The sequence below is a fragment of the Manis pentadactyla genome, chromosome 1 (assembly GCF_030020395.1).
Source record: "Manis pentadactyla isolate mManPen7 chromosome 1, mManPen7.hap1, whole genome shotgun sequence".
Taxonomy (NCBI): Eukaryota; Metazoa; Chordata; class Mammalia; order Pholidota; family Manidae; genus Manis; species Manis pentadactyla.
The window spans coordinates 29,627,623-29,871,819 of NC_080019.1; the positions used below are offsets into that span (position 1 = coordinate 29,627,623).

A 244,197-nucleotide genomic window follows, 5' to 3' on the forward strand; every position below is an offset into this window, starting at 1 on the left:
TGAAGCTACTTTAAGAATTTAAAATGTTTCCAAATGATCTAGAAGCCATCTGGTTTCCTGTCTACTCTTAGTCCACTTATTCTTCCATCCTTCTACCTCCTCATATAATTTCCATTTACTTTAATTTGGTAAGTCATTACTAACATACCACATAACTAGTTCCTAATAGCTTCAATGGAAGGTGCAATAAAAGGACTAGGTTAAACCAGATCTGAATCAAGGTTTCCTCTTTTAACAAATACAATTTTGGTCCGAAACTCATGAACCATGCTCTACCTCAAATCAATCCTCCAAGTCAAGCCAAAGTTGTTTTAAAATCTAAAAATATGTATCAAAAAGACCTCGATTTTAATTTTTTTTTTTTTACCATTTTTAGTTTAAGAGCTTCTAATTCATCATGGTAGTTCATAATCTCTCCCAAAGCAATTACTGGCTTTTTGCAATTTAGACACTGATAAAGTTAAAGGCCAAGAACAAAAAGGGAAGTGGAATATGTAGCCGGAATTGTGAGCCCATGCGTTTCACTGCTTAACAAAATAAAGAGTGAATTGATACTTGGACAGATTAAGCCATCCTTGGTAAGAGACTTCAAATATGTGGTTATTTTTACTAAGGTGTTCCTCTTTCAAAGAGAATATCTTTCATTAAAAGCCTCATTTACTCTGTTCAAAATCTTTTTCTTATACAATGTGGCAATCTCATCCACTTCATGTATATACTGATGACTCCCACATTTTTGCCTTTAGCTGGTTCTCTCTTCTGGCTTTGTCACTTATGCATACAACTTCTTACTAGACATTTCCATCTGGGTATCTCACTGGCTTTCTAGTGACATCATTATGGATCTGGACTCCAACACCTGAATCTCCTGCTCTAGACTGTATCTTGGTGAATGGCACCAATGGCCTAACCTAGAAATTGTTCAGTCATCTTTTGACTCTCCCTCTCCTTTATCCACTGTATCAGTCACCCCGTTTTCCCTTAGTTCTAATAAACAGCTCTTAAATCTATACTTTTTATCCCAGTATCTCAGTTAGAGCCAACATCATGTCTCATTGTGATATTTGCAATAGCCTTCTATCAAGTTTCTGTACCTCCAGTTCTAATTTGCTCAAGTGATTTTTATAGACATTTAAAGATCTCAAAAAAAAACTGATTTGGAAAAAAATTTTACATTATACAGTCCCTGGCACAATTATTCTACAATGGGTGACTGGAGAAACAAGTTAGTTCCCTTTTTGAGTGACATATTAGGGTCCTGCAGGAAAAGAATCAATATACATATTTAAATATATAAAGAAATTTATTATAAGGATTTTGCTCACATGATCATGGATGTTGGCAAGTCCAAAATCTGCAGAGCTAATGTCCCAGTTTGAGTCAAAAGGTCAGAAGCTATTGTTGAACTAGGTGAAGCCAATGTCCTAGTTCAAAGTTCATCCGGCAGGAGGAGTCAGTGATCCAAAACCATCAGGCAGAAGAATTCGTAGGGGAGGGTTTCAGACCTTCAACTGACTGAGGCCCACCTACACTATAGAAGACAATCTGCTTTACTCCATCTACCAATTTGTTAATCTCATCCAAAAACACCCTCACATTAACACTCAGAATGTTTGATCAAGTATCTGGGTACCTTGTGGTCAAGTTAACACATAATATAAACCATCACAGATGGGAAGAGTAAATAAAATGACAAACTTGAATATTAAGAAGTAAACCAAAAGCTAGGTTAGGTAGCTAGGTATGGTATAGATATGCATAATTTTGATGTCAGAAACCACAGGCAAATTATTTCATCTTAAGCCTGTTTTCCTATTCTCTTCTATAGATATAAATAATAACACTTTCTTAAAAGAGCTAATGTGGTTACATGAAATAATGTTCATAAAGCCCCTAGCATAATGTCTGACCCATGTCATACCCAGAATTTTTGAAACTAAACACATTATTTTTAATGCTCAAAATTTCATCTTGACTTTAGCCTCTTGAGGTTTTTAAAAATTTAGGACACTCAGAATATAAGTTTTCCCGTGACATTTCTGTAGAGTTGGTAATGAGCTAAGTTTAAAAAAAAATTGTTTTTATGAAAATATTACACATTGAGCTCTTTCCCAATCTTCCCCACGAAGAAAGTCAAAAAAATACATAAAAAGGGATATAAAAAAAAACACTAGGATGAAGTTCTTCATAGACCATACAGGGCAACACTGTAAGAAGAGCTGAGCTGTGGGTCTACCAGACTCCAGACACTGGCAGTTATGAGTTTTGGTGCTGAGGAATAAACTCAAAGTGTCCATAGAAGGCTCATTGCCTGAAATTGCATTAATCTGATTGCAATGCATTGAAATTAGAAATCAATTAACATGTTTTTTCTTTTCTAACAACACACAAAAATCAAAGTATACAGAACACACTTATGATACAACTAAATAGGGTAGTTATAGGGAAACAGCATGGGATTAAGCAAATAGATCATAGGAACAGAATAGAAAGCCCAGAACCAAGCACTTATATGATAGCTGAATAACAGATGCAGCATGTGAAACATTGGTACTTGAAGCAACAGCTATGAACTACAAAAGTATACAAGATCCCAAAATCACACCATAAACAAAAATAAATTCAGGTGGATTAAACACCTAAATATTAAAAACAAATTTAATTTTTGCAAACACATATAGGGTAGTATCTTTATGACATTTCCTATACAAGACCCAGAAAGCACTATTATCAAAGACTGGTAAGATTACATTAAAATTAAAAACATTTATTCAAGAAGACTTCATAATAAATACAAAAATAAATCACAGGCTACAAAAGATAGTTGAAATATACATAACAAATCATTAGTATTCAAAATATGTAATACCTACAAATTGACAGAAAAAAGACAAAACAATAGAAAAATGGGCAAAAGGTATGGCTTCAGAAATCAAACAATGCATTTGCTCAAAATCCTAGGAGTTACACAAATCAGCACTCCTCGGGTTGGGACACTGGACAAGGGCAGGAGTATCAGGAGGCAGGAGAGCACTGGGGCTACCTGGAGGCTGGCTACCACATACACAAAACAGCATTTTGCAGCACTTTGAAAAAATATATATGTATTAAAAATATAAAAACACAAATTAGAACATACACCACACCTCCAGGACAATGGTTACCTCTGGGGAGAGAAGAAAGGACTGGGATCAAAGAGTTAACAAAACAAGCTTTATATGCATTTACACACATACATACATGTATCTGATGAAAATATAGCCAAATTCTAACATTTATTAAGTCTGCATGGAGGGAATACATGGGTGTGCTTTAAATCATTCACCTTTTTGTTTTGTTTGAAATATTTCAATAAAAAGTTTTAAAATAATGAACCGAAAGAATTGGAAATAAAATTTGCTTTGAATAAGATTTTGTTTTTGTACATTTTAAAAATTGCAATATTCATGACACCTAAGAAAAATAAGCACCGTTTGGTATAGGAACATACACAGGTCTTATCTTTAAACTTTCTTTAAGTTAAAAAAACTAATCAAGAACTATAACCTAACATGCTGGGCAAAACAATTCTCTGCCCATCCATTTGTCTCCTTTCTTAGCCCTACTGTGGGATTTAGAATATAGTTCTGCACACATCTCCATATCTACAAAGAATTAAGATGCCATATCAAAGATGTACAGAAGTCATAACATATATACAAGTAGAGAATTAGTTGGCTTAATCATTGACACATAAACAAGCCACACACAAAAAAAGAGAGTAAGCAATATAAGATGCAAGTAAAAAAACTTTGGCATTAACGTAATATGAAAACAATCACATCATTTAAATTTGATACATTAAAAACAAGGTAACTTCTTTAGAATTATTACTTGCAAAACTCCAGAATAATACAGAGCCATTAATTTTGATAAGGCACTTTAAAGAGCAATCAAACATATAACAACATCGAGTATAAGATATATTACCTATAAAAGCAGTTAACCTTAGAAATAGGGGAAAAAATATGTACTCTTTCCAGACAGGCTTTCACTTTCTGAAAAGCTTTTCTGAAAAGCATCTTAGAAGGGTGAAAAATATCATATGTTTTAAAAAAGCTGTCATCAGTTGAGGAGTTCAAATCCCTGTCAAAAAAAAGGATGTTTTCCTTCAAGTCAATGAGGTTCTGATTCAAAAATTTTTTAGAGGAACAATAATTTTCATGCTAAAAAGGGAAGAAAAAGTAACTTTTAATTATAGTCAACTTTATTTAACAAACATTTAGTGATTGTTATGTGACATTGTTCTTGTTCTAATGGAGATATGGAAGTAAGACAGACACAACCCTTGGTTCTAGGGCACTTGACATAATGGACGTGGATCTAACAGTGGTAACCTCAGTTATCTCCCTTGGTGCTTATTAAACGAAGCTCAGTTTCAAACTCTTCCATTCTTGGCATAGTCTTGCAAACAGAATAGAATAATGATCTACCTAGTTTGCTACTGGTAACACTATGGCATTACTAATATTATCTACTGATGAAATTACTTTCATAAAGGATTCTATGAAAGTTTAAAAGACAGAAAACAGAATTTAAAGAGAAATACTGGCCAGCATCAGAAATAAAATCATTATTCTGCTTTCACATAAATGAAAACCAAGAAAATCTCATTCTGAGTATACAGAACCACTGGAGATTATCTTATACAAATGGTACATATGCAGACATTATAAATGAAGAAGTATGAATTATTACACAGCCAAATCAGCTATCAGGCTTCAATGAATCATAGCCTTCTTTCAAGAGGTTCTGCCATGTTTTAAGAAAACGTGCATTTTCTCTACATTTGAAGGCAAGCTCTTCCACTTGAGCTGATACTGCAGATGTGGCTTCAAGGAGTTTGGTCAGTGAAAATGCTGCCTGAAATTTAAAAAAAAGTAAGTCAAACATGTGAACTTTATTTTTTAAATTCTCATTTTAGAAATAGTATAAAAATAGCTTAAAACCTTGAGTACAAAGCCCAAGTTACTTCTTTTTTTTTTTTTTCAAGAGAATATTTTTTTATTCTTTCTAATCCCTCTCCAAAGGAGTTACCACGCCATTTGTTGTCCGATTGGGTCTTTTTTTAAAATATATATATATATATTTTTTTTTTATTTTGGTATTATTAATGTACAATTACTTGAACATTATGGTTACTAGACTCCCCCTATTATCAAGTCCCCACCACATTTCCCATTACAGTCACTGTCCATCAGCATAGTAAGATGCTATAGAATCATTACTTTTCTTCTCTGTGTTATACTGCCTTTCCTGTGTCCCCTCCCACTACATTATGTGTGCTAATCGCAATGCCCCTTTTTCCCACTTATCTCTCCCTTCCCACCCATCCATCCTCCCCAGGCCCTTTCCCTTTGGTAACTGTTAGTCCATTCTTGGAGTCTGTGAGTCTGCTGCTTTTTGTTGCTTCAGTTCTTGCTTTGTTCTTATACTCCACAGATGAGTGAAATCATTTAGGTACTTGTCTTTCTCCACCTGGCTTATTTCACTGAGCATAATATCCTCTAGCTCCATCCATGTTGTTGCAAATGGTAGGATTTGTTTTCTTCTTATGGCCGAATAATATTCCATGGTGTATATGTACCACATCTTCTTTATCCATTCATCTACTGATGGACATTTAGGTTGCTTCCATTTCTTGGCTATTGTAAATAGTGCTGTGATAAACATAGGGGTGCATATGTCTTTTTCAAACTGGGCTGCTGTATTCTTAGGGTAAATTTCAAAGAGTGGAATTCCTGCATTAAATGGTATTTCAATTTTTAGTTTTTTGAGGCACCTCCATACTGCTTTCCACAATGGTTGAACTAATTGACATTCTCACCAGCAGGGTAGGAGGGGTCCCCTTTCTCCACATCCTTGCCAACATTTGTTGTTGTTTGTCTTTTGGATGTTGGCCATCCTGATTGGTGTGAGGTGATAACTCATTGTGGTTTTAATTTGCATTTCTCTGATGATTAGTGATGTGGAGCATCTTTTCATGTGCCTGTTGGCCATCTGAATTTCTTCTTTGGAGAAGTGTCTGTTCAGCTCCTCTGCCCATTTTTTAATTGGCTTATTTGCTTTTTGTTTGTTGAGGTGCGTGATCTCTTCAGATAATTTGGATGTCAACCCCTTATCGGATATGTCATTTATAAATATATTCTCCCATACTGTAGGATGTCTTTTTGTTCTACTAATGTCCCCTTCACTGCACAGCTTTCTAGATTGATATAGAAACACTTGTTCATTTTTACTTTTGTTTCCCTTGCCCGAGAAGATATGTTCATGAAGAAGCTGCTCATGTTTATGTCCAAGAGATTTTTGCCTATGTTTTTTTCTAAGAGTTTTATGGTTTCATGACTTACATAGATGTGTTTGATCCATTTTGGGTTTACTTTAGTGTATGGGGTTAGACAATAATCTAGTTTCATTCTTGTACATGTAGCTGTCCAGTTTTGCTAATACCAGCTGTTGAACAGGCAGTCATTTACCATTTGTATTTCCATGGCTCCTTTATTGTATATTAATTGACCATATATGCTTGGGTTTATATCTGGGCCCTCTAGTCTGTTCCGTTGGTCTATGGGACTGTTCTTATGCCATTACCAAATTGTCTGGATTATTGTGGCTTTGTAGTAGAGCTTGAGGTCAGGGAGCATACTTCTCCCTGCTTTATTCTTCCTTCTCAGGATGGCTTTGGCTATTCTGGGTCTTTTGTGGTTCCATATGAATTTTAGAACTATTTGCTCCAGTTCATTGAAGAATGCTGTTTGTATTTGGATAGGGATTGCATTGAATCTTAGATAGCTTTAGGCAGGATGGCCATTTTGACAATATTAATTCTTCCTATCCATGAGCATGGGATCTGTTTCCATTTATTGGTTTCTTCTTTAATTTCTCTCATGAAATGTCTTGTGATTTTCAGAGTATAAGCCTTTCACTTCCTTGGTTAGGTTTATCCCTGGTATTTTATTCTTTTTGATGCAACTGTGAATGGAATTGTTTTCCTGATTTCTTTTTCTGCTAGTTCATCATTAGTGTATAGGAATGCAACAGATTGCCGTGTATTAATTTTGTATCCCACAACTTAACTGAATTCAGATATTAGATCTAGTAGTTTTGGATTCTTTAGAGTTTTTTATGTACAATATCATGTCATCTGCAAACAGGGACAATTTAACTTCTTCCTTGTCAATCTGGATGCCTTGTATTTCTTTGTGTTGTCTGATTGCTGTGGCTAGGAATTCCAGAACTACATTGAATAAAAGTGGGGAGAGTGGGCATCCTTGTTTTGTTCCCAATCTTCAAGAAGAAGCTTTCAGCTTTTCACTGTTAAGTATAATGTTGGCTGTGGGTTTGTCATATATGGTCTTTATTATGTTGAGGTACTTGCCCTCTATACCCATTTTGTTGAGAGTTTTTATCATGAATGGATGTTCAATTTTGTCAAATGCTTTTTCAGCATCTATGGAGATGATCATGTGGTTTTTGTCCTTCTTTTTGTTGATGTGGTGGATGATGTTGATGGATTTTCGAATGTTGTACCATCCTTGCATCCCTGGTATGAACCCCACTTGATCATGATGGATGATCTTTTTGATGTATTTCTGAATTCGGTTTGCTAATATTTCATTGAGTATTTTCGCATCTATGTTCATCAGGGATATTGGTCTGTAATTTTCTTTTATTGTGGTGTCTTTGCCTGGTTTTGGTATTAGAGTGATCTTGGCCTCATAGAATGAATTTGGGTGTATTCCCTCCTCTTCTACTTTTTGGAAAACTTTAAGGAGGATGGGTATTAGGTTTTCACTAAATGTTTGATAAAATTCAGCAGTGAAACCATCTGGTCCAGGTGTTTTGTTCTTAGGTAGTTTTTTGATTACCAATTCTATTTCGTTGCTGGTAATTGGTCTGTTCAGATTTTCTGTTTCTTCCTGGGTCAGCCTTGGAAGGTTGTATTTTTCTAGAAAGTTGTCCATTTCTTTCGGTTGTCCAGTTTGTTTCCATGTATTTTTTCATAGTATTCCCTCATAATTCTTTGTATTTCTGTGGTGTCTGTAGTGATTTTTCCTTTCTCATTTCTGATTGTTTATGTGTGTAGACTCTCTTTTTTTCTTAATAAGTCTGGCTAGGGTTTTATCTATTTTGTTCATTTTCTAAAAGAACCAGCTCCTGCTTTCATTGATTCTTTCTATCATTTTATTCTTCTCAATTTTATTTATTTCTGCTTTAATCTTTATTATGTCCCTCCTTCTACTAACTTTGGGCCTCATTTGTTCTTCCTTTTCTAGTTTCATTATTTGTGAGTTTAGACTGTTCATTTGAGATTGGTCTTCTTTCCTGAGGTATGCCTGTATTGCAATATATTTCCCTCTTAGCACGGCCTTCACTGTGTCCCACAGATTTTGTGGTGAATTATCGTTGTCATTTGTCCCCATATATTGCTTAATCTGTTTTTATTTGGTCATTGATCCATTGATTATTTAGGAGCATGTTATTAAGGCTCTCCAGTGTTTTGTGGGCTTTTTTGTTTTCTTGGTGTAATATTTCTAGTTTAATACCTTTATGACCTGAGAAACTGGTTGGCACAATTTCAATCTTTTTGAATTTACTGAGGTCCTTTTTGTGACCTAGTGTATGATCTATTCTTGAAAATGTTCCATGAGAAGATTGTGTATCCTGTTGCTTTTGGATGAAGTGTTCTGTAGATGTCTGTTAGGTCCATTTGTTCTAATACATTGTTCAGTGCCTCTGTCTACTTATTTTCTGTCTGGTTGATCTGTCCTTTGGAGTGAGTGTTATGTTGAAGTCTCCTAAAATGAATGCATTGCATTCTACTTCACCCTTTAATTCTGTTAGCATTTGTTTCACATATGTAGGTGATCCTGTGTTGGGTGCACAGATATTTATAATAGTTATATCCTCTTGTTGGACTGATCCTTTTATTATTATGTAATGTTGTTCTTTGTCTCTTGTGACTTTCTTTGTTTTGAAGACTGATACACGTACTGCAACTCCTGCTTTTCTCTCTCTGTTAGTTGCATGAACTATCTTTTCCATCTCTTTATTTTCAGTCTGTTTGTCTCTGGGTTTGAAGTGAGTCTCTTGTAGGCAGCATATAGACGGGTCGTTTTTTTATCCATTCAGTGACTCTATGGGTTTTCATCAGTGCATTCAGACCATTTACATTTAGGGTGATTATCAATAGGTATGTACTTATTGCCATTGCAGGTTTTAGATCTGTGGTTACCAAAGGTTCAAGGGTAATTCCCTTACTGTCTAACAATCTAATTTAACTCACTTCGTACGCTATTACAAACACAACCTGAAGGTTCTTTTTTTTTTCCCTGTCCTTTTTCTTCCTCCTCCATTCTTTGTATATTATGAATCATATTCTGTACTCTTTGTCTATCCCTTGGGTGACATCTATTTAGCCTTAGGAATACTTCCATATATAGGAGTCCCCCCAAAATGCACTGTAGAAGTGGTTTGTGGAAGGTAAAATCTCCCAGCTTTTGCTTATCTGGAAATCGTTTAATCCCTCCTTCAAATTTAAATGATAATTTTGCCAGATAACGTATTCTTGGTTCATGGCCCTTCTGCTTCATTGCATTAAATATATCATGCCACTCTCTTCTGGCCTGTAAGGTTTCTGTTGAGAAATCTGATGATAGCCCAATGGCTTTTCCTTTGTATGTGATCTTTTTTCTCTCTCTAGCTGCTTTTAAAAGTTTGTCTTTATCCTTGATCTTTGCCATTTTAATTATTATATGTCTTAATGTTGTCTTCCTTGGATCCCTTGTGTTGGAATATGTGTGCACCTCAATGACTTGAGAGACTATCTTCTTCCCCAGTTGGGGAATTTTTCTCCAATTACCTCCTCAATGTCACTTTCTATCTCTTTTTCTCTCTTCTTCTTCTTCTGGTACCCCTATAATGCAAATATTGTTCCGTTTGGATTAGTCACACACTTCTCTCAATATTCTTTCATTCTTAGAGATTCTTTTTTCTCTCTGTGCTTCAGCTTCTTTGTATTCCTCTTCTCTAATTTCTATTCCATTTATCATCACTTTTAATACATCTAATATGCTTTTAAATCCTTCCATTGAATGTTTCATTTCAGATATGGAATTTCTTAATGATTGAATCTCCATCTTAAATTTGTTCCTGAGTTCTTGAATATTTTTTTGTACCTCCATAAGCATGTTTATGACTTTTATTTTGAACTCTCTTTCAAGATTGGTGAGTTCAGTTTCATTGGCCCTTTTTCTGGGATTTGTGAGATTTTGATCTGAACCAGGTTCTTTCAACATTTCATATTTCTATGTGGTGCTGTCTAGTGCCTAGAAGCTCCAGTCTCTGGAACTGCTCAGCCCCTAGAGTAAGGCTGGGGGTCGTAGGGGAGCAGAGCTAGTACCCTGTTTCGTGAGGTCTGCTCTGTTCATGAGGTCTGTATGCAGTCTGGCTCAGCCTTTTCTCCCAAGTTAGTTCTTTAAAAGTAAAATATTTACAAACTAAAACCCCAACTCTTTCAGATAACCTAAGAAATTCTTCAATATGAAGTAAAAGCTTATAAGAATTAGGTCTGAAAGATATCCACTATGTGTGAGGCATGACAAGTAAATTTTTTTTTCAGTTGAAAATACACTCAACAAGATGACTTCCACCCTGTGACCCTAAGTACAAGTATCTGAAGGACTGCATCATAAACAGTTCTTACTATATTTGGGTAACAGAGGCATTGTTCCACTGTTTTTACTAGTAAACACTTCAGGCCATGAAAATGTAAAGACAAAGAACAGATGCTTTGAACTGACAAAAAAAATCAACAAAACCTAACATGCAGAAAATATCCAACTCTTGATGGAAAACTCACTTCTTAGTCCAGTATTTTCTTCACCTACTATACAAAAAAAGCACCGTTGCTAGAAGACACAACGGCACTCCATTCTACAAATTCACTTGAAACCAGTCTTGTTCAGGAAAACATAAGCTGTATCAAGCATTGAGTCTTTAAAAAAAAAAAACTTGTTGAGCAATGAGATGATCGCGTAAATTCACCAGTTTCCAATCTGCACAGGAGAAAGTTTCCACAAAGTTCTCCCAGGATGATTACACCCCATGTACCTAATTGACTCGACCCACTAAAACAAGTCTCATATACTGAAACTGTGACCCCCTGGGGTTGGTAGTGGGGGACCACGCCCACGCACGCTAGTTTCTGGAAATTTGAGACTCAACAGAAACCATCCAGACTGTGCATTTTATATTGGTAGGGAGGACCCTCTTAAAACAGTTTAAAAAAAAAAAACGATCTGGACTACAGGGAAGGTGAATAACCTCTCTAAATGGGTCCAGCGCAAAGCGAGGCTGAGACAGACAACAGCACTATCAGCTGGCTCTGGGAAGCTAGCCAACTAGGACAGCGGGATCCTAACTCCCCAGGAAAGAAATCACAGCCTGATCCTGAGCAGCAAGAGGGAACGACGAGGGAGCGGACAGAGCGAGCACACTTCGGCGCAGCAGAGCAGCGTGTTTCCGGGTTACCGCGGGTGATGGAAACCAGAAGGCCAGGCAAAAAGCAAACAGTGAGGGGTGGGGCCGGTGAGGGATAACCCTCATTCCCCAGCACTAAACCTAAAGGCAAAATCATCAGCGGTGTGGGACGGGACTGGCGTCCCCAAGATCACATCCTCAGGCCCAGACGCGAGGGGCGCGCTCGGCGGGTGCGCGGACCCCAAGCCCCGCTGCCCGGCCACGGCGGAGTGGCCGCCTGCAAGGGCCCCGGCGGACGTTCCCGGCCCGGGAGGAGGCACTCACGTCTCCGATCTGCAGCTCCACCTCCTCCAGGGCGCCCACCGTTCGGCCGCCCCTGGTGCTCGGAACCGACCAGCCCAAACTCACTGGGAAGCCGGGGTAAGATGCGGGAGAGGCTTCTGAAGACGAGGGAGAGAACGGGGTCGGCGGAGGCGGTGACGAAACCCGCGTCTCTTCAGAGTCCGCATGAGCAGGGCGGAGACTGCGGACCGGACCTCAGCAGTCGAACCCGACGCCAACCGTCTTTCAACCGCTCGCGCCCAAAGCCCCGAGGCCCCGCCTCCTCCGACCCGAGGTCCCTTCTCGCCTCCTCGTGGTTTTGCGGCCAGAGATCGCTGAGAAGGTGCATTTTTTCGGGACAGCCAATCAGACTTGAGTAAATTCCCCACGGGCCGCTCAGCGCTCCCGCGCTAACTCCAGGCGCGAGCTCAGGGCGCAGGAGACGAAAACTACGGTTCCCAGGATGCCTCGGTGCGCTCCGCCTCCCGCAGCCTTCCGTCGCCGGCGTAGCTCTGTGGCTCCGCGGGGCGCTCCCCGCGCCTGGTGAGGCACAAGCGGCCCCGTCAACCCAGCGGCCGCGGGGCGCGCCGGGATTCGGAGTCCCTTACTTTCCTCCGCCGATGTCTGACCCGGAAGCCTCTGCGGGCCGTCGCGTCACGCACGGCGCCGGCGCAGAGCAAGGAAAGGGCGGTAATGCCGTGAAGCCAAAGCGCCCGGTCGAGCCCGGAGGCAAACTTCAGCGGAGGAGCTGCTGCTTTGGAGCCGGCGATGGCGCCCCCGGCGGCCTAAGGGTCCTGCGCCCGCCGCGAGCCGCAGGCAGACCTTCCTTCGTGTCGGAACGAGGGTCCTGGTTACAGGGAACATGTTGGTGCCGTTGGCCAGGCTGTCCTGCCCTGGTGAGAGGGAACCCCGGGCGGGGATGAGTGGAGGAATGTCGAGGAGATCGGCCGGACTAAACAGGGCCACATTGGAGTGTCCGCGCCCCTCTGCCCGGCGCTCCTTTTGTCGACTTTCCCTGGAAACCGGGGCAAAGGTCACGCTGCGCGCGTCAGCTGCGGACCTCTGGACATCCCCCCCTGGGTTTTTTTAATCGTAGTTGGAAGAATTGACAACTAGGGTAAAGGTCATGGGCGGTGGAAACTAGTCAAACAGGGCTGTCCTGTGGACTCCCGAAGTGAATCTTCCCAATTTCTGCCCCAACCCTTATCCCAAACAAAGATCAGGTGTTATCTCTTGCCGTATCGGGAATGGATAAAATACTGTATGCAGTTTTTCTCCCTGGCCCTGACCTTACTTTCTTCTTTGCAGCCATCCCACTCCGTTCTTCAGAATTTGGAGTCTGATCTGTCACATCATGATTAATATTCATATTCTGCCCAAGTCACCTGATCATATCTGGAGCCAGGAATTTATATTGTCTAAATTTAACTCTAGAGGCTTATCGTGTTGTGGGTGCTCCTAGAACCATCACGATGACTTGTGAAAATACCTCATTACCTCCCCTTCCACTTAAAAAAAAAAAAGTGATGCAGCTGTATTGTGTTTTTGTTTTACATACAAGAGTTTAAAAATTCAGAATTTTCTCAACTGGCTTAATTTTTTATCTCTAAGTTAATTTCGGTTATAAAGTAAAATATGCATGCTGCAAATGTAAGGATGGTATGTAAATTTCATGAAAGAATTTTGTCAAATTTGGCCACCATATATTAGATAACTACAATTCTGTTTAAAGTTCCTGTTACTTGTTCATGTGTTACTACACCCAAGTGTACAGATAACTGTTAGGCTTTTTAAAATATCAGGGTAATCAGATGCTATCTATCTGTCTACTGACTAATTTAGTTGAAATCATTTTTGGGGCAAGTGCTACCCAAATTCCACCAAAATTACCATTTCCGTTTTCCTTGGATACCTAAATCATTGCCATTTTAATAGCGGATGTTAGCGCTGCTGGTAACAGATGGACACAGTGCTCTGGCAAGATGAATTTGATATGGTGATGTAATGAGGTCTTTGGACTTTCTTACCTCACCTTTCTACCAAACTCAGCTGTGGTGCCTAAGTGTTCAAACCTCTAAAGTGAAGTATCAGACTGTTTTCAGAAAAAGGGTAATGGTCATGACTTTTTTTTTTAACTCCTGGAGGAAATCAGACTAAAATTCTCAAGAAAATCACTTGCTGTATAAGCAACAGAATTACACTTTTGTCTAATACCAAATCATCAGTTTTCAGATGCAAATGATAACTTCTATATACTAAACTACAATGCATTATAAATGTTTTTAGTATCTTTTAATAATATAAGTATCTATTTAATATTCTTTTGAATGATGATATATTTGAATTCTGGGACTGAGTTCTCCCATATATTTATGTATCTTATGTACATTATTTCAACTTAGGAGAGGTGAGGGATATTTAATGTTTAAAAAATTATTCCCATACTTTAGTTTGCAGTATCTTTGCAAGAAAATTAGTTCCCTTGCCACTTTTTAAAATAGTGATTATCAAATCAGATTTTTAATGTATAAAAAAGGCTTTCAAGTTCAGCTACTCTGAATCTTTTCCCCTTCTGCATTCATCATCATTTTTAGTTATTGATTGTCTGACAGAGGTTTTTACTTTATTTAAAAAATTGTTTTATTGGAAAAAATTATATAACATAAAAATATTTTAGTTGTCTGTGCGATGCTAAAGAATAACAGTAATTACCGTATCCCAGGCTGTCATCTCTCCATTTAATCAGAAAAGAAAGGAAGAAAACAAAAACTTGCTTTCACCACAGCTCAAGTTCCATTACCTCTGAGATCATTTCAAATCCAATTGTAGTCCCAGAGCTTGACTGTTGTTGGAAGAATGGAGACTGAGCTTTGCTGGGAGCATCTGAATTTCTATTTAACTGCTGTAAATGGGAACTGTAACTGCCCCACATACCTCATAAGGTTATGAAGGATAAACTGTGGTTTTAAAATTGAAAATTATTCAGTATGTCCATGGAAATGTAAATTTTATTATATATTGCAAATCCATGTAGAAGTCTCCATTGATTTATCTGTTATAGTACATATTTAGAAACTTTTTCATTCACAGATAGATACTTCATTATAAATGATAAGTTAAAAATAGAGGAAGGCTTCATTATTATTACTGTATACCAAGGAATTCATTTTAGGAAATTAAGACCAGAGATTTGCAAGTTACTGGATGAAGTGAAAATTGTAACGAGGAAGGTACCTATGCAGCTAACAAGTATGTATTAGCCACTTGATTTGTGTAAGACATTAACTCCTACACCGTAGTATTTCCAAAGCTAAGATTGGCCATAAACTCTAGAGCTGATGGGGTTGGGAGAGTTAAGTATCCTACTGAAGGTTTGTTTCATTGCTGCTAAGGAATTCAAACACAAAGTAGACAGAAACCAAAGCATGTGCACTTAACCACTGCTTTTTTCCATGTTGTCCTTTTTTGTTTGTTTTGCTTTTAACCAATTTTTTTTTGCAGTTTTAAGTTTAAAGAAAAATTGAGCAGAAGATACACAAAGTTGCCATATAACTTTTCCCATCCCCCATTAACACCTTGTATTGGTGTGATACATTTGTTACAATTGGTGAGTCAATATTGGTACACTATTATTAAAGTCCATGGTATATATTAGAGTTCACTCTTTGTGTTGTACATTCAGTGGGTTTTGATAAATGTCTAATGATATGTATCTCCGTTAATTACAGTATCGCACAGAATGATTTTGCTACCCAGTAAATCCCCTATTACACATAATCCACCCCATCTGTCCTCTTGAACCCATGGCAACAACTAATCTTTTTAAGCTTTCTATAGTTTTGCCTTTTCCAGAATGTCATATAGTTGGAATCATAAAGTACATAGCCTTTTCAGATTGGCTTCTTTCAATATGCATTTAAGTTTCATCCTTGTCTATTTTGTGTCTGATAGCACATGTCTTTTTAGTGCTAAATAATACTCTTATATGGATGCACTATGATCTGTTTATCCATTTAATCTATTGAAGGACATCTCCCAGGTTTTGACAGTTATGAGTAAAACTGCTAATAAACATTCAGGTGAAGTTTTGTTTTTTTTTTTAATCCTGAGTATTTTTTTAATTGTGATAAGAACACGTAATATTCAATATACCCTCTTGACAAATTTTTAAATGTACAATACAGTATTGTTGGCTATTGTACAAACTGTTGACAATAATAACTATATACATTGTCATTGACATGGTTGACAGTGCTGAACAGATCTCTAGAGCTTATTCATCTTGCTTGGTTGCAGGTTTTTGTGTGGACATTTTCAACTCATTTGGGTAAATACCATGGAGTGCAATTGCTGGATCGTATGTTAAGGGTATGTTTAGCTTTGTAAGAAACTGCCAAACTGTCTTCCTTCCAAAGTGGCTGTACCATTTTGTATTCCCACTGGCATTAATGAGAGTTCCTATTGTTCCATATCCACATTAGCATTTGGTATTGTCAGTGTTTGGATTTTGGCCATTCTAATAGGTGTGTAGTGGTATCTCATTGTATTAATTTGCAATTCCCTAATTATATAAGATGTTCAGCATCTTTTCATATGTTATTTTCCATCTGAATATCTTCTTTTGTAAGGGGTCTGTTCAGACCTTTTGTCCATTTTTTAATGGAGTTTGGTTTTCTTGTTGAATTGTATGAGTTCTTTGTTCATTTTGGATGCCATCCTTTATCAGCTATGTGTTTTGCAGATATTTTCTCCCAATCTATGGCTTATCTTTTCATTCCTTCATGTTGGCCTTTTAATACTTTTGATTTATAACTCTGGCTTCCCTTTTCACAGAGAATGACACTAAAAAAGCATTAACTTGCTTTATAATACAATGGATCAATCATAAATGCGTACCCTAATGAAAAAGAGTATAAAACATACTATCTAATATTCAATCAATAAATATTTATACTTATATGTATAGACTAACCCTGGGATTCAGTATACCACAAGGAGAAGACAAATACTGTAGGAGTACTAGTGAATACAAACAACTAAATAGGATATTTATGTTTATATCATATTTTGGTCATATAATTCTAAATTTTGAGCCAATAATTTTATGATTTTTGAGATTTTGTCATACTTAGAAAAACCTTTCCAAATCCAAGATTTAAAAAAAATTTACCAGTGTTTTCCTCATAATTTTTTGTGTATGTGACTATAAATGTTCTTTTTAATAATTTTGTTGAGATGTCACATACTATACAGTCACACCATCTAAAGTGTATAATTCAGTGTGGTTTTTAATATATTCACAGAGTTGTGCAACCATCACCATATCCTATTTTAGAATATTTGCATTGCCCCAGAAAAAAAATCCATACCCATTAACGGTCACCCCCCAACCCCTCAGACCTGGGCACCAACTACTCTATTTTCTGCCTCTATAAATTAGTCTCTTCTGAATATTTCATGTGCATGGAATTATATATGGTCTTTTGTGGCTGGCTTCTTTCAATTAGCATGGTGTTTTCAAGATTCATCCAATTCATAGCATATATCACTAATTTATTTTTATTGCTGAATATTCCATTCTGTGAATATATCACTATTCATTTTGACTAATAGACATTTGGGTTGTTTCTACTTTTTGGCTGTTATGAATAATACAGCTGTGAACACTCATGTACAAGTTTTTGTGTGAACATATGTTTTCATTTATATTAGGTATAAACCTAGGGGAGAATTATATTGAAATGTATGTTTAAGCCATGTATGAAGGTTCCAATGTCTCCATATCCTTTTCGACACTTACTTCATCTGTCTTACTGATTGTAGCCATCCTAGAGGGTATAAAGTGATACCTCATAGTTTTGATTTATATTTCCCTGGTGATTAGTCATATGGAGCATCTTTTCATGTGCTTATTGGCCATTTATATATCTCCTTTGGAGAAATGTCTATTCAGATCTGTTTTTTCAGTCACTTTGTTTTTTTATTATTAGAAATAAGTTATATATGCTAGGTACAACTAACTCCCTTATCAGATCCATGATTTGCAAATATTTTTACCATTCCATGAATTATCTTTCTACTTTCTTGATATCTTTTGAAGACAGAAGGTTTTAATTTTTGAAGTATAGATTATCTATTTTCTGTCTTGTTTCTAGTGCTTTTGGTATCATAGCTAAGAAAACAATGCCTAATCCAAGGCCACAAAGATTTTCATCCATTTTTAATGTGTTATAGTTTTAGTTCTTTGGTGCTTTTAGGTTTTTGCTCTTTTTTTTTTGAGTTACCTTTTGGGACACTATAATCTTTCTTTTGAAAATTTTTATTATGAAATAATTTAGACTTACAGAAGAGTTGCGAGATAGCACAGAGAGTTCCCATATACCCTTCCCCCAGCTTAACTTCCGACATAACTAATATAAATTACCAAAACTAAGAAATTAATGTTGATACAATACTATTAACTAAATTAAAGACTTTATTTGGATTTCCTTTTTCTGTTTCAGGATCCAAGCCAGGGTACCACAGTGCTTTTACTTGTAATGTTTCCTTAGTCTACTTGAGTTTGATGGTTCCTTTGTCTTTTTTGTCTTGCATGACCTTGACACTTTTAGCTGTACTGACCAGGCATTTTCTAGAATGTCCTTCATCTGATTTGATGATCTCTCATGATTAGACTGAGGTTATAGATTTTGGAGAGGTATACTGCAGAGGTGAAGAGCCCTTCTTATCCTGTCCTATCAGGAGTATGTTATATTGACATGTCCTATTGCTGGTAATGTTGTACTTGATCACTTGGTTAAAGTGTCTGCCATATTTCTACACTAAAAAGTGAATATTTTTCCCTCTTCATACTCTACTTGTTGGATGCTAGTCACTAAATGCAGTGCACTCAAAAGTAAAAATTTGTTTTTGTGGGGGAGGGAAGATGGTGGAGTAGAAAGGCAAAGTGAACCTCCTTCCCGATGCTGACACCAAGGAAGCAACTACAGCAAATACAACTAACCCTGAAAACAACCTGAAGATTGCAGAATAGACCACCTACACATGATGAAGAGAAGACCACCCAGAGAAAAGTGGCAGAGATGCAATCGTGTGGGACCCAAACCCTTTCCCCATGCCAGCGCATAGGCCAAAGGAAGAGGAACAGAGCAAGGAGGGAATAAGTGCTCAGGAGCTCCACACACATGTCCTGGACATCTGCTCTAGAAACAGGAGTCCACGTTGCATTGAGATCTGGTAAATCCCAGGGCTGGACACCAGGAAGAGTTGGAGCTCTGTGGGAGGCTGAGACTCTTACTGATTGTGGAGGACAGGCAGGCTCTGCCAGTCTGCTGAGACTCAACAAACACCGCAGTCTGAAAGATGTGCCAGCAGCAGAACAGATGCCGGAGGGTTGGATAGAGCTCCATCCACAGCAGAAGGGGCAGGTGGAAGACACTTGCCCAGCCCTCCCTTGGCGCAACAGGTTGGGCACTCTGGAGCCCCAAAAACTCCAGTGCTTCCCTGTGCACTGCATTCAGCCCAGCAGCATCAGACTTTGCTGCCTGGCAGGCAGAAGGAGGCTTTCCCAGCTTTCTTGGCCCCCTCTTAGCCCAATTAGAAGGCACCTGCAGGAGCCAGTTCCAAGCACTCCTTTCTCCTCACAGGCAAACCCACAGCTAGCATACTCAATGATGACTGAAAGCTTTTCCTCTAAGATCGGGAACAAAACAAGGAAGTCCACCCTCACCATTTTTATTCAAGATAGTATGGGAGGTCCTAGCCACAGCAGTCAGAAAAGATAAAGAGAGAAGAGGCATCCAGATTGGTAAGGAAGAAGTAAAAGTGTCACTATTTGCAGATGGTATGATATTATACATAGAAAACCCTAAAGACTCCACGAAAAAACTATTAAAACTAATAACTGGACTCAGCAAAGTTGCAGGATACAAAATTAATGCACAGAAATATGTTGCATTCCTATGTACTATAAATGCCCTAGCAGAAAGCAGGAAAACAACTCCAGAATAAAATACCTAGGAATAAACCTAACCAAGGAAGTGAAGACCTGTACTCTGAAAACTGTAAGACACTCAGGAGAGAAGTTAAAGAAGACACAAATAAATGGAAATCCATCCCTTCCTCATGAATAGGAAGAATTAAGATTGTCAAAATGGCCATCCTACCCAAAGCAGTTTACAGATTCAGTGCAATCCCTATCAAAATGCCAATGGCATTTTTCAGTGAACTAGAACAAATAATCCTAAAATTCATATGTAACCACAAAGATCCTGAATAGCCAAGGCAATCTTGAGAAAGGAGAATTAAGCTTGAGGGTATTATGTTCCCTGACTTCAAGCTATACTATAAAGCTACAGTAATCAAAACAGTATGGTACTGTCACAAGAATAGACCCATAGATCAATGGAACAGAATAGAGAACTCAGATATAAACCCACCCATATATGATCTATTAATACATGCATAAAGGAGCCGTGAATATACAGTGGGGAACAGATAATCTCTTCAATAACTGGTGTTGGCAGAACTGGACAGCTACATGCAAGAGAATGACCACTGGATTACTATCAACACCATACGCAAAAGTAAAGTTGATATGGGTCAAAGACCTAAATGTATACATGAAACCATAAAACTCTTAGAAGAAAACATAGGCAAAAATCTCTTGAACATAAAAATCAGCAGTTTTTTCCTGGACACATCATCTCAGGCAAGGGAAACAAAATAAAAAAATGAACACATGGGACTACATCGAACTAAAAAGCTGTACGGGAAAGAACACCATCAGCAGAACAAAAAGGCAACCTACAGTATGGGAGAATATATTCATAAAAAATTCATCTGATAAAGGGTTAACATCCAAAATATGTAAAGAACTCAAAACAAAAACAAACAACCTGATTAAAAAATGGATGGAGAACCTGACTAGATATTTCTAAAGAAGAAATACAGATGGCCAATAGGCACATAAAAAGATGCTCCACATCATTAATCATCAGGAAAATGCAAATCAAAACCACAATAAGATACCACCTCACACCAGTCAAAATGGCCACTATCCAAAAAACAAGAAATAATGAGACTCCTACACTTTAGTGGGAATTCCAATTGGTTCAGCCACTGTGGAAAACAGTATGGAGGTTCCTCAAAAAACTGAAAGTAGAAATACCACTCAACTGGGTAATTCCACTTTTGGAAATTTATCCAAACAAAACAAAATCCCTGATTCGAAAAGATGTATTCATCCCTATGTTTATCACAACATTGTTTACAATAGGCAAGTTATGGAAGCAACCTAAGTGTCTCTCAGTAGATAAGTGGATATAGAAGATATGGTATATATACAAAATGGATTGTTATTCTGCCATTAAAATGAAAGAAACCCTGCCATTTGCAACAACATGGATGGACCAGAGGGTATTATGCTCAGTGAAACAAGCCAAGTGGAGAAAGACAAATACCAAATGATTTCACTTATTTGTGGAGTTTAAAAACAAAACAAAATAGCAGTAGACTCAAAGACACTGAGAAATGACTGGTGGTTACTATGGGGGAGGGGTTGGAGTGGAAGGGTGAGGGGGATAAAGAGGCACAAAAATTCTCTATCATAAGTTGGTCACAGGGATAGTAATACAGCATGGAAAATATAGCCATTGATTCTGTAACATCACCTTGTGTTGACAGATAGTTACTGCACTAGTGGGGATGAGGACTTAATAATATGGGTAAAATTGAACTAGTGTTGTATACTTGAAACCAATGTAAGAGTGTATATCAATGATACTTCAATTTTAAAAAAGGAAAATAATTTGTGGATCTATCACCGTAATCTTTTTTTTTTAATGAAGGTATCATTGATATACAATCTATGAAGGTTTCACATGAGCAATATTATGGTTTCAACATTCACCCATATTATCAAGTCCCCCCAACCCCATTGCAATCACTGTCTGTCAGCATAGTAAGATGCTATAGAGTCATTACTTGTCTTCTATCACCATAGTCTGTTATACTTTGATTTCTTCTGTCAGAATCACTAGCCAAATGAAATTCATTTTAATAATGAGAGAGGTATACTTTTTTTCCAAATGTCTTTCTACCTATCTGACCAGTAAGTGAGTAACCATCCCTTCTCCCTGATTTGAAGTGACATCTTTATCATGTGCTAAGTCCTTATGTGTTTTCTATTTTGAAGTCTTTATTCAGTTCCATTTATTATTATGTCCCTTCTCCCATTGCAGACTTAATTGTTATACTCCAAATATAAGTTTTTGGGTCTGTCATGGCTATTCCCAAGGGAGGATTCTCCCAAGGGAGGATTCTCTGTCCTTCTTTTATGATGATGATGAGGATTATTGCGAAGAACAGTAACAAAGAAGGGGATGAGACATTGAAGATACAAGAGGAAGTGAGAGTATCAGATGCAGGCATGTCCCAAAGGAGATGGGAGGGATATTCATCATCATCCAGGTAGAAGGATCAATCTCAGTAGAAAAGACATCTCTTCTGTTATAACCTGGGAGAGTGAACCAGGGGTGGACACAAATACAGATTACATTAGAGACATTGATGAGGGATTGAGAAAGTTCCCACCTAAGTGCTTCTATCATTCTGTGGTGTTTGATGTACTAGGGTATCTGTTTCAGGTAATGGAAGTAGGAGGTAAAGTTGAAGGTTTTAGAACAAGAGGTTTAATGAACATTCATACAGGTAAATCTTTGTACACATATTTATTTCTATAAACTTCTATTTTCTAACTCAAAGAATACATAATTTTTAAAGTTCTCAGAGGACACTGCCATAAGGGAGAATCAATTTTTTTAAAAAGCTGGCCATAAAATCCAGTTTATCCACATTGTCCTAGAATAATCATTAATACTCCTTTTTACTCTCATAAGTACCCAGTTTAGATGATAAATTATACTCATCCTTTTTATAGATTAAGCTTGACATAAGGTAAACTGAATAAATTAGTTTATTAGGTACTTTTAAAATATAATTTTAAAACATTGCTTTATGAGAAAAAGTAACCAAATTGTTTATCGAGGAAAGTAAAATCTATTCCAGCTCATATCACAACAGCTCTACAGCTTAGACCTAACAGCTTACTGAATGTCTGTACTGTTAATATGGTCAGGTTTCCAAATATAAGGCATTGCATGGAATCAGACCATTTCAGATCACAAAAGTACTTTAGAGGTCATCTACAGTGACCCTTTTTTGGATGAGGAAACTGAAATCTAAAGAGGTTAAGTGATTTGTTAATGTCTTAGGGCTAATTAAAAGACTAGAGTTAAATTAGAAAACTAAATAGAAGCCAGATTTGATCCCCAATCCTAAGAGTTTTTTTCTTTTAAATAAAAATGTTTTTTTCAGTCTACTCCTGAGGAAAACCAACTGAAAAAATAACAATGTTCATTATTTTTGTGCAGCATATCAGTGTTTTCATGCTTTAAAAATTAAGAAAAACTATCTACCTCTGTGTGCCTCAAGATGGTCTTCAACTTCTGTTGTGCCTCGAATTACTACCCACTATACTATTTATCCCCGGGATAAGGACAAGAGATGGGAAGGTAAGTAATAATTTGTGTAAAACTATTGAGACTTTTCTAGATAATCTGTATCATTTTGTAGAGATTATGTTTTCATGATGTAAAATCATCTAATAATATTTTACAGCTTTACCAAATTTATTATATATCAATATTAGATAAGCAAATATTTGCTATATTTCTAATAATGAATCTCAAGCCAAAAGTTGGTTTATGGAAGATAAAATAAGATATGCACTGGAACATGCAACTGATAGAATATATACTTAGTATAATTCTCAAGCAGAAGGGCAATTTCTATTAAAAATGCTCTAAAACACAGTGGATATTTGTAGCCCAGCATGTAACTTTATCAGGTCATATTCATCCCAGAATTTTTGTGTGTGTGGTTTTTTTTTTAACATTTTCTCTTCCTAGGAGTGAACATGGAGAGGTTTGTAGAGGAAGCGGATGTGGTGATTGTTGGTGCAGGCCCTGCAGGACTCTCTGCAGCTGTTCGCCTAAAGCAGTTGGCTGCCAGACATGAGAAGGACATCCGTGTCTGTCTAGTGGAGAAAGCTGCTCAAATAGGAGCTCATACTCTCTCGGGGGCTTGCCTTGATCCACATGCTTTTGAAGAATTGTTCCCAGACTGGAAGGAGAAGGGAGTATGAAAAATTGTTTTTTTTTATATAAGTCAAATCTCTATTTTGTTTCCATTTCCAAATTACTGAAATATGGAAAACCCTTTTCATGTAATTCTATCTTTTAAAGAATAGTTATATTATTTTTTTAGTTTAAAAAGACCAAAAAAATTGAACTGTATCAAACATAGTTATAATTTTGACTCACTAACTCATTATTTGTATAATACCTTCTATATGTTATATTTATGTACTAGATTTGTGAGATGGCTCTATTTTGAGATCTTGGAATACTTAATGAAATATAGCATTTTGATTTTGAGGGTATTTTCTGACTTACTCCGTAGGTATTTATATCATTTTCTTCATAAAGTGTTATATAAATATCCTGGGATACTCCAGTATCTAAAGCCAAGAGGATAATCTGATTTTCTAAAGAAATAAGTTAGTATGGCCTTCTATAAACTAAGCAGAAAAGGCACTGGTATGATACAGAGACCCAAATGCTAGTTTTACTTTTCTCATAATTTGTATGACCTTGGTGAAAATCTTACACTCTATATGTCTTAAGTTTTATCTTCCGTAAGATGGGCTGTGTTATACCTGTCCTGTCTTTTTCAAAGTTAGAATATTCAGTGTCTGAATATACTTTGTAAAGGTTAAATATATATATAAATACTTCTGTATTCTTTATGTATGAAATAAATTGAATTCTAAAAATTTCATGTATGCTCTTTCTAAAATATCAAGGTTCTTTTAACTAGAAATACATTTTGCCTAATTAACTCTTTTCAATATATCAAAATAGATACCTGAATTATTGACATGATATGAATTCTAATAGAAAAAGTTTTTCACATCAAAGCCCCATATAACGAGGCAGATACAGTCCATTACTTGGACTTGTATTTACCTCCAAAGGAAAAATAAAACTTATGTTTTCATCAAGTAGGAGTTAAAGCCTGGAGGTAGCACCTAGGTCCGCCTCCCACAGAGACCGGGAGACAGGAAGCCATCGCTCACATTGCAAAGATGTCTCCAAGGCCCCCAAGACAGACATTCCTGGGATTCAGAACTGCTTATTTAGCTTTTAAGAAGATTCCCATACATCTCAAAGAGACAAAGGATTTACAGTTCCAGGTTTTCTAAAGGAAGTGATGAAAGAAAAGTGAGGAGGGTAGCTCCCTTTCCCCTTTGACAGTTTTTTTACCCTTACAAATATAAATGACAAACTTACTTTCCTTTTGTTTCTAGGCTCCACTTAACACTCCTGTAACAGAAGATAGGTTTGGAATCTTAACAGCAAAATACAGAATTCCTGTGCCAATTCTTCCAGGTAAGGTATGGTAAATATTCATAAAGTTACAATATTCTACAGCTGGCAGGAACTACATTTCATCTTATGAAGTATCTTCCTTTTGCAGATGAGAAAACTCAGGCCCAGAGATTTTAAAAACGTACCCAGTTTACAGCTAGTGTGTGGGAAATCAGGACTAGAACCCAGTTCTTGTGTCTTCCAGTCTAGAAGAGTTGAGATAGCCTTGTAAGCCAACCAGGAATTTTTGACTTAGTGGTCCAATGTCTTTAGTTTAATGATTAGAACTCTAGACCAAAATTGTAGGAAAAAACTGAACTTATGACCATAAGATGTGTAAATTCATGGAGAAATTATATATTTATTAGAATTTTTAAATTAAATACTTATGCTTTTGAGATGCCTTATCAATAAAAAGTCAGATTTATAAATTCAGCATATATTTGTAGGTCTCCCAATGAATAATCATGGCAATTACATTGTACGCTTGGGGCATTTAGTGAACTGGATGGGGGAACAAGCAGAAGCTCTCGGCGTTGAAGTTTACCCTGGTTGCGCTGCCGCTGAGGTGGGTGCAGTTTTGTTTTTAACATCTACAGGAAGTAATCTCTTTGTCTTTTGAATCTAAACCAAGAATGGTTTAGAGGTAAAGAAAAAAGTATTTTAGAAAAGCCATAGGATTTTAGAATTATAAGATTAGAAGGAATCTTAAGAAAATCTAATCCAAAGAGTACTTGTAACATTGTACCCACTTCAAACGATCGTCCAATTTAGGACTGAGCAACATTGAGGATGAAAAATTTCTATCTGATGTGTGGATTGTTGCTAATACTCTCTTCCTTATGTTAAATAGAAATTTACTTACTGTTTTACACTGTAGAGAACAAATCTATGCCCTCTTTCAAGGACAAACTGTCCAATATAATTATGCCCTACTTTCTTCACTGCATCACTCTGGTGTTTTATTCTTTCCCAGTTAAATATTCTCAGTTCTTTCAACCATCATGTTGCATAGTTTGAGTTCTTTTCTACTCTCATTGCCCTTCTCTGAATGCACTCATTTTTTATCCCCTTTATGAAATGTCACCTGGAATGAATAAACTACTCAAACCTTGTATAGAGGCTGGCCTATTATCTTCTTCTTTCTAGAAACTGTTATTCCATAAATTCCCTCAAAACTCTTTGGCAACCACATCATACTGTTGATTCATGTCTCAAATGCATCTCCAAAGCTCCCAAGAAACATTTCTGAGGTGCAGATCTGCCAGGAGTCTTACTTAGCTTTTAAAGAGATCTCTATATATATCAGAGAGACAGAGAAAGGGTTTACAGTTGCTTTCTTTTTTTTTTTTTTTTTTTTTTTTAGATAATTATTTTTTATTGAAGGGTAGTTGACACACAGTATTACATTACATTAGTTTCAGGTGTACAACACAGTGATTCAACATTTATATACATGATAATTCTAAGTACCAGCTATCACCATACCAAGTTGTTACAATATTTTGACTATATTCCTTATGCTATACATTACATCCCGGTTACTTATTTATTTTACAATTGGAAGTGTGTACTTTTTCTTGGTTGTTGTTGTTAGGGCATCTCTCATATTTATTGATCAAATGGTTGTTAACAACAATAAAATTCTGTATAGGGGAGTCAATGCTCAATGCACAATCATTAATCCACCCCAAGCCTAATTTTCGTCAGTCTCCAATCTTCTGAAGCATAACGAACAAGTTCTTACATGGAGAACAAATTCTTACATAGTGAATAAGTTACATGGTGAACAGTACAAGGGCAGTCATCACAGAAACTTTTGGTTTTGCTCATGCATTGTGAACTATAAACAGTTCAAATATGAATACACATTTGATTTTTATACTTGATTTATATGTGGATACCACATTTCTCTCTTTATTATTTTTAATAAGATGCTGAAGTGGTAGGTAGATACAACATAAAGGTAGAAAACATAGTTTAGTGTTGTAAGAGAGCAAATGTAGATGATCAGGTGTGTGCCTGTAGACTATGTGTTAATCCAAGCTAGACAAGGGCAATAAAACATCCACGTATGCAGAAGATTTCTCTCAGAACAGGGAGGGTGAGGTTCTAAGCCTCACCTCTGTTGATCCCCAATTTCTCACCTGATGACCCCCCTGCGACTGTGCCTGTCTTAGGTTGTTCCTCCCTTGAGGAATCTTACCCGTCTCTGGCTAACCAGTCATCTTCCGGGGCCATACAGGGAAATGTTAAGTTGGTAAGTGAGAGAGAAGCCTTATTGTTTGAAATGGTTAGCTTTTTATTTCTTTGCATATTTATGCCCTGTGGCTTCTATGCCCAGCATTTGTCTTGAGGTATCTTTACCACTTGGAAGAATTATGATATTCGGTAAATTTGATATGAGGCACGAATTCTATTTAAGAATTCGTTGTAATTAGGAAGGAAGAAGAAAAGCTATAGAAGTAGCAGGCGGGAGAAAACATGGGAAGATTGATTATTTCTTTGACATATCTTCTTGTAGAGTAACTTCAGCATGTATAGATTTTAAGCTACTACTTAAATTGCGCACACACATTAACATAATAGGAGTATAGTTACATAACCAAAGCATATCTGTAATTACCAGCCATCTCCAGTGAAACCAAGAAAACCAGTTAGGCACCCTAGGCATTTGTGAAAACTTATCAATGATATGATGGTTATTATCTAACTGAATTTGAATAGTTTGAGAAAAATCAGACAAATTAAAACAACCCATTCCTGGGGACTGTTCACATCCCATATGTTCTTTTAACAGTAAATAGTCTGTAGTTGTAAGATTTTGGAGCGCTACAATTTGCACTTCTCCTAATTCTTGGTTGAGTTCCAACAGTATAGATCCAGTCAAATTTGTTGTTTTACTGTATGCACAGGCCAGCTTAGATATCTCCTTCATTCCCATGGCGAGTCCAGGAGTTGGTGGGATGAGTGCATCTACAGCTGTAGCAGTGCGTGGATCTTTGTTGGGGTTTTTTGATGATCATCTTCTGGCATGAGTCTTCCCGAGAGTGCTGATGTTGGAAGTTCTCTTTCATATCGTTTCTTAGTTCATTTTCGGGGTAGCCAAATTAGGCTTTGATCCTCTGTATAAACACAAACAGACCCTTTGCCTACACTTTTATATGTCCTTTATATCATTGTGTAGAACTCATTAGAGGTCACCACATAGGAACTGCATTTTTTTTTTTTTAATCATTAATCTACACTTACATGACGAATACTTTGTTTACTAGGCTCTCCCCTATACCAGGTCCCCCCTATATACTCCTTTACAGTCACTGTCCATCAGCGTAGCAACCTGTTGTAGAATCACTACTTGTCTTCTCTGTGTTGTAGAGCCCTCCCCTTTCTCCCACCCCGCTATGGATGCTAATCTTAATACCCCCCTACTTCTCCCCCCCTTATCCCTCCCTACCCACCCATCCTCCCCAGTCCCTTTCCCTTTGGTACCTTTTAGTCCATTCTTGAGTTCTGTGATTCTGCTGCTGTTTTGTTCCTTCAGTTTTTCCTTTGTTCTTATATTCCACAGATGAGTGAAATCATTTGGTATTTCTCTTTCTCTGCTTGGCTTGTTTCACTGAGCAAAATACCCTCCAGCTCCATCCATGTTGCTGCAAATGGTTGGATTTGCCCTTTTCTTATGGCTGAGTAGTATTCCATTGTGTATATGTACCACATCTTCTTTATCCATTGATCTATCGATGGACATTTAGGTTGCTTCCAATTCTTGGCTATTGTAAATAGTGCTGCGATAAACAAAGGGGTGCACTGATCTTTCTCATACTTGATTGCTGCATTCTTAGGGTAAATTCCTAGGAGTGCAATTCCTGGGTCAAATGGTAAGTCTGTTTTGAGCATTTTGATGTACCTCCATACTGCTTTCCACAATGGTTGAACAAGTTTACATTCCCACCAGCAGTGTAGGAGGGTTCCCCTTTCTCCACAGCCTCGCCAACATTTGTTGTTGTTTGTCTTTTGGATGGCAGCCATCCTTACTGGTGTGAGGTGATACCTCATTGTAGTTTTAATTTGCATGTCTCTGATAATTAGCGATGTGGAGCATCTTTTCATGTGTCTGTTGGCCATCTGTATTTCTTTTTTGGAGAACCGTCTGTTCAGTTCCTTTGCCCATTTTTTAATTGGGTTATTTGTTTTTTGTTTGTTGAGGCGTGTGAGCTCTTTATATATTCTGGACGTCAAGCCTTTATCGGATGTGTCATTTTCAAAGATATTCTCCCATACTGTAGGGTTTCTTTTTGTTCTATTGATGGTGTCTTTTGCTGTACAGAAGCTTTTCAGCTTAATATAGTCCCACTTGTTCATTTTTGCTGTTGTTTTCCTTGCCCGGGGAGATATGTTCAAGAAGAGGTCACTCATGTTTATGTCTAAGAGGTTTGTGCCTATGTTTTCTTCCAAGAGTTTAATGGTTTCATGACTTACATTCAGGTCTTTGATCCATTTTGAGTTTACTTTTGTATATGGGGTTAGACAATGGTCCAGTTTCATTCTCCTACATGTAGCTGTCCAGTTTTGCCAGCACCATCTGTTGAAGAGACTGTCATTTCGCCATTGTATGTCCATGGCTCCTTTATCAAATATTAATTGACCATATACGTCTGAGTTAATGTCTGGATTGTCTAGTCTGTTCCATTGGTCTGTGGCTCTGTTCTTGTGCCAGTACCAAATTGTCTTGATTACTATGGCTTTATAATAGAGCTTGAAGTTGGGGAGTGAGATCCCCCCTACTTTATTCTTCTTTCTCAGGGTTGCTTTGGCTATTCGGGGTCTTTGGTGGTTCCATATGAATTTTTGAATTATTTGTTCCAGTTCATTGAAGAATGTTGCTGGTAGTTTCATAGGGATTGCATCAAATCTGTATATTGCTTTGGGCAGGATGGCCATTTTGACGATATTAATTCTTCCTAGCCATGAGCATGGGATGCGTTTCCATCTGTTAGTGTCTCCTTTAATTTCTTTCAAGAGTGACTTGTAGTTTTCAGAATATGTCTTTCACTTCTTTGGTTAGGTTTATTCCTAGGTATTTTATTTTTTTTGATGCAATTGTGAATGGAGTTGTTTTCCTGATTTCTCTTTCTGTTGGTTCATTGTTGGTATATAGGAAAGCCACAGATTTCTGTGTGTTGATTTTGTATCCTGCAACTTTGCTGTATTCCGATATCAGTTCTAGTAGTTCTGGGGTGGAGTCTTTAGGGTTTTTTATGTACAGTATCATGTCATCTGCAAATAGTGACAGTTTGACTTCTTCTTTGCCAATCTGGATTCCTTGTATTTTTTTGTTTTGTCTGATTGCCGTGGCTAGGACCTCTAGTACAATGTTAAATAACAGTGGGGAGAGTGGGCATCCCTGTCTAGTTCCCGATCTCAGCGGAAATGCTTTCAGCTTCTCGCTATTCAATATAATGTTGGCTGTGGGTTTTTCATAGATGGCCTTTATTATGTTGAGGTACTTGCCCTCTATTCCCATTTTGCTGAGAGTTTTTATCATGAATGGATGTTGAACTTTGTCAAATGCTTTTTCAGCATCTATGGAGATGATCATGTGGTTTTTGTCTTTCTTTTTGTTGATGTGGTGGATGATATTGATGGACTTTCGAATGTTGTGCCATCCTTGCATCCCTGGGATGAATCCCACTTGGTCATGGTGTACGATGGTTTTGATGTATTTTTGAATTCGGTTTGCTAAAATTTTGTTGAGTATTTTTGCGTCTACGTTCATCAGGGATATTGGTCTGTAGTTTTCTTTTTTGGTGGTGTCTTTGCCTGGTTTTGGTATTAGGGTGATGTTAGCTTCATAGAATGAGTTTGGGAGTGTCCCCTCCTCTTCTATTTCTTGGAAAACTTTAAGGAGAATGGGTATTATGTCTTCCCTGTATGTCTGATAAAATTCCGAGGTAAATCCATCTGGCCCGGGGGTTTTGTTCTTTGGTAGTTTTTTGATTACCGCTTCAATTTCGTTGCTGGTAATTTGTCTGTTTAGATTTTCTGTTTCTTTTTGGGTCAGTCTTGGAAGGTTGTATTTTTCTAGGGAGTTGTCCATTTCTCCTAGGTTTCCCAGCTTGTTAGCATATAGGTTTTCATAGTAGTCTCTAATAATTCTTTGTATTTCTGCGGGATCTGTTGTGATTTTTCCTTTCTCATTTCTGATACTGTTGATTTGTGTTGACTCTCTTTTCCTCTTAATAAGTCTGGCTAGAGGCTTATCTATTTTGTTTATTTTCTCGAAGAACCAGCTCTTGGTTTCATTGATTTTTGCTATTGTTTTATTCTTCTCAATTTTATTTATTTCTTCTCTGATCTTTATTATGTCCCTCCTTCTGCTGACCTTAGGCCTCATTTGTTCTTCTTTTTCCAATTTTGATAGTTGTGACATTAGACCGTTCATTTGGGATTGCTCTTCCTTTTTTAAATATGCTTGGATTGCTATATACTTTCCTCTTAAGACTGCTTTTGCTGCGTCCCACAGAAGTTGGGGCTTAGTGTTGTTGTTGTCATTTGTTTCCATATATTGCTGGATCTCCATTTTGATTTGGTCATTGATCCATTGATTATTTAGGAGCGTGTTGTTAAGCCTCCATGTGTTTGTGAGCCTCTTTGCTTTCTTTGTACAGTTTATTTCTAGTTTTATGCCTTTGTGGTCTGAAAAGTTGGTTGGTAGGATTTCAATCTTTTTGAATTTACTGAGGCTCTTTTTGTGTCCTAGTATGTGGTCTATTCTGGAGAATGTTCCATGTGCACTTGAGAAGAACGTGTATCCTGTTGCTTTTGGATGTAGAGTTCTGTAGATGTCTATTAGGTCCATCTGTTCTAGTGTGTTGTTCAGTGCCTCTGTGTCCTTACTTATTTTCTGTCTGGTGGATCTGTCCTTTGGAGTGAGTGGTGTGTTGAAGTCTCCTAGAATGAATGCATTGCATTCTATTTCCTCCTTTAGTTCTGTTAATATTTGTTTCAGGTATGTTGGTGCTCCTGTATTGGGTGCATATATATTTATAATGGTTATATCCTCTTGATGGACTGAGCCCTTTATCATTATGTAATGTCCTTCTTTGTCTTTTGTTACTTTCTTTATTTTGAAGTCTGTTTTGTCTGATACCAGAATTGCAACACCTGCTTTCTTCTCTCTGTTGTTTGCTTGAAATATCTTTTTCCATCCCTTGACTTTAAGTCTGTGCGCGTCTTTGGGTTTGAGGTGAGTCTCTTGTAAACAGCATATGGATGGATCTTGCTTTTTTATCCATTCTATTACTCTGTGTCTTTTGATTGGTGCATTCAGTCCATTTACATTTAGGGTGATTATTGAAAGGTATGAATTTATTGCCATTGCAGGCTTTAAGTCTGTGGTTACCAAAGGTTTAGGGTTAGCTTCTTTACTGTCTTACTGTCTAACTTAACTCGCTTGTTGAGCTATTATAAACACAATCTGATGATTCTTTATTTCTCTCCCTTCTTATTCCTCCTCCTCCCTTCTTCATATGTTGGGTGTTTTGTTCTGTGCTCTTTTTAGGAGTGCTCCCATCTAGAGCAGTCCCTGTAGGATGCCCTGTAGAGGTGGTTTGTGGGAGGCAAATTCCCTCAACTTTTGCTAGTCTGGGAATCGTTAAATCCCTCCTTCATATTTAAATGATATTCGTGCTGGATACAGTAGTCTTGGTTCGAGGCCCTTCTGTTTCATTGCATTAAGTATATCATGCCATTCTCTTCTGGCCTGTAGGGTTTCTGTTGAGAAGTCTGATGATAGCCTGATGGGTTTTCCTTTGTAGGTAACCTTTTTTTTCTCTCTGGCTGCTTGTAATACTTTGTCCTTGTCTTTGATCTTTGCCATTTTAATTATTATGTGTCTTGGTGTTGCCCTCCTTGGATCCCTTGTCATGGGAGTTCTGTGTACCTCTGTGGTCTGAGAGGCCATTTCTTCCCCTAGTTTGGGGAAATTTTCAGCAATTATTTCTTCAAAGACATTTTCTATCCCCTTTTCTCTCTCTACTTCTTCTGGAATGCCTATGATTCTTATATTATTTCTTTTATATTGATCACTCAGCTCTCTTAAAATTCTTTCATTCCTGGAGATCCTTTTATCTCTCTCTGCATCAGCTTCTCTGCGTTCCTGTTCTCTGTTTTCTAGTCCATTAATGGTCTCTTGCATCTCGTCCATTCTGTTTTGAAGTCCTTCCAGAGCTTGTTTTATTTCTGAATTCTCCTTCCTTAGTTCTTGCATATTTCTCTGCAAGTCCATCAGCATGGTTATGACTTTTGTTTTGAATTCTTTTTCAGGTAGACTGGCTAAATCTATCTCCCCAGATTCCTTCTCAGGGGAAGATGTAGCAGATGCTGAAGCTGTCTGGGTTAGTCTTGTCTGGATCATATTTTTTTGCCTTTTCATGTTGACAGGTGCTATTGACTGTCAGCTGGGAGGGCCAAAATTTTCACTTACTACTGGCCTTTCTTTACTGGGGCAACTGCGACCCCTAGTGGCTTGTGTTGGGTAATTGCGTGTAGAGTGGGTCTTTGTGTCTTGTCTGGCCGGGAGGGAGAAATTTCCCTTTCTGTGGGCGGAATTTGTCTCAGGCTGCTTCTCTGCTTTCGCAGCGCCCGGTGGGGTGATGGATGGGGGGGCTGCTTGACTGTTTGCCTCCGTGAGGGGTCTCAGAGCTGTTGCCCAGGGGGTTAGTGCACCCGGTTTTCCCTGTGATTTCCAGCTGCTGTACTGTGACCTGGGTTGTTTCCGTCAAGCTGTTAAGTCCCTGTCCCTTTAAGACTTTCAAAAAGCCCCCGCTTTTCTTTGTCACAGGGGCATCAGCTTCGGCACCCGCTCAGAGGTCTTACTCCCTGTTCCCCCAGTATCCAGGGCCCCCTGGGCATATACTGTGTCTGCGCTCTGGCCCGGATGGCTGGGGCTGGGTGTTCAGCAGTCCTGGGCTCCGTCTCCCTCCCGCTCTGCCTATTGTTCTCCCGCCGGGAGCTGGGGGGAGGGGCGCTCGGGTCCCGCCGGGCCGGGGCTTGTATCTTACCCCTTTCACCAGTCGCTGGGTTCTCGCTGGTGTAGCTGCAGTCTGGCCACTGTCCTGCGTCTTCTGGTCTCTCTTTTAGGGCTAGTTTTGTTTGTTGTATTTTCAAAAGTATATATGTTTTTGGGAGGAGATTCCCACTGTCCTACTCACGCCGCCATGTTGGCTCCGCCTCCTACAGTTGCTTTCTAAAAGAAACGCTGAAAGATTCTTGATTGGAGGGGGGTTTCTCTTGTGTTGGACACCAGGGAAAATTAAAAATAGTATTTTATTTGATTTTACCCTTATGAAATGTAAATCAAATAAAGCACCTAAGTCCCTGTATTGTACTTGGTACAGCTAATTTCTGTTTTCTCATCCATACTTAGACATTTGGAATTTTTGGACCCAAGTATGTGGGGGTTTGCATTTCTGCTAGCTAAAATGTTCTTGAATGGGATCAGTGGTTTTCAGAATTCGTGGTTTTCAGTTTTTGAGTATACACACACACACGCTTCTAGTCTCTTATTCCTCTTTTCCTCAGTTCCTTAAAGATCATCAATAGATCGATGATTTGTCAGTTATTTTGGTACTGTAAGCCACACGTCAGTTATAGTTCATAGCCACATTCTACTGTTGATTCGTTTTCAAGGTATCAGATAACATGCTAATCTTTTTTCATACAATCACTGCCAATTCCTATCCTACCTTTCCACTCCCATACTTTCTGTTGCATAATTCTAGTTTACATTTTGTACTTTCCTAGCCAAAGAGCATTTTCCCCCAGAAAGTAAACAGAAACCAAGAAAGGATTATAGAGTATTGTTATTTTTCATCCTCAGAATTATACTTTTGACAGTTTTCCCCTTTCTTTTTACTCCAGAAATAAACTTTAATCACTTTGGGCTGTCTTCAGCCTCGCTGTTTCATTCTGTTCTGTTTTCTCTGTTTTTTGGGTCTTAGCTCACTTGGGACAGAGGCTTCCTGACACTTTTTTTGACACCCACCCTGATGCTCTTCTTTGTTACAGGCCCTGATTTCGGGTTCTGTATACATTTCTTGTATTTGAACTCTGCAAAGAGCTTTTTGTTTAAACTTACCAGTTTCTTTAGTGTCCTCTAGTTTCCCCTTTTCCTTCTCATTAAGGTTGTGGCATGTCTTTCATTTCCAGTTGTTTGAACTGTGTTCTTTTATACCCTAGGAAGTATCTCAAAACCATTTCTCTTTTCTGCTGAACATTTTAAAGCCTGTAGTTCTATAATCTAGAGAATGTATTCACTTTCTAAAAAATCTAAGGCTGTTTATTGTTTCTTTTCAAAGTGGTTATGAACTCTAAGGTGATAATAAAATATGTTTTCATTTTAGGTACTTTTTCATGAAGATGGTAGTGTGAAAGGAGTTGCCACTAATGATGTAGGGATACAAAAGGATGGTGCCCCAAAGGTAAACGTTTTAATAGTTATGTGTTAGTGAACTGACCAAAAAAAAGAAAGAATCAACTTACATTCAATAACTTAGTCTTGCTACAGACTACACATTAAGTGTATATTAGAATACAATTATTAATATGCAATTTTCCTTCGTTAAAAATATAGAAGCACCTTTGAACTAAACATGATTTAGACAAATAGATATAACATGTTTAAAATACTTTTTTGAAAGATGAAAACATAACTCATACAAATATAAAACAAAGACATGTCAAGGTTTTATTTCACTCTTTAATTACTGAGAGAATCAGTAAAATGTTATAGGCAGTTCAAGGGGAACTCAAAAATCATACACACTGTGGGTCCTCAGTCAGCTGCACTGCCACTTCCGTTGTTCATTTCTGTGGACAAAAATCATTTCCATTACTAACAATAATCAGGTAAATCAGGTGACTTGACTTTAATACCTTTTGGTAGATATAAAACTGATTGCCTTCCTTTCATTCAAATACAAGCCTAGATGGTTTTCAGGTTTTCACAACTTACATTTTTGAATTTGCAAAAAAAAAAGCTCCTAGAACATGGATCTCACACTTTAGAAGGTTCCTTGGAAAGGGCAAAGAAAAAATACTTTGCTTTTCAGTAATAACAGGAACGAAACACAAATCAACATCTCAATAAATTAATTTTTCTATTCCTGTTTGTTCATTGTCTTAATTTCTCAACTCTATGTAACACATGGAGTCTTACTCCAGTGCCTGGCAAAGAGCCAGGTAATGTTAGATCCTTAATAAATATTTGTCAACTCAGTTTATCCTTTTCTCTGCCATTGAACAGAATTGGGAATTTAGCCTAGAGTCTCCTCCAGTAGATTTTCCTGCTTTTCACTACTTCCTGCTTAGAAAAAGCAGTGGCAAAACTCTCAAGTCTTACCTACTTCATTTGTTCCTTCTAATGTTTTGACTGGGTACATCTGAATCATGAGATCTTGTGACTACATGTCCTATACTAGGTTCCAAGAAGCTGTATTTTAGTAAGCCCCCATGGATTTTGATCAATAGCCAGGTTTACAAACAACTATTATCTCATACTGCTTCTCATAGTGATAAAAGAATATTGTTTTTCCTACAGTCTTTCCTGTGTTATGGTTATTCTTTCCTATATTGTGATCATTTAATTATATATTATTCCTTAAAAATTTTTGTTTTAATATTATAACAGAATTGAAGCACATATATTCCACCATTCTGATATTTCATATTTTGTGCTCATATTTCAACTGTATATTTTTATATTCTGTGCTCTGTAACTGTAAGAACATTAATATTTTCTATATTGTATTTATGTAGATGCAAAAACATAGAAGAGTACAGTGGAGTTTTAGCAATTTCAGATCTAAAATCTAAGTTTTTAAAATAATATGCTTTTAGTAAGTAATATAAGTTTGGCATGGGGAGAACCAAGGATTCTGTTTACTCTGTTGTTCCATTCTCTAACCCACCTTAAGTAGGCATTCTTCCCTGCCATTTCACTGAAACAGCTCTCGTCAGAGTCATGAATACCTCTGTCCTAACAATCCAGTAGTCGGTAGTCAGTTCTCTGTCTTCTCTTACTTGACCCTCTCGTAGGCAGCACTGACACAGTTGAATAACTTCTTCCTTCTTGAAACACTCTCTTGATTTGCTTTTCACGCCACCTTCTCTTGGTTTTCCTTGTGTTTCATCAGCCCCTCCTCCTGTCACCTTTGCCTCCTTTCCTCTTCCTACTGTCCTCTAAATATTGGGGTTTTGGGGCTCAGTGCTTAGTCCTCTGTATACTTTCATAGTGACCTTATCAAGCCACATGGTTTTCAACACCTCTTCCCTGAGTCCCAGGATCATAGTCGTACTGCTTATTCAGTAACTCTAGTCCCACCTCTAATAAGAAATCTTATTATAGGAATTCTGGCTTGAACATTTTTGAGTTTCAGAGGTTAAGTAACTTGCCCAAGGTCAAAGCTATAAATAGTGGGGCTGAGGTTTGAATATAGACAGTATGGCTCCAGCACCTGCCCCTTGAACTAAGGGACAATGTTCTCTGTAACAGAAGAGGGAAATATACTAAGTAATGTTTTAGTCATTAAGATTGAATTATTTTTAAGTAGTTCTGGGAAAACCAGAAACAAATAGAGTTGCACCTTCATTTTTTAAAATTCTGATGATTTCTTAAGACAAAAAAAAAATCTGAAAGAAATCTAGATTATAATTACAATGTAGGGGAAGGGTAAGCCATCATATAGAGACAAGAAATTAAAAACCTGTAAGAGACAGACCTTTTCTTAGCCATATAAAAAATACATATTTCTGTATACCAACAGAGACTATAAAGTCTGTAGATAAACAGTAAATTGAGGGAAAAAATTTGACTACCTGTAATATCAAATAGCACTTCTACATTGACAAGAAAAAAAGACAACACATTAGAAAAATGGGCAAAATCTAAAAAAATGACTGTTTATGGATGAGCAGATCCATGTGACCACTAAATCATAAGGGAAGATACTTAAATATCTTTCTTCGGAATCCACATACTAAGTGTCTGTAAATTCTTTAAAGAGACCTTTACCGCTCACCCACAGCAGCGTAATTTTATTATTCCCTCATAATGCCTCGTGCTTTCTTTTCTAGCAATCACAATTTGTAATTATATACTCATGTACATATTTACCTCCACGACTAGCCTGAGGGAAAAAGATATGTCTTTTATTCTTCATCTCAGTATCCCCAGTGCCCAGCATAGAACTTGGCACACTTTAGGTATTCATTCAATATTTACTGAATCAAAAAGAAAAAGATGCTAAAAACAGTAGTCAGTGAAATGCAAATTAAAATAGCAGTGAGTTAGCACTACCCTTAGCAGAAATGTAAAAGGAACAGTTATATCTAACACTAGCTGATCTATAGAGATTAGGGTCTTCTTACGCCAATACTATCTTACTGCAATCTGGTACTGTGTAGTAAAATAAAAATAGGTGTGCCCTTTGATCTAACAGTGCCACTCCTGGGAATCTGTCTTATAGAAATAAAAGCACCAGTATTGTAAAGATACATATACAAGGGCATATGTTTTATAATGTTGTGTATAGTCACAACAAACTGGAAACAGAGTGAATGGCTACTACCCATTTGCAGAATGGCTGAAAAAAATCTATGGTATTTCCACATTCCAACTCCTGTCCAACCATTAAAGAGAAAGATTTGAGCTATACAGTGATTTGAAAAGCTTTCCATGAAGTATTAATAAGTGAAAAAAGATGCAAAAAAATTTGTATCATATGATCCTATTTTTGTAAAATCAGGAACCAAAAATATTTAAATACATATGTAAGATTCTCAGCATGTATGTATATATATATATTTGGGTAAAACTTTACATACTAGATTGTTAACATGGCTTATCAATGAGTGAATAAATAAATGAGAGGGAGAAGGCAAGAACAAAGTAAGAAGGTACTGAGTAAAGTAAAAAGGTACATTCAGACTGAAAATACTTAGGACCAAGGACATTCATCCAAGCAATACTTAAAATAGTAAAGCAATCTAGACAACCTAAATGTCCAACTACTGAGAAAACTGAAAAATTTTGGGACTCTGACTCAAGCATTAAAATTGAATGCTTTATTTGCTTTATATTGTATCAGGCAAATCACTTACAGTATAATGTGAAAAGTTATAAAACAGGTTGTCACTGTAAACCTATTTTTTGTGTGAATGTGTCTGCATACACACATACACATAAATAATATGAATAGAGGAATATCAGGAAAGATACATTCCATAAGAGACTCTCTTGATAATCCTGTATTTCTTTATTCAGTAACTTTATTGAGTACCTACCTTGTGCCAGACATACATGCAAAATAGGAAAAGCTAAAGAAAGAAATACTTTAATTGTAGCTTTTTTTACCCTTGGAAAAAACATTTCCGTTTTACAATATGTGTTTAGCAGTAGAGAACAAGTAAAAGTGAAAGGAACAAGTAGCCGAAGCACATATTTAGTATGTTCATATTTGTATTAGAAGAATATAAATAGGCTCTATATAGTTTTCTATTCAAGGTAATCTTCTGCCATGATTCACAAGAAAGCTATTACTGGTGTTTTTTGCCTCAGATGATGGGACTGGAACATCAGGGACAGTGAGGAAATGGCTTTGCATTTGCATGTTCATTTGTAGAGAAAGTTTCTTGGAATGAGCGTGTGTTCTATTTGCTTTTTTAATTCTTACAGACTTAACCATTCAATCAAGTACTGTTGAATTATAAAAAAGAAAACTATAACAAAAACTTAAAATATAAAATTTAGATTCCATTTACAGCAGTAGTCTCATTTCTAAATATTACATATTTGCACTGCCTTCTATACCTAAATTATAGTTCAATTCAAAGCTGACCAGAATGTGAATATTTTTTAAATTGTTAAATGTTGCAGTTTAACATCTTCTTATTTTTTAGACAACATTTGAGAGAGGACTAGAACTGCATGCCAAAGTTACAATATTTGCAGAGGGTTGCCATGGACATCTAGCCAAGCAACTGTATAAGAAGTTTGATTTGAGGGCCAATTGTGATCCCCAGACCTATGGAATTGGACTGAAGGAGGTATCCTGGTTTGTTTTTGTAATTTTAATTTTGAAAGATGGAGCTTAAATTCATTTGTATTATCATGTAGTTTATAACATTTAATTTTACAGTTATATTTTTCATTGACTTGAAATGTTTATTATTACTGAAAATATTTGGGATATTTTTCAAGAGGCTAAAAAACACTGCTAATCAAATTCTGTTACTATCTGAATTGTATGCACATTTTTATTTGTATCAGATGTTGCATGAAATAAGTCTTGAAAGTATTTGTAACATTGGTTTGTTTTTTTTTTGTAATGTCATTTGCCTGATCCTAATAGGATTTGACCTGTTATCCATGTTATTTGTAGTATGGCCACATTGTACAAGAATGTTTACTCAAAATTGTAATGTGAAGATAATTTAGTTTGTGAAATACACATTCAGCCATGGTATATTGATCTGCATGCAACCTAAAAATTAATTAGTTTGAATGTTGTATGTTTTCTCAATTTACCCAGTCTCTGTGGTCTGCTTTCCCAAATCTTAGATATAGATATATTGGAGTATTAAGAATTTCATTATAACCATTTTGTTTAGATTTTTTCTTTAAAGGTAAAGCTGAGAAAGGTTCAGATACTATAGATAACTAGATTTATTAAATTGTGAATAAGGGCTTGTTTCAGTAGATGTACATATTATCTGATTTTTAGTTAACATTTCAGATGGAAATTGTTTAAAATTTTAAACTTACCAATCTGAAAATAGGATGAAGAAATTGCTTCAACTGGAGAGGAGAAAATGCAGGACAGAGTAAACTGTTTTATTGAGGAATAACATATATATTATAAAAGAACAGATCTTAAGTGTGCAGCTCAATTTTTATAAGGTGAACAGACCCATGTAACCATCGCCGACATCAAGATAGAGAACATCTGGTGATGTCCTACAGTGCCCTGCAAATTCCCTCATCTCATGGTGTCTCCTATAATCACATGAAACTCTTACAATCTGAGAATCTAACTAATGTCTTAAAAAGTTACTTTTCTGACTTATTTCTTTACTCCAGTTCATCATTCTGCAATTTGATATAATTGTGTTTGGTATTTGAAGTGCTTTTTCTGTGTTTCTCTTATTACAGCTTTTCACTTTAGTTTTAATAAGTAAGACATAAAACTTAGTAAGTTTTATACATTGTGGTGACATAAAAAGTTCAAATAATACTCTAAGACTTTTTTTTTCTAAGTTATGGATCATTGATGAAAAGAAGTGGAAACCTGGGAGAGTGGAGCACACAGTTGGTTGGCCCTTGGATAGACATACTTATGGAGGTTCCTTCCTCTATCATTTAAATGAAGGCGAACCCCTGGTAGCTCTCGGTCTTGTGGTAAGTTATGCAACCGTTATGACCGTTTTGGCAGGTTCTACTGTTAGAGTCATTGGACCATCATTGTTCTAACATGAGGATTTTGAATCTGGAGAATTTAAAATGTTTTTCATTTAAAGCTTACTTTCTGATTTTATCACTATGTAACATATTTATGGCTATTGTAGACATTAGTGTACTTAAACAACATAGCTTTAGTAATAGTAGCTACTATATGCCAGGCACCATGCTAGATGCTTCACTGAGAATTCTGAGTTTCATAGAAAACTTATGAAGTAGACATAACCCTATTTTACTGAGTTAAAACTGAAGTTCAACAAGTTAAACAGCTTTTCCATATACGCCCATATAACAGTCAGGATTCATGCCTGAACTTTTCTGACTTCAAAGCCCATTTCTACTCTCACATGCTGTCACTGAAAATGAAATCAGCACTGGGCTTGAATCTTTAGCTTTTAAAAAATAAGAGCACTTTCTCCCTTTTTGGCCACTCACATCTTTGCAGTAAATCACATCTTGAACATACAAGGGAAAGGAAGATGGTCTGAGTTTCTGCACCTTGCGGTTGGTTGCAGCTTTATAGTTTAATGTCATGATTCAATTTGTATATGATACACTGTTAAATTTATGCATTACTGGTGTTTTTGACACCCAGCCAGGTATTAAGTGCATCACCCTTTTGTACTTATTCCAGTAACTGAATCTGCAAAAAATGTTTGGCTACTAGTCTCAGCATTTTGATAATGCCTTGTAAAATGTAGTCTCCAATATTTCTTGTCTTTCTTTTGAAGTATAATTACATCCTGTTTCTTCATTTTTGCCTCAGTAGTACTGCATATAGCTTATTAGTTCATTTCTAGAGCTGGTATTGATAAATGAATAAAAAATAATTACAACTCCTTTTGTAAAAACAATGTGGGACACCTACCTTCAAATATTTTCCTGATTTGGACTTTGATTTATATAGCAAAATGCCTTATTAATATGTTCTAAATTTTTTAAGTTTTGCTGATTATAAACACAGTATTTTTTTGTTTAGGCTTTCTTTTCTAAATAGATTTTATTTGGTTATTTATTTAAATTTGGATTACTGCATATATTTCTCCAGGTACTTTGAGTACAATAAATGTAATGTTTTCTGATAGTGTTCATATTTTTAGCTTGATATAATTTAAAATAAAAATGTCTCACATAGATATATCATATTATATGCAAAATCTTTAAGGTTGGTCTAGACTATCAAAATCCATTCCTGAGTCCATTTAGAGAGTTCCAGAGGTGGAAACACCACCCCAGCATTCAGCCAACATTGGAGGGTGGAAAAAGGATCGCATATGGAGCCAGAGCTCTCAACGAAGGTGGCTTTCAGGTAATGCTTCCAACTTTTTTGTTTCTTATTTCTATATTATAAATTCAACATTGAAAATGTAACAAATTTAGATAAAGAGTAGGAAATTATAGGAAGAAAAGTAATTCAGCAAAGCACCTAGTGTTTATAAAATTGTGTCACACCATAGTTAAATTAATTGTGCCATGCATTTAGTTTTAAGAATATATTGATTTCTAGAGATAGATTAACAGAGGTAATTGTTTTGATTTGTTAGTTGGTATTTATTTAACCCGAAAATTAAAACTATATGATCTAAGATACTTGCCTTTATTCCTTAGCTGCCAGAAACTCAAAGACAAATTTTGTTTTCGGCAAAGGTAATTAATTTGTCCCAACTACCTAGCAGAAGGGATGCCTTTTAGGTGGCCTCTCTGAAGTTTTACTCTTAATTTTTCTACTTTATTTCAAAATAAATCTTATCAAATGCAGTTAGTATATTAAGTATATGCAAATTAAATAATGAAATAAGGCCCAGGTAGCTAACTATGATAAAGGTTATTAGTACTATTAGTAGAAATAGTATTAGACAGATAAGATGATCTAAAAAACTCAGCTCTAAAATTTATACCAAATGATTTGGAGCAAGTTGCTTTTCTAGCCTTTAGGAATCATTTGTAAAATGAAAATGATCCTCTCTGTGTCTGATATTCTAGGAATCTAGAACTATTCTAGAAAGCAGAGACTTTTTAAATCTGTTTTAAAAGTAATCAAAACCTGAGAAAAGGTTGACTTTAACTTTTAAAACTCTTAAATACTTTATTACTGTAATAATTCATGAAGTCAAATAAAATCATAGCTAAATTATAAATGTAATCACTAGAGTCTTAAAATAACACTGTCACCAAATTCTGTTGCTATGGGATTCTTTCTTATGAGGCTGTTTTTGTTTCTAGGGTAGCAATTTGTTTGCAACAAATATTTATTAAATTGCATAACTGTGTTAAACTAAAGCCCATTAAACTTTTTTGTATAATGTCCATAAAAATCCCTATTGTCAGTCTAATTCTACTCTTTTTAATTGATAGTATAAAGGTTTCAGTATATTCAACAATACACACAGATTTGTATTTGAAAACGTCTGCTTTGTATGCTGCAACATCTCAGAGGACTCTTAGATTGGCAGGAAGAGATGACCACACACAAGCACCCTTTTTACTTAAATTGTCTGATTTAATTAGTCAAAGACTCAGAAACTTACTTCCATATTTGAAGAACCTTAAGAGACAATAATTCAAAACACTCAGTTTTGTTTATTTTGAGCTAACAGATATTACATGACTTTTTACTTTTCTCTTTCTTCAGTCTGTACCAAAACTCACCTTCCCTGGTGGATTTTTAATTACTCATAGCCCTAGTTAACGGATGTGCCAAAATACATTTTTCAGTGCAACTTTTCCTTGGCCCCTAGTTCCTTAACAAGATGCCCAGCTGCCAGTAACACTGCCTTCCCAAAGTGGGATTCTCCCAGGACTTAAAAACACCTTTTTCTTGGGCCATAAAATTGTTATTCTCAGGAACTAAACACCAGTTTGGAAAAACTTGCCCTAACATTCCATGCCTTTTTATTAAACTTCACAGTATTCTTGTCATTTATTCAAATTCAGTGCTAGCAAGGCAACAGCCTTACTTAAGAAAAGCATTGTCATTATTCCAGTTCCTAACCATTATCTCTGTTTTCACCTTGGAGCATTCCAGGAAAGCCCTTTCTGCCTATTTTCTACCCTGTGATGCTGATTTAATGCTCCTTTATGTAGTGGTTCTGATACTGAGTTTGCTCTGAGAAGCACAGTAATAAATTCAGTCCCACAGGTGCTGTGAAAGGACTTGGGCCCTGACCCTTCTTTTACCAGCATTCCTTCTGCCCCCAGGTTTTGCCACTCGCCACCTCCCCCCCACATAATTCTTTTAAGTGATGGGAGCTGTTGCCACAAACCCCTCACCATGTTTCTTGCAGCTATTGCAGGAGTTTCCTGTTAAGCTCCTCTCCTCTGAGTCTCTCAGCATCATCAGCCACACTTCTACTACCCACCACATTCCCAGCAAAGACCCATGGCTTGGTTTAGGAAGCCCTTAGAGAAATAAAAATACAGCAGGGGGAAAAGAACAGCCCTGCATTGTTTTCTACTCTCTCCTCAAAGTAAAAAGTACAAATAATCTACAATTTAGGTGCTATATTGTGGGGTGTTTATATGCTTTTATTGGATAAACTGAAAAATATCACCATCCATTATTACATTGTTTTTCATCAGAAATGTATACTGAGGTCCAAACTACTGTCTTAAAATTTATTTTGGAAAATTTCAACTTCTTAAGTAAATTAAAATAGTTATTTAAATTTAGAGGTAGTAGCTAATTGTACTGATGCCATGACTAGAACCTAAGTTTTCATCCCCAGGTATCAAAGTAAAATAAGAAGGGTGTATAGATTTAAGAAAGCATCCTTTGTAAATCATGTTTTTACCCAGAACACAAATAAAAGCAGATCACAATTTAGGTATGTTGTTCAGGTTTAGAGAATTATTTTTAACTATGACGTGGATATGTATAAATAAAAATGTTTATTTATGTTAATGCTCTGGTCTTAAATATGTTTCGTGTACATCAGTCATGGGAAGAGAAAGAAAAGTCTTAATAGAAAATAGTAATAGTTCTAATCCTCATTCTTAGCAAAGGAGAATAAACTGCCCTTGCTTTGTTTTTTTCCTCCACTATGTTCCTTTTCATGTATTTTTTTCCCCAGTTCTACCTTACAGCTTTAGAAGACTTTAGGATGCTGTAGCTTCGAGTGTTCAGTTTTGCTGGTTTCATTTGCACTAACAAATGCACTCTGAATGTTTCTTTCCACAGTCTATACCAAAACTCACATTTCCTGGTGGCTTACTAATTGGTTGTAGCCCTGGCTTCATGAATGTTCCCAAGATCAAAGGTACCCACACAGCAATGAAAAGTGGAATGCTGGCAGCTGAATCTATTTTTAACCAATTAAGTAGTGAAAATCTCCAATCAAAGACATTGGGTAAGAACTTCTTATTTAAGGTATAGAAAATTGTTAGGTTCTTCACTGAGATATTTAAAAAGAAGCTACTTAAACACACTAGCATGTAGCTAGATGAAAATTAATTCAACTAAAAATTTTGGCTTTTTTGTGTATATTTCAGTTGACATTGAAAGATAGATACTGTGTCCCTTTACACTATCTTGCCAATGGGTTTTAGCTCCAGGCAAGTTCACTATGGATTCAGTGTGACCAAAGAAATGACAGTTGAATGTTCTTGGGGTGAAAGGGTTTATTACCTGCCTTGTTCTCCCAGCAGTAGGTCAAGCACTAGCATCTCTGCCTCCACCCAGAACACTGGGCTGAGCTCTTTATATAGTGCAATAATAGCTCATTGCCTGCGGGTGTGGAAGCGGTAGCCTAGCAACAGGCCAGTTACATCATCAGGTGGTTTAAGTTCAGTGAGAATCCTGGCCATAGGAACCCCAACTTCCCCACACTCCACCCCTCCAGGATTTTCGCCTTACAATCTACATGCTCTCAGTCTTCCGCAACGGTCCCTATGTGAGAAAGCTGGAGCACTCAACCAGATTCCACAACAGCAACAGAGGATAACAACAACTTAGAGATAATAACAGATATTAAGATACAATAAGATTTTGATACAGATAACAAAAATTATAATAATCCTCAAGCCAGAGGAGGTTCCCAATCCACAAAGACCTTAGGAGCAATAAGACACGTCTTAATGACACCAACATAGGCAAATCTTGTCCATCAGATAGGATGCATGCAAGAGAGTGGTCCTGTGATAGGACTATAGCAGGAAGGGGGTCCTGGGGAACCTCCCAGGGTTACCATGAATCTGAACATTCAGCCCCTGTGTCCACCAAAGCCAAGACACATTGTATGTTCACTGGGGACCAATGGATAGCTATTTCAATGTGTGGCCTCCCATTCCCCCCAGTCCCTCAGGGCAGGTACCTCAACCTTCCCCTCAGTCAAACCGTGTTCCCCAATCATCTTCCTGTGTGGGCTCAAGTGGGGTTGGCTCACTTCCATCAGGAAATCTTGCAGACACACAGGCCAGACTTGTAGCTCTGTCTCTAAACTCTGCCTCTTTGGTCTTAATGGCTGGAACTGCTGCTCTGGTTTCAGTTGTTGCCACAGCTCCAGTAAGATCCTATTTGACTTACCGTCCAATTTCCTTTCACCTGCTCCTGCCCATATTAAATCAACCCACATCTGGGTCATATAAACTTCACAGGGCCCTTTAAATTCTTGTAAGTGGCAGATCTTATTTCTTTCTGTGTTCTAATTGCTTCAGCCTCTCCTAAGTCTGCTACTATACATGTAACCTTGCTTATGGGCTTCCCTAACTGAGGGGCAAGAATGTCCACTAGAGACCTAAAAAGGAATATGGGAGCTGTTTGAACCACAATATTTCTCTTCCCTGTAATGAAAGGCTCCTCATCTGGGTCATGTTTCTCTGAACTATAGATGGCATTTCTTATGCCTAGCTCCCATTAACACCTGTTGGAGCTCAATATCTATGCCATCTAGCAGAGGAGGATGGTAGATCACCCTGATTGGGCCACACAGCAAAAAGTGCAGCCACAAGCCAATCGAGGAGGGAGTGATTTCCTGGGGTCTGATGTGCACTTTGTAATCACTGCCTCAAGGCGAGCTGAACCATCAGGGAACCCAACTTTCCCATCTCTGATCCAGACAGAACAATTCCATCCACCCCTAAGTCCCGCAGACACAGGAGCCAAGCTGATATTGACTCTGAGGGCTTCTGCCTAAACCAGGAGGCCAAATCCACCAGCTCAGCCTGAGTAAAGGGGCAGAGCATAGAGTGCTCCATGACCTCAGGAGGGGGCTGCACCTCTTCTGGGGGAACCTCGGCTGCTGGGTCTTTATTTACAACCACTGGGTGTGCTTTCAATAGAGGAGGGGCAATGCCTCCGGCACCACCCCTTCATCCTTCCCCAGCTCCTCCATTTCTGGGGCTAATGGCACCTTTCTCTCCCCTTCCTCTGCTACAACCTTTACCTTCTCTACCGTGCTTTGCAGCAGTGCTAGCTCAGTCTTCAACAGCTCTCCTTCCTTCACCTCAATGCCTCACAGCTGGCATTCTCGTGCTACCTCTGCCTGTGCTTCCTCAGGAATACATCTTTTTCCTTGATGGCCTTTTCCTCCTTCAGAGCACCTGGCAGTGCTGCCCTCTCATTCTGTAAGGAATCTTTTACCTCTTCAACGGCACCTCGCTGCCTGTGTTCTTGTGTGCCTTCTCTCACATCAATGCCATTTCATCCTTCAGTGAATCCACAGCAGTTTGCAGCTCACGTTCTCGTGCCACTATTTCTTGTGTCTTTTTCAGGAGTGTGTCCTTCCCATCTGTAGACTTTTTAATAATGTGAGAAGCAGCCAACCCACCATTGCCGCTGCCTCACAGGCATGTCTCTCAAAAGACCTACTTACTATACCAAGGGCTACCCCTACTGCCTCAGGTATCACCTCCACTTGCCTCCAGTCCTGGGGTGGGGCCCAGTCCTCTAGGAGGCAAGCCACCTCAGACCACATACTCACTGGGGGACAATCCACTGTCTCCCCATTCACAGGGGCAGCCCGCTGGAGCACCCCCCCCATAAAGACAGCCAATCTTTTCCTTTGGTCAACATGAACCCTGCCCATTGTGGCCAATTGTCTTGCCAGTGGGTTTCAGCCCCCACAAAGTTAGCTATGGATTCAGTGTGACCTAAGAAAAGGCAGTAGAATGTTCTTGGGGCAAAAGGGTTTATTACCCAGCTTGTTCTCCCGGCAGTAGGTCGAGCACTAGCATCTCTGCCTCCACCCAGAGCTCGCTCTCTCTCTCTCTCTCTCTCTCTCTCTCTCTCTCTCTCTCTCTCTCTATATATATATATATATATATATATATAGTGCAATAATAGCTTATTGCCTACAGTTGTGGAAGCAGTAGCCTAGCAGCAGGCCAGTTACATCATCAGGTGGTTTAAGTTCAGCGAGGATCCTGGCCATAGGAACCCCAACTTCCCCACAACACAAAGGATTAAATGTGTGCTGTACAAAGAAAACTACATGACAACTATGTTAGATAGATAAAACAATGTTTTGTTTCACTCACATCAAAAGTAGAATAGTACCAGGGGTGTCCTGCCTCCTGAGAAGAAACTTCAGGTTCAACAGTACATTACATTATGTACATGTTTGGGGAAAATGGAAGTTCCTGTGGCCAGGATCCTCACCTGACGCTAAACTACTTGATGATGTAATTGGCCTACTGCTAGGCTAATGCTTCCACACCCGTAGGCAATGAGCTATTATTGACTGAATCACCGTATAAAGAGCTCCACCCAGTGCTCTGGGTGCAGGCAGAGACAGGAGGATTATGGACCTGCAGAGGGCTGGATGCAAGCATGATTCTTGTGCTTGACCTACCACCCTGAGAATAAAGCCAGGTGTAAACCCTTTTACCCCAAGACTGTTCCATTGCCATTTCTCCCTCAGGCAAAACATTCCCTCACTCCTCACACTCCTTCATCTCTTTTTACTCTCCATTCCAGCCACACTGGCTTCACCGTTCCTGGAACAGGCCCAGTGTGCTCTCATTTCAGTCTTTGCTCATGGCCAACTCCCTCACTCCCTTCACCCTTGCTCAACTATGATTCTCAGTGACCTGACATTGACTCTATCAATTACTTTGTAACACCCACACAGAACATTCCCACCCCACCCCACTCCCAGTTTTTTTCAACAGTATTTTCCACATTTTGGCACACTGTACAATTTGTTAATATTAACTTTGCTTCCTGCCTCTTAGAGGGCAGACTTTGCTCATCATGAAATTCAAACACCTTGCACACAGTAGCAACTCCAGATATTTGAGAAATTAACCTCATCTTCAGAATTCCAGATAACAAATGTCCCTCCATTTAGAAGTATGCAACCTGACTTTGCCCTAAATATCTTTGTAGGAATAGAGGCCAAGGGTGTAGGAGAGGAAGGAGATAAGTAGAACATAGAAAAGGCAAGAGGGAACTTCAGGGAGAGCCAAGTAGGCAAGATGGAGTATTATGTTGTATAGTGGAACTTTTTTTCTCATTTTCTTGTTAAGCCTGGACATTATTCATATTTTCCTCATCATGTATACACAGCACAACACATAGAATGGAGCAAGTAGATCACCAAAGACCAGACTGCAGATTAAAGCCTGAAGGAAAAGTAATTAGAGCCAGAAAAGTAAACAATGTGTAGAAAGAGTATAGTCACTACGAGGTTCACAAAAGTTAACTAGAAGAACCAGTTTGTTCCCTTAAACAGTAAATGCCTGCACCAGGTCTTGGGTGTTGTTACAGTTTGCTAAGGCTGCCGCAACAAAGTGGGTGGCTTAAAGCAACAGAAATTTATTCCAAGTCCTACAGGCTAGCAGGAGTTCATGTGTTAGCAGGACCATACTCTTAAGTCTCTAGGGAGTTAATTGTTTCTTGCCTCTCCCAGTTCAGACAGCCAGACATTCCCTGACTTTAGCAGAATACCTTATCTGCCTCAGTCTTCCTCAGTCCTTGTTCTGTATAGTCTGTATCATCTCATCCTGTAGGGACACCAGTCACTGGATTAAGGACCCATTCCCACTACTCCAGTATGACCTCATCTTAACTAACATCTGCAACTGCCCTATTCTGACCCTTCTGAGAATTAGAACAAGAAATATTTTCATGGAGGAACACAATTCAACCCTTAACAGGTAGAAGCTTCATTGAAGAATTCTAAATTATTCAGTTTTATAGGTAACATTATAACTTTTTATCTTAAACTTCCTTTCAGGTTCACTGAATTTTGAAACTAATTTTCCATGCTACTAGTATAGGAAGTAAAATGTCTTATAGCCTGTTAACGTGACTTTCTGGAGGATGCTTGCATTTTTATACATGAAAGACTCAAGTGTGGTCTTGTATCACCCATCAGATATTTCAGTAGCAAAACACCTCTTAGAGGGCATGAAGTATTTTATGCTCCTTGAAGCAATTTCACACTTAACATTTCATGTTTTTAATAAAAGGACTCTATGTAACCGAGTATGAGGAGAATTTGAAGAAATCATGGGTGTGGAAAGAGCTGTATTATGTGAGAAATATAAGACCATCCTGCCATGGAATACTGGGTGTATACGGAGGGATGATTTATACGGGAATATTTTACTGGATATTTAGAGGAATGGAGCCATGGACTCTAAAACATAAAGGTAATTCCATCATATTTGAGAATATGAATGTTATAATTAAAAATACATGAATGGGATGGGATCCATTTAGTGGAAAAGTACTTTTTTTTTTACGTTGTTTTAAACTTGCTTTATTAGAGAAATGATAAAATTCAGTATCTTTAAGAGAACAGTGTGTCATTATTAGAGGGCTAAAGTATATTATTTCTTTGGGATATTTTCAAGTTTTTATAAAAATATTTTTAAAACTACCTTAAAATTGTTATATTTTAAAATCTTCCTCAAAACTTTTGAAGGCTTTGACTCTGATCAGCTCAAGCCAGCCAAGGATTGCACACCTATTGAGTATCCAAAACCTGATGGGCAGATCAGTTTTGACCTTCTGTCATCTGTGGCTCTGAGTGGTACTAATCATGAACATGACCAACCGGCACACTTAACCTTACAGGATGACAGTATACCTGTTAACAGAAATCTGTCAATATATGATGGGCCTGAGCAGCGATTCTGCCCTGCAGGTCAGTAATGAGATTTCTTTCCATTCCTAAAATACAAATACTCACTTTAACCATGTTATAAATACGCTTCCATTATACTAAGAAATTCTCCATTGCTTGGCAACTGTGACCCTTATATCCAGTTTCCTTTAGAAAATGTCATGGTTCCTATTCTAACTAGCAGTATTAATAGGGATTTTTTAAGTGTAATTCAGTTGACATTCCTCAGAAAAAGCTTTTCCTTGTCTACCCTCAAACCAAGATAAGAAATATGGAACACCAAAAAATACTTCCTTCTACATTCAAGTCTTTTTAGGAAATCATTTCTGTCATTGCTGCTTCTATACACCCACACGTGTACATATGGTATATATCTAGTAAAATACTAGGTTATAGCCATATTCAGCTCAAGGAAATGGCTCCAAACTTTAAATTCATCATTAATACTCTTAGTGCTGAGCTTTCAACTACGACTACACTACTTGGAAGTGGACCTCAAATGATACGGTAGAATAATAATCTGTATGTGAAAATGAGTACATTCTGGAGAGGGACAAGCTCTTTGAAGGCAGGGACCTTAACTGTCTTATTTTTTAATCATTTCTGTCATCAGAAACAGAGTAAGGATTGAATCTCAATTGTCTTTTCAACTATACTACACATATATATAAAACTGGGACTCAGAAACTGCTAAATGTTGAGTCACCTTGTTCAGTAAGACTAACTCAGCCAAATACTGCTACACCTTCCGCTGTTATCTACATTTAATTTTTACTACTAACAATAGCATACACAGATATTCATAATATTCTCTGTGGGTGAAGTCAGAAAACAAAACATTCAAGGTTTCCGTAGCAGCTACTGTTTTCAGGACTTCAATACCTATTTTTTAATTTTAAAAGTTAAAAAAGGTACTTCACAATATTCTATTTTTCCTTACAGGAGTTTATGAGTTTGTACCTTTGGAACAAGGTGATGGATTTCGGTTACAGATAAATGCTCAGAACTGTGTGCATTGTAAAACATGTGATATTAAAGATCCAAGTCAGAATATTAACTGGGTGGTACCTGAAGGTGGTGGAGGACCTGCTTACAATGGAATGTAAACTGCAACTGATAGCATTTGCAGGCACATTTTACAGGCAGTTTAAAGTTACAAGCTAACTTTAAAATATTTAGAAGTTAACAAGTGTCAAAATACCTTAAAGCATATTACTGATCTGAATGTTTATAAAATAATTATCAGTGAAATAAAAATTTTATACTTATACCTAAAATTGTCCCATTAAAAATTGAGTATTTCTCTTAAGATTTTTTAAGTGATGTAGCACCTACTTACCTCTCCAATTTCTCAAAGATTCAGTACCAACAGCAAAATACACTGCTGGCCTTTAATGTACATTTGACTGGTCAAATTCAAGACCAAGTATAAAAGTAAATGTATATTCTAGAGGTTGGCATCAAGCCCACCACTTTTCTTCTGAGTAGTTTTACTGGACCACAGCTGTCCACATAGGTTTACCTGTTGTCTATGACTACTTCTGAGCTACAACTGCATAACTGAGTAGTTGTGACAGACTATACTGGTCCACAAAGCCTAAAATATTTACTCTGGCTCTTTAGAGCCCTGAACATGTGTACTAGTATTATTTGTGAGTATAAAATATCAGCATAAACCAACTACAGAGAGATTACCAATAAACTGAAGGAAACAATATAAAACTTAAGTTTTCACCTGTTTATTCAATAAGATGTGTCTCTAGGAGTTTAAAATAGATTGGACACCATTATTCTTTGTCAATTACAGATAACCATTTTTAAAAAAATCAACTTCACTGTATTTTATAACACTGTTTTATTAAGAGGGAAACTATGTCAGTATTCCTAAACTGTAAACAATGGAGAACTTAAGTATCAAAGGAAACACATTAGGGATCATATATAACAGATAAAATCCCATACATTTCCTTATTGTTCTTATACAATCAATGCATAGTATTGAAGCAAAACTGAATTCATTATTAGGCAAACATTTTTGCATATGCTGCCTTCTCTTTATCTTTCTGTGCCTTTATCTTTTGTTTGACTTTCAGTAATTCTGCTTGGATAGCTGCAAAATAAATACATAATATGAGTTATTTCTCCAAACACCCAAAAAATCAGTTTGGCCAACAAACATGTTTTCATATGATAAAGCCCCTTGAAAAAATTCTTCCCCATAAAGTAACTGAGCTCTATTAACAGAATATTTCACTAAGAAAGCAGTCACACAAATAACAAAAATCATGAAGCCTAAGTTTAGAAGACTCAATCTGAGAGAACTATAAAAGAATTAGACAGAGATTTGCCTTCTCCCTCTCCATTACAGGGAGTGGTTAAGGGCCTCCACTGTTTTCCTTCAGCAAAAAGAGACCAAAGATGTGAATTTTAATATTCAGATCTACTATCGCTACTCATAGTTGGTTTATTTGAAAAACAAGCTTATTTTTGTCAGTTTTCCAAAAACATACACCCAGTAGCTAGAAGACGTAAGCCACACTCAGCTTAAGCAATGGTGTCAAACATTAAATCCACCACAAATACTGTGCCTGTTAGTGCTGCCCTTTCCACTAGAATTACAGTAACGGGAACCAGATATCAAATGATGTGGTAGAACAAACAGCATTGAGATACATGAAAATTAGTATTCTGAGAGAGACTAGAGTGTAAGCTCTTTGAGAGCAGGGACCTTGACTTGTTCACTAAAGAATAATCAGTGCCTGACCCATTCAGGCATTCTGTAATATCTATTGAACAGATAAGTATCTTAAGTGGCAAAAGGTACAATGGTTCATGAGGATAAATTCTTAAAGGGCAAAAACTGCCAACTTACCTTTATCTTCAGGTGCTATCTCCTGAGCTTTCTTAAGATCAGCCTTTAATTGGAAAAAAAACAAGAAATAACTTGGTATATCTACGGAGGTGGTTGTCTATTCTAAAAAATTAAAATTTAAAACAAAATTTTACCAATGCCTGATCATATTCTTTTAATCCTTGCCATCCTTGAGCTTTACGGTACAGTGCTTTGGTATTTGATGGGTCTATTTCAAGGGCCTACAAAAAATTATACAATTAGTATTTTAATCTGAAGTATTAAATATATGTGCTAGTTTCAATTTATTGCCTGTCAGCTGCAAATCAACCATTCATTGCTCTGTGTTAATGGACCTGGTCCCCATAAATCTCTCCTCTGCCAGGTGGCACAATGTTTTCACAGTAGAGGGAGCTAAATGGATATGGGAGAGAGACGTTTCTCTTCCAGGTTCCAGCGTGCTCCTCCCATCAGGCTCCAGAAGTGAGCTTGGGAACAGCACACAGTAGCTCCCCTGCAGGCACCTTCCCTAGCCACTCCAGCGAGTCCCCCAAGCACAGTGCCCAGTGAACTCTTGACACCCAGTGATGTCTAGATCTTAGCCCAGGAGCCTCAAGAAGTGCCTCTTTGGGGGACCCCAGCCTAGGGGGAGTGGCTTCTCTGTATTTTACATACATACATACATACACAAAAACACATCTTATTCCCATATTCTTTAGAATTCTCTTAATTAGCCAATCCCTCATTACTCCAATTCTCTCTTGTATTTTTATTAAATTTTCTCTGTTTTATCTCCTAACTGGGCCCTAACTGATAAAAACATTTTGAATAAAATTTATGTACGCTCTTACTCAAAATCTACAGTCTCTTTTAGGAGCAGGAGTAACTTTGAATACGTATCTCCTCTGAAACAGATGTTTTAAAAATAACATCGTTTACCTAATACCTTTTACAAGCCAATACTAGATTTTACTGAAAAGGGTGTATTATCTGCTTCACAAAGGACAAAAAGCGATCTAGATAGAGTTAAGACCAATCATTTCCTTGGATAAGTTTATTCCCCTCTGTTCTTTACTCCATTCTAAGTATGTTATCCTTTGTTCTACCTACCCTACCAAATTAGAATATCATTTTATTTTTGCTTACTCTGGGCACAGCTGATCTACGTATATAGCTTAATGTGTAATAATACATAAAAATTACTGGAACTAGTCTAAAATACATAATGTATTGGAAAATTTTTCAAACCATACAGTAGGGAGAGATCCATAATTGCTCTATTTAATATAGTAATGCTGCCACTTTTCTAGCTTTATTAGTATTCCTGGATGTCCCCATCCAAGTGACCTTTCTGTGTGTTCCAACAGTACAAATTATTCTCCTATGTAAGTCCTGATGACCCTAAATTGACTCCCTTCTCTGCCATGTAAGTTCCTTGAGGGTATGAGTCTGTTAATTAAAATGCCTAGTCTAATTAAGTGCTTACAATGTGCCAACACTGTGCTAAATGCTTTACATATGTTACATAATCTTTGCAACAATCCCATGAGTCAAGTATTCTTTACACTTAAAGAAATTAAGATTCTAGAAAGGCGGAGCCAAGATGGCGGTGTGAGTAGGACAGTGGGAATCTCCTCCCAAAAACATACATATTTTTAAAAATACAACAAATACAACTTTCCCTAAAAGAGAGACCAGAAGATACAGGACAACAGCCAGACCACATCCACACCCGTGAGAACCCAGCGCCTGGCAAAGGGGGTAAGATACAAGCCCCGGCCTGGCGGGACCCAAGCACCGCTCACCTCAGCTCCCGGCAGGAGGAGAGGAATCGGAGTGGGGAGGGAGAGGGAGCCCAGGACTGCTAAATAGCCAGCCCTAGCCATCCGCACCCAGGCGTCAGGTGCTGGATACTAGGGAAACAGGACAGTAAGACCTGTGAGGGGGTCCCCTCAGCCGGCGCCCTGGGGACAAAGAAAAGCAAGTGCTTTTTGAAAGTCTTAAAGGGACAGGGACCCCATTGCTGGACGGGAGCGTCCCAGGACACTTAGCCCAGCAGCTGGGAATCCTGGGGAACTCTGGGGGCCCGAACCCCCTGGGCAGCAGCTCTGAGACCCCTCACGGCGATAAGCAGCCCCCCCTGTCCGTTTCCCCTGCAGCGCCCTGCCATAGCAGAGCAGCAGCCTCAGGCTGGCCACGCCCACAGCAAGGGAGCTTCCTCCATAGCAGCTGGGCAAGAAACAGACCCAGTCTATGTGCAATCATCCAACACAAGCCACTAGGGGTCGCTGTTGTCCCAGTAAAGAAAGGCCAGGAGCAAGTGGAAAAGGTCTTGGCTCTCCCAGCTGACAGATGAGTCAATAGCATACCACTGCATCTATCAACATGAGAAGGCAAAAAAATTTGATCTAGACCAGGCTAACCCAGACACCTTCCACATGCTCTCCTGAGAAGGAAGCTGGGGAGGTAGATTTAACCAATCTTCCTAAAAAAGAATTCAAAACAAAAGTCATCAACATGCTGATGGACTTGCAGAGAAATATGCAAGAACTAAGGAGGGAGAATACAGGAATAAAACAATCTCCAGAAGGACTTCAAAGCAGAATGGATGAGACGCAAGAGACCATTACTGGACTAGAAATCAGAGAACAGGAACGTAGAGAAGCTGACAGAGAGATAAAAGGATCTCGAGGAATGAAAGAATATTAAGAGAACTGTGTGACCAATCCAAAAGGAACAATATCTGCATTATAGGAGCACCAGAAGAAGATGAGAGAGAAAAAGGGATAGAAAGTGTCTTTGAAGAAATAATTGCTGAAAACTTCCCCAAACTAGGGGAGGAAATGGCTTCTCAGACCACAGAAACACACAGAACTCCCATGACAACGGAACCAAGGAGGGCAACACCAAGACACATAATAATTAAAATGGCAAAGATCAAAGACAAGGACAGAGTATTAAAGGCAGCCAGAGAGGAAAAAAAAGGTCACCTACAAAGGAAAACCCATCAGGCTATCATCAGACTTCACAACAGAAACCTTACAGGCCAGAAGAGAATGGCATGATATATTTAATGCAATGAAACAGAAGGGCCTTGAACCAAGAATACTGTATCCAGCACGATTATCATTTAAATACAAAGGAGGGATTAAACAATTCCCAGACAAGCAAAAGTTGAGGGAATTTCCCTCCCACAAACCACCTCTACAGGGTATCTTAGAGGGACTGCCCTAGATGGGAACACTCCTAAAAAGAGCACAGAACAAAACACCCAACATATGAAGAATGGAGGAGGAGGAATAAGAAGGGACAGAAATAAAGAATCATCAGACAGTGTTTATAATAGCTCAATAAGCAAGTTAAGTTAGACAGTAAGATAGTAAAGAAGCTAACCTTGAACCTTTGGTAACCACAAACGTAAAGCCTGCAATGGCAGTAAGTACAAATCTTTCAATAATCATCCTAAATGTAAATGGACTGAATGCACCAATCAAAAGACACAGAGTAATAGAATGGATAAAAAAGCAAGACCCATCTATATGCTGCTTACAAGAGACTCACCTCAATCCCAAAGACATGCACAGATTAAAAGTCAAGGGATGGAAAAAGATTATTTCATGCAAACAACAGGGAGAAAAAACCAGGTGTTGCAATACTAGTATCAGACAAAATAGACTTCAAAACAAAGAAAGTAACAAGAGATAAAGAAGGACATTACATAATGATAAAGGGCTCAGTCCAACAAGAGGATATAACCATTATAAATATATATGCACCCAATACAGGAGCACCAACATATGTGAAACAAATACTAACAGAATTAAAGGAGGAAATAGAATGCAATGCATTCATTTTGGGAGACTTCAATATACCACTCACTCCAAAGGACAGATCCACCAAACAGAAAATAAGTAAGGACACAGAGGCACTGAACAACACACTAAAACAGATGGACCTAATAGACATCTATAGAACTCTACATCCAAAAGCAAAAGGATACACATTCTTCTCAAGTGCACAAGAATAGACCATATACTAGACCACAAAAAGAGCCTCAGTAAATTGCAAAAGATTGAAATCCTACCAACCAATTTTTCAGACCACAAAGGTATAAAACTAGAAATAAATTGTACAAAGAAAGCAAAAAGGCTCACAAACACATGGAGGCTTAACAACATGCTCCTAAATAATCAATGGATCAATGACCAAATTAAAATGGAGATCCAGCAATATATGGAAACAAATGACAACAACATCACAAAGCCCCAACTACTGTGGGATACAGCAAAAGCAGTCTTAAGAGGAAAGGATACAGCAATCCAGGCATATTTAAAGAAGGAAGAACAATCCCAAATGAATAGTCTAATGTCACAATTATCGAAATTGGAAAAAGAAGAACAAATGAGGCCTAAGGTCAGCAGAAGGAGGGACATAATAAAGATCAGAGAAGAAATAAATAAAATTGAGAAGAATAAAACAACAGAAAAAAAATCAATGAAACCAAGAGCTGGTTCTTCAAGAGAATAAACAAAATAGACAAGCCTCTAGCCAGACTTATTAAGAGAAAAAGAGAATCAACACACATCAACAGAATCAGAAACGAGAAAGGAAAAATCACGATGGACCCCACAGAAATACAAAGAATTATTAGAGAATACTATGAAAACCTATATGCTAACAAGCTGGGAAACCTAGGAGAAATGGACAACTTCCTAGAAAAATACAACCTTCCAAGACTGACCCAGAAAGAAACAGAAAATCTAAACAGACCAATTACCAGCAACGAAATTGAAGCGGTAATCAAAAAACTCCCCAAGAACAAAACCCCCAGGCCAGATGGATTTACCTTGGAATTTTATCAGACATACAGAGAAGACATAATACCCATTCTCCTTAGTTTTTGAAAAAACAGAAGAGGAGGGAATACTCCCAAACTCATTCTATGAAGCCAACATGACCCTAATACCAAAAGCAGGCAAAGACCCCACCAAAAAAGAAAACTACAGACCAATATCCCTGATGAACAAAGATGCAAAAATACTCAACAAAATATTAGCAAACTGAATTCAAAAATACATCAAAAGGATAATACACCATGACCAAGTGGATTCATCCCAGGGAATGCAAGGATGGTACAACATTGGAAAATCCATGAACGTCATCTACCACATCAACAAAAAGAAGGACAAAAACCACATGATCATCTCTATAGATGCTGAAAAAGCATTTGACAAAATTCAACATCCATTCATGATAAAAACTCTCAACAAAATGGATACAGAGGGCAAGTACCTCAAGATAATAAAGGCCATATATGATAAACCCACAGCCAACATCATACTGAACAGCAAGAAGCTGAAAGCTTTTCCTCTGAGATCAGGAACAAGACAGGGATGCCCACTCTCCCCACTGTTATTCAACATAGTACTGGAGGTCCTAGCCACAGCAATTAGACAAAACAAAGAAATACAAGGATTCCAGACTGGTAAAGAAGAAGTTAAATTGTCACTATTTGCAGATGACATGATATTGTACATAGAAAACCCTAAAGACTCCACTCCAAAACTACTAGAACTATTATCAGAATTCAGCAAAGTTGCAGGATATAAAATTAACACACAGAAATCTGTGGCTTTCCTATCCACTAACAATGAACTAATAGAAAGAGAAATCAGGAAAACAATTCCATTCACAATTGCATCAAAAAGAATAAAATACCTAGGAATAAACCTAACCAAGGAAGTGAAAGACCTATATCCTGAAAACAATAAGACACTCTTAAGAGAAATTAAAGAGGACACTAACAAATGGAAACGCATCCCATGCTCCTGGCTAGGAAGAATTAATATCATCAAAATGGCCATCCTGCCCAAAACAATATACAAATTCGATGCAATCCCTATCAAATTACCAACAGCATTCTTCAATGAACTGGAACAAATAGTTCAAAAATTCATATGGAAACACCAAAGACCCCAAATAGCGAAGCAATCCTGAAAAGGAAGAATAAAGTGGGGGGGATCTCGCTCCCCAACTTCAAGCTCTACTACAAAGCCACAGTAATCAAGACAATTTGGTACTGGCACAAGAACAGAGCCACAGACCAATGGAACAGAACAGAGACTCCAAACACTAACCCAAACATATATGGTCAACTAATATTCGATAAAGGAGCCACGGACATACAATGGGGAAATGACAGTCTCTTCAACAGATGGTGCTGGCAAAACTGGACAGCTACATGTAAGAGAATGAAACTGGATCACTGTCTAACCCCATACACAAAAGTAAATTCGAAATGGATCAGAGACCTGAATGTTAAGTCATGAAACCATAAAACTCTTAGAAGAAAACATAGGCAAAAATCTCTTAGACGTAAACATGAGTGACCTCTTCTTGAACATATCTCCCCGGGCAAGGGAAACAAAAGCAAAAATGAACAAATGGGACTATATCAAGCTGAAAAGCTTCTGTACAGCAAAGGACACCATCAATAGAACAAAAAGGTATACTACAGTATGGGAGAATATATTCGTAAATGACAGATCCGATAAAGGGTTGATATCCAAAATATGTAAAGAGCTCACACACCTCAACAAACAAAAAGCAAATAATCCAATTAAAAAATGGGCAGAGGAGCTGAATAGACAGTTCTCTAAAGAAGAAATTCAGATGGCCAACAGACACATGAAAAGATGCTCCACATCGCTAAATATCAGAGAAATGCAAATAAAAACCACAATGAGATATCACCTCACACCAGTAAGGATCGCCACCATCCAAAAGACAAACAACAACAAATGTTGGCAAGGTTGTGGAGAAAGGGGAACCCTCCTACACTGCTGGTGGTAATGTAAATTAGTTCAACCATTGTGAAAAGCAGTATGGAGGTTCCTCAAAATGCTTAAAATAGAAATACCATTTGACCGAGGAATTCCACTTCTAGGAATTTACCCTAAGAATGCAGCAGCCCAGTTTGAAAAAGACAGATGCACCCCTATGTTTATCGCTGCACTATTTACAACAGCCAAGAAATGGAAGCAACCTAAGTGTTCATCAGTAGATGAATGGATAAAGATGTGGTACATATACACAATGGAATATTACTCAGCTGTAAGAAAAAAACAGATCCTACCATTTGCAACAACAAGGATGGAGCTAGAGGGTATTATGCTCAGTGAAATAAGCCAGGCGGAGAAAAACAAGTACCAAAATGATTTCACTCATATGTGGAGTACAAGAAAAAAAGGAAAACTGAAGGAACAAAACAGCAGCAGAATCACAGAACCCAAGAATGGACTAACAGTTACCAAAGGGAAAGGGACTGGGGAGGATGGGTGGGAAGGGAGGGATAAGGGCTGGAAAAAGCAAGGGGGCATTACGATTAGCATGTATAGTGGGGTGGGGGGGCACGGGGAGGGCTGTGCAACACAGAGAAGGCAAGTAGTGATTTTACAGCATCTCACTACGCTGATGGACAGTGACTGTGAAGGGGTATTTGGGGGGAACTTGGTGAAGGGGGGAGCCTAGTAAACATAATGTCTTTCATGTAATTGTAGAGGGAAGGAAGGAGGGAAGGAGGGAGGGAAGGAAGGGAAGGAAGGAAAGGAAGGAAGGAAAGGAAGGAATAGTAAACATATGTCACAAGGTGTTGGCATTTTGATATAAAAAGTATATCAAAGGAAGGAAGGAAGGAAGGAAGGAAGGAAGGAAGGTAGGAAGGAAGGAAGGAGGGAGGGAGGGAGGGAGGGAGGGAGGGAAGGAGAGAGGAATGGAGGGAGGGAAGGAAGGAAGGAACATTGTAAAATGAACTTATTCAAGATCAAAGTCAGTAAACAACAGAAGGCTAATTATAAAAACCATGTCTGACTGAATTCACAGCCATATCATTTCTGGATTTGTCTTCTGATGCCTAGCACGTAATAGGTCCTCAATGTCAGTAAATAAGCTCAGACATGTGCTTTTGAGGAAAAAAGGAAAAGTATCTCCTAGACGTTAAGTGACACAGTGTTATAAGCTTAATGAATGGATTGAGAGGAAGAACTGAAGGCCCAAAATATTTAGATGAAATGACTTTTATGTTTCATCAAGTCTCATTAGGTCCTATGTAGTAAGATACATTAATGTACATAAAATTGCTTTTGTTCAAGTTGATAAATCATAACCAACTTCTTTAAAAAGTTCAACATCAAACATACTTACCTCCAAACAACTGTTGATTGCTCCCTGCCAATCTGACATCTTCAGTTTACAAGCACCAATATTCAGCATGCAGCTTAAAGCTATGGGTTGTAGCTTCGATTTACCTACTTTCTCAGTAACAGCCTTTGAACCTTCCACATATCTGGAGAGCACATTAATAAAAGCATATACTGTTACAGAGACTGACTCTGCTTCAACTATGTCAGAAAGTGTTGGCATTTTGATATAAAAAGTTTATCAAGTGCTAGTATATTCTTAATGTCACAGTATTTTTATTATTTTTCTTCAGGTTTTTTATTTTTGTTACATTTTTCCCAGAGCATTCAAAGCCAATTTAAGGACAATCCCCAAATCTAATTACACACTGTTAACACTTCCCTATTTTTAAAATTCAGGGTCTCTCCGTTATGTACTTTCCAGTGTAATTGTGTTTGGAACCAAGGTTCTCATGTGGGAGAGGGGAGGCAATGGGGAAAAGGGTTCAATTTGAATTTAATCTTAATATACTTCTTCACTTTGCCCACTGAAAAGGCCCAGAAACAATAAACACAGCTAGCCTCCAGATTTTGGTTTCTAAAGTCTATCCCCAACTAAAAAGAATGAGGGCTCCTTGGAGAAACCCCCAATACCAGACCTGGAACCAAGGTTAAGCGTGAGTCGAGCCTGGAGCATCTTGTACCACAAAGCAAGTGAGTGCTCAAAAACTAATAGGAACATGTCAGAAGGCACCAGGAAAAGGGGCTTCCACTGGACAAATCTGGAACCCTTTTGAGTATCAAAAAGGATGATGGTGGTAGTATAATGGATTCAATTGGAAAAACACAGTTCTATAGTGATACTAACAAAGGTAGGGGAAGGGGACCTTTCAAACCAAAGAATGTCAGCTAGTAACTAGAATGAATGATGAAGTAAGAAAATCACAGTTCTGCAACTATTAATGTAATAACTCATTCAGGCAAGGACCTTCAATGATGCTTAAACAACAATGGATGGTTAGGAACTGAATAGTCATAAAATCTCACAATATAACCTCACAAAGTACTTACTATTTACAAAAGGAGAAAGGTATCTTTCGGACAGAGATATCTGGCTCACACGCTTTAAACAAACGCCAAAATTCTAAATAGGTCAAATGCAAATGACTAAAACAATTTGTAGGGTTGGGATCTTTAAAGATTAGAGGAAACTAAAGACATAAAACCAAATGCTACAATGGACTCTGGAGCTAAAAAAAAAAAAAAAAAATTCAATGAACTGGGGATATTTGAATATGGATTAAACATTAGATAATGTATCAATGTTATTTGGAGTATGTTTTAACAGTATTAAGATTATACAGAAGAATGTCCTTTCTTAGAAATACTTGCTAAAATATTTAGGGGTAATGTGTCATAGTATTTCTAACTTCTTTTCAAAATGATTCTACAAAAATGAAAATAGCAAAAGTTAAAAATTGATAAACACAGGTAAAGGTACATGGGAATTCATGAACTATTCCTTCAACTTTCCTGTATTTTTTAATTTTTCAAATTAAGACACTGGAGGCAACAAAAGAAATTCAACTACTTCAACATACCTGATTACTCTGAAAAGTTATTTGCCAAAAAATACAATGAATTCTTGAATTTCAGTTTATAATTCAATTTGTAAGTTCTAAAAAATAACTTATTAAAAATAATATATTACCTTAAAACTTTTGTGTATTTTTTAATGGCCACCTCCCAGTTTTGGGATTTGAAAAAAGTATTTCCAATATTTTTTAAATCTTCAGTTATTAATAAAATTTTATCTACCTGTATGAAAAAAAGAATACGAATTATGTTGGATTTTGTTAAGTAATGTGGGTTAATGCTAGGTTCCATCATTAATACAGACTGATAGAAAAAACTCAAAATTTTAGTATTACAAGTTTTAATAATTTAAATAAAGTTTGACTAATCTGAAAGTACTCACATCTTTTAAATCTGTATCTGCATCCTCAGGGAAATCTGGATGACTGTCACCAGACCCATCTTTTGGGAATATTCCCCAATCATCACCTTCCTTCAATTCTCCGCATTCTGCAATAACGCACAACTGTAAAAATAATCTAAATTGTAGAAGTGCATTACCATATTCAATGAGAGAAAAAAAGGTCTGGGTTTAAAATTTATACATCTGCAATCACGTGCAACAAGTGTCCAAGTCACTTCTAAAATAATAAATTGACATTAAAGAGGCTCTCACATCTGCTCTCACAACTGCTGAAATTACAGTAATGACCTTCCCAAGTAATATAACAATGTCACTATTTTACAGAAGTACTTTATTGCCATTCAGCAGCTCAGTGTACAAAAAGCTGAAAACTTTATCATTCTCGGCCTAAGTTTCCTTAGGTGGAGCATGTGCTTTCAATTTACTACTGCTTCCTTCACACACTGACAGCAGGTGTTTGCATTTCCAATTCCCACTCACAATGCTGCTAATTAGGTTTGGTAGTATGGCAGCCTTTTGGATTCACGGACATTAAAAAACACAAGGATTTTTACAGTTATATAGTCTAGTCTTAATATATAAATTAAGTAATTTATACAGGATGAGGAAACAGACCAAGGAAGTTAAGTAACAATGTCGAGGTCAAAGTCAAGGCACCAGTTAACAGCAGAGTCTTGGTTTCCTGTCCTCTTCCTACTATGTATTAGTATACATACTAACTCAAAGTTTTGCAGGTACAGAAGAGTTAAGTAACCTACAATCACCAAGACTGCAGATGAAATAATAAAACACTCCTTTTAAACTGCCCTCATCTTTCCCATTACAAAAAATTTCAAAGAAAAAGTAGCAGAGCCAGGCCTTTATACCAAAAGTCACCCTAACATTTTTCCAGCAAATAATCACCTGATCCCTTTAATTATAGTTCTTTAAGATAGCAGCTAAGGAAATACAGGTGTTTCACTAGTTTTACTTACTTTGGTGGGTTTTTCACCTTTTACTTCTACATTTTCCAGCATCCTTGCCACACCCATTCCTTTAATCACTTGGCCAAATACCACATGTTTCCCATCCAAATGAGGAGTTGGAACGGTTGTCATAAAGAACTGAGAACCATTTGTGTTGCAGCCTGCATTTGCCATGCTCAGTAAACCCTCCTTATCATGCTGTAGAAATAAAAATTATTAAAAGAAAACCAAGGTTAGAGACACCAGTCTGAACTGGTTTTTTTTATTAACCATTCACATAAAACTAGTGTGGACTGTATTACTGTTTAGAGCAATGTAGTGTAATTTCACTTTGTATAAACTGCAAACTTTAATTCACAAAACATGGGTACTCAATCACTTTTCAAACTTTAAGAGAAGCATATGAAACCAATAATTAAGAGAAACAATAGTGGGGCGGTGATTTCTAAATTGGCCATATTGAAAAATTGCTTATACTTCATCTTTAAGATGAAGATGCCACATTAGGTAAATCTAGTAATTACAGATTGTCCTTTTTTATGATGGATTTTTTTTGGAGAAGAACTGAATAGTTTTCCCACTTTTATGAGCCTACATTATGATTCTTCCTTTACTCATCAATAAACTGGGGGTGGCAATGGGATGTTTATTTTAAACAGGACATTAGGTCAGGTACTTCCCTGATCTCAATATTCCAGGTGAATCACTTACATCCCAGGTGAATCACTTCTTGAGAAGGCCCTAAAGAAACTGCTGCACACATCTTGAAATCAAATTTCTATGAAAACCAATTTTTCATCTACCACTTTATCCTTAGGCTTTCTAAGAGTATTCCTTGTTGGGTCGTGCATTGTACCTCTCAAGTTAGTCTTCCCACCTAAAATGCCTTGTACCCCTACTTAAATCTAATTCACCTTTCAAGGGACCCAAGTTTTTCTTTTTTTATTGAAGTACTGTTGATATACAATCTCATATTGGTTTCAAATATAAAACACAGTGGTTCAACAGTTACCAATATTATTAAACCCTCACCCCGACTAGTGCAGTTACTATCTGTCAACACAGGAAGATGTTATAGAATCACTGGCTATATTTTCCATGCTGTACTATCATCCCTGTGATTAACTTATATTATGATTGAGAATTTATGCCCTTTTATCCCCCCACCCTCCCCATGGTAACCACATCACTTCTCAAGTGTCTATGAGTGTACTGCTGTTTTGTTCCTTCTATTTTGCTATGTTTTTATATTCCACAAATAAGTGAAATCATATGGTATTTGTCTTTCTCCACTCAAGGCCACCAAGTTTGAAGAAAGCAAGAGTTAGGCAACACTATCACCACAGTCTCAGTTTTCTTTCTTCTGGTAGTTTCCCTTTGTCCTTTCCAAAAGTTTGGTGCTTGACCCATGATATTAAATAGAATATTAACTTCATGTCCTCAGCCCCCTACTGCCTTTGTCTTTCCTCTCACATCCCTCCTTCAAACTGCCCTTCCATAGTTTAGTTCCTATATAACAGAATCTCAGCCACCTTGCAAGGCCCAGTTTGCTTAGCTTAAGTAACAACTTAACATCAGTATCTTCCCAGACAGTTTTGGACCATACAAATCATTTCTCCCGTAATATATACAGAAAGTCTCTATCAATTTATCATGTACTTGCATATTTTATTACCTCCCATGTGTTTTAATCTTCTCAATAATATTACAAATTCCTTGTAATCAAGGCCTTTCATTTTTGTAAACACTTTGGTGAGGTGAAAGTACAAAATACATATAGTTGCAGCCAATAAATACTGTTTAAAAGACTGATGTTATTTTCTTCTCAAATTATCCTAATTACCTTGCTCATATTCCTTATTTCCAAAGATAGCACTTTACTTTTGTACTTACATGTCCATTCTTATTACTTGAATGATGCAATATGCCCCAATTACATCTTGGGATAATGAAGATAAGATGGCACAGTGTCACTAATGTCCTTTAGGAGCATGGACATTAACTATATCTGCTAGTTTGCAAATCTCCTGACATCCTGGATATTAGTGATGGTTTTGTTGCTCTTCAAATTCAAGCATAAAGATGTACAAGTTACCATGCTTCAATAATGCGAACACTTTTCCTGGAAACAATTTTACCACATGGTGGACTTTACTGGAGTATGTAAACCTGGACTGCACTGAAGTAACTCGTATTTTTGCCAAATAAAATTAATGGATGAAATTTTTCTATTTTAAAGATGCATATTTACAAATATGAAAAAGGAGGATCTAAGCACACTTGAGGTATTTACTGGTGTCTTAACCCAACAAGTATCCCAGACATTTAACAACCTTTTTGATAAGCAACAAACAAGCTTTTTAATCTACTTTACCATGTAATAGAAATTTTCATCTTCAAATTTTTCACCATAAATACTTTCTCCACCTGTCCCATTCTGATTGGAGAAGTCTCCACCCTGAATCATAAATTTCTTAATAACTACAAAAAAGAGAAACAGGTTTCAGAATTTAAGATATAGGTAACTAGAGCAATGTTAACTAATGAATATGTAATAAACACAATGTCCTAAAACATAACTTCAGTCATGTCCACTGTCTTTCCCCACGCATCCCCACAACTCTAAACTCTTAAAAAACTTCACAATCTGAGTCCAAACTACTTTTACTGCCTGATCCCTAACAATCAAAGTATTAGTTCAAATGGTGGCTCTTCAACAAAATTACTGAGACCCCAAAGTTGGATCTCTTAATTTTCTGCCACAGAATCTTGGCCCTACCACTATTTTATAACATATCGTAATGATCTGTCTCTTCCAGCAAACAGCTGCTTAAATATAGCAGCTCTGCTTTTCTTCCTTGTGTGCTTGGCTGGACACATATTAGTTACTCAATAATGTCTACTCAATAAAGACTACTGCCAGTAGATTTGTTACACCATAACAGAAGCACTTTAGCAGTTATCATCACTTGGTGTCAAGGGTTCTCAAGACCAACCCCAAGTTCAGAGACTCTATGGGACTCACATTTGGTGTACCACAGTGATGGAGTAAGGATACACAGCTGGGCGATAAAGAAAAAAGATACAGGCAGAGTCTGGAGGAACCCACGTGCTTTGTTTTCCTTCACCCACCCATGAAAGGTCACAAAGCACATCCATCACCAGCAAAGAAAATGCAGCAACATGTGTACAGTGATTCTTAACAAGAAAACCCATTAGAGACTCAGCACCCAAGGTTTTTACTGGGGCTGATCATGGAGATGCTCTCTGCCTGGCATGTACCAAAATTCCAGACTCCCAAAAAGAAAGCAGGTGTTCAGCATAAATCAAATTGTACAGTCTAGGCATTGTAAACTACCTGTATGATTCAGGGAACGGTTCAAGTGCTAAGTTACCAAATTCTTGCTTATGGCAACACTTGCAAACTTTTCTTAGGATAGCAGTTTCAAGCCTGCTATGTGAACTCTTTTCCAAATACTACACTTTATTAGCATATTTTGGTATTTAAATAAACATGAAAACAGACCAAGTTTAAATATTTTTAAAGTTTTTCCTGTCTTTTTTAAAAACAATACCTACTCATGATTACAGTTTAACTTACTTGTCTATTCATTAAACAAACATTGAGTGCCTACTCAATAACTATACTAGACAACTAAAGACAAATTGGTAAGAGGATAGTTGAGACTTGAACAATGCAGAAGTTAAGCCAACCCTCTGCACAGTCAAAACTCTGCATAAAACTTTTGACTCTCCCAAAACTTAATAGCCTACCATTGACCAGAAGCCTTATCAATAACATAAACAGATTTGTGTATGTATTACATACTGTATTCTTACACTAAAAGAGATTTTTCCTATTGCTATAAATTTTCAAAAATGTTTCCAATATATTTACTGAAAAAAATCTGCATATAAGTGGACCCACATAATTCAAACCTGGGTTGTTCAAGGGTGAACTATAGTTCCTGAACTCATGGAATCTAAGGTCTATTGGGGGACATATCAAACGAAGGTATGACTAACAAAATACGATATGCAGTGTTAAATGTCATCTTTTCATCAATCGTCATTTAAAGTCTCCAAGACACAGTCTTTAAATAAATATGCTGCAGCCTTCCGAAAAAATCCTGCCCAAAACATTAGTATAACTTTTTTGTCACGAGGCAGTCAAGCTAACAAGGACTGCTTATTTATAAAGGCCACACCCTTTTTTCTCTATCTAATTCCAATGCAGGGAGGAGATACAGGAGCAGGGAAGTTAGGGTAGCCCATTACTCTATAAACGAACTTTAGTACCCTCCTATAATTAATTCCATCTTTCAGAACCCAGCTCTCACGAAGCTGAGCTACTGCCTCGGATGTCAAAGTGTCCTCTTGGGAATTAATAGTAATGTTTTACCTTTACCCCCTTTATAGCATGTTCTTCTCTAACTCCTACAGAACAGGATTTGACTTAGCCAGAAGAACCAGATTCAGAAAATTTACACATACTTCGATGGAAAGGGCATCCTTTGAAATGGAGAGGTTTCCCAGTGGTGGGTCCAATGCCTTTTTCTCCTGTACACAATGCACGAAAATTTTCTGCAGTTTTAGGTACAATATCTGCAAACAATTCTAAGACAATTCGACCAACTAAAAGAAAAAATTGAAATCGTGTCAGTATGCAAAATAACCAATCAAATAAGCAAATAAAAAGACAGTTGTAAAATTATGATGACTGAGATACCAAGCTTTTGTCATTCTTCTAATATTCAAATTTAATCTAAGTAATATTTAGCATCATATTTCATGGGAAAAAAAAACAATTATTTTTTTTCCCACATCTTACAAAGGTATCATCTAGATGAACTTACTCTTTTCTATATCTTACAAAGGATCATTAATACAATAGTCAGAAGATTACCACAATCTCAGGGAGACCACATAGTACAAATGGCTTTAAATTATGAGTAATTTCTTCCACATGTACTCAAAATTTCCAATCACCAAGTAAGCAATAGGAGAAAACGACGTATCCTTTGTCGGGATGTTGGAGTTTTAGATACAGCTGCAGCCTTTTTGCTCTGTGGAACCTGCACAGTGCAGCCTCGGAAGTAAAAAGTTCCCATTCTAGACAACTCCTAAAGCAGTTAAAAATAAACCTAGCACTAGTTCCAAAACAAACTACACATATGTGTGTGTTTCCATAACCACCTACGGGGTTCCTGAATCCTGATGTGTCTGTATAAGCATTCAAACATATATACTGCCTGGCCAGCAATTGTAACACGCTTCAGAACAATTACAAAGCAATATGCTAATTAATAAGACCGTAGCCTAGGCAATCACAACTCTACGTGAGCCCCTTTCCCCAATGCCAAAACAGAGAAAATATTCACCAACCTGACTGCACCTCTAAATTAAAAATCAATGTCACTTTAACTAATATACAAAATGGCAACTGCTGATATATCTCGCGTGGCAAAAGACACGGAGTGCCTGGTGCTCTGCAGAAGCATACCCTGGGGGTGGTTCTGAATGGTCACATGCCAACCTGATGGCGCAAGGTGAGGAAGAGCTACCAAATCAAGAGAGACGAACCTAAAGGCCACTGCAATCACCGAACCAGCAATTTCCCAATTTCCTGACACTTCCGCAAGACCGACGGCATTGGTACAGGCGCACCGGCTCCACCCAGTCCTGGAGGCTTGGGTCGGCTCCAGGAGCCCGGCCCCTTGGCTCCACAGCCGACCCAGCCCGAACCGCGCCCCGTCCTCGGAGGGCCCCGAGCCCCGGGAAGCCCGGCCTCCTCAAGGCCGTTCCGCGTGTACCAGACTCCACTCACCTCGCTCCCCTCCGATGTCCACATCAAAGAACACTCGGGGGTTACTGGGGCTAGAGGGCTTAGCTTGAGGGGAAGGGTGCGACATTCTGACCCGCAGACGTTTGGAAGAGAGCTCAGAACACCACGTGGGCGCGTGGCCGCTCCGACCTCACAGCCGAGCTTGCGGAGGAGCGCGGGAGGCGGTGCTGACCGGCACTTCCGGCAAGAGGTCCGGAAGCTGCGGCCCGACTTCCGGCTCCGGCTCCCGCCGGCGTGACCCCGCGCTGGAGGTGGCGGATGTCTTGTCGTCTGTACTCTGTTGTCCAGTTCTCAGTCTTTTCTCTTTCGCTGAAGTTGTGACCCCAATTCTTCCCATTCTTTTCCCTTGTGTTTCATCGCTTTTCCTACCGTCGTGGTGTAGAAGAGGTTTGGAGACGGCCATCCCGCATTCCAGCCTCAGGTCCACTAAATGGTGTGTGATCGCTTCTCTCAAAGTCAGCTTGTCTCTCTGGAAATTGGAAATAAAATGCTTACATTGAAGGATCGTTTTGAGAGTTAGAGACGTAAATCACTCAGCACAATGCCTGACGGCCTGGTGGTACCTAGTAATAGATCTGGCATTATTGCCGTATTGTTACAGTTTGAGCTTCACGTTACCAGTGTAAGTGGTATCCAGATAGCTGAAACTGAGAGTCCAAAAGAGCAGTTTTGATTCCTAATAAAACTGCATTATTATGCTCCACTTTCCCTTTATGGGAATTTGTGTAAACATTTTACCTATTAAAGATTCCTCAAGGGAGGAACAACCTAAGACAGGCACAGTCGCAGGGGGGCTATCAGGTGAGAAATTGGGGATCAACAGAGGTGAGGCTTAGAACCTCACCCCCCCTGTTCTGAGAGAAATCTTTTGCATCCGTGGATGTTTTATTGCCCTTGTCTAGCTTGGATTAACACATAGTCTACAGACACACACCTGATCATCTACATTTGCTCTCTTACAACACTAAACTATGTTTTCTACCTTTATCTTGTATCTACCTACCACTTCAGCATTTTATTAAAAATAATAATAATAAAGAGAGAAATGTGGTATCCACATATAAATCAAGTATAAAAATCAAACTAATATTCATATTTGAACTGATTGTTTATAGTTCATAATGCATGAGCAAAACCGAAAGTTTCTGTGATGACTGCCCTTGTACTGTTCACCATGTAACTTATTCACTATGTAAGAATTTGTTCTCCATGTAAGAACTTGTTTGTTATGCTTCAGAAGATTGGAGACTGACGAAAGTTAGGCTTGGGGTGGGTTAATGATTGTGCATTGAGCATTGACTCCCCTATACAGAATTTTATTGTTGTTAACAACCATTTGATCAGTAAATATGAGAGATGCCCTCTCAAAAAAAAACAAAAAACAAAAAACATTTTACCTATTTATATGAAGTCTCACCTGTTAATAAAGCCTGGTTCTGAAAAGTGTTGTGTTTCTTAGCTCTTGTAATATTCTAATTATTAGCGTTATGTATTTAATCTCTCTCATGAGCATTAAACTCCAGGAGGACTGGAATTTGGTTTGGTTTGGTGTTTTTCATTGCTCTGTCCTCAGCACTTACACAGTGCCTGGCACATAGGTGCTCGGTAAATATTTTTGAATGAATCAATGAGTTTTATGGAATGCTAATAGCGTTGAGAATATTTATAAAAGAATGTTAATAAGAAATTTCATTTCCACGTATAAATTAAGAAGGTTGTCTATCAGTTTTTCATGCTGATCCATTTACATTCCGGCACAAAAATTTATGTAAAATGTTAATTTCTTACGAATTGATGTCCAGACTTTTACATCTTAACCTACTATTCGTTAGTATGATGAATATCATTATGACTAACAAGGCAGCGTAGCTAAGCACTTTTCTGCCTTCAGACTTTTGGGTTCAAATTCAGTCTCTAGTAGATTAATACCTTGCAACTTTATGTAAGTTACTTAGCCTCTCTATGTCTTATCAGTAAATTAAGATAATAGTATTTATTAAGGTTTTTTTAATGAGGATTAAATGAATTATTTAAGTGTTTCAGTATCTGACACATAGTAGTCAATAAGTGTAAGCAATTATTATTAATCAAACAGCTAGTACTTCATTATAATAATTACTAATATCAATATATTTCAAAATGAAAGTTAAAACTACAAAGGTGCTTTGAGGATGCCTCTGCATTCTCAGGAAACATAACATGATTCTTCCTGTTGTACATGTTTCTGGGTGTAAAAGACTAACCTAAATGTTACTCTCACTGTGTGTAGATTTTTCACAGTAAAGTAACAGCTTTATATAAACTGTTATATTCCTAGAATAAACCCGAATAATAGAATCATACTTTTCAAAACCACTCTAGAACTGATCTCTAGTGAAAAGATAAATCCTTCTAGAAGAAAACCTTTCCCATTGTCAGTCTGCTTACTTAAAACAGAGCTTGAGTTCTGAAATCTCACCATCTGTACAAGAAGCAGAGAAGACCATGCACTCTTTCTTAGGGCTAAGGACATGATTTCATCTGAATAGAGGTATGAACAATTGCTCTAAGAGCATCATTATTTTATTTCTGCATGTTCCTCGTAAGTGTGGTGGGATAGTATTAACACACTGCTTCCCCTACCCAATATTCTCTTCTTTCATTCTCTTTTTCTATCACTCTGCCCAAACAAGCAGCTAGGCATTCTGTGCCCACTACCTTAAGAGAAAGATGTGACAGCAAGGAAAGCAGAGGGGGAAAGGGACTCTCTTCCTGGCTTTGGTTTATAAGGCTTGGCTTTATAGGAACATAGAAGACACCTGGCATACAAAGAGATTTGGACAAAACATTTTTTCTAAAATCATGGCTTTCCACTTGCAGGAAATAGTAAAACTAAAGCAAATAAACCTATCTCCTGGGCTGGAAAAGGGGGGATGGGAAGGTATCTGGGGGTCTATGGATGGTAAAGAGAGTGGGAGGGGATGCAATGATGAGGCAGATTTTCTCTAAGGATGGAGAATCTGAACCGTGTTCTCTGGTCACATCCCTGAGAAGCCAGCAAACCTCCAAAGATGGGTTTGTGAGAACTGAGAGAAAGTTTGCCTGGATTCCTGAATATAGTCCCAGAAGATGGCAGGCCCTACAGAGAGAATATGAATTCATAGTGAAAGGAGGTATATGGAAACTAGACAGACTCCCAAAGATTTGCTACACTCTTAATTTGGAGTGGAAACGAAACAATATCCCTGCTTACCAAAGTGTGCCATGGAAGAGGAAAGACAGCATCCACACTTACAAGGCAGTCTACAGAAGGGACTCTGGACTTAATAGAGGCATGAGAGAACTGATGACTGAGTTAGGTTGTCCAGGTCCCATTGGATGCCTATGAAAACAGAAGCCATTGAGAACCAGAGCTCCCAACTCCATGGTTTACCACCATACTAGACATTATGAAATTTAGATCCAACCATAGGGGGAAAAAAGGCAGGATACCAGAAATCGGCAAAGACCATGGCATTACCAACCCTTTGGAACAGGCAATTCAGAATTGAACTTAAAGTGGATAATAGAAAAAGAAGCTTGTGTTCCCTACAAATCTGAGTTCATATCTTTGCACAAGTATAGGTTGTGTATCACTGAAATCCACACTAGGACCCAGACAAGTTTGAAGTAACTCCTTGTCAAAGGTAAGAAGTTAGGAAAGACATCAGAGTTTAGGGAGAAAGTTTCAGGATCCTATCTGTTGAGAGTCAGGCTCTGACAGCAAAATTGGATCTCCAAGAGGTTAATTAACATATAATTCTTTAAGGAGATAATATAAAGTAATTCTGCTCTAGGAGGAGGAGCCAAGATGGTGGCGTGAGTAGAGCAGAGGAAATCTCCTCCCAAAACCACATATATCTATGAAAATATAACAAAGACAACTCTTCCTAGAATAAAGACCAGAGGACACAGGTCAACATCCAGACCACTTCCACACCTGGGAGAACCCAGTGCCTCCTAAAGGGGGTAAGATACAAGCCCCGGCCTGGCGGGACCCGAGCAACCCTCCCCCCAGCTCCTGGCAGGAGAAGAATAGGCAGAGCGGGAGGAAGACGGAGCCCAGGACTGCTGAACACCCAGCCCCAGCCATCCGGGCCAGAGCACAGACACAGAGCATGCGCGGGGCCCTGGATAATAGGGAAATAGGGCAGCAAGAATGGTGAGAGGGTACCAGAGGCCTGGTGCTGGAGGACATAAGAAAAGCGAGTGGACATTTTTTTTTTTTTTTTTTTGCTGTTTTGTTTTGGCGAGCACTTTTTGGAAGTCTTAAAGGGATAGGGAACCCAATACTAGGGAAACAGGGCAGCAAGACGGGAGAGCAGATGCCTGAGGCTGGCGCTAGAGAATAAAGAAAAACGAGCGGCCATTTTTTATTTATTTATTTTTTGAATAAAAAAATTTTTTTTTTTTTTTGTGGTCGTTGTTTGTTTTGGTGGGTGCTTTTTGGAAGTCTTAAAGGGGCAGGGCGGGACACTTAATCCAGAGGTGGGGAGTCCGGGGATCTCTGGGCACCCTAATTCCCTGGGCTGCAGGGAGCAGGGAGGCCCCTTATGGAGATAAATAGCCTCCCGGCTGCTCCCCCACCAACGCGATTCCACCACTTTGGAGCAGAGGCCCGAGCGGGCCATGCCCACAGCAACAGCGGAGATAAACTCCATAGCAGCGGGGCAGGAAGCAGAAGCCCTGTCTGCGCGCAGCTGCCCAGCACAAGCCACTAGAGGTCGCTGTTCTCCCAGGAGAGGAGGGCCACAAACCAACAAGAAGGGAAGTTCTTCCAGCTGTCACTCGTCCCAGCTCTGCAAACTATTCCTATCACCATGAAAAGGCAAAACTACAGGCAGACAAAGATCACAGAGACAACACCAGAGAAGGAGACAGACCTAACCAGTCTTCCTGACAAAGAATTCAAAATAAAAATCACACACATGCTGCCAGAGATGCACAGAAATACGCAAGAGATATGGGATGAAGTCCGGAGGGAAATCACAGATGCCAGAAAGGAGATTACAGAAATGAAACAAACTCTGGAAGGGTTTATAAGCAGAATGGATAGGATGCAAGAGGCCGTTGATGGAATTAGAACCAGAGAACAGGAACGCATAGAAGCTGACATAGAGAGAGAGATAAAAGGATCTCCAGGAATGAAACAATATTAAGAGAACTGTGTGACCAATCCAAAAGGAACAATATCCGTATTGTAGGGGTACCAGAAGAAGAAGAGAGAGGAAAAGGGATGGAAAGTATCTTGGAAGAAATAATTGCTGAAAACTTCCCCAAACTGGGGTAGGAAATAATCGAACAGACCACGGAAATACACAGAACCCCCAACAGAAAGGATCCAAGGAGGATAACACCAAGACACAAAATAATTAAAATGGCAAAGATCAGGGACAAGGAAAGAGTTTTAAAGGCAGCTAGAGAGAAAAAGGTCACCTATAAAGGAAAACCCATCAGGCTAACATCAGACTTCTCAACAGAAACCCTACAGGCCAGAAGAGAATGGCATGATATATTTAATGCAATGAAACAGAAGGGACTTGAACCAAGGATACTGTATCCAGCACGACTATCATTCAAATATGACGGTGGGATAAAACAATTCCCACACAAACAAAAGCTGAGGGAATTTTCTTCCCACAAACCACCTCTACAGGACATCTTACAGGGACTGCTCTAGATGGGAGCACTCCTAGAAAGAGCACAGGACAAAACACCCAACATATGAAGAATGGAGGAGGCGGAATGAGAAGGGAGAGAAGAAAAGAAACTCCAGACAGTGTATATAACAGCTCAATAAGCGAGCTAAGTTAGGCAGTAAGATACTAAAAAGGCTAACCTTGAACCTTTGGTAACCACGAATTTAAAGCCTGCAATGGCAATAAGTACATATCTTTCAATACTCACCCTAAATGTTAATGGACTGAATGCACCAATCAAAAGACACAGAGTAATAGAATGGATAAAAAAGCAAGACCCATCTATATGCTGCTTACAAGAAACTCACCTCAAACCCAAAGACATGTACAGACTAAAAGTAAAGGTATGGAAAAACATATTTCAGGCAAAAAAACAGCAAGAAGAAAGCAGGGGTTGCAGTACTAATAACAGACAAAATAGACTTCAAAACAAAGAAAGTAACAAGAGATAAAGAAGGACACTACATAATGATAAAGGGCTCAGTCCAACAAGAGGATATAACCATTCTAAATATATATGCACCCAACACAGGAGCACCAGCATATGTGAAACAAATACTAACAGAACTAAAGGGGGAAATAGACTGCAATGCATTCATTCTAAGAGACTTCAGCACACCACTCACCCCAAAGGATAGATCCACCAGGCAGAAAATCAGTAAGGACATGGAAGCACTGAACAACACAGTAGAGCAGATGGACCTAATAGACATCTACAGAACTCTACATACAAAAGCAACAGGATACACATTCTTCTCAAGTGCACATGGAACATTCTCCAGAATAGACCACATACTAGGACACAAAAAGAGCCTCAGTAAATTCCAAAAGATTGAAATCCTACCAACCAACTTTTCAGACCACAAAGGCATAAAACTAGAAATAAATTGTACAAAGAAAGCAAAGAGGCTCACAAACACATGGAGGCTTAACAACATGCTCCTAAATAATCAATGGATCAATGACCAAATCAAAATGCAGATCCAGAAACATACGGAAACAAACGACAACAACAACACAAAGCCCCAACTACTGTGGGGCTCAGCAAAAGCAGTCTTAAGAGGAAAGTATATAGCAATCCAGGTATATTTAAAGAAGGAAGAACAATCCCAAATGAATGGTCTAATGTCACAATTATCGAAATTGGAAAAGCAAGAACAAATGAGGCCTAAGGTCAGCAGAAGGAGGGACATAATAAAGATCAGAGAAGAAATAAATAAAATTGAGAAAAATAAAACAATAGCAAAAATAAATGAAACCAAGAGCTGGTTCTTTGAGAAAATAAACAAAATAGATAAGCCTCTAGCCAGACTTATTAAGAGGAAAAGAGAGTCAACACAAATCAATAGTATCAGAAACGAGAAAGGAAAAATCACGATGGACCCCACAGAAATACAAAGAATTATTAGAGAATACTATGAAAACCTATATGCTAACAAGCTGGGAAACCTAGGAGAAATGGACAACTTCCTAGAAAAATACAACTTTCCAAGACTGACACAGAAAGAAACAGAAAATCTAAACAGACCAATTACCAGCAACGAAACTGAAGTGGTAATCAAAAAACTACCAAAGAACAAAACCCCCGGGCCAGATGGATTCACCTTGGAATTTTGTCAGACATACAGGGCAGACATAATACCCATTCTCCTTAAAGTTTTCCAAAAAATAGAGGAGGAGGGGGTACTCCCAAACTAATTCTATGAAGCTAATATCACCCTAATACCAAAACCAGGCAAAGACCCCACCAAAAAAGAAAACTACAGACCAATATCCCTGATGAACGTAGATGCAAAAATACTCAACAAAATATTAGCAAACCGAATTCAAAAATACATCAAAAGGATCGTACACCATGACCAAGTGGGATTCATCCCAGGGATGCAAGGATGGTACAACATTCAAAAGTCCATCAACATCATCCACCACATCAACAAAAAGAAGGACAAAAACCACATGATCATCTCCATAGATGCTGAAAAAGCATTTGACAAAGTTCAACATCCATTCATGATAAAAACTCTCAGCAAAATGGGAATAGAGGGCAAGTACCTCAACATAATAAAGGCCATCTATGATAAACCCACAGCCAACATTATATTGAACAGCAAGAAGCTGAAAGCTTTTCCTCTGAGATTGGGAACTAGACAGGGATGCCCACACTCCCCACTGTTATTTAACATAGTACTGGAGGTCCTAGCCACGGCAATCAGACAAAACAAAAAAAGACAAGGAATCCAGATTGGTAAAGAAGAAGTTAAACCATCACTATTTGCAGATGACATGATACTGTACATAAAAAACCCTACAGACTCCACCCCAAAACTACTAGAACTGATATCGGAATACAGCAAAGTTGCAGGATACAAAATCAACACACAGAAATCTGTGGCTTTCCTATACACTAACAATGAACCAACAGAAAGAGAAATCAGGAAAACAACTCCATTCACAATTGCATCAAAAAAAATAAAATACCTAGGAATAAACCTAACCAAAGAAGTGACTTATACTCTGAAAACTACAAGTCACTCTTAAGAGAATTTAAAGGGGACACTAACAGATGGAAACTCATCCCATGCTTGTGGCTAGGTAGAATTAATATTGACAAAATGGCCATCCTGCCCAAAGCAATATACAGATTTGATGCAATCCCTATGAAACTACCAGCAACATTCTTCAATGAACTGGAACAAATAATTCAAAACCTCATATGGAAACACCAAAGACCTCGAATAGCCAAAGCAATCCTGAGAAAGAAGAATAAAGTAGGGGGGATCTCACTCCCCAACTTCAAGATCTACTATAAAGCCATAGTAATCAAGACAATTTGGTACTGGCACAAGAACAGAGCCACAGACCAATGGAACAGACTAGAGAATCCAGACATTAACCCAGACATATATGGTCAATTAATATTTGATAAAGGAGCCATGGACATACAATGGGGAAATGACAGTCTCTTCAACAGATGGTGCTGGCAAAACTGGACAGCTACATGTAGGAGAATGAAACTGGACCATTGTCTAACCCCATATACAAAAGTAAACTCAAAATGGATCAAAGACCTGAAGAGAAGTCATGAAACCATTAAACTCTTGGAAGAAAACATAGGCAAAAACCTCTTAGACATAAATCATGAGTGACCTCTTTTTGAACATATCTCCCCGGGCAAGGAAAACAACAGCAAAAATGAACAAGTGGGACTATATTAAGCTGAAAATCTTCTGTACAGCAAAGGACACCATCAATAGAACAAAATGGAACCCTACAGTATGGGAGAATATATTTGAAAATGACAGATGTGATAAAGGCTTGACGTCCAGAATATATAAAGAGCTCACACGCCTCAACAAACAAAAAACAAATAACCCAAATAAAAAATGGGCAGAGGAACTGAACAGACAGTTCTCCAAAAAAGAAATACAGATGGCCAACAGACACATGAAAAGATGCTCCACATCGCTAATTATCAGAGAAATGCAAATTAAAACTACAATGAGGTATCACCTCACACCAGTAAGGATGGCTGCCATCCAAAAGACAAACAACAACAAATGTTGGCGAGGCTGTGGAGAAAGTGGAACCCTCCTACACTGCTGGTGGGAATGTAAATTAGTTCAACCATTGTGGAAAGCAGTATGGAGATACATCAAAATGCTCAAAACAGACTTACCATTTGACCCAGGAATTGCACTCCTAGGAATTTACCCTAAGAATGCGGCAATCAAGTTTGAGAAAGACCAATGCACCCCTATGTTTATCGCAGCACTATTTACAATAGCCAAGAATTGGAAGCAACCTAAATGTCCATCGATAGATGAATGGATAAAGAAGATGTGGTACATATACACAATGGAATACTACTCAGCCATAAGAAAAGGGCAAATCCTACCATTTGCAGCAACATGGATGGAGCTGGAGGGTATTATGCTCAGTGAAACAAGCCAAGCAGAGAAAGAGAAATACCAAATGATTTCACTCATCTGTGGAATATAAGAACAAAGGAAAAACTGAAGGAACAAAACAGCAGCAGAATCACAGAACTCAAGAATGGATTAACAGGTACTGAAGGGAAAGGGACTTGGAAGGATGGGTGGGTAGGGAGAGATAAGGGGGGGGACAAAGGAGGGGGGTATTAAGATCAGTATGCATGGGGGTGGGAGAAAGGGGAGGGCTGTACAACACAGAGAAGGCAAGTAGTGATTCTACAACATTTTGCTATGCTGATGGACAGTGACTGTAAAGGGGTTTATAGGGGGGATCTGGTATAGGGGAGAGCCTAGTAAACATATTATTCGTCATGTAAGTGTAGATTAATGATACCAAAAAAAAAGGCAGTTCCTGTATGGTGACCTCCAATGAGTTCTACACAAGAGTATAAAGGGCATATAAAAGTGTAGGCAAAGGGTCTGTTTGTGTTTATACAGAGGATCAAAGCCTAATTTGGCTACCCCAAAAATGAACTAAGATACGATATGAAAAAGAACTTCCAACATCAGCACTCTCGGGAAGACTCATGCCAGAAGATGATCATCAAAAAACCCCAACAAAGATCCACGCACTGCTACAGTTGTAGATGCACTCATCCCACCAGTTCCTGCACTTTCCATGGGAATGAAGAAGGAGATATCTAAGCTGGCCTGTGCATACAGTAAAACAACAAATTTGACTGGATCTATACTGTTGGAACTCAACCAAGAATTAGGAGAAGTGCAAATTGTAGCGCTCCAAAATCTACAACTACAAACTATTTACTGTTAAAAGAACATATGGGATGTGAACAGTCCCCAGGAATGGGTGGTTTTAATTTGTCTGATTTCTCTCAGACTGTTCAAGTTCAGGTGGACAATATCCACCATATCATAGATAAGTTTTCACAAATGCCTAAGGTGCCTAACTGGTTTTCTTGGTTTCACTGGAGATGGCTGATAATTACAGATATGCTTTGGTGATGTAACTATACTCCTATTATGTTAATGTGTGTGCGCAATTTAAGTAGTAGTTTAAAACCTATACATGCTGAAGTTACTCTACAAGAAGATATGTCAAAGAAATAATCAATCTTCCCATGTTTTCTTCTGCCTGCTACTTCTATAGCTTTTCTTCTTCCTTCCTAATTACAACCCTTAAATAGAATTTGTGCCTCATATCAAATTTACCAAGTATCATAATTCTTCCAAGTGGTAAAGATACCTCAAGACAAATGCTGGGCATAGAAGCCACAGGGCATAAATCTGCAAAGAAGTAAAAAAGCTAACCTTTTCAAACAACATGGCTTCTCTCTCACTTACCAACTTTGCATTTCCCTGTATGGCCCCGGAAGATGACTGGTTAGCCAGAGACGGGTAAGATTCCTCAAGGGAGGAACAACCTAAGACAGGCACAGTCGCAGGGGGGCCATCAGGTGAGAAATTGGGGATCAACAGAGGTGAGGCTTAGAACCTCACCCCCCCTGTTCTGAGAGAAATCTTCTGCATATGTGGATGTTTTATTGCCCTTGTCTAGCTTGGATTAACACATAGTCTACAGGCACACACCTGATCGTCTACATTTGCTCTCTTACAACACTAAACTATGTTTTCTACCTTTATCTTGCATCTACCTACCACTTCAGCATTTTATTAAAAATAATAATAATAGAGAAATGTGGTATCCACATATAAATCAAGTATAAAAACCAAATGAGTATTCATATTTGAACTGACTGTTTATAGTTCATAATGCATGAGCAAAACTGAAAGTTTCTGTGATGACTGCCCTTGTACTGTTCACCATGTAACTTATTCACTATGTAAGAATTTGTTCTCCATGTAAGAACTTGTTCATTATGCTTCAGAAGATTGGAGACTGACGAAAATTAGGCTTGGGGTGGATTAATGATTGTGCATTGAGCATTGACTCCCCTATACAGAATTTTATTGTTGTTAACAACCATTTGATCAATAAATATGAGAGATGCCCTCTAAAAAAAAAAAAGTACACACTTCCAATTGTAAAATAAATGAGTAACCGAGATGTAATGTATAGCATAGGGAATATAGTCAAAATATTGTAACAACTTGGTGTGGTGATAGCTGGTACCTAGAATTATCATGTATATAAATGTTGAATCACTGTGTTGTACACCTGAAACTAATGTAATGTAATACTGTGTGTCAACTACCCTTCAATAAAAAATAATTATCTACAAAAAAAAAAAAAGTAATTCTGCTCTAGAGGAAGGGAATGTATGTTGGCGTTGATGAGGAGGTAATGTCTGGGAGAGTCCTAACTAAGGATCCCTGCTCTCAACTGCACAGGGCAGGTGCTGCTTCCACTACAAGATCAATAATTCCAGGTCAGAATGGAGGAGCAACTCGGGCTCTGCCAGCTAAATTTACGACTGTCTAAAGATAATTGTAGGTTTCTAAGCTAAAACACTGAACCAATGGAAGACAGTATTTGCCATCAGGGGACAGTAGAGTCTCTGCCACCAGCAGAAATTATCCCAAAGACAAAAATAGCACAGTGTACTTTGTGCCTGAGGACTCCCAACTGACAAGATTCTTCTAGTAGCTGGAAATGTTATGACAGAAAAAAAAAAAAAGAATATTGTTATCAGTTTACAATAACACCAAGTAAGAGAAGGTGTAACTGTATTCCTTTTCTGAGGAGGAATAATTATAAGATTAATTCGAACTGTTTTCAGTTACAAAATATGTATTTATCTGCTAAAACAAAACCAATGATACAATGAATTCAACCAACAAAAACCATTGTTCAAATCCTTGGTACTCCTTTCCTCTGAAGAAAGAACTGACATCAATCTAAATGGCTTCCTTAACATGGATTTTATGATGATTACAAGCAAAAATAGTAACAAACACCATTGATCATTGCTACTTGCCAAGCTCTGTGCTTTACATACTTTGTTATTTAATCCTCAAACTAACTCTATGTCATAGGTAATCTTATTATCCTATTTTACTTATCAAACAAATAAAGGCTAGAAAGGATAAGAAAGTGGACTGATAAAATTCCAAAGCTACTTCACAGTGTATTAGGAGGACAAAACCTGACAATCCATCTTTAAACCTGTAAAGTTTAAATATGGGTAAGAAGCACCACCATGATATATAAAGGGTCCTTGAGCTCATGACTTGAACACTGGATTTGCTTTATCCTTACATAACTTGGCTTTAATCTGGCATGGAGCTTCTATACTTTTTGAAAGTATTCTTTTCTATAAAATATGAACTGAGGCAAATAAACACTTTTTCATAGAAAATGAAAACAATAAAACTTCCTCCTAATCACATTGCACAGAGGTTAGAGTTGGTGCCAATCTTCTGGCATCTCCATTAATTTCCCTAATTTGGGGCAGAAATTGAAGGCAAAAAAAACTAAAAGATAATGTAAGCTCTTATAGAAGATTACACTAAGTAGTATAGTTTATACAGAGGGGGCCCGTTAGACCCTATTGATTGATGGAGAATTCTGTGACACGTTGGATTTTTAGCCAATGTAGGATTTTCAGTAGAGTTAACATGAAAAGATTTGCATTTTTGGAAAGGCTGATCTGTTCTAGCATGGAGAACAAAGTCATAGGGAGCCACAGTGGATGTATGGAGGGCAATGAGCCTGTCACTAGTGGTAAGATGATTTTACCTTGTGCTAAAATGTTGATCGTAAAAATGGATAAAAATTGTTTAATGAAAAAGGCATATGGGCAGAGGCTGTAAAATCAAGAGTTCCAAGTAATGGATTGGATATGGGATGTAGCAAAGAATGGATGAAGGATGCCATCTGGCTTTCTGGGATACACAGTCAGATGGGGAAGCTATTCTGGGATGGGGAACACTGGAAGAAGATACTATTTAAGTGGAATATTGTAAGTTTGCTCTTGGGTGTGTTGAGTTCAAGGAACCGTTGAGATATTCACATGGAGAAGTTGAAGTTAATTGGAAATACAATATAAGTCTAAGACTAAGGTAGAAATTTAGGTGACATTAGCATATAGATGATAATTTCATGGGGACAGTGTGATTGCTGGGGGAAGAGAATAGAAGGTTGAGTAGAGAAGAGGTCCTAGAACAGAGCCTTGAGGAACCACAATTTTTAAAAACCAAGCAGAGAAGAATGTGTCTACAATTAAGGCAGAAGAAAAGAAAAATAGGAAGACAAAAACAGGAAGAGAATATGGTATCATGGAATCCAGAGAAAGAATGTTTCAAGAGAGTGAAAAACAGTTTGACTGGTAAACCTGGGAAGTTAAGTAGAAAGAGGATTGATGTTTGTTCACTGAACTTAGTGACATGGAGGTCTTCGGTGACCTTGTTGAAATGTTAATAATCAATGACATTACATTTCTAATGGAATAATTTGGGATTATTAATGTCTTAAATTCATAGTGTGAAATTTATTCCCAATCATTTTTAACATTATCTTTATTGCCCTTAAATTTATTGAGAATTATAAGTACAATACAGAATTCCTGTAAATATGTTGATGTCTTTGGAAAAAGGCTTTTTTTCCCATGGTGAGATCCAGTTCCTTTGGCAGAATGATTTGTAGGAATTAAAAATACTACTGAATACCTACTGTGTACCAGATACTTTTACATATAAATACCTTCTGTATCCTAACGTCAGCATCAACTATTCTACATAAATACTGGTTGGTGGTGACAGTTTGAAGTTGAAAAAGGTGAGTTGGCACATGGAAGTTTTTGAGTCTTCTTTTCTGTAACACATCCCACCAAAGTTGATATGCCCAAACAGCTTTCTTATCTACAAGTCCCCACAGTCAAATTACATTCTCCTCTTACTTACTCTGTTTTTTCAAAGGTACTGTGGGCTACAAATATTTAAGATCTCACTCTGAAGAAACAGAGTGAGAAAGCATCTGGCACACACAGTAGGTACTCAGTAATGCTCATTTAGTGATAGTTTCTCAATTCTCCCTCCATAATGGCACTCAAATCCACTTCTCTACTGTTAAGGAGCTGTTGCACTTAAATTGTCACTATTGGGCCTGCCATCTCTAGTTTAGTTCTCCCCTAATTTATAAGAGAGACATTAAATAACATGATGGATAGTGTTCCTGATAATGCCAAAAAGCCAGATTGTACTAATCCACAAGGTCTTTTTTCACATTCACCCTCAAAAATCAAGCATACAAATGAATATATTTTAAGTCATTTTATAGGTGACCAGAATAGTACTGTCTTTCTAGGTGTATATATTTTTAGAACTAAAATTTGAAGGATGGATATGTTCAGCAAAGCCACAGGACTTAACAGTTATTATATTCCTATGCAATTCCTGCTGACTTTTCCATGTTATCAGCTAAGTTTTTAACAGTCTCTGTATTGTAGCTCCATTATTGAGATCACTAAGGACAATATGAAATGAAGGATTTCAATGCTGTTGATTGAAGAGTAATTTAAGTGCCCTGGATACCAGACCAGTGGGCAAGAAAAAAATGAGTTTGTATTTTTGCCCATAGAAAGGAATATCTACTTGGCTAAGAAGGAAGGTTTCAAGAGTGGGTTATGGCTTTTCTCAAATTTCAACAATGGATCTATTTAAATCCTGGAACTCTGTTGGGAGCCCCAGAAATCTATACTACAAAGCATCATCCAAAAAAAGTCAAAACCTTACCTATAAAATATGTAAGGCTGGTGTTTTGATCCCATTTTGCAGAGAAGGAAATGCTTTGAGAGGCTAAAAAATGTTCTTCAAGCCCAAATTATCAGAGCTGTTCTTACCTCTATTGCATGCCCCGGAGATTGAAAAAATAATTACTCTATTAGTCCCTCGGGATGATTGGAAACATCCATCAATAACAACAATTTTGTCTTTATCATTAGTGATAATAATTGGTGCTTTTGAGGAAAAAATAGCCAACACCTTCAAGTTGCTTCTTGAACATTCCCTTAAAAGTGATTGTTGGACCATGCTGTTGGAAGGAGACTGTGTATTCAGGCCATAAGAAAATAACGTATCTTCTAAGTTTGAAATGGAGAATTTAGATCACATTCTTCATTACACAATTAAATTGGAATTTGATCTAGGAAAACAATTCTTCTATACTCAAATTCTTGAGACATGCTGCATAAGGACTCTATTCAATTGATTTATATGTAATAGAATAGACAAATGTAATAAAATGATACTATTTGTTAAAGTGCTTCCACTAGCAGTATAACATCTACTGGAGAAACTGGTCTTACTTCAGAAGATATTCTAAGTACCTAATGCATAACAGGCCTGGTACATAGTTACAGAAATGAAAAATAGAGTTACCGTTTTTAAGGATCTTACTGCTAAGAGACAGATCATTATAATATATGTATAATATGGAGACACAGTAGGAGATACAACTTAAGCAGTCTCTGACAATTTTTTTTATTAAGGTATCATTGATATACACCCTCATGAAGGTTTCACAAGAATAACAATGTAGTTATTACATTCACACTTATTATCGAGTCTCCCCCCCATACCCCATTGCAGTCACTGTCCTTCAGTGTAGTAAGATGCCACAGAGTCCCTATTTGTCTTCTCTGAGCTACACTGTCTTCCCCATGATCCCCCCCACACCATGTGCACCAATCATGATACCCCACAGACCCCTTCTCCCTCCTCCCCACCCGCCCTCCCCCACCTCTCCCCTTTGGTAACCACTAGTCCATTCTTGGAGTCTGTGAGTCTACTGTTATTTTGTTCCTCCAGTTTTGCTTCGTTGTAATATTCCACAAATGAGGGAAATCATTTGGTATTTGTCTTTCTCTGCCTGACTTACTTCAGTGAGCATAATAGCTCTCTGATAGTGTTAGAGGGGAAATGCCATTTGATCAGTCTTCTTAAATTCTGGAAAATACTTCACCAGAGTAAGAGATTAAAGTCTAGAGGGACACATGTTAATATTATTTATATATATATTCAGCATAGCCCCCAATATTATATGTGTGTGTATATATATATATATATATATATATATATAGCATAGCCCCAAAAAAACTGTTTATGTCTAGGAAATAAAAGCTATTATTACCAAAGTATGGTGGGAGAACAAGATAGAATGTTTATAGAGAGTATCTGATAAGAGTGAGAAACTTACATGCACAGTTTACTGAGAAGAAAGTGCAGCCTGAGAGTCTAGATACATAGAAATCAAATAGAAAAAGAATTCTACATTTGTTCTAAATTCAGCCTAATTTGCTCAAAACTCAGAACTATAAGCAAAACTGAACTATACATAAATAAAAAATTCTAAAGTATGTTCAGTATTTCTATGCTTTCTTCAAAATAGTACTGTTTTAGAGAAGCTTAAATGATACCTGTTATCTACCAAACCTCCAACTGCCCAAAGATTAGCTCATGAAAAGTATTTACTTGTATATGGAAAACTTATCCTTCTAGACACTTTCTTTGTCTTAGTACATTTTTTAAATTAGCAAATATTTTTAATACTTCTATGAGAAATGTAAATGATAATGGACCCGGATTGTAGGACTTCATGGACTAAAACAAATGCCTTTATAATTCACAGTAAGACCAATTTTATTGTTTAAAATTTCTTACATATTATAAAATTGTAGTATTTAGATTTTGAAACAGCTTATATTTTTAAATTCTCTAGATATCTTTATTTTAGTGGAAGAGAATCAATTACCATTAATTTTAAATTTTAAATATGCAGTAGTATGTATTGCATATTTACATGCACGTATCATGAGTGTTCTATATACTTTATATTGATTTATTTTTTTAAATAAGTCACACATTCATAGAGTATAATCAAAAGATGAAAAGAATGTATGGTGAAAGTTTTCCTGGCCACTCAGAAAATTCTTAGAGAAGTTTCACCAGGAAATTCCAGCCTTGAAAGAGAAAATCAATGCTACCATTTCCCTGAGTGTTTTTCTTGAGCATTTCTGTGATTATACAAACAAACATGTTATGCACTTTCTGTTGCCTGTTTTTACACACTCTTCTACACTTTACTTCTTCTGATTAATAATATATTTTGGTAATATCCTATTAAATAACATAAATGTCTCCTTGCTCATTACAGCAGTGTATTTTATTGCATGAGTCCATCATAACACCCCTTTATAAATGGAAATTTAGGTTCCTTCTTACTATAACAATACTGCAATAAATACTTGCATACAATTATCAGTTTGTTTATAACAGTTAGAGGAATTGCTGGTCAAAGGTATGTATATTTGTAATTTTGATAGATCTTGCAAACTGTTTTATACTGTGGCTCTACCAATTTACACTCCCCCAAGCAATGTATGATAGCACCTGTCTCCACTATACTCTCACCACCAAATGTATTATTAAACTTTTTGGTCTTTGCCAGTCAGATAGAGGGAAATACCTTACTTATGCTTTAATAGATTTTCTTATTAATCCCTGTAACAGTACTATTATTATTACCATTTTATAATGAGGAAATTAAGGCTTACAGAAGTTAGGTACTTGCTCGAGGTTACTCGTATAAAAGGTAGAAGAATAAAGATTAAACTCACCCTGTCTGTGTCTTGAACAAAACCCCTAATCATATGTCATACAGTTTTCCATTAAGGCACACAACCAAATACCATTAAAACTTAAGTAATATTTCTCATAATCATTTTTGATGATTCAGAACTTAATTCAAAAGGAACTACAGGATTTTGCAGTATCTTGGTGTCAGCATTATCAATATAATTATCACTGAATGGTAAATGTGTGTCCTAGTTTTATAAGCATCCTAGTGGATAGATGCCAGGTGAACTGGTTTTAATATCTCATATGACATCACCATTTCTGACAAGTTTCATCCCATCCCCAAAAACTTCAGCCCTCATAATCCACACCCAGTTGCCTGGTTTCACAGCTAGTTCAGCACAGAAGGATGAGTTTATATTAATTGAAATATAACCTCATTAAGCCCATAATGCTAATGTCATAATAACGTGCTTGATATCTAATAGATAACACAAGGATTACTATAGTATTTTTCTCATCCATAGTTCAAAGTGATTTGCAGATATTATGTTCATGTTGAAGGAGAAAGTCTGCAAAACAAACAACCAAAAACCATGATACCATTCTCTGACACCTTTTGACATGGGAGAGAATGTGCGTGGGATAGAGGAAATAACTATGTGAGAATCATGTTCTCACAACATTTCAAGCTACAATTTGGAGACATTATACATGCACTCACAGGGTGTCGGCTTCCAGCATGTTACAGGTTTGACTTGTTTGCAGCACTCAGTGGCATGTTTGATGTCTTTTGTCTGCCGGGAGAGGTCTCACAAAGAGAACACATGGTTACCTCAATCCAAGCTCACAACCATTAACATCTGCCTAAGAATCTCTTGGATGGCATTTCATGTCAATGAAGAAAACATGGAAAGCATTCAATAAATGAGGTTAGGATGAATGAATGGCCATCTAGGAAAATGATAAAGTTGGATGTACATCTCACATCTTGTACCAAAATCAATTCCAGATGGATAAAATACTTAAATGTAAAAGAAAAAAAAACCCTGATTAAAACAAAATTATCTCAAATGGAAGAAGTCTCTTATAGTATGATACAATACATAATTAGAACTCATAAAAGAAAACTGATGAATTAGACTTCCAATTTTTAAATATTCTGCATAGAAAAACCCACCATAGAGTCAAAGAAAAATGACAAACTGGGAAAATTTTATTCCAACTCATATCACAGGCCAAGCACTCATTTCCATAATATATGAAGAGCTTCTACGAATAAATAAAAAAAGACCATTATTCTTCAAAAAGTGGACAAGGTTTACGAACTTAACAATTTTAAGAAATGGAAATACAAATGGCTCTTAAATTGATGTGCAAACTACCTCATAAGAAATTCCAATTAAAACTACACTGTGACTGTCAAAAATTCAAAAGTTGTTAACAATCTGAATTAGCTAGGCTATGAGGGAAACTTTTATGTTCATACATTATTGATGATTAATTGTGATATTAAATATTGGTGAGATATTGGTGAATTGATAAATAATTGGTGAATTAAGTTAAGATTTTAAAATTTACCCAAAAAAATGCTTATGGTCTTTGACTCATCAATTTTACTTCCACAGGAATGCAATTTTAAAGAGAGTGATCAGGAAAAGACTCACTGGAAAGGCAAACCTGATGGAGGTGAAAAAGTGAGTTGCCCTGATACCCTGAGAAGACGGTCCCAGGCAGAACATCCCAGGCAGAACGCCAGATGCTAAGGTGAGTTGAGAGAGTGCAAGGCATGTGACAGAAACACCAGGAGAGTCAGTGTGGCAGGAGTGAAATAAGCAAGGGGGAAGAATCTTGGGCGATATGTCAGAGAAGTATTGATGGAACAGGACTTTTCAGGTCTTATAGGTCATTTTAAGGACTTTGGCTTTGACTTAAGGAAACAGGGAAATCACTGGAATATTTTGAGCAGATGATGTGACCTACATTCTTTAGAGATCACTCTTAACTGCTGGGATAAGAGCAAGGGCGTGGGTCAGAAAGCAGTTACGATGCTATGGTATGAGGCAAGAGATAACAATGGATTGAATCAGGATGACAACAGTAGAGGTGGTGATAAATGACCAGATTGTGGATATATTTTGAAGGTAGAGTCACCTGGATTCGCTGACAGATTCTATTTAGGATAGAGAAAGTACCTAGGATTCTAAGATTTTTTATGTGAAAAACTGGAAAGATGGTGTTGTCCTCAACCAGGATGAAGTCTAAGATAGGAGCAGATTTGGAAGGAGGTCATTTGTCAAATTACAGGCATGATCAAGTTGAGATACTTATTAGATGCTCAAATGGATATATCAAATAAACAGTTGGCTATATAAATTTGGATTTCTTGGAGAGATCCTGGCTGAAGTTGTCAATTAGGCAGTCAACATGTATAAAATGGTAATTAAAGCCTGAGAACTTAATGAGATCACTTATGCAGTTAGTGCAGACAGAGAAGAAAACCAAAAAATAATCCTACAGCACTCCAACAGTTTGAGTAGTAGTTGTTTTAAAGTAGTAAATGCATGACTGGAATGGATTCAGGAAAGCAGAGAATCAAGCCTGAAGGTATAACTACCAATTTACAGCAAATATAGGAGAGAGAGGTACGTGCTGGGCAAAACCATGAGAATGCAAACAGCCAAAGCCAGAATGTGTGAGCTTCTCCAGGAAAAAAATGACCTTTTTAAAAAGCACAAATGGCATGAAAAAAGTGGGGAAGAGAACTCTGAGAGATGAAAAAATATTTAAAGGACATACCAGCCAAATACAGTGTGTTTAAAGCCTGACTTAGCAAATCTATTATAAAAAGACATTTCTGAGACAATTTAGGAAATTTAAACCCTGATTATTGTTGTGCTGGAGGGGGATTTCAACTCCTGGCAAGTTCACTCTCAATTCGATGAGACCAAATAATGACAAGAGAGCACTGGGAAAAGGGTTCTTTCTATACCAAGCTTTATTCTCCCGGTGGCAGGCTGAGAGCTAGAATCACATCTGCATCCAGCAAGCCTGCAATCCACCTCTGCCTCCATCTGCTGGGCAGAGCACTGGGAGAAGCTCTTTATATAGCAACACAGACAGTAATGCCCATTGCCAGCAGGCGTGCAATCATTAGCCGGCACAGTAGGCCAATGACATCATTTCACGTATATACTGGGCAAGTAAGACTAGGGCCAGGTGAGCATCCTGACCATGGAAACTTCCATTTTTCCTATATTATGTATTTAGATTATTGGGTATGATATTGGTGTTGCATTTGGCATTTTTTACAATCATGATCTATATACCAGAGTATTTACAGGTGAAATGACATGATGTCTGGGGTTTGCTTTAAAGTGCTCCAGAAGAAGGGAAGGAGGGTGGATGAGATAATATTGACAAAATGTTTATAATTGTTGAAACTGCGTAATGATATGCAAAGGCTCATTATGCTGTCTCTCTACCTTTGTGTATGCTAGAAATTTTTCAAAAAATTTATTTTTACAGAAATTAAATTCAAGATGTATAGATATGTCCTTGGGCTTTTCCTATAAACAGTAACAGAGATATGTGATAGCTGGAAGGGAAGGGAGCTTGAAAGGATTTAAAAACTTTCAAGGTGGGAGAAGCAATGGCTTATTTGTGTGCTATAGGGAATAGGGCGCAGAAAGAGAACGTTTAATGATGTAGAGGAGATGAGAGACTCATTGGGGTGAAATCTTTGAATGGCAAGAAGAGATGAGATCTGGTGCAGAGTGATTTAAACAGGAGTCTTAAATAGGAGTGTGGACAGTTTACCCATATTAATAGGAGGCAAAACAAGACAGAGAAGGTGGGCACAGATGCAAGAGGATAGGGAGATGGGGAGACAGGAGCTTGAAATTCTCTTCTGAAGCCTTCAATTCCTCAATGAAATAAAATCTAGGGTTATCAGGTAAAAGTGAGCATGGGGAACAAAGTGCTGGAGATTTGAGAAAGGAGCAGAACAGTGTCGGGGGCAGGGGAGGAGACTGAGTGTGCCAGGGAGATCAGCTATGACTGCCGGGCAGCACAAAAAGCCTAATGCAATTCAGCGGCCAAGAATCGAAAGTGAGACTAATCAGCAGGGCTTTTCTCTGCCTAGAGTCCATGTGCGGACGAGGAACGTGTGGAGTTTTCACCCACGTTGTGGTTTTGCCAGGTGAGAACAAGGAAGTGAGAGAGTGCCAAGGCAGTTGAGAGGTGTATTATTTAGAATAGAACTAGTTTGCTCTAATGAAGCAGCCCAACATTAATTTTGTGACTTAATGCAGATTTATTTCAGTTTTAAGCAACAGGCAGAAGTGACAATTCCAGCACTGTGTCTCAGCTTCTAATGGTCATTTAGGAACTAAGGAGCCTTCTGTCTTATTTCTCTTTCATGACTTAGTTGTTTTTTTTTTCTCATTTAATCATAGACACTGGGTAGCAGGCACACCTGTTACTAGTTACTAGGAGGGGGAAAGAAAGTATGAGGAGAACTCTTTGCCTTGTTTTAAGAGCCTCACCTGCAGGTGCCACCCATTACTTAGGCTCATTTTATTAGCAAAACTTTAGTGGTATGGCTACAGTTAAAAGCAAAGAAGCCTGGGAAATGTACTGTGTGTGGTCAGCTATGTGCCTAGCTGCAATTTTGTCCTTCTCCTCCAGTTGCAAACCTAAGCTAAAAAGGGGCAGAAGGTGAGTGACCCAAACTTAAGTCCTGACTCAGCCATTATTTACCGAGTACTTAGTATGCATCAAGCATTTTCCTGTGTCTTACTACATTTGGTATTCTTAGCAGCCATATGGGGTGAGGGTCAGCATCTATATTTTGCAGATGTGGAGGTATATTCAGATATGCAAAGGAGCTTGGCAAAGTCATTCAGCTGGTAGAATGGAAGAGTCTGATTCCAGGTTCCCTGCTCTTGCTGCTACATCAAGGTTCATCTAGCTCACTTTGAGGTAGATAAAGTGAAGAATAGAGGGGTAATTTAATACAGATTATGATAATAACAAGCATCACTACTAGCATTAAGTTCTCACTATGTGGTAGACACTGTGAGAACATTTTGGAAGAGAGAAGGATGGATTTCAGCAGACAATTAGAACTCTTTGCAAGAGAGGATTATAATCACTGACCAAGGGATTTACACTTAATGAGGAATAAGAAGCCCTGAGGAAGGTGAGGCATCACCAAAAGATGGTAGAGTCGAGGGACTGTAGATCTCAGCAGAATGAAAGGACTATTGCAGTCAGTGTCCAAGAGGGTGTAGTGGGGGTACTGGAGGGGTGTTTGACATTGAGACTATTGAGTTACTGGGTACAGATAATATCGAGGTCTAGGGTATGATTTCCCAGTGAGTGGTATAGGATGGAAAGCAAAATCATAGCAAGAAGAGGTTAAGGAACGTGAGGCCAGAATACTTTAAAGCTGACCCAAAAGGATACTGAAATTACGAAGAATTATGATAGGTGTACTATTGGAGAAGGTGACTATGAGCCAGCTGCTAAAATCTTTGAGATATAAGGCAAGTGACCGTGAGGGATAGTCAGTGGTATATCTGATGACAATAAATTCAAAGCTATGGATTTGGGGGAGGGGTGGCTTGAAAGCGGCAATAAGGAGCAAGGAGAATCCTATGTCTCCAGGCCAAATGTCACATAGGATGTGATAGAGATAAAGCCCCCTCTAGAGACATCTGCAATGGCAGCGGTCCTCTCAGGGTGACCCAGGTTTCAGCCTGAGCCAGACGGTGAAGGGGACCTTCGCAGAGCAGGTTGAGAGTGTGTAGGAATTTTGCTGCTGATGGACTAGGCATTACAGTGAACACAGGGGAGACATTTTTTAGAGTTTGGGAGAGGTGGGAAGAAAATGGGACTAAGTGGTGTGGGGATTGGAGTAAACGAGATGGGGAGAGACCCCGGAGTCCACTGGCTTCCTGTGGTGTTGGGTTAAAGAGGGATAAAAGGATATGTGATTACACTCAGCAAGGCACTGAGTGTCACGCTGTAGGGAGGAGTGAGGTCTTCCGAGAAATTCTGAGACTGTATCTTTACTTCTGCCTCTGCACACAAACGTGAGGGAAGAAGTGGTCCCAATTCCTGTAGAGAGTAAGAAAAACAGTCATTTTTTTGTAAAAGATTGTCCTCCCTTGAGGAAAGGCGGGGCTCTCCTCAGGCTTCTGGGTTGAATTTTCGGGTGGCTTCTCCCCAGCCTCACTTTGGGAGCCCACAACACCAGGAAGCCTGCAGGACAAGCAGCAACAAGATCCGTTCTTTACCCACATTCCCCAAGGCTCTGCTCATAAAGTTGTGGCAGGGGGCTCAAAGTTGGGAGAAATTCCTGTCAGAATGAATCCCTGCTGCCTGAGAAGTCTTCTTCCACTTTCAGTCTCTGCAGGAGCCACCTCTCTTGTGCCTGAGGGATGTACCCCTCACCCCACAACCCCCACATATCCAGTGCAGAGGACCCAGCCCTTTTCCTAGCCCCCAGCAATGTCCATTGCGCTCCTTGGCCCCGACTACAAGGTTGGTAGGTAGGGAAAGAAGGGTGGAGTGGTCTGTGGTGATGATAATCTACTAGGCAACAGATTAATGTGAGGGGATGAAGCAATAGACAAAATGTACAGAAGGGGTCTGCTCAAAAATCCCATCACCAACTTCTAATACCAATTAGTTTTGAGTTTAACGTGTTCCTTATTTAAAAGACCAAGTAAGTCTGTGACATTTAGGCAGCAGATGTCCTTCTTAAAAAAAAAGTTTAAATTGTCCATGATATTCAGTGAAAATAGAAGCTTTCAGGAAGCCTCACTGGTAGAAAAACTGGCATTTTTTTCAAAAGTTTGAGGAAATCAGAAGTATATATCTCCTGTGGATCTCTGAGTGATTCCACACTGGGAGAATTTATCTAATATCCAGGTCATTTTGTCTTTTACATTAAAAATATATATATATATATATATATATATACACACACACATGCATATATATCTCAAATAGCTTGTCAAATCAACCATATGGTTGATAAACCAAGTCACAGTTTATCATCCATTTTAAGGAATTATAATTCTTTTCCTGGAATATCCCCTAGATACTTCTTGTTGCATTTTCAGTTTATGAATCAAGCCTTTCATTCATTTATTTAGTCAACAAGGATTTCTTTCCTTAGCAACCACACTAGCCTAGCTCTGTGTCACATAGGAAGCTCTAAGGGCAATCCATTTCCAATCTGCAAGAGTTTCCAATCTATTTAGGATGGCAAGAGAAAAAGAAAATGGAAAGAAAGAAATCTTTTAAAGTGATCAAAATATATATTATCTTCAATTCAAAAAGAAATATGTGAAATTCATGAAAAGAAAACTACAACTATAAAAAAAACATGAAAAGTATTGTGGAGCATGGAACAAAGCTTGCATAAATGGAGAGACTTGCCGAGTTCCTGGATGAGAAGAATTGGTATTGAAGAACTATCCAATATGCCTAAATTAATCTAAAATCCCATGCAAGTCAATAAATATCCTAATCCCAAATTTTAAAATTTAGCTAGACAAGTTGACCATAAAAACTATTGGGAAATCATGTAATTGTAGATTAATGATACCAAAAGAAAAAAAGAAAAAAAAAAACTATTGGGAAAGGTAAATATGAGTCGAAAGGTAAATATGAGTCAAAATAAATTTATAAAGAGAGTAAGAGTAAGCGGGAGACTTGCCTTAACAGACTTCAAAATACCCTTCTCAAAATATAATAATTACAGAGTGTGATAATTGACTGTAAAGGAAAAAACAAATTGAGAATAAAAAGTCCAATAAAAATGGTTGGAAATTAATGCTAACTTCTAATAAAGAGTTTTTTACATACTAGACACCAGTCTAATCTGTGATTATAGAACACTGATTTTTACTATATAACTTGGAAGGAAAAAATGAAAATTCTGTAACAAAATCCCTTTCACCCTCATCCTTGTTTATGTAAATAAAGCTTCTTCGCATTTACAACCATAAAAATAAAAAAGTATGCAATAATGTTGAACCTATCATTCTTGCAATGAGTAATACCTATAAGTGTGAATAAATTGAATCCAGCTCCATCTGTCATTACAAAAGCATTTTATTTTTTATGTGTAAGAATTACAAATTTATGTTATATTGCAAAATTTTCACCACTAATAATTAAAATAATGGAATCTTTTTAATATTTAGAACTTTATTAACCCAGGAAATAAATTTTTATTTCTATACATTTTTTAACAGTACAATTATTGAGTAATTGAAGATTTTCAAGTATAAAAATTGTTCTACATTAAGATAAAATTACATCGGAAAACTGGAATAAAAATATTAGTTCAAGGATATCAAAGAATGATGCAAAATCTCTGGCTATTAGAAAAGAGGTATTGTTGGGACATTTAGGTTTCATTTGATACATATGTTTTACAGCGATATAACATGGTTACCAAGTTTGGTGTTTTTTTCCAAAAATTGAAATGTACATTAGTGATACTTATGTTCCATTTGCACCTTGATTAGAAATTATTTAAGAAATGTAGCTCAAAGAATAAGTATTTAATTGAGGGCAGGACAAAGGGGAAGTGCAGATTTGTTAAGTAAGCCCAGCAAGAGGGTTGCCTGAAGGTGCCTCCTTACAAAGAAATCTTGAAAGAGAAGTTCAGGGAAGGCAAGTAAACCCAGAAGGAGCTGAGAGAAGGAACCATAGCCAAAAAAGGAACAAAAAGAAATTGAAATTTCAAACCATTATTTAGGTCAACATTTCAGCAAACATGTTCCCTGAAACATGGAGAGTGCCACAGGATGTTGGTTGCTAGCCATTCTATGAACAATTTTTTTTGTTAGTGATTTTTTTAATGCATCTTAAAAATTATCTAGATATATGAGAGATTACCATATACATTGATGTGATTGTTCTACAATAATTTGCTTTGTAATAATATAGCATAGTAGTTAAGAGGATGGATCCTGGTACCAGACGGTGCGTTGAAATCATGGGTTGCTTGTTCATTGGCTGTGTATAGCTATGTAACTTTGTGTATCAGTTTTTTCATCTGTAAAATGGAAATAATAATATCACTTCCCTCATAGGATTGTTGCCAGAGTTAAATGAGATTAATACAAGGAAATGCTTAGAACAAGATCTGGGATTCAAAAAGTGCTATGGAAGGGCTTGCTATTGTCTGAGCCATACCTAAGAATATAAGAAATGACTTGATGTATGAGTAAGGGACATTTGATATAAGTAGTAATGGCTATATTATGTGTTATTCTTCACTCAGTAGATATTAATTTGTTAGCTACTGGTTTGTGCTGGTCTGATTTTTTAATGTTTTTTACTTTTTATAGTTAATTTAAAAAATTTTAATTAATTTCTCTAACTTCTTAATGTATAAAGTTTGAAGAAAAACATGAATCAAAATTTAATTTTTTTCCAGCAATTAATCTGAAATATATTTTGCCTTCTAGCTTAATACAAATCACATCTCATGAACTTCTGTAGGGTTTTATAAACACAAAAACAATTTTTAAAAGATTGAAAGCTTAAATAAGTTTGAGAAAGACTGGCTTTTACTATAAAATTAATAAAATGTTGAAGTACAAGATCAAAAGAACTGCATTCAACTTTCTAGTTGGTTTCTGGCACTTTAATGGCACTATTATACCAGTAAAGATAACATTGAAAGATAATGTGAAAGTTTTCTTCAGCTAAATAAGATTTAACTATAGACTTGGTCACCTCAATAGTAAATGCTAATGGATTCACATTAACTTTTTAAGCCACTAGATTTATATTTAAAACACTGCAGTAGTAATGCACTGTATTCACCTTGACATTACACTAAGCAATGGATTGAGAATTTAGTTAGTGCTTCCCAGTCTATATGATTAATGAGTTCTATAAGTGTTTAACTCACTGCAACAGTAATTTAACTATACCTTTGACTTTAGACAAATAATGGAATCTCAATTATTCTTATAAGGAAGTGGAAGGCAGGCATAGAATAGCAATTTTAAACTTTTTTGGTGTGAGGTGTCAAAGAGAATCTGAAAATTATGAACTCTCTCCAAAACACTGCTCATTCTTATAATACTTTCTATATAATTTCAGGGGACTGAGTGATATTTCTCAAAGTCAACCATGAACCATGTGCATCCACATTTCTTAAATTTCTAGTTTAGATTTCTAGTCCCAGTGCAGACTTATTTGATTGGAAACTCACAGAATCAGGCCCAGAAATAGGACTTTTAATAATATCTATGGAAGAGATTATTTAAAAATAAACTTTTTTTTGTCAAAGAACACATATACATACATACATACATACACACACACAATACATTCATGTGTATCTTTTTTTTAGGTTATTATTTTATTTTGGTATCATTAATATACAATTACATGAGCAACATTGTGCTTACTAGATTCCCCCCATTATCAAGTCCCCAACACATACCCCATTATACTTACTGTCCATCAGCCTAGTAAGATGCTGTAGAGTCACTACTTGTCTTCTCTATGCTATAGTGCCTGCCCCGTGCCCCACCCCCCACATTATGTGTGCTAATCGTAATTCCACTTATCCCCCTTATCCCTCCCTTCACACCCATCCTCTCCAGTTCCTTTCCCTTTGGTAACTGTTTAGTCCATTCCTGGAGTCTGTGAGTCTGCTGCTATTTTGTTCCTTCAGTTTTTGCTTTGTTCTTATACTCCACAGATGAGTGAAATCATTTGGTACTTATCTTTTTCCACTGGCTTATTTCACTGAGCGTAACACCCTCTAGCTCCATCCATGTTGTTGCAAATGGTAGGATTTGTTTTCTTCTTATGGCTGAATAATATTCCATTGTGTATATGTACCACATCTTCTTTATCCATTCATCTACTGATGGACACTTAGGTTGCTTCCATTTCTTGGCTATTGTAAATAGTGCTATGATAAAAATAGGGGTGCATATGTCTTTTTGAATCTGGGATCTTGTTTTCTTTGGTTAAATTCCCTGGAGTGGAATTCCTGGGTCAAATGGTATTTCTGTTTTTCGTTTTTTGAGGCACCTCCATACTGCTTTCCACAATGACTGAACATTCCCATCAGCAGTGTAGGAGGACTCCCCTTTCTCTACATCCTTGCCAACGTTTGTTATTGTTTGTCTTTTGGATATTGGCCATCCTAACTGGTGTGAGGTGATATCTCATTGTGGTTTTAATTTGCATTTCTCTGATGATTAGCAATGTAGAGCATCTTTTCATGTGCCTGTTGGCCGTCTGAATTTCTTCTTTGGAGAAGTGTCTATTCAGCTCCTCTGCCCATTTTTTAATTGGCTTATTTGCTTTTTGTTTGTTGATGTGCGTAAGCCCTTTATATATTTCGGATGTCAACCCCTTATTGGATATGTCATTTATGAGTATACTCTCCCATGCTGTAGGATGCCTTTTTGTTCTATTGGTGGTGTCCTTTGCTGTACAGAAGCTTTTTAGTTTGATATAGTCACACTTGTTCATTTTTGCTTTTGTTTCCGTTGCCCATGGAGATATGTTCATGAAGAAGTTGCTCATGTTTCTGTTCAGGAGAGTTTTGCCTGTGTTTTCTTCTGAGAGTTTTATGGTTTCATGACTTTCATTCAGATCTTTGATCCATTTCGAGTTTACTTTTGTGTATGGAGTTAGACAGTAATCCAGTTTCATTCTCTTACATGTATCTGCCCAGTCTTGCCAACACCAGCTGTTGAAGAAGCTGTCATTTCCCCTTTGTATACCCATGGCTCCTTTATCATATATTAATTGACCGTATATGCTTGGGTCAATATCTGGACTCTCTATTCTGTTCCACTGGTTTATGGGTCTGTTCTTGTGCCATTACCAAATTGTCTTGATTACTGTGGCTTTTTAGTAGAGCTTGAAGTTGGAAAGTGAGATCCCCCTGCTTTATTCTTCCTTCTCAGGATTGCTTTGGCTATTCAGGGTCTTTTGTGGTTCCATATGAATTTTAGAACTATTTGTTCCAATTAGTTGAAGAATGCGGTCAGTATTTTGATAGGGATTGTATTGAATCTGTAGATTGTTTTAGGCAGTATGGCCATTTTGACAATATTAATTCTTCCTACCCAAGCACATGGGATGAATTTCCATTTATTAGTATCCTCTTTTTTCTCTTAAGAGTGTCTTGCAGTTTTCAGAGTATAGGTCTTTCACTTCCTTGGTTAGATTTATTCCTAGGTATTTTATTCTTTTGGATGCAATTGTGAATGGAATTGTTTTCCTGATTTCTCTTTCTGCTAGTTCATCATTAGTGTATGGAATGCAACAGATTTCTGTGTATTAATTTTGTATCCTGCAACTTTGCTGAATTCAGATATTAGTTCTAGTAGTTTTGGAATGGATTCCTTAGGGTTTTTTATGTACAATATCATGTTATCTGCAAACAGGGACAGTTTGACTTCTTCCTTACCAATCTTTATGCCTTTTATTTCTTTGTGTTGTCTGATTGCCATGGCTAGGACCTCCAGTACTATGTTGATTAGAAGTGGGGAGCGTGGGAATCCTTGTCTTGTTCCCGATTTTAGAGGAAAAGCTTTTAGCTTCTCACTGTTAGGTATGATATTGGCTGTGGGTTTGTCATATATGGCCTTTATTATGTTGAGGTATTTGCCCTCTATACCCATTTTGTTGAGAGTTTTTATCATAAATGGATGTTGAATTTTGTCAAATGCTTTTTCAATGTCTATGGAGATGATCATGTGGTTTTTGTCCTTCTTTTTGTTGGTGTGGTGGATGATGTTGACGGATTTTTCAATGTTGTACCATCTTTCAATCCCTGGGATGAATCCCACTTGATCATGGTATATGATCCACTTGATGTGTTTTTGAATTTGGTTTGCTAATATTTTGTTGAATATTTTTGCATCTATGTTCATCAGGGATGTTGATCTGTAATTTTCTATTTTTGTTGTGTCTTTGCCTGGTTTTGGTATTAGAGTGATGCTGGCTTCATAGAATGAGTTGGAAGTATTCCCTCCTCTTCTATTTTTTGGAAAACTTTAAGGAGAATGGGCATTATGTCTTCTCTAAATGTCTGATAAAATACAGTGGTGAATCCATCTGGCCCAGTGGTTTTATTCTTGGGTAGTTTTTTGATTACCAATTCTATTTCATTGCTGGTAATCAGTCTGCTTAGGTTTTCTGTTTCTTTGTGGGTCTCTCTTGGAAGGCTGTATTTTTCTAGAAAGTTGTCCATTTCTTCTAGGCTATCTAGTTTGTTAGCGTATAGTTTTTCATAGTTTTCTCTAATAATTCTTTGTATTTCTGTGGTGTCTGTAGTGCTTTTTCCTTCCTCATTTCTGATTCTATTTTTGTGTGTAGATTCTCTTTTTTTCTTAATAAGTCTTTCTAGGGGTTTATCTATTTTGTTTATTTTCTCAAAGAACCAGCTCTTGGTTTCATTAATTTTTTGTATTATTTTTCATGGGTATCATTTTAAAAGTCAAATAGATTTACAGTGAAAACCAGCAGTCTCCTATCCTCCTCTCTGCACACCCAGTCCCAGCACTACTGGTTAACACCCTCAAGCTAGTAACTATTTCCACTGATATTTTCCTCTGTATCTTTAATAATTAAATGTTTATATGACTATTTCTTGATTTGCCTATCTTAGTCCTTTTCTAAAGACTTTCCTACCTTTGTGAATAAATACTAGATCATTTCCCAACCCTACTACTTTTCTTCTTCTATCCCCAAATATAATTATGTATAATTTTTTGGTTAAATCAATAGTCAACAGTACATTATTGAGACTATATTTATATTGTTCTCTGAGCCAAGTAATTCATTACAACCTCATCTTTTTTCCTGTACAAGCTTTCCTTTTTTCTGGTTAATAATTGCCTCATTTTATCAATTATTTGGTTTTCCATATACCTACTGTTAATTTTTTCCCAACGTTCCAGCATCTCTGCCATACACTTATTAATAAAATATTATTTTTGCATGAACACTTACACTGCATTTTTCTGGATGCCTCTGAAGCCCTCCTCCCTCCCTCTCCTCCTTGGTGTGGCTGTTTCTAGAGGTCTTGGGACATCCCTTCATGCCTTGCTGCTTTTCCTTCTAGGATCTTCTTTCCTATATCTTCCATATTCTTGTTTTAATCCCCTATTTTTCTAAGTACCTCTTTCAGCTTTCTAAGGAAGTATGGAGGTGTAATGTTTGAGACCTTGCATACCTGAAAATGTGTGTATTCTCCATTATTTGAGTTACAGCTAAGTTTGGTAAAGGTTTCTAGGCTAAAAATACTTTTCCCTCTGAAGTTTTAAGGTAGTGCTCTATTGTCCTCTACCACCAAGAGTGGCTAGTAACAACTCTAATGCTGTTCTGAGTCCTATTACATTTTTTTGTGATCCTTCTTTTTCATCTGAAATATTTTAGATTTCTTTTCCTTACCCAGGATATTCTGAAGTTTAATGATGATATACCTTGAAATGGTTTAAAAAAAATTGTTCTGCATGAGCCCTATCACTATGGTGACTACTATCCTTCAGTTCTGGGAAATTTTCTTCTATTATTTCTTTGATTATTTTTTCCCCTCTCTGATCTCTTCTCTTTGAACCTCCTATTAGTACATCACTGCAATCGATTCTATAATGTTCTCATCTTTCCTTTTCTATTTTCCATCTTTCCCAACTTTATCCTCCAGTATTTATATTGAATATTTTATTTATATCACCATATATTTTTCAAGAGCTCTTTCTTGTCATTTTCCATCACATCTTATTTTTGTTTTATAGATCTCTCTTTTGTCTCCTTGATGATAATAATGAATTACAGTTTTTGAAGTTTTTTTCTCCTTGCATTTTCTGTGTTCCCTCCAGAACCCTTTCACTTTTGTTTGTACTTTTTTTACCATGTTGGTGGAATTCATCAAATGTTTAGTTATACTTGGGTTGCCATTCATATTTAAGAATGAGACACTAAACAATTTATTGAAATTCTCTATGTGGGGTACTGATTTATGAAATTCATGAGTAGATGCTCTAGTAGTGAACCAGCCTTTCACTGGGCTCCCCAGTTGCAAATGTCTGGAGAGCTTTTCTCTGTTCTCTGTCACCATTCTATTTCTCTAAGAGCTTAACATTCTTTTAATCTTCCTCTTTTGGTTCGCTGAGTAACAGTTGTCTGGCTGAGCAGGGTGAGTATATAAAGGAAACTGCAGTCTATTTTACATGTAGACTTTCACATATCCTTCATATTCTGACCCTACACTTGACCTCCCCTTCAGTGACCTGGAACCTCCCAAATGCTGAGGCTTTAGAGAGTCTCTGAGGGGAACTGGCCCTCAGTCTTCTTTGTTAAGTTTTGAACTCTTCCTCCCTGCTCAATTAACTAGTACTCCTTTATCCACTTTCCATCTTCTAAACATTTGTTATTGGCCAACAGTTCTTGAAATCTCTAGTTCTGTCTTGCCCTCCCTTTGCCTTTGTTCCTTGTAAGTTAATGTCTTTTTTATTCCTTTTCTGCCATTATAGTGGGCTTTGAAGAAGTGGGTAAAGAAGGCAGAATGTTTGTGGGAAAAATCATAATCTTAAGTGAAATTCCAAATAATTCTTGTGCAACAAGCACTTGAAGGTTACTAGCTAGCAACACAGCTGGTATTGGAATATGGGGTCACTGCTGACTATATATGTGAACCAGATGAATTTATGTGGAATTAATGATTTAAGAACAAATTATGACATTTGTTGAACTATTGACCTAGGGGGTCATCAGACACTGTCAAACAAATGAACAAAGAAGAAAAAAAGGAAAAAGAAGGAAGGAAGGAAGGTTACAAACAAGTTAACTGTAGCTATTTCTATCTATCTAGGTTGCAGGATGGACCCATTATTATATTTATCTTTGTGCTTTTATGCATTTTCTAAATTTTATGCTCCGTGAATCATTACTGTTTGAGTGTAGTTTTCCCCATACGTCAACCATAGAATTGAAATAAAGCCCATGGAGTATGAAATGTATGCATTAACTGAACAAGCTTTTATTGAGTGTCCAGACCAAACTTACACACCTCAGAGACACTAATAATTAGGTAAATATTTCCTGAATCATAATATGAAAGTAAATTATTTTAGAAAAGTTTAGAAGAAGGAATTTTCTTGTGGGCAATTTTTATTAAATTGAGAAGGAACAATATTATATCAACATTTTAACATTCAATTTGTTGAAAAAACAATCAAACAAACATGTATTTGGTGTCTATTATCTCACATATTTCATGCATGGAGTTGGAGATGCAAAAGCCCATGTCTCCTATCCCATCCCACTCTAAGAAAGAATCCATCATCATGGTGTGCTGGGTTCTTGAAAAACACTCAGTGACAATATAGCTGTCTGTGTTTTATAATTTATAAACTAACGTATATGTGGCAGATTCTCTTGGTTATTTACCAACAGTCAGTTTATGCCACTCTGCTCTGCTCTTTGTGAGAGCCTTTATATTGTTCTGGTGGCTACCCAACATGTGAGTCAGGTGGTCATTAGTCAAAGCCAATCATGATAGCGCCACACTTCCTTTGCCTATGATTAAAAACTGCAGAGCTTCTAAGAAAACAAGACACATGGGAAGAGACCACCCCATCTTGATTGGACATTGTTTTATCTGCATGTAATCCCAGGAACTATGGTGACTGTCTTGGTACTAGTCTGAAGAATTCAATACACAATGGAAAGTAGAGCCAGGAGAAACTCAGAGAAGCAGAATCAGAGCTCTTACATACTAGCCTTGGACCCTGTTCTACCTTTGGATCTTTTCTTTTCTGAGGGAAAACATCCCTTTGTTGTTTAAGCCAATTTGGGTTGGAGCTTCTATTACTTAGAGCAAAAGACATCCTAACTGATACACTATACTTTGTCTTAGGAGGAGGATTTGGGGTAAGGGGCTGATAAGAGAAAAAGTAGATAGTACTATTAAATGTTTGGTGATTTAGAAAGACAAAATTCACAAGATTCTCTAAAAAACCAATTTAGTGGTGCTCTGGTAAAAGGGCTTCAAGATTAAGCCAGAAAATTAATAACAAAAGTTTGAGTCCCAAGAATGGTCAGTTTCCTAATGGCAACTAAAACTGGCCAGTGGTGACCTCTTTTCTTCCCCCCAAGGTAAACAAGTGGAGAAGTTTAGGTAATCTGGCAATTACTACAGAGAAGTTTTTCATGAGGGTCTAGAGCTTCCATGTTGTAGAGACAGTGAACTTTGTTCATTCACTGACTCATTCATTCTTTCATTCAACAAATACACATTTGAGAAGATACCATGTGCCAGGCACATTAGTCAACAATGCAGACTAATATATATGTTTAGTGGGAGACAAATACATAACATGTATTTATTGGCTCATCATAAATTATGGTAAGTGCTCTAATGGAATAGAAAAGAGTGCTATAACAGAAACACTGGAGGGAGGTGGGGTTCTTAATTAGGAATGGAGATGAGGGAATCAGGCAGTCAATGTATGAGTAAGTGACATTAAGTTGAGAACTGAAAGATAAATAGGAACTAATCAGACAAAGAGTTTTGGGATGGGGGATGGGGCATCCCTGGCAGAAAAGGCTTGAAAGAAGAAACGGAAGTACACCAGTGTGGCTGAAGGATAGTAAGTGTGGGAGGGTGATGTGAGGTGAGTTTGGAGAGGGAGGAACCTACTCTTATAGAACTTTGTAGGCCATGCTGAGAATTTTGGGTGCATGCTAAGTGCAATGAGAAGCCACTAAAAAGTTTTAATCAAGGAAGTGGCAAGAAACAATTTACAATGGTAAATGATCCCTGTGACAGCTGCTTGGAGATGGAGCAAGAAAGTAGCCAATTACAACTATTGCAGAAGTCAAGGCAGGAGATAATGGTGACTTGGACTAGGGTGGTAGCAAAGGATAGGGAGAGGAATGGACGTGAGAAATATTTTGAATGATGAGAGAAAAAAGGGTCAAGAATGCTTCCTAGGTTTCTGTTTTAAACAAATGTGTAAAGGAAGGCATTGTAAATGTGTAAAGGGCCAACATCCAAAAGACAAGGACAACAAATGCTGGTGAGGATGTGGAGAAAGGGGAACCCTCCTACATTGTTGGTGGGAATGTAAATTAGCTTAACCATTATGGAAAGCAATATGGAGGTTCCTCAAAAAACTAAAAATAGAAATACCATTTGACCCAGGAATTCCACTCCTAGGAATTTAACCAAAGAAAACAAGATCCCAGATTCAAAAAGACATATGGACCCCTATGTTTATCACAGCATTATTTACAATAGCCAAGAAATGGAACAACCAAAGTGTCCATCAGTAGATGAATGGATAAAGAAGATGTGGTATATATACACAATGGAATATTATTCAGCCACAAGAAGAAAACAAATCTTACTATTTGAAACAACATGGATGGAGCAAGAGGGTATTGTGCTCAGTGAAATAATCCAGGTGGAGAAAGACAAGTACCAAATGATTTCACTCATTTGTGGAGTATAACAACAAACAAAAAACTGAAGGAGCAAAATAGCAGCAGACTCACAGACTCTAAGAAGGGACTAGTGGTTACCAAAGGGAAGGGGTGTGGGAGGGCGGGTGGGGAGGGAGAAGGGGATTAAGGGGCATTATGATTAACATATATAATGTAGGGGTGTCATGGGGAAGGCAATATAGCAAAGAGAAGACAAGTAGTGACCCTATAGCATCTTACTATGCTGATAGGCAGTGACTGCAATGGAGTATGGGGGGGGGGTACTCGATAATATGGGTGAATGTAGTAACCACAATGTTGCTCTTGTGAAACCTTCATAAGATTGTGTATCAATGATACCTTAATAAAAAAAATTTTAATGTATAGAGGGGAAGATGGCAAAGGAAACAGTATTGGAAACAAGAAATTACTGAGAGTTCAGCGTGGGATGGCTGCAAGATAATCTTTTGGAACCTCAAGTAGATAGCCAGTTATAAAAACCTAGAAGAGAGGTAAAAGGTTGCGTGTCATCAACATACAAATGGCATTTAAAGTCACAGGAATGGATGACCTTATCTAAGGGGAGGGAGAGTACAGATGAGAAGAGCAAAAGAGATAGAGGGGAACCCCTGAGGAGTTTCATACTTTAAAAGGATGTAGAGGAGGAAGCTCCAGCTGAGACTGAGGGAGTAGCTAGTTAGGTTGTTTAAAACTAATAAAAGAGGTCTATGATATCAAAGAGAGAGGGTTTCCAAAAGGAGGAAGAGTCCGTTGTATTACAAGAAGACATGAAAATGTCCCTTGATTTCAGCACCATGGAGCTCGATTGCTATAGTGAGATTATCAAACAGATTGAATTCTGTTGCAAACACCAGAGAATCCCAATTGGCAGTGGATTAACCCTTGTACCATCAAAGTCCACTGGATCCCACTTTAGCGTGTTTCTTTTCTGAGAGGTTTTAGCTATTTATGAGGATGGATATTTCATGACCTTTATCCTTTCTTAGACTCTTGTTTTTTCCAAAGAACAGAGTAAATGTACTTCAAAAAATGCAATAAAACTCATTCTATCTTGCAATTACCATATGGGTCTATTGGACTCTCACAACGTATGGGATCTTAGTGACCTTAATTTCCTTTAGCTTTAAACATTTTACCATATCATCATCGTACGGATTATTTCAACATTACTCAACAATTATTCACACATGTGCTAGAAAAGACAATAATAAAAAACAAGAATTCAGACTTACCTAGAAAGCTGAGTCAATTGTAAAATAAGTCATCACTATTCCATTGCCCTTCCGTTGTCATGTCCTATTTCCCAAAGCAGTGCATCTGTGTTAAAGAAAGTATTAGAGAAACCTGGAGACATTATCGTGTTCGTTTTTTATCACAGCTTTTAATAATCACTGATAACTCAGAAATGTCATTTTTTCCCATAATGGCAAAGGAAAGAAAGTTAATAGAGAAAAACACTTCAGAAGTATTAAAAAAATCAGAAGATAAATGCAAAAAGAAAGAAGCACTCTGAACTTTAATGATAGTGAGATGAATCATAGAAGTGAAATAGCAGACAAGTCTTTGGATGATAGTTTCCTTAATTTTCTCAAACTCCAGAATTAATGAATCAGTACCATATATTTAAAGATAAGAAGGAAATATGGTATTTTTATTCATTCAAGAGGAATGACTTCATTTATTCAATATTTTGCAGCAAGAACCTGAGTCATCCTAAATAGACATGTGATATATTCTGTCATCCTACGCTGTTTTTGCATCATATACAGTTGATAGTTTGTAAGTCAACAAATGCTAAAGGTAATGTATGTACAAAGATGACTGGAAGGAAATCATGAGGTAGAAATGAAAACATTCATTGAATTGCTAATTCTTTCTTTCCCCCATTTATTGAGATATAATCACATATTGTGTAAGTTTAAGGAGCTCAGTGTGTTTCAATTGCTAAATCTAATTGTTACAAATATAAAAATGAAAATGTTTTATAGTTAAGAAGTAAAGAAGATGGCTATCTTTTTTTATTGAGGTATCATTGGTATATGAACTTATACTGGTTTCAAATGTACAACACAGTTACCCATGTTATTAAATCCTCACCCCCTCTAGTGCAGTTACTATCTATCAACGTAGAAAGATGTTACAGAATCACTGACTATATTCTCCATGCTGCACTGCCATTTCTGTGACCAACTTATATTATGATTGTGAATTATTGTGCCCCTTTTTCCTCTTTACCCTCCTCTGCCACCTGCCCCAGCCCCTCCCCCTTGGTAACCACTAGTCACTTCTCAGTGTCTATGAGTCTACTGCTGTTTTGTTCCTTCTATTTTGCTTTCTTTGTATACTCCACAAATAAGTGAAATCATATGGTATTTGTCTATCTCTACTTGGCTTATTTCACTGAACGTAATACCCTCTAGATCCATCCATGTTGTTGCAAATCGCAGGATTTGTTTTTTTTCTATGGCTGAATAATATATTCCATGTGTATATGAACCACATCTTCTTTATCCATTCATCTGTTGGTGGACACTTAGGTTGCTCCATATATTGGCTATTGCAAATAGTGTGGCGGTAAATATAGGGGTGCATATATGTTTTCTCCAGGTAAATTCCTAGAAATGGAATTACTGGATCAAATGGTATTTCTATTTTTGGTTTTTTGAGGAACCTCCATACTGCTTTCCACAGTGGCTGCACCAATTTACATTCCAACCAACAGTGTAGTAGGGTTCCCATTTCTCTGCATTCTAGCCAACATTTGGTATTTCTTCTCTGTTGGACAGTGACCATTTTAACCGGTGTGAGGTAATATCTCATAGAGGTTTTGATTTGCATTTCGATGGCTATCTTCTCTTCAAAATAATTACAAGCCATCAAAGTTTTCAAAAGTATTGCTTTTTGTTGATTCAAGTGTCAGAAGCAAAAGTTCAAAGTTAGAATCAAAAGTATAAGCTAGAACCATTAGAGATGTATTTGAAATCTGGAGTTAATATTTATAGGATGATTAAAAAATATATATATATATTTATAGGATGATTGTGTTCCTGGTTCTTATATGTTGATGGGTTACTACTGCATTCAAAGGTTGCAGCCCATTGATGGTAATATTCCTTCAAATGCAGTCATAGAATAAAAACTGAGTTTGCTATGTTTAAATTATTATTTTTCACTATTCCTTTTTTCTTGCTTCTTGTACATGATTTGCAAAATGACTGAAAAACATGAAAAAAATAGAGTAGATCCATTGGTATGACTCTTTTCCCTGGTACACTGAGAGTTAAACAAGCAGGTGTTTATTTGTCTCACATAAGAAGCAATAGAGGAGAGAAAACAGGACTCCTTCTTGTAGACTGCTTTGGCTTCAGACAATAAAAATATTATTTCATCAAATGGGGAAACTCCACTGAGGGTAGAGGGATTGTGGTTCAATTATGTTATCAAGGACATAGCTTGCTTCCCCCTCTCTGTTCTGCTATCTCCAGTCCTGGTTTCATATTCAGGCTGGTAGCAAGATAGCTGCAGCATTACATGTAGATATACAACACCCAAAGGAAGAAAAAAAATGCCAGCTCCCTCACCCCCACCCAGGTCTCTCCTCACAGCTGTCTATTACAAGTGAGGAAACTTATTTGAGAATTGCTCCTCCTTCAGCTCCTTTCCTTCTTGCTTCCTTGACTAGAATTGCCACACATGCTCATGCCTGAACTGTACATTGCAAAACAAATGGGATTATCTTTGGATCATTCAGACTAGAGGCTGGGGATAATGTCAGTTTACCCTCAGGGCACATTGGCCTGAGAAAGGATGGACACCTGAACAAAACTGGTGTTCTGTTCAAAAGAAGGGGATAATGGATTCTAGGTAGGTTACAAACTGTACATGACATCCTAATTGTACAAGCAAAACTCCTAAAGCAACTTATAGAACATACACTAATTGGAGAAAAGTGTCATGAAGACTCAGAATGGAATAGGATAAGTCAGCCAGCCCTCTTACAATTCCCCCTTTTCCATCTTAGTGTTGTTTTGTCATCTCCAAGCACTCAAGGTATTGTTTTCCTCTCTCCTCCTCTTGACAGCTGCATACAGGAACAACCAGTTGATATAAGATGGAGTGAATGGGAAGAGGTGAATGGGATGTATGGGACTGGGAGATAAGCCACATGACCAATGCTGGAGACTGGCATTACGACAAGCCTCAGGGGTGAGGCAGTGACCAATGGCTGACCGGGAAAAGATGGGGTTTTTGAGGAACAGCCAAGAGAAATAATGAAATTGGGTGGAAGAGCTGTCTAGAGCTTTCTCACAGAATGCTGCTGTTTAGGATTTTTATACACTTTTAAAACCCAAAGCACGAGGTGAGGCTAGAACCAAGATGAGGAACAAGTGAGGTTGAGAGCAAGCAAAGGGGAAAAGGGAGACTGCGAAGCCATTTCAGTTCCTTTCCTGCCCCCTCACTGAAGTCTGTCCTTAACAGTTTTAAGTGCACGCTCTCCCTTGACAATTGCTCAGTCAGGACCAAAACTGAGGATAGTGCCTGGGGCAGGCTGATGCTTTCAGCTGTTCCTTTTGGAGTCCTGACTCTGGGCTGGAACTGCAACAGCCCTTGGAGGTGAGGAACACGGGACACCATCCCAAATTCCTCTTTAATATGTAGTTACAGAAGCTGCTAGGACATCAAGAGTGTGCATATTTAACTTGAAGAATAAAGGACATTTTCTGACCAGGAATGGGGTAGGTTGCAGGAGGGTGGTGTGTTGCAGGTAATAATATGACCTGGGACTGTAGGTTAACCAGTCCCAACGGTTAAGACCAAAAGCTGCTCTACAGGGTGCTGACCAATGCTGGCAGCCCTACAAGGTACATATTCCCAGCAAACAGGGAAAACAGCCCAGTTGCAAATCTAGGTTCTGTGTACGTTCTATTGTGCCAAACGATGACTGCTCACCGACATGAACCCTTAATACACCATTTTAATAGTAAAATTCTGAAGAAAAAAAATTACTGAGTTTCCATTTCTACCACCTTTCCCTTCCTTCTGTGAAATTTCAGCACATCCTTATTCACAGCTGGTTTCCTACCAAGGCAAGAAACTCACATAATAAAAAAGGATAATGCAAATTAAAATGAAGAGAGATTTTTGATGACTTCTATTTATGGAAATACATTTGCCGTTTTGAATTTCCAAGAGTCCGCTTTTGAACGCGTCTAGGAGAATCCAGGTGGGACACTGTTCGCTGCCCACGAAGAAGGAGGCAGCGGCAGGGCTGGCATCTTCCTCGCCTTGTCTCTGTGAGCCATCATCAGAAAGACTGCAGAGCCAGTGTTCTAAGGTATAGCTTAAGAAGCTGCGCTGAATCTGGCAGAATTTCATAGGCTGGTTGCTGAGTTCTGCACCAGCAGTTCCCACGGATTTTGGGTGGGACTGGGTAGAAAGTGAACTGAAAAACGGTAACTCCTCCCTTCCCCAAACCAAAGAGTATCTGCGGTTGGTATCAGATTATTACGTGCCTTGATCGTTAAATCTGTATTAGGAAAGCATACCCTTGTTATAAAATAGCTTCTCTTAAGTTTCTAAATCTATGCCGTGAATTCCACGTGCTTTTTAATTTCACAAGCAACTTTTTTAATGTAACTACGGTATGGTGACCCAAGACGCCAGAGCAAATTATTCGACTAAACAGTTTAAATTAAAACACATCCGGAGAACTCTGATCTGGATATGGTAGAAACACGTCAATACCTTGTGTCGGACTGTTGGGAGCTTCAAATCAGTCCTGTGAAACAACAGCCCCACGCATCACGCCCTTTCCCACCGCCCGCGCTTTCCACACACGAGCCCCTGCACCTGCACAAAGCTAGGACCCAAGTCCAGGGGCTTTGTCTCAAAAGAACAAAGATCGGCCCAGCTGCACCCTCACGGCTCCCAACGAACGCCGCCGCCGCAGGGGCCCCTCGCCGCCCACCCCGCTGCGCCCGCCCCCGCCCCCCGGCCCCGCGCCCGCTCCGCCCCGGCCCCCGCTGGCCCGCGCGCGGGGCCGCCGATCCGGGCCGCGCCTCCCGCCGGGTTACGTGGGCCCGGGGCGGGCGGCCGCTGGGCCAATGGCCGCCGCCGGGGCGGCCGCGCTCCTCCCGCGCCGCCGCCGCCGCCGCCACCGCGGGGCTGCGGGCTCCTCCCGCAGGAGACAACTGTCAGCGCGCGAGGCGGCGGCGGGCCGGCTGTCATATGACCGGCCGCCGGCCGCCCCGGCGCCGAGCAGAGCTACACGGTCGCCGCGGCCCCGCTCCCGCACGGCTGGGCGCCCGCATCGCCGCCGCGGCCGCCGCCGTGATGGCCCCGCCGCCGCGGCCGCCGCCCCCGGCTGCGCGCTGAGCCGCCGGCCCCCGAGCGCCGCGGCCGGAGCTGCAGCAGCGGCGGCGGCAGCATCATGGCCCCGACCCTGCTCCAGAAGCTCTTCCACAAGAAGGGCGGCGGCGGCGGCGGCGGCGGCTCGGCGGCGGCGTCGGCCCCGGGCCGGGCTCCCAGGGAAGGACCCGCCTTCAGGTGAGGGGGCGCCGGGGGCGAAGCGAGCGCGGCCGGCGCTGGCGGGGCGCCGGCGGCGCAGGGAGGGCGGAGGCGCTGGGCCCCGGGAGGGTCGCGCCCCGGCGTGGCCTGAAGCCCCTGGGACCGGGAAGCCCCCCTCCTTCACTTGCCCCAGCGCTCGGGCCCTTCCTCCCTTCAGAGCTCTCCGCGGTCCCCGAGGCTCCCGGCGCGCGCGGCGGCTGTGGGCGGGGGGCACTCGCCAGGACGGGGGCCCCTTCCCGGCCGGGCCGCCTGGGCGCCCCTGCGGGCGCGGCTGTCATTCTGAGGGCAGCTCCAGCCTATTGTGTGCGTGACAGTATTTTGAAGTTGGGAAGGAGCAACAGTCACGAGCAAGCCTCGTTCTTCTTTCTTGCCCTATATGCCAAGCTCTCCAGTGGATGAATGAAAGTATGTAATTTCCACATCACTTGGAAGGTTGATGCCGCATGATGTGTGGAAAGGGGGAGTAAAACGCTTTTATGACATGCCTGAGATTTTAATTTAACAAAGCTGACGCATATATTTAATAAATCCGACCTCCTGAACACACACCTTGGAATAATATTAGCTAGCATTTGCGGTGCATTTACTATCTTAAATGCTTAATGTTGATTTCTCTCACAGCCCTGTGAGGTAGATGCTATTGTAATTCCCATTTTGCAGATGAGGAAACTTAAGGTCATAGAGAACTGAAACAGCTCGCCCAAAATTCACAGTTGTCCATGGCAGAGCCTGCAGTTCGACTCAGTTTGACCACAGAATCTAGTCTTTTTAAAAAATCTGGATTTTTTTTTAAAGTTACAAGGGCTAACTTTTAAAAGATGACTTAAAATGTCCTGTATTGCCATTCAGCATACGTATGTTGAGAAGTTCATTTATTTACCTTTAACAGTTTTTCCAGCAAAGTTTTTTGAGGATCTACTTCCAACTCTGACACTCTGCTAGGTGCTTCTTGGCTAAACTGCCTTGCAAAAACAGGTTATTATTAAACAAGTCTAGGCCCAGTATAATGAACCTTTTAAAAGTTGCAAGTGATACTTTGAATAAAGTCTGGATTAAGTTTTATGTTCTAGATTTTACTTTTCTAGAATTACATTCATTTAAAACACACATGGCTCTTCAGTTGCAATTATGTGAACATTAAATACCAGTACTTTGTGTGTGTGGCTATGGTGATGTTTGGAAGGTAAATTGTGAGGGCTTTAAATTATCTGTGTTAAATTCTCATGTTTCCTTTAGGTTAACTGAATTATTATATTTGAGTAGGAGATTCTGTTTCTTTCACTGCTTTGAGTACTAGTGATGCTGTATTCCGTCTCAGAATGGTACAATTACTTCATACCCAGGGTATGTAATTTCTTCTCCTCTCTCCCAATAAACCAGCCTCAATCAAAGGAACAAAGCCTGGAGAGAAAGACACGTGTGTTACAGGGCTTCTTCTTACTGCACAGCCCTTGTCAAGGACATTTAAAGCCATTTATTGCTGGTAGAGATAATAGAGTTACACTGTCATTATTTCCTGTGCTCTCTGCCCAGTAACCCACCACCATTTCCTCCATTCCACAGTTTGAGTGTATTTTGGACAAAAAAGCTGTGGCTATATTTAGAGCCTGGCCATATTAGGGAAATTGATTCCTACTTTGTGGGAACATTTTCAGTACAGTGTTCTAACTTCCCATTGGTTTATAATGAAGACACAAAATTGTGCCAAGGACTGTTTTGTTTTTTTTTTTAAACTTGACCTCATTAGGATTTTTAACAAGTATTTGAGGTAGATGTCTTTAGGAGAATTGGATATCTCAATTGAACATCTCCTTTATAAGAAGAGTCCTTTAGCAGTTTCCCTGCAAGGGGTGACAATGGAAAAAGAAGTGAAGTAGCAGATGTCAATCAAGACCCAGGAAGATGAGGACGTATCAACCAGTGCACACCAGATCATCAAAGGACCCCCAAACAAGCCTTTCCCCTGCACTTTTCACCTAGCCTAACTCTCAGATGCTGTGTAGCCCTCCTGAGAACAGTGTCCTGGAAAATTTGCCTTTCTTGCCCTATAAAACATGACCTTATGCTTCATTTTTTCCAGATTTTACCAAATAGGAGCTGGCATGTGCTTTTTGGAGAAGTAGGTGCCTCATACAGGGGATTAGCTACCCTTGGGGACCCACTTTGTAGTTGAGATGTTGAGAAGTTAAGGTAAAAACCCTTAGGTTAAAAATTATATTCCTAACATAAATTTGTATTCTTTAGTACATTTAAAAACAGTGTGTAAACTTGTAGATCTTGAGAATGAAAACTCCTTTGAGGATTCAGGTAGACTTTGGGGGCAGTTTTGTAGCATATATTGCCATATGATTTGAGGGGAAACCTAAGTAAAAATAAGATCCAACTTTTTATATGTATATATTTTGTTTTAGTTTGTAGAAGACTTTTATATCTTTTCTCTTTCTGTGATGGACTTTCACTAGTTATTTTAAACTTTTCTCCACTTCTCTGCAGTTTTGGCCTTCACACCATTTTGCCCTGGATGTTCTCTGCTCATTTTTGTGCACTTTTAGTCTCTTCCCTGAGTTTCTTACTGTTCTCCCCCCAACCCCAACCCCATTTTCACACACTGTATATGATTATTGAGGAAATTTGTCCAATATGAGTGTCTTATTTCACAGGTCATATTCAGATCTTCATGCTTTCTGGCATTCCATCTAAGAAAGAGGATCATCACAGTCAAGATTCCTTCTTAAGTGTATTTTGTTTAGGAGCTCAACAAAAAGCCGTTTTCAGGATTTGAGGAAGAAGAGGTTGCTAGGAAAGGAATCAAGAGATTGAATTGACATGTTTGGAGTAGTAGTTAGAAAGACTATGATTTTGGTATTTGTGAAGTGTAAACTGTATTTAAAGTTATAAAATTGCATTGTGGTGTTGAAATTTGAGAGAATTCTCTCTTTGCTGGCCTTCAGAATGCTTTCACTTTTAGTGAATTGATACATAAATATATATTTGAATAATCTTTGTTCCAGAAGGATAAATTAGAGCAAAAAGATGATTTGTTTGTTGGCTCAAGTCAGAAGTAGAATTGGGTTCTTGGTTACCTTGGATTTAAGGTGAACATATTCACATAGGAATTTTTAAAAGATGGGGAGCCCACTGACTTGGATGTCTCATTCAAGTTTGAAGTTTTAAGCTTTTCTTTTTTAATGTTTTGAATAAATTAGTAAACCAGTTTTTACCTAAAACATGTATGTAACAGGAAGATAAAAAAGATGACAGGTTATCAAATGTTTTATTTTGGCCCACTTAGATGAAGTGAGTGAGCACATGTATCACCTGGGATGTGAGGCATTATTGAAAGCACTTCAGCTGCTTCGTAGCTCATTGCGTAAATGCTGGAAGGAGTAGATCGCATTCCTCCTCCTCTCTAGTCCTGAAAGTGTAAGACCAGATGACCTAGTTAGTGCTGATCCACATTGTTCTGTTAGGACAAATTTAAGTAATCTGCTACAGGGTTGGTATAAGGATAATTTAATCCATTTATCATGATTATCAAATAGGATCTGCTGCCCATGTGCTTGTGATGTCCTTTTCCATCTGTACAAATCCAGGTAGAACACCTATGGTCCTACTGGAGTTTGCAGTCCAAGTGAAGACAGATTATACATCATGATCAGTAAACAGCAAACTACTCATTGGAAATTACTGAACTATAACAAAAAGATAATTCAAACACTGATAGACAGTAAATCTTTACATTAATTACAGCATTAAGAGCTCAGTGTTCTCGTCCTTGGGGTGACTGAAGCCAGGCATTTGACTTACCCTTCCCTCACAGGGAAATTACAGAGAAGTGCTTCATCCACTCCCAGTGCCACTTCCAGGATACAAGCATTTCTAATGGGATTTTGGGGAGTAGAGAGGAGAATATTCTGGAAAAAACACAGCTTATATCTCTCCACTTGTATTTTTAATGCCCTTAACATAGACATGTGAAACATAAGTAGCAGTTTTTATTTCTTTTTACCGCTCTCTAAAAGTCCCCCTGCACTTCCCTTGCCTGCTGTTTTGGGTTTTTTGGCATGTTCATCACATCATCTTCCCCTTGCCCCTAGATATGCCGTACACCATGTGGGGTTATTGGAGATTTTGTCAGAGGTAAAGGAGGGACTGTTTCATCTAATGCAGTGGGTTCTGTTAAAAGCATTTGGAAGATACATTGAGAACATTAGTTTAGTCCTGCCTCATGCACCATGTCAGCATGTCATCAAACAAGTCTTTCCATTTCTCTGCTCCTCAGTTTTGTCATTTGTAAATAATGGCACCAGCCCTGTGTAATAGGGCTGTGGTGAAGAGGTAATATAAAGAGTTTGAAAATCTTTGAAAAGAATAAAATGCAGTACAGTATGATTTTAAGCATTACCAAGAGCCTTTTAAGTCAGGGAGTTTTGCATTATTCATATTGAGGCTTTACTGAAGTTGAACCATTTTTAGAGACCGTTTTCTTTCTATAGATGAAAACTTGGGACTGAACTGAAGAGACATTTGCTCTCTTTTTTTTTTACCTTGATGTTGTCAGGGATGAAATAGAGACCCTAAGTTTAGAGAGTGTTAAAGATACCCAGCAGGCAGGAACTCAGGCCTGGATGGAGGTGAGTGCAAGTTCAGAATTATTTTTAGGAGTACAGTGTGTGCATTTTTCAGAATTATATGCAAGCTTTCCTTAAGTATAAAATCTTGTTAGCTGAAGGAGGTAATTTCTTAAACAAAATGATACAGCCTCACGATAGGTAATACTCTGCAGCAGCGAATTCATTATTTTATATGTACGTGTATACACGCATGCATATATATACACAGGGAAAGGTATTCATGATAGAAAAAGTAAAAACAGGATATATATTTACATGAATATTTAAGAACAGGACTGTGTCATTGATTATGCATGTATGGAAGAGGATTAGCCGCACTCTATTCCAGCCAGTGCCTCACAAAGGTTGGGTAAAAACTCAATTTTTGTGTGTGTGTGTTTTTTGTTGTTATTTTAGATTTTGCTCTAATGAATTTGTGTTGCTTTTGTGATTTAAATAATTTTAAATGCTAAACAGTCTTTGAATTATTTTACACTATGAGGGAGAGGGTAAAGATAACATTTGTGGAGAAACCTGATTTGAATAGAAACTCTTCATAGAAATTTTCATCTTGATTAAAGTAACTGGTAGTTCCTGCTATTAAAAGTAATATGCTGTGAATTTTAATGTATTTAAAGCCTAAGTTCATTATGGACCTTAGGAGGCCAATTTAATTGTTGATGTTGATAACTGTAGGCAATGTATATGTGAAAAATTTGTATTGTTGAATGGGGCCACTGCCTCCCCTGAGCCTGAGCCCAGCGTGATCTTCACTGGGGCTTGGAGCACAGTTTGGGAGCTGCATGCGGGTCTACAGCTGGTGACACAGAGGGACCTAATTAAGATGTATTTGAAATATGCTTATAAAAAGTGACACAGCCTTTTAGATTTGGGGGAACTTGGGTGAGTTAAGGAGCTTGGATTAAGGTGTTTTCAAAGCTAAGACATTTATTCTAATTTTAAGTTCTGACATATGAAGTGCTCACGTAGTTGTATCATCATTTGACTTTAGTAGGTGGTACTGAAAGATGGGGCAGGCATATGGTCTTTTGATGCACTGAGTTTAGCTATAAAGAGAGCTGGGTTCTGTTGTGGCTGTAAGGTTGTGTTTTTTGTGGTTTGCTTGTGAGGTCATCTTAAGGAAGCCACTCTGCTGTTGTGTTTCCTTGCTAAGGGGAGTTGTAAAAGACTGTCTTTGCACTTGTGAGAAATGTTTTGACTGCCTGGGGTGGATGAATCTGATCTGGTAACTGGTAATGTGATTATTTCTCCAGCCACTGTTTTTCTTGGTGTGGGTGAAAAGGAACAAATGATTTATCCTGATGGTACCAGTTCCTTGCTAGTGTGAATCTTAAAGCCTGCACTATGAGATCATGTCCTTGGCTGTAAAAGCCTTTCCTTTGTGTATTAGAGTGCTGAAATATTTGGTGAGTTCCTACTTACCAAGTGTTCTTTATCTCAGGTTTGTGAAAAATGGTTATTATGTAAAAAAGAAAAAACAGGATGGACTTTTCCAGCTAACTGGACATCTAAAAGTGATTTCCCCAACTCCACCCGGTCTGTAAATGGAACATCCATGACTCACTCCTCAGGGCCACACAGGGACTTTTGTAACCAGTGTTTGAATGCGAGGGTGGGATGGGGATGGAAAGAGATGGGCTGGCATCCCCCTTGTGTTCAGCCAGAATCTGTCCAGCTGCCTTTATAATGGACTTCTGAAAAGGACAGTGTGCCTTCTCACACATCATGCTACGTGTTTTTTTTCATATTGCATTTTCTGTTTGTGTCAAAAAATACAATATATTAAGTGCAATAAATGCAGCCATTAATACTATGAGGTCATGAATAAGTGTTGTAAAGAGTATTCTTTCTGCTACTTGGGATTTTAGTATTAGCATGAGTCTGGATCCCTGATTATGTATTACTCTCTCTTTAACTGTATGCTTTTCTTTTCTACGTATATTTAGAATATTTTTCTAGTTATTTGTCCCTGTACTCTTACTTATTTTGTAGATTATATTCCAGAATGTGTACCCAGCATAGTGTTTCAAAGAGATGTGTACTGCTTTATGATAATTTTATCAACTATACCTGACTTTTTTTTTTTAATCATAAATAAGAACATTTCTGTATTGGATGCAATACATCTTTAGAGAAATGTTCACTGGCATTTGATTAGCCACTGATGTCTAATGGAAAATGACAACCAATTCAGTGGGTATCTGAGTGAGAGTGGGCTCTGGTGCAGTAGAAATTCAGTCCCCAAGAGCTGAGGGAAATGGATTGAAAACCTGCATTATCTAGTGGGGACCTCTGTCTAGTTCCCAGTAAGGATAATCACATGTTGGAAGTTACTATTTATGCAGCATATGTGTTTATTATGGAAATGTTTTTCTAGGAAAATTGATACACTTCTTATTGAATACACCCTAGTGTACCTTGTGTAATAGACAATCAGTAGAAATTAAACATGTATATTAATTTACTTGACAATTTAAAACAACTTAAGAAATATAGTGACTTTAGAAGTGTGTTTTTCCTTGATTTAGATAGACCTGTGACCCTGTAATACTCAATGTGGCATTGCCAAAATTTAATGGTCAGTTACTGTTCAATTTTATTTATGGCCTATTCTGACAAAAAGGTGTGTGTGTGTGTGTTTAATATTTTATCCATGAAAATTTTCACAGAATACATTAACATTTACTTTGATAGTTTTATAAACAGAAAAAGAGAATTCACTTACAAGTAAGTATACATAAGTCAGTTCAATGGCATTGAGTAGATTTTTATGTTTCATCGGATAAATTCTGCAAACTAAACTTTCATTCAGTTGTCATGGCAACTCCGTTTCTCCACAAGCTGAGGACAAGTTAGATGTTAACCTGCACATTCCTCAGGAGATGAAGCAGGTGTTGCTTTAGGATGTGTTAGGAAGAAACAAAAAAAACACTAGTCTGATCAGTTCAGTCTTAACACCTTATAAATACTTCACGCTGCCAGCTTTCCCCCCAGGCACCCAGAAAATAGGATGTTTTCTTGTTTCCGTCTTACAGTTGTAATCTTTAGGGTTATGGGGAAAAATTATTTGTCATTATTTGGGTCTTATTTAAGTCACCCCATTTACTTAAAGTCTTGTAAAATATGATTGAGAAATAGTGACAAAAATATCTCTTAAGTTTGCCACTTTTAAGTATTCATTTGGAAGTAATGGAATGAAACAGGAAAATGTACATGTTATGGTTAGAATGTGGATGTGGGAGTTCTAAACCCCAGCCCTGCCATTGTGTCTGTAGTGCCTGATGCAGTGCTTGGCAAGAAGTTACCTTTAGTACAGACTTGGTGAATGAATGAATGAATGAATGAATGATTATAAGAGTTTTTTTAGTAGGGAACTGCCTTTCTTGATGTTTCTGGCATGCATTGTGACATTGTTTATGAGAATCTTGTTATATGCCACTTAGTTCCCTTTTATCCATTAATGATAATGAATAGTTTTTCTGGTATCAAAAGCATAGGGCAAATACTCTGAAGGGAACTGCTCCCTCTTTAAAAAAACAAACAAAATAAAAGACACTTAAGTAATATGTCTGAGACCTGGTTATAAAATCCCACAGCTGTTGAAAGCAACCTATTGAAAAAGTATTTCAGTAGTATCTGTGAACAAGTAAGCTGTGTGTTGATAAATGTAAAACTCTGTTTTATACATTTTAGATTAATTTGAATTCTTGTGTGACTTGGTAAAACTGAAATACATTATAGTATGAAATTAGCTAAGTGGTTCTTTTAAATTTAAGATGCAGCACACCTAATTATAAAAATAGCATTGGTATTCCAAACCCTGCAGAGACCCTTTGCATGTTACATGGAGTAAGTGCTTCAGAAAAAAGATGGAGTCATCCATGCTTTCAATGTATGATTTTTCCATTTGAGAAACTAACTTAGAATGGGTTTAAAGATCTGACATGTTCTTTAAGAAGCTTTAACCCAAACTAAAATATCATAAATGATGATCTACATTGTGTGAGGAAGTGAACTATGAGTAAACATTTTCCCCAAGCATATCAGGCAATGACTGTTTGCTTAAGAATGACACATTGAATAAGTTAGTTGCTAGGACAGAAGGAGGTAGCAGGAACAACTGTCTCTGCCCAAAGGGTGAAGGACCTCTGGTAGCCACTGGGTTTTTTCCGAACATGTGGGTCTCTATGGAGACCCTCTGAACACTGGTAATACCTGGCCCCTGCTATGGGATACTATGCATTGCTTAGTGCCATATGTTCCTGAAACACTGCTTAGAAATTATGATTTGATTTTGTTTAAGATAATGAATTCTTTATTGTACCTGATTAAAAATCAAACAATATGAAATGATATACATTGAAATATTAAGCCTCTCACTTAACACCCCTAATCTTTTTTCCCAAGGGCTGCCATTATTTTACCAGTTTCTTTTATATACTTGAAGAAATATTCTGTCCAAGTACAAGAAGAAAAATTTCTCTTACGTTCACACACAATGGTAGTTGCTGTATACAGTTCTGCATTTTGCCAATAGTTGCCTAATAGTCCATTGGATAAATACAAGTACAATACTTTATTTCACCCAGTGGTTCTTAAGTCTGGCTGGACATTAAAGTCACCAACAGAGATTTAAATGCCCACTCTGCTTTCAGAGATCCTGATTTAATTTTTAATTGGTCTGGGTTGGCGCCCTTCTTGTCTGTTTTATGAAATCTTCCCCATGTAATTTTAGTGTGAAGCCAAGCACAATAATTTTAACCAGTCCCCTTTTCATGTATATCTAGATTGCCTTAAGGCCTTTTTGTTAGAGATGGTGAACTTCCTAGTCAGAAGGTCTTACACATAAGCTCAGGTATATTTCTAGGATAAGGAACCAGGATGGAATTTCTGCCAAACTGTACCTCAGAGATATTGTGCCTTCTTACATTCATATTAACAGCATACAATATTGCCTGTTTAGTGGAGATAATTTAAAGTACCCTCAAGAAACAGTGCTGGTCGGATGGTGGTAAAACTTGGACCTTATTAGCCCACTCTTAGTAGTTGCTGATCACTTGTCTATTCCAACGTCTGTGCATATTGTTATAAGCTCTTTTGCAATTCAATTTGGCAGTGTTAGCTAGACATAAAAAATGATTGTACTTTTTTGACTCCAGTGATTTAGAAGAAAAAGTTCTTTGCATGAAGATGTTTAAAAAAAAAGCAAAATAAGTTTGTGCATGGAGACGTTATTTAGACATTATCATTATAATGATAATATAAAAAGAATCATAATAGTTGTCTAACAGCAGGGAAGTGGCTAAATTTTTATGCTAGCTTCATGGGATATTATGTGATGGCTAAGTGATTTTGAAGACAGTAATGATAAATACATGAATATGTAAATATTAAATAGCAATATATTAATATTTTAAATACAATGAGTTAATTGTTTGTAATACATATAACAATCAATATAGTAATATTTAACATAACAGTAGTAATCAAATGTTTGATATGTTAAATTTAAAAAGCTCCAAAACCAATTAGTACCTACAAGATGAATACATTATTAAAATATATAAATATATGACCAAGGACTAAAAAGGAAAACAGAAAAATACCGTAGTTGATATGATGGAGTAATGAACTTATAGGTAAATGTCCTTTTAAAAAATAATTCCTTTACTGTTATAAAATTGTGTGAGGAAAAATAATAAAAATCAGGGAAAAATTAAATTCTTTTATGATGCAAATAGCCATTTGTGGTTTTAAAGATATTTTTTCATATTGTAAACCTCATTAACTAGTGAAGACAAATTACATAATATGTATGTAAATGGCTTCTCTGAACTCTTTTAAGATGCCTATGAATAACTATTTGTGAAAGATTTTAAATTCTGCCCTTTAATATTGGTAGAAAATAAAACCGCATCATGTGCTGGGCACTGTGCTGAGTTGCTTTTACTTATATCGTCTCATTCATGTCTCAAGTTATCCTTTGGGGGTAGGTATTTTTATTAGCTAACTTATAGGATATAAAGTTACATTAATTCATAGATGAAATCATTGAGGCTTGCTTGAGATTACTGAGTGTTTAACTATGACACTGGGAATTCAAACTCAAGTACACTGAGTTCTTTATTGATATATGATCTGTATTCCCTCTGCAGGTTACTATTTGAAGTACCTGAGAGATTAAGAATATACAGTAGATTCTGTTGGGATTATAAGGAAATATGAAGTCTTAAGTATTATTTCTTGAGAACTTTCTATTTAGTTGTGCAAATAATAGATACTAAGTGTAAAAAAACTAATGGGTAATACAAGGCAATAGACTTCAGGGCCAAGTCTCTAATGTCAGATTAGGATGAAAGCAAGTAAGCAAGTAGTAAGGGCTCTTTAGTCCGGGATAGTTAGGGGAGTCTTTACCGAGGAGGTAAGATCTGATGGGTAGAATTCAGAGGGGTGCAGAGGATGAAGACTTTTTTACCTTAGAGGTGTTCTGGATTAATGAATGGACCGGTTTCTTTGAAATAAGCATGATCTTTTGAGGCAAGATCCATTGGGACCAGATTGTGCAGAGCCTTGAAAGTGTTAAATTTTAAATTTAGGTGATTCCAAAGAATAGATGGGGGAATCTTCAATCTGTTCTTTAGGATTAATAGAATAGGGACTTTGTTATGGATTTGCATTCTTGAATTCAGAATGACTCCCCTACCTGTGATATAGGCCACATTATCCTAAGTTTTTTCATCTGTAAACTAGACGTATAAATCACTTTTCTTTCAAGGTTTTTCTGAAGACTAGAGATAATATAGGCTAGTCATACCCGACAGTGCTTGCACCTATCAGGTCTAATAAATGGCTGCTCTCATAACTCTCAAAGACTTAAATATTATCTGTCTCTTCCTCCAGCTTCTCCAACTAATTCCTGTATTAATCCCATCTCTGGGTTTCTCCAGATTGTAGGGAAATGGCAAATAGCTTGTGGTCATCAAAAGGTGGAACTTCTCTAAAGACATGGGGAGTCACTGCAGTTCAAAGTAGTGGATTGGCCAGGCTTGGTTAGCACAAGTGCCTTAACTTAAATTTTGGTGCTGGGATCTGAGTTAATACAGTTTTACTGTATGTAATATCAGCAAGCAGAACATATCTGTATTCCTTAGTCTTCCCCCTCTTATTCAGTCCTAGACCTCTCAGCTCCAAATGGAAAAGGCAAAACTGATACATACCAATAACCTCAGGGTCCCAACTTTTTGGCTTCCTTCACAGGCTATGGCAAAATCCATACTTTGTAAACCTATCAGATACAGATATTCCTTTTTATTTTTTAAAATAAAGACTTTGTTTAGAGCAGCATTAGGTTTACAATAAAATTGAGGGAAAGGTACAGGAATTTCCTATCTACACCACTTCTGCACACATGCATGGCCTCTCCTATTATCAACATCACTCACCAGACTGGTACATTTTTCAAGGATAAACCTACATCGACACATCATAATTGCCCCAAATCCATAGTTTACCTTAGGGTTTACTCTTGGTATTTTACATTCTGTAAGTTAGGAAAAATGTATAATGACATATCCATCACTATAGTATCAGACAGTGTGTTTTCACTGCCCTAAAAATCCTCTGTGCTCTGCCTATTCATCTCTTCTACCACCCCCAGATACCTCTCTTTATATCTCCGGAGCTCCTTTTTCTCCATAAGTAGTTTCCTGACAGCTCTACTTCTTGTACTGATTTATTTCCCAAACATTTGTGAAGAACCAGTGGTTGCTTATCCTAAAACTCCAGACTTACAATAGGGAGAGGAGTTTGTGTTTGAAGACTAACTAATTCAGTTACTCAGAATAGTTAGATTTTTATAAACAGAGAGGCATGAGAAGGGAAAAAGAGGGAGAGGCAGTTGTCTTAAAAGCTAGAAAAAGGAAAAGCTTCCAATTGTCCTGTAATCTTACCTTACTGAAGTGCTAGGTACTGCCCCAACTGTATGGGATGCTAGTTCAGCTAATATGCCAAGGGAAGGGTGCAGCCTCTGCTTGCTCCAAGTAAAGCTGTTGAAAAGCAGTCTAGTTCCAGTAGGTGCAAACCCACACCTTATAATTTGTTCATCATTGTGTCTTCCTTTTTCCAGTCTTCTTCCCTTCAAATATAGTTTAGAATGGACTTTGATCTTGCAGCTGATTACTAGGCCGTGCTGCTCTTTAGATTACCCCAGAGAGTACTGAGTTTTACCATTAAAGCCAATACTGTGTTTAACCCAGAGGTAGAAAAGTGAGTTGCCTTGAGCTTGCCTTGACCCACTAGCATGTTTGGTAGCTGTTTAAGAGGAAGATTCTTTTCAGAATTGTATCAAAATTAGCATTCAATTGTCAAAATTTTTGTGGTCCAATCAGCAGACCATATATAGTAGGTAACCTCCCTGGGGTTAAAGTATTGCTGTACTGTGTTAGACTTGTGCTATCTCCCTTTATTTTAGAAACCTTTATGTGCAAGGCACTGGACCCTTGATACCCCAGAGACAGGTATTTTTATTGGCGGAGGGGGACAGTTATTTTCAAGGATAAAACAGCAAGGTCTCAGTTCTCCTTTCAAACAAATCCTAAAGTATTAATTAATCTATCAGTTATCACCCCTCCATTTAGAAGACACCCTTCTTCTTCCTATCCCAGAAAAATTTTAGATGTGGGAGCTTGACCAGCTCTGTCCTAAGCAGTGTGGCAAGCAGGCTTCATGTTTCTTTTTGGGGGTTGAGATTCTCTATAAAGATTCGAGAATGATTAGGTCCTGTGTGGCTTTTTAGGGTCAGAAGAGGAGGTCATTTGACCTACACTGGTTTAGGCTCTGGTGGCCTAAAATCCTCACAGCTGGAATTCTCCATCTGGTCCCATCCAATTCCAGAGCCTGGCCCAGTCTTGCTTACTAGGATTTGAGGCTGAGATGTGGCACCAAAACTTACCAAGTAATTAAGGGTTTATGTATCTTCCACTGCATTCTCTGAATGTAGTTTCCTTGAGGACCTAACTGGTATGCATGCAGGAATGTACTTGAGGCATATTTCAGGGGAAAAGCTGGTAGGAAAGATGTGAAAGTGATGGGGAAGGAACTGTAAACAGAAAGAATAAGTTTTTAAAAAGTAGCAATATATAAAATAACTTAAAGGTTTTGAGTCTGAGTAACCTGGAAGAATGGTAGCATAATTAGTGGAACTAGGGCAGTTAGAAGGAGAAATGGCTTTTAAAAAGGGAATAAATACTTTTGGCTTTGTACATGTTGAATTGGGGTGCAGTTGGACACTCTAAGCAGGGATGTTATATGAAGCAGTGGTCTTCTGGGGGGGGCATTAAGCCCATATTTGCCAGGGGCCCAGGAAATCCGTATTTTGCTTTTAAGACCTTTCTTTCAAGATTTCTTTTGTCAAATTCTATCCTTTCTTCCAAACTTCTCAGCTGCCACCTCTGATTGTCTTTACTGATAAATCCCAAATGAGCATGACCTCTGAACTCCTAAACTCAGTGTTTTTTGTTCTTTAAAGCACTTATAGCATACTTCTAGCTGGTTTTCTAATTATCCAAATACTACCAGATTATAATGGAATGCAGGAACACTATATGTATGTTCCTGTAGTGCATAGCATAGCACTGGGTACATCAAGAAGAGCTCAGTAAATTTTAAATACACTTATTTGAACCTGTTTGTTTTCAGGTTCAAATTCAGCTAGTACCACTACTTAGATAAATATAAATTTATTATCCATTATATAAAGTTCCTTTTAAAACTTTTGAATAAGTTTACTCTTTGAAGCTTTAAGAACATCTCCCAGTGTATTTCAAAATTTAACGAATACATGTTTACCCTGTCCATGCCTCTTGCTGCGTTTACAATCTTTTTTGTTTTTCCTTACAGTCACAGGATTATGTAATTTTTTAAACCTAAGAGACTCTTCTTTATAGATTGTTCTATTTTTTCTGTTTGAGTTTAGACCTCTAAGGTTCGCTGCTGAGAAATGAATTTCATAGTATTAAGAGTTTACATTTCTGTAGCTTTTGTCTGTCACAGAATAGCTTGAACACCATCTTTACCTAAACTGACCAGACCTTTGCCCAAACTAAAACTCACTTGCTGCTTACTTATCTGTTCAGAGAACTGTGAAAAACCTCACTGTGTATTCCCTTTTGTTTGGCATTTTACTGATGAAAATGTTTAGTGCCATTTATAAATGTGGCCCTATCCCTGCACATTCTGTCACTCAGATTTGTTTTGAAAATGTTCACTTCAGTCTTCACATCCATCACTGAAAGACCACTCTGTTTATATATCTCCTTCCAGAGAAATGTTTGTTTATTCCTATCTTTGTTTTCTGGTCCTATCCCAGTTCTCTGTCCAATATAAATATTCTACTATTATATCCTCATAAAAACAAGTGGCTAGATACCTGTGTGCTAAGGCGGTTCATACGGTAAGAATGTTACTAAAGATGAGATACAGATGAATAAAGAAATACTTGTGTTAGGTTCTCATGGCCCTAGTTTTTTTAAAAAAAAAAAACAAATCTAAGTTTCCTAGTGTGTAAATCATATACTATTATAGCTCAAGGACTATCAGAAGTTCATTCCTCTCATTTGAATTTTGTGGGTATCTGTTTTGAAAGAAGTGGACCAAGGAGGGCTTGAAAACATTTATTTCACCCATAACTGTGGCTGTCCTCAAATGGTAATGAGAGTTCAAGTGGTTTTTATTTTCCAAACAACCAGCTTAGTTTGGGAAGAGGCTCTAGTGGTTATCCTCTGCAACATTTATTTTGTGAGATTCTTGCTCCCTGTTTCCTAGAGAGGTAGTGACAAATTAACCGGAGTCGAGCTATTGCAGTTTTGATCTCCTGAGGTTTCCTTCTTCTGATTTTTTTGCAGTTTCCTCTTCACAATGCTGTACCTTTCATTTGCCATTCAGTTGATTTAGAGGAGGTAATTTCCTAGTGGGGGAGGGGTAGGAGCACTAGGGGGGGAGATTATTTTCTGAGTGTTGCTTTTCAAGGCCCTAAGATTTCTTTCAATCCCCATCAGTGATTTGAGTTTCACATCTGAGGCAGTAGCACCTGTGCCTCCAGGTGGCAGCTGCTGTCTCCCACTTGTACTGGACCATCAGGGATTGGAGGAACTTGTACTTAGTGTTGGAAAAGTTAGGAATATTCCCAGCTCCCAATGAGTGCAATTAGCCAGACATCCTCTTAATTGAATCATTTCTTTTCCTTGCCAAAGGCAAAGATTTGTTTAGCCTATGAAATGCAGTGGTGATGGTTTCAAAGCAGAAACAAGCTGTGCTGAAGATTTAAGATGCTGAAGTTAGGAATTACATGTGATGTGAACCAGTTTTTCCCATGGCTTTCTTTTCTAGGAATTGGGGTGAGAGGTACATATTATTTAAATATGCTCTTCTGTGTTAAAGATCAGTGTTACAGAGAAGTATAATTCATATGATGGACTTAACTGGAATAGCTCACATTTACATGTTTTTCCCCCCCAAAGCAATATATTTATGTTATAGAATAGGAAGCAGGCTCACTGGCCAAGGTCGCAGAGATAGTTGCCCATATGGGTAGGGTCAGATCTGGAACACAGGCCTCTTGATTCCTGCATTGCGCCTCAGCCAATTTTTAGTCCTACATGTATGGCAAGTTTTCTTGTTTTGCACTTGTTAAGAGTTATTATGAATTTGTAGCTGAACTGCATCTTTTTTTATTTTTAATGACCATAAATCTGCATTATTTTGTGTGTTGTTGAAACTTTCTGTTCTTTTTATTAGATTTGTGCCCTTTTCTGTGAGGTTCTTGGAACAGTAACATGCAACTCTTAACGATCAACTCTGAAGGTTGCTATTTGGCTGGCCCTGTCTCATTTCTCTTTGTTCTTCCCCACACATACCTTAAACCAGTCAAAGTGAACTTGTCTCAGTTCCTCAAATGATATTGAGCTTTCCCTTCATGAAGACTGCTTTGCCTGGAACTTCCTTCCTTCCACTTTTAACCTAACTACTGCCTGATGTGGTGATTAGAGAGGACTTGGACTCTGGAACCTAACTTCAGATTTCCAGTCCTGACACATCACTGAAGAGCTGTGTGACCTCGAGCAGGTTACCTAGCTGCTCTGCACTGTGATGCTGTTTCCTTGTTGGTACGTTGGGAATAATAGTAACCACCTTGTGGTGTGGTTAAGAGATTGAAATGGGTTTGCTCTTGCTTTAAGAACAGGGCCGGGTACGTGCGAGGTGAGTGCTCCCATAGCTGGAAGCCTTTGCCGGGAGTGCCCCCGCCCCCTGGCGGACTAGATGGCCCTGCTCTTTCCCCTTCGCATCACTGCCTTGATGCCCCATCCTGCTGGATTCCAGTCACCTGTGCAGGACGCCCCCACCCCTCTGCAAGGGCCAAGGGTGATCTTGCCACGTCTGTGCTGTTCACTTTAGAATACAGTGCCTGGCACACACATAGGCACTTGAGAAATGTCCGAATTAATGAATGTTTAAATAAATGAATAAGCAAGGCCCCATTAACTCATATTTGTAAGCTTAATGTCTTTGATCTCAGTTTCCCTTTCTGTTATAAAGATCTTTCTAACTTCTATTTGCGGCTTTTGTTGGGGGTAGTTTTAGAAGAAGGAAATGGTAGAAAAGGTCATCTTTTGGTTTAGTTTAGGTTTCTTTATGGAAGTTTTTGAAGTTGTAACATGTTATTACTCAGTGTAGTTTGTTCCCTGAGAGAAGAGGCTGTACAGATGGACAGGCCTCTCGAAAAGTTGCTTTGTTCTTTAAGTTGGGTTAGAGTAAATTCCACAAAGAACAGGCTAGACTCATGAGGAACACCCTGTTGATGTCGACCACACTTTGGATTTAACTTAATAACTATCACAGTCTCCCTGGAAATCACAGGATTTCCCGACATTCAGCTTTTGTTGGCATTCAGGTGTGCTGGGGCCATAATGCAGCAGAGAAGCCACTTGACTTTTTCCCCTTACAAGTTCCGTCTTTAGTCAGGAATAAAAACAATGTCAAAGGAAAAGCTTATGCAAGAGTAGAATAGTTTCTGGCTGAAAGCTAGAATTTTTTCCCTACTTTAGGGGTGGCAGTCATCTGGCCTGGTCTTGGCAGGAGTGGTGGGTATTCTAGGTGAAATAATGCCTTACTTAGGGAGAGGGTTTGCTTTGCTGCTATGATTCTTTTGTTTAAACCACTAAAGGTTTGAAGAGAGATTAGCAGCTTATTGCTATAGAATCTCTTGGATTTTCAGGGGGCAGTAGTGAAAAGCAAACTCCAAACTGGACATTCACAATAGTATAATTTGAAAAAAAATTCCTATCTCTTGAGCTTGCTTCTGCCTTCTTATATCTAATCTGCCTTAAAAGAATGGTGATAATAAAATACAGTAAGCACTGCCCATGTACAGGCATTGTTCTGAGCATTTTCCATATACAGCCAGTGTATACATGTTCAGTGTGTATAGTTTGTTTACATAGCCTTGCTGTCGTCCAAAGAAAGCAAGGCAAAAGACATGGCCGTTGAAAATGTATGCCTGTTGGATTTGAACCCCGCCTCTTCTTACTAGCTGTGTAATTTTGGGCAAATTACTTTCCATCTCAATTTTCATATCTATGAATGGAAATAGAGTCCCTATTAGATGAGATAGTGAGAGCAAAGTATTACGCTAGGCCCATAGCAAGCTGCTCAGTTGTGTTAGCTAAGTGGGCACTTAACCATTTGTTATGCTGTCTTCAACCTTTGGTTGTGACTGGTGTCCAGGGAAATTTATGCAGATTTTCAGAGCATTCCTGCTATGGCCCCAACAGGGAAGTTAAGCAGGTGCCTTTATCAGCACCTCTGATGATGTTGTCATTGTCTCCCCAGATGGAAAGAAAGCACTACACCCTCTGCCCAGGCTTCCCAGACCTTTCTTAGTCTCTAGTCACACCTTGTCATCGATTCTTTCTTCCTTTGTGGACTTGGAAAAAATTGGAGCAGTGTGTTTCCCCACACTGGGAAGTGATGGTGCCTCATTGAACCACTCTGTTTCTGAGAGCAAGAGAAGACCGTGATGCATTCATGGTTTCTCAGCATCTTGAGATTACTCTTCGTAGAGCTCTGCCTTCCTCCGAAAACTAGTCTTCACATCCTTGGTTTTTGATCTGTGTCCTGCCATCCTTCCCTAAAGAGCAGAGCCTCTAAAAGGGCAGAATTGGTGTGTGTGTATAAAATAACAGGCTTTTACTACTTGGAAGGCTTTTTCCCATAGTGAAGATGTGGTAAAGATATTACTATGTTATGAAATGGCTATATTACAGGTTAACCTGGTTTTTGTAGTTACTATGACCACCCTTTAAAATAACATTTCCAATATGTGCTTTGACCTGTAAAAGTAAACTAATGAGTGAAGTTACAGAGCTCATGTAATAAATTTTCATTCAGAAGTATTTATTGAACATCTCCCACATTCCAGGTACAGTGAATTGGTAGAATACAAGAATGAATAAGATACATCCCTTCCCTTGAGCAGTCCAGTGCGTGGTTTATTCCACTGTGTCCCACTGTAGCATGTATAATAGGAACTAACAGTGTCCCAAAAGGTAGAGGCAGGGAGGTCTTACAGACGTGCTCAACACGTGTTTGTTAAATGATTAAGGTCTTGAAGCTCGGGAGATTTCCTTCATTTTTCAGTTTTCTTTTTCACTTAGCACTTTCTTAGCCTTTTATCTTTACATTTAGAGAATTAAATAAATACAGTATATATATTTAAGTCATATTGATATTTGAGCTCATAATTTTTTTATTGTTGTTGTCTTTCTATTTTGTCTGCCTATGACTTTCTAAACATAAGTACCAGGTAAATGATTAGAATTTGGTTACTAGTTCTCAAAGCATCCTTAACTCAGTGGAATGGAGATCGATGAGGGTGAGAAGTACGTTGTGGAGGAGAGGGCAGCAGAGAGAAGGTGGAGTTTTCTGATAGGAATTTGTGTTTTCTCCCTAAACTCGCAGTCAGTATTGCTTCCAGTCACCTCTATAACTTCGTTTTTATTTTTAAAGTCCATAAACACTCTAGGCTTTAGATGTTTTGTCTGCACTGAGAACCCTTAAGTTTTCATGTTGGTATGTTTGTGATACTAGGAATTTGACCAGTTATAACTGGCTGCTGTTTGAATGCAGGAAATTCTCTTTTGGAATGCCATTTCCATAGGCTCACAAAATGTGATGCCTCCCTGCCCCAGCAGTTAATGTGGACCATCAGTGATGGCCTTACGCAGTTCATTTCTCACACATTCTCTGTGTTGCATAAAATTGAAAATGAGGGTTATATAAATTAATAATCTTAAGTGCATTACATGTTGTATGTACAAGGGCTGAAAGAAGGTAAAAAGGTAGTGGTGGAGGGGGACAACTAATGGAGCAGGTAAGACACAATGAGACCCAGAGATCAGGGTCCATCTAGTCTTTTTCTTAGGAAGACTGAAAAAAACAAAACTTTTTTCCATAGAAGGAGGCAAAGGAATGTGTGGGTAAGTGCCTTCTATACGCCAAGTGCTGTGCTAGTTTCTGGGAACAAGTAGAAGACTAAGATATTATCTACTTGTAGGGAATTTATAGTTTAATAGAGGAAATGGTCACCAAAAACCATGTCAGATGCATCAGACACTAAGTCAATCCTCATGTTTTGTGGATTGCATGTGTGTGAATTTACCTATCCCCTAAAATTTGTTTATAACACTAAAGTTAATACTTGTGATGCTTTTCTGGTCATTCAGAGACATGTGCAGAGCAGCAAAATATTGGAGTTACCTGATGCACATGTTCCCAGCTGAGGTTAAATAAGGCAACACTCTGCCTGTTATTTCAACTCTGAGAGTGCAAATGAGTGTCCTTTTGCTCTTCTTTTTTCTTATTTTTATGCTTCTTGTAGGTGATTTTGCTGTTAAAACTGGCCCCAAGCATAGTGCTGAAGTGGTGTCTAGTGTTGGTAAAGGCAAGAAGGCTGTGATGTGATACGTTTTGCAGAGAAGATATGTACTAGATAAGCTTTGTTTAGGCATGAGTTATAGCTCTGTTGGCTGTGACTGCAATGTTAATGAAACAACAGTGTATATTAAATAAAACACACATACATAATACAAGGTTAAGTATTAATCAGTTGACAAAAATGTGACCAGATGCTGGCAGGAACCTAACCTTGTATTTCCCCTAAAAGCAATGGTTCACTATTCACTAATTCGGTTTTTGCAGAGACTTCATAGAACATAATTAGTGTGAATAACGAGAGTCACCTGTGCTGTGGAGCACTCAGCACCTGGAGTGGAGAGGTGAATGGGCGACTGTTCCTAGAATGAGGTTAGGGACTGATGAGGTGGGGAATCACAGCCATGATTTGTAGGGCCTGAAAGATAAAGCAGTAAAGCCAAAATGGGTTTCATACAGGAAGAAATGGGAAGATTATATGAAGTCAGAAGGCAGGCTTAAAGGGAGTAAGATAGCTGTAGGGACAGGAGGTTGTAGTGGAGATCAGATTGGAGAAAGGGTGTGGGTGGAGTTGAAGGCCTATTTTGGAGACAGAGAGCAGCACGTTTGTTGTTGAACTGACGATTAACAGGAAGGAATGTTGAACCCCCAGGGGATGATATAGTAGTACTTATATCAAAGGGCCCAGACAGCTAACAAAGACAATTTTATTGCCCACTGAGTGCAGCTGTGTGCATGTTTCTAGAGATTCCAAGAACCCTGAGACATCCAGGAATCTTAAAAGCCCAGGTGGAAAAGCAGGAATAAAGAGGCCTATGCAAAGTATCAAATGAGTGGCCAGGTTCTTTAATGCACAGAATTCAGTGCATGTTTTGGTTTGCAAGCCCCACCCCCCTTATGCCTTGGGAAGGATGCTGAGGAGAGTCAACATGGCTTGTTTATTAATTGGATGCAGGGAGAGGAGGGGAGGATTGAATGGTCAAGAGCTGCTCCAGGGTGTTAATTGTCATGAGATGCTTTTTCCTTCTGCAGAGCTTAGACTGATATTATACCCCAGGTTTTTCTTTTTATCTCTTGATGCCTGTAGTTCTGCAATTTTTAGTTCCCTTATCATGTGATTTTCATTTTTATGGCATTCAAGATGCAAATATGCAGACTTACAGTGTGTTGAACAGAGGTAATGATTCCTCTCAGTTCTGTTTGTGTGGGGTTTGGGGATGAGTAAGCTTCTACTTGACTGTCTTTAAGGTTTCACCGAAAACTGGACATTGCCTCTAGTCTTCCAAACTTGCCCACTGGCCATTGGATTAGGTTTTGTTTCTTTTGTCATTGCTCCTTGTGATGGGACTTGGAACTGGAGGAGAGGCAAATCATATGCATATGCCACGACTGTTCAGAGTTTTCTGAGAGCTGGGTTGCTCAGTTGTGTAGCCACTAGTCATATGGACATTTGAAATGTGGATTGTCTGAATAGAGATGTTCTCTAAGTATAAAATTCCCCCTGGATTTTTGTAGACTTAGTGTGAAAAAAAGAATGTGTAATACTTCATTAATGACATTTTTATACTGATTACGTGTTGAAGTAAGATTTTGTATATCTATTGGGTTAAATAAAAAACTTGAAATCGTTTTGTCTGTTTTTGCTTTTTTCAAAATGTCAGTACTAGTTGCTCACACTATTACTTCTGTTGGACAGTGTTTCATTACTCCTTTTGAATTTCCAGGAGAAATTTGAAAATGACTGCTGGGTAGTATTACTTCTAAAGACCAAATCCTTGGGTCTACTTGTCATTTCCATGCTGTGGAGTTCCTTGTGTACCTGAGTGCAGCTCATGTAAACAAAAAGTATATGGTCCTGAATACTAACAGCTCTCCCTGCTAAGAAAACTTAGCCCTAAAAGGAAGTTTATTCTTTTTCTTTAGAATTCTTCCATAATAAAGTCAACATTCACAACAGTGACTGAAATATAATGGGTCCTACTGAATGGAATATAACTGAATCCCTTTAAGAATTGGTATCAAGTTAACATTAGCTTGTGTTTTGGACTAATCTGTATACAGTCGTATTTTTAAATGTGTACTTATTTGTCAGAAGGGGTTTTGTTGTCCCCAAGAGAGTGACTGTTTCCCAAGCTTAGTTGAACAGCTATTTGTGAGACAGCCTTAGTAAATATGACAGAAAAGAAGTCTAATTTAAGAACCATTTACTAAGTGCCTTCTCTCTGCTCAGTGTTAGCCACACAAACAAAATACAAAGAATTAAAGATGTGGTATCCACATCTCAAGAAGTTCATCATCTGGTTTAGAAGTTTGTAACATAACATTCTGATGTATGTGATGAGGTGCCAGGAGAGATTAATACCTCTTTGTAGCAGCTAAATCATTAAAATATGAAAATTGTGTATTACGAAAATGCAGATTCAAGGTTATCTTGAATAAACAACACTTCCACATCTTCTTTTATGGGAATTGTGCATGGCCTACAGCTGTTCTTCCCCACACTGTGACCGTGACAGTGTGTAAAACATAGGGACTGTTGTTCAAAGGTGTAGCCAAGTTAAACATGGTGTGGGGAGATTCTGAACTGTAACGAACAGACTCCTTTGCAGGCATTGTATATAAAATCTGTTCTGTCTTCCCATTACAGATGTTGAAACATCTTTAGAAAAGGGTCATTGTGGGAAGTTTTTATGGAATAGGTGGCCCTTGGTTTGGGTCCTAAAAGAACGAAGAGGATTTGACTCGAAGAGTTAGATGGTGTTTTAGGAGGGGAATTGATACGACTGAAGGTACACAGGAAGTAGAAAATGAATTTATCAGTGGAAGAAAGAATGCTTTATGTTAACTTGAAAGCTAATTATTTCATAGAGAAAATTTTCTAGCTGTTGCGCTAATTTGTTCTAGAGTTTATTATTCCCAAGGGACTTTGCTATGAGTCTATTTTAGATGGCTTAATTGCCTAGAGCTTCCTGAGAATTGGCCATGTTTGGGGTGGGGGATAGGGAGGTGACTGACTTTCTTGGATAGAATTATTATTTTCCAGATGTCGTTGTAGCCAAAGTTATTTATCTTGGCTTCACATTGTATAAATACAATGTACTCATGTATGAGTTTAGCAACTCGAGTAGGACAGTGAATACTTTTGGATGTGTGTATATATAAAAAAAAATGACATCACATTTGTCTAGAATTGTAGGTTTTTTCAGAGGGACTTTCACATGCTCACATTCAACATTTTTAACAGCCTTCTAAGTTAGGTGGAGTAAGTATCATCATCATCCATTTATTTCCAGCTGAGAAACTGGGGCTCAGAGAGGCTGTCTTTCCCCAGAGTCATGTGGCTAGTGAATGACTGGGCCAGAACTAGATAGCTCTTGCCTTCTAGCCCAGGGTAGCTTTTCCCTGGTATGACACCTGCTCTCTGTAGAGATGCTGCTGGCGGTGACTGCTCTTCTAGTCTCCTGAGTTCCTGGTGCTCAGCCTTGTCATGAGGAACTGACTCAGAGAAATGAGAGTCTGCTGATTCAGAGCTGAACACCCTTTTCCCAGCCTCTCATTTCCCAGCTTTCTCTTCTCATAAGTTGATTTTTATCCATCCACAAGCAGCTTTCTTAGTCTTTGTAGCTATTAGAGCTCTTAAAACACTTTAGGAGTCTTTCTCACTTAATTTGCCAGGGTAAACTTATTATATGAGAAGCCTTTAATCTTAGCTATATTAAGGTAGTATCGCTCCTGTTGCCTGTCAAACCAAAACTGAAGGATAAACAAAGAGGAGCAGGTTCTGTCACTAAATTTACTCTTAACCTCGACATGGATTTCCTTGAATAATTCTCATTAACATTATTCTGCTGTGTATACTGACTCTTGGATTCTATGGCTTTGTAGCAGGCCACAAGGGAATGAGATCCTAGTAAAAGGGTTATTATAGTAGTCCTGGTAAAGCACAGGACTTGGAATAGGGTGGTAGCAGTGAAAATCGGTATGTAGGCATCTCTGTGGGCAGGAGTCAGGAGGGAACCAGGATAAAACTTCTCTCCTTCTCCACCTTTCATTTTTACCCATGGGAAGCAGGGAGAGGGCCTTACTGCTCTGGATATGCCTAGTAAGACCCTCTGCCATCCCTTCACCCCCCACAGCACCGACAGCCCTGTCACACCACCAGCACATCTGCCATGAGACTTAGCACACTAATTCCATTATCACTGTTCCATCAACATCGTGGACAGGGCCTGGCACATCAAATATTTGAAGGGCTGCATGAATGGAGTCCTAAATTTATTAAATTATTCTGCAAAACAATAAGATAGCTATAAATTATAGAAGAGTGTGAAATGCTTTTAGTTTTGTTTAATCTCATTTGGTGGTTTAATTATAGCACATATTAATGAATAACTCCCAGTAATAACAGAATTATGCCAATGGCTGTACTAGTTAAAATAATAAGTTATTGTTTGTGTGATGCCATTTCCAGTAATTTGATTGGATTATTTATTCCTCCATGAAATAAACGGTTGTATCCCCATGTTGTAAATGTTAAAAAAAATTATAAATCTTAAAGATATTTTTTTAAATGTTGGGAGAGAAAGGCTTTTTTACAAAAAAAAAAAAGCTCTTTTCCAGGGAGACTGAGAGACAGTGTAATGTGAGACACAGATGTGCGGTTTACCTGAGTGGAGCAAGGTACACGAGAAGGTACAGACAATGAGAAGGCAGACCTCTTGCAGAAGGTCTTGATGCTCAGCCAACGTGGCTAAAGCTTCAGTTGTGGCTTATGATTGTGAGCTGCTGTGTCTCAGTACTGACAGCATTTTAGGGCTTGACTTTGCCTGTACAGCATTGCACTTTGAGTTCTCCAGGCTTCATTCATTTCAAAGCGTGAACAGAAATGTTTTATGTTATAGTAGTATATCCCAGTGGAAGGGAGATGGAAATAACTGAGCATTCCCCACTAGGTATTTTTTCAAACATGCTTCTCATGAATTAAGCAATTTGGTAAGATTTGTGACAGTTTTGATGGGGAGAGTGGGAGCCCTGAAAACTGGCAACATCACAGAGCCATTTTGGGGCAACTAGGCAGATCCAGCAAATGTGCTGAATAGGAGTTTCTCCAACAGTCCTTCAAGGGAACTACTACTTTACTCTGTAACTGTGTGCCCTAATCACATGCTTTGCAGAGAACAAGAGACCTGTGAACCATTCCAGAGATGATGGCCCCAACCCAGCAGCTCAGTTTCCAACTTCTTAAGCAGATTTGGACTATTGATACTTAGGCTAAGGTCCAAATGCTAGTGACAGCCTGGTTTGAAATCAGAGTTAAACTTTAAAAGTAGTGTAACATTTGTCACTAGTAGGTTTCTAACTTTTGGAAGTCTTAAAAATAATTGTGTCTGTTACTAAATTCAGTAAAATATGGGGATGGGTTGTAAAAATCATACATAGGGAAAAAGGATTATAGTTCTGATATTGGATCTTAAAAAAAGTAATGAAAGTTTTTACCTAAATCGCTGATCATCCAACTGATTCCAGGAAGGGTGAATCTTTACTGAGACAGAAAGATAAGCAGTGCCCCTTCTTGTGAGCGGAGAGTTAAACTGCAGAGCCTTATAACCTTGAATTAGCAGGTCTGGCCTGGCCTGGATGCTGCTTTTTCATGCTAGTTTGGATATGAAATAGTTACAGCCACAGTTTTATTATAACTCTCCTCCTCAGGGCCATTGTTTCATTTATTATGTTGGGGATCTTCTGGAGTCTCACCTTTAATTCTCCTTATCTCTGTGTTGTCAGCATGCTGTTACTTGGTTAGATAGCCTTTGTATAGTCTTTTTTTTTTAAAAAAAAGTATAATACCTGTATCTTAAAATTGCTTTCATCGTCATGTATATTGTGTTGCTGCTAGGTACTAAGTCTCCAAGTAAGGGGAAAATGGGGAATTTTGTTTTTAGCTAGATATATAAAAAGAGTATATAGCTGCAGCTATATATTTTTGCTGGTTTACATAAATAATAATAATAACAATTACGTTGAAGGGAAAATAGTGTGAGTAGAATTGCACTCTTAAAGGCTGAGGGCTTTGTTTTCCTTTCAGCTGTCTGAACTTGTTTGACTCTGGCAATTCCCTTACAATAAAGCCTGCAAAGCTGTTATAGAATAAAGACATCAAATGAACATCACATGTTTGGCAGAAAGATTTTTAAAAAATAAAGATGTTTTACCCATTGTTTATAAATAATATATACCTACTGTTGAAAAATGGAAAATAGAGGAGAATGAAAGAAAAAGCATTCTTAATCTCACTACTCAGACATTCAGTTCTTTTTTTCTAGTTCCCTACGTTCGGTTTTTAAGAATCACACCTGTTGTCAAAGCACATATACAATTTTTTATCCTGTTCTTTTTGTTTAACTTTAGGACATAAGCATTTTTCTATGTTTCACAGACTTCATGAAGAGATGCTACTCATTCTTTTAGTTACTGGGTGCTAAATGCTTGTTCTTTAAGGTCTGGGTATATGGGAGTGAAAAATAATCTGGATTATAATTAGGAACTGCATGTCATCCTGAATTTTCATCTGAATCTGAAGCTAAATCATTTCCCAGGTAGTCCCTCATTTCAAGTCAAAGCAGTAATACTAGTTGATTTTATTATGCATTGATGCTAACTTTGCATGGATCAGAAAAATCAGATCACTCTGCTTAGGAGTGCGTCAGTCAGCTAAAGTGCTGGTCTGGATAGGGTCTGAAGAGGAGGGCAGAGCAGGCATTGTGTGGCTGGTATGCTTGGTTCCTGCACAGGGAGTGTTTACCAGAGAGTGGGGCAGGGTTCACGGCAAGGTATCTCACAAGAGACTTAGTCACTCACAGTGCACGTGATTAGGGCCTCGTCCTCACAGAGGACTGAACTAATGAGAATCTAAAGATTGTAAATGGCATGGGGTTGAGATACAGGAAGAAGAATTTGATTTACTTTATCAGTCAGTGATGTCCAACTGCCTCTCCTCAACGTCTTCCCAAATCAATCTTCAGATGCTCAGGCATAGATGTGCACCACCTGTGCTTAAGTCCTGCTGCTCTGCAGCTGACAGCCTATATAATTTGGACTAATTCCTTAACCTTTCTGTGCTCCATTCTCCTCATCTGTTAAGATATTAGTGCTGCTGATTTCCTGTGATTACATGAAACACTGTCAGAACAATGCCTGGCATGTAAAATAAGCTCTTGATAAGTCTAGCTAGTTATTATCTACCTTGTATGACTGAGTTTGTATATACTGCCAAAGTTCCTGAGTGCTGAACTTGTCAGATAAGTTTAGATGTTTAGATGGCATTAGTGCAGGTATGTTATTTTCTGATTGCACACTGACCTGGTATTGTGAAGATGGGCCACTGCTTAGGTATTAGGAGCTATTCATGATCATATTTCTGAAAACAGCCAAATATTGACAGACTTGGTCTTAAGTCTGGATCTGTCTCCAAAACCTTTTCCCCTAAAGCACACTGTTTCAGTAAAGTGTTCTCATCCCCTTACCTTATCCACTTGCTCTAGCCTAGTGTGAGGGCCTTTTTTTTTTAAGCTTATATTGAACTATGACAGAAAAGTATACATATTTTGCTTGCTGTGTGTTCACAGCACCAGCACCCAGATCAAGAAACAGTAGTTTCCCAGCACCCAGTAATATTTTTGTATCTCCTTCTGGGGGTCATTTTGAAAACTACTGCTAGAAAGGCTTGTGATCAGTTGCTCATAGGTGTGAAAAAGGCACTATGGGAGAGGGAATTTTACACCCTAAGACAAGGATCAGCTGTGGCTGCGGCTGTGGATCACGAGCCCTGCCACTCCCTCCCCTCCGTTTATTCTTCCTTTTTTTTCTCATTAAGGTAATGTGAATAGGCAGATAGAATTTCTTTATAGAAAGATTTGTTAGATGAGAATAATTGGGCTGGACTTTTTAGGGAACTATGTTAGGAACTTCCTTTTACTCTCAGCAAACCTACCTTTCTCAGTTGTGGCTTTTGATGTTTCCTTACACACAGTGATCACAGTTTTGTTTTTCCTTGTTTGTTTCTTTAATTGCCTGAACAGTGTGAAGTCAAAGGAATACAGAAATTAATAAATACTTACCTTGAAACTTCCCTGACTTTAATTCTTCCAACTCTAAATCAGACCTGGGAATTGATTTTTCCTCAGATGCCAAATCTTTTTGATTGGAGGAGGGTCACTGGGATGCTGCATTGGAAGGGTTTGGAAAGGAGTCTAGGCACAACAGGAAGCTATTCTCGTTGCTGAGAGGTTTTTCCCATGGGCAAAAGAGATTGGACTGGTGTCTTGAGCACCAGGTATTTGCCTTGTATGATCTAAGTGATACATAGGCTGTTTCTTGACTCGTACTTATCAGCACTCTTCTCTAGAATGACTCTCAATACCTGGGCTGTGAGATTGGAAATAGAACAACTACAGCTTAAAAAGTTGAAATATTAGTTTCCCTTACATATGTCATGTGGATTCATAATACTTCCATACTTCTCTGATCCCCCTTCCAACATCTGACAAAGTTCATCTGTACTGTGGGAGTATCTGTAGTGGCATCAGTACTTCCAGTCAACATATTGAGCCACAGGTGGAGTGTGGGGTCCAGTCAGTGATAGCAGATACTTTTCTAAATGTACAAACATGGCTGAACTGTGTGAAGGAAATAGAGACCCTGAGTAGGGTTTTAAACAGGGTCAGTGGTACATTTTAATATGTATATTATTTAATATCTAAGAGTAGAGTATCCATTATGATAATGAGTAATAGTGTCAGTATGACTCCATTTTGGAAAAGAGAAGATGGAGAAAGGAGATTGGATTGCGTAGAGAACAGAATTTTGGCCACCGAAGGTCTAAAGATACCTTTCTTCTAGCTACTCTATGAGCTTCACCAATATCTCAGAAGAATGGTTGTGATATTATTATTTGTTTTTCCATTGACTGAAGAAATTTTAAAACTTCCATTTAAATATAAGGAAATTTGTGGAGCCATATAGAGGCACCCCTTTTAAGTACATGGTTGTGGTTTGATATCCATCTCTATTACATTTTATCAGATTTTGAACTGTGGAATTAAGGGTCACTAGGGGAGGAAGAGAGGAAATTTCATTTTCACTTTTAAAAAGTCTTTAAGTTCTTTCTGTTAAGATTCCACATGAGTCACACTGACACAAGATGTTAAAGCTTCTAAAGAAACTTTTGCTGTAGTCAGAGAGAAAGATTGAGTGTGTGTATTTGAGAACAAGCACATCCATCAGGCTGTTAAGCACACTGCTTAGTGCAGGTAGATTCATATCCTGGTTTTAATGTAAATATTTAATGTTATTAAATCAACAAAAGTTAACTTACATGAGTAAGACCTATATGAAGTACAAAGATGAATGTCAAGACCCAGTTTTTATACTCAAAGTTTAACTTATGATCTAGTTAGAATCAGAAGGGATGTGCACTACTCTCTGCAAAGCAATTATGTATTAAATGTTAAAAGTATGGTTTAAAAATATTTTAGAAATTCAAGGGAGAAAAAAATCTTCCAGCCCAGAAAGTCTTCTTGGGAAAGATGGAATGTTTACCAAGGAAGTGGTTCTCAACTGTATGGTTCACAGGCCAGCTGCAAGAGCCTTGTGGGAGCTTGTTAGAAATGTAAATTCTCAGAGTCCACCCCAGAACTGCTGAATCAGAAACCCTGGGACAAGGCCCAGCAGTTTGTGTTCATAAGCCTGCTGGTGTTTGAGTGCTGTGCTACCAAGGAAATGGTGGCTAAAAGGTGTGCTGACTGAATTTAGGGAGAAACAAGGACTGGGACCTGGTAAGTGTTTAGTTAAAGATGGCTGGCTGAATGAAGGAATCACACAGAAATGGTTTAGAGTTTCCTATGCCATTCGCTTTAGTTTTTGTTGAAGAGAATTCTTTCCCAATGCAGTTTGATTTTAATTTTATCCAAATGTCTTTTGTAACCATGTTGCCATTTTCATCTCACATTATTCTGATCCTTTAAAATATTTGCATCATCTGAATAGGGGATAAAATTTGCATTTTTTGTAACAGTATTTACAGCCTTTGGAAAATGTAAAATATCAGAATGATTGAACAGCTTTGTGGCCATCTACTAGGTAAATGTATGCACAGAATACATGTTTTAAAAGAGGGTTTTATGTCCTTTCATCATGTCCTAGATAAATGTCTTTTAGAGATCAAAGTTTTAAAAGTGAAATTCATTTTTTTTATACATAAAATATAGAATGTGTTCCCCTGGCATTGCCTCTACATATTTTACAAACTTAAGTTATTTTGGCATTTTAAAGCACCCACCCTATCAACATTGAACTATACTTCCATTTCTCCTATGGTTTTAGAGGCACTGAGCCCCAGGTGGACTGGAGACGTTGACTGGGGGCCTCCTTGGGCTGCGGGTTGGGTTGGCGTGATGATGGTGGAAGGACGCTTGACCACAGTCTGTGCTCATCAGGCCACCCTGGGCCTGAAATGGAAAAATCATAGGGCCTCCGTGAGTAATCTTCTGATTCTCTGTTAAAAAGATAAAGTGATTTTTTTAAAGACAGTTCTAAGGAGAAAAGGAACCCAAATTAAACTGTGGTCATGCAGTTAAGCTTTAAAACTCAAAAATGTGCTCACTGTCCTGGAAAAATAAATTCATTTTCTGCTGCTCTGGTTTTATTTTGGCACTGTCCACTTAGCATGTGCCACAGAGAGAAATCTCGTTGTCGTTGTAGGTGTGTTGTGATCTTCACTTCTCAGGAGGGTGTATTTAAGATCTTTTCTGGTTTGTTATAAAGGAACGTTAGGGTCACATTATAATAAAGACTTCAGGTAATTAAGGTCCCTGCTGTGGTGTCATTAGATTTTTCTCACACTTGTAGAGTGAAGTATCTGGCTGCCATGTGTAAAGATACATTTAGAACCTCCTGAACTAAAGACCCAGCCAAGGTTTGTCAGACTTCAGGGACCTGCTAATGTTTTCTTCAGCCAAATTCAAGGCTGAGGAAAAGGAAAAGGAATTGGGACAATCCCTTATAGTTTTTTTGTATCAAGATTTGACCTGTGTTTTAGGATCTTATGATTTTTATTGTTTCTAAAAGAAAAATTATTTTTTTCCATGAATTCACAATACTGTGGAAAAATCATATTTTTTCTGTGGCATTATTCTCATTTTACAGATGTGTGTTCATGTCAGAAGCCAGAATTGAACTGCTTTTGTCCTTGGGTTCTGGTAGTTTAGGGTTTTCTTGGCTTTAATATGCTCAGTAATCAAGTATTCAGTGCAAGGGTTTTGAGAGATTTTGGCTTCTCGTTTATTGTTTTCTTACTATTATGTATGTATTAGTATTAAATATATATATATATATATATATTTTGTATTAAAGCAAGGATGTGTCCCTACTCTTCCTCCCTGGCATGACCTCCTATGCACTAAGCCCTACATTTGTCTGTTGTAACCATATCTCTCACTTGCTATAGGTAGAATTTTGCAAAGTTGCAGAGTAAAGACTTGTCAGCTGACACTTGCTCACATGAAAGCCATTAAGAGGGTGATGTGGCCAATGTCACAACAACCTTGCAGCTGAAGGCAAGTTGCTGCATTTACCCAGAGCCATATGAATAGGTCTTGTGACCGATTAATTGACTACTGCGTAAACTCCAACAGGGGAGCACAGATGGAGTGAGTCAGTCCAAGCTGCTCAACCTGTTGAGTGTTTTGTCTTTTGCCAACCAGAGTACAAGCTTAGGAACAAAAGTAGGAAGTGAGATTTGGACTTGTCTGTTTATAATGGGTTTGCTGAGAGCATGTTCTATAACGTGATGGATGCATCTGACTTCCTAAATCTTTGGCAGGCTTAATTTACGTAACACATGAATGTTCCCTTTTTTCTTTTTCTTTTCTTTTCTTTTTTTTTTTTTAACTTTTAAAAGAGGAAATTAGTAGGCTGCTGCCAAGTAGCTTGTCTCACCTACTGTATCAGCAGTGCAGGGATCATTTAGGACGGCTGGCCATTGTGGAATATCCCTCAAACAACCAAGGATCTTCAGCGCTTGTGTCCAAGTCCATGCTGATAGTCGGGATAAACCAGAAGAAGGTCAAACGGCTCGGGATGTGCGGCGGCACAGCGAACACCCCAAACCGGCCAGGGGGCTGGCAGAATTCAGCCAGATGTGTGAGTGATGCCGTTTCTGGAGCTGGGAGGACTTACAAGACACTGTTATGCACAAAGATTCGAAAATGTGCCAGGGTAGGAAGGGGCACAGATCACACGGAACTGGACAACAGGTTTGAAGCATTAGTTCTATTTTAAAATCTCAAATTTTTAATTTGATTCACTGTGTACCAAGCAGATTAAATTGTATTGATCTGAAAGTTGTTTTCTGAGAGCTTTTAAGTAGAAGACAAGACGTGGTTAGTGGGTGGGCAGAAACAAGTTCTTTCCTTTATAGAAAAGGTGTAGGCATGGGCGTTTTTTCGTGACTTTCAATTCATCTGCTTTCCTCTTAACTTTTCATTACCTCTGCTGGAGCCAGCTTGCAAGAAATGGTTACCTCCTTGTCCTATGTTGAAGCTATGTAGCAATACAATTCACAGTGATCATCGGGAAAGAGCTGCAGGCCTGAAGTACCACCACATTTGGTAGATGGGACACAGGATTGGGAGTTCTCACTTCTTAATCCTGTTAAACAACAAAATTTGAAGATCTAATTGGCTTTATTAAGCGATTCATGAATCAGGCAGCATCCCACCTAGCAAGTAGAGAGGTGCTCTAAGTAGTTGTACCAAAATGGAAGGTTTTTATAGGAACAAGTGTGGGGTAAGGGAGTTAGCAAAGGAAAAGAAAAGATTGTTTCAAGTAAAGTCACCCTCCAAAAGGGGGAAAAGCAGGGGGTCTCATCATGCACAGGACCTCACCTTCTTTTGGGGAATGGAGAGGGCCCCAAGCAACAGATTACCTTATTGGTGCTGACCAGAAACTGTGAATAAGTCTTTGCTTGGGGACAAGTGACTCTATATGGGCTTGTTTCTTTTTTTTTTTAGCCTTTAGTTTCTTTTATAATCTTTTTTTTTTTGATAGTCCACATGGTGAGTAAATTGCTATGCTTCATAAATTTTTGTTATTCATACAATTTTAGATTCCCCAAATAGATATTTGGGGTAAGGGGGGTGGCATCCACAAAAGAAAATAACATCACAGAGATAGAGATGATAATACAGCTGGAGAATATACCCAGTGATGCTGTAACGTCTTCCCTATGTTGGCAGATAGTAACTACACTAGTTGGGGTGTGGATTTAATACTGTGGGTAACTGTTGAACCACTGTGCTGTATACTTGAAATCAAATAAGGTTGAATATCAACTATACTTAAATTTAAAAAAAAAGATTAAAGGCTATAGCTTTAGCAGCTATGTGGCGTTAAGCAAATTAATTGACCTCTCTGAGCATCAGTTTCCTCAACTTAAAATGAATATGGTAATAGTATCCAAGTCATAGGATTTTTCTGAGGATTAAATGTAGTAATTTTTGTAAAACTCTTAGAACAGTACCTGGCAGTAAGTGAGAGCACTATAAATGTAGTATTTATGTTAATTAATGAATTCAGTACACAACTGTTGAATTGGTCTCAGCTGTCTTAATTTTTGGAACAAAGGAAGTCTGTAAGCAGTTGCTATAAACTGAATATTTGTGACCTTCTAAAATTCATATACTAAAACCTAATCTCCAGCATGGCAGTACTAGCGGTGGGCCTGTGGGAGGTGCTTAGGTCATGATGGTGGGCCCATAATAAATGGGATCAGCAAGACTTCAGAGAGCTCTCTGGCACCTTTCCCCTGACTGAGGACACAGAGAAAAGCTAGCCTTCTATAAAACAGGAAGCAGACCCTAACCAGAAATCAGATCTTCTGGCACCATTAACTTGAATTTCCCAGAAATAACTCTGTTGTTTATAAACCAAAAAAAAAAAGAAAAAAGAGAGAGAGAGAAAGAAAAGAACATGCAGAAGCACACAACTTTTTCTTAAAAGTCTCTCAAAATTTTTGGTATGAACTTCTGCTTCTCACTCTGATCGAACTTGCTATTCATTGGTGGATTTTAATCATTTTTATTTAAGCAACTTTAAACTTAACGTTTTCATATCCATTATCTCCTTTCCTTATTTTGACTTCTTTGATGTTGAGATTTTTTTTAGAATTCTGTACAGTGATGACATATACTTTCCAATGAAGTGGAATTCATTGCTAGTCGGACCAGTTGTCTCAGTAGACTGCCTCCACTTTCTCTTCTCCTTCCTACGATATTGAAAATGTATTCATTATTTGCAGTATTGTGCTTGGTTTTCTGAATTTCTTTAGGACTTGGGCCAGTTTCAGAGTGAATTATTGACAGAAGCTTGCTCTGTAAGGATCTGGCTCCAAAATGTTCACGACTTATCTGTTTGTTCAAGTCAGGTGGCAGTTACGTAGACTTCCAACTCCCTCTTTGCTCTCCAGTATCTTAAATCAATAGTTTTAGATGGTCATTTTAGCAGAGCACAGTAATTTTTTTTCTTCTCTTTGTGATTTCCAGTTATTCAAAGGTGAAGGGAAAGATTACACAAATACATTAGAGTCCATTGGATACCAAAGGTGACCAGGACCACATGTAAAACTGACACAGTTCTGTACAGAAAGAAACACTAATCGTCCAATTATGGTGCATCTGGAATTATCTCTTTCAGAATAGAAGTGTCCTCTATATCTTCACCTCCATTCTCCTTAATCTCTAGAATGACAGATATTGGGGTTCAATTTATTTCACAAAATTCCAGAATCACAAAAATCTACAGATTTTGATGAGACAGTTAAAGCTTGTCAGTAAAAAAAAAAAAATCCTTGCTAAAATTCAGTTAAAATCTAGTAACTCTGAAAAACAATGCTGGGTATATGATGTAGTCTTCAAACAATTGCTTCCAGTCTTCTTTTTTAAAATATCAACCATAGCAAAGCTGCTAATAACTTGATTTTCCCAACTTCTCCCAGCAAATGAGGTTAAGGTCTTAGGGTGTTTATATGAGGAATCTGGGAGTATTTGCCAAGCATTATCTGTGACTCTTTGTTTTCTCTGATGGCAAGAGAACATTTGGTAGACCTTGTGTTAACAAGTTCACCTCACACACAGTGAAGAGGAACAGAAAGCACTTCAGAGTCAATTGTGCTTTAAGTTTCATATCTTGAAATTTGGATTCAGAAGAGTCTCTTACTGCTTTAGAATCACCAGGATGGAAGGAGCAGAAGAATTCATGAACATGGACCCCTGGCTTGTCTATGATTTGGACAGTATTCTTTATTTGCAGCATTGTGCTTGGTTTTATGGATTTCTTTAGGACTTGGGCCAGTTTTGGGGGTAAAGTGAATTATTAACAGGAGCTTTCTCTATGATTTGGATGAACTAATTCTATTACAAAAGAAAGAGCCTTAGATTGTTTGCAGTAGTCACTTAACAAGAAAATAAGTGCAGAAACCAGTATTTTCCACTAGCGAACTGCTCCACAGAGATAAGCTGTGTAGTAGATTTTACTCCGAGTCTTTATTTATATTAGTTAGGATTACTGACTAGGAATTTTAAAAAGTAGTTACTAGATTTAGAGAGAGAGATGCTAAAGCAATGACCCAAAAACTGAAGATTTTAGTAAAAGGCTATTAAAAGAAAGTCTAACGCAGGTTGTAGGGGTGGGGAGAGTGTTTTTCATTGTGTTCTTCACTTAGAAAACCATTTCACTGTGTGAAAAGTATTCTGCTTTGATACTAAGAAAATATAGCTGTTAGACAGGTTGAATGAAGTGGGTAGAGAAAAAAACCAAACCCTAGTCAGCTGACGGTCTTGTGCTCCATGACAAGCTTCGCAGGGAGGTTGTAAATTGCTGGGTGTGATGCTTTCAGGTGCACCGGCTATTACCATCACAAGTTCATCTGCCCTTTCTGCATTCCTTCCCTTTTCACTGATTTTATGTGCCACGAGGAATTTTCTTTGACTGGTTGAAAGAGTTTATTTCCAGTTGTTGATTTAGAGATGTAATTGAGAATGAGTGAATGAATGAAGGAATGCAGTGGTAATACTATTGCTGCAGAGTCATGTCTGACTTAGGTTTAAAGGACGTTCACCCTTTCCCTTGGCCACATATTGGGAATGAATCAGAGCAGTCTTAGTACAGGGGTTTTGAGGGAAGTGTGAGCTTGCTTCATAGAAGCTGACAACTGACATAAACTTTTGTCTGTGTTGTATTTTTGTAAGTATTGATGACCTGACAGGATATAGTCCTTGTTCTTAATCGCCATAACTATTTGTGTTCAGAATGACAATGTTCCAGGCAGAAGACAAGGTGACTCCAGTGCTGGGGTCTGCATGCAGGGAAGTCACTGGGTTGCTTCTGAAGCCTCGTTCCCCAAGAGTTCTGGCTTGGCTGTGTGCTGAGCCGGAATGCTCAACTGAACTGGCCCATGATTTCTAGTTCTTCTGTTGTGAGTCAGGCTGTGGCTTAGCCTTATCCTTTTATTGTTATAGTAACAAAAGCTGAATAGCTGCTGGACAATGATGTAGCAAGCCCTGGTGGGAATTGGTGAGAGCAATAACCTGTGACCCATCCAAGATTATAATTAAACGCCCAGTCAAAACTCACCCGAGGGAATCCAGCCTGTGGGCTCTAGAAACACCAAGCAAGGTCCCTGACAATTCTCTTCCCGTCTTATGGGATCCCAAGTTTTTATGGAGTGTTGGGTATCAGGTACATGGCATCAGTGTTTATATCTTGAAGGGTTTAATCCTTCCTCTTACTTGAAGGTTTAAAAAGCAAAACAAAATAACCACTACTACTCTTAGGTCTTTACAGGACAGATGTGAATTAAAATCCTGCCTTTTTTCTTACTGTGCCATTTCCTTTCACTGTCATGCCTCACTCAGCCCAAAGGCAGAAAACAACAGAAAAAAGAACTTAGCAGAGCTAAGCTAGTTTTTCCACTTAACTGATTTTTTTTTTAATTCACCTCTAACATGTGAGAACTTAGACGATAGTACGAGACACAGGAGAGGCATCTCTGACCTGGGGATCTTATCCCCCATGATCTCACCATCTGAGAGCTCATCTCTGCCATGAACTCACTGAGCCTTTAGGAGCACCACTTCATCTCCATGAGTTTCCAGTTCTCCTCTAAAAAAAATAAAAGTGGTGAATTGGGTCAGTGATCCCCAAATATGTTTTTAAAAATGTAGATTCCTGAGCCTTACTTTGGGTTCACTGGGCCATATTACTGGAAGGTAGAGCCTGTGAAACTGTTGACTTAAACACACACACACACACAAAGAGCTTCTAGGGTAATTCTGCTGGTGAATCACCTGGGAACCACCAGGTGGGTAGCATGGTGCCCAAAGTCCCTTCCAGCTCTGACATTTCTGATTGATTATCAGTGGTCGATGAGATCCAAATATGTTAGAGAAACAAGAAGACCTTGGGCAATCAAAGAAGTCAGATGTCTCAGTGGTAATCTTTTTCCATGTGAGGAAGTAAGCCATGTGGATATTTGAGGAAGTGTATTCTCAGCAGGGAGCAAATACAGAGATCCTAAGGCAGGAACAGGCTTGGTATGCACCCCAACAAGAAAAATCTTGCCATAAGGCAAAGCTGATTTGGCTTCAGAGAGTGGATGGCCCTCTGGGGAACATGAACGGGGCAGAAGTGTGCTGCTAGACAGGACTAGCTCCTTGCACACGGTGCTAGGAAAAGGCAGTGCAGGCTGCCTGCCCCTAATCTCTCTCCCACGGGCCCTTGCTTGATAACAAAAATTCCTGTTATTAGAACCTCATTTCATTGTTATTTGTAGTCTAACTGATACCTTAGCATGAACTACTTTTGTGAGAACTTGTTCCTCTGTTGGGAAGAATTAGAGCACGTGAGAGGATCGGGTGCTTTCTGTAGAGCAGTGCATGGGGGCTGGCCTTCTCTTTCCAGCTGGGCAGACAGGCCACGCAGGAACAGCCTGTAATTCTCCTGAACAGGGACGGAGACTTTGGATGGCAACACCCAAAGAGCAAATAATGTGTCTTTTTTTTATCTGCACAGATGATTCTCTAGTAGACTATTACAGACCAAAATGATCTCCAGAGAAAAATCCTACCACAAACTTTAAAATGGGTGCTTGTTACTGAAAGGTTCCTATATTTTCAAAGTTCCTTGACAGTTGAAACATTTTTCCCTTTTAAATAGACTTTATTTTTTAAGAGCAATTTTAGGTTCACAGCAGAACTGGCAGAAAGTATGGAGTACTATCTGTGCTCCCTGCCCCACTCACACGAAGCCTCCCCCACTGTCTCTATCCCGCACCACAGTGGTACGTCTGATGAATCCACATTGACACATCATTATCACCTGAACCATAGTTTATGTTAGGATTCACTCTTGGTGTTGTACATTCTGTGGGTTTTGACAAATGTACAATGAAATGCCTCTGTTTGGAGTCATACAGAATTATTTTCGCTGGCCTAAAAAATCCTCTGCACTCTGCGCACTTCTCTGCCCACTCCTATCCCTGGCAACCACTGTCTCCATAGTTTTATCCTTTCTAGAATGTCATTGTTGGAATCATACAGTATGTAGCCTTTTCAGATTGGTGGCTTTCCCTTACTAATACACATTAAAGATTCCTCCATGTCTCAACATGACTTGATAGCTCATTTCTTTTTACTCTGAATAATATCCCATTGTCTGAATGTAGCACAGTTTATTCACCTACCGAAGGGCATCTTGGTTGCTTCCAAGTTTTGGCAATTATGAATAAGGCTGCTGTAAACATCCCTGTTCAGGTTCTCGTGTGGACATGTTTTATGCCTTTGGGCAAACATCAAGAAGTGTTTGCTGGATCATAAGGTAGGAATTTGTTTTGTTTTGTAAGAAACGACTAAACTTCCAAAGTGGTTGTACCATTTTGCTTTCCCACCAGCAATGAGTGATAGTTCGTGTCACTCCTTGTCAGTATTTAATTTTGTCAGTGTTCTGAATTTTGGCCATTTTAATAGGTGTGTAATGGTATCTCATTGCTGTCTTAGTTTGTGTTTCTCTAATGAAATATGATATGGAGCATCTTCTTCATATGTTTATTTGCCATCTATATATCTTTGTGTGTGAGGTGTCTATGCAGACCTTCTGCCCATTTTAAAAATTGGGTTATTTGTTTTCTTACTGTTGAGTTTTATGAGTTCTTTGTATATTTTGGATACCTGTCCTTTATCAGATGTGTCTTTTGCAAATGTTTTCTCCCAGGCTGTGGTTGTCTTATTCTTGTTATTATCTTTGACAGACTAGAGGTTTTTAATTTTAATGAAGTCCAACTTACCAATTATCTCTCTCACGGCTTGTGCCTTTGGTCTTGTCATCATCTTGTGCAGTGGCATCTATAAATTTTCACCTACATTATCTTCTAGGAGGTTTATCATTTTTTAGGTTTGTAATTCATTTTGAGTTAAATTTTTGTGAAGGATTTAAATTCTGTGTCAAGATATTTTTTTTTTTTTTGCAGGTAGACACCCACTTGTTCCAGCATCATTTTTTTGAAAGACTGTCTTTTCTCCATGGTATTGCCTTTGCCCCTTTGTCAAAGATTGGTTGACTATATTCATGTGAGTCTGTTTCTGGGCTCTCTGCTCTTTCCCTTGGTGTATTTGTTTATTCTCTCTCTAATACCATACTGTCTTGGTTACTGTGACTTTATAGTCTTGAAGTTGAGAAGTTAGGTCTTCCAGCTTTGCCCTCGTCCTTCAATTTATCAACTGTCTTGGTCATATATTTAAAGACCAAACTTGGGAAGTGCTGGGGCAGCTCCTGGCCTCATTTTTGTCTGCTTCACCCCCATGCTCCTGCATGGCAGAGGGGGACTATGAGACCTGGAAATCCTTTTTAGAACCAATGGAAGGAAAATCCACTTTTGATAAACTAACCTTGCTATTTACCTGGGAGAACAGAATATTTTTGTGAGTTTTGCCTTCAGAGATCAGAACTATTCTACCTCTTTCTACATTAAAAAAAAATTCAATTTATTTAAACTAAATCTTTTTACATTTCTTTTGTGCAGAAAAAGCAAATACAAATATATATTCTTCTTTCTTACACAAGGGGTTGTATGCTATACACACAAAGTCTGCTCTTTATTGTTTGGACTTTCCAGTCTAATCTAGAGATCTTGTAGGTCTTGCTGTCATGTTTGCACTCTGTCTCCAACAGCTGCTCTGTGTTTTGCTGCCTGAATATAGCTGTAACTGATTTTGTTTGCCACTGCCAGTATCTCTTCCAGTTGTTTCCAGTGTTCTGCTTTTAGCAAACATGCTCAATCACATGTTTGTCTGTTTTGTTCTAGAAGTGGGTTTGGTGCATCCAGAGTTAAAAGTACTGATAATTCTGATAGCTCTGACAAATTATTGTGCGTATGCAGTTGTACCGTTTTGTGCCTTAGATCTCTTGAGTGGGGTGTCTAACTTTTGGATTTTTGCCAGTCTGATAGGTGTATGATTTTAATTTACTTTTTTCTAAGAGTAGGATTTAGCATCTTTTCTTATATTTAAAGACCGTCTTAATTTTTTTCCGTGAACTGTCTTGTCTATGGCCCATATTTCCATTGGTGGTTTGCAAGCCTTTTTTCTTTATTGATTTCTGGTTGGTCTTTCTATATTAGGGAGTTTAACCCTTTGTCTGATATGAGCTGCTAATTTTTTTGTGAACTTTTAAAAAAGACCTTAACTCTTTTGTTTTTGAATAATTGAGATCATACTGTATACATGATTCTGTGTTCTGCTTTTCAGTCTTAATGTTTTGTTATCAGCATTTTTATTTTTCAGATGTGGCATGTTTTTGTACCTCAGAAGGAAATGCAGAGGGAGATTCTGGAATGTAGAGGATGTTACTCTGGCTCATTTGTTGCTGATTTAAGATGATAGTATAGCAGAGTTGGAAGAGCACAGAATTTAGGGTCAGGAGACATTGGTGTGAGTCCTGACTTTGCCACTTACTGATTATAACCTTGTTAAAGTCTCCTAACTTCTGTGTAGAACAGATTGTATAACACAGGTTCTCACGGGACCTTTGTGAAGGTCAGCCCAGGTGAAATCTGCCAAAATATTTGGCAAAGTCTAAAATGTTAGGTAGTTATTTGTGTGTTTGCTCTGCAGCTCTGCTCACCAGTCTTCCCTGCCTACATCAGAACCTCAGACCTCCTGGGAACTGGTGTCTGTAAGCATTGCAACATAGAGTAAAAAAAAAAAATGCTGTTATTTAATATGATGGAAATCAATTTGAGACAGTATTAGAACAGTAACAGCAAACTCCAAGCCATAAATAGGTTTCATAAATTCTAGGAATTGCTTTTTTAGAGAGGAACTTTGTCCTGTCCTTGGGAAAGGCAGGGAGTGAAGGACAGCAAAATGCGATATATGAATGCTGAGAAAAAAGCTCAATAAATGTCATTGTCTAAGGCCAAACTGCATATTTGAAACTAAATCTGAATGCCTTGAATTCACTAAGGTAGTTTTCCTGTAGAAGTTCACCCACTGCCTCATGCTTCAGCTACCAAGAAGCCTCTTAAAGTAAACAGTAATTAAGGTCATTTGTCTTAAGGCAATAATGCAATCTTTGATAGGTTAAAGAAAATAGTGTTCCTGTTGTATTCCATGGTTTCATTATTTACTTTTAACTTTTCAAGAGATAATACAGTCATAAGGTTAAATATTCAAAAGGCACAAAGTCTTAGTACATAGAGCATGCTTATTCAGTGTTAGCACTTTACAATCAATCCTCAAGTACTTAGGCGGTAGATACTATTATCCCCATTTTGCAGATGAAGATATTGAGGAACGAAGAGGTTTGTTAATTTGACAAAGTCAAATTGCTAGGAAGAGGCAGAGTGAGGACTCCAACCCAGGCTGTGTGGCTCCAGAGTCTATATTCAGGCTGAGCTCGTCCTCACTATACTGTTTGGACGAATGTGGATTAAATGGCGTCTTCCCTGTGCTCTGTGTGAAGGTATGCAGTAAAAAGTCTACTGCTTACTTCTGTCCCTCAACAAACCAGCTTCCTACTCTGGGCACAACCAGTCTTACAAGTCATTATATATCTTTCTAGAAATACTCAATGCATACATAAAAAAAGCCAGAATTTTTCCTGTTTTTCTTTTCTTTAATATATATGGTAGCATTGTACGTGCAACTTTATTGGACCCCGCCTCTGCCCTGCAGTTGGGCCCTGCAGTCCTTTGCTCCAACCATGCCCCCACATACTAGCCTGTACCCTTCTCTTTTAGAGATAATATTTTATAACCAAAGACAAGTGTAGCTTTTTAATTTTGGCTTTTTTATTTTGCAAACAAAAGAGTTTACAGAATCATGCTTTTGACCACTGGGTAGGAAAATAGAATTATTACCTTATCTTTGTACTATTTAAATGGATGTAGAATTAATTAATATGTAAGGCAGTGTGTTTAGTATTTACTTCGAAATTAATTCATTTATCTGTTCTTAGTATACAGTTTCCCTGGGGTAGGAGGAGGGAAGATGAAGGAAATCGTACCGTTAGGAAAATATAGGAAATCATGTTGATGCAAGTTAGCTTTCAGTAAAACCATTATTCATTTCATTAGTCTTGGAATATAGTAAAGAATGTTAACTGTTTTGGTAATGCTGCAAGAGCATGAAAGAATTAGCTCGGTGAATATTGAATTGAAAGTATGTAACAGAGATACACATCAAAACACTCTCTCTCTCTTTTTCTTAGGACAGGTAGTTTCTAGAGACCAAAAAAGAATGAGTAGTTCTCTTTTAAGCATTAAAGGAGCTGTTTTGGAGAATATGGTCCATATTTAGAGACTCTGAGTTTTTAAAGTGTAGAAAGGGAAGAACCTATTAATAATAACAACAAAATTGGGGAAGCTAGCCAGGGGTGGAATCCTGATTGGTACAGTGACCTTCCCTCTCAGTGTCCCTCTTGCCTCAAAAGAACTTGTACTTTTCCTCTGTAAATTTTGTTAGCATCTTTTGAAAGTTTCTTCTGTTAGTTAAAGATGGGTTTATATTAAGAAGCATGCTTGTCAAAGTATAGAGTATATCTAGATGGGTTAAGGGATGCATGCAGTAATGTAGATTGATTCATTAAGATTGCTTTCCTTAGTTCCTGGCTGAGATCATCCCAATTCTCAAATACACTGTGTACACTTAATAGATAATTGGGGATTATAGTATGTAAGAATTGGAAGGATGAGACCTTGAGGGATAATTTTAGCCCCAACCCACTGTTTTATTGAAGAGGAAACACTGGACTAATAGGTGCAGGGGTGATGAGTAGATGCCTAAAACCCAGGCGTCCTGGTGTCCCGCACGGCGCTCCACTGTGCCGTCCATGCAGTAGTGGTCCCTGAGCAGTGGGGAGTGGTGATCTCTCTGTGTGTGCTGTGCACAAACTTCACCTGTTCCAGACCACTACCTGACAGGATGCTGAACTCAAGAAGAAAGGAAGGAATTCTGTCTTTTCTCTTCTGTACTTCACAGTTCCCTGTTACTCATAGCACCCAAACCTCAGGCTGTATTGTGATTCATATTAATAAGTCTTGTCATTGCTATGTGAACACATTATATAAAGACTTAGATAGTTTTAGCTTGTGACCCTCGCAACCATTACAGTATTATTTCAGTGGGTGAAAAGACAAGCTCTGAGTTACAAACAACCTACTTACACGTAAACTTTGACAGTCATCTTTGTTAGGGATAGGCCATATTCGGGATAATGCAGGGGAAATGAATATTACTTATTCCAGACTTCTGACCTTCCCTTAGACATAGTAAGCATTACATTTGTCAACAATCTCTTATCTTGAGATTCCAAAATCCTAAAATCTGTGAAAAAATTTTTGGAACTGACCTGAAGTTATGTGAGGCTATTCCTAGTCTCTGTCTAATTTACTTAGCATAAATGGTGAAATATTAATTTGTTTGATTTTGAGGGTTTGATTATATCTCAGATCCTGGAGGAGGCATTATATAATATGTGGTATAAGCTTCTTTCTAACATATAAACAATTCTGAATTCTGAAACATCTGGCCCCAAAGATCGCAGTTAAAGGATTGTGCATCTGAACTTATCTTCAAGTTACGCTTTACAGTTTTAAACTTAATTTCATTTTACTGTCTGTTTTTCCCAACATTCTTGTGAGAAAGATAGAGCTTATACATTTTGGGAAAACTGAGCACTGGAGTAAGTGCTTCCCTAAAGTCATCCAGGTTGAAGGTGGCACAGATAATGTTAGAAGCTCTGTTTGCCCTGGTGAATACTAATCCATGTCCCAATAATCACCCCCATTAATGTGGACTTAACCACCTCATCCTTTAAGTTCTCCATGAGCCATATAGATAATTATCTCATAACCAGTATAGTTTACTTACTTATTTGTATGTTGGCCTTCCCATATCAGACTTGTAAGCATTTTGAGGTAGGAACTAGATTTAGGTAATTCCTCTTCCTGGGTATCTTTCATGGTACTTAGGTCAAGCCAGGTGCTAAACGTATGTGGAAGGAATGAATGCAGTAGTGTGCTTGTGGACCCATGTTACAGTGCTCTTTCCATGCCATGCTGCTGATTCTAAGGATTTATTCTTTCATTCCACACATGTATTTTACAAAAGGAATAAAGGATTTACATATCATGTACTTCTTTAAGGACAAAAAAAGTTGCAGGCAACATCCAATATAAATTTCTTTGGGTAAAATAGCAGTGGGATACATTTAATTGGAATCAGTTTTAAATTATATCTTTAGATTAGCATTATGTATTAAAGCTTCTGATGAGAATTGGAATCTTTAAGCATTTTCATGCTGTACACTTGACCATAGGACAAGAATCCCCTGATAAATTTCTAAGTTGGTCTTTTGAAACTGAACCAAGCAATTTGTACAGCTAAGACTGTATCATTACAAAATAGGAAAGTCTATTAATTTGCAAATTACTTTTCCTGTAGCCATCTTCCTGAAAGTACTAACCTAGCAAAAAAAAAAGCAAAAAACAAAATCTGTTATTGCCATCTATTTATATAACTTTTTCTTGAAATAAATAGCGTGTTACAGGTGGAAAAATAATGTGCATTTTGTACAGACAGGGTGTGAACTCTGATTGCCATCTCAAGCATAGTTTTCCATTTCCCTCCATCCCTAGTTTTCTTTTACTTTCATGTAATAATCATTGGGTTCTCCTCATTATTCTTGAACAAATCTTTTGAGAGGGTTTCTGTTTGCATTTAGAAACATTTTTGAGAAAGAAAAGAAGAGTGGTGGGAACTGGTAGAAAAAAGAACATAGAATAGGGTTTAAGAGTAGCTGGAAAATGTCATAATATAGTAAGTTTTATTGGAGCAGGAGTTATGATTTGTTCACTTCTTTACACCAGGGCCTGGAAGAATGCTTAGCACATCGTAGTCATGCCGGAGCTACTTATTAAATGGATAGTTATTTGCCAGTTTTCATTGGATCATTATTGGTGTTGTTAGGTTTTTGTGTGTTTTTTTTTTTTTACTTTTTGTTTTGTTTTATTTTCCCTTTTCTGGGACCATTTAAAGTTCCCTGCGCTACCTAACTCTAAACATTCACATTCGTATCACAGACTGTTCTTTACACTGTTCATGTGAACTGATTTTTGACTACGTGGGTTGTTTCCTCATGGGAGAGTAAGAGGAGAAACATTTCTGAAGTATTCTGCCATAGATCATGTTTCAGCATGGGTATGCATGAGCCCACCCAGGTCTAGCCTGATTCCTGTAAAAGTGCAAGGGAGACATCAAACACGAGCACTAGAACTGGTCTTGGAGGATGTAGCAAATCACTCCACAAGTCATACGACTGTTCTCATTCTTATCAGCCATGAGCCCTTGAAGCCCTGAGTATGTGAGTCAGTACCATTTCTCCATTTGCCCTGAAAATGGTTTTCTCAAACAGCTTCAGTTCTCTCCTATAACAAGGTCGGATCGTGTCATTCCCTTCCTCCAAAAGTAGGAATGGTACATGCACACTGCTTGGAGCACACGGGTTCCTTGGCATAGCATTTGAGGTCCTCCACAGGTAGTTCTAAGCTGTCTTCCTGTCTTATTTCCTGGGTAATTCTTCTGCAGCAAACATAATCCAACCGCCCAAAACTTCGACTTTGTACCATTTGACTCTTCAGGCTGTGCTGTGCCCTTGGTCTGCAGTGACTTTCCACCTTGTTCCTTGTTATGTCTGATCCTTGCCATTCCTCCTGACTTCGTTAGTTCAAATATTGCTTCTTCCAGGCATTTCTCATTTCTTCTCTTGCTTTCTGTATTCTGCCCTGCCCTCTTGTTTTCTTGTAGTTATATACATGATTGTGTCTTCTACATGTTAAGTTCCTTGAGAATAGGGATTTACATGCTTCTTTGTCATTGTGTTCCTGAGTGCTGGCATTCTTTGGCCTTCCCTGGCCTGTAGCCACGTGACTCCATTCTCCGTCTCTGTCATCATGTAGCCACCTTGCCATTGTGTTGGTGCCATTTTTCCCTCTTACGAGGGTGCCGCTCATTGGATTAATCCTCATGTAATATCCTAATCTCGTATGACCTCATCTTAACCTGCTTACATCTGCAAAGACCCTGTTTCCAAACAGTGGTCATATTCATAGGTACTAGGAATTAGGAATCAAAGATATCTTTCTGGGGGGTTACAGTTCTCCACAACACACGGTTACATGTATTTTAAAGAGAATTCTGTTTTCTCTTCTTAAAATCATTTGAACTATTGCTTGCTGCCTTTTGGGTAAATAATTTGGACTTTGGTCACTTGCTTCCAGTTCCTGATGAGTAGTTCCAGAAATAAGACCAGGCTTCAGTTCCAATCAGGGAAATCTTAGCATCATGGAGTTTGAAAACCTAAAAGGGCCCATACAAGCTTTTTTGTTTAAAATTTACAGTAAGAAAATGTAGACAAATCATGTTATTTTCTTATGCCTCAGGTCATACAGCTGTGACCATAAAGTAGATAATACTGTGTCCCATGATGCCAGGAGTAGTGTTCTTCCCTTGCTTTCAACAAAAGCGAAGACGAGGTAGCTCAGATTACAGTTAATGTCTTTAAAATAGATATTTTAAGGCAAAAGCCCAAGGCTTTTTATGCCTTTTTGAATCATGTGAGAGTTACCCTCAATCATAGAGCCATTTGCCCTTAATAAAGCACCAGGAACACAGTCGGTGTTCATAGAAGCTCCACATTAACTGTTGGTTAAATGTTGAAGTGAATGTGAACATGAAGAGAATAGATGTAGCATGTGAGTACAAATAAATCAAGCCCTGGATATGGAGGATGGTAGGGAAGATAGCTGAGAGTGTTCTGGGAGATTTCCATGGATTTTCTCCTTTAATCTTCCCAACATGCCTGCAGGTGCTGTGGGTTGGCGGTGGGGGTGCAGTGGGGGAATGAATTTCCCAAGGCTGCACAACCAGTGGGAGGCAGAGCTGAGATTTGGTCCCAGGCCTGTCTTACTCTAAAGCGCTCATGTCATCTTTTTCCTGCCTGTATTTCCTTTACCAAATCACTCAACTATAATTTCCTCTGCTAATATTAGTGATGGTAAATGTCAAGATTATAATTAAATGTTAAACCAAAGACAGTATTCAGATGGAAGAAGGAGAATAATTTTCCTCATATTTTATAAAGTATTTTTTAAGGCACTTAGGTCAAAAGAGTGGACAATCTGACATATATACTTTTTCCTTCCCATTTCTTTTAGTTCCATCTTTTTAAAACTGAAAAATAACATGATACATTTAATAAGGTATTATAAGCATTATTAAGTCTTAGCTCTCAACATAGGCTGTCCTCAGCCTCATTGACATCTGAGTCAGTGTTACCCCTAAAAAATAAAATTGAACAACTTGCTTTGTAAATTATAATGTATTTTGGCAAAATGTAATTGTTGGGACAAAACAGACTGAACGAGAAAACATAACACTATGAAATCTTTGTTGATTTTCCATTTTTAATAACTCCAACCTGTTTGAATAATTTTAGAGGTGGTTTTTAATGATCTTGAGTAATTTTAAAATTGAGTGGCTTGGGGCATGGTCCTCAGGACTTCTTTGATTTTCAGTGACAGAAAAGTAACTCCAGGAATAGCCCTCATTCAGGAGTAGCCAGCTTCAGTTGCCAACAGAAATCTGTCTCATTCCGTTGCTCACCTCTGCTTTCCTCCAAGTTGACTTCATTTTCAGATAGGCTGTCACCTCATAATGGCAAAAAATAGGTGCCAGCAACTCCAGGGTTACCGTTTACCAGTCGAGCAACTAAGTCCAGGGACTGGTTCTCACAGGCTAGCTGCAGATCATGGGGTCATGTCTGCTTGGTTAGTCCTGGAAAAATGGATGGCCTCTGCACAGGCTGTGATTGGGTACCAGACACTGTATTCGTTTTTTAGAAACTCATAGCATTAACATTTCTCTTAAGTAATTACTGTTTTAGAGCATTTACTGTGTGTCCACATCTATGGAAAGCACTTTACATGCTTCATTTGATTCCTGTAGCAGCCTTGTGAGGTTGGCATTAACATGCTCATTGTGCTTCTGAAGAAATGGGAGCTCAGGGAACTTGGATTTGAATCCAGACGCATCCGACTTCACTTCACTTATACTGCCTCTTAATTCTACAGTCTGCTCTGGTCAGTCTGTCTGCCAAGCCATCCACCACCCATCCCTTCAGAACTGCTCTGCCTCCAGCGTTCTCTAAGCAGTTGGCACCTCTTTGATCTTAGGTACCCACCCAGTCTCCCACTAAACCTCACCAATTCTGGGCCTCCTGACCACATCTTCACTACTTATCCCCTTTCCTCTGCCTCCATAGCTACCACTACAGCCTTCATTATGAAGGGCCTAAATTCATAATAAATTCTATGTGGACTTCCTGTTTCCAGTCTTAATCTGTCCCACCCTTGTTTTCTGTAGAGGAGCCAGAGAACTTTTAAAAAGTGTAGACTTGGGTTTATCCAATTCTGTTCACTTTGGCTCCTTACTGTTTAGGGCCTGGCGCCCGCCCCTGCACGCCCTCTCAGCCTGCCCAGCCTCCCCTTGCTCTCTCACTCTTTTTTTTCTTTATTGCATCAATCCTACATTTTGCCATGCCTCTCCCTCTTCCTATTGTGCTCTATTTAACCCTTAACTTCTTCAAGTTTAAATGTCACTTCCTCAGATCCCTAGGAACATCCCTACCACCCCCCCTCACCCCTTAAAACTGAAAATATGAGGCTTGTACCACATCGTTTATTTTTCCTTTGTGCATCTCGGGCAATCTGTAGTTGTATATGATTGTTAGCCCAGTGTTCCCCACTGAACCATGTTCTCCATGAGGGCAGCGACCAATCTGTTTAGTTAACCAACTGCTGACCGGAGCGCCTGGAGTCCCACAGGCACTCCAATGTGTGCTGAGTGGATTAACAGACTAATAACTGAATAGGCCTAAAGCAGTGTGTTTTAAATGATGACTCTTCCTATAGATCTTTCGTTTTGATTTCATTTATTACTCAAGAACAAACCTACGTTTCAAGCAGTATTATCCCAGAGGCTTTGGGTTGGCTTAGGAATAAGCCATGCTTCCTTTATTGCTGATTGTTATTTTTAGCAATTCAGATGCTGTACAATGACGGACTTTGTTTTTAAAACTTTTATATCAGAGCCAGGCATAACAGGAAAATGCTAAATTTTAGGGTATGCAATTCCTTTCGATTTGAGCTGAGCTGGCAATGTGGGAGGGGACAGGGAAGGACTCACCTCTCTTGTTCCAAATGGTTGTCTGCCCAATGACCCAGAAGCTCAACTATTCCTGCACCTCAGCTGTGCTGTCCCCAGGACACAGGCATCCACAACTGAGGCATCTCCACACATCCCTGTGATTTCTGCCTGCCAGTGTTGCCCAAAATGGCTTTGAAAGGAGAAGCTGTCACTCCAGTGATTTATTTAGAAGTCTTCCCAGCCTTCGTCATGAACCCATTGGAGTTCACAGATAAGGCTCTCCTCCCCAGGCCTGATGGGGTCAATATCTCTGCACCCCGACATGACGCGGACACATGGGCTGGGAAACTCACCTCTCCATGATCAGTCCAAGTGTTGCAGGTAACAACTTATTTTTCCCTTTTTGATCCACAGTTGGTCATGTTCAGAGTTTGACCTGAATGAGATTCGCCTGATAGTTTACCAGGACTGTGAAAGGAGGGGCAGACAAGTCCTGTTTGATTCTAAAGCTGTTCACAAGATTGAAGAGGTGGCAGCTCAGGTATGAAATGCTGATTTGCTTTCGTCTTTTTTGTATGTACTTTTAACCACCTCTCTGATCAATCATTTATTAATCCATACTTAGAATTATTAATCCATAATTCTTTCTGGGCTATATTGTACAGTGCCATTACCAGTTCAGAAGAAACATAACCAAAGTCCCCTTCCCCCTGCCACATTTGTGTACTCTTTAATATAACAGGTGAAACTACTACCAAGTAATCATGACAGATGCTCAGCACTGTATTGTAAATACTACTAGAGGTGAATTTGCTGGTGATTTGCAAACCAGTATTTTGATGCCAAATATGTACTCTGTAAGGGGAGAACTGAGAACTCTAAAATGATGAAGTGTTATCCTGAAGGGAACTTAATAGGTCATTCTGTCTGTTACTTCTCATAGATCGTAAGAGGTATTACATAGCACTGGGTTAAACAAAAATTAAATAGCTTTCCTCATTACAGGGCTTCAGTGGGCTAACCTGCATTGTCATCTTTGAAAGGCAGTGCATTACAAACCTATCTGACCAAGACAGCATTTGTATTTATTTCCTTTTCTTGGTAGAGGGTGGGATGGTGGTTGGTGGAGTGGGGCACAGTGGGGAGGCCCTGGGGGTGGATAAAGCGAAGACTTGAAAGGAGCCAGAATGGGAAAGGGTCATGTCCAGGTGAGGGGCAGTCTGTCCCCCTTGGGTCTTCTGGATGGCAGCCCAGGAGACCTCTGAGTTGTCCCCTTTAGACTTCTCTTTCTCTTTTCAGTAGTTATTCAGTTGTCTACAAATTAAACAAATCCTTCTTATATTCATTCTTTTCATGTTCAATAACTTGCTACCCATACTGACCACATTCTGGCAGTTTACAGAATGTGTAGCTAAGTAAGTGAGTCGTTTATGCCACAGGCTTTGTCTTATCAGGGGCAAGGGGCTGTTTTCCTGCTTTTGACGAGGATTATTTCTGCAGGAAGGAAGCATTTGGTAAAGGCAATTTAGTTAGGTGGATTCCATAGTGCTTTAAAGTGGAAGTCTGCCAGGTAGCTAATCATTACAGTAGTTGTTGGGCTTGTTAGGTAGGTGGGGGGCTGGGGGTAGCTCTCAGGTGATTCATCTGTAGGCTTTAGTAGTAGATGTATATCAAAGTTTAGGTAAGCCAGCACTTGACCTTCTGGTGGACAGGACATGTTTTCCCCTTGATTTCCCACATCATTTCCCGTGTCCCTGAAGACTTTGCACAGATGGTTTAGTTGGAACACCCACACTCCTAATGGTGCTAACAGGTAACAGGAAAAAAATTCTCACCGGTTTTCAAAAGGAACTGGAATTTCCCTATATCAGAGCAGTGATGACACTGGAATCTGGCATGTAAGCTTTCTTGGAAGCACTCCTCTATTCAAAGTCAGCTAGGTGCAGGGAGGTTTGTAATTTGCCCAAAACTACAAAAAGAGCCCCGTTGGTGCTCTGCTCCATGTAGCAGGTGCTGTCTCCAATTATAGATGACCTAGTATGTTATACCCCAGCCAAAGGGTCCAGAAGTCTGGAAGGCAGATGTAAACTCTGTGTCACTTGAGGCCTCTAAGAGACTGTTTCTGCTTCCATGGTATGAGTAACAGCTAGATCAGAAGAGGATGTGAGGGAGTGCCATATGCCCAGGAATAACTGAGCACAGCTTTGAATGCCATCGCTGCTGGAGGGACTGTTATGGACCAGTAGTTTGTGTTTTCCTTACATTCCTGTCCCATTTTCAGCTCCCCAGTCCCTTGGCAAGCACAAAACGTCATGAGTTTGTATCAGGCACATGACTGCATGCATTTGCATTAGACCACCATTGTGACTGTCACGTTGGAGATTAGATAAGCTGCAGTTGCATTCATGTTTTTTCAAGCAAAAGCTGCACACACAAAAGAAAACAAATAAGCCTCAGAATAGAAACAACTTATTACAGAGGACACAGGATATTCTATAGGGAGTAATATAGTTTGGTGTAGTAGGAAGGGAAAAATTAACAAAGTGTATCTTTATACCTTTTATGTCACTGTCAAAAGAATTAGCAGTGAACTCTAATTAGGGAATATACAGTACATAATTCTCTATTATCCCTAATCTTTAAAGGCCATATTTCCATCACATGATGTATAATTTGTGGGAGCTCTTATTTCAGAGTTTTGGCTTCACCTTTCATACACTTGACCTCCGGATTTCTTTCGTATTTGCAAAGGAATGCTAGAGGAGGTATGTCATTAAAAACACAAGCCCAGTCTTTCATTATTAATAGTTTTGCTTCCTGAGTTCCATTTGCTTGATAAAAACTAAAATTTGAAGCAGTGTCTTCTCCTCATCAATTTTATAGATGATAACTCTACCTAGCAATAAAAACTCTTAGCAAAACAGGGATCAGATCTCACTGATGGTTTCAGGATATGAATTGAAATACAAATCATAGTTGAATTATTTAAGGGGGTTAAAGTCTTGCTACCTAGCCTACCAACTTCTGTCTAGTACTGTTTATCAGCATCCCCTCATCCCAAATACTACAGACTCTGAGGAACCACATTTCTAAACTCATTAAAAAAGAAAAAAGATGTTCCCAGTGTACTATACGTCTTATGTACAACATAACAGAGGGATTTAGCAAAGGTGTCTGCATTGAATGCATTGAAGAATTTGTTGAGGAAGCCTGATGCACTTAGCAGTACTTTACCCTGCCTGTCTGTCCTCTCCCAGGAAATGGAGGATGTCCCTATTAAGACGCCAGCCAAGTGCTGTCATGGCAGCAGCAGCGGGAGCAGCTTCTCTTCCCACAGTTCTGGAGGGTCTTCACAACATGCAAAGGAGCAGCTTCCAAAGTACCAGGTAGAACCGTCCCTTCTGTGGAAAACCCCATGGGACTAAAGTCATTTACTGTAATTTCTCCATGGGGAATAATGCCTGTTTGAGGGTTCTGCTCCAGGAATAAAAGAACAAGGATTTTAAAACGTGCTCTGAAATGTTTCATGTCAGTGCGTTTTCACAGTTAGCTTTTATCTCTCAGTGAAAATTATAACCTGAGCAGAAGTGATCCAGCAAAATACATATCAGATGAGGAAGAAATATGCAAATGAGGGAAACCCTTTGTTGTCAGAACCAGATTAATAAACGTGTATTTTCCAGTTTTGTTATAAGAACTCTAAGGATTCTTGCCTCTAGAAGAAGGAGAACCTTGTACAGGGAGAAGGAAGAAATGGAAAGATCTAACTCGAGTGTGGAGAATAAAGGACTGGTAGCATTTTCTGCATTGTGTGTGTGTGTGTGTGTGTGTGTGTGTGTGTGGCAGGTAGAAGATAGAGATTAGAGTTATCAGGAAGTGTTGGCTAACTAGATAGAAGAGAAGAATGTTTCATAAATATTGAATAGCAGAAGGATATTACCTGATGGAGGTTATATCAGTTTTTTTGTTCATGTTGAATTTTGTCTAGCAACTACTGGATTGCTAGACAAACAAAGCCAGGTAAATTACCAGCAGCCACACGGGTCTATAGAACTTGGTTAATTTCATGGTCCAGATTTGTGCCATGCACTTGCCCTTACAGCACAGTGCTTCTGGGTGTCAAAACACTTTGTGATTTAAAAAGTACAGAGTGAAATTTTCATCCAGAGTGAGACTCACAGTTGGCATGTGGACCTTGTATCTAAGAAAAAGCAGATTATAAAATGAAGATGGTGGGTGGAAGTTAAAGAATGTGAAAGCCAGGTAGTTTCTGTCTGCATGTGTTGAGAAGTTGGTGTGAGCTATAACCAAGCAGAGAGGTGCCTAGTTCAACAAGGCTGATAGATTTATATTTCTCTTTCCTCCTTTGCAACATGTGTAAGTACATATATGTGTGTGTGTGTGTGCGAATGTATTTGGAGTTAAAAATAAAGTGATTGAGAAGAGAGTTAGGATGATTTCCATGTTTTTGCTTGGGTGGAGAGCATAATAGCAGAGAACCTGGCTGGTGGCCCGAGTCATAGAGAGAGGGTTGTCTTGCTGGGGCCAGGCTGTGCTCACATGCTGGGGGCACATTGTTCTGGTTGACACTCATATCTGTCATGCTCATCAGTGTGTCACTGACACTTAGGATATGTGCTTAGAGTCCTATATCCAAATACATTCATTCACATACCACGATATATTTATAATATTCAAATATATATGAATGAATGTTTGGATATAGGATTCTAGAGCTAAAGAAGAGGTGTGGGATTATTGATAAAAGATGTGGTGGGTATTTCTATGTAAAGAGTAATAAAATCGTCAAGACTTTGAGACTGCAGACAATGAGGAGGAAGTGCCCTCTGAGGAGCAGCCCTGTTCAAGGGATGATCTAGGAAAGAAGAGACTCAGAGAGTAATTAAGAGCATCAGATATCGTGAGAGACATTAAGAAAGCAAACTGACAAGTAAGTGTGCATTGAATTTGACAGGAAGGCAAAGGTCACCACGTGAGCAGCTTGAACAGACGAGGCTATGATAGGTTAGCAAGCAAATGAAAGTAGGGAAAGTGGAGGCAGCACAGGCCACCCTTTTGGATGACAAAAGGATGAGAAGGACTGGTCGGAAGGTAGAGGGGTCAGATATTTTTGAAATAGTTTTGTAGAACTTCAGAGGCATCAAGCCATCTGTTATCTTTTGGACTTTATCAGAACCCTGCCTGCACCAAATGGCGTTTTTGTTCAACATACAATTTTTTGGTTGAATGATACTGAACCGTATTTATTTTTAGAATGTGTTCTTCATACCAAGAGAAGAGTTACCCTATTTTTTTCCACAATTTAATCTTTCTATTTAGATTTTATAAATGGTGATAATGAAAGTATTCTTTTCCTGTAACAGGATAAAAAATAAACTTTGATGAAACACTTGGATTCCATATGAAGATATTGTATACAAGGAAGAAATCATGCATAATAATAATAATTTGGGGGAAATTAGGCAATCACCATTATTAATTAAGATTGTAAGATGATCAGTTGCCGCTTCGAAAACTACTTTTAATTACCCACTAAACTAAAGAGGGACCCAGAGATTAATAAATATTATTTTCTTTGTGTTGTACATTATGTTGTGCCACATAATAATTTTGGTTTTGGTTTCTCTCATGAATGGTAGTACACAAGACCAGCTTCTGATGTCAACATGCTGGGGGAAATGATGTTCGGCTCTGTCGCCATGAGTTACCAAGGCTCCACCTTGAAGATACACTACATACGGTGAGTGCAGGCCTCTGTTCTCCGAATTGTGAGAAGCCGAGTGGGGATGCCAACTCCTTAGTCTACAATGCATTTCTCTTCCTCCTTTTTTTCCAGTTCTCCTCCACAACTGATGATTAGTAAAGTCTTCTCTGCCAGAATGGGCAGCTTCTGTGGGAGTACAAACAAGTAAGTGTGGAATTTTTGCACCTGCCCCATTTTTTTAAGTGGCTATTTCTAGATATGATAATTCTTTGAGGGCCATAGACCTTTTGAAATGAGAAGCAGGATGACCCACCATTAACAAAGGGATTTTAAAAATGCCATTTTCCTGTAACCTAGTGATTCTGAAAAGGCCTTTGACTTTGTCAGGTGGCCTTACAGACAAATGACCATTTATCTGTATATTTAGGGTCTCCATCTGTCACCCACTGTGTTCCTGCTGCCAGTCTACAAGTTTTCATTCCCTAGAGAGTGAAAGTGAAAAAGTGTACATTAATAAGTTTATGCTATTTCCCCCATATTATTTTATCTTTTTTTTTAAGACTTGTTTGTTAGTTAACGTAATTATTTCTAAAGGAATGAGGTCCGTGATGAGTTTTTCCACTCTGCTGAGCACCTGTACGGCAGGCTGGGCTGTCTTTGCTTGCTGGTTGGTCAGCCCTCGTGTAGCCTCTGCGGTTAGTTGGAACATGGAGCCGTGCGACATTTTGATCTTTCACTCCTGAGTTTTCTTCCCTCTAATTTTATACTTCTGTGCAGGTTAAGAATACTGAAATGTCTAGGTTAACTCATTCTGGTACATTTGTCATATATTTTGAACTTTTCAAGCAGAAATAGTTCATGTATTTCGTATTTGAATAAAACAACAAAACATTTCTTATGCTTTGGTAACTTTGAAGAAAGGCTTATTATAAATTAAAGGGACTTTAAGGGGTCAAATGACAACTTTTTTTTTATACAAAGGAAGTGAAAAATATATTCCTTTGTAGATTTGAGTGCCATTAAGTCTGCTTACTTTCAACAAAATAATGAATTTACTTGTTGAACATTTAACACCAGACTGTCATGACAGTGGGAATTGTTCTTTATTTCTTGTGAGATATTGTTTTTCAGACCCTTGATATTACCTGGACATTTATTATGCTAACTCCCTATAATAGAATATCAAACTCAAATTTAAGTAAAAATTATTTTGGCCTTGCTATGCTCTATTATCTTCAAAGTCTTGGTACTTATTTTACTTGTTAATAAATACAATAAATTGTATCTTCTTTCCTCATATTTGTGTTTATGAGTAACTGACTTTTTAGATATTGTGAACTCAAGGTCCTATAAGGAATCATAATTTCTGTTAAATCCTCCTCCCAAAAAAAGTTGCTAAATTGCTCATAGATGTTAACTAAGAGTTAAAATTAATTTCATTTTGAAAGTTTATGTAAAATTACCCTTGAAATGAACAGTAACATCTTGGATGTCCATCACTAAAGCAAAATTTGGAAATCAATAGCAATATTCCAGGTGTCAGTCACAAAAGCAAAATTTATAGTTTGGTGGAAACTGTTAGGAATGTGTTGTTTAGTTTTATAGGTTGGACTACCTCCAGAAACCTTTTCTAGTCTTTTCCTCCAAAACATTCCACTAAATTGAATTCTCTTTGGTAGATGTGAGACTTTTTCATTTATAAAGAAAAGTCTGAATAACTGATAAGTTGCCTGTGATCTAGACTTTGTTAGAAAACAGCTTTATTCATCTTTTTGATGTTTTTCTACTCTCTCTTCCTTCCTGTCTCTGGATTTAGCTTGCAGGACAGCTTTGAATACATCAACCAGGATCCTAATTTGGGAAAACTGAACACAAATCAGAATAATTTGGGTCCTTGTCGTACCGGAAGTAACCTAGGTAAAACCAGTCGCATGAATGGGTTTCTCTGAGTACCACTATTGTGGGCATGTGTTTCGCTTCATTTGAGTTTGTTGTGTTGTTGGGGACTTTTTTGGCATTACCTTTAATCTGTGTTTATTTTGTGTGTGTGCTCTGCCCTCCTGCGTGTGTTCTTGTCCCTAGGCCTGCTGCAAGCGTGCAGCAGCAGACTGCTGCCGGGGGTGGCTGACGGAGGACCTCTCCGGCTCACCCGGAGTGCTTCTTTCTTCGCAGGTTTGTGTGGAATGCTGAGCACAGTGTGACCCACACACAGATTAATAAATCCTGTACAGGTTCTTACGAAAAAAAAAATCCAATTTGGTGCCTCTCTAGAAATCCAAGGGGCTCTTGATATATTAGTTTCAAATGCAGCCAAGTTCATTTTGAAAATTCAGCCAATGAGCCTCTATTGTAAATGTCCTTGCTAATACCCCAGTATAAGCTGATTTTGATCTGAAATGAGCCCCTCGTGTTTCTAAGAGGATTATGTTTTCTGATTTTCCTGGGCCTCTTCTGCTGCTGTGAACTGTTTCTCTTTGCCATGGTATCTTTGATCCATTTATTCACGTGCATCCTTACCTGCACAGTTCCTTCAAAAGTCACTGTAATAAGAGCATGGACATTCTCTCTCTCTCTCTCTCTCTCTCTCTCTCTCTCTCTCTCTCTCTCTTGCATTTATGTGATTTAAACAAAGTTTCTAGATACTTTACAGGTATAATCATTTCGATCTCTCTGGGTATGTAAATTCTGAGATTTAACTAGCATTGCTAACTGAGGCTCTTGAATGTTGTAGCCTGGCATGATTAACAGGTATGAGGTACCTTCATTACTAACATTAAATGTTGTGTTTATGACAAATGGTATTCTTCATTCTGTTCTTTTTTATAGCCTGAAATACGCTAAGTGCCAGTTAACTGACACCCTCCCACCTACTTAGAGTGAGGACAACATGTTTATATACTCTCTTTAAAATTGTGAAAATACACATGCATCAAAAAAAATAGCTGGCAAGTGTAATAATCAGGCAGGGCACAGAGATTCTTATAAAGCTTACTATAGCAACATGTCACCTACCCTGTAGCTCAATAAATATACAGTTTGGATCAATCGGAAGCATTCTTAGGAGTCTGCAGTACTTTTAGAGTGTTTTCTAAAATTCATGCCAGGACGTGAGTTTTTCTAAGTAACTGTACAATAATACTCTGTATGGTTGTACATGGAATAGAAGTGGAGGAAGAAATATTTGAAAATGAATATAAGTGTTTTCCATTTGTGAAGCAAGTGGGTTATAAACAGAAACATTTTTAAAATTTATGAATGGTTTTCAAGTATTTTTCTTCCCTAAGTTGCCTGTAGTTAACTACTGAAACTGATTATAAGTCATTTTGAAAATACAGTACTATTTAAATACTACTAATAATGAGGAAAATGGCTAAAAGTGTTTGCCTGAGAATGTTTGTTCCTTGTATCAACTGCATGAGTAGTTTATTATTCAGCTTTTTAGAGATGAGCATTACTCAGAAAAATTATGTCCTACAATAGGATAATTAAAGGCAGATTGTTACTTAACTGTTTTCTTCTTATTCTCGCCATCATCTTTTCATGTATTTCCTTTTGCTTTCTAGTTCATCTCTGTGTAAACTTACAATCATCAATAGCAGTAGCTACTTTGAAACGGAAAAATTACTGCATTTGTTTTGAAACAACTTCTTTAGAGAGTCCAATAATGTGATTTCCTTTTTCCTTTATCGTAGCACATAGTACTCCAGTTGACATGCCAAGCAGAGGACAGAATGAAGATAGGGACAGTGGCATTGCTCGATCAGGTATTTGTACTTTCTTTTATTGGTTTAGCTAACAGAGTGAACCATCCATAATGGTGAAGTAGTTGGGAAAATAGAAGACAGATAGGCCTCACCTTCCTTTTTATTTATTTTTTTCTTCTCCATATTCTAAGATGGTCTTACATATCTAAAGATCTAAACTTTGATGTTCAGCATGTAGGAGTGATTGTGCAACATGGATGAGCTTCTGCTGATACCCAAACTCGTAAACAACTAATGTACTTTGGGAAATATCTTTATAAAGGGATGTTTCCTTAAATAATTTATACTGGGGGTTTGCTCCCTGAGGACTGAGTATTAATTAGAGGAAGGAAAGTGTCTGTGGAAGTACATCTATCCATGACTGTGGGAAAGCCTGCCAGCCAAATGGACACCCTTTCTTCTGTCCTCAAGTCATGCTGATCTAGATTTTATCTCAGGGACCCTTTCTCTCCTTACTTGAAGCCTTAAACTTTTTTTTTTTGTATCATTAATCTACAGTTACATGAAGGACATTATGTTTACTAGGCTCCCCCCTTCACCAAGTTCCCCCCACATCCCCATTCACAGTCACTGTCCATCAACATAGTAAGATGCTGTAGAATCACTACTTGTCTTCTCTGTGTTGCACAGCCCTCCCCATGCCCCCACCACACTATACATGCTAATCTTAATGCCCCCTTTCTTTTTTTCCTGCCCTTATCCCTCCCTTCCCACCCATCCTCCCCAGCCCCTTTCCCTTTGGTAACTATTAGTCCATTCTTGGGTTCTGTGCTTCTGCTGCTGTTTTGTTCCTTCAGTTTTCCTTTGTTCTTATACTCCACATATGAGTGAAATCATTTGGACTTGTCTTTCTCTGCCTGGCTTATTTCACTGAGCATAATACCCTCTAGCTCCATCCATGTTGTTGCGAATGGTAGGATTTGTTTTTTTCTTATGGCTGAGTAATATTCCATTGTGTATATGTACCACATCTCCTTTATCCATTCATCTACTGATGGACATTTAGATTGCTTCCTTATCTTGGCTATTGTAAATAGTGCAGCAATAAACATAGGGGTGCATCTGTCTTTTTCAAACTGGAGTGCTGCATTCTTGGGGTAAATTCCTAGAAGTGGAATTCCTGGGTCAAATGGTATTTCTATTTTGAGCATTTTGAGGAACCTCCATACTGCTTTCCACAATGGTTGAACTAATTTACATTCCCACCAGCAGTGTAGGAGGGTTCCCCTTTCTCCACAACCTCGCCAACATTTGTTGTTGTTTGTCTTTTGGATGGTAGCCATCCTTACTGGTGTGAGATGATATCTCATTGTGGTTTTAATTTGCATTTCTCTGATGTCAAGCGATGTGGAGCATCTTTTCATGTATCTGTTGGCCATCTGAATTTCTTCTTTAGAGAACTGTCTATTCAACTCCTCTGCCCATTTTTTAATTGGATTATTTGCTTTTTGTTTGTTGAGGTATGTGAGTTCTTTATATATTTTGGATGTCAACCCTTTATCAGATCTGTCATTTACGAATATATTCTCCCATGCTGTAGTATACCTTTTTGTTCTATTGATGGTATCCTTTGCTGTACAGAAGCTTTTCAGCTTGATATAGTCCCATTTGTTCATTTTTGCTTTTGTTTCCCTTGCCTGGGGAGATATGTTCAAGAAGAGGTCACTCATGTTTATGTCTAAGAGGTTTTTGCCTATGTTTTTTTCTAAGACTTCTATGGTTTCATGACTTACATTCAAGTCTTTGATCCATTTCGAATTTACTTTGTGTATGGGGTTAGACAGTGATCCAGTTTCATTCTCTTACATGTAGCTGTCCAGTTTTGCCAGCACCATCTGTTGAAGAGACTGTCATTTCCCCATTGTATGTCTGTGGCCCCTTCATCGAATATTAGTTGACCATATATGTTTGGGTTAATGTTTGGAGTCTCTATTCTGTTCCATTGGTCTGTGGCCCTGTTCTTGTGCCAGTACCAAATTGTCTTGATTACTGTGGCTTTGTAGTAGAGCTTGAAGTTGGGGAGCAAGATCCCCCCCCACTTTATTCTTCCTTCTCAGGATTGCTTTAGCTATTCGGGGTCTTTGGTGTTTCCATATGAATTTTTGAACTATTTGTTCCAGTTCATTGAAGAATGCTGTTGGTAGTTTGATAGGGATTGCATCAAATCTGTATATTGCTTTGGGCAGGATGGCCATTTTGACAATATTAATTCTTCCTAGCCAGGAGCATGGGATGAGTTTCCATTTGTTAGTGACCTCTTTAATTTCTCTTAAGAGTGTCTTACAGTTTTCAGGGTATAGGTCTTTCAGTTCCTTGGTTAGGTTTATTCCTAGGTATTTTATTCTTTTTGATGCTATTGTGAATGGAATTGTCTTCCTGATTTCTCTTTCTATTAGTTTATTGTTATTATATAGGAAAGCCACAGATTTATGTGTGTTAATTTTGTATCCTGCAACTTTGCTGAATTCTGATATTAGCTCTAGTAGTTTTGGAGTGGAGTCTTTAGGGTTTTTTATGTACAATATCATGCCATCTGCAAATAGTGACAGTTTAACTTCTTCTTTACCAATCTGGATTCCTTGTATTTCTTTGTTTTGTTTTATTGCCGTGGCTAGGACCCCCAGTACTATGTTGAATAACAGTGGGGATAGTGGGCATCCCTGTCTTTTTCCTGATCGCAGAGGAAAGGCTTTCAGCTTCTTGCTGTTCAGTATGATGTTGGCTGTGGGTTTATCATATATGGCCTTTATTATGTTGAGGTACTTGCTCTCTATACCCATTTTGTTGAGAGTTTTTATCATGAATGGATGTTGAACTTTGTCAAATGCTTTTTCAGCATCAATGGAGATGATCATGTGGTTTTTGTCCTTCTTTCTGTTGATGTGGTGGATGCTGTTGATGGATTTTCGAATGTTGTACCATCCTTGCATCCCTGGGATGAATCCACTTGGTCATGGTGCATGATCCTTTTGATGTATTTTTGAATTCAGTTTGCTAATATTTTGTTGAGTATTTTTGCATCTACATTCATCAGGGATATTGGTCTGTAGTTTTCTTTTTTGGTGGGGTCTTTGCCTGGTTTTGGTATTAGGGTGATGTTGGCTTCATAGAATGAGTTTGGGAGTATTCCCTCCTCTTCTATTTTTTGGAAAACTTTAAGGAGAATGGGTATTATGTCTTCTCTGTATGTCTGATAAAATTCCGAGGTAAATCCATCTGGCCCAGGGGTTTTGTTCTTTGGTAGTTTTTTGATTACTGCTTCAGTTTCGTTGCTAGTAATTGGTCTGTTTAGATTTTCTGTTTCTTTCTGTGTCAGTCTTGAAAGGTTGTATTTTTCTAGGGAGTTGTCCATTTCTCCTAGGTTTCCCAGCTTGTTAGCATATAGGCTTTCATAGTACTCTCTAATAATTCTTTGTATTTCTGTGGGGTCCATCGTGATTTTTCCTTTCTCGTTTCTGATTCTGTTGATTTGTGCTGACTCTCTTTTCCTCTTAGTAAGTCTGGCTAGAGGCTTATCTATTTTGTTTATTTTCTCAAAGAACCAGCTCTTGGTTTCATTGATTTTTGCTATTGTTTTATTCTTCTCAATGTTTTTTATTTTTTTCTCTGATCTTTATTATGTCCCTCCTTCTGCTGACCTTAGGCCTCATTTGTTCTTCTTTTTCCAATTTCGATATTGTGACATTAGACCATTCATTTGGGATTGTTCTTCCTTCTTTAAATATACCTGGATTGCTATATACTTTCCTCTTAAGACTGCTTTTGCTGCACCCCACAGTAGTTGGGGCTTTGTGTTGTTGTTGTCATTTGTTTCCATATATTGCTGGATCTCCATTTTAATTTGGTTGTTGATCTATTGATTATTTAGGAGCATGTTGTTAAGCCTCCATGTGTTTGTGAGCCTTTTTGCTTTCTTTGTACAATTTATTTCTAGTTTTATGCCTTTGTGGTCTGAAAAGTTGGTTGGTAGGATTTCAATCTTTTGGAATTTACTGAGGCTCTTTTTGTGGCCTAGTATGTATGTGGTCTATTCTGGAGAATGTTCCATGTGCACTTGAGAAGAATGTGTATCCTGTTGCGTTTGGATGTAGAGGTCTGTAGATGTCTATTAGGTCCATCTGTTCTAGTGTGTTGTTCAGTACCTCTGTGTCCTTACTTATTTTCTGTCTGGTGGATCTGTCCTTTGGAGTGAGTGGTGTGTTGAGGTCTCCCAGAATGAATGCATTGCATTCTATTTCCTCCTTTAATTGTTAGTATTTGTTTCACATATGTTGATGCTCCTGTATTGGGTGCATATATATTTATAATGGTTATATCCTCTTGTTGGACTGAACCCTTTATCAATATGTAATCTCCTTCTTTATCTTTTGTTTCTTTATTTTGAAGTCTATTTTGTCTGATACTAGTATTGCAACACCTGCTTTTTTCTCTCTGTTGTTTGCATGAAATATCTTTTTCCATCCCTTGACTTTTAATCTGTGCATGTCTTTGGGTTTGAGGTGAGTCTCTTGTAAGCAGCATATGGATGGGTCTTGCTTTTTTATCCATTCTATTACTCTGAGTCTTTTGATTGGTGCATTCAGTCCATTTACATTTAGGGTGATTATTGAAAGGTATGTACTTATTGCCATTGCAGGCTTTAAATTTGTGGTTACCAAAGGTTCAAGGTTAGTTGAAGCCTTAAACTTTTATAATACTGCTTTTCAGATCTCTTGGTTCCTGCTTTTGTACATGTTTCTGCTTTTGATTTTTGATTTGTGGTTTAGATCCAAGCTGTAAAAAAAGAAGGGTAGTGCACTAAAGATGTGGAACTTGAGGACCTGGAGGTATAGGGCTTTGCCTGATGAATGCATATCAGACACTCAGCCTCACCTTCCACCCAAGATGAGGAGCACCCCTCTGGTTTCACCAGTGATACAAGGCACCTTCACCAGACAGGCCAGCCTGTCGGTGGTCAGGGGGCAAGGGCTGGATCCAAGCCTCAGGTGCCTTTCCTGCTGGCACAGCTCAGAAGAGTCCTTGCATTCCTTCTGCACAGTACCAGAGCCCTTCACCCCACTAGGTGTAACTCTGCCCCCCAAGTTGTTAAATACAATACAGTTTGTTACTGAACCCCACTGGTTTCGTTTATGTATGTCACATAATCATAAAGCACACAGTATTTTATTTATGGTTAAATGCAAACAGTTTATTCATTTTCATCTTCATAATTTTTTTTGTAAAGTTTGGGCAGTGACTCCTTGGTCAGAAATATAATTCCCATTGATTATACCTGTATCATTTTCATTTATAGCAATTTTTGTACAAACATATGGTCTGAGAAGGTAAAGAGCAATTTATGAAGTGCTAGAAGAACTGTTTTATTTTTGTTTATATTTAATAGTACTTGGGATGATTTCCTCCTTCCTTACAGGACACTGTCAGCTTTCTCTATGGCAGGAGTATCTGAATTCTTTGAGTTACACCCATACATCAATTACTCAAAGGCTGTGAGTGTGCACTGAAGATGTCTCAGAGCCCAGCTCCCTGCCCTAGGAGAGCCCAGCTGGGTGGGCCTGGCACTGGGACTGGCTTTGTTGTGGTTGAATTTCCAGGCAAGATGTGGGAACTCCCATGGAACCAAGATCACTCTCAGCGGAAGTTGCCATCTCAGTGGCTGAAGGATTTAATATGTTAGTCTTTGTGTGGTGAAAACCCTTTATCTGCCTGTAAAGACACCTGAGTACCATTCAACTGGGGCCCATTCTGAGCTCCTACAAGGCAGAGTTCCTGTGGTAACCTTCTTTTATTAATTTGTTTATGGCTTTTCTTATTCAGAAAAGATTTAAAGAGATACTGAGGAAAATAACACCAACAAAAACATTGTCAGAAACTTGGCTTTTCCTGGGTAACTTCTAAGTTTGTAATGTAATTGATGTAGATAATTCACATCGTACACATTGACATCTCATTTGTAAAATGAGTTTTCCCTGCCCTTTGAAAAGCAGGAAAGTTGAAGGGCCAACTTTCAGTTAAAGTGGAAAGTCTATAGTAGCCAGATTTAGTGTTTTCTTAGAGAGGAACTTGGGACTGACTGTATGGGGAGGTATCGATCAGGTGTGGTTCTGAGAGCTGGAGAGCACTGGCTTCTGGTCCAGGCAGCCTTTACTTCAGGTCTCCAGTTCCCCTGTGAGGGTGACCTGAAGACATCTTGCTCTCCTTGTTTTCCCCGGTAGATGTGCTCACCCTCATATTCCACCTGCATGCATCTGGAAACTGCTGGAAATCACTGGTCTACTTAAAGACAAGCATGAGCTCTAGGCTTGTGGTGGAGCTGAGTGCTCTGTTAAACTCCTCTTTAGGTTCCTCTCCAAAGATCTCTTCTCACCACCTTATGCCCCCCTTAAACCGTGCAGGGACCAAAGTCCTAGTTCTGAAACAGAATAGGGACTCCAAATGTTGGACTGAATTGGCAGTGGAAGATGTAGAAGAATTAAAGACATGTTTATTCCTTGTTCCTGTAATTTTTAACTTCCTGTTCAAAGAGTTGAGAGATGGAAGGGAATTTTTAAAAACAGATTTTATTTTTTGAAACAGTTTTGTATGGACCCAAAAAAGAGACTGCCCAAGTAACCTGCACCCAGTTTGCTGTCCTTAACAACCTACAGTAGTACCATGCATTTGTTTTAATCAATGAGCCAATATTGATACATTTTATCACTAGCTAAAGTCCACAGTGTGTTTTCAACCCAATATTTCCTTAGTTTTCAACCTAATGTCCATTTTCTGTTCTAGGACCTTAATATAGTCATCCTGTCTCTCTAGGCTGCTCTCGGCTGGGGCAACTTCTCAGACTTACTTTGTTTTTATTATCTTGACAGTTTTGAGAAGAGTTGGTCGAGTGTTTTGTAGAATGCCCACTGTTAGAATTTGTTTTGATGTTTTTCACATGACTAGACTGGAATTAGGGATTTTTCAGAAGAAAGATCACAGAGGTAAAGTGCCATTGATACTGACCTTGATTACCTGGCTGACATTGTATTTGTCAGGTTTCTCCACCATCAAGTTGCTCTTTATTGCTCCTTTACCATAACTTACGAAGGAGGCTACTGCGCACAGCCCACATCTAAGAATGGAGAGTCATGCTCCCCAGCCTTAAGGCTGAGCATCTGTATGAACTACTTGGAATTCTTCTGCAGGGGGCTTGCCTCTTCTCCTTCGCATGTTCATCCATTCATTCAGTCAGTCATTTTTATCAAAATGGAGTCATAGATACTTACTTTATACTTGGGGTTATAACCCAATATGACTTTATTTAGTTGCTAAAATTGTTGCAGCTTTGTCCATAGAAGCCATGGAGTTCTTTCGGTTGGTTCCTGTGTTTTTTTAACATATCCTGACTTCTGTGTGTGTGTGTGTGTGTGTGTGTCTGTGAGAGAGAGAGTGAGAGAGTGAGCACACTTCTTACTTTCTGACACTGCAATATATGCCAGACTTGTTTTGTATATTTCCTACCCCAATCTTAGAATCAGCCATTGCTCATGGCACCCTGTCTTTCTACTGGAGAATGGAATTAGATTCCAAGATCTGGATGTATGCTTGTTGCTTCTCGAGTGGTAATTACTTATAGGTCCTTTCAGCTGACTAGCAAAAAATACAAATTCATGCTGTTTATAAATTGCTGTATGTAACAACTATATCTATATTAAGTCAAATATGAGTTTGTACTGATACCTTTATTATCTATAACCCATTACCATGGATCATTCTGCCTTCCTCCCCTTGTTTAGCTGTGAACTACTCTCTCCAACAGTGAGAAACCTGGTTCTCACTGTCTGCCATCCATTTAATTAATTGTGTCTTTTCAGTATACATGTGGCAGTTACCAGAAATGTTAACTTGTACCCTGGTAGAAAACAACTTTATTAACAAGGGTGTGGTGTTTATGTATAGTTCCTTTTACCTTTAGTCTTACAGATGAACCCTCATTTCCAAAGTTGCTTAGGTCAGAACCTTTTGAGATGGGGGAATTTTTGTAGCTGTATGTACCAAACCAGTACAATCCCTGAAGTCACAGCTGACACCAGTTCATCTTGCAACTGGATTCATGGATGTTACCAAAAATTCTGAATATCACAGGTCAGAGCTGAGGAAGAATTTAAAGTTCATTTTTTTTCCTAGTAGTTTAGTAAAGAAGTGACTTTAGAAAAGCTTTTTTATGCACTTGGTTTTTGTTTTTAAGTCATTGTTTGTGAAGAGAAACTTGTCCCAGGATAAAAAGGACTTTTAAAGGAGACTTTACGGTTGCCCATCTGAAAGAAAGAAACCTGTGGTTCTCTGCCCTCTGCCTTCCTTATGTATCCCTTTCTGCAGGCAGACTTAAAAGGAAGGAATAGATGTAAGACCTTATTTCATGGTCAGCACCAGACTTGTTTTGTTCTGTGCATACTGTGCTCTGAGAATACAAAGAGTCATATGTTTTTGAATTCCCAAGGGAGGTTACTCTGTTGCTAGAGAATTAAATTATTTTGGTGGTTTCCACAGTAAGACCAACTTGATACAGATGAAATTAAGGGAGAGTTAGAATGGTAGCACCAGTTCTAATTAGCCAACCATCCAACTACATTTACTTATTGAATAATAATTTTTTAACCCTGTGTTGCCAGGCTTTACCAGAATTTGGGGTGTTTTAAACAAAGAGTAAAATATAACACCTTCCCTCAGGAAGAGTTGCAGGTAAACCAAGAGTTAAAATACAGTGTGATAAGTACTATATCCTAATGTACTGTGAGAACAAAGAGAAGAAATAAACACCTTTGCCTGGGAAGTCAGAACATGGCCCATAGAAAGGCAATAATTGAAGGTAGAAAAGAACTCCCTCAGAGTTTAGGAAAAGAGCAGTTCTGAAAGTAGTTTGTGCAAGGCTGTAGATGCTAGAGAGTACACCATTAGAGTGTTTGAGCAACAGGACTGCTGGAACATGGGCTGGGAATGTGAGGAAATGTCAGAAAGTAAAGTTATGAAGGGCTAATTTGAATGGTGTTCGTTTCCTTATTCTCTGTGTTACAAGCTATGTAAAGGGGCATTAAAGTACTTATTATGACTAGTAAAATATGTTAGTGCCGAGATTAGAATCAAAATTTGATTTCCTCTCTGTCACTGTAAAAGGTTACTGAGTGACTCAGAAAAACGGGGAGGAACCAAGGACCCCCAGCCAGGTCCTAATGTGGGAAAGCAAGTGGGAGAGGATGACATGAGCCAGTGTAGGGAAAGCAAAAGGCAGGTCTGGGGAAACAGACACTGAGATGATTTTTTCGTTTTAAGTGTCTATAAAGTCTCCAGGTCTAACTTAGAAATAGGAAACTGGTTCTGAAGAGGTAGATTGGAGCAGGAGCTAAAATTTGGAAGTCTTGGGTGCATGAGTAGAGTAAGGTTCAGAGGGCCAGGATCAAGACCAGAGTCACTGAGCATTTGAATCTATCTCCTCAATCCAGATTTAGATTCTCTTCCTCATTAAAACATTCAAGTCATTGACAAGAAAAATCATTTACCCATTCTCTGTGAAACTGCATTTACTGTTACCCTGTTCTTAAAAGTAGTGAAATAAGCAGACATTCAGAATGAGGAAAGCTTTTAATATGTACTTTTAAACATTTTTATTTAGGTGTTTTAAAATGAATCTTCAGGGTAAGACCTATGTATCATCATAGTATTCAAATAGGATGTGTGTTTTGGCCACATTGCAGATACAGGAGGAACCGCACCCAAAACGTGGTTTGGATGTTAAGACAGGTTGTACCACACACACATGAAGAGGATATGAAAAGACTTATGGCTCACATTATGAAACTTTCTGGTGACATCAGGCTGGGCTTCCCAATGTGGCCAGAAAATGACTTGAAAGAAAGGAAAGGAGGTCATCTTGGAGCTTTATGGTGCTTAGAAGGCAGGGTCAGCACGAGGGCTCCTGCACAAAACTGGACCATCCCACCGGCTCCCACTGAGCTTTCCCGGGCTTTCTCATCAGCTTGCTCAGATCTGGGGCAGAAAGGAAAGGAGGGGTGAGGTTGAAGCTTCAAAGCTATCAGTAGTCAAGCATCAAAAAAATGGAGTCAGACTATTTATTACAACATGGGTCACCATTGACTAATGCCAGTCGACATCCCATCTTTTCCTGAGCCCTTCACTGCATTAACTGATGCAGTACTTTGAAGGGAGGTGTAGGAGTTGAGGAGGGTAGTGTTTTGTCTGTGCAGGGGAAGGACGTTACACCCTGTCAACCTTGCATGTATCCATCTAGGCAAAGGCTGTAACTGCCACTTATCTGAGTCTTGGCAGTACAACTTGTGCTTCTCTGGGAATATGAGGAAATGGGAGGCCTGTCAGGCTGCTAGGAGGTCATCTCCCCCTCACTTCTCTGTCTCCTCTGGGAAGTTCTCATGAGACAGTTTCCCATCACCTCCAGGGTTCTGAGGAGAATGGAGCTTTCTGCCCACCTCAGACTAGAGCTGCAGAATATAACACCACATAGCTGTAGTCTAGAATGGTGCCCAGCAGCAGGTTCTCCCACAGCTTGCATTGCAGGCATCTGACCCCTTCTCTGTCGGTGCCGTCCTTGTCGGCATGGGGACAAGGACCCTGGAACTGCCGCCTTTGGCTCATTCCTCTTTTCACTGCCTCTGTAAGTAATAAACTATCCAAATCTAAAAATGTCTTATATCTTTACTGTCAGATTTTACCTCAGGCTTTGCCTTGTCTTACATATATGTGGATTTGGCAGTCTGTAAGGTAGCATGGGCAGAACTCAATTTCTTCATTTCATTGTACTTCTCATATTTCACATCAGACCTTCAGTATTCTCCTGGAATGGATATTTATCTTCTTCAAGTTCATTAATTTGTTGAGCCTTTTGCTTTAACGTTTTCCTTTGTAGATTTGGCATTCTTACATACCTAAGACAAATTAGAATTGAAGGTATTCAGGTTCAGAGACTCACACCACCACCACCAAAAAAAAATTTTTTTTTAAAGGTGAGGGAAGAAAGGGAAAATCCAAAATGCTATATATACAGCTTTGACCACAGGAAACTTTAACAAATTCAGGCTTTGAATTCTCTCTCGAAATTGTTTCTCTAATGGTTTGTTTCTATTTTAATTATCAGGTGAGATAGACATCACTGGCCTTCACATAACCATTTGCTCATTCTTCATGCAGCAACATTTCTTGAGCATCTTATGTGCCAAATATTTTTGTAGGCTATGGAGATCATTGATCAAGTAGACACGATCCCTGACCTTATGGAATTTGTATTCAATTAGACAGAGGTAATGGACAATACAGTGTGGGCAGTTATGTGCCGCTGAGGACAGTAAAACATGTGGGGTGCTCATGGAAGGCCTCTCCAAGAAGATGAGGTTTTCAGCTTGAGTGCCAGTGGTACCCAGCTGTGTAAAGATCAGAGAAAAGAGCATTTTAGGTATGGGAACAGCTAGAGCAAAGATCTAGTGTGGGAACAGGCTTTGGAGATTTGTGTATGAGGAATAGAAAGACAGAATGTAGTGAGGAGAAAGTAGTGCAAGATGAGCCTGGGGAGGGAAGAAGAAGCCTGATCACATTAATGCATTTTTTCTATTTTTTCTTTCAATGAGAGTGTTTCCTAACATACAGAGGACAGATCCTGTCCAAAGTGCAGAAGAGACAGAAGAATAGGAGTTCTCTGCCCTCTCCTTCCCCTGAAAGTCTTCCTGCCAAGTGAGATGTATTTGGCAGGGCCTAAACCTGCCGTTGTAGGCCGGAGTTTGTACTTGCCCTGAACATTTGCTGTAGCCCTGTTCTGCACACAGACCCAAGGGTGCCTGCCACTTGTTTAATATTATAGTCACATTTTTCAGCAGTATCAGTAAGCCAACCTCAAAAGTCTTCCCATGAAGAAATTATAACTGCTTCTGGGTTCTTGACTTTTGTGCTTTCTTTTCCAATGTTTAGATTATTCCTTGTGACTTACTACACTCTGGCTCTTGTAATTCCTTGGGGATTTTTGTTTGTTTCTTCTTCTCCCCTAGAATGTGCGTCCATGAGGGCAGAGATCTACAAACCTTGTCACAGGAACTGCTCTGTCCCCAGCAGCTTGAATCATGCCTGGCATCTAGTAGATCCTCAATGGATATTTGAAATGGGGTAGTGGTTGTATCTGTCCATATATACAAGGAGAAATACTGATAGATTTTTAGAATAATTATTGATATTAATTCAGTTTTTTTCATATGAAATATCTCAGCTACCCTCCCTTACTTGCCCTTTCTGTGAATGGCTCTCATTGGCATTTAAGTCTCAATTTAGATGTCCCATTTTCATAAAGGTATTCTCTGACCACGGATTAAAGAATTTACATTTACTGCCCTCATAAACCTGTGCCCTAATTGCTTAAAGAAAATTATTCTAACTTATTTATATAGAGGTTTTCACAGTGTGAAATCATCTTGTTTATTTATTCCATGAGTGTAAGCTTCTCAAGGGCAGAAACTCTGTCTATGTCCTTTAACTTTGTACTAGGTGTCTGGCATGAAGCCAGGCTCTTAGAAGGTGCTCAGTAAATATTTGTTGAGTGAATGGACTTAAGAGTTTCGGGGCATTATTTAGTCAAATTCAGATTCAGTAGTCAAATCATCAGTACAGTGTTCCTAGTAAACTCTCAAAATAGCAAACATATTTTCAGAGAAACTTAAACATTTATCTTGAACTTGAATGTCACTGGCCAAGAAGAGTCAGCAGTCGGCATTTTAAACCTTTAGACTTATTTTTTCTTTTGCTAATATCTGTAGGAGTAAATGGAATGCTGATTGAAGACTTCTTCCTCAGACAGGAGGTTGGGGTGAAAGAACAGTGTTTTAAATTTGGAAGTTAACCAGGCACAAAATGTTCACCATAACCTGGTGATAGAATTTGGCTAATTTAAATTTTCCTATTAATGCACAAAACTGCAAATGTCTATACGTATTTACATTTTTTTTCTAATTATGAATGTATTCTAAAAATAAAAGTGGTCCTAAAAATATTAAGGAGCATTAGACATAGCACTTTTTAAAAATCTTTTATTTATTTATTATTTTAATTAATTAATTAATTTTGTTGTCATTAATCTACAATTACATGAAGAGTATTATGTTTACTAGGGTCCCCCCTTCACCAAATCCCCCCCACAAACCCCATTACAGTACTGTCCATCAGCGTAGTAAGATGCTGTAGAATCACTACTTGTCGTCTCTGTGTTGCACAGCCCTCCCCATGCCCCCACCACATTATACATGCTAATCGTAATGTCCCCTTTCTTTTTCCCCACCCTTATCCCTCTGTTCCCTCCCTTCCCTCCCTTTGTCCCCAGTCCCTTTCCCTTTGGTAACTGTTAGTCCATTCTTAGGTTCTATGATTCTGCTGCTGTTTTGTTCCTTCAGTCTTTCTTTGTTCCTATAGTCTTTGGGTTTGAGGTGAGTCTCTTGTAAGCAGCATAGAGATGGGTCTTGCTTTTTATCCATTCTGTTATTCTGTGTCTTTTGATTGGTGCATTCAGTCTATTTACATTTAGGGTGATTATTGGAAGATATGTACTTATTGCTATTGCAGGCTTTAGATTCGTGGTTGCCAAAGATTCAAGGTTAGCTTCTTTAGTATCTTACTGCCTAACTTAACTCACTTATTGAGCTATTTTAAACACTGTCTGGTCATTCTTTATTTTTCTCCCTTCTCATTCCTCCTCCTCCATTCTTTATATGTTGGTTGTTTTATTCTGTGCTCTTTTGTGCTTACTTTAACTGCTTTTGTGGGTAGTTGATTTTATTTTTTGCCTTTAGTTAGTATTTGGTTGGTCTGCTTTCTTTGCTGTGATTTTATTTTCTCTGGTGACATCTATTTAGTCTTAGAAGTGCTCCCATCTAGAGCAGTCCCTGTAAGATGTTCTGTAGAGGTGGTTTGTGGGAGGCAAATTCCCTCAACTTTTGCTTGTCTGGGAATTGTTTAATCCCTCCTTCATATTTAAATGATAGTCATGCTGGATACAGTATTCTTGGTTCAAGGCCCTTCTGTTTCATTGCATTAAATATATCATGCCATTCTCTTCTGGCCTGTAACGTTTCTGTTGAGAAGTCTGATAGCCTGATGGGTTTTCCTTTGTAGGTGACCTTTTTCCTCTCTCTGGCTGCCTTTAAAACTCTGTCCTTGTCCTTGTCCTTGACCTTTGCCATTTTAATTATTATGTGTCTTGGTATTGTTCTCCTTGGGTCCTTTCTGTTGGGAGTTCTGTACACTTCCATGGTCTGATCGATTATTTCCTCCCCCAGTTTGGGGAAGTTTTCAGCAATTATTTCTTCAAACACTCTTTCTATCCCTTTCTCTCTCTCTCTTCTTCTTCTGGTACCCCTACAATGTGGATATTGTTCCTTTTAAATTGGTCACACAGTTCTCTTAATATTGTTTCATTTCTGGAGATCCTTTTATCTCTCTCTGCGTCAGCTTCTATGCGTTCCTGTTCTCTGGTTTCTATTCCATCAGTGGCCTCTTGCATCTAATCCATTTTGTTTATAAATCCTTCCAGAGATTGTTTCATTTCTGTAATCTCCCTCCGGACTTCATCCCTTAGCTCTTGCATATTTCTCTGCAGCTCCATCAGCATGGTTATGAGCTTTATTTTTAATTCTTTTTCAGGAAGACTGGTTAGGTCTATCTCCTTCTCAGGGTTTGCCTCTGTGATCTTGGTCTGTATCAATTTCTTGTGCCTTTTCATGGCGATAGATATATTTGTGGGGAGCTGGCACGTGTGTTGGGTAAGAGAAAGTCCCTTCTTGCCAGTTTATGGCCTTCCTCTCCTGGGAGAACAGTGGCCTCTAGTGGCTTGTGCGGGGCAGCTGCATGCAGACGGGGCTTCTGATCTTTCCCGGCCACTTTGGAGTTTATTTAGCTCTGCAGTTGCTGTGGGCGTGCCCTGCCTCAGGCTGCTACTCCAATATGGCGGAGCCACGTTGGAGGGGGAGCAGGCAAGAGGCTGTTTATCATGGTGAGGGGCCTCCGAGCTGTGCTGCAGGGGTTCAGGTGCCCAGAGTTCCCCAGAATTCGCAGCTGCTGGGCTAAGTGTCCCAGAGTGCTTCTGTCCAGCTGTGGGGTCCCTGTCCCTTTAAGACTTTCAAAAAGCACTTGCTTTTCTTTGTCCCGGGTGCACCAGCTGCAGGGACCCACTCACAGGTCTTAGTGTCCTGTTTCCCTAGTTTCTAGCACCCAACTCACGCTCTGTGTGTCTGTGCTCTGGTGTGGATGGCTAGGGCTGGGTGATTAGCAGTCCTGGGCTCTCTCTCCCTCCCTGCTCTGACTCCTCTCCTCCCGCCAGGAGCTGGGGTGAGGGGCGCTCGGGTCCCGCCGGGCCGGGGTTTGTATCTTATCCCCTTCACGAGGCACTGGGTTCTCACAGGTGTGGATGTAGTCTGGATATTGTCCTGTGTCTTCTGGTCTCTCTTTTAGGATTAGTTGTATTTGTTGTATTTTCAAAAATATATATGGTTTTGGGAGGAAATTTCGGCTGCTCTACTCACGCCGCCATCTTGGTTCATATCCCCTAGACATAGCACTTTTAAGGCTGAAACTGAGCCTATAAATAATTTAACTAAAAATTTCACATTGAATAACTGAGGCACCATTGCAGAATTTCTTTATCCGGCTCACAGAGCTAATTGGGGGCACTGCTGGGGCTGGAACCCACCCCACTTAATTCTCATGTAAAAACTCTACAGTATGGGACCTGTAGATGCCAGGCCCCAAAACACAGGGAGGGATTAGCTGGACAGAGCCCACACAGCTCTATTTCTAAACAAGCTTCTCAGGTGATTCAGATGCATACCAGAGCTTACTAGTGCCTCATACTGCACTGCCTTTCAGTCCATGAGCCTAGCCAACCATCAAATGCACTCAATGTTGATGAAACAGATATCTGAACCCACCCTTTTCTCATGAAAACTGCCATTTTGCAGTCTAAAATTAAGCCTGTTCTTGAATTTGAAAGTTGTAACTATTGTTCACTAGAGCATGTGATTGACAATAGTATATATACCACAGTGCTTTGAGATATAAATCTTCTTAAGTAATAATAAAATATTTTTGATAAGGAAATGCTGGATAGCATTAAACCAACACTGTAGCCTAATATTTCATTTGTATGCCATAAAAATTTCTGCTTGGCATTTTATAATGCAGAGAAAAGGAATGTTCTCTTCTGATTTTTTATTATTTTAATTTTTTGCCCCTCCCTGTTCACGTCTCTGTTATAAGTCCTAGGTTCTTTTCATACTTAGCTAATAGAACTAACAACCTTTTAGTACTCTGAAATGTCTCATTTAGCTTACCTTTTTCTGAGAATTGCCAGAGGGAGTATATAGTCAGCATTTATCGTGCAGGGCACTGGGCCAAGTATTTTGCATGTATGATTTGTTTAATCTTCACAGGAACCTTATGAAATAGGTCATTGTTTTTCAAATGTTTCTTTTGTTTACAATCCATGCTAATGAATTTAAGATTATGATCCAGTAACAAACATCTTTATATGGAACAAAAGTTTCATCCATTAATGTAACACTGCAGTATATTCTGTTTTCTTTTTTAAATAATGTTGATTTCAGTCCACTAAATAATTTATCATTCATTAGTGGATTGCAGCTCTCATGAAAAATACTGAAGTGTGGTATACTTTACTGTCCCCACCTTACAGATGAGAAAGCTGGCAGGTTCAGTAGCTGCCGAAGTGTCACGGCTGGTGGATGGCAGCCCTAGGCTTTGAGCAGGGAGCCTGGGCTCTCACTCACCTTACTAGACTGAGTCATACAGCAATACAGACAATCTGCAGAATATGGACCTCATTTTGCTTCTGTGATAGGGGAAAAAAATGTCTGAAATACAAATTCTACCCCTAAATGCTGTCCTCCAATTGCCAATAAGTTGATTTAATCAGCATAAGACTGGGGTGAGCGCCAGGGACCCTGAAGATTTGGGAATAGGGAACAAGGGTCTTCTGTATCTTACACAGGACCTTGAGAACTTGGGAGTGGGGTGGAATGTCTAATTGGGTTTTTTAATTAAGTAATTTTATGAGATTTTGAAGAAAAGCTCTTCTGTCTCTTTAAAATTCTCACAGTTGCCTACTCACTGATATTTGAAAGTGGATTTGGTTTTGGACATTTAAGTCCAGCGTCAAGGCTAAAACTAGGTCAGAACTGATGCAGTCTGCTGAGGCTAGTCACATCTGGGTAACACTTCAGTGAAGAAATGCTGTACTTTCAGTAAATATTTGTTAATTGCCTGTTGTGTTCAGAGCACAGTCCTGGGTACAATTTCCATTGTCCTGTGATTTGCTTCTGACAATGTTGATCAACAATCAGTAAATACTCCATTTCCGTTTTCACTGGACTGAGTGACATTTCAGTGTCTACCCTCAGGAAGTAAAAGGAGAACAAGTCTGTCTCCGTCCATCTGCAAAGTGGCTGTGATTTGAAGGAAACCCTCTGCCAGTCATGAGACGGCCAGTCCCTTCTTGCCATTAGGGAAGTCCGGGCTTGCATGTCAGCTCACACTTACTGACAGCCCAAGTATAGGCATAGAATGTTACGTAGCAGGAAGAAGCAGGGAGTGGCTCGGAAGCAGAAAAGTAATCCAAGCAGAAAATATACTAAGTCTGGAGCTTGCTCTTTCATAGCCCAAGCAGGAGTGGTGGGTGAGGGTGGGGGCTGCTGCAGGGAGGGAGGGTGAGTATTGTATGTTCGGAGTTTGGGGGAAGGAGGGAGAATACTGTGTGGAGGAACTGCTTATTTTCCTAGATTTCAACCCAAAATAGAGAATGAAGAGCAGTCAAGAGGAGGAAATTGTTTGAGGTTCCCACGCAGCAATATCAACAGTTATGTTATGTGGACGATTTTATCAGAAATCTCTAACGTACACTCTGAGTGAATGAATAGTAATTACTTTGCATTTGTAATGTGGGGCTGGAAAATTGGTGCATTTGCTATGTCTGTAATCCCTGTTTCTTTTCATTAGTTTTCCTTTTTAAAGGATGTTTGCTGTCCAAGTCTTAGTAGGAAAGAAGGTGTAGTCTCCCCCTGCTGGATATGTCCTGTAGAACCTGAAAGTTGAGCTTACTTGGCAAGTAATTTTTTTAAGTAGCTGCATGAGGACTTATTTACCTCAGTGTTCAACTTTCGACTTTTCTTCCCCACAGCCTCACTAAGCAGCCTTTTGATTACACCCTTCCCATCGCCAAGCTCCTCTACATCCTCTTCCAGCAGTTACCAGCGCCGCTGGCTTCGAAGTCAGACAACAAGTTTGGAAAATGGCATCATTCCGAGGAGGTGAGGTGCAAGTTGGAAGGTACTAGTACAGGTAGCTTGATTAAACTGGCAGGACACCGTACTCACCTGTTGTCAATGGAAAAGGAGCTGGAACTTTCTGATTAGTTTCAATTTAGCCTAAAAACTTACAAGTTAGAAGTTTTTTGGAAAGAATAAATATAAAAGCTTATATATATATATATATATATAATATATATATATATATATATATATATATATATATTATATATATCCTGGTTTGGATGACACTGAGGAATTGTGCCATGTGTTTGGTGTTAATTTTTTTAAAGTATGCTCTCTGACTTGTTTCCCTTCCAGATGTATCCCTTGTAGGTTAGAAGGATGGAATGAATCTCTTCCTTGGCTGACACTGACACCAATGTGCCTTTTAAAATATATGAACTCAAGGATTGTGATGTACTGTCTTTGTAAAACTTAAATTATTGAACAGTCATGAATAAGTTTATAGAGATGCCATTGAAGTGTTTTTTGCCCTCATTGCAGTTGGTTTGTAGATCTAAAGTTAATTGTGTGAAAAATAATCTTTTAGCTTCTTATGATGTTACATTAGTAGCTTCCAGCCTTTTCTTCCTACAATCGAAAAACTTAAAAAGGAATTAAGATGGGTCATGTAAAATTCATATAAAAATTCATGTAAACTTGTAAATAGGTTGATGTAGTAAGTTGGCTAGTAATCACTGTGTGCAGGGATCTGTGAAGGTGTAAAGATGATTCAGCTACGTGCCTGTGTCTGAGTAGTTTATGGAGTAGTAAGTAGTGGCCAAGACAATATGCACATAAATAATGGCATAAGGATGTTAAATGACAAGTGCTAGGGGAAGGCAGACTTGCTGTCCAAATCTTAGTAGGAAAGAAGGTGTAGTCTCCCCCTGCTGGATATGTCTGGTAGAACCTGAAAGTTGAGCTTGGCAACTAATTTTTTAAGTAGCTGCATGAGGACATATTTACCTCAGTGTTCAACTTTCGACTTTTCTTCCCCACAGCCTCACTAAGTAGCCTTTTGATTACACCTTTCCCATCCCCAAGCTCCTCTACATCCTCTTCTAGCAGTTACCAGCGCCGCTGGTGTCAGGACTCAGAGGAGGGAGAGAGCACTCCCTGGGGCCTCTGGGGGGAACTGGGAAAGAGATGGTGGTGAGAGAACAAGTTGAGAAATGAGGGGTTGGGGCATGTGTGTGGCACATGTCAGGCTGCTTGCCTCTCTCCTCCCATTGTTCTCACAATCCTAGGGAGCTAGGCAAAAAGAAAAGATGGCAGCTGCATCACTTCCTGGGGACCTGTGTGGTTGGTGGATTTGGAGCAGAATAGCTGGAGCAAGCTCTGGCTCCATCACTCCCAGGGTGAGCGTGAGCGTGTGTTAACCGGAGCCCGAGTGCTGCTTGCTCATCTGTGGCACAGTAATTGTGCTAGTCCCAGCCTCACAGTGCTGTTGGGAGAGTAAAATAAGATAATACAAGTCAAGTCAGGCTAAGACAAGATATGGTGAGTAAAATCTTGGCCACCATGACTAATTTACCACTGTTTAATCACTGCCATCATGATTACCCCAAGTGTCAGGAGAAGGGGCCCCACCTTCCTCACTGTCATTGCAACAGTTTCTGTGGTCGGGAGAGATAGATGGGTCTCAGAAGTCTTCCCCTGTAGACACCTTGTCTTTCCAAGAAATGCTTTTCCATTCCTTGAGGCATAAGTGTAAAGCTGAAGAGTGTTCCCAGCCTACTCTAAAATTCTTCAAACTCTTATTTGAGCCAAGTTCTGGCATTGGGAACTAATGAATGTCCAGTGCGCTTGCAACTAAAATAAGTTTCTTGGGCTCAAAAAGCGCCCCTTGTTCAAAAAGCAGGCAAAAGTACTATTAAAGGTATGAAAATGAAAGCTTTTCTTTAAAAACTACTTTATTTATAAAACATAATAGGAATATTAGTTAATACAAATAATAACATAAACTTGTGAATTGCAAACAATGATTTGGTGTCATAATTTTACATAACATAATAAATAATGTTACATCTTGATTCATCATAAAATTTTTTCTGGCTATTCTATAACTTCACTTGTTTAAGTCATCAAAATTTATATTTTATACAGCAACTTTGCTTTCAGTTGATAAAATTAAAAGCATTATCACTCCTGGCAAGTGCAATATAGCAAAAACATTTGATGATTTTTATTGGCAGAATCTTTCTGCCAATGCAACTCTTTCTGGAGTTCCATAGGTTCTGACAACACTGGATTAAATTTCTGCTAAACTTTCAAAAAAACAAATTTTGGCACATCTGTATTAGATAATTCTTGTGGAACAGTTTTTCTGAAAGGTTTAATTCTTCACACAACTCCCTTTTGTGGAAGTCTGAATTTAGTTTTAAATCTAAATTTATATAAGGTTACTTTAATGTTTTTTCTAACATTTTCTGTAACTTGCAGGGGTCTTACAAGAAACTGAAAGTTAGTCATGTATAACTCAAAATACCTGTTTATGCATTCTATCACTGCATCTTCAATTATAAGGAAAAATTAATTTTCAAATAGCTTCCTTATTAATGATTTGATCGTCTGAAGCTTCATATGAAAATAGTATGATTTCTTTTCTGTCCATTGTGACAATCTTTACATTTAATTTCTATTTCTATGCTTATAGACATTTGGTTGGCAATTTGCAGCATTTTCAAAAGCAGAAAATTTAAAACTCTTCGGAGAATTCTAATTATTCCCTGATATGCTCTATTGCAGTGTACACTGTAGGCTCTTTTAATAATTTACTGCCCCCAAGGCTCAGGTTGGCGAGTCAAATGTGTGTGCAGACTTGATAGGGATGTATTGTGATGATGGATGGGCAAGCCAGCCTCCGCCATGGGTCACGGAGCTGCCTGCGCCGCTGTTCTCTCCCAGGGCTGAGGTCACTGCTGCCTCTGTCAATTCTGCTGTCTCAGCCACCAGTCTGGGCCCAGACTTACAGCACCCTGGAGTGCCCAGACATGGGGATGTAGGTGAGCAGCTCAGTGTCTGGGTTGCCTGCCCTTGGGCCTGAGCCCAGTGTGTACTGAGCAGCCCAGTGTCTCCCCTACTCATGTTCATGTTTCATTGTCCCATTAGACTTCACTTACAGAATACAAATTCAAAGATAAAATTATTAAGAATTCAAAATGGCAACTACAAAGCATTAAACCAGGCAGGGGCCCCTTCTGAGAGCAGGGCTCTGGGTGAATGGGGTCGAAGGCCCATGAGGCTGGCTCTCAGTTCAGTTCTGCTTAATACTGAGAGCGTTAAGTGCAGCCAACATTTTGAACTAATCACTGTGCCTCTGAAGATCCCTTCATTTAAAGGATGTTGCAATTGATCTCTTCCGTTTGGCAGGTGTGTGGGTGGGAAAATTAGTTTCTTATGCTAGACAGGAGAACAGTGGGTAACAGAAATACAATTGCCTTTGGCTTTGAAAGAAAATGCACAGTAATCAAAAACTTCTTTCCTAAGAGAGTTAAAAGTAGAAAGCATAATACTCACACTGTCCTGAACAGTTGGTTTCACACTGACACCCGTGCCTCACACCCCCTGCCCCCTGCTGTGCCAGTGGTCAGCTTTGGTCATGGATGGAGAGTTAAGCTTGGGCATTTACCAGCAGAGGCAGAGGTACTGTCTATAGTGGAAGAGAAGCAACAGAGACGTCATCCCTCAGTGAGGCTGTTGAAACAGAAAAGGAGCAAGGTGTAATGTCCCAGAAACGCTTTTGATTCGAGTTGTTAAATTGAACCAACCATATAAAGTTGCTGGTAGAATATTCTTTGACCTATAAAAATGGTGAATTCATATGTTCCAATGTAATACATAGATTCAGCATTAAGTTCAAAGCTGACATAAGCAATTAGACCAAACAATCCTGATATCAACTATAAATCATTTGAGATGTATGTAATAATCCTAATATTTGTTTTAGTTATGATCTTGAAGTACTCATAATGTATGTAAATAGTTATTCATTAGTGTAAACAAAATTATATTTTTTTTTATAAGGAGAGAAATTAAGTGTGTAGTGGCAGTCTTTCCTTGACTTGAAGGCCTGTCAGCTGGCGTGGTTGCTGCCAGCCATTTCCTCTCAGTGCTCCCATTGGCGTGATGCATCTGATGGCATGAACACCAGCAGATGGATGAGACATGGGGGCAGAATCCCTGATCATTTCCCAAGTCCAAGAAATAAGGCTAGACTAGAAACTCTGAGTTCTAACTCCAGCACTGTCCCTAAGAAGCTTTCTGTACTTGAAGCAAGTGGATTAATCACTCTGCCTCAGTTGCCACATTTACGAACTGGTCTATGTACCTTATCTGGTGACTTGAAGGTGAAGATACAATGAATATATGGGTACATACTTAAATTTTTAAGAAACATTCTGAAATACTCTTTCCTTGTAAAATAACTTTTAAAATGTAAATATGGCTGTTTTTTTCAGAAATTCAGTAGGTGGCACTCTCTGCTGTGTTAGAGCAGAGCTGGCTGTTGTCTATTGGGTGAAGATGAAGATGCATAAACCTGCATAGGGTTAAATGCTTACTACAATTTGGTTATTAAGGACCATATTGGCCAAAGATGAATGGACTGATATGGTCGTTTTACGTTTGACAAAGAAGAGAAATGGAAGATGCCGGAAAAAAGAAAGGGTTGCAAGAAAGTATTGATGTAATATAAGTGCAGGATTTCCTATACAGAACAGAAATAACTTGGTGCAGAGAACAGTTATGCTACAGGTACATTGGAAAAGAAGAGGAAGCATTGTATGAAATTAAGTAAAATTCTAAAAAAAGCCTCAATGTTGTTTTTTTTTCTGACAAATAGATGATTAAGATCTCCCTAGATCTTCTCCTCTCAGGGAAAATAGTTGATGGTTTATTTTAATGGTAGCATTTACAACAGGACCTGGAAATCATGTCCTGCCAGTGGCATGTCTGTTAGTGAGAGTCTTTCTCTGATTTATCAGCCACATCTGTATCTCTGGGATCTTGTTTGAAGTCAAGAGAAACAATAGTGTACCCCTCTGAGGTTAAAATAAGATGTCTATCTCCTTTCCTTTAAAAGTAAAGTACCTTTCCTGACCATAAAATTTTTGATGTATGTATGTTTCCAAAATGTGGATATGTTTGAAATCACAAGAACATTATAGACTGTGAGTAGGGCAAAAATAAGAAGTTTAAGACAAAGAGTAGGTGGCTAACTGCCTTGAATTCTGCCAAGCCTAAGTAATTGTTATGTTGTACTTTGTAGTAAAAAAAAAAAAAAAAAAAAAAATAGAGGAAGCAGTACCCTCTCATATTTGGCAGGTATATGAGACTAAAGGGTGGAGTCAATGAGAAAGAGAAAATTTATTGTATACCTACTTGTGCCAGGCTAGATTCTTTCATTTATAATATGTTCTGTCCTTTTGCTTTGGTATCTTTATAGAAAAAAAATTTTTATTTCCTTTCTCACTGTTGGTAACTATGTGGTAGTTATGCTTATTTTTCAGAATAGTTAAATAAGACGTGGTTGGGCTGTATTTGTGAGATTTACCTATTAAGACAAATTGAATTTATATTCAGAATTTATTGTCTTCATGATCCTGTTATCATAGAAGCAGAGTCTCTTAAAATAATCTTAAGGTTTTTTTGAGAATTTTCCATAAAAGAAGAAAGGTAGGTCTCTGCTTGAGGGATTTCCCAGAGAGCTCAATCAATTACACAGCTTAATCTGAGCATTTACAGGAGTAACTTCATCCAGGGGTTTTAATAGCCTTGGGAAAGTAAGTCTCAGCTATCAACAAATATGCAAACATGATGCCTTGGCTAAACAGAATACCACATAGGATTCTTTCTCTTCCAATGTTCTTATCTATTGATACCTATCAACCAAAACAGAGGTCCTATTTTTTGAGTGAACAGATGTTTCACAGCCCTTTCTAAATACCACCAATCTGATGTAAAATAATCCAAGGGAAAAGGATTAAGGCTCTAACAACAAGGGGGGCATTTAAAATTACTTTTCATTTAAGTTTCTTTTCATGATACCATATGGCAAGGTGATATTTTCATTTTTTATGACAGACTAGAAAATGAATTAGAGGTAAACTCTTAGTTAAAATGCTAAGTATTCTGGATTAGCTTTCTGAAGGTCATCTTCTGGCATTAGTTTATCTTCAGTGTGATTCTTTGATGCATGGCAACTTTTCAAATTTATTTTTCCTTCAGGTCAACTGATGAGACATTCAGTTTAGTTGAAGAAACCTGTAGTTCTAATCCAGCCATAGTTCGGAGGAAGAAAATCGCCATAAGCATCATCTTTTCCCTGTGTGAGCTAGAAGAAGCACAAAGGAATTTCCAGGACTTCTTCTTTTCTCATTTCCCCCTGTTTGAATCTCACTTGAACAGGCTGAAGAGTGCAATTGAAAAGGTATGAGAATGTAATTCGGTGCCAAATAGAGAAGCAATTATGGGGCTTTAAAGATGGTAGAATCTCTTTGTCTAAGTATCAGATCACTTTCCTAGAGAAGTTAAACATGGATAGTAGGCATCAGATGCTGGATGGCTTTAGGAACGGAAATTACTGCCTTCTGATGAAGTAAATCACCAATTTTTGAGTATAATATTGAGTGTTCTGATTATAATGTCTCATTGATAAGGGCCCAGTAGGTAGTTGTAAAGGAATCTCTTCTCAGAGAGTAATTTGGCTTGTTTTCTCTTCAATGAAGGCTATGATCTCCTGTAGGAAGATAGCAGAGTCTAGTCTCCGTGTGCAGTTTTATGTCAGCCGTCTGATGGAAGCTCTGGGAGAATTCAGGTAAATTGACAACTTGCCAAATCCAGTAGAGGAAATTTATAAGCAGCCGCAGCAGCGACAGCTGTGGATCTAGAGATACACAGATACCATGACATGGAAAAACCGGGGGGCTGGCAATTATTAGTCACTTTAGCAGCTCCCTCCTTCAGGACAGAAACACACCAAATGGAGCAAAAAATTTAAGTCACCAGCACCAAGTATCCTCATTACTTCCTGACAGGCAGTCCTTTGTGTGATTGTTTTTAACAGGGTGAATGGAGAAATGTAATATTCAGGTGTCTCTTAAAAGCCTGTCTATTATTGGATGGCATCTTCATGAAAGCCGTAGGGGTTAACACTATTAACCCCACTTTACAGATGTGGAAACTAGAGTTCAGGGATGCTTGTCCAAAGCATAGATGGAGCGAGTATGTATGTCAGGGAGATGGATGTTCCAGTTTGCCAGGACAGTCCTAGTTTATACCCAGTGTCCTGGTCCGGACTTTAAATGGTATGACCGCCCCAATGTGTCTTCAGTTTCCAAGTCATGACCTTTGTTCTCTGAAGGCCAGTTTTCTGGAGCCCTTGCCCCAGGTGTCTAGCTGGAGAGGTGACCTGCTTTGGGTAACAGGTGGGACACTCTTGCACCATGCTGAGCTGCATTTGTGGCACCATTTCTCAGAGCCAGTTTCTCAATGGGGAATGGAATCCTACTCTGAGCAGTGATGAGCTAATGAGTCAAACTGTTACTCTGCAGCTGAAGGATAAAAATAAAATTGAGAATTCTTGGAATTTTTTTGCTGTGCTTATGGTATATGCTAGTGAACTCAATAATGCTGCATGGGACAAAATCCCCAGCATTTTTTGAACCCTGGGTTATGTATAAAGTACTCAAGTAACACATTGGTCATTATCTGGTGATTGTTAAGACCTAAATCATATATTTGAGACATAGTGTAAAGTTGGGCTCTTTTTAATGTCAGTGTGATGATTGGTAAACCTTCTATGCTTATGTGGGCAGCACTGGATTTGCCTGGTGTTCTGCTCTGGCCACAGCTAAAAACTTGCTTGTGCTTGAGAGTTTGTAGACTAGTTTAATGAAAGTATCAATTTTTCAGAGGTCAAGAATCTGAAAGCACAGAACCAGACAGCCTCCGTGAACACAGACATGCCCTGTTACGTAACAACCTACCCCTCCAGAAATGGTGACGAAATAGTGTTAGTGTTTGGAGACATTCGTTGCAGCAGATGAATCCCAGTTCCGTGTGAATATAACTTGTCATTGCCACCTAACCCAGCAAATACTGGTCTTTGCCAAGGTAGAATTCTGTTGTGTCTCCATTCTTTTAGGCACACAGCTAGAAAATCAAGTCAGAATATGTTTCATCTATCTTGATTTGGAAAGAGTGGATATGTTTTAAATTTAAAGAAACCAGCAGAGATGCTAAGCTAAGTTAGTGTTCTTTTTGGAAGAACACTTGTGAGTCATGTAGACTGGAGGAGAGCCCTCGCTACCAGGCACTGGGAGACCTGCATTGTCATCCTGACCATATCATTCAGTGTTTGTATGTCTTGTACCAGTAACTTAACGTCTCTAGGCCTCAGTTTCTTAATCTGTAACATGCTAGAACTAGACTAGTCAGTTTCCCTAGTAGCTTAGAGTTCTGTTGGTCCATATAAAAAATTTAGTATATAGTACAGTGAAGGTCATTTTGTCGTTTTTCATCTGAAATGAATAAGGTGCTTTGGGTTAGAGAACTAAAGCACTAACTAGAAATTGGGAGAATTGAGTTGCTTCTGGTCACATTTTTATTGTAGCATATACTTCTTTCTTCATTTCTTTACTATAAAAATGTACATAAATTCTGACACAGGCATTTTAAAAATAAATTGTTTTAAAAATGAGCATTTTGTGGGAACCCTCCTATACTGCTGATGGTAATGTAAATTGGTGCAGCCATTGTGGAAAGCAATATGGAGGTTCCTCAAAAAACTTAAAGTAGAAATACCATTTGACCCAGGAATTCCATTCCTAGGAATTTACCCAAAGAAAATAAGATCCCTAATTCGAAAAGGTGTATGCACCCTTATCTTTATCACTACACTATTTGTAATAGCCAAGATATGGAAGCAACCTAAGTGTCCATCAGTAGATAAATGGATAAAGAAAGTGTGGTACATAAACACAATGGAATATTATTCAGCCATAGAAAGAAATCCTCCCATTTGCCACAACAAATGTGGATGGATCTAGATGGTATTATGCTCTGTGAAATAAGCCAGGCAGAGACAGACAGTACCAAATGATGTCACTTATTTGTGGATTACAAAAACTAAGCAAAACAGAAGGAACAAAATAGCAGTAGACTCATAGACCCTGAGAAGAAACTAGTGGTTACCAAGGCGGAGGAGTTGGGGAGGTGGGTGGGGCAGGTAGGGGGAAGGGGATGAAGGGGCACAGTGATTTGTTGGTCACAGGGACAATAGCACAGCACAGAGAATACAGTTAATGATTCTGTAACATCTTACTATGCTGATGGACAGTGACCACACTGGAGGGGGTGAGGACTTGATAATATGGGTAAATGTTGAACCATTGTGTTGTGTATTTGAAACCAACATAAGATTGTATATTGATGATACTTTAATTTTTAAAAATGAGTATTTTGTATCAAAAGTTGGTGTACCTTTTATGTAAAGAGTCTCTATCACAGCTCCTCAACTATGCCATTGTGAAAAAGCAATAATAAATGATACATAAATGAGTGAGCATGGCTGTGTTCCAATAAAATTTTATTTACAAAAAAGGTGGCAGTCAGATTTGGTATGTGGGTCATAGTTTGCTGACCCCTTTTATATACTGCTTGAATCTCTTAAGGTGTATATAGATCCAGAGATTATCCAAAATCATATTTGTGACCATTTTGTGTCTCTCTCTTTTCTATAGAGGGACTATTTGGAACTTATATTCTGTTCCCAGGATAGCTGAACCCATATGGCTTACTATGATGTCCAGTACTTTGGAAAAAACTCAGCTCTGCCAGCGCTTTCTCAAGGAGTTTACATTTCTGATAGAACAGATCAACAAAAACCAGTAAGCTTCATTCTCAGGAACGTTGCATGCAAATTCCATGACCAATGTACATGTTGCGTATGACATGCCTCTTTCTGCATTGACTCACCTGGCTGTATTTTCTTCCATTTCTCCAAGGTTTTTTGCTGCCTTACTGACTGCAGTGTTAACCTACCACCTGGCCTGGGTACCGACTGTCATGCCTGTTGATCACCCTCCCATTAAAGCCTTCTCAGAGAAACGCACCTCTCAGTCAGTGAACACGCTGGCCAAAACACATCCATATAATCCTCTCTGGGCACAGCTGGGTTAGTACCTAACTTGACTTTTCAGAGACTCTATGAGAGGGAATAGGGAAAATACTAGAATTTATCACTGATAACTGGCAATTCAGGGTTACCGTTGGGCTGTCGGGCAATAGGAGACTGACCCACAGATTCCACTCATAAGGCCACCACCTTCCTTTCCTTGTGTGCTAGCAGCTTTGTTCTGCTTCTGTAAAGCAGTGCAGGTAAGCTGTTCTCCCGTGCCACAGTGGCCCTCCTCCGTAGAGCAGCCCTCGGAACCTTGGTGTCATGGACCTCTGAACAGGCAATTTCCTGCCGGTGGGCGGGGGGTGGGGACACCATCTGTGCCTCGTAAGATGTTAAGCGTCATCACTGGCTCCATCACTGCATAGCTGCCAGGTGAAACCCCCCCACCGCCAAAGTTGTGCTGATCAAAAATGTCTGCAGACATTGCTGAGTGTGCCCTGTGGGACAAGACACCCCCTGGCTGAGAACCACTGCCCTAGAGGATGTACTGAATAGGAGAAAAAAAGAGAAGATAGACAGCAGCACACTGTGATTTCACCTTTTTAATTTTAGCTTAAGTCAGAAACCTTGTATTTATACTGCTTCCTTATGATTAGTTGGTGGCATTTATTTCCCCAAAGCTTTGTCCTTAGGCATGGTATAGGGATCTGATGCCCTGGCATAGCTGGTTATAGAGTTTGGGACTTGTAAGACCAGATTGCATATTTGGGCTCCCATGGAGGAGAGGTGTATGCTAGGACCTTCTCACTCATCAGACATTCACTGAAAGGGGAAATTCGCATGCTCACTCTGCTCCAGACCCTATGCTGCATGCCAGGGATGCAGAGATGAGTAACATAGGCTGCTCAGCCTCATGAAGCAAGCTGCTTAGTGGAAGAGGCAGATTTGTATTCAGACTATTTCAAAGCATTTCAAAACATCCTGATCTCTCCTCTGATAGGAGAGAGACAGTATAGTGTAGTGGCTAAGAGCATGGGCACCAGAGCTGGATGGCACGGGTCAGATCCAGTCTCCATGGGCCATGATTTTTGCTTCTCTGCACCTCAGTTTCTTTATCTGTAAAACAGGCTGATAATGGCTCATGGTTGCTATGGGAATGAAACTGTTATATAAAGCACTTTTGTTATTGATTCTGCTGATGAGAATATTAATATTAGAGGGGTATTGAAAGAGACAGTGAGGGGTTGGAGGGGATTCTCAAGGAAGGCCTCCTTAAGGAAATGTTAAATGGCATTTTCTAGGAAAAGAGACTGGAGAAAAGCACTCTTATCTGAGAAAATACCTGTGAAAGATGACACTGTGAGCCAAGCACTGTTTTTAAGTGCTTTTTACACATTTAAATTAATTAGTTTCTCATTCCAGACCTATCACTGTTGTTTCCACATTATGGATGAAAAATATGTCTTGCCCTGTGCCCTGGGTCATGAGATGTGTAGGGAAAGCACACATGTCTCACAGTTAGGGAGGTAATAGGTGCATGCTAAAGGGATTGACCGAAGAGTTCATAGGTGTTAAAAATGAATTAAACACAACCAGTGGGTGCTGACCCCAGAAAACTCAGAGCATGCTGACACACCCTGGGTTACACAGTTCTTCTTGCAGAAGACAGGGCATTACTTTTCTTCTTATTTTTTATTTTGGTATTATTAATCTACAATTACATGAAGAACATTATGTTTACTAGTCTCCTCCCTTCACCAAGTCCCCCCAACATACCCCTTCACAGTCACTGTCCATCAGCATAGTAAGATGCTGTAAAATCACTACTTGTCTTCTCTGTGTTCTAGAGCCCACCCCGTACCCCCTCACACATATTATACATGCTAATTGTAATGCCCCCTTTCTTTTTCCCCACCCTTATCCCTCCCTCCCCACCCATCCTCCCAAGTCTATTTGCCTTTGGTAACTGTTAGTCCATTTGTGGGTTCTGTGATTCTGCTGCTGTTTTGTTCCTTCAGTTTTTCTTTGTTCTTATACTCCACAGATGAGTGAAATCATCTGGTACTTGTCTTTCTCTGCCTGGCTTATTTCACTGAGCATAATACCCTCTACCTCCATCCATGTTGTTGCAAATGATAGGATTTGTTTTCTTCTTATGGCTGAATAATATTCCATTGTGTATATGTACCACATCTTCTTTATCCATTCATCTACTGATGGACATTTAGGTTGCTTCCATTTCTTGGCTATTGTAAATAGTGCTGCGATAAACATAGGGGTGCATCTGTCTTTTTCAAACTGGAGTGCTGCATTCTTATGGTAAATTCCTAGGAGTGGAATTCCTGGGTCAAATGGTATTTCTATTTTAAGCATTTTGAGGAACCTCCATACTACTATCCACAATGGTTGAACTAATTTACATTCCCACCAACAGTGTAGGAGGGTTCCCCTTTCTCCACAACCTCACCAACATTTGTTGTTGTTTTACTTTTGGATGTTGGCCATCCTAATTGGTGTGAGGTGATATCTCATTGTGGTTTTAATTTGCATTTCTCTGATGTCAAGCGATGTGGAGCATCTTTTCATGTGTCTGTTGGCCATCTGAATTTCTTCTTTAGAGAGCTGTCTATTCAACTCCTCTGCCCATTTTTTAATTGGATTATTTGCTTTTTGTTTGTTGAGGTGTGTGGGCTCTTCATATATTGTGGATGTCAATCCATTATCGGATCTGTCATTTATGAATAAATTCACCCATTCTGTAGGATACCTTTTTGTTCTATTGATGGTGTCCTTTGCTGTACAGAAGCTTTTCAGCTTGATATAGTCCCACTTGTTCATTTTTTATTTTGTTTCCCTTGCCCAGGGGGATACGTTCATGAAGAAGTCACTCTTGTTTATGTCTAAGAGATTTTTGCCTATGTTTTTTTCTAAGAGTTTTATGGTTTCATGACTTACATTCAGGTCTTTGATCCATTTCGAATTTACTTTTGTGTATGGGGTTAGACGGTGATCCAGTTTCATTCTCTTACATGTAGCTGTCCAGTTTTGCCAGCACCATCTGTTGAAGAGACTGTCATTTCCCCATTGTATGTCCATGGCTCCTTTATCGTATATTAATTGACCATATATGTTTGGGTTAATGTCTGGAGTCTCCATTCTGTTCCACTGGTCTGTGGCTCTGTTCTTGTGCCAGTACCAAATTGTCTTGATTACTGTGGCTTTGTAGTAGAGCTTGAAGTTGGGAAGCGAGATCCCCCCCCCCACTTTATTTTTCCTTCTCAGGATTGCTTTGGCTATTCGGGGTCTTTTGTGGTTCCATATGAATTTTTGAACTATTTATTCCAGTTCATTGAAGAATGCTGTTGATAATTTGATAGGGATTGCATCAAATCTGTATATTGCTTTGGGCAGGATGGCCATTTTGATGATATTAATTCTTCCTAGCCAGGAGCATGGGATGAGTTTCCATTTGTTAGTGACCTCTTTAATTTCTCTTAAGAGTGTCTTATAGTTTTCAGGGTATAGGTCTTTCAGTTCCTTGGTTAGGTTTATTCCTAGGTATTTTATTCTTTTTGATGCTATTGTGAATGGAATTGTCTTCCTGATTTCTCTTGCTATTAGTTTATTGTTATTATATAGGAAAGCCACAGATTTATGTGTGTTAATTTTGTATCCTGCAACTTTGCTGAATTCTGATATTAGCTCTAGTAGTTTTGGAGTGGAGTCTTTAGGGTTTTTTATGTACAATATCATGTCATCTGCAAATAGTGACAGTTTAACTTCTTCTTCACCATTCTGGATTCCTTGTATTTCTTTGTTTTGTCTAATTGCCGTGGCTAGGACATCCAGTACTATGTTGAATAACAGTGGGGAGAGTGGGCATCCCTGTCTTGTTCCCAATCTCAGAGGAAAAGCTTTCAGCTTCTCACTGTTCAGTATGATGTTGGCTGTGGGTTTATCATATATGGCCTTTATTACCTTGAGGTACTTGCCCTCTATGCCCATTTTGATGAGAGTTCTTATCATGATTGGATGCGTTTTCAGCATCTATGGAGATGATCATGTGGTTTTTGTCCTTCTTTTTGTTGATGTGGTGGATGATGTTGATGGATTTTTCATATGTTGTACCATCCTTGCATCCCTGGGATGAATCCCACTTGGTCATGGTGTACGAACCTTTTGATGTATTTTTGAATTCGGTTTGCTAAAATTTTGTTGAGTATTTTTGCATCTACTTTCATCAGGGATATTGGTCTGTAGTTTTCTTTTTTGGTGGGGTCTTTGCCTGGTTTTGGTATTAGGGTGATGTTGGCTTCATAGAATGAATTTGGGAGTATTCCCTCCTCTTCTATTTTTTGGAAAACTTTAAGGAGAGTGGGTATTATGTCTTCTCCGTATGTCTGATAAAATTCTGAGGTAAATCCATCTGGTCTGGAGGTTTTGTTCTTGGGTAGTTTTTTGATTACTGATTCAATTTCGTTGCTAGTAATTGGTCTGTTTAGATTTTCTGTTTCTTTCTGGGTCAGTCTTGGAAGGTTGTATTTTTCTAGGAAGTTGTCCATTTCTCCTAGGTTTTCCAGCTTATTAGCATATAGGTTTTCATAGTACTCTCTAATAATTCTTTGTATTTCTGTGGGGTCTGTCATGATTTTTCCTTTCTCGTTTCTGATTCTGTTGATGTGTGTTGAATCTCTTTTTCTCTCAATAAAAGTCTGACTAGAGGCTTATCTATTTTGTTTATTTTCTCAAAGAACCAGCTCTTGGTTTCATTGATTTTTTTCTATTGTTTTATTCTTCTCAATGTTTTTTATTTCTTCTCTGATCTTTATTATGTCCCTCCTTCTGCTGACCTTAGGCCTCATTTGTTCTTCTTTTTCCAATTTCTATAATTGTGACATTAGACTATTCATTTGGGATTGTTCTTCCTTCTTTAAATATGCCTGGACTGCTGTATACTTCCCTCTGAAGACTGCTTTTGCTGCATCCCCCAGAAGTTGGGGCTTTATGTTGTTGTTGTTGTCATTTGTTTCCATATATTGCTGGATCTCCATTTTAATTTGGTTGTTGATCCATTGATTATTTAGGAGCATGTTGTTAAGCCTCCATGTGGTTGTGAGCCTTTTTGCTTTCTTTGTACAATTTATTTCTAGTTTTATGCCTTTGTGGTCTGAAAAGTTGGTTGGTAGGATTTCAATCTTTTGGAATTTACTGAGGCTCTTTTTGTGGCCCAGTATATGGTCTATTCTGGAGAATGTTCCATGTGCACTTGAGAAGAATGTGTATCCTGTTGCTTTTGGATGTAGAGTTCTGTAGATGTCTATTAGGTCCATCTGTTCTAGTGTGTTGTTCAGTGCCTCTGTGTCCTTACTTATTTTCTGTCTGGTGGATCTATCCTTTGGAGTGAGTGGTGTGTTGAAGTCTCCTAAAATGAATGCATTGCATTCTGTATCCTCCTTTAATTCTGTTAGTATTTGTTTTCACGTATGTTGGTGCTCCTGTATTGGGTGCATATATATTTATAATGGTTATATCCTCTTGTTGGACTGAGCCCTTTATCATTATGTAATGTCCTTCTTTATCTCTTGTTACTTTCTTTGTTTTGAAATCTATTTAGTCCGATTTTAGTACTGCAACACCTGCTTTTTTCTCCCTGTTGTTTGCAGGAAATATCTTTTTCCATCCCTTGACTTTTAGTCTGTGCATGTCTTTGGATTTGACGTGAGTCTCTTGTGAGCAGCATATAGATGGGTCTTGCTTTTTTATCCATTCTATTACTCTGTGTCTTTTGATTGGTTCATTCAGTCCATTTACATTTAGGGTCATTATTGAAAGATATGTACTTATTGCCATTGCAGGCTTTAAGTTTGTGGTTACCAAAGGTTCAAGGTTAGCTTCTTTACTATCTTACTGTCTAACTTAACTCACTTATTGAGCTATTATAAACACTGTCTGATGATTCTTTATTTCTCTCCCTTCTTATTCCTCCTCCTCCATTTTTCGTATGTTGGGTGTTTTGTTGTGTGTTTTTTCTAGGAGTGCTCCCATCTAGAGCAGTCCCTATAAGATGTCCTGTACAGATGGTTTGTGGGAGGCAAATTCCCTCAGCTTTTGCTTGTCTGGGAATTGTTTAATCCTGCCATCATATTTAAATGATAGTCATGCTGGATACAGTATCCTTGGTTCAAGGCCCTTCTGTTTCATTGCATTAAATATATCATGCCATTCTCTTCTGGCCTGTAAGGTTTCTGTTGAGAAGTCTGATGATAGCCTGATGGGTTTTCCTTTGTAGGTGACCTTTTTTTTCTCTCTGGCTGCTTTAATACCCTGTCCTTGTCCTTGATATTTGCCATTTTAATTATAATGTGTCTTGGTGTTGTCCTCTTTGGGTCCCTTCTGTTGGGAGTTCTGTGTGCTTCCATGGTCTGAGCAACTATTTCCTCCCCCAGTTTGGGGAAGTTTTCAGCAATTATTTCTTCAAAGACACTTTTTATCCCTTTTTCTCTCTCTTCTTCTTCTGGTACCTCTATAATGTGGATATTGTTCCTTTGGGTTGGTCACACAGTTTTCTTAATATTTTTTCATTTCTGGAGATCCTTTTATCTCTCTCTGCATCAGTTTCTATGCATTTCTGTTCTCTGGTTTCTATTTCATTAATGGCCTCTTGCATCCCATCCATTCTGCTTTTAAGTCCTTCCAGAGATTGTTTTATTTCTGTAATCACCCTCTGTACTTGTTCCTTCAGCTCTTACATATTTCTCTGCAGATCCATCAGCATGTTTATGATTTTTATTTTGAATTCTTTTTCAGGGAGACTGGTTAGGTCTGTCTCTGCAGATCCTCTCTCAGGAGTTGTCTGGACTATTTTGGACTGGACTAAAGTCTTCTGCCTTTTCATGGTGATAGCAGTGGCTGTAGGCAGGTTGCGGGTGTGTCAGCTGGGATAAGAAAGTCCTTTCCTGCTTGCTGGTTACCTTGCCCTTCTGCGCTGCCTGTGTCAGTTACCCGCACTCCTGGGGCAGCCACCGGGTTAATCCCCTAAGATGCTGTGGGCGGGGTCTCCTTCAGAGCAGCGCAGAGCCCTGCGGGGAGTTGCAGGCACAACGGGTGCGTTCCTCCACAATAGCGGGGCTGCCAGGCAGCTGTGTGCCAGCATCGGCCTTAAGGTCTGGCCCAGGCAGCTGTGCATCGGGCTGGGATTCCAGTCAGCTGCTGGGAGCATGGCTGCTCCTGTGCTGCTCCTCTGTCGCTGCTGCCACCGGCTCCCATGGGCTGCTCCCAGGCCCCTCTGGCGCCGCCACCGCTGGTATGTACAGGCCACTTCTGGGCCACTTGGTCACCGCCTCCGCGGGCTCGTGCGGGCCTCTCCCAGGCCCCTCTGGTGCCATGGTCGCTGTCGCGTACGGGCCGCTCCTGGGCCGCTCAGTTGCTGCAGCGGGCTAGCACAGGCTGCTCCTGGTCCCCTCTGGTGCCGCTGCCCCCGGCACACTCTGCTGCTCGCCCACTATTGGGCTGGTGTGTCGGGGTCCGCGCCAGTTGGGGGAATGACTGGCAGGCTGCTTAATGCCATGAGGGGCTTCAGAGCTGTGCTACCGCCCAGAGGATTAGGGCGCCTAAAGTTCCCCGGGATTCCTAGCTGCTGGCTAAGTGTGCGGGGACGACTTCGTCCAGCTGTGGGGTCCTTGTCTCTTTAAGACTTGCAAAAAGCACTCTCTTTTCTTTTGTCTCAGGGGTGCCAGTTGTGGGGACCTGCCCGCAGGTTTTGCTTTTCTGTTTCTCTAATATTCAGCACCCTGTGCACTATGTAACTGTGCTCTGGGTGTGGATTTCTAGAGCTGATTGTTTAGCAGTCCTGGGCTTTCACTCCCTCCCTGTTCCGACTCCTTTTTTCCCACTGGGTTCTGGGGTGGGGGGGCATTTGGGTCCCACCGGACAGCGGCTTGTATTTCGTGTGATGTGAGTTCTCACAGATGTAGATGTAGCCTGGCTGTTGTACTGTATCCACTGGTGTCTCTTTTAGGAATAGTTGTATTTTTTGTATTTTCATAAATATATATGTTTGGGGAAGGAGATTTCCACTAAACTACTCACGCTGCCATCTTGGCTCTGCCTATTTTTCTTTTTATAGAGCAGTAGTCATGAGAAAATGTAGTATCAAGTCGTGAAAGGAAGGGAGCCGGATATTAAGGAAACATGGTGTTTAATGCTGCTGGGTCACCCATTTAAAAACAATGATAAATAGTGTGCATTTAATTAGATACATGCATTTATAATTAGACATGCTTCCTATTTGAAATTTAGCTAACTGAGAGCCATTAATTCCGTGTTCAGCCATACAAGGTAAAGTGCCTTCCTATGGGCTCAGTCCTTTTCCAAAGGAAAACAGGTATTATTGAAAGTCTCCGATCCTCCCCTCCCCCATGCAATCCAGCAGGGCTCTGGCTATGGACAGGGGTGGTGTGAGGAGGGGCTGAGGCCCAGACACACAGTCATGTGATACCATCATAACACCCAGTGTAAGTGATGGTTGAGTTTCCAGCATTACAGAAAATCAAGGGGCTTCAATAATTTGACAAAGGAAACACTTTCAATTATAATTACTTTCATTAAATATTTATCAAGTCACAGTAAATGAGAAAATATAAATTGCCAGGAATATACAGTGATGCAGATGTAGTTTTAACCCAGGTTACTAAGTACTAGAAAAGACTCTATCTTGAATTATTTCAAGGGCGTATCTGAATCTTGCCAGGATGTACATCACCACTGGGCCCACATCTTCCTGTCTCCTGGGCATTCCAAGGAATGGGGGAGAAGCTGGAAGCAACCAGCCCTTGAGGCCATTCCCACTCCCACGGGCTCTCCCTCCAGAGACCCAGTCGTTGCCTCTGCCTAATGCACATGCTGTACACGAGGGCTTTCCAGTGAGGATCACCACTCATTGGTGGGTTGTGGAAGCATTTAAGTGGGTCAAAAAAGCATTCAAAAGGTGCAAATAGAATAGAAAATATCAGAGTGATGCATACATATTTTGTAAAATATTTGTTTCCAGGGGTTTGTGAGGTTGCAGTATAAAATGTATTTCTTTCTTGGGTTGTGTCTGTGACATTGAAAAGTAAAGTCTGAAATTTCTTCATTTTTTCCCCCTAGAAGTTTAAATTTTATTTTTTAGAATCCAGTGGAATTAGACTACAAATCAAAAAATGATGAGAAGAGTCCTGCCTCCTCAGAAATTAAACAACCCTTTTAAATAACCCGAAGCCAAACAGTACTTCATAAGAGAAATTAGAAAATAGTTTGAACTAAGTGACAATAAGGTGACAATAAATGACACTGTGTAGGACTGGGGGAACTTCAGAGCTACGCTGGCTGAGCAGCCAGTAGCCCAGGCTTGGCAGCCCCTCCGGGCGCTCAGCTCTCTCCTGGTCTCCGTCCTGCCCCTTTGTGCTTCCGTGTCCCCACCTCTCTCACTTGTCTCGTTGTCATCCTCTCTACTCTGCTCCTCAGTTCTCTTTCCTCACCATATTCTCCCTCTTTCTTATTCTTTGTCCTCCTCTTCATTTCTGTTTCTGTTTCTGTTTTATACCATTTCCCTTTCCCTTGATACCTTTTTCTTTCCCTCCCCCTCTGCCTTGCTCTGCATGTGTTGCCCTGTCTGCTATTCTCACCTGTCACCCTCTGCGTCTCCCTTCACCTCTTGCCCCCGTCTCTGTGCTTCCCTCCTTCCTGGCTCATTTCTGTCCCACTTGCTGTGCTCTCCTTGGCTCCTTCCCCTCACTCACCTCCTGCCGCCCACTCTGCGCACCCGCTGCTACGGGGCACTCTCCGTGACCGCTCTCTGTGTCACCTGTAAGTGAACACTCTTTTTACCCCTTCCTTTTTCTTCTTTCTCCCATTTCCTATCTTTCTTTAAGTTTATAGATGTGTCTTAAATTGTGTTTATTTTAAAACACAGAACATCATTTTTCCTGTCTTAACTGTGCCTAAGCATACAGCACAACGGTGGTGAGTTTTCTTACTTTCACTCTGCAACCTCTTCTTTCTTATGCAAAATTATACTCAGGAAAACAAAGGAACCTACTTTAATATTAGTAGCTTTGTAAGTCCAGGACTCAAACAATTGCCTTGAAGTTCAAGATCTACTATATCTTTAATATTATTTTAATAATGCATTATTTTATGTAGTTTGGCCCTATTTCCACACACATTGCTCTTCATAGTTTACAGTTTAAATTATTATAAATTGTATTTTTAATAGCTTTCCTTGTTTTACATTTTCCCATTTATTATGAAAATGTACAATACCAAAAGCTAAATGCATTGCTAAAAAATAATATTGACATGTTGAGTGCCCTTTCTTCTGTTTTTTTTTTTTACTAGATTGCAGATAGGTAATGCTTGTGTTCTTTATTACCATTAAGACTGATTTAACATAATGTCTCATGAATTCCTGAAATGACTGTGATACCCTGCAGCAGTGGGCAGATGTAATCATAGGGAAGTAACACTATTAAGCTCCTAATCAAGAAAGTTTTGTTAAACAGAAGTACTTGAGCATCAGACTACAGCCCTGAGTTACTCTTTTGGACTCTTCTGTGATTTCTCAGACAGTTGCAAAAGCCTCAAAGATAAAGTTCTATTAGCCTACAATCTAGTCTCTTTATGGCGAGGCCTGTTTAATATCATTTCTGTCCTGTCCTGAAAACATTCTTAGGAGCAGTAGCCTTACTCTGGGGAATAGTCTGCAGAGGAGGTACTTCCTAACGTCTCAAACTTTTTCCTGTCTTAATCTACATCTAATTAGTATTTGCTCTTGTAAAAATGCCTTCCCTTTCCCTAGAAGCATTCCTCTGATGGGTTCTAACTTCCTTAGTTCCTGTTTAAAAATATGACCATGTACCCTCTTTCCTTCATTTGGTTATGTCTTCATGTTTTGACTTATTTCAACATTCTGATTATTCTATAATGGTTTCTGACTCAGGGTTGTTTATGTAGAGACATAAGCGAGATAAATCCATGTAAAACACTTAGCACTGTGTCTGGGCAGTCAGTAAATGTTGTTTTTTTGTTGTAATGTTAATATTATTATTATCCAGATATCAAATGCACAACCTATCAAATGTAATAATCAGATTATCAAATGCAATAATTTTAACTGCTGGGTTTGTTGACACAATTGCCTTTCTTCCACCTTTAAGCTAAATTTTCATTGTTCATAAGGCAGTTTTTAATCAACTTGTCAGGATATAACTTATGGAACATTTTTTTCCAGTAGAATTTTCATGTAAATAATAGAAAATATTCAGATTCATTATTTGTGACTAAGTGATTTTCTTCTGGTTAATTAGATTGATTCTACTTTGTGTGTACTGAGAGAATTCTGAACAGGCCATTTCATTAAGTATTTTGACTTGATTTCACTGCACTTCTAGTCAAATACCCCTGAATTTGGCATTTACCCCAAAGCCTGTTGTCCTGGGATTCTTCTAAAACAAAACTCATAATTCTAGTTTCCAAGATCCAGCATTCAATCTGGTTGCATATTCAGGGTGCTGGGTTTGGTGGGAGCTTTGTCGGCCGGCTGGCCCAGTGAGCTGCCTGGGAAGACCTCACCAGCACTGCAAGAGGCTGTGCACGCCAGCACTGTACCCCTGCCCCCGGAGCAGCGGGCTGCAGCCTGTGCCAGGCCTGTCCAGGCAGACTTTCCATTTTGAAGGCAGAACGAAAGCATGGTCACTCCTAGTTCCTGCCTCTTTGCCTCTCTCAGGTGTGTGAAGAAGTGATTCTAGTTTGGGAGTGGAAGTCATCTGGTTTTCTCTTGTTAAAGACTGACATGTGCATCATATGCTCACCCCAAACGACTCTGTCTTTTTTGTCCACTTTGCTCTCCAGGCGATCTTTATGGAGCCATTGGCTCTCCAGTGCGTCTGACTCGCACCATAGTGGTGGGGAAGCAGAAGGATTTGGTCCAGCGCATCCTTTATGTTCTGACCTACTTTCTCCGTTGCTCTGAGCTGCAAGAGAACCAGCTGACCTGGAGTGGGAATCACGGTGAAGGTGAACAAGTGTTAAATGGGAGCAACATCACGACAGCCTTGGAGAGGGGAGAGGTGGAGGAGTCTGAGTATGTGGTAGTCACCGTGAGAAGTGAGCCTGCCCTCCTTCCCGCTGTCCTGCCACCAGCTCTGGCTGAGGGATGGAGCTCTGGACCTGAGAGGCCGGCTGCGGCCCCTGAGGGCACTGACATTAGAGGCCTGTGGTCCAAACCTAACAAAGAAGGGAACCAGAGGCTAGATCAGAATTCTGAAGCCTGCAGTATGAGGGTCCAGGAGCCAGCGACGGACAGCTCCTGGGAACCTCAGGGTGCTTTTTGCGGGGATGAAAAAAGTAAAAATGAGGCCCCACAAGGCAGCCCTTCAACACTCTCCAGGTATGAAGGTTTGGGGGCAGGACTGAAGGTCAGCCAGCGGACTGTCGGTGAGGAGTTGATGGGGGCGATGCCTAAGAAGCCCCTGGAGCGGTCCGCGGCGTGGCCCTGCCCTGACAGACATCCCCGGGAGAGGCCTCCCTTACAAAAGGTCACTTTCCAAATTGGAAGCTCCGTATCTCCAGAGTCTGACTTTGAGAGCCGCACCAACACGATGGAGGAGCGGCTCACAGCCTGTAGACAGTATCCAGAGCCAGCAAGTTGCCCCTCGGCCGCCAGCAGGGAGGCCGCTGCCCCGGCTCGGGACCAGCGGGTTTCCGGGCGCCCCCTCCCACCTGGCCCCCGCAGGAATGTCCGCGGTCCTCAGAGTCAGTCTCCTGATGGGGGTGCGGGTGCATTTGGGAAGGGTTTCCCTGGGGACAGAGGCAGCAGGACAGAGGCTGCAGCGGGTGCTGCCGGGCAGCTCGGCCGGTGTGCGGAGCCGCGTGCGCCTCGCGGCGGTGTGGCGGGACCGGGGGTGAGCGGGCCGGAGAGGGCGGCAGATCTGCGTCTGAAGGCGGCGGAAGGCGCTCCCACAGAGCCGGTGCCCGGCGGCCGGGCACAGCAGGCTTCTGGCCTCTCTGCTGCCGCCGGGGGGGCCGCCGCCGGGAAGGCCGACTTCAGGGCTGCAGGAGACCTTCCCAGAAACGAAAGCTCGGACAGCGCCCTTGGAGACAGTGACGACGAAGCATGTGCTTCTGCCGCGCGGAACCTCGGGCCCAGCGGTGACGGCACAGAAGGAGCCTTGGAGGTGGAGCTCCCTCTGCCCAGGTAACCCTAGTAGGCTGGGAAGCGGGGGGAACTGAGTTCAAACCCTGCTTCTGGACCTAACACCCCTGGTCCTGTTAGCTGCTCTTGGCTGGTTTTTGGCTCTTTTACACATAAGGTTTTTTTCCCCTCAGAGTATGAGAAGTGTCATCAAACTGGCACAAATGTCCGGCCTGCCCTTCCCCAGGGGGTCCCTGGCTCAGCGCGTCGGAGCTCTGAACCAGGCGGCGCGTGGGGGGAGCTGACAGGTGTGGTGGAGGTGGAGCGGGGGAGCAGCGAGTTTAACTTCCCGCCGTCTGTGTGCGGGGAGCAGGGGTGCCGGCAGCAGGGGTGTCGCCCGGACATGGTGGGTTACACTCGCCCACGGCTTCTCTGCTGCAGGTCAGCGCGGCGTGAAGTGGCTGGGAAACACCCCCTCTTCCTCAGCACCCCCTCCATCAGGCTGATTATTTGGTTCGTGCTGAGAGCAGTAATTAGAGCTGCCTTCTCTTCTTCCGCACCGTTGTGAGCACCACCCCGTCCAGATGTGTCGCGTTCCTAAAGCCAGGCTTTCGGCAAGAGCGCCCCCGCCCCCGGTAGAGTCACTTTCCTCACTCCCCTGACACACACTGCCTGGTGGATGTTGAGTGTGAAATATAAGAACAAACTTGTAACCAGCCTTCAAAATGCTGTTTTTTTCATCCTTCCATTTCAAAAACTCGTTTTCCTCTTCCAGCCCCTCGCTGTCCCATGCAGATCACGGGCTCACGGAGGACCGCTGATACGGGCCGGGAGTCCCTTTCCCCTGGCTGTGTCGCCAGAGCTTTTGTTCTCATCGTAGTGCGGGAAGCGAGCAATGGTGTTCTAATGGGCCAATGTTTTTCTAGGTCTCAGAGCATCAGCAACCTGAATGTAAGAAACTTTGGCCGCTCACTTCTGGCAGGTTACTGCCCCACATACATGCCTGATCTGGTGCTTCATGGGACCAGCAATGATGAGAAGCTGAAGCAGTGCCTGGTGGCTGATCTGGTCCACACGGTTCATGTAAGTGACTCCGCCTTGGAGCCACCAGCTGCTGACAGTGTGTCAGCCAGGGTCATGGCCTGCAACAGGTGTTTAGACTGAAGAGGGTGTTATTAAGGGACTGTGTATAGAAATGCAGTTACAGGGACCCGTGAGGGCTGATGAAGCACCCAGGGATGGCAGCGGCTAGGAGCAGTGACAGCAGAGCTGTGGAGAGCTGGCACTGGAAGAGGGGCTGCACGGCTGCAGGAGCTCTGAGTGGGTCAGGGATAGTCCCCTGAGCTCTCCTCCAGCCTCTCCGCTCTTCCGGTTCCTCCCAAGGGCTGAGCCCAGCTGGAGCACAAGGTCATACCTGATGGAGGTACAGGCCTGTGGCCCAGTGAGGTCAGCCTCCTGGGTCCACATGGGTTAGAGAAGGGCAAAGAATGTATCTGGGGGCAGCTGGGGGCAGATAGGCTGGGCAAACACAATAAACAGCACAGATGGTGACAATTGTATGCCGTACCGAGGAGGACCAAAGAGATGTCACATATGGTTTGCTTTTTATCTGATCCTTACAAGTTCCTAAAAGTAATTTATTTTAACCGATTTGTCATTAAGTTTACTTTGGTGGCTGCATGAGGATAACTGTATAAAGATTAACAAGTCTTACTGGAAAATTGCCTGTGGCTGCTATTAAATCCTTTTCTTCTCTCTTCAGCATGACAGGAACCAAGCAGTTAAGGAAACTGTCAGTCTGATGGGCCTGTTTTTAATTGAGCTGCTATTGGGCAGATGTGCAAAAATAAATGCTTTGCATTGGAAACACTGTATCTAGTGCAGTAGGGAAAGTCCTCATTGACGATTGGAATCTGGCTTGTTACTTACCTCCTCTGGCTTGTTACTTACCTCCTCAGCCAACAAGTATTTTTTGAGAGGTGGAACAGACGGCACTCCATGTTATCTTTGGCCTTGAGTATCTCCTCAGTGAAGACAAAACATACATCAAACAGAGGCCAAATAGGCAGAAGGTGTTTGTGTGAAATGAGAAGAAAAACTCAGCAAGGAAGCAAATGTCTCCCTAGCCTGCCTGAATGGTGGAGAGCAGAGATGAGGAGAGGCCGATCAGGGGCTGGGAAGGCCAGTCCTGTGTGTCCGCAATTGTACCCAGACATTCCTGACCCCACCCTGCTTGTGGTTGGGCACCACCCCTCACCAGGGTATTCCCGGAATGCTTTTGTCTCTGTAAGGAATGTCATAATATTTTCTTTTCATAGTTGTAATGAACACCGTACAGTTGTTCATCATTTCAGAGGTCCATACGTCAGTGACCTTAGAGTAGGAACAATGCCCTCATTGTACAGTGCTGTCTTCCTAGGTCGTCTCCAGCCACGCATGATGCTTCGGTGAGCTAGAGACCTACACACATTGTGTGCAGTCTGTAGCTCTAAGGCAGGGAAGTAGAGGCCCTCCTCTCCTTTTCAGTCAGCCATATGTATGTTCTAATATATATATGTATGTATACAAAACCTGCGGGGTTTTCCTTCTGCTCTGCTGCTAGTTGGATTTAAGAACATCAGTATTGCTCCCTGGCCCCTTCTTCTGTGAAGCTCCTCCTGCTTCTCACAGAGGTGCCAAGAAATTGTGTGTGAACAGGGTTGTCTGCATTAATCCTCCTTGACCCTATCTGTAAAACCATTTAGAAGAACCAAAATTTGTCAGAACTGACAAGTTCTGATTGCTGTATATTAGGTTTTCGTGGTGACCATCTAGCTCTATAGTGCTTAAGTTGAAAAGATAAATCCATATTTCCTCTATTTGTATACTTAAAGATTTTTCATATATTATTTTCCTTCCTTTCAGAAGTAGTGTTTTCACACTGTAGCTTTTCTCATTTCTTTAGGCTATGCAATCACCCTGAGAGATAGAAAATTATTAAGCATAATAACCTATATTGTGTCAAATTGTGGATACATCCCAAGTGCAGCCATGCATGGGTGTTAATAGGAAATTGTGATGGGTTCATAAAAATATCTTCAGATGTTTAATACATTCAGAATGTAACCAATTAGTATTAGTGGATTTCTAATTTCACTTGGCACAGTCATCATAATGAATTTCGCTTTTGAAGTGGTGTTCCATTTAAACTGCCTCTCAGACTGGGACTCTGGTCTATGGAAGTTTTAAATAAAAATAGCCCAACTTTGAATCACCATTTACAAATATTTGTTGAAAAATAAATTAGGAGGGTTTTTTTTAACATTATATTGAATTTACTGCTCCGTAAAGCCTAGTAATTATTTAAATTCTTGAGTATGCTGCCAGAGAAAGAAGCAGAGATCCAAGAACAAGCACAACCAGAGTTAGAGCTGAAATAATAGCTTGTTGAGGAAGAGAAGATTTGAATCAATTGCTTTATCGTATTTTGATTTCAAAAACCTATTTTTTGGATGTTCATCATTTTTAGTGTTCATGTTAGACTTTATTGGGCTTTGATATTCATAATTGTTTTTAGAGAGGGACTTTTAAAAACTTTAAAAGCAATTGATTTATTTTTCTAGACTTGTGTATGATTGGACTCAAATCTGTTAGGTCAATGTGCACTTTTATAACCGTGGTGGACAAGTTTGTACAGTTCTCTCACTGAGGGATTGCATTTTAGAGCTTTCAGTACAAAGAATTCTTTTTTGTGTATTTCCTTATTCTAGTCTCTTATGAAAGAAAGATATTAACTTCATTTGTTTCCATTTTTGTTGCTGGCTTTCACATGTTAAGATTCTGATGGTCTTTAAATATTTAAACACATGTTCTTGTTTAATCCACATGCCACCTCTTTTCTGTCATTTGAACTGTTCCTCTGCCTCCTAGCATATAGATTATACAGCTGCCTTAAATTAAAGTACTATTTAGTTTCATTTTCTTCTTGCCAGATCTAAAAATGCATTCTTTCTCTGTTTTCCTTTTGACTTTAAGTGGTAAAATAGGAGAGAGGATGAGAGCCAACTCCACTCTGTATCTGTGACCCTCAAGAAGCTTTTTCTCCCTTCTTTTATTCTTCCGCGTGCTTGCTGCCCATGAATACTGCCGTCCCAGGCAATGTTAGGGGTATTCCGTTGGTGTAGGTGGAGGACTGACTGAACATTGATGGCCTGGGCTCAGGTCTTCATATTACCATTCATTTGCTGATAGTCAGGTAAACCAATTGGCATCTCTAAGCCTCCGAAAAATGTATTTAGAGGGACGATGAACTATAACCCCAGTGGCTAAGAGTTTGGCTTGTTAAGTCAGACAAATGTGAGTCTATGGCTCACCCCTTGGGCACATTTCTTCACTTTTCTAAGCATCAGTTCATCTCCTATAAAGTGAACAGTACTTACAGGTCTGGTTTAAAGATTCTGTGAGATAATACGTATCAAGTGTTTAGCTCAGCAACTGGCGTAACACTAAGCCCCAGTAAAGGTTAGCTATTAATACATGTGAAAGTGCTTTGTAAGTGAGTTTCCTGGGAAACTCCCATTGGAGGTGATGGACAGAACCCATATGTGCATTCACGCAGTGCTGAAAGCATCCACTGTCCTGATGCCCCCGGAACCACAAGGAGCAGGCCAGAAGGCTCTGACTCTGCAGGTTAGGGTCATGGAGACTGAAATTAACATCACATTTTACTGTTTGGTGTTTTTTTTTTTAACTATGCTCTAGGGTTTCAAGTATTTTACAGAATAACCTATAAAACAAAGTGACAGTTGTATACAGCAGCTTCTTTCATTTAATTTTAAGAGTAGCAACAGACTGACTCCAGAAATATCATATGGAAATCAGTAGCACAGATAAGGAGCTTTGCTAAAAGCCTGGCTGTGATATACGCATGTGAATACCTAATTAAGCCACGCAGTGTAATCAGCCAGAAAGACTACAGAGGAACAGCCCTCACATCAAATGATAAATCACTACTTAAGTAACACAGGCAGCATTATGTGCCTCAAGGCAACAAGGCCCTTACAGTCAGTAGTTCCTTACACAGGAAACACCTGTGTAGCACAGATCTGCTATTTTAGAACACCTCTTGTTGCTTTCTTTTGCTTGTGTTGGATAATAAGCATGACAGTGCCCTGGGGCTGTAGCACTGTGTCAGTGGTTAGGAAATCTTTGTTTTGTGTGTGTGTGTGTGTGTGTGTGTGTGTGTATATACACGTACTTATGGATGCCCAGTCACACATTTAAAAGCATGTACACTGGATTATGATGTTATGTTGTATTTCTTGTTGTGGACTGTGATTTTTTAAATATTTGCAAAAATACTGATCTCTAGGTACCAACTCTATTCTGAAATCTTCATGATTCTCTACCCATCTCACTGTGACTGTAATCTTATTTAAGTTCCCCTTCACCTTCCAAACTGGATATCCCTGTATCTAGTTTTCCCCTCTTCCCATCATCTTGTACAGTGCCACAAAAGGGCTCTTTCTAAAACATTATTATGATCATTTACTCTTTTGCTCTAAGAGTTTCCCATTTATTTTACAGAGTAAAATACAAACTCCTAGGCTGGAATTGTCCCCTGCATGTCTTTCATATGCACCCCACCCACATACACACACACGTCTCCATTTATGCACCAGTCACACAGTTTGCCATTGTTTAACAGTCCACCTTTTCTCACAGCTCTTTACCTGTGTACATTTGCTTCGTTTGCTGAAGGTACTGTTGAATAAACTTTGGTTCACTTTTAAAGACCCAGTTCTAATGTTGCCTATTCTTTGAAACCACCCGAGGCACCCCAGGTGAAACTCAGCTGTTCTCACCTCCACGTTCCTTAACACAGTTCGCCATACCTTCGTTCTGCTTCCAATGTCTTTGTCCCTTTAGGCTCCAGGCCCCTGGAAACAGAAGGGAGACTTACTTTCTTTCCTATCCCAGCTCCTCCTCTGGTGCCTGGCTCAGAGAGCATGCTCAGTGTGATGTCAGCTGACTATTCCCCATGGAACTGGGCTCAGGAGTGTGTTTTTGTTAATATGGGTGAAACTTTGAGGATTTATGTATCTCTTTATTCTGAAGTAATGAGAAAATGCAGAGTCTTTTTTAAAAAATAAAGGGGAAGAGTAATGTGTTTAGACATGGTGCCTGTGGCTCTTTGTGTTCATTTGCTTTACCTAAAGGAGAATGGAAAGCTTATTATAGGTCTCTCAGGCTTCATTTCTCTTGCATTTTGTAAATATTAGACACATGTCTAGTTTTGATGTTTTCCCAAATTTTTTCACCAGTTACAAAATATTTGGACATCTGTGCCATTTTCTGCAAAAAATAGCTACCAACTCCCATATTTTATTTTGGAGTCACGTACATCCTCTCATAACTTTAGCCTGATGACCCTTTGACCCTGAGCACCTTTCCTTGACGTAAAATGGTTTCTTTCCTTGGCAAGTGACCAGCCTGAGAACTGAGCTGCTTCCAGGGTTTCACCCTGTATCTGCAAGCCCCTCGGCTGAACTTGGTGTCAGCCCAGGACCTGAGTGATCACAGCCACAGGCACAAACCCACAGAAGGTCATTTATTTTGAACCCCCCACAGACCACTTTCCCAGACTCCCCGCTGCTTTCCTCTGCCCCCTGTGTCTTCATGAAGGTCTGGGCTTCCCAGCGCCCCACCTTTGGTGAACCACCAGGATCCCTCAGTGAGGTCCCATAGTCCCAAATGATTGATTCTTCTCTTCTTCTCTACCTTATATCAACACTGAAGCCTTTAGTGACTGGCTCTGAACCTGTTTCCAAGAGACACATATGACACATAAAACAAAACACACAACACACCCAACAAGGTGGGCTCATGTTCAGAGGTTACAGACCATACGTGGGAAACCATGGTGAAGGGAGAGTAAGCGAATACAAGCCGGAGAATCCACACTCCTGGAACATCCTGACCTGACTCCTGGGTGACACCTCTAAAATGGTTATGGTGATAAAGAGAAGGAACTGGAACCTTATGAAAAGATGGGATGATCTGGTTTTGTAAAAGAACATCTAAAATTGAAAAATGCGGTTATTGAAATTAAAACTCAAGGGATAGATTAAAGAGCAGAGCAAATTAAATACAGCTGGTGACAATTAGAATTTATGACACGGAGGTTAGACATGAATATCTTGAATGTAACTCTGAGACAAAAATACATGGAAAAATATGGAAGAGCAAGTAAGAGATATTAAGAGACTATAATGACATTTTTATAGAATATTCAGCAGGGTAGAGCAGAGAACATGAGCAAAAACAGTATTTGGAGAAAGAATGACTGTGATTTTTCAGATAAGCACACTGACTCCCAAGTAGGATAAATACAAACAGATCCACGCTTAGCCACAGGACATCAAAGACAAAGAAAACTCTTGTAAGCAGCCAGAGAGAAGACATGGCACCTATCCTCAAGGAGTTTGAAATCTAACAGGAAATGCAAAGACGTAAATAAGCAGTAAAAACAGTGTGAGAGAGTCTATGCAGTGGAGGGCGAGAAGGGAGCCTGGGGAGGGTACAGGGGCCAATGTGGCTCTTGCAGGAAGCTGAGGGTGATTCTGGCTGATGGAGTTGATGAGCATCTTAGGCTCCGGGCAGGGCTGGCTTTGACTTTGCCACCACGGGAGGTTCTGTCCACCCATTCTCTTGCTAAAACTGCTGTCAGGAGAAATCTAGATGCTGAGCGTTTAGTGAAAAACAGTATTCTGGATGATTTTACAGACTGGAAGAAGTGTTTTAAGAGCAGCGAGTGATAACAAGGTTTCTTTTCTCTTGATGGATGTGAGGCTGAAGGGTTTCTGTTACTGGTCAGCAGTCCACACAGATCTGCAGTTCCTAATTCACGGCTCTTAGACATCCAGAACTGGGGTGGTTTGGCCAGTAATGTTGCTTAAATCTTCAGTTCCAGGGCAGTGGAGTATGTGGGTATGTAGAGGGGCCTTCACCCCTACGAAGGTAGGAGAATAAAAAAGGGGATCTGAGGACGTTTAACCAAGAGCCAGCACTGAGAAGGTGAACTTCCCTGCAGTGATCATCCCATTTTCTTTGTGCGGTTAATTAAAGGCCTTACCTGAAGTTAAGTAAAGGGTCATATTATTAAGTCATGGTGCTGTAACATAATGGTGAGAATCTCTTCAAAAGGTGTTTTGTTATGTTGCACCCTCTTATTCAGGTTCAGTTTAATAAAGTTATAAAACCTACCAGAATTACCTTATATAGAATGATTAAGAAATTGACAATACAGTGATGCCAAAGAATCTTATGTGTTATTATCAGAATATTCCAGAGAAAAATAAAAGATGTAGGGAGGTACTTCCAAATACCTGAATCATGAATCACCTGCCCCATTGTATTTGACGAGCCTGCCCAGTGGCTCTGCCCTAGTTGTTAAATCTGCACTGTTGTAACTAGTGTGAAGATTTTAGAACTGTTAAGAGTACAGAAGACTGTCTGCTTTCCCGCTGTCTCTAATACACATGTGGGCTGGACATCTTTGAGGACTGATAAAGAATAAAGGTGGAGAAGTTTTTCAGCAAAATCATAACAGAGGCAACTGTGTTTTCACCTATTAAGTTGAGACTGTCACTCACACTTCTTGCAGTCTGTCTTCTACCCTGACAAGGTCCAAGAATTCCAAAGTAAAGGGCTTGGCAGACTCGTTGAGTTAAAAGTTGGAAAGCTTGAATGAGTTCCTAGATTCTGTATTTCTAACAACCCAAGATACTTGCTAAACACTTATATTTTTTGTCCTCAGTATTCCTATCTTAGAGCAGGACAGTGTTCCTGGCCACCCCACAGGAAAAATGGCATGATGGACTAATTATAGGAAGTATGTATGTAAGAACAGTATTTTCCTACACTTAAGTTAGCAATAGGTAGTCATGTAAAATGTTAGTCATTTAAATGTTAGTCACGGAAAAGAAATATATTGATAATTACGCAGATGACTTAATAGGAACTGGATTAGCACCCAAAGTAAATCTGAATGGAGAATCGTTCAGCAGAGCCAGCCTGTATTAGATGATTAGCACATGACTAGCATTTTGTTATACTCATTGTAGAGGCTACAGAAGAAAAAATGTGATTTTTCTCCATGAGTTACTTATGAAATCACTAAGTAGACAAACAGATGTGAAGTTGAGAACAAGTTAAGATAGTGTGATTAAATGCCAAAGTGTAGATGGTAAATGCCCTAAGAAGTGAAGGACGAGCAGTGAACATAGGAAGCCTTGTAGGGTGGGGGTGGGAGAAGATGTGACCCCAGCTGGGTCCTTGAAGGATTGGAAGATTTAGAAGACAGCAGGGCAGAGATCCTCCACACAGCCTGAGATAAGTAAGAGCCAGGAGCCTTCCTGCCTGGAGAAGGCTGTTCCTCTTAGAGAGCCCTGGGAGTAAATATTTGTAGAAGGTGAACCCAAACTGTGAAGAGCTTTAAGTATGGAAAAAGAGAAGTTTGAACTCAAGTGTCTGGGTGATACAGGCCACAGCAGGTTTCTGAGTTGGTGAGAGAAGTGATAATGTGGTATTTTAGGAAGTTTGAGGGTTTAGTGGGCACGATTAATATAAAGAAGGGGCTGGTGTAAGAAAGCAAATCGAATGTACCTAGCACATGTTAGGCACCATGCAACATGTCTCATATGCAGTTTTCTCACAGGCGTCAAACCTCACTTAAACCTCACAGAAATTCTGTGAATGATATGCTATCACATTTTATAGATGTAGAAACTGAAGTCCACATTAAGGAGTTGCTGAGGTTCCACAGCTAGTAAGTGACAGAGGGAGTATTCCAGCCCAGTCCTGTCCGACTGCAGGGCCTTTGCTTTTGTTAATGACTTCGCTCATTACCAATGTGTGTTGAAATATCACAGCCACAGCTCCTCTGATTACCCAAACCTTGTAGGCATTTCTCATTCCTGGAAGTTTAAGTTAAGCAGAAGTTATGTGTGCATAAATCAAGGCAGCGTATTTTGTGTACTCAGAGATCTGACCTGGAATGTCCTAGACATCTAACATTTTCAGAAAGCAGACCCCCCCAAATCCTTATTGGCTATGAATTAACCAGATTTACCCTGTTGATTCAATGAGCTATAATAGAATATTCAAGAATCCTCCCAAGACCTCTAATAAGAAGCATTTCATTTGTCAGTTTATCTTGAGACCTCTTCACAGGAAAGGAGTTTGAATAAGTGAGATATTGACAGATACAGCTAAGTGATTGCTTCTAACTCCCACAGACTAGAGCAGGACAAAAGGGACAACAGCATGTTACCACTACTTCATTCCCCTGGCAGAGACTGGCCGCACCCTCATAATTGCCTACAGCTCTTCGCTGACCTCCAGCGTTCTCTCGTCCTCCAGTCTCTGTCAGAAGTTTCTGAGGCGCCCTATTAAGTTGCAGAGGGAGGCGTGGAAGCTGCTGGCAAGAGTTCTGGACGAGTTGGCAGGGAAGGCGTGAGGGGCGTTGAGGGCTGGTAGCCCTGCGGTGCGCCGGGGTTGTGGGTGGGTGCTCAGCGCTCAGGAGGGCCGGAACGTCCCCATTAGTGGAGGAAGTAGAAACGTACTGCAGACATTTTCTCACATGAGAATTTAACAAACTCTGTGGGCAAGAAACTGACTTTGACATTGATTCTCTTCAGCTTGAGAAAGAAAATAAAAATGATACACAGCAGTGTCCATGAGGTTCATAAAATTTCCAAACAAGCATTTTAAGTAGAAATGACTGTTTTTAATATTAACATTCCCTTCAGATTTTCATTCAGAATTCAAATATCAGATGTACATATTGTGGGGCTTTGGGGTGGAGGGACTGGATCAGAGCCAAAACCACAAGGGCTTAGTCTAATTCTCTGTCTCCACTGCTCACCACCCCTAAGGAAAGCGTGTAAGAAACCATGGGGTTAATTTTGCTGGGGAGCTGGGGGGGGAAATTCCAATAAAGCTCCATGAGATTTTCATGTTTAAAAACAAAAACTTCAAACATCAGAGGTCCTGTTTAATCTGAGGCAATAATGGTTGGAAGAAGTCTTCAAAGGGTAAATATGTGGTGTAGGCTTCTTTGTTTTTCTATGTTACTTAGTAAAAAAAAGTCCTCTTTTTTTTTTAAAGAGGGTTTTAACATCAGGGGACTCTTACTAAGTAATCTTACTTGCTAAGTTGATAGTTACCCATAATTCGTCTCCCTTAAGGTCCATGGGAGGCCAAAGTAAGACTCTCCGGTTCATGTGTCCATGTTGGGGAGCAGCCTCACCTACCAATTTCTTTTTCCTAGTCTGCTCACCCAAACTCCAAGCCCTAATAGTAGCAGGTGAATGGATCCGGCTCTGAATCATTCAGTCTTAAGTTTTGTAGCATTTCTTAAAGTACTTAATTTCTCAAAAGTACTGTTCTGTGTATGCTATTACTGATAATAAGGGTGTGTGTTTGTGTGTATCCTGTTGTATATGTGGACTTGATAAAATCGTGAGCTTGAAAAATTCTCCCTGACAGATTTCACTACCCCTGCAGTTAAGATACGGCTAATAAAAAGTTAGCATAAAAAAGAAACATATGTACAATTGTTCCCTTTGTTTATTATGGTTCTACTTATTCCTTAAAAGTAGAGCCTTTCCTAAGAGGAATTTTAAATTGAATAGCAAGGCATAGGGTGTGTGTGGGTGTGCGTTTCTGTGATGAACACAAACATGGTCTTCTGGATCTTAAGAGTTCTTTACTCTAAAAGCTTAGAGATTAACTAATAAGCCAAATCCTAATGTGTTTCAATTGCCCTCACTTTACTGGAGTTGTGTTTTCTTTGGAAAGATATATATCAGAAATCTCCAGAATCACTGCAAATTAAGTGTCAACCTTCTGACCCTATAGAAGTTTAGATCAGGTCAGGAATGGGCAGCCAGTCACCCTGGTGCCCCTTAAATTGTAACTGAAGTAGTTGCTGATGATATTTTTACCTCTCCCCATTTCTTTTTCTTCACCATTTACATTTCCCTCTATTTCCATCTCCCTTTGAAAAGTTTTATTTTCAGTAAATAAGTGAGTAACTACTAAATGATGTGGTGATTCAATGGAGACAGCTGGATTGGCCTGTGGATGTATTAAGGGAATTTTGTGTTAGATATTTGGTAGCCCAAGAATGTATAATTCTTCAAGTAGTTTTTTTAAGGTAGTCTTCTGAAAATGCTCAGCAGATTCTTTTTTGTTCCTGGATCCTGCATACATAACGTCATAAAAGCTGTTACACTTTGATCAGTTTCAAGACATTAGATTTTTTTTTAAAGGGCCTTTCCTAAATTGCTTCATTGTTTACCCATTTTATGCTTATGGCATGGTTTACTAATTGTTAACCTGCTGTATCCGTAACTACCCAGTTACGGAAAATTGTGCATTTAAATATATCCATGATTGGCCATCCTTTGACCTTTTGGACTCATCTAGACAAATAAATTCATCCCCCTTCTGGTTTTAGTTGGTTGTTAGAGTTGATTTATGTATGTAGCACACATAGTCAGTAAATAAATATTGCTTAATGATTAAATCTATAACGTTAAAGGAATATTTAATTACCCTGCCTAAACTTATTGGAGAAATGGCAGTAGAATCCTACACCTTATTCCAGTTTTCTACATTTTAAAAGGAGAGTGTGATGTTTCAAAAGGAATGAATTTTAACATCCTGGAATGTAGGAAGGACATCTTTTTAGTTATCTGTGAACATTTAGGATCCTTTACAGTGTACTAACTGGGGGTAAGAAAAAAATTGTTATAGGCAGTTCTCATCATATTAATTGTAAGTGATGATTTAATAATATTCCTATTTAAGTCCCTGTAAAGCTCTAAATTTCCATAACTCTTGACATGAATTTCTGAACCATTCATTTAATGCTAAACAGGCACATTTGTGACACCCTGTCACTGGCAGTGCCGTGGAGAGCTGAACCCACTCTGTTTCTCTTCCAGCACCCAGTGCTTGATGAGCCAATAGCTGAAGCCGTCTGTATCATCGCAGACACAGATAAGTGGACTGTCCAGGTAGCCACAAGTCAGAGGAAAATGGTGGACAACATGAAACTGGGCCAGGATGTCTTGGTCTCTAGTCAGGTGTCCAGTTTACTTCAATCCTTGTTACAGCTTTACAAGCTTCACCTCCCTGCTGATTTTGTAAGTATTCATTCTCATATTGCTAAAGAGATACAGTTAAAAAGAAAAACAACACTTTTAACAATAGTTTGATTATAAAACCACAAATTAAAATGTATTGTTTTTAGTATAATCAGAGATAAGCTTAAGTCTATGCAACACAAACCAGCAAACAGGATGAATTTCAGTAACAACAGCCCTTCCACGGAACAAATAACAGAGCAGCGCTGAGATCTTTTTGAACAAGGTATATGGTAAAGTAAATAAGGTGTGAGGGGAGAGATCAAGCATAAAAGGCAATTTAAAATCCTCCTTTGGAGAACTCCCGTTTCTCCATTTGTATGATCCCTATCAAACAAGCCCAGTTCTGAAGGGACTGTAGTTGCTTTGGGCTGTAGGTCCTATGAGGGACAGTCCTCATAAATTTGTTAAGGATAAGATGGAATACTGTTTGTATAAACACTTCAGAGTTTGAAGTACTATACCCATACAAGGTGGTGTCAGTTGTTCCTTTATGACTAGGATTTTAAAATCACTTTCATAACATTATATTAACTGCAAACAAAAAAGAGGCCCACAAAGTCCTAGAAAATGACCAACAGCTTTCCCCAGACACTGAAATTAATATACAAAACAAGTTATTCTTAAAATGCATGTGTGTGTGTGTGTGTGTGTGTGTGTGCAAAGAGACTGCAAGAAAATATATATAGAGAGGGGGAGAGGTTTAAGGACATATAGCCTGGAAAAGCTTAGGGGCACTGCAAGGACACGCGCTGGGCTGCGGGAGTGCCGGCGGCCTCGCATGCTGCTTCTCGCTGCAGTACAGCTCCGCACTGGGACATCTCTCCCCCTCTGGCCTCACAGAGCTTACAGAGCTATTTAATGAGGAAGTAGAAAGAAGCTGGGGAATATAAATTACCTACACTAATTGCTAATGGAGTGGTTAATCTTCCTTAGTTCTTATGATCGACTCTGCCATTGACCACATTCCTCAGAAAAGTCAGTACTTTTATGGCCTTGAGGAAGGTACTTTGGAAACCTGGTCGTCACCTGAGTAGTGTGGCAGTGTAGTGTGACAAGGAGACCACGGAATGTGACTGGGTTAGGGTCTCGGCTCTGCCGTTGATTATTTGTGTGACAGGGGGCCTTCCTAAAGGTCTCTGAACCTCAGCTTTCTCACTTGTAAAATGAAGATAGTACCTATTCAGCAAGCATGTTGTGAGAAACCTCTGAAAACTAGGGCTGAGATACTGTTTTTTTCAACTCTTAAAGCACTGTGCCAATACAAGGTACTTTAACAGCCAGTATGCAGTAATGGCCAACGCACAGGCATAGAGCCCAGTCGCATCGAGTCAGATCCAGGCTCTGCAGCTTCCTCTGTGACTCTGCAAAGCCTCAATTTCCTTATCTGTAAAGCTGGGGAAATAATAGAGCCTATCTCATATGGTTATGAAAGTAAAATTAGATCATTCATGCAAAGCACTTTACCTGAATAGTGTTAGATGTTATGAGCTCTCAGGAAACAGCTACCTTTAGTATGATTGTTTGTCATAATTAGTTTCATGAAACAATATTAATTAAGGACTGATAACACCTTTTCACTAAAATCTTTATTTGGGCTTAAACTGAAGCATACTCTTCTGGATATCTGTCCCAGGGGTAATGTGAGAAGGAAGCACTGATGACCTGTGACTTTATTTTTATTCCACAATTGTAGGTGGTTTTTCTTTCTAGTAGCAAGTGGCATCATGCTGCTTTTGAGGCTGGAGTCTCCTTTTCTGTAAGGAAAGAAAGATATATTAGTTTTTATGGTTTTTTACTATTATAAGTACTGACCAAACTTTCATATTTTATTCTCTAATACACAGCTCCTGTGACATTTCACATCTCAGTTGTCCATCTTCAGTACAAAAGGAGAAAGTTATGTAAAATTTCAGAAGTTAAAAATTGAACAACTCCATCTCAGGAGTAAAATCCTAGAAGGGAAGAAAAAACTCAAAATGGTTATATTTAATAAACCTTTTCAATTTTTTGTCTAAATGCAAGCTTAGTAGGCACTCCACGTAAACCAGTGTTCTCTTTGTTTCCACATTGCAACGTGCAATTTTCGTGGGGACTATGAAAACACTGAAAATGAGCTATTTTAAAACATGAAGGATTCAGTGTAATGTGAATTCTTTTTAATATTTTATAACCCTCTTATTAAAAACTTTGTATTTACTCCACAAGGAACTGAAACTTAACAGAAAATCCTTTTACCACTTAACTCTGTTTACTTGGAACACTTTCATGAGAATTGGTGAAAACCTCCTTGCTTATTATTACTCCTAGTCACTTAACAGTTGGGTTTCATCTGCCCAACACAATACATTTAAGATTTTAAACCAATGAAAACTGACACAATTGCATCTCTAACAGATACTTTTTCCATGGCACTGAGCAGCCCAGATGGTCAAGATCAACATTATCAATGCATCTGTTAATCTTTTACCTTGAAAATAACAGATGTAATGGTCTAGAAGAAAATTATGTATGATGGAATTACCCTTGCCAAAGCCATCAGGTGTCTTACTGAAGATGCTTGGATAGCTCTGCCTGCCAAATGCAAAAACATTTGCCTCTGGTGAAAGACACAGATGGTTGCTATTCTCTAAAAAATGAAGTTGGATGCAATTCCAAGGGTAGATATGCCCTGAAAATAATTGCCTTTTCTTTATTGTTATTAAAGCCTAGTTAAAATATACTCTTGAGAGCAGAAAACAGTTCAAAATAACCTTGTTCCAGTTGTTCTCCTTCTGGGAAAGTTTTGCACCAAAATAATCTGAGATACAGGAAAACAACAAAGATGTTTATAACATTATTATAACAAAAATGCAAATTGCTCTGTGGTTAAGTAAATAATGGTAAATTCACAGTCTCAAAAATCATTTAGCCATAAAAATCACATGACAAAGAATTTTTAATAACGGGAAGGAATTATAAAGCAGGAAATAATTGCACTTACAGAAGGATTTCAACTGTAAAAAAAGCAAATGCTTTCTAAAGAAGACAAGAACATATATATGAACATCATAACAACCTTTAGAAAAAGTAAACTTTATTGTTTTATAAATTCTTATACCTACTAGTGGTGGGATTTGAGATGGCTTGTAATTTTTAAGGGTATTTGAAAGGGATGAGATTATGGTTCTGTACTTAGACATGAATTAAGAGAATTCTAGCTCTTATAATATTGGCAGAGATTTGGATTCTAGCCTTCATTGTGAATGTTTCTGGCTTTGCAGTGCATCATGCATCTTGAAGATCGACTACAGGAGATGTACCTTAAAAGTAAGATGCTGTCTGAATATCTTCGTGGACACACACGAGTTCATGTGAAAGAATTAGGTGTCGTGCTGGGGTGAGTCCCTTGAAGTGCCCCCATTCCTCCTGGTGATGGGGCTGTCCCTTCACTGTCCCTGCTGACCTGCTAGGCTGTGCCACCCTAACCACAGGCTGTGGCGCCCCAAGGGGGTGTTTGGGCTTGTGCACCTCTGCTGCTCCCTGATGAACAGCCTCTTCTTTTTATCTGATACTGGAGTTTTTTCACATCTTTACACTTTGGGCACTTTATGTTAGTCTTCTTCCTGGATTATTTTATGCTTGAAAGTGAAAATTCAATCCCACTTGGCCTGTTTGTAGTCGTTTTAATAAGATGTCAAAGTCACAAGCTGTCAGACACGGAGCTGCAGCTTGTGTTTACAGTTTGCTTCCCGGCTGGGGCAGGACAGGTCATCGTCCTGGGCCTGCCCAGCCTGCCGGCACATCGGCAGGGTGGCTGCACTCTCCTGCCTTTCTCAGCAGTCCCCCAGAAGAGGTGCTGGGCTTCCGTTACTAATAATGTGCGTCATCTTCCAGAGGGTCCTTGCCATAACTTCTCTAGAAGAAATTCTGACTTTTGTTTTTTAAAAAGCTTCTATGTTTAAATTTTCAGCAGACAGCAAAAAGACACTGTGTGTATGGAGACTTATCCCCCTTACCTGTGGTGATGTTTCCCCTAATTCTGGGCAAGCAGATATTACACATATAATGCCAACCTTGAAATTCTGTATTAAGCCTATTAAAGTGTTTTTTTTCAAGACTCAGGCCTTTGCATTCTTGTCAGACTTATCATCTTTTGCACCCAGGAAGTGATATACTGTATTGTTTCCTGTCATAGTTTCCTTACATCATTTAAAAAATATTTTCCCCCTTTGAGGCATTTGCTTTTGCAGTTAACTTGCAACATATGTCTTTGTCGTGTTTTCTGTCAGTTTCTGGTTAGGTCTCTTTACCACTGGTACTTGGGTCCTGCTTCATCAGGCCTCCCATTGGCAGGTGTGCGCCCTAGGTTTTCAGGATCCCCGCCTGGTCGCTAACTCTGACAGGTGCCCGGCAGCAGCACTGTTAGGAGGACCGTAGGGGCTTGCTTACCTCCCTCACCTCCAGGCCCCTTCGTGCGTTATTAGAGGGGCTCCCACACCGTCTCTTGCGGGCCCCCTCCGTCCTCCGACCTGCAGCACGAGAGGCCCCGCCGACTCATCCTCCGGAAATCACACCAGTAGGAGCACTGCCGCTGCTAGCACGGGAAACTCCAGGAAGGAACACCAGCCATCTTCTTAAGTTTTATTTTCAGTTTTGCGTTTTTGTAATTTAAGGGAAAGTATTAGGGTATATTCCACAGACTGAAGCTGTCCTAATTTTCCAGGACTTTCTGCAGCACTTTAGCCAGTGGCCACGCTGTATCCGCCTCCGCTTTAAGACATGCAGACAAAGCCCCAGCCGTTTGGTGTCGCCGTGTCTCTTGATTCAGTATCCGTTAGGGTCACTCTTCTCCTAGATGTCGTGGTTCAGATACGTACTGAGGGCCCAAGCTGTATAACCTGTTGAACAAATCTCCAAGGTTGTGGAAGAAATTACCACCTTCTTCACCTTCCTCAGACTAATCTGAACCCCGGCACAGGATCACGGTGCTTTCTGGAGTGTGACTGCAGCAACGAGCAGCGATGGGAGACACCGAAGTACAGCACAGTGAGGTCCAGGGAATACAGGGAAGCTGTGGCTGGCGACCCTGCACGGCTTGCACGGCCAGCCGCGCGTCTCCGGAACACACGGCGCTCCTACGGGGATATCACATTGTAAAAGGATGACTTGATCATCTTCCCATCCCTCTACTTTTTCATTAATTTTAAGCAGTGACCCAGCAAGTGTGGTAGCTAGCAGTAATACTTTCCTGCAAAGCCATGCCACTTTAAACTAATGCACTTCTTTTTTCAATATTCAGGATCGAATCGAACGACCTGCCTCTCCTGACCGCTGTTGCCAGTACTCATTCGCCGTATGTCGCTCAAATACTCTTGTAAGCCAACACTCAGGACGGTTCTTCCTCGGAAGAAGAAAAATCGGATTCTCAACTGAAGGAGAAAGGACTGTGCTCTCTAGGACGTCAGAAGCATAAGAACAGCAAACAAACAAGAAGCAGGCATTCCACCTCTCTGGTTTGTTTTTTTGCTTTCAAGTGGATGCTTCATTGGAAGGCTTAGGTTTGCTTGACATAATGGCCTTTGTGTTTTTCATGAACACTTTAGGCCTTTTGTTACCCATGAATCAACAGAGAGAGTGACCTTTTTGATAGGAGGAAGCATAAGCACTACACTGAACACTAAGCTGTTGGCACAGATGCCGCGTGTGCTCAGCAGCATACGGACAAGGGACTCTGCAGCCGGGAAGAAACGGTGTACAGACCATTCCAGGAAGAAAATGTTTCAGAGTTGAAGCATGAGCTCTCCAAACTGCAGAAAACCTGTTTTGCTATTCCAGGAAGACTGTCAGAACAAGGACTGTGGATTTCCAGGTCAGAGTTTGCTTTTTACAAGAAGTGAAATAAATAGTCACATTGTGCCATCTTCAGCTCCGGTGGCTGTAGGAGCTCCTTCTGACATAGGAGAGAGGATTGCCTGTTGGGGAGAGAGTACTTTAGGGACCCAGTGTTTTCACATCTTCTCAGAGTTTACCTTGTTTCAGATGCAGCCGCAGGTAGGTTAGAGATGGATCATTGGTGCAATAAACCCAAGAATCAATGTAGCATCTTATCTTACAAAGATGTAGTTTGTAGTAGCAAAGTGCACCGTCTGAGAACCGTATGTTTTATCCTTGTACTTCAGAGCTTTCAGCAGCAGCCTCTGTAAGAGAGGCCATTTACCAAAGTTATTTCTATAAGCTCAAGAGTGTTTTTGTTGCTGAATTCTTCTAGCCGAAGCCACTTTCTTCCTATAAAAAGTCAATACAAATGACTATTTATACTTTAAAAGGCACAGCTGTCCTGGTGGGAAATGAAACCTGCAACAGTTCAGGATGACCAGTGAAAGTAATTAGTTTGAACATTTACAAATAATCCATATATGATCTAAATTTTTACATTATCATCTCTGTGCCTTCTGATCCTTATGACCTTTCCAGAACACCTTTCCATAAATGAATTTACGCATCATAAAACCTTCCAAAATGAGGAATTGTTTATCTGCATAGTTCACTTTGAAAAAAACCTTGATTTTCTATTAATATAAAAGAAACTTTGCTTAGTTTACAAACCATGAACTATAACCATGTCAGATTATGTACTGGCATCCAGGGAAAAGGAAAAGATTTTTTAAAAATTGATAGTTAAAAGACAGGAGCTAATCTAGTAAAGCAAAACACTGCTAGCACCTTTCAGATCTTGAGTACAGCTAGTGATAACTAGGTTCTGATTTCCTTTCACTGTTATGAATTAATTCCAGTCCTTTCCATGTATCCTTTGTACCTAAGAATATGAAGTAGCTTCTGTTACAAGGATTGGGATGACTATAAGATTTTTGTATTTGATAAAATCCTGATTTTAAACACCAAATTATGTTAGTTTGTCGGTATTTTAAAAATGCAAGGTCATTATTTGAAAGAGTATAGCTGCAGTACCAATGGAGAAAAACTGGTGTATTATTTCTTAGGAATAGATCAGAACGGCTACCCTTCCCCTCTCTCTCTCTCTGTGATGTGAAATGCAGATGGGTATGTTAGGACTCTCAAGATTTGTAATTTTTATTTTATGTCTTTCATAAAATTGAAGTTTTCTATTCTTATATTTTTCTATTTTGTCTAACATCTGAGTTGGCTGTTTAAATTCTCTAGTTCCATGATGTCATTGCTGGTTGTCCTCACACACAGAGAATGAACCTCACCTACGGCTCTGCTCATTCATTTGTTTTCTACTACATGTGAATAAATTGTAATAGCTGATGCTACATTGTTTCCATCTGTACTGGTTTAGAGCATTCCCCTCACCTCTAGTTCCCTTTTCCTTGTTTACCAGTTTGGGGCACTTTCCCTAGCTTCCCTTACTTCCCACCATAAAGTACCTAGATACAAAATCTCCATTCTAATGTGTACACACTGTTGAAAATTAGACCTGTAGAGGGGGAAATCGAGCTTTAAATGCCTGATTCTAAACTCCATACAAAAAAGATTTAGCCTAGCTCCCCAGAGCCTGAGAAACATAATTTGCCTCTTGATCTACTATTTCAAAACTCTCTCTTGGAAAATGTCTGTTGGAAAACTATAGGTGGGTCATGTGTGGGGGTTGTCTCAGTGACACTCAGGATTCCAATCAGAACCTAACCCTCACATCTACTGCCTATGAAAACAGACCAAGAATGTTGCTGCCCTTTCATAATCCTCCTTTAAATAACATTCAAGTTTTATCTGAAATTCAGCTCTTCCCAAAAGTGGAAAAGAAAAAAAAATCTCATGGAATTGTGTTGCGATACACCCACTCACACACCGTACACACCTAGTGGCTTCATTCTGTCTTAGCCCAAGAGGAAGGAAAGGGGTCCCACCCTCTCCCAGGCCCACCTCAAAAAAAATATATATATATATATATATATATATATAAAATTTTTAAAAATAGAGAAAACTACCTCAGTTGACAGGATTCCACCTTTAGGGTTTCTTCAACTTTGAAGTCTTAACCTGTTGAGTGTCGCTTTTGTAGCATCTTGCTTTTCTAAGCAAGCTAGTGAGGCATGTCAGAGCGGAGGTGTGTAGTGTTATTGTGATGGACCTCTTTCTAGCATGTTGCAGTTTTATTTTCAATAGCTTGATGAGTGATATGAATGTAAAGATAATTGTGTACATTTAAACATGACAATGAAAATTTTAAATGTAGCTTCCATAACTGTGCATAATTCCAAAGTATTTTATTTTTATCAGTGTTAAATAGCTTTTTGTACAGGCTTCAATCCATTTTTCTGAAGTGTGCTGTTTTTTAATGAAAGTAACTATAATCTTTTCACATCCCATGGAACTGCTGTTTACACATCACAACTTTTTAAACTTACCATGTTTTTCAAAATTAACTTTTTTGGAGGGAGGAAAATTCCCGCTTGCTAAATGATACTAAACTGTTCATGAGGTTCTTATAATTAGGTCCTAAGATTTTATAAAAATCTTGTCTGTAGCTTTTTAGGTTCTTCACTAGAGTTGCTTATACATAAAAATAAAGAATATAAAGTGACCCCAAAATTATTTTAAATGTTTGGATTTTTCCACTAATATGTACTTTTGAAAATATTTTGTTCCTGCATACTTTCACCATTAAATTGAAAAAGTCTTCAACTTCTCATGATAAATGTGAACATTTGTTTTTTATTGTGCTTGGGGGAGGGTATATTTTAATATATTTGCCTAAATCAAACAGCGCCCTTTGAATGTTAATTTTTAAATATCAAAATTTGGTGAACCATGTATCTTGGAAGCAAGATTACAATATGCTTAAATATAAGTGGTGTTTAAAAAAGGAGAAAACTCTGGGATTTGTTAATTGAAGCTCCTCCATTAAGACCAATTGATAGGACTCTATATTTTTGATCAGTTAAATAGATATCAATGCCAATGTATGGAAAATTTTTCTTAAAACTTGTTCATGTATTATTTTGATCCATTTTTCTGTGGCATTTGGTGCAATAAACCTTTCAAATTCATCTTGAATATTTTCCTGGTACAGCATGTGATTTATTATATTTAATCTTAGAACTTAAGAACTCGGTGGTCTCATTTCCATTGAAACAAGTTCATTTTATATATATATATATGTGTGTGTGAGTTTCCACAGGGGTGTTTGGGGAATTCAGTAACATTATTAGTCAGCATCATGATGGGTCAAAGCTATTGGCACGTAGTGGATGGGAGCTGTGGGTGGTAGGAGAAATGTCTCCCAATGCATGGGGCACCTCACAGAATGAGGAATTGTCCCACTTCTTGCATGACTTTTAAACATCCTGTTGGACATCCATGTTGGGGGGGGGTGTTTATAATTATCTAAATTGAGGGTCTAATTCCTTACATACAAACACAATGTATTTTTCACATGATTTTAATATACGCTAAATATTTGAGGAATGCCACTGTTGTACAAATTGAGGGAAGATTGTATTTTATGAAGTTCAGAATTTTAACAAGAATTGACCTAAAGTTGGAAAACCATATTACCAACCTTAGTACCAGTACTAAGGTACTCATGGAATTTGAGACCTCAGGCCAGCATATCTGTATCAGTCTTTGTAGCCATTGCGTTCATGGTGACTGCGGTGCAAGCATCTGCCTACTTCATTCTATTTTCTATTCTAATCCAGTGCCTGATGTCTATGTATTAAGGAATATATTGATGTGTTACTCTTAAAATAGTACACCTAGGGCATTATATTGGTTTGTTATCAATAATGTAATTATGTTACATTATCAATTTTATCTTAGGAAAATAAAGGGCATTATAAAATACTTAGGAAAAAATATGCTGTAAAGTGTAACTTTTGTAGAAACATAATACCGTACTGAATTATGTTTTCTTAAAGATCATAAGGAGAAGAAACACTGAGTATTTCAAAATCCTTCTTGGGTTAAATGAAAAATTTCAGATGTTTTCCCATATCCCCTCAAGCAACTTTAAAAGCATGCTACTGACACAAAAATTCTCAGTCATAATGTAGGTTGGTCATGGGGTTGGTATTAAGGCATGGAGAATGATAGGAAGCCAATGGTAATAAGGCAATGATTCTGTGATGTCTTCCTATGTTGGCAGATATTAGCTGCACTAGTCAGGGTGAGAATGTAGTAAGATGGGTAACTGTTGAACCACTGTGCTATATACTTGAAACTAATACATGATTGTATATCAACTATGCTTCAGTTAAAAAGAAAAAAGCATGCCACTGAAAAAGAACTTAAAGACACACGTACATTACCACATTGCTCTTTGGTTCCCTGGCGTCTGGACTGTTCTGCAGATACTTTATGTATGTTACTTACTTAATCGTCAGACCCACATGAGGTGGATACTGTGATAATTTTATATGTCAACTTGGTTAGGCCATGACCCAAATATTTGGGTCAAACACTAGTGTGAATATTGTTGGGAAGGTACTTTTTTTTAGATTAGTGTTTAAATGAGTAGACTTTGAGTGAAGCAGATTACTCACCATAATGTGGGTGAGCCTCATCAAGTCAGTTGAAGGACTTAAGAGAAAACAGACTGAAGTCCCCAAGGAAGAGGGAATCCCGCCTTCAGACTGCCTTTGGACTTGAGCTACAACATCCCTCTTGCTTGGGTCTCCCTCCTGCTGGCCTACCCTGAAGATCTGGGATTTGCTGGTCTCCACAATCACAATCACCAATTCCCTAATTCTTCAATATTGATCAGTCTCTTTCTCTCTCTCTCTCCTACTAATTCTGTTTCTCTGAAGAACCCTAATACAGGTGCTTAAGATGTCAGTCCAATGATAAATGTAATGATGCAAAGATGGAGTTGGGTACTCAAAATGTCATCATACCAAGTCACAGGAAGTAAAATTTGAAGCAAACATCTTTAGCATAGTAAACAATAGACTTGAGAGTTACCCCTAAGGGTTGAGATATAAGTTACATAGTCTCTGCATATGGGCTGCCAAGGAGATGTTGGAGAGCAAGAAAAACATCATTAGAAACAGCTCTCTGAGATGTCCAGCTGGGGGAGGGTGATACAGCAGAAAGAGAAAGCTCCCCTCACACACAGATGAACCCCTACAGGTGTGTTATTCCTGTAGCTGTGCACCTCCCTCTGCCCTCTTGGGAACCTCCAGTCCTCAGTTACCCCTTTCTCTCACCATCACATTGTCAATCTACTGACGTTTTTCTACCTAAAGTGTAAAAAAAGATTTTCTCCCATATTAAGCTTTTCTCCTATGCCCCCTTTGCCCCTCTATAGCCTACATTTCTCCTTCCTTTGACAATTAAGCATATTCTAGATGAGTTTTCTTTACATTTGCTTCTTTGCTTACTAGTCATTCTCTTCTTCCTGCCACCTGGCTCCCCCTGCCCCACCCCACATCCACAAGGTCTGCCGGTGGGTTCGGCCTCAGCTTCTCCCCATGCTAACCAGGCTTTCCACTGCACCCAGGCAGCGCTGGGAGCCATTGGGTCTGCTTGCTTGGTCTCTGTAGATCTGCTTGCTTAGTCCCTGTAGATCTGCCCTTTCTAGCGGCCCTTTCCCCTTTGCTCCCATCAAATCCCTTCTGTTTCCAGCTCAAAACAAATTCAGTGTCAAATCTTCTGACACCTTGTTACTCAAGGTCCAGACCAACAACGGTCAACAGCCTGAGGGAAGTGCAGAGCCGCAAACCCTTGTCTGCATCTCAATGCCATGCCGTGACCAGGTGATTCAGACACACATTCAAATGTGAGAATTACTGCTTTTGTACTCAACCAATGAATGGATGAGGGAAAGAATGTGTTTATCACTAAGATTATGTCCATGTATTGGAATGAAGGGAAGGGGATGGCAATGAGAATATTTGCAAGCAAAGAAATGAAACAGATGGATTTTATTGTTAAACGTGTCTGTCACACATAAATTTGACAGCACTTAAATAGCTATTATTTATGTGCAGAAAAAAAATGACCAAACTCAAGAAGGGAAAATAACAAACATTCTGTGGATGATAGAACTTGAGAGACATTCTACGATTTTTTTAAAAGGGAGAAACTTGGGGAAATATAATAGAAGAAACAGTTTAGAAATAGGCCCAATTGATTTTCATACACTTTGTAAAAAGCTTGTTGGGTACATGTATACAAGAATGATATATTCTGTTAAATATCATAAGTTGTGCTTTTAGAAACATTGTAAGTAAACTCCAAACTAAGTTTTATAAGTAAAAATCCAAACTCAAGAACACTAATATAAAATATCCCTATTTTCAATCATCTCTATTGATGATTGTGATATTATGATAGTTTTATGCTCTTAAAATTTCCAAGTTCCCCAGTATATTAACACATTTTTAGTTTTGTGAGGTTGCTTTCAGTGCATAGTTCTGATTCTTGCAACATATAAATGAAAAATATGCTGAGGTGAGTATAGTTATGGGTCACTCATTGGTGTCTAAGGTGAGGTGTTATGTTGGAGGCCTTTAAGCATGTGTGTTCATTATTTGCTTTTGAATTGATAAGAATACTTGCTTCAAGTTATTTTCACTGAAGAAGATTTATATTAAAAGATGTGTATGCTTGTGGTGGGGGGTGGGGGGTGGTTGTGGTGAGTACTTACTGAAGTATCATTCAAAGGAATCCTGTGGGTTCCTCCAAAAAAATGGACTTGGGGAACAAATTTCTAATGCAACCTGAATATACTCATGAGAAAACATCAGATAAACACAAATTAAGAGGTTTTCTACAGGAGTGCTCTGTATGCTTAAAAAATGTCAGTGTTACAAAAGACCAAGACTGAGGAAGTGTTCCAAGTTGAAGCCAACTCAAAGGACATGGAGACTAAATGTAATCTATGATCCCAGATTGTATCCTGGATGAGGGAAAAATACAAAGGATGTTATTGGGTCAATAAATAAAATTTGATTATGAAATATAGATTAGATTATAATATTGGTATCGATGTTAAATTTCCTGAATCTTATCATCGTACTCTGGTTATATGGGAGAATATCCTTGTTAGGAAATATACCTGAAATATTTAGAAGTAAAACTGGATTATTATTTAACTCTATACATAAAAGTAAACCCTAAATGGATCAAAGACTTGAATGTAAATCATGAAACCATAAAACTCTTAGAAGAAAACAGGCAAAAATCTCTTGAGTATAAGCATGGGCAACTTTTTCCTGGACACATCACCTTGGGCAAGGGAAGCAAAATAAAAAATGAACAAATGGGACAGCATCAAACTAAAAAAGGACACCATCAGCAGAACAAAAAGGCACCATACAGTACGGGAGAATATGTTCATAAAGGACTCACCTGATAAGGGGTTAACATCCAAAATATATAAAGAACTCAGATGCCTCAACAGCCAAGGAGCGTCACATCTGCAACTTACTCTGAAATCATTTGGAAAAAGCAAACGTGTGTGTGTGTGTAGAAAGCCTGCTTTAAAGCAAATAAAATTAACAGCAGCATTCTGAGTGAAGAATGTATCAGGAGTTCACTTTGTACTGTTCTTGTGTCTTTTGAATTCATTTCAAAATAAAATGTCCTTTAACAGATTTTTTTTTTCAAGTACACACAAATATCTCGGTTGGATTCAGCGAATGATAGGAGGAAGCATTTGGGATCACTTAATCCATGATCGGTCTAATCCTGTGCAAAATTAGGTCAATAGTGGAAAGTAGCTAATTCAAGCTTCCCACACACATACTACAATAAATCATCTCATTTGGACCCAGCCCAAAACTCAGACCACATAGGAATGTTAGCAGCTACACTACTCCCTTTTTCAATACGGTGTTCCTGGGGTCAGGGCTTACCAAGGAGGACTTCTACAGCTCCCTCACAGAATGTTTCAAATAGATATAATTAATTGTTAATGAATCAGACATCTGGCATATTCGAGGGAGTTGGCAAGATTTTTCTGCAGAGCAAGGAGACTCTCTTCATGTAGGGAACAGGAATCTCCGAACGTACCCCCGCTGTTCTATTCCCTTGTCTAGCATGGAAATGTGTTGTCATACTCAGTGTTGAAATATGGACAACTATGAAGTGGTTCTGCTGCAGGATTATGTATGTACAAGGACCTCAAGAAATGTGTTGATTTGAATATATACATTCTTTTCTTGATTCTCATGACAACTCTATAAAATATTCAAAACAGATACCAATATCCCCATTTTTCTTACTTAAAGAACCCATATAGGGAAATTATGCAACTTGCTCAAGATTTCATATAAACTAATGGAGGAAAAAAAAACCTTGAATTTCAACTGGTGTATTCTCACTCCACTAACCAGTCTGTATAAATGTTTTAAGAGGGGTTATTCACAGACTGAGAGCTTTCTCAGATTTTGGGAATCAAGTGGATGGCCATTCTCTCCAGGTT

General features: G+C 39.0%; 4 protein-coding genes across 9 annotated transcripts; 2 read left to right on the forward strand and 2 right to left on the reverse strand.

Annotated features, from left to right (window-relative positions):
* Nucleotides 1-2,746: 2,746 nt before the first annotated feature.
* Nucleotides 2,747-12,705, reverse strand: C1H4orf46 (chromosome 1 C4orf46 homolog). Its single transcript, XM_057488276.1, has 3 exons — nucleotides 12,500-12,705; nucleotides 11,845-12,058; nucleotides 2,747-4,902 (listed from the first exon to the last, which is right to left on the reverse strand). Exons 1-3 carry the CDS (start codon nucleotides 12,703-12,705, stop codon nucleotides 4,747-4,749), a joined length of 576 nt encoding a protein of 191 aa, XP_057344259.1. The 3' UTR covers nucleotides 2,747-4,746.
* On the forward strand, nucleotides 12,294-53,187 carry ETFDH (electron transfer flavoprotein dehydrogenase). Of its 2 annotated transcripts, XM_036887915.2 has the most exons (14): nucleotides 12,294-12,737; nucleotides 16,138-16,209; nucleotides 23,274-23,414; nucleotides 23,811-24,040; nucleotides 25,271-25,352; nucleotides 25,781-25,899; nucleotides 35,738-35,815; nucleotides 40,293-40,439; nucleotides 41,650-41,790; nucleotides 43,016-43,159; nucleotides 46,028-46,196; nucleotides 51,259-51,441; nucleotides 51,717-51,938; nucleotides 52,860-53,187. In XM_036887915.2, exons 4-14 carry the CDS (start codon nucleotides 23,819-23,821, stop codon nucleotides 53,021-53,023), a joined length of 1,671 nt encoding a protein of 556 aa, XP_036743810.2. In that variant the 5' UTR covers nucleotides 12,294-12,737; nucleotides 16,138-16,209; nucleotides 23,274-23,414; nucleotides 23,811-23,818; the 3' UTR covers nucleotides 53,024-53,187. The 2 variants fall into 2 exon arrangements, with proteins under 2 accessions (XP_036743810.2, XP_036743809.2); XM_036887914.2 differs by lacking the exon at nucleotides 16,138-16,209.
* Nucleotides 53,188-53,634: 447 nt separating this feature from the next.
* Nucleotides 53,635-71,949, reverse strand: PPID (peptidylprolyl isomerase D). Its single transcript, XM_036887916.2, has 10 exons — nucleotides 71,737-71,949; nucleotides 70,404-70,544; nucleotides 68,284-68,390; nucleotides 65,919-66,107; nucleotides 64,924-65,046; nucleotides 64,657-64,763; nucleotides 62,971-63,112; nucleotides 54,924-55,010; nucleotides 54,790-54,832; nucleotides 53,635-54,027 (listed from the first exon to the last, which is right to left on the reverse strand). The coding sequence occupies exons 1-10, from the start codon at nucleotides 71,819-71,821 to the stop codon at nucleotides 53,939-53,941; spliced, it is 1,113 nt and encodes a 370-aa protein (XP_036743811.2). The 5' UTR covers nucleotides 71,822-71,949; the 3' UTR covers nucleotides 53,635-53,938.
* A 42,724-nt stretch (nucleotides 71,950-114,673) lies between these two features.
* Nucleotides 114,674-238,826, forward strand: FNIP2 (folliculin interacting protein 2). Of its 5 annotated transcripts, none has more exons than XM_036887722.2 (18): nucleotides 114,674-115,024; nucleotides 165,888-166,014; nucleotides 168,731-168,859; nucleotides 171,134-171,234; nucleotides 171,331-171,402; nucleotides 173,015-173,115; nucleotides 173,281-173,370; nucleotides 174,891-174,962; nucleotides 193,186-193,315; nucleotides 199,547-199,748; nucleotides 200,047-200,135; nucleotides 203,062-203,208; nucleotides 203,326-203,495; nucleotides 215,331-216,675; nucleotides 217,539-217,695; nucleotides 229,605-229,805; nucleotides 233,069-233,184; nucleotides 235,087-238,826. In XM_036887722.2, the coding sequence occupies exons 1-18, from the start codon at nucleotides 114,909-114,911 to the stop codon at nucleotides 235,163-235,165; spliced, it is 3,444 nt and encodes a 1,147-aa protein (XP_036743617.2). In that variant the 5' UTR covers nucleotides 114,674-114,908; the 3' UTR covers nucleotides 235,166-238,826. The 5 variants fall into 5 exon arrangements, with proteins under 5 accessions (XP_036743617.2, XP_036743618.2, XP_036743615.2 ...); XM_036887720.2 differs by lacking the exon at nucleotides 114,674-115,024 and adding an exon at nucleotides 141,091-147,974; XM_036887725.2 differs by lacking the exon at nucleotides 114,674-115,024 and adding an exon at nucleotides 141,093-147,861.
* The last annotated feature ends 5,371 nt before the right edge of the window (nucleotides 238,827-244,197 follow it).

Bases quoted from the DNA above. Each gene is read 5' to 3' on its own strand.
- ETFDH (XM_036887914.2), top strand. From the start codon at position 12,704: ATGTTGGTGCCGTTGGCCAGGCTGTCCTGCCCTG. The intron at 23,415-23,810 runs GTAAGTAATAAT...TTCTCTTCCTAG, and splicing joins TAAGGACAAGAGATGGGAAG to GAGTGAACATGGAGAGGTTT. The intron at 43,160-46,027 runs GTAATGCTTCCA...TTCTTTCCACAG, and splicing joins TCAACGAAGGTGGCTTTCAG to TCTATACCAAAACTCACATT.
- C1H4orf46 (XM_057488276.1), bottom strand. From the start codon at position 12,705: ATGTTCCCTGTAACCAGGACCCTCGTTCCGACACGAAGGAAGGTCTGC. The intron at 12,059-12,499 runs GTGACGCGACGG...GTTCGACTGCTG, and splicing joins GCTCTGCGCCGGCGCCGTGC to AGGTCCGGTCCGCAGTCTCC. The intron at 4,903-11,844 runs GTGAGTGCCTCC...TTTAAATTTCAG, and splicing joins TGGAGCTGCAGATCGGAGAC to GCAGCATTTTCACTGACCAA.
- PPID (XM_036887916.2), bottom strand. From the start codon at position 71,821: ATGTCGCACCCTTCCCCTCAAGCTAAGCCCTCTAGCCCCAGTAACCCC. The intron at 66,108-68,283 runs GTAAAGTAGATT...TTATTTCTACAG, and splicing joins ATGAAAATTTCTATTACATG to CATGATAAGGAGGGTTTACT. The intron at 64,764-64,923 runs GTGAGTACTTTC...TTTTTCATACAG, and splicing joins CAGATACAGATTTAAAAGAT to GTAGATAAAATTTTATTAAT.
- FNIP2 (XM_036887720.2), top strand. From the start codon at position 147,754: ATGCTGATAGTCGGGATAAACCAGAAGAAGGTCAAACGGCTCGGGATG. The intron at 217,696-229,604 runs GTAAGTGACTCC...TTTCTCTTCCAG, and splicing joins ATCTGGTCCACACGGTTCAT to CACCCAGTGCTTGATGAGCC. The intron at 229,806-233,068 runs GTAAGTATTCAT...CTGGCTTTGCAG, and splicing joins TTCACCTCCCTGCTGATTTT to TGCATCATGCATCTTGAAGA.